This window comes from Aquarana catesbeiana, linkage group LG03 (genome assembly GCF_042186555.1).
Source record: "Aquarana catesbeiana isolate 2022-GZ linkage group LG03, ASM4218655v1, whole genome shotgun sequence".
Lineage (NCBI taxonomy): Eukaryota > Metazoa > Chordata > Amphibia > Anura > Ranidae > Aquarana > Aquarana catesbeiana.
Genome location: NC_133326.1, coordinates 535,819,876 through 536,108,233, shown reverse-complemented (window position 1 = coordinate 536,108,233; position 288,358 = coordinate 535,819,876). Strand labels below are relative to the sequence as shown.

Here is a 288,358-nt window from a genome sequence, read left to right as displayed (position 1 = left end):
GTGTGTTAGCAAAACAAATGAATATTTGCTTTACTGACACAGAACCACCTCTCAGCCAATCAGGAGGCCCGGATGTAATACCGGGCACCTGATTGGCTGATGGTAGAGGCAATCTCATTGGCCGCCTAGCAAAGCTGGAAGAAGACATGCACAGAGGGCGCATGGAGAACACAGAGCCATCTCCACGCTACCCGTTCCACAGCTCGCTGCCTGACCCACCACCATGATGGGGTAACTGGCGGGCAGACAGCAGGCGGGCGGGGGGGCACAGTGGCTGCATATTATGGGCACAAAAGCTACAATTGATGGAGCACAGTTGGCTGCATTTGCGGGGCACAGTGGCTTCAAATGATGGGCACAGTTGGCTGCATATGATGGGCACAGTTGGCTGCATATTATGGGCACAGTTGGCTGCATATGATGGGCACAGGTGGCTGCTTTTGCTGGGCACAGAGTCTGCATATGATGGACACAGTGACTGCATATGATGGGCACAGTTGGCTGCATATGATGGGCACAGTTGGCTGCATATGATGGGTACAGTTGGCTGCCTATTATGGGCAAAGTTGGCTGCATATCATGGGTACAGTTGGCTGCATATGATGGGCACAGTTGGCTGCATATGATGGGCACAGTGGCTGCATATGATGGGCACAGTGGCTGCATATGATGGGCACAGTTGGCTGCATATGATGGGCACAGTGGCTGCATATGATGGGCAGAGTGGCCGCATATGATGGTATGATGGGCACAACGGCTTCAATTGATGATTTTGTTTCAGTATTTTTCTGAATTTTTCAGTTCATTTGTGCCCCCCCAAAAATTTTGAGCACCAGCCACCACTGCATAACAGTCTGCGTCGCCTGGAAGCCAGTAAACCAGGACCCCAGCCTTGGCTGCCAGCAAGGGTATGAGAGAGAACTTGGGATGGAATAAAGCCGCTGTCACTGAAGAAACCCTGTCACAAATCCACAACCTTGGAAGTCGAGGCTGCCCGATGTAGCCGATGTTCACATGCACAGTAGGATACAGGGATGTGTTTCCAAGTTTTAAGCTTCTTCCTCAACCTTCCTCAAATTAGCATAAATGCTTTCTGCTTAATATACTACACAGTGGGGTTTTGCACTCTTGTTTTTCCTTTTGTTTTTCACAAATACTGTAGCTGCTGCCTTTTAATAAAAGGACACTTACCTGTACCTGTCCAAGGATCCAGAGCTGTTCTCATTCAGGCTGGACTTTGAGTCCCGGACTCTGGCCACTTTACTAAGGGAAGCTGGCTGTAGCTCCCTGCAGCTTCACAGATGGTGTCCCACTGCGCATGCGTGAGCCATGCTGCACTTTGTGAAAGGTCCTGCAGCCTCCTGCGAACTGTGATGTGACCCAGAAGTCTGCAGGTAATAAGTGGGGTCAACTTTACAATTTGAGCGGAAGTGGGAGCTGGTACCTATCAAAACTAGGTACTCGCTACCCCCCCCCAAAAAAAAATGTGATCAGAAGTGAGAGAGGATGGAGAAGGCAGAAAAGGGGAACTTCCCCTTTTGGGTGAGGTTTCGCTTTAAAAGCATTGTTTTCATAAATCAGATACTGATAACATAACTTACATGCATTTGCTGTTTGTTTTGTTTTTTTATAAAATGTCCTTCTCTGAACTTCCTCTTGAAACTGTCCTCAACTGCTGTTACATTTCATTATATTTGTAACCCCTTTTGCCACTGGAACCTGAGATGCCCATGTGTGCGCTCCTGCTTGGAACTACAACTATATGTGCAGCCCTTCAGCGCGCACATAGGCTTGCTTCACATGTATGCACGCTTATTTGGTTTACAAGTATGCTTGCGCGTCTGCCCTACCAGCAAGAAATTCGGAGAAAGAAGACCTTTTAAAAAACAAAAAAATGCAGCACCTAAGTGGTGCTTCTGGGTGACAATGCATGGGTCACCATTAAGAATTAATGTCACCTCAGCACATCTGCTAAAGAGCAGCGCATTTCTGTGCAGGTCGAGAATGTGCGCAATTAAATGCGCATTCGCGGCTCGCACTAGTGTGAACCTAGAAAAAGCCAGCAATAGGGGGAAACAATAAAAGCCACACTCCTCCACAACGGTGATCCAGAGTGGCTTTGTGTCCCTCTCACACTGTCCGCATGTAGGGTGTCGTGAATGGCTACACATACAGCTGTATTTCCAAGCAGGAACGTGCACATAGGGGAGACTCCTACAGGACTCCACAGGTCCAGGCAGCACAGGAGGCACAAATACAATAAAACAAGAATAAGGCAGCATAGCCAAGAGCCATTTTCAAGCTCAGAGGAGGCGATTAATTAAAAAACAAAAAGACAAAAAAAAAAATACATGAAAGTTATGTTATTACTATCTGATGTATGAACAAAATGTCCTTTACTATCACTTTAAAGCAAAGCCCCATCTAAAATCAACAAGATAACGTAAATAAAACAACTTTTGCTGCAATATTCACCTTCAATCCAGAGGTTTACCCTGCAGTACTTTTATTTTTACCAATAGATGTTCTCAATCTGAGGGCCAGCATCTTACAACTCACATCCTATGAATCCTGGTCATCCTGGACCTGCCCCAGACTTTGATTGTACAGTGAAAAGAGAAATAGCACGGTGATGAGCTCATCTCTCTGTCACTCTGCTCTCTACGACTAGCAAACTTCTTGTTAGCACATGAACTGATTAATGCCACATGCTGCTTCTTTCCTTCACACTGTAGTCCTTTTGTACTGGGACTGCAATAAGTCACATGTAGGCACTTATGCCGCGTACACACGGTCGGACTTTACGGCGGACTTTGCCCGGCGGATTTTTCGACGTACTTTCCGACGGACTTTGTGAATGAACGGACTTGCCTACACACAATCCACCAAAGTCCGTCGAATTCGTACGTGATGACGTACGACCGGACTAAAACAAGGAAGTTCATAGCCAGTAGCCAATAGCTGCCCTAGCGTGCCTTTTTGTTCGTCGAACTAGCATACAGACGAGCGGACTTTTCGACCGGACTCGATTTCAACGGATAAATTTTAAACAAGTTTAAAATCTAAGTCCGTCCAACTTTTGAGAAAACAAAGTCCGCTGGAGCCCACACACATCGAATTGTCCGACGAAATCCAGTCCGCCGGGCAAAGTCCGCCGTAAAGTCCGCTCGTGTGTACGCGGCATTACACTGCTTGTATCTAAAACATACTCTTAATGATCTATTCATGCTTTCAGAGGTGCATTAATGTGCGTCTTTGATATGAGTATGGAGTTCAGCTTTAAATTAAAAATATATATATATTAAAAGAGTAAACGAGCTAACAGAATCCAGCTGTTTTTAAAAAAATTCTGCCATAAAGAGGATTATACTCTGTTGGATGAATTGCTCTCATCCAGCACAGCATGGGTTACTTGCATGTATTAAAGGGGAGATGCAGGAATCATACAATTGTACAGAGGGATCCTTATCCTACCAGGAGACCAATGACTGGGTGTGAAATACCAAATGGAGATATGTGCGGTCACATACATGTGATAATTGCAGACCTTGATGAAGGAAAGATCCGCAGGTCTGTGAGAAAAATGTAAGTGGTGAGTTATACTCCACCCAAATTTGTTATTGTAGGAATATTCTCTCCACACACGGGCCTGGGCTGACATATATACAGTTCATAGGTCAGCCATGGATATTACAGGGCAGTTAGACCCAACTCAAAATATTTTACCAATGTTAATCCAATCAGATTTTTGAATGCTCGCCACAAACATAAGTGATTGGGTGGAAGTTAGTACAAAATGACTTCTGCCCTATACAGTAATGCCAGGTCTCATGAATGCCTCCCAAAGGCTATGGAGGCAGAGGGCAGAGCCAGTTGTGGCTCCATCTTTTATCAGGGGGAACTTTGTAATCTGTCCGATCGTTTTTTTTTTTTTTCCTGAAACTTCCCCTCCTTCTGCTATGGGTAAAAACACATGCACGTCATTATATGACATGCATGCAGTCAGATCACACGCAATTAGACTGTATATGGGCACCTTAGACCAACCTGTAGATTATAAGACCCACACAAGGGCAGAGCAAATTGTACCCAACCTCTAAAAACATCTACAGGCATACACAAAACTACATCTATAAAGACCATTATGGTCACACAATAATACATGGTATCCTATTACCACAGCTGACCACACACACTACAATGTGATTGTACAACCTTCTTTAGCGTTACCAACCACTATGTAAAGCTAGGGTCTGTCTGATTGGATATGCATTGATTGGATAGTTTAGGTCCTCATATTACATAATGTTGGTCAGTCTAAGACCCCTTTCACACTGAGGTGTTTTTCAGGTGCTTTTGGGCTAAAAATAGCACTGTAAAGCGCCTGAAAAACAGCTCCCCTGCAGCGATGCGCTGGCAGGACTTTAAAAAAACTCCTGCAAGCAGCATCTTTGGAGCGGTGAAGGAGCGGTATATACACCGCTCCAAAGCGCCTCTGCCCATTGAAATGAATGGTCAGCGCCACCAAACCGCCGTCAAAGCGCTGCTGCAGTGGCACTTTGCGGGTCATTTTAATCCTTTTTCGACCGCTAGCAGGGGTTAAAAGTGCCCTGCTAGCGGCCGAAAACCTCCGCAAAAACGACAGTAAAGCGCCGCTAAAAATAGCAGCGCTTTACCGCTGACGTCCCAGTGTGAAAGCAGCATAAGGGCTGGCGTGGAGGGGCATCAATGGCTAAATGCAGATTGCTTTCGACATCTGTCACCTTCCTCCTTCTGACTTGCAGCTGACTTCCCTCTGACCTGCAGCTGATCCATTGCTGACCTGCAGCTTTTTTCCTTCTGATCTGAAGCTGACCACCTTCTGACCTGCAGCTGATCTTCTTACCTGCTTTAGAACCAGCAGCTGACCTCCCTCTGACCTGCAGCTTATTTCCTTCTGACCTGCAGCTGATCTTCTTCTGACACTCCTTCTGACTTGCTTCTGACCTATAGACCCATAGACTTATTTAAGGGAGAGATGCAGTAATAAAAAGCTTGCTGACACAGGCCCTGAAGCAGATTGTACAATCAGGTTATAAAATGTTTGAACAAAGTTACTAGCTGTTTAGAAATGGGAAGACCTCCACAGATCATTCAGCTTTTACCAGGTCAGAGAGATCCTCACACTGCACAGCAGCCAGTCATTTTTTTTCAAAAAGACCCTGTATATGAAGCCGACCATAGATGGGTTGAAATTCAATTTCAATCTATCTATGGACAGGCTGGTTGTGCTGAAGTCAATGTATTGACTTCAGTAAAACGGGGGGGCTGGGGGGCTTGTCAGTGTCAGTGCATTAAGGTGAAAAAACACGAGGGTTCACAACCCCTTTAAGGCTCCATTCACACTTGTACGACTCCAAATTTGCGCCAACTTTGGAGTGCAGCTTTCGTGCAACTTTGATGCAACTTTGGATGGGTGTAACTTGGATACGACTTTGGCTTTGACCAGTGATAATGGACAACTGTTGCACACAAGTTGCATTGTATAACATTCAGGTACAACTTTCATGCATCTTCTGAGGGTTAAGAAGTCTATGGCCCTCAAGTTGCGTGAAAGTCCAAAGTAGTGCATGGACTACCTTAAAGTTGGTGTAAATCGCACATATATGAATGGATATCATTGGAAAACACGGGAAACGACTTGTCCTGCAACTTTGATGTCCAAAGTTGCATGACAATTCGCACAATTGTGAATGGAGCCTTATGCCGCGTACACACGATCGGAATTTCCGACACAACAAATGTTCGATGTGAGCTTGTTGAAATTCCGACCGTGTGTAGGCTCCATCAGACATTTGTTATCAGAATTTCCGACAACAAAAATTTGAGAGCTGGTTTTCAAATTTTCCGACAACAAAATCCGTTGTCGGAAACTCCAACGCACAAAATTCGTTGTCGGAAACTCCAACGCACAAAATTCCACGCATGCTCGGAATCAAGCAGAAAAGCCGCACTGGCTATTGAACTTCATTTTTCTTGGCTCGTCGTACGTGTTGTACGTCACCGCGTTCTTGATGTTCGGAATTTCCAACAACATTTGTGCGACCGTGTGTATGCAAGACAAGTTTGAGCCAACATCCGTTGGAAATAAATCCAGGATTTTGTTGTCGAAATGTCCGATCGTGTGTACGTGGCATAAGTGTTTGAGGCCGCCACACAAGCAAATCAGAAAGAAGTCCACAATCTTGGTGCAGCCTTAGAGGATGAGACTCTAAAGCTGGCCATACACTAGTACAGTTTTGTTTGAAACTTTTCATTTTAAGAACATTCAATTTTAGACCCCTTTCACAATGAGGCGCTTTACAGGCGCTATAGCGCTAAAAATAGCGCCTGCAAGCGCCTCTCCTTTCACTCCAATGTGAAAGCCTGAGTTCTTTCACACTGGAGCGCTGCACTGTCAGGCCGCTCAAAAAAGTCCTGTAAGCAGCATCTTTGAGGCGCTGTAGGAGCGGTGTATACACCGCTCCTAAAGCACCCCTGCCCATTCAAATCAATGGCCAGAAAAGGTAAAAAGTTTGGGCACTTTTTCGGGCACCCTTTGTCGTTGATAAGCGGGGGTTAAAAGCGCCCCGCTAACGCCCAAAAAGCACAGCAAAAACGACAGTAAAGCGCCGCTAAAAATAGCGGCGCTTTACCGCCGACGCTCGGCGCTGCTCAGTGTGAAATTGCCCTTATGATCGTCACTGGGGTCAAATCAACGTTTGTTTTTGACCATAGCGATGAGAAAATTGAAGGAGCCAGATGGCAAATTTTTCTCGAACAAACACATTTCTAATAGTGTATATGGTTCTTATTTATTCCAACATCAAATGTTAAAAGCAAATTTAATTTTGAAGAACTTTAGAATAACATTTCATGATACACACTGTAGCAGAGAAGTGACGTGGAAGGTGATTGGTTGCTGTTGGTTGGTGTGTCTGTGTCACCATACTTGTAGCAGTTCTCTCCTCCCTCCTTCTGATGGATGACAGGCAAAGATTACAGATGACCTGATGAAGGAGAAGTCATGGGAAACATAGCCCTCATCTGTGAGAAATCAATGACTCACACTGAGAACTGATTGCTATGCGGGAGACGTCCGGGTGTGATTTATGGGAAGATGGCGGCCGTCGTGATAATTGTTGTCTCTCCAGATCTCGTACACGGGGAGAAGATGGCTTCTGGCCGGTGTCATAAAACAACCTTGTAAAGTGGCGATAAATGGAGTGCCACGTCCCAGCCACTGCAATTTACATGGATTGATCGATGGTGGTTGGCACAGCCGGATGATTTGCAGATATTACTCAGATTTCAGGCAGAAAATCCACACACACCCAGGATGTACGGGAAGCATCAAGCACTCATACAGAGCCTCTTTTCTGGATACCAAAAATATTTCACAATATTTGTCATTGGACTGTTGCCCATTTCTTAGGGTGGTGACCTTGCTGAGTATGATGATGACAGGGCCACTTTACACATGACCTGCCAGTCTGGGAGGACTTTGTACACAGACTCTTTCAAGCACATCTGCACTGATATGGCTCACAGATAATCTGTTGATCAGTGCAGAGCAGGAGGATGACAAGACTGTGTCCGCTCAGTTTATGTAGGGTGGACATGGGCAGAGCCCTATGGGCAGCCAGGTGTAAATGGACTCTGCTGTCTGTTTACACCCAATTTCCTCCGATCCGCCTAGACCGATCAACCGTTTGAAGAGCAAGGGCCACTTAAGTGATTTGGTAACCAGTCGCGGGCCACAAGGACATAATGGTTCAGAAATTAGAATTTCTTTATTTTGAATAGCATAATGAACCTTTTTTCCCCCTGCAGCGCTGGCAGGAGGGAGAGGAGGAGGAGCTGACTTTCAACAGTTGCAGAAGAAAAATGGAGGGGATTGGGTCTTGTATATGCCACTCCCGCTGCCCCTCCTGTCCAAGTATAATGCAGAATCTGACAGACAGGTCACACCGCCCCCCAGAACATGGGGCCTGGAGACTACTGTTTGTGGGGTGTGGTAAAAACATGTCTCAACTATGGGGTTTTGCCGTGCTACAAACCACAAATATAAATGAGACCTTAGTGTCCTGAGCCCCCTATAAGGCTGCTTTAACACTGATGCACTATGGTGCACTTTATGAAAGTGCATGAAAACTCCTGAATGCAGGATAGGTGCTAATACGGCCATTGCAAAAGCATAGCATATGTGTTGTATGTATTATTTAATACACTGACCTTCTTTTCCTCTTCCAGCTTCTACTGACATCCTTTTCAGTCTCCTGATGTCTAGAAAGGTCCCATGCGAAGTGCAGTTGGTATCACTCCGCCTGGGATAGGAGCCGGCACTACAGAGGAAGCATCAGCTTATGTGACTCCTGCTCCCTCCGTTGCCACCTGCTTTCTCCACTGCTGGCGCCAGCTCGATGCACTCTGATGCTCTGGGATGGCGGGTTGGCAAGCCCAGATCACAATCAACTTTTTGATGACCCTGGGTATGCGCTTCCCTGGCTTGAGGTTACGGGCCACATTAGAGGGCTCCAAGTTGAGCACCCCTGGCTTAGACAGAGGAAAACAGATACTCTTCCATTTGTTTTAAGCGGATCGGACCAGAGGTAGGTGGGTGTAAACTTTCACAAGTCTGTTTACACATGCCGGTCCATTGGGATGAATGGACCATCTTGTGGGCAGGGTCTGTCTGCACCCGTGCACGTGGGGTAACAGCTTGCCTGAAGGTGTGCTCACCAATGCACAGGACCAGGAAGAGGCTGCGGTCATGTGAAGAGTCATACATTGGGGAAGTCCCCGACTTCCTCAATGTATGACTGTTTATTACATGTGTGTTCTGTTCCACGTCACTACACTATTGTAACTGAGATGTTTGCATTAGGAAGAATGTGCAGAGCCTGCACCCATTCCACTAATCCGGCGTACCTCTGTTACCTCACTCCCTGTAACAGAATGGAGTCCCACAGAGCACAAAGCGGTCCCCATGCATGCACATTAACTCTATCAATCTCCATAATGCTAGTCTGCTCCCGATAATGGGAGGAGAAGTACAGGTAGGGAGGGAGTCAGCACACCGACCCCCTTGCTGCCGGAGAACCTGTCACTTTACCAGGTACCGGCTAGAGCCCATAGCAGCGGTCACCAACCTTTTTGCAGGTCGGGGGGCGGGGACACGCTACACCGGTGGTAAGCAATTTTCCGCAGGCAATGGCTGGTGTTGGCGTTTCAATCATCATGGCACCATGGTTGATATGGTGTCAAGGTGATTGAAGCACAGTGTTTCTATTGTTACATTCTAATATATAGTGAAGTGGTTCAACTCGCCATAATGCAGAATCAGTGGGAGCCCTGGGTGTGTCACTTGCCACATCTCCTGCCACCAGATGCAGCGTGTCACTTGCCACCGTAGCCTGTCACCAGATGCAGCATGTCACTTGCCACCGTCGCCTGTCACCAGATGCAGCATGTCATTTGCCACCATCGCCTGTCACCAGATGCAGCGTGTCACTTGCCACTGTCACCTGTCACCAGATGTAGCTTGTTAATTGCCACCGTCACCTGCCACTAGATGTGGATTGCCACGTCACCTGCCACCAGATGTTGTTTGTCAATTGCCACGTCACCTGCCACCATTTGCAGATTGCCACGTCACCTGCCACCATTTGCTGATTGTCACTTGCCACGTCACCTGCCACTAGATGTGGATTGTCACTTGCCATGTCACCTGCCACCAGATGTGGTTTGTCACTTGCCACGTCACCTGCCACCATTTTCAGATTGCAACGTCACCAACCACCATTTGCAGATTGTCACTTGCCACGTTACCTGCCACCATTTGCAGATTGTCACTTGCCACATCACCTGCCACCAGATGTGGGTTGTCACTTGCCACGTCGCCTGGCACCAGATGTGGATTGTCACTTGCCAACTGATGTGGATTGTCACTTGCCATGCCAGCCAGTGCCACCAAATGTGCATTGTTACTGCATTGGTGCCAGGCTGGTAGCACCGGTCCATTTAGTAAGGGCAGGAGAGCGGTGATGCGGGACGGGCAGTCAGAGATTATGTCATCTCTCTGCTCCCCCACCGCACCTCACTCCCACATTGAAGAAGCCCGGCTGTGAGGACGGAAGAGTGGTGACGTGGAGCGGGCAGAGAGAGATGATGTCATCTCTGCTCGTCCGTCTGCTCTCTTCTCTCCTCTCATCCGCCTCTCTCATGCAGCCCCCCCGCCCACCGCAGCCATGGCCCGTTAGGCAAGGACCCTGTGGCAAGAGACTCGGGGCTATGGGCCCCATATTCGGGGCTATAGCCCCAATAGCCAGGCCCTAGCAACACCACTGCTGGGCAGCCAAAGCTAACTAAACATACAGTAGTTCACCTACCTACAGTCTGATCAGGTCCACCAGAAAAATTGACAGGTGGACCTGATCAGAGCGGTCATGTGAAAGAGGATATACAATGTAAAGGAAGACAGTACAGCTGTAATACAATTCAAGACAAGGGGTCAGAAGGTCCCTGCTCATGAGAACTTATAATTTAATAGTATGTAATGAAAACAGACAGGTTTTATTTATTACATTTTCTAGCGTGTTGATGAGGAGTAGGGAGGAACCAAGGAAGGCAAAATTTAGGCAGATTACTTTTTTAACTTTAAGTAATCCTAGGTGATCCTGCCACGAAGGCCTTTGATCAGTTTCCTACCATTTCAGGGTGACAGTACTCTGTTCCTGTCTGCCGATTGTGCTCCTGTGTTGTCACATGATTCTAATGGAGGCTACAGGTGGCCATTGACAACTCTCACAGTATACAGACATGGTCCGCTCTTGTCACCATCAGGAAACCTATCCTGAGAAATGCCATGCAGCCATCACTAAAATGCATATGAACAGGAACTGATGCAAAGAGGTCGCAGGAGATCAGCACCACTGAGATGGAACAAAGGAGGAAGTAAAGGTGAAAACAAGGATTTTCAGAACAAACATTGGCAATTGTTTATGATACACAGGGCACAGAGCAAACTAGATGTCACCCAGTTTGGGGTTACATCTTCATTATTCAGTGCCAGGTCGGTGCACATTTTGTGCTCGCTTTCAGCGCTCATTGTGGGAAGCCCCCAGCTCCGGGGTCCCCAGAGAGAGGTTCTCTTTGTTTCAGCCTCGTGTAAGGAGCTAATGATAGCAGTACAGGACAGTAATGAAACCGTCGCTCTGACAAGGTGAATTTAATTAAAGCACAGAGGATCCTTTTCATCCGACTGACCTGTTCCACCATGTCAGCTCCGCCACAAAGCGATAAGCAGTGGGGGAAGGGGGGTTCTTTATTACCCGGCAGGTCTTCTCACCTCCATTCTTCATTCTCACACGGCAGAGTTAATGTACTCGGAATAATTCTGGATGGAAGTAAATGAAATGTTAATATACTCAGAATTTAATTAAAGTGATCCCTGGTTTGGCTAAGCAAAAAATAATTGAATCATCTTCTTCACATTATTTGCCTAAAGTCCAGAATTCTCCTGGGAGAAGATGGAAACCGACGGGAGGAAATTGTTCAGTTTGCAGGTAACCAAGCGATGGGACCGCAGAGGGCAGTAACCCAAAGCCGCCAATAACAGCTCACCGAGAAATGGAACATTGAAGAATTCCTCATTTCTCGTGCATAAGCAGAACTCTGGCTGACAAGTGAAAGCAATAAGTCAGCTGATAAAACTGTAGGAAACAAAAGTTTTCCTGTTATCTGAGCTTTATTTAATACAGCCAAATTTAGCAGGCTTTTTGCAGTGCTTCTGGAAGAGAATTACAGCTTCTTGGCACATAATTAACTGCTGCTTCTAAAATTTACAGAAAGCGGGGACTTTTGTCATTTCCTTAACTTTACTACTAATATGGAAGCAAAGGTTAAAAACATCCAACCAACCACTGTTTTGCATTAAATGTACAATTATTGTATATTTGTATTTTAACCACTTCAGCCCCGGAAGATTTGGCTGCTAAATGACCAGGCCATTTTTTTGTAATATGGCACTGTGTTGCTTTAACTGACAATTGCGCGGTCGTGCGATGCTGTACCCAAACAAAATTGACGTCCTTTTTTCCCCACAAATAGAGCTTAATGTTGGTGGTATTTGATCACCTCTGCGGTTTTTAGTTTTTGTGCTATAAACAAAAGAAGAGCGACAATTTAGAAAAAAACACAATGGGGGTTATTTACTAAAGGCAAATCCACTTTACACTGCAAGTGCACTTGGAAGTAAAGTCGCTGTAGATCCGAGGGGGACATGCAAGGAAAATAAACACCAACGTTTTAGCTTGCACTTGACTGAATAATAAAATCAGCAGAGCTTTCACTCATTTCAGATCTACCCCTTAGATTTAGAGCAACTGCACTTCCAAGTGCACTTTCAGTACACTTTCAAGTGCACTTGCAGTGCAAAGTGGATTTGCCTTTTGTAAATAAACCCCAATATCTTTTACTTTTTGCTATAATAAATATCCCACATTTTAAAAAAAAAAACACATTTTTTTCCCTCAGTTTAGGCCGATATGTATTCTTCTACATATTTTTGTTAAAAAAAAAATCACAATAAGCCTATATTGATTGGTTTGCACAAAAGTTATAGCGCCTACAAAATAGGGGATAGATTTATGGCATTTTTATTATTTTTTTTTTTTTTACTAGTAATGGCGGCGATCTGTGATTTTTATCGGGACTGCGATATTGTGGAGGACAAATTGGACACTTTTGACACATTTTTGGGACCATTGACAATTATACAGCAATCAGTGCTATAAAAATGCACTGATTACTGTATAAATGTCACTGGTAGGGAAGGGGTTAACACTAGGGGGCGATCACGAGGTTAACTGTGTTCCCTCACTGTGTTCTAACTGTAGGGGGGATGGGACTGTCTAGGAGGATAGAGAGATCTGTGTTCATACTTAGTATGAACACACAATCTGTCTCTACGCCCCTGAAAGAACCGGGATCTGTGTGTTTACTCACACAGATCCTGGTATTGCTCTGTGACAAGCGATCGCTGGTACCCGGCGGCACGCGCCCTCGCTCTTCCCCTAAGGAAGAGCGACCTAAGGTAACGTCGATTTTCCCAGCCGAGCCAACCTGCTGCAGTAAAACAGATGCAGTTTGTCACTTGCCACCGTTGCCTGCCACCAGATGCAGCATGTCACTTGCCACCATCGCCTGCCACCAGAGGCAGCTTCCCACTATCCTGCCACCAGATGTAGAATTTCACTGTAGCCTGCCACCAAAAATACCAGATGCAGCTTGTCACTTTAAGAATTTAAGGCCAATTTTTCAGGTTTTTTTTTTTTTGCTATTGCTACACTGAAAGAACTCGTCTTACACCCTTTTCTTGCAGCCTCACAGACTCTTCCCAGCACTACGGCGTCTGACAGAGCAGTAAACCAGCACATGCACAGTTGCTACTATGTTCCATCTCCTATCTTAGAGTGAGAGGGCGAAACAGCGTTGATGTGGGGCGAAGTGGTGAGAGATGATGTCCTCTCTCTGCTCGCCTGCCGCACCTCGATCAGTGCAGCTGCAAGCAAAGCATGCATTCATTTTGAATAGCAATATAACCCCTATCAAGTCCTTTTTTGCTATCTGTGTCCAATCGGGGAGATTCTTCTTCACTTCCTGTCCCATAGCCACAACAGGAAGTAAGAGAGAAGTCCTCCAAAGTGAGCAAAATCTCTGCATGTCACCAGGGTCACCAGAACTAGTGTCCCTATTGGAAGATTTCCCTGCGGTTACTGTTCTGGGGACAACCAAAATTAGATTTTCTTTCACTTTCACTTTTGCTGATAATGGTAGATAGGACAAATAGAGAGGGTGAACCCCCTAATGGGGGCACAGAGAGCAATAAAAACCTGACAGGTGTTCTAATTCCTTTCCAGTCTATCCAAAACTGAAAAAAAAGTTTGGCCTTTAACCCCCGTTCACATCGGCGTGATTTGACATGTGATTTGACCGGTCAAATCGCATGTCCAATCGGAGCATATTGCCGGCAATAGGAGCGGTGGGATTGGTGCGACGCAAACTTTGCGGCACCAAGTTGCTGTACTACTTTTGGCGATTTCAATAGACATCTTTGCATGAACCCACACAGATGTCTTTCAAATTGCCCCTGAACTCGCAATGAAATGCCGATTTGAAATTGTGCAAATTCAGCTGAACTCACACAATTTCAAACCCGCCTCTAATGTGAACGTACCCTCAGTTATACTTTAGCTCTTAATTGAATCCTAAAAGGGTGGAGTCAGTTAACCCCCTAAGCCCAGGGCACACTGGCAATCGCAAAGAAAATACTAACTAGTTCCAACTTGTTGCTCCTTTAGCAGTCATTACAACGAGGGAGATTCTGCAGCGATTTTGAAGTGAAGGAGAGATGATCTGAAAACCAGAGATTGGTTTCTCTTCCCTGTAGCCTTCCTTTTGTTGGCAAATTTTTGCCAGTAATAGGACTGTCAGTGTGACATGGTACTTATCATATCTGCATAGTGCCGCTCGCCAGTAATTCACACATTTACTGACAGACACCAATTCTTTCAAAGACTTCTATTAACAAATGTTCACACTTCACGGTTACAATGTAGCAAAAGGAATCACCTAGAATAGATTTATCATTTAATAGATTTATCATTTAATAGATTTATCATTCAAGTGGTGAGTTAAAAAAGTGAAAATTTGCTTTGTTAACGCAAACATCTATAAATAATTACTTCTAAGGCTGGGTATACAATGGTAAAATTCTGAACGAAAATTAGTACAAAAATTCTTAGAAAATTCCCAGTACATTCAAATGTTGTTCAAGATTTGCTTTTAACTTTCGATTTTAGAATGAATGAACTGTGTCGAATAAATACCACATAAACTGTCAGAAATGTGCACATTTTCCTCTTCCTTCAAATTTTCCTGTCATTACGGTCAACAATGAATGTCGATTTGGTCCCACTAATGATTACAGAAAAAAAATTAAATTCTTACCACATTCTTACAACAAAAATTGCCAAATGAAATTCTAGGGAATACCCAGCTTAAAGCAAAACTTCACCCAAAACGAGAAATTCCACTTTTCTGCTTCTTCCCCTCCTCCTCCAATCTAAGAAGAAGTTCACTCTCAATCCCCCTCTGCCTGCAGCATGTCCGTTCATTGGTTCAAGTGCGATTCAGGTCTGTGGTTTTGCCTGAATTCGCACCTGAACCGGATCCAAACACACACTTGATCCTTTTTCAATTCGGACCACGGCCGCCATGGATATGTGTGAAACGGCTCAATTGAGAGCGGGTCACACTTGCCTGTCATGCAAATTGGATGCGGGGAACTGGCCAACTGGCCAACTGGCCAGGGCCTGAAACAACTGCCACACAGTTCAGAAGTGGATTAGGCTGCACTTCAACACCCAGGGTTGGTGTATAAACCACACTCTGTTATGACTATACTGGTGATTAAAAAATTTAACTTGCATTTTTGAGTTGATTTTTGAGCTGATATTATGGTAACATTATCTAAAATATGGGTGTAAGTGTTTGGAGTTCAGTGCTTGACATTGGTGCTATTTTCCATAGATATGTCCCTGAAAGGATGCCACTGTATTCCTGTACTGTCATCCACCTGGTTGTGATGTGTGGCAGAGCTAAGTAAATCTTAGGACCTGATGGACAAAAATGCAAAACCTTTGGCAGGTTAAAAAGCTCCGTTATATGAATTTTATTTGTGTATCTATGCTTGGCTCAGTGGCGGAACTATAGGGGTCGCTGCAGTCGCACTTGCGACTGGGCCCTGCCATTCTGCCGCTGTGGGGGGCCCCAAGACCCGGCATCTCCCCCTGCACCTCTGGCTTGCCGTTTAGAATGCAGTGGGGGGAGGTGGGAGGCAGCGATCGGCAGCTCTATTGTGCCCACGGGCGGTGGGATCTCCCTGGAGCTTGTAGTTCTCTCTTCCTGAGTGTCAGTGTATATAGTGGAGAGAAGAGGGGAGGGGCCCCTGACCCAGGCAGGTATCAGTTTCACTTTCAGTGAGACGCTCTGCTTGCTGCTGATACATGCCCGGGTCAGAGGCCCCTCCCCTCTCCACTGTATACACTCGGGAGAAGAACTACAAGCCTCATGGAGATTCCCTGCCTGTGGACACCATAGAGCTGCCAATCACCGCCTCCCACCTCCACCAGCCAGGTACATGGGGAACCTCTTGAAGGAGGGGGGGGGGGGGTCAGCTGTCTGGAGACCCTGATGTGGGGGGGGAGCTTTCTGGGGACATTAATGTAAGGAAGGGGCCCTCTGGGGTCCCTGATGTAGGGAGGGGCTTTCTGGGGACCCTGATGTATGGGGGGGCTCTCTGGGGACCCTGATGTATGGGGGGCTCTCTGGGGACCCTGATGTATGGGGGGGCTCTCTGGGGACCCTGATGTAAGGAGGGGCGCCCTGGGGACCCTGATGTAAGGAAAGGGGTCTCTGGGGACCCTGATGTAAGGGGGGCTCTCCGGGGACCCTGATGTAAGGAAAGGGGTCTCTGGGGACCCTGATGTAAGGAAAGGGGTCTCTGGGGTTCCTGATGTAAGGGGGGCTCTCCGGGGACCCTGATGTAAGGAAAGGGGTCTCTGGGGACCCTGGTCTAAGGAAAGGGGTCTCTGGGGACACTGATGTAAGGAAAGGGGTCTCTGGGGACCCTGACGTAAGGAGGGGACTCTCTGGGGACCCTGATGTAAGGGAGGCTCTCTGGGGACCCTAATGTAGGGGGGCTCTCTGGGAACCCTGATGTAAGTGGGGCTCTCTGGGTACCCTGATGTAAGGGGGGGATCCCTGGGGACCCTGATGTAAGGAGGGAGGCTCTCTGGGGACCCTGATGTAAGGAGGGAGGCTCTCTAAGGACCCTGATGTAAGGGGAGGTTCTCTGGGGACCCTAATGTAGGGGGGGCTCCCTGGGGACCCTGATGTAAGGAGGGCTCTCTGGGGACCCTGATGTAAGGAGGGCTCTCTGGGGACCCTGATGTAAGAGGAGGATCTCTGGGGACCCTAATGTAGGGGGAGGCTCTCTGGGGACCCTTATGTAAGGGTAAGCTTTCTAGGGACCCTAATGTAGGGGGAGGCTCTCTGGGGACCCTGATGTAAGGAGAGGCTCTCTGGGGACCTTGATGTTAAGGGGAGCTCTCTGGGGACCCTGATGTAATGAGGGGGGCTCTGGGGACTCTAATGTAGGGGGGGCTCTCTGGGGACCCTGATGTAAGGAGGGCTCCCTGGGGACCCTGATGTAAGGGGGGTTCTCTGGGGACCCTGATGTAAGGGGAGGCTCTCTGGGGACCCTGATGTAAGGGGAGGATCTCTGGGGACCCTAATGTAGGGGGAGGCTTTCTGGGGACCCTTATGTAAGGGTAAGCTTTCTAGGGACCCTAATGTAGGGGGAGGCTCTCTGGGGACCCTGATGTAAGGAGGGGCTCTCTGGGGACCCTGATGTAAGGGGGGTTCTCTGGGGACCCTGATGTAAGGGGAGGCTCTCTGGGGACCCTGATGTAAGGGGAAGGCTCTCTAAGGACCCTAGGGCGGCACAGTGGTGTAGTGGGTAGCACTCTCACCTAGCAGTAAAAAGGGTTGCTGGTTCGAATCCCAACCATGACACTACCTGCCTGGAGTTTGCATGTTCTCCCTGTGCCTGCGTGGGTTTCCTCCAGGTACTCCGGTTTCCTCCCACACTCCAAAGACATGCTGGTAGGTTAATTGGCTTCTGTCCAAAAAAAAAAAGAAAAACTGGCCCTAGTATATGAATGTGAGGACCTTGGATTGTGGGATCCTTGAGGGTAGGGACTGATGTGAGGGTGTACTCACTCAGGTTGAACTGGATGGACTGGTGTCTTTAGTCAACATTACTAACTATGTAACTACTATGTAACTATGATGTAAGTGGAGGCTCTCTGGGGACCCTGATGTAAGGAGGGAGGCTCCCTGGGGACCCTAATATAGGGGGAGGCTCTCTAAGAACCCTGATGTAAGGGGGGGGCTCTCTGGGGACCCTGATGTAAGTGGGCAATCCGCATTCAGATATGGAATTATATATATATATATATATATATATACACACACACACATATATATTATATACATGTGTATGCCCGCCAAAGTGTATGACTTTCCTTACTTAGCTGCTATGGGCTCTAGCCCGAGATCTTTTGTAGACCTAGCAACGCCCCTGGTGTGGGCCCTTCATGGTTTCTTGCACCGGGGCCCTGAAGATTCTAGTTACGCCTCTGGCTTGGCTGGAGTTCAGCTCTAAAGTACTCATCTGAGCCTTCCAGCAAGATGAGTATCAAAATATTTCCATTGTCACCCCAACCTGAAACTTCAAATCATCATTCTTCTCACTTATGACCAAGTGATCTTTAATCATTTTACATCTACAAAAAATTATAATTATAAAATCTATAGTTTTTTTAACAATCTACCATGTTCTTGTACTTATGTTTGATCCTTTAAGCCAGTGGTGAGTACCAAAATGAGAGAACAAAGCCATCATTTTTTTAGATTTAGGTTTTGACTATACAGATCCATTCTCTTTTTGACCTGTGGCTCTTTGATATACTGCCTGTATCTGTATATCATAGCCTTGGGTGATTACTTCTTAAATTGTCTTTGAAAATAAATTAGCTTGCTATTGTTTCTCCATAATCTCAGAAATTGACTATTAGAATTTGAATGACCGTTCACTGTTCTGGAAATTGTATAGATAGGCAACTCCTATCCTCATTTGATTAGTTGTTTTCCAATTAAATAATACCTACTGCAGTAGGGAACAGACACAAAAGATACACTCAGTATCTTCCAAATAACTGTTCTGTTTATTCAACGCACTTGAAGATTTTTATACACTTGATTACGTAGGTATCACATTAATATTATAATTGTACTTTTATGGTAACAAGGGGCGTAACATAGGCAGGCTAATTCTAATCAGGACTCAAAAGAATGCATACATGTATTAGTTCCGTGTGCACAATGAGTGCAGTGTGCAATGCATAGGCAAACATACAAAATAGAATACAACTACAGTATATACATATTTCCTTAAAGTGGTTGTATACCGCTGGACTTTTTTTTGTTTTTTTTCCCTGCAAGGTAAAGTCAAAATGTGCTAGTATGCATCGCATACTAGAACATTATGTGAAACTTACCTTAAAACAAAGTTGTTCCAGCGCCACAATGTCGGCGATGCAGGGGCTCCCATCTTCACTCGTCTTGCTTCTGGGTTCGCGGGCTCTGGCTCTGTGACTGGCCAAAACCATGATGACGTCACTCCCGCGCATGCAGGTGGGAGCCGTCATTCACGGCACAAGGCTCTGAAGGAACGGCACAGGTGGCCGTTCCTTCAGAGCGCATGCGCCAGTGATGTCACTGGCAGCATGTAATGTAAATATCTCCTAAACGGTGCACGTTTAGGAGATATTTACACTACCTATAGATAAGCCTTATTATAGGCTTACCTATAGGTGGAAATTAGTAAAGGAACTTTACTTCCTCCTTAACACATACCTTGATGGGGAGCCTGAGATGATGAGAGCAGCCTCTCTTACTGCTGCAGTTCAAGCACTCCTAGGTAGTGGGATGGACAGTGCTGGGACACTGATGTAACTGAAACTCTTGAGCGCTGTTGTCATCTGGCTAGAGGTGATAGAAAATGCAGGTCGCCAATGAGAAGAGAACAGGAACAAGTTGAAGCCAGAAACAGCTGTGCAAAATTGTACCGATGCGACAGAAAGAGACAGAGTCAAAGACAGATAGGCAGAAATCATAGTCAGGTAACAAGCCGGGGTCTACACAGGAATCAGGCCCTGAGGAAGAGTCAGGAAGCAAGTTGGATTGGTAATGGAGAACAGAAGTATGGGTGAAGATCTCTCAGTACTGCAGTTTTGCAGGTCCCATCTTAATGAGTGTGTATGCACACTCGCAGACACGCTGCAAGATGCACGACCGTGCCTGTGCGTGAACTATGTACAGGTGCACAGTCTGAAATCTATTTATTTGATTTGATCATCCTTATATCTTCTATAAACTGCATGGAAAGGTGTGATGCAATGAGTTTGTGGCTATCTCCTTGTGATGCCCTACCAAATTCAGAGGGTAGCCCTGAATATTTATTTAGAAGTCTAAAAAGGATATTTGTTAACCCCAAAAAATCTGTAGTAACTTTCATATTCTCTGGAGTTAGGTTGAGGTACTTAAAAAATTCCCCAAACTATTAAAGCGATACTAAACACACACTGTTTATTTTACATTGTCCCTTCTATTTCTCTAAATGGATTATGGCACTGTAATTATTTAAAAAAAATCTAAGTACCTTACTCCTAATTGATATATCACATGACCCAGATCTTTCCCAGCCCGTCTGCAGGGAAACATAAGCAGGAGGAGCTTCTAGTCCTCTTCTGCTGGTCACATTTTCAAAATGAAAAAATAAAAAAAAACAACAGGCCTTTCAATGCAGAGTAAAAATAAATGAATAATATCAATAAACTGTTTTAAATTTACATACAAGTACATATTTGAAATTAAATCTTTATTATTTTGTGAAAATAACATGGTGTGGGTGGATTTCTGCCAGTCACAGGCTGTGTCACACCCCTGTAGCCTGTGCCTTAGAATAAGAGGAAGATGAAGCCTCCATTAATCTACATGTAATATCCCATCCCCATTGTGTTTATCTGGTTAGAAGGCATGGAGGAGGAGGGAGGGAGTGGGCTGTCGTTTACCACTGTGTATACGCCTACATGTGTGACTCTATAGTCACATGGGCTGTTTAGATTTGATAGGGAGGAAATGCTCAGCATAAAAACTCACTGAAAACGGAGCATGTGCAGAGCTGCCACCACAGCTACAAAATGCCTAACTGAACTGGGGACATGAACAAGGTGAAGATAGAGAGCAGCAGGATCAACCAGTTTTTTTTGCAGAATACAGAAAACAAAATTTTATAGTGACTGAGTGAGTATGAACAGCATGAAATACACATTAAGAGTATTTTTATGATGTGGGTTTAGTTACAGAGAATCTCCTAACCAGCCAACCAACATGTCATCTACATACTTCAACCTCATCCTGGTGAGCCCAATGTGAGAGTTCTATGCCTGGAAAGCCCGCTCTTCCTCCTAGATAAGAAGGTAACCATTGGCCAGAGAGGCCCCATCATTGTGCTGGCCATATAATGCAACCACCTGCTGCTATTGCGTTAAGATTAAAGAACTATTCTGCCAGGTTAGGGCTTGTTCACACTTGACTAAATTACTGACGCTCAACAAACGCTCCTATATGGGCGTCAGACAGGCATCAATGAGCTTTAGAATGGGGCGTTTTACAAGCATTAAACGTTCCCTAAATGTCCTATGCACAGTTTCGTAGCGTTTGATGAGCGTTAAAACTGCTCCACAATAGAAAGTGACTAATTTTAACGCGCCGTAACCGCACCAATACCGCACCGAAAACACCAGCCAGTGCATTTGCGGAGCGTTACCATAGACTTGAATGGAAGGCATTGAAAGGCTTCAAACACCTCCTGACTTGACATGAGGCTTCAATTTTGAGGCGACACAATACTAACACTAATGCTCTGTACACACGATAGGATTTTCCGACAACAAAACCTATGGATTTTTTTCTGACGGATGTTGGCTCAAACTTTTCTTGCATACACACGGTCACACAAATGTTGTTGGAAATTCCGAACGTAAGAACGCGGTGACGTACAACATGTATGACAAGCCGAGAAAAATGAAGTTCAATAGCCAGTGCGGCTCTTCTGCTTGATTCCGAGCATGCGTGGACTTTTGTGCATCAGAATTGTGTACACACGCTCGGAAACTGCTCCTAAACATTTGTTGGTGGAAATTCGACAAATTCCGACCGCGTGTATGGAGCATACACATGGTCGGACTTTCCGACAACAAGCTCACATCCAACATTTGTTGTCGGAAAATGCTATCATGTGTACGGCCCATTAGTGTGAACAGCACAATGTACTGTCTATTATGTCTTGTGCATAGGCATTTGAGGGTCGTTTTTAAAGCCTGTCAAACGCCTCTCAAACGCCTGCTCTTAATGCCAGTGTGAACTAAGCCAAAGATCCATCCACATATAAGCAGTCTGCCATTTTTCTTTTAAACATATTTATGTAAAGAAAAACAAAGCATGGCATTCTTCCCTATTAACATGTTTTATTACACCAGACCCACAGAGGCCCCTATCCCCATAGAGGGCCTAACAGGCTTGTCTTGCAGAAGAAGAGAGGGGGCATGCCTGATTAGAAAGTGGGTGTATCTGGCCAGCGAGGAGAACGTGTCTGACCCAGAAGTGGGCGTGTCAGACCAGCGAGGAGAACGTGTCTGACCCAGAAGTGGGCGTGTCTGACCAGCGAGGAGAACGTGTCTGACCCAGAAGTGGGTGTGTCAGACCAGTGAGGAGAATGTGTCTGACCCAGAAGTGGGTGTGTCAGACCAGTGAGGAGAATGTGTCTGACCCAGAAGTGGGTGTGTCAGACCAGCAAGGAGAACGTGTCTGGCCCAGAAGTGGGTGTGTCAGACCAGTGAGGAGAATGTGTCTGACCCAGAAGTGGGTGTGTCAGACCAACAAGGAAATGTGTCTGACCCAGAAGTGGGTGTGTCAGACCAGCAAGGAGAACGTGTCTGGCCCAGAAGTGGGTGTGTCAGACCAGTGAGGAGAATGTGTCTGACCCAGAAGTGGGTGTGTCAGACCAACAAGGAAATGTGTCTGACCCAGAAGTGGGTGTGTCAGACCAGCAAGGAGAACGTGTCTGGCCCAGAAGTGGGTGTGTCAGACCAGTGAGGAGAATGTGTCTGACCCAGAAGTGGGTGTGTCAGATCAGTGAGGAGAATGTGTCTGACCCAGAAGTGGGTGTGTCAGACCAGTGTGTCTGACCCAGAAGTGGGTGTGTCAGACCAGCAAGGAAATGTGTTTGACCCAGAAGTGGGTGTGTCAGACCAGCAAGGAGAACGTGACTGACCAAGAAGTGGGTGTGTCAGACCAGTGAGGAGAATGTGTCTGACCCAGAAGTGGGTGTGTCAGACCAGTGAGGAGAATGTGTCTGACCCAGAAGTGGGTGTGTCAGACCAGAGAAGGGGGTGTGTCTGACCCAAATGTGGGTGTGTCTGACCAAAGAGGGGTGTGTGTATAACCAGAGAGGGGGCATAACTGATAAAGTCTGTTACTAAGTGCTAATTACTGAATGTATGGGGTGCCACAGCAGAAAAGTGAAGCCTGTAAGCACAAAGGCTGTCTGACTGCAGATCTATTTTTGTGACCTAATGAAATTCATTCCACACATGTCTGGCCAGGCAGTTTTCAAGGAAAGTTATTTAATGCATAAAAATAACATCAATACAAAATCAGAGCAAAATACTCCCGCAGAAGGGCAAAACCTCTGAATGGGCCTGCAGAGTTCCCCCTAATACAGGAAGCAAGTCCCTAATACAGGAAGCAAGTTGATGATTTTTGACGATTCAATTCTGAGAAATGCCAGTGGGATCTTTTGTGCCTGCGACTCCTTCAACTCAAGCGACCAAAAACTAAGAGAAGCTGAGCTCAAACTCTGACATCTTTGACCTGTGTTGGGTTTTACAAACTTTTCATGTTTGGATATAAATATTCAGCGCTGCCGGCATCTGCAGCTGAAGGTTTGGAGAAACAGATGTTAATATTGTGTCCTGAATATCGTGGCGGTTTATAATCATGTCCGCTGAGGACGACACAACATCAATTATTGCAGCCGTACAATTATTCTGCCCCCGCCTGTCCTCTCATTGCAGACGTCTCTCTAACATCTCACGGTTACCTTTTATTATTTAAAGACTTTGAAATGTTGAAAGGAACGCGGCAGCAGTCTAGGGATTAAGCTGGAAGCGCTTGGCGGTCCCTCTCTTCGCTGAACAATGACATCTCAAGGTGAAAACAGACATGCGACAACTCTAGTCCAGAAACCGCTGATTAGATGAGATGTGAGAAGAGGAATATCCAAGTGAGATTGGTCAATCAGAACATTTTAGCGTGTCTGTGATCTTTATTATAGCATGGGATGGAGAGACTTCACACTGTGACTAGATGATGGACATGGCACAAAATGGGGAGGGGGGAAAGCCCACAGTGTAGACTGCTATCATTTACTTTTATAGACCCAATATATTTTGCAATGCTGTACAGAGAACATTAAGTCATAAACATCAGTCTCTACACCAAAAGAGCTTACACTCTAATGTCCCCACCACAGTCACTATTTTTGTGAGAGGCACTGCCTTAAACTCACTAGGCGAATAGGGAATGGCACCGATGCAGGAACAAAACAGAACTTACTGCAACAGGCATACCTAGTTTTAAGCTGGCCATACACCTATAGATTATCTGCAGATTTTCTATGGTTAGATGGAAAAAGTGGGAGATTCCTCCATCCACACAGTTTAGCGAACATGGAGAAATCTGTTGCACTTTTTCCATCTAACCATAGAAAATCTGCAGATAATCTATAGGTGTATGGCCAGCTTTAGAGTGTGAAAGATGCATTTAACTACTGGGGCCTAGGGACAATCTACTAGCCCTGGCTAACTACTTATCAATGGGTATATCTACCCCAGCACCAGCCAGTGGTGGAGCTCTTTAAAATCATCAATGTAGTGCTCACCCTTCAAAATAAGGTATTTGTAATTTAGAAGGGTAAATGTGTCTTTGCAAAATGTTCCATATATTAATATACTATACCCTCAAAGAGGTATAAGCAACATTCAACACATTGGAAACTGGCCAAAGGGCATCCTCACGCACAGCTAGCATTTATATGGGCACTAACTCAACCTACTACATCACTAGAGGAGGGATTTCTCTTAAAGGGGAGCTAACACCTGTTTACAACTTTCCCCTTACAATGACAACATGGCAATAGAACCATTCAGTGGCAGGCAAGCTAACTGCACCTTCCAAAATGCAGTCAGTGATGGTGTCTGCTGATCCACAAGAGTCACTGGAGGGTCCATCTGTAGGGGCATAGGCGTGCCCACGGGGTGTGCCAGGTGTGCCTGGGCACACTCTAATCAACCAGAGTGTCATGGCTTTTTTCTTGCGGAGCTGCGTGATTCTATTCCAGCATCTCCGCCAATGGAAACTCAGACACTGGAAAGGAGCAGCCAGTATCCTGCAGGGGGGAGAAGAAGTGTTCCGCAGACCACAGCCCGGGACAACTTTACCGAGAACTCAGCTTTTGCTGAGGAAGAAGCCACTGAAGAAGAGGGATTCTGATAGTGAACTGGGTCCAGCCCTGCCCCCTCCCCCTTCAGAGCCTGGCCGGTGTTCTGGCGAGAAAGTTCCCCTCGGCAGATAATGACCCCCCTCTACTGCGCAGGCGCAGCGCTTGCGCAGTAGGAGCCGCCGGAAATAGCCGAAGCCGAATAGAAGAGAAATCAGCTGTACACGGCGCCTGTAAGAGGGCCCCTCGCGGGCTCACTTCGTTCGCCACGCTTTGGGCACGGCCTCGCTTCGCTCGGCACTTTTTTATTCTCCCTCTAGGTCCACTTGGATGGTGGGGCTTCAACCTGGCCCAGGGCGCAGGCGCGGTGTACAGCTGATTGAAGTTTTTCAGCTTCGGCTATTTTCGGCGGCTCCTAGTCGTTCATACTGCGCAAGCGCTGCGCCTGTGCAGTACAGGGGGGGTCCTTGTCCGCCGGGGGAACTTTCTCGGCAAGACACCGGCAAACTGTCAGATCACTCTACAGTGTTGAGGTGTCAGTGGAGAATTGTGGGACATCGGCGCTGGAAGCTCCATGATAGGCCGATGAGCATGTTGTTTATGTACAGACGGCCGACCAGGAACAGAACTTGCAAAAGTCAGCCACAGTAAGAGAAACAACAACCTGAGGAGCGGGGGGGGGGGGGGGGGATTCTGAGCATTCTTTGTGATCACACTGTGTGTTGTGTGTGATGATCGAGTGAGGGCCAACATAAGACACAGTGAGAGAGAATAGTGTGTCCCCTCCACGTGTCCTCCCTTTCACACTGTCTGTCCTCCTTATATTAGTCTGCCCCCCTCCTGTAATCCTGCCCAGGTACCCCCCCTGTAATACTGCCCAGGTACCCCCTGTAATCCTGCCCGGGTACCCCCCCTGTAATACTGCTCGGGTACCCCCCTGTAATACTGCCCAGGTACCCCCCTGTAATACTGCCCAGGTACCCCCCTGTAATACTGCCCAGGTACCCCCCTGTAATACTGCCCAGGTACCCCCCCTGTAATACTGCCCAGGTACCCCCCCTGTAATACTGCCCAGGTACCCCCCCTGTAATACTGCCCAGGTACCCCCCCTGTAATACTGCCCAGGTACCCCCCCTGTAATACTGCCCAGGTACCTCCCTGTAATACTGCCCGGGTACCCCCCCTGTAATACTGCCCAGGTACCCCCCTCCTGTAATCTTGCCCAGGTACCCCCCTCCTGTAATCTTTCCCAGGTACCCCCCTCCTGTAATCCTGCCCTGGTACCACCCCTCCTATCACACTGCCTAGGCACCCTCCCCTCCTGTAATACTGCCCAGGTACCCCCCCTCCTGTAATACTGCCCAGGTATCCCCCCTCCTGTAATACTGCCCAGGTATCCCCCCTCCTGTAATACTGCCCAGGTATCCCCCCTCCTGTAATACTGCCCAGGTACCCCCCCTCCTGTAATACTGCCCAGGTACCTCCCCTCCTGTAATACTGCCCAGGTATCCCCTCTCCTGTAATACTGCCCAGGTACACCCCTCCTGTAATACTGCCCAGGTAAGCCCCTCCTGTAATACCGCCCTGGTACCCCCCCTCCTGTACTACCGCCCAGGTGCCCCCCCTCCTGTACTACCGCCCAGGTGCCCCCCCTCCTGTCACACTGCCCAGGTGCCCCCCTCCTGTCACACTTCCCAGGTACCCCCCTCCTGTAATACTGCCCAGGTACACCCCCCTCCTGTAATACTGCCCAGGTACACCCCCCTCCTGTAATACTGCCCAGGTACCCCCCTCCTGTAATACTGCCCAGGTACCTCCCCTCCTGTAATACTGCCCAGGTATCCCCTCTCCTGTAATACTGCCCAGGTACACCCCTCCTGTAATACTGCCCAGGTAAGCCCCTCCTGTAATACCGCCCTGGTACCCCCCCTCCTGTACTACCGCCCAGGTGCCCCCCCTCCTGTACTACCGCCCAGGTGCCCCCCCTCCTGTCACACTGCCCAGGTGCCCCCCTCCTGTCACACTTCCCAGGTACCCCCCTCCTGTAATACCGCCCTGGTACCCCCCCTCCTGTACTACCGCCCAGGTGCCCCCCCTCCTGTACTACCGCCCAGGTGCCCCCCCTCCTGTCACACTGCCCAGGTGCCCCCCTCCTGTCACACTTCCCAGGTACCCCCCTCCTGTAATACTGCCCAGGTACACCCCCCTCCTGTAATACTGCCCAGGTACACCCCCCTCCTGTAATACTGCCCAGGTACCCCCCTCCTGTCACACTGCGCAGTACAGGGGGGTCCTTATCCGCCGGGGGAACTTTCTCGGCAAGACACCGGCAAACTGTCAGATCACTCTACAGTGTTGAGGTGTCAGTAGAGAATTGTGGGACATCGGCGCTGGATCAGAGATGGAAGCTCCATGATCGGCCGATGAGCATGTTGTTGATGTACAGACGGCCGACCAGGAACAGAACTTGCAAAAGTCAGCCACAGTAAGAGAAACAACAACCTGAGGAGCGGGGGGGAGGGGGGAATTCTGAGCATTCTTTGTGATCACACTGTGTGTTGTGTGTGATGATCGAGTGAGGGCCAGCATAAGACACAGTGAGAGAGAATAGTGTGTCCCCTCCACGTGTCCTCCCTTTCACACTGTCTGTCCTCCTTATATTAGTCTGCCCCCCTCCTGTAATCCTGCCCAGGTACCCCCCCTAAAATACTGCTCAGGTACCCCCCTGTAATACTGCCCAGGTACACCCCTGTAATACTGCCCAGGTACCCCCCTGTAATACTGCCCAGGTACCCCCCTGTAATACTGTCCAGGTACCCCCCCTGTAATACTGCCCAGGTACCTCCCTGTAATACTGCCCCGGTACCCCCTCTGTAATACAGATGTGGATTGTCACTTGCCACGTCACCTGCCACCAGATGTGGATTGTCACTTGCCCCGTCACCTGCCACCAGATGTGGATTGTCACTTGCCCCGTCGCTTGCCACCAGATGTGGATTGTCACTTGCCACAACACCTGCCACCAGATGTGGATTGTCACGTGCCACATCGCCTGCCAGTGCCACCAGATGTGGATTGTCCCTTGCCACGTCACCTGCCAGTGCCACCAGATGTGGATTGTCACTTGCCATCATGATACTGCCCCGGTACCCCCTCTGTAATACAGATGTGGATTGTCACTTGCCCCGTCACCTGCCACCAGATGTGGATTGTCACTTGCCCCGTCACCTGCCACCAGATGTGGATTGTCACTTGCCCCGTCGCTTGCCACCAGATGTGGATTGTCACTTGCCCCGTCGCTTGCCACCAGATGTGGATTGTCACTTGCCCCGTCGCTTGCCACCAGATGTGGATTGTCACTTGCCCCGTCACCTGCCACCAGATGTGGATTGTCACTTGCCCCGTCGCTTGCCACCAGATGTGGATTGTCACTTGCCACAACACCTGCCACCAGATGTGGATTGTCACTTGCCATGTCGCCTGCTAGTGCCACCAAATGTCTATTGTCACTTGCCACGTCACCTGCCAGTGCCACCAGATGTGTATTGCCACTGCATTGGTGGCAGCACTGGTCCATTTAGTACAGAGGCCAGTTCTGAGTGAGGGAACTTGGGAAGGAGAGTGAGATGCGGGGCAGGCAGTGAGAGATGATGTCATCTCTGCTCCTCGCTGCACCTCTGACATTGAAGAGACTGGGCTGTGAGGACGGAAGAGCGGTGATGCGGGGCGGGCAGAGAGATGATGTAATCTCTCACCACCCGCACGCTTCTCTCATCCACCCTGCTATTTTGACAGAACACCGGCTCTTTCATGCCGCCCGTCTCTCTCCGACATGCCGCCTGCCCGCCTAGCTCCGATATCCCGCCCACCTGGCTTTCATGCTGCCCGCCCAGCTCCAATATCCCGCCCGTCCCGCTCTGACATGCCACCCGCCCGCCTGGCTCCGACATGCCGCACACCTGGCTCTCATGCTGCACCTGTCCTGCGGCCCTTCTGCAGAGAGGCCACAGCCCGGTAGTGGGCCGCGGCCCGGTGGTTGGAGACCCCTGGTCTAGGGAACCTGGCAGTGCAGCCTTTTGGCTTCACAGCCAGTTCCCTGCTGCGAACGCGCAAAGCACGTTGCACTTTCTAACTGGCCTGGCGGCGGAGGAAGGAGCAGGCGGGCCAAGGTCGCCGTGGTGCAGTCTCCTGGAAGTGGGTGACAGGTACCTGTCAAAAACGAAAGGCGTCAAATGTGGCACTGGAGGGGGGAGGAGGCAGATAAGCAGAGCTTCCACTTTTGGGTGCAACTCTGCTTTAATAAGGAACCCTTCGTTCCTAGGAAGTTTGTGATACTTATTGCCAGGTCAGAGCCCACCACCTACCTTGAGGAAGAACTTGGAATATTACTGCACTGAGGACTGTCTATGTCTGGATGTCCTGCTGTCCAATTGGATAACACAAAAAATACCTACTGAAGCCACTGTAAAAGGTAGGATATGAGACAAATTATATGGTCTGCAGCACAATCATTGGGACTGTCAGTGTACACTAACATACTGCTAGATGAAAACACAGCTTCCAACAGGTTACATATATCCAATAACAGGAAAACTGCAACTGCAACCATTAGAGAGCCAAAACCACCCACACTTAGCACAGAGGTTTCTGTGGTTATTTTCAGGTGTTGAGTTACCAAAGATTCACTTCAGGGCGACATTACTGGGATGTGGATGCCGGGAGGCACTGCTCTGGGCGGTCAGAGTGGTGTAGTGGATAGCACTTTCGCCTCGCAGTAAGAAGGGTCGCTGGTTCGAATCCCAACCACGACACTACCTGCCTGGAGTTTGCATGTTCTCCCTGTGCCTGCGTGGGTTTCCTCCGGGTACTCCGGTTTCCTCCCACACTCCAAAGACATGCTGGTAGGTTAATTGGATCCTGTCTAAAATTGTCCCTAGTAAATGGCCCCACCCACTCTGGGAACCGCTGCTCTAAGGGTGTCACTGCTGCCCGATCAAGTGTAATGGGCAGACAGGTCTCCTTCCTAGTCGTGCCCAAACAGCCTATATCTTTTTGTGTGCAAATAAGGCCCTGGACTAGGAGGGGAGTACACAGGAGGCCCTTGACTAGGGGGCTGTAAAGGAGGCCTTGGACTGGGAGAGGAGTGCAGAGGAGGACTAGGGGCAGGTGCAGAGGGGGCCATTGACTAGGAAATGATGGTTGGTGTGGCAAAGGCCCCTGGATGGGGGGGTACAAGGTAGATACTGGACTAGGGGAGGAGGTGTCTGGAGGTCCCAGGTTAGGAGAGGGGGTGTCTGGAGGCCCTGGACTATGAGAGAGGGATCGTGGAAACCCTCTGGGCTAGGAAAGAGGGTGCCTGGAGGACCTTCCAGCTTCAGGGAGAAAGGGCCTGGATTTAAAGCCTGGGCTGAGGAAGAGCTTACCTGGGCCCTGGAGGGTGAATGCACAACATAAATGGGGACTTTTTTTAATTGTTGCAAGTAACGTCAAACAGGAGCAGAGAGACAGGTTGTGTGATAGATTTATTAAAAGGAGAAGTACATCCAAAGCTTGTTTGGTTGTACTTCTCCTGTTGATCACATCAGTGCAGATTGTTTTGCACTCCTGTGACCCATTTTCAGATGACAGTGGGCTTAAGTCCGCTCTCGGCTGATGTCAGAGTCGGTCAAGGCTGGGGAAAGATCGCAACCATATGGTTGGGATCTGTTCACATGCCTGGACTGGCACCCAGCTCAGCCTCTCAGCGAGCTGCTAAGAGCCTCAGCCGGCCAACCCGCTCCCTCCACAGCCCAGTGTTTCAGTGAGCACCGAGGGAAGGGGGGCAGAGCAGAACCAGAGAATGACAGAGCCAGCTCTCTGCTCAGGGAGCTCTGAGGACTGTGGGTGGTGTTTGTTTACTCGGTTCTCAGCTTTAGAGCCGGCGGGGGACAGATGCAGGTACTTAGGTAAGTATGATTCTTAAATAAAAATCCCATACTTCTCTTCTCTTAATTACCGACATCTCCTCTTTCCTGCTATCTGGCCCACATGACAATTAGGCCTCATTCGCATGGAGCATATGCGTCCATGTCCAGTGTGATGGCCATGTACCTTGTGGGGATGCATGATGATCTGTGTTCTGTGCATCCTTGTGCAGGCAGTCCAGTCAAAGTCAATTGGGATGCAGCAGCTGCATGGACATAGTCGAATGTCAAAATTTGACATGCAGACACAAAGGGATGCATGTATCCAAACACACAGTGTCTGCATTTGGATCTGTGCACCCACTTCTATAAGTGAAGCTTTCTGTGGATACAGATGCAGCAAAAAGTGGCACAGCATACAGGACTTGTCTCAGTGCCTGTCTGAATGAGCCCTTAGGGGAATTTATCAAAACTAGAGCAGACAGAATTTGGACCAGCTATGCATGCTTTAATTTTAAAGCTTAACAAGCTGAAGATAGAAGCTGATTGGTTGCCATGCACAGTTGTTCCAAATTCTGACTGCACCAGTTTTGATAAATTCCCCCCATTGCGTTTTACATTTCTTACTTCTGACTATTGCATTCTAAGTACAGCATATTCTATGTTAAAGTGGTTGTAAAGGCAGAAGATTTTTAATCTTCATGCATTCTATGCATGTAGTTAAAAAACCTTCTGTGTGCAGCAGCCCCCCAGCCCCACCTAATACTTACTGAGCCCCCTCTCGATCCCACAATGTCCACAAGAGCCTTGACTCGCACTCGTGATTGGCTTTTGGCAGCAGCGGGAACCATTGGCTCACACTGCTGTCAATCAAAGCCAGTGAGCCAATCAGAAGATGGAAGGAGCGCAGTCGAGCCATGGCTCCGTGTGTGTATGGAGCGTGCCGGCTTGGGCACCCAGAAAGAGGGAGGGGCCAGGGGTGCCAGCGAGGGATCCAAGAAGAGGAGGATCCAAGCTGCTCTGTGCAAAACCACTACACAGAGCAGGTAAGTATAACATGTTTATTGTTTAGAAAAAAACAAAAAAAACAAGACTTTAATATCACTTTAAGGTTAACTGTGTGTAGTAAAGGATATGCAATAGAACAGCTTTATTTTATTAAAATTAGGACTCTCCTACCTCATTGGCTGAGACAGCAGCGGGAACCATCGGCTCACGGGCAGTGAGCCAATCAGGGGGCAGGGCCATATGAGAATGGACACGCAGTGTCGTTGCTCGGAGCCAAGCCTGCCTGGGTACCCCTATTACAAGCTGCTTGCTCTGAGGGCACTTGGCAGGAGACCAGGAGGGGCCAGGAGCACCAATGGGGGACCCGAGAAGAGGAGGATCAGGGCTGCTCTGTGCAAAACTGCTGCACAGAGCAGGAAAGTATAACATGTTTATAATAAAAAAAAACAAAATTGCCTTTAATAGTACTTTAAAATTGTAAAATGCAAACCCAGTTCTACCTAATGAAGATAACATGTTGGCTATAAAACAGAGGGGCTTACAATAAAGCTGGCCATACATAGATCGAAAATCAGATGATTCAGGAATTTTGATCCATATGTCTGCACTCTGGTTGAACAGAAATTGATCTACCAATATATTGTTGCTTGATCAGTGCCGCAGGCAATACACTGCAGTGCTGCTCTGTGTCTTCTCATGGTGGAGAAGCCTTCCCACAGTCAGAATACAATGACAATGCGGGGAGGATACCCCCATCTACCTTAAAGCGGGGTTCCACCCAAATTTTGAACAATATCTGTATGTATTCTCTTCCTTGCCTAGATGCTGACATGCTGTTTAAAAAAATTTAAATCGCCGTAATTACCTTTTGTTTTTCTATTCTTCTTTGCACTTTCTGGTTCTCCTCCCGTGGGAGTAGGCGTGTTTCTAGCCTCTCCCAGACTCCTGGGAGCTAGTCTCAGGCTTCCCAGGATGCCACTGAGCATGTGCGGGAACGAGCAGTGAATGTTGGGAGCACAGCATTCACCACATCCAGGAAATAAATGCTTGTGGGCTTCAAATGCCCACAATGACGATAGAAACCGCCTGCAGTGAATAATATAAGTTATTCTTTCCGACGAAATCTGACACAGGCGGACATATTACACACAATATGTGAGTATGTAATGCTGAGAAGAAAAGTTTGTGAATGAACTCAAAAAAAAAAAAAACAATAGATAGGTGGACCCAAAAATGGAACTTCCACTTTAAGTGCTGGTGACCCCCTGATATGCCACAGTTGGCATATCACTTTTTTGGAGGGAGAGCGGGTACCCAGTTTTTACAGGCACCCAGCTCCCACTTCCTCCCCCGGTGCCGCGGTGCCTGAAGGAAGATCATCCCCCCCCCCCTCACTCCCTGCAATCTTCTGGGACACATCACAGGTCCCAGAAGACTGCCCGGCCATTCACAGCGCGCAGAGCGGCTCGCGCAGTGCATGCCCAGCTGTGAAACCACAGCCGGGCGCCCACAGTTAGAATGATGGCGCCGCGGACAGGATCGGCGCTTCGTGTGCCCGCATCGCTGGACCATGGGACAGTTGAGTGTCTGATTATTAAAAGTCAGCAGCTACACTTTTTGTAGCTGCTGACTTTCAAATGGGTGGAACTCCGCTTTAAGAAGTCATACTACATTTCCATAAAGTGAGGGGAATTCTCACCTCAGACAATTGTCATCAACACAAGATTTGGCAATCATTGAGGGGAATTTCCTTCACCTCTTATCTCAGTGATAACCATCAATCAGATAAGAACTGAAGCCTAGTAGTCCTTGAAGAAGGACACTGAAACCGACAAACACTTGACAGAAGGTCTTTTGTATAAACTTTTTTTTTTTTTTTTTTTTGAGGTTTAAATGTGAACAAAGTACAGGACAATGAGGACAACTGAACTGTGATATGAAAAAGACTCATGAACGCAAATAGCTGTTGTGTTGATTAAAATAACAGAATCATTTTAACATTCAAGACTTGTAAAAATGTATAATTACATTGTATTATGGTTGCTTTATAGACAAAATTGTTTATATATTTAAGCTGGAGAATCAGCTCTACTGAATTTGAAAGTCCTGATATCACAGAGAACTTTTCATTGTCATTTCATGTCATGTCAGGTTTTTGTTTGTTGTTTTAAATTAAAGTAGACCTATAGGCAAAACTTTTTTTTTCATTTTTGATAGAGCAAGGGAGGGTTATAACCCCTGTCAGATTTTTTTTTTTCACCATTTGTGTCTCATTGTGGATACTTCCCTTCATTTCCTGTCCCAAAACCAAACAGGAAGTGAGGGGAATTCCCTGCAAATTAAGGAAATTCCTTGTTGACCCCCCAGGTCAGCAGAACTAGTCCCCGTAGAAGACTTCCCCTCTATTACTTTTCTGGGGACAACCAAAAATTTGGGATTTTCTTTTACTTCCACTTTCAATAATAATTGTAAACAGAACAAATAGAGAGGGCGAATCTCCTTAACCGCTTGCCGACCGGCTCACACCGATATATGTCTGCAGAAGGGCACGTACAGGCAGATTAACGTACCTGTATGTTGCCCTTTAAGAAGCGGTTTGCCGGCGCCGCGACCTCCGTGAGTGTGATTGCGGGTCCCGCGGACCCGATGTCTGCGGGGTTACCCGCAATCGTCTCACGGAGAGGAAGAATGGGGAAATGCTGATGTAAACAAGCATTTCCCCGTTCTGCCTAGTGACAAGGACACTGATCACAGCTACTTGTAATGGGGAGTGGTGATTAGTGTTGTGTCACACATAGCCACGCCACCCCCCCCACAGTTAGAATCACTCCCCAGGACACACCTAACCCCTACACTGCCCCCTAGTGGTTAACCCCTTCACTGCCAGTCACATTTACACAGTAATCAATGCATTTTTAATTGTGCTGATCGCTGTATAAATGTGATTGGTCCCAAAATCGCGCCAAAAGTGTCCGATCTGTCCACCATAATGTCGCAGTCACGATAAAAATTGCTGATCACTGCCAATACTAGTAAAAAAAAAATTATTAATGAAAATGCCATAAAACTATTCCCTATTTTGTAGTCGCTATAACTTTTGCGCAAACCAATCAATAAACGCTTATTGCGATTTTTTTTTAACCAAAAATATGTAGAGGAATACGTATTGGCCTAAACTGAGGAAAAAAAATGTTTTTTTATATATTTTTTGGGGATATTTATTATAGCAAAAAGTAAAAAAATATGCGTTTTTTTCAAAATTGTCGCTATTTTGATCAAATACCACCAAAAGAAAGCTCTATTTGTGGGGAAAAAAAAAGACATCAATTTTGTTTGGCAGCTACGTCGCACGACCGCGCAATTGTCAGTTGAAGATTCACAGTGCCGAATCTCAAAAAGGAGCACAGCAATTAAAATGTACTGGTGTTCTAATCCCTCTCCACTATATCCAAAACTAAAAAAAAAGTTTTGCCTTTAGTATATACTTTAAAGCCAAATAAACCATATCTTAAAAACAGATGTTGACTTTTTGTTTCTTTGAGCTTCATCATCTCTGTCCAATGATCTAGGAAGTAATAATGCAAATCCAGAAAGGAACAGAGTGATTTTACTGGATAGAAAAAGGGAGTATCACATGACTGGCTGTACACAATTACAACTTTGCTGATAGGTAAAACAGGAGTATGTAATGTGCAGAAAAGCATACAGAGAGCAGCAGTCAAGAGTATGTAATGTGCAAAACAGCATACAAAGAACAGCAGTCAGGAACATGTAATGTGCAGCACAGTGTACAGAAACAGCAGTCTGGACTATGTAATGTCCAGAACAGCATACAGAGATAAGCAGTCAAAAGTATGTGATGTGCAGAACAGAATACAGAGGTCGTCAACTACCAGTATGTAATGTGCAGAACAACATACAGAGAACAGCAGTTAGGATTATATAATGTACAGAACAACCTACAGAGATAAGCAGTTAGGAGTGTGTAATGTGCAGAACAGCATGCAGAGAACAGCAGTCAGGAGTATGTAATGTGCAGAACAGCATACAGAGAATAACAGTCAGAAGTATGTAATGTGCAGAACAGCATACAGAGAACAACAGTCAGGAGTATGTAATGTATGTAATGTAATGTGCACAACAGCATACAGAGAACAGCAGTCAGGGGTGTGTAATGTGCAGAACAGCATACAGAGAATAACAGTCAGAAGTATGTAATGTGCAGAACAGCATACAGAGAACAACAGTCAGGAGTATGTAATGTGCAGGACAGCATACAGAGAACAGCAGTCAGGGGTGTGTAATGTGCAGAACAGCATACAGAGAACAGCAGTCAGGAGCATGTAATGTGCAGAACATCATACAGAGAACAGCAGTCAGAGGTATGTATTGTACAGAACAGCATACAGAGATAAGCAGTTTGAAGTGTGTAAAGTGCAGAACAGCATGCAGAGAACAGCAGTCAGGAGTATGTAATGTGCAGAACAGCATACAGAGAATGGTAGTCAGGAGCATGTAATGTGCAGAACAGCATACAAAGAATAACGGTCAGAAGTATGTAATGTGCAGAACAGCATACAGAGAACAGCAGCCAGGAGCATGTAATGTGCAGAACAACATACAGAGAACAGCAATCAGGAGCATGTAATGTGCAGAACAGCATACAGAGAACAACAGTCAGAAATATGTAATGTGTAGAACAACACACAGAGAACAACAGTCAGAAGTATGTATTGTACAGAACAGCATACATAGATAAGCAGTTTGAAGTGTGTAAAGTGCAGAACAGCATACACAGAACAGTAGTCAGGAGTATGTAATGTGCAGAACAGCATATAGAGAACAACAGCCAGGAGTATGTAATGTGCAGAACAGCATACAGAGAACAACAGTCAGGAGTATGTAATGTGCAGGACAGCATACAAAGAATAACAGTCAGAAGTATGTAATGTGCAGAACAGCATACAGAGAACAACATGTGCAGGATAGCATACAGAGAACAACAGTCAGAGGTATGTAATGTGCAGAACAGCATACAGAGAAATGCAGCCAGGAGCATGTAATGTGCAGAACAGCATACAGAGAACAGCAACCAGGAGCATGTAAGGTGCAGAACAACATACAGAGAACAACAGTCAGAAGTATGTAATGTGTAGAACAGCATACAGAGAACAGCAGTGAGAAGTATGTATTGTACAGAACAACATACAGAGATAAGCAGTTTGAAGTGTGTAAAGTGCAGAACAGTATACACAGAACAGCAGTCAGGAGTATGTAATGTGCAGAACAGCATATAGAGAACAACAGCCAGGAGTATGTAATGTGCAGAACAGCATACAGAGAACAACAGTCAGGAGTATGTAATGTGCAGGACAGCATACAGTGAACAGCAGCCAGAAGCATGTAATGTGCAGAACAGCATACAGAGAACAACAGTCAGGAGCATGTAATATGCAGAACAGCATACAGGGAACAGCAGTAAGAAGTATGTATTGTACAGAGTTAAGCAGTTTGAAGTGTGTGCAGTGCAGAACAGCATACAGAGAACAGCAGTCAGGAGCATGTAATGTGTAGGACAGCATACAGAGAACAGCAGTCAGGAGCATTTAATGTGCAGAACAACATACAGAGAACAGTAATCAGGAACATGTAATGTGCAGAACAGCATAGAGAACAACAGTCAGAAATATGTAATGTGTAGAACAGCACACAGAGAACAACAGTCAGAAGTATGTATTGTACAGAACAGCATACATAGATAAGCAGTTTGAAGTGTGTAAAGTGCAGAACAGCATACACAGAACAGTAGTCAGGAGTATGTAATGTGCAGAACAGCATATAGAGAACAACAGCCAGGAGTATGTAATGTGCAGAACAGCATACAGAGAACAACAGTCAGGAGTATGTAATGTGCAGGACAGCATACAAAGAATAACAGTCAGAAGTATGTAATGTGCAGAACAGCATACAGAGAACAACAGTCAGTAGTATGTCATGTGCAGGATAGCATACAGAGAACAACAGTCAGAGGTATGTAATGTGCAGAACAGCATACAGAGAAATGCAGCCAGGAGCATGTAATGTGCAGAACAGCATACAGAGAACAGCAACCAGGAGCATGTAAGGTGCAGAACAGCATACAGAGAACAACAGTCAGAAGTATGTAATGTGTAGAACAGCATACAGAGAACAGCAGTGAGAAGTATGTATTGTACAGAACAACATACAGAGATAAGCAGTTTGAAGTGTGTGCAGTGCAGAACAGCATACAGAGAACAGCAGTCAGGAGCATGTAATGTGTAGGACAGCATACAGAGAACAGCAGTCAGGAGCATTTTATGTGCAGAACAACATACAGAGAACAGCAATCAGGAGCATGTAATGTGCAGAACAGCATACAGAGAACAACAGTCAGAAATATGTAATGTGTAGAACAGCACACAGAGAACAACAGTCAGAAGTATGTATTGTACAGAACAGCATACATAGATAAGCAGTTTGAAGTGTGTAAAGTGCAGAACAGCATACACAGAACAGTAGTCAGGAGTATGTAATGTGCAGAACAGCATATAGAGAACAACAGCCAGGAGTATGTAATGTGCAGAACAGCATACAGAGAACAACAGTCAGGAGTATGTAATGTGCAGGACAGCATACAAAGAATAACAGTCAGAAGTATGTAATGTGCAGAACAGCATACAGAGAACAACAGTCAGTAGTATGTCATGTGCAGGATGGCATACAGAGAACAACAGTCAGAGGTATGTAATGTGCAGAACAGCATACAGAGAAATGCAGCCAGGAGCATGTAATGTGCAGAACAGCATACAGAGAACAGCAACCAGGAGCATGTAAGGTGCAGAACAACATACAGAGAACAACAGTCAGAAGTATGTAATGTGTAGAACAGCATACAGAGAACAGCAGTGAGAAGTATGTATTGTACAGAACAACATACAGAGATAAGCAGTTTGAAGTGTGTAAAGTGCAGAACAGTATACACAGAACAGCAGTCAGGAGTATGTAATGTGCAGAACAGCATATAGAGAACAACAGCCAGGAGTATGTAATGTGCAGAACGGCATACAGAGAACAACAGTCAGGAGTATGTAATGTGCAGGACAGCATACAGTGAACAGCAGCCAGAAGCATGTAATGTGCAGAACAGCATACAGAGAACAACAGTCAGGAGCATGTAATATGCAGAACAGCATACAGGGAACAGCAGTAAGAAGTATGTATTGTACAGAGTTAAGCAGTTTGAAGTGTGTGCAGTGCAGAACAGCATACAGAGAACAGCAGTCAGGAGCATGTAATGTGTAGGACAGCATACAGAGAACAGCAGTCAGGAGCATTTAATGTGCAGAACAGCATACAGAGAACAGCAGCCAGGAGCATGTAATGTGCAGAGCAGCATACATAGAACAGTCAGGGGTATGTAATGTACAGAACATCCTGCAGAGAACAGTAGGACTCAGGAGTATGTAAGACAAAAGATAAAAAAGACTGTGCTGTCTGCTAAATGAGAACCAAAAGTAAAGTGGATCAAACAAATGAAGTGAACAAACGTTACAAATGTATCATCCTCTGCAAAACTTATACCACAATGTGATCAGACACATTATGAAAGTGACAAGTGAAACAAATAACAAGTGAAAAAAATATATTAAAAAAGTCCATAAAATGTTCCATAACAAAGTCTGTAAAGTGCAGAACAGCATACAGAGAACAGCAGTCAGGAGTATGTAATGTGCAGAACAGCATACAGAGAACAACAGTCAGGAGTATGTAATGTGCAGGACAGCATACAGAGAACAGCAGTCAGGAGCATGTAATGTGCAGGACAGCATACAGAGAACAGGAGTCAGGAGCATGTAATGCGCAGAACAGCATACAGAGAACAGCAGCCAGGAATATGTATTGTGCAGGACAGCACACGGAGAGCAGCAGTCAGGAGTATATAATGTGCAGAACAGCATACAAGGAACAGCAGTCAGAAGTATGTATTGTACAAAACAGCATACAGAGATAAGCAGTTTGAAGAACATCATGGGCCTGGTGCTGAGGATTTTGGTGGGGCTTTTTAAAAAGAAATAAATAAATAAAAATGCAAACAATTTTTTGTTATAACAAATTAAATTAAATAGAGAGAGGGAGGATCAAGGAGAGAGAAAGCGGGTGAGAGAGGGGTGAGGGGTAAGGGAGAGAGGATGAGAGAGAGGCCGGCCAAGGCAAGTGACCGAAGGCACAGAACCCGGAAGGAAGACCGGGTGAAGATGAAAGCGCTGGGGACCCACCAGATTGATCACAGTGCAGCGCTGGAGGGTTCAGTCTGACAGGTAAGTGTACCCTAATGTGCTAATATGCTGTGCATACTTGTACATTATGGCATAACCTACCTCAGGGCCCCTAAAAAGTAGAAATGTTAGCAAAGTTTACTACCGCTTTAATATCACAGGATCCCAGGAGCCTCTCATGGGGCCCCTACTGACCCAGTGGCCCAAGTGCATAGTTGCCAACATTTCAAAAATATTTTCACGGACACTTTTTTCACCAGTGGTATAGAGTAGCTGACATCCCCTATGTTCCTCTATACATCGCAATAGTAATCACAGACTTAAATGAGTACTAATAATGGGCAGAACAAATATGAGGACTGAGAAGATTTCCTTTAGTTGAACTAACAAAAGTGTGCCTATTCTAGAGCCGGTAACATTGAGGATATTCATTATGATTTTAAAGAACTGTTTTTGTGGGTAAGAGGCATAGGGGAGGCGTATGGATGGTATAACAGTGGGTACACTGTACAGGAAAGGAGTGTGGAGGGTATAACAGTGGGCACTATGTACAGGAGAGGAGTGTGGAGGGTATGGCAGTGGGAACTATGTACAGGAGAGGAGTCTGGAGGGTATGCTAGTGGGCAGTATGTACAGTAGAGGAGTGTGGAGAGTATGCCAGTGGGCAGTATGTACAGGAGAGGAGTGTGGAGGGTATGATGGGGGCAGTATGTACAGGTGAGGAGTGTGGAAGGTATTATGGGGCAGTATGTACAGGAGAGGAGTGTGGAGAGAAAAATAGTTGGCAGTATGTACAGGAGAGGAGTGTGGTGGGTATGACAGTGGGTAGTATGTACAGGAGAGGAGTGTGGAGGGTATGACAGTGGGCACTATGTACAGGAGAGGAGTTTGGAGCGTATGACAGTGGGCACTATGTACAGGAGAGGAGTGTGGAGGGTATGATGGGGGCAGTATGCACAGAAGAGGAGTGTGGAGGGAATGATGGGGGCAATATGCACAGAAGAGGAGTGTGGAGGGTATGACAGCCGGCACTATGTACAGTAAAGGAGTTTATGAAAGTGGGCATTATCTACAGCATAGCAGTGTGGAGGGTAAGACAGTAGGCAGTATGTACTTCAGGGACGTACGGGGAGGCCAGTGGCTGGTGAAGCACTGGCTAGTATCAGAGCCAGCAGTGGCGGCTGGTGCTAAAAAATGTTGGGGGGGGCGCAAACAAACTGAAAAAAATTTCAAAGAAAAACCATCAAACGCAGCCACTGTGCCCATCAAACGCAGCCACTGTGCCCATCAAACGCTGCTACTGTGCCCATCAAACGCTGCCACTGTGCCTATCAAATGCTGCCATTGTGCCATGAAATGCTGCGACTGTGCCCATCAAACGCAGCGACTGTGCTATCAATTACAGCCAGTGTGCCCATCAAATGCTGCCACTGTGCCAAATGCTGCCTGTGTGCCCATCAAATGCTGCCAGTGTGGCAAATTCTCCATACCCCCCCCCCCCCCACACACACACACTTGCCCACAATAGGACCTATAGGATAGATAGTCACTGGGTGGGAAAGATAGACAGACAGATAGATATTGGGTGGGAGGGGGAGAATGAGTGAGATAGATAGATAGATAGATAGATAGATAGATAGATAGATAGATAGATAGATAGATAGATAGATAGATAGATAGATAGATTTCCCCGGGGACCGTGCCTGGCTGGGCAAAGCTATAGATGTAATAAAAAATATATATTCAGCAAAGACCCCTAAGACCCCTTTTACACTGGGGCGGTTTGCAGGCGCTATTGCGCTAAAAATAGCGCCTGCAAACCAATCCGAAACAGCCGCTGCTGTGTCTCCAGTGTGAAAGCCCCGAGGGCTTTCACACTGGAGCGGTGCGCTAGCAGGACGGGAAAAAAAGTCCTGCAAGCAGCATCTTCGGATCGGTGAAGGAGCGGTGTATACACCGCTCCTGCCCATTGAAATCAATGGGGCAGCGTGGCTATACCACCAGCAAAGCGCCTCTACAGGAACACAGGACAGGGAGAGGATGGATGGATCAGACTGCAGGCAGGGATGCAAGGTAACAGGTGGGACAGGATAGGGATCGGGACTGGGAGACAGGATCAGATACACGGGTCACAGGTTCAGGGCACAGGAACAGGATCAGATCACAAGCTAGCAGGTCAGGGGGCAATGAAGAAACCAAGGCAAACATGTGATTGCTTGCTGGGTATTTATAGGCCTGTGATTGGCCTCAAGTGACACCTGATTGTAGGAGGTACTGTCTGCTCCATACTGCCAGGATCCATCCGCTGGTGGACGCCAGTACTGCGGTCCAAAGATGACATAACATCAGCAGGGAAAAGCTCTCCTGACAGTTCCAAACTGCCAGGAGACACCTGCTGGTGGACCTCAGTACTGCATGCCAAATGACAGATATTACCAGCGGATGGAACATTTCCTGACAGGCGCTTTACCGCCGATGCCGCCCCCGCCCCAGTGTGAAAGGGGCCTAACGTTAACTAGATAAAATTAATTAAATATAGTTGTAAGCTGAACACTACAAGGCCAATACACCTCAATACAAATTCAAAGCATAACAGTGCAGTGCAAAACCAATCAATAATAAATAGTTAAAAAGTCAATTTCTCCAAGAAAGTTCATAATTGCAGGAATCAACAGCATGTCTGCCACTGTGAGGATGTAACAGGCATGCAAGTGTCAGAGTGAGACAAGCACCTCCACCAAAAACATTAACAAAGAAGGTGAGCAGCTGCTTATGTCTTTGGTGGAGGTGCTTGTCTCACTGTGACATTTGAATATTAGATAGACAGACAGACACTGCGAGGGGGAGGGGGAGATAGATAGACAGTTGATGAGGACTTACATATCTCTGAGGCTCCATCCTGAGCAGGCTGCAGTCTGTGGCTAATGACAGCTGTCCCGTCACCTCCTCTGCCTCCTTGCGTCCATACACTGGCTGGTTGGGTAGGATGTCTTCTCTCTGTGTGACTGTGTAGTCACACGGCAGTAGAGGAGTCCGCTCCCAATGCTTCCTCTGTTCGGGCGCACTGGGAAATGAAAGTGGAAGTGACATCAGAACTTGAATGTCACTCAACGCACCGGCCATACTAATGCATACAATATGCATAGTAATGTGGAAGCTACTCTGTGCGATGGATCGCGCCACAAGGCGGGTTAAAAGCCCGCAGATGAAGCGCCGCGTGATGCTTCCCATAGTGCACTGCGTCCGGTGCTCGGACACAGTGCACTTAAGGACCTTTTTTTCGATTTTCTTTTTTTTTTTTTAAAGGGCCAGTTTTAGAAAAAATTTTTTTTAAATTTTTTTTTCTTGGTGACTACAGGAGGGGGGGGGGGGGGGGCGGCGCCCGGGCGCCCCCTATGGACGGGCCGCCACTGAGAGCCAGATATACACAGGTTACATATGCCGCGAATATTAGAGCGAGAGCAATAATTCTAGCACTAGATCTCCTCGGTAACTCTAAACATGTAACCTGTAAAAAATTTTAGTGTTGCCTATAAAGATTTTTAGGTGCTGAAGTTTAGCACCATTCCATAAGTATGCACAATTTTAAAGTGTGACATGTTAGGTATCGATTTACTAGGCGTAACATCACCTTTCATAGTATGCAAAAAAATTGGACTAACTTTAGTGTTTTTTTTTTTTTTAATTCATGAAACAGTTTCTTTACAAAAAAATACGTCTGAAAAATTGCTGAGCAAATACCATGTAACACAAAAAGTTGCAACGACCACCATTTTATTCTCTAGGGTGTCTGCTTAAACAATATATATAATGTTTGGGGGTTCTGAGTAATTTTCTAGCAAAAAAAAATGATGATCTTTACATGTAGGAGAGAAGTGGCAGAATTGGCCTGGGTGGCAAGTGGTTAATTACCATAAGTAATATACAAATAATTGTTATATATTATTTTTAAGGTAATTTACTATATTTTCAAAAACTGTACTCAAGCAGGTGGCTTAACGAACAAATGACTGAAGTTTGAAGTTATAACTTCAAACCAGTAATTTCACAGTAAATAGATAATAATAATATATGATTTAGCTTGTACCTTTTTAGCAGCAGAAGATTCTCATTCTCCCTCTTAAAGCTGGGTTCCACTCAAATTTTGAACAATATCTGTATGTATTCTCTTCCTTGCCTAGATGCTGACATGCTGTTTAACCACTTGACCACTGGGCACTTAAACCCCCTTCCTAACCAGACCAATTTTCAGCTTTCGGTGCTCTCATACTTTGAATGACAATTACTCAGTCATACAACACTTTACCCATATGAAATTTTTGTCCTTTTTTTCACACAAATAGAGCTTTCTTTTGGTGGTATTTAATCACCGTTGGGTTTTTTATTTTTTGCGCTATAAAAGAAGAAAGACTGAAAATTTGGTAAAAAAAAGAATTTTTCTTTGTTTCTGTTATAAAATTTAGCAAATTAGTAATTTTTCTTCGTAAATTTTGGCCAAAATTTATACTGCTACATATCTTTGGTAAAAATAAGTACAACTTGGTGTATATTATTTGGTCTTTGTGAATGTTAGAGAGTCCAAAAACTATGGTGCTAATATCTGAAAATTGATCACACCTGAAGTACTGACGGCCTATCTCATTTCTTGAGACCCTAACATGCCAGAAAAGTACAAATACCCCCCAAATGACCCCCATTCGGAAAGAAGACATTCCAAGGTATTTAGAAAGATGCATGGTGAGTTTTTTTGAAATTGTCATCTTTTCCCACAATTCTTTGCAAAATCCAGATTTTTTTTTTATTTTATTTTTTTCACAAAATTGTCATATTAGAAAGTTATTTCTCACACACAGCATATGCATACAACAAATTACACCACAAAACACATTCTGCTATTACTCCCGAGTACGGTGATACCACATGTGTGAGACATACAGAGGCCCAACATGCAGGGAGCACCTCCAGGCGTTCTGGAGCACCCAGGCCAATTCTTATATTTCTCTCCTACATGTAAAAATAATAATTTTTTTGCTAGAAAATTACATAGAACCCCAAAACATTATATATATTTTTTTAGCAAAGACCCTAGAGAATACAATGGCGGTTGTTGCAACTTTTTATCTCGCACGGTATTTGCGCAGCAATTTTTCGAACGCGTTTTTTTGGGAAAAAAACAGTTTTGTGCTTTAAAAAAAAACAAAACAGTAAAGTTAGCCCAATGTTTTTGCATAATGTGAAAGATGAAGTTACGCCGAGTAAATAGATACCTAACATGTCACCCTTCAAAATTACACACTCTCGTGGAATGGTGCCAAACGTCGCTACTTAAAAATCTCCATAGGTGACGCTATAAAATGTTTTACTGGTTACATGTTTTGAGTTACAGAGGAGGTCTAGGGCCAAAATTATTGCTCTCGCTCCAGCGTTCGCAGTGATACCTCACATGTGTGGTTTGAACACCGTTTTCATATGTGGGTGGGACTTACGTATGTGTTCGCTTCTGCATGCGAGCACACGGACATGGGCACTTTAAAAATTTTTTTTTTTTTTTTTATTGTTTATTTTTTTTTATTTATTTTAGTTTGACACTTTTTCCCCCCCAAAAAAATTTTTGATCACTTTTATTTCTATTACAAGGAATGTAAACATCCTTGTAATAGGAATATGGCATGACAGGTCCTCTTTACAGTGAGATATGGGGTCAATAAGACCCCACATCTCACCTCTAGGCTGGGAAGCCTGAAATAAAAAAAAAACAAAAAAAAAAAACGATCACCGCTTCGATTGTAGCGGTGAGTCGGTAGAAGCACCGGAGGGTGGCGGGAAGGGGGGGGCGTCCCCTCTCGCCTCCCATAAGAACGATCAAGCAGTGGAACAACTGCTATGATCATTCTTATGGTGTAGGAAATCGCTGGCTGAAAAAGCTGATATCTGAATGATGCCTGTAGCTGCACCCATCATTCAGATATCCCCGCACAAAGTCAAGGATGTCATATGACTGTGGGCGGGAACTGGTTAAAAATTGCGGAGTATTGCGGGGTATTGCAGAGTATTGCGGAGTAGTGCAGGGTATATTGCAGGGTATATTGCTGGGTATATTGCAGAGTATTGCGGGGTATAATGCAGAGTATTGCGGGGTATAATGCAGAGTATTGCGGGGTATTATGCAGAGTATTGCGGGGTATTATGCAGACTGTTGCGGGGTATTATGCAGAGTATTGCAGGGTATTATGCAGTTATGCAGAGTATTGCGGGGTATTATGCAGAGTATTGCGGGGTATTATGCAGAGTATTGCATGGTATTATGCAGAGTATTGCAGGGTATTATGCAGAGTATTGCAGGGTGTTATGCAGAGTATTGCAGGGTATTATGCAGAGTATTGCAGGGTATTATGCAGAGTATTGCGGGGTATTATGCAGAGTATTGCAGGGTATTATGCAGAGTATTGCAGGGTATTATGCAGAGTATTGCAGGGTATTATGCAGAGTATTGCGGGGTATTATGCAGAGTATTGCAGGGTATTATGCAGAGTATTGCAGGGTATTATGCAGAGTATTGCAGGGTATTATGCAGAGTATTGCGGGGTATTATGCAGAGTATTGCAGGGTATTATGCAGAGTATTGCGGGGTATTATGCAGAGTATTGCAGGGTATTATGCAGAGTATTGCAGGGTATATTGCAGGGATGGCTGAGCATGGAGGGATGGATGGATGTGACTGCAATTGTCACTGAGCACCGCTGTGGGCACTACACATGCAGCCCACAGCGGTGCTGCCATCCGATCCCTCCCCCTCTCCCCTCTCATTGTACCGATCGGTACACAGAGGGGAGGGAGGAACCGGCGTCATGACATGACGCCGGTCTGTTGACATGTGATCGCTCCGTCATTTGACGGAGCGATCACATGGTAAACGTCCGCGACTAGCGGCCGTTTACTGTGATCCGTGATGCGCCGGGTCCTCTGGACCCGGCGGTCACGGAAGTTCTCGGGTGCGCGCCCCAGGGGGCGCGTGAGAGCAGTATTCTGGGAGGACGTCCCACGGACGTCCACCCAGAACTAGCCGACCGCGCTGCAGCCGTCTTTCGGCTATGGCCCGGTCGGCAAGTGGTTAAAAAAATTTAAATCGCCGTAATTACCTTTTGTTTTTCTATTCTTCTTTGCACTTCCTGGTTCTGGGAGTAGGCGTGTTTCTAGCCTCTCCCAGACTCCTGGGAGCTAGTCTCAGGCTTCCCAGGATGCCACTGAGCATGTGCGGGAACGAGCAGTGAATGTTGGGAGCACAGCATTCACCACATCCAGGAAATAAATGCTTGTGGGCTTCAAATGCCCACAATGAAGATGGAAACCGCCTGCAGTGAATAATATAAGTTATTCTTTCCGACGAAATCTGACACAGGCGGACATATTACACACAATATGTGAGTATGTAATGCTGAGAAGAAAAGTTTGTGAATGAACTAAAAAAAAAAAAAAAATAAATAATAGATAGGTGGACCCCCGCTTTAACTGTGTGAGAAAAACATGGGATTATGGGTAAATCTTATACACATAAACACATGTTTTTTCCTTCTAATTAAGAGGGCTGGGCTGGAAGGGAGCATGTCTCCTTTAGACCCATGCCCCCTTCTATGACACTGCAGTGAGAGGTGTGCCTCCACTGCAGCATTTTTGTGTGTAATGTCTGTTCTCTGTATGCTGTTCTGCACATTACATACTTCTGACTGCAGTTCTCTGTATGCTGTTCTGCACATTACATACTTCTGACTGCTGTTCTCTGTATGCTGTTCTGCACATTACATACTTCTGACTGCTGTTCTCTGTATGCTGTTCTGCACATTACACACACGTCACTGCGTTTTTAACCTGCTGGTTTCTCCCGTCTGTTTCTATCTCTATCGCTTATTTTTATTCTCCACTTTGTAAGTGTAATATTTTTTAACCTTCAATAAACAGCATAACAATACTGTACGATGAGCCGCTTTTTTTCTCATGCACGAGCTTCTGACTGCTGCCCAAGTGGTTCAAGGTGTTTCAGCTGGGATAAGCGTGTATGGAGGCTGAATCCAACTACACAGTATCCAGTCTTAGATGTGCAGCTGTCAGGACGTGATCGTCTTTCTGTGTTTTACGCCTATCATGATCTCCTATAATTTAGAAATCATGTAGATCTGGTAAAAGGCTATATTTTATTTTAGCACGTGAGGAGCATTGGAGCACTTTATTGTGTATCAATCCACATTTTGTTTTGGAACATTTTATGGACTTTTTTATATATATTTTTCACTTATTTGTTTCACTTTCATAATGTGTCTGATCACATTGTGGTATCAGTTTCGCAGAGGATGATACATTTGTAACGTTTGTTCACTTCATTTGTTTGATCCACTTTACTGTTGGTTCTCAGCAGTCAGGAGTATGTAATGTGCAGAACAGCATACAGAGAACAGCAGTCAGGAGTATGTAATTTGCAGAACAGCATACAGAGAACAGCAGTCAGGAGTATGTAATGTGCAGAACAGCATACAGAGAACAGCAGTCAGGAGTATGTAATGTGCAGGACAGCATACAGAGAACAGCAGTCAAGAGTATGTTATGTGCAGAACAGCATACAGAGAACAGCAGTCAAGAGTATGTAATGTGCAGAACAGCATACAGAGAACAACAGTCAAGAGTACAGTGCCTTGAAAAAGTATTCATACCCCTTGAAATTTTCTACATTTTGTCATGTCACAACCAAAAACGTAAATGTTTTTTATGGGGATTTTATTTGATAGATCAACATGAAGTGGTACATAATTGTGAAGTAGAAGGAAAATGATAAATGTTTTTAAACAATTTTTACAAATAAATATGTGAAAAGTGTGGCATGCATTTGTATTCAGCTCTCTTAACTCTTATACCCCTAACTAAAATCTAGTGGAACCAATTGCCTTCAGAAGTCACCTAATTAGTAAATAGAGTCCACTGGTGTATAGTTTAATCTCAGTATAAATGTGAAGCCCCCATAGGTTTGTTAGAGAACCTTAATGAACAAACAACACCATGAAGGTCAAGGAACACACCAGACAGGTTAGGGATAACGTTGTTGAGAAGTTTAAAGCCGAGTTAGGTTATAAAAAAAGATTCCAAGCTTTGAACATCTCACGGAGCACTGTTCAATTCATCACCTGAAAATGGAGAGTATGGCACAACTGCAAACCTACCAAGATATGGCTGTCCACCTAAACTGACAAGATGGGCAAGGAGAGTATTAATCAGAAAAGCAGTCAAGAAGTCCATGGTAACTCTGGAGGAGCTGATGAGATCCTCAGCTGAGCTGGCAGAATCTGTCCACAGGACAACTATTAGTCCTACACTCCACAAATCTGGCCTTTATGGAAGAGTGGCAAGAAGAAAGCCATTGTTGAAAGAAAAGCAATAAGAATTCCTTTTTGCAGTTTGTGAGAAGCCAAGTGGGAGACACAACAAACATGTGGAAAGTGCACTGGTCAGATGAGACCAAAATTGAACTTTTTGGCCTAAAAGAAAAACATGAAACATGGTGGTGGCAGCATCATATTGTGGGCATGCTTTTCTTCAGCAGGGAAGCTGGTCAGAGTTGGTGGGAAGGTGGATGGATCCAAATACAGGGTAATCTTAGAAGAAAACCTGTCTGCAAAAGACTTGAGACTGGGGCGGAGGTTGACCTTCCAGCAGGACAAGGACCCATAACATACAGCCAGAGCTACAATGAAATGGTTGAGATCAAAGCTAATTCATGTGTTGGAATGGCCCAGTCAATGTCCAGACCTAAACCCAATTGAGAATTTGTGGCAAGACTTGGAAATTGCTGTTCACAGACACTCTCCATCCAATCTGACAGAGCTTGAGCTATTTTGCATAGAAGAATGGGCAAAATTTTCACTCTCTAAATGTGCAAAGCTGGTAGAGACATACCCAAATAGACTTGCAGCTGTAATTGCAGCAAAGGTGGTTCTACAAAGTATTGACTTAAGGGGGCGGAATACAAATGTACGCCACACTTTTTACATACCCTGTTTCCCCGAAAATAAGACCTAGCGTGATTGTCGGTGATGGCTGCAATATAAGCCCTACCCCCCAAATAAACCCTAGTTAAAGTCCTTGTAGGTCTTATTTTCAGGGTAGGGCTTATTTTTCGTGGAAACAGGGTAGAGCTTATTTGGGGGGTAGGGCTTATATTGCAGCCATCACTGACAATCACGCTAGGTCTTATTTTCGGGGAAACAGGGTATTTATTTGTAAAATAATTTGAAAAACATGTTTAATTTTCCTTCCAATTCACAATTTTGTGCCACTTTGTGTTGGTCTATCACATAAAACAGAAAAGAGAGTTACAAGTATCTGGGGCTTCATATAGATAATAAGCTGGACTGAAGCAAGAACACTGAGGTGCTCTATAGGAAGGGCCAGAGCCTCCTCTACTTTTTGAGGAGACTGAGGTTCTTTAACATCTGCCGGACGATGCTGAAGATGTTTTATGAGTCTGTGGTGGCCAGCGCTCTCCTGTATTATTATTATTATTATTATACAGGATTTATATAGCGCCAACAGTTTACATAGCGCTTTACAATATAAAAGGGAGACAATACAGTTATAAAACAATAAAATACAAGAGGATTAAGAGGGCCCTGCTCAGAAGTGCTTACAATCTAATAGGGTGGGGCAGGTGGTACAAAAGGTTGTAACTGTGGGGAATGAGCTGATGGAAGTGGTAAAAGATTAGTTAGAGACGTTATAGGCTTTCCTAAAGAGATACGTTTTCAGGGACCGCCTGAAGGTAGCAAGAATAGGGGATTGGCGGACAGGTGGGGCTAGCTAGTTCCAGAGGATGGGAGAGGCTCTGGAGAAATCCTGGAGACGAGCATGAGAGGAGGAGACGAGAGAGCGTGAGAGTAGGAGGTCTTGAGAAGAGCGGAGAGGACGATTTGGGTGATATTTGGAGACAAGATTTGTAATGTAGCTTGGGGCAGAGTTGTGAATAGCTTTGTATGTTGTGGTTAGTATTTTGAATTTAATTCGCTGGGTGTTTGGGAGCCAGTTAGGGATTGGAGTAGAGGGTTGGCAGACACTGAGCGGTTGGTAAGGTGGATAAGTCTGGCAGCAGCATTCATGATAGACTGAAGAGGGGATAGCCTATGGAGAGGCAGGCCAATGAGAAGGGAGTTGCAATAGTTAAGGCAAGAGATAACAAGGGAGTGAATGAGGAGCTTGGTAGTTTCATTTGTTAAAAAGGGGCGAATTTTAGAGATGTTACGGAGGCGAATTCTACAAACTTTTGACAACGATTGGATTTGAGGCTGAAATGAAAGTCAGAGTCTAGGATTACACCGAGTACCCTGGCGTGAGGGGAGGGACTGATGGTTGCATTGTTGATTTTGATGGAAAAGTTGTGGAGGGGGGCACGGGCGGGGGGGATATTAATAGCTCAGTTTTAGAGAGATTTAGTTTAAGGAAGTGGTGCGACATCCATGCTGATATGTCAGTTAGTAAGTTAGTAATGCGAGAGGAGACTGAAGGAGTGAGGTGAGGAGTAGACAGATAGATTTGGGTGTCATCAGCGTATAAGTGGTATTGGAAGCCGTTATAAAGTGACCAAGGGAGGAGGTGTAGATAGAGAAGAGAAGGGGTCCAAGAACAGAGCCTTGGGGGGACCCCCACAGAAAGGGACAATGGAGAGGAGGAGACAGAGTTGTAGGTGACACTGAAGGAGTGCTGTGATAAATAGGCAGAGAACCAGGATAGAGCAGAATCTCGGAGGCCAAGGGAATGTAGTTTATTGAGAAGGAGCGGGTGGTCAACAGTATCAAAGGCCGCAGAGAGGTCAAGTAGTAGGAGTATGGAGTACTGGCTGTTGATTTTAGCAGTCAGTAAATCGTTAGTGAGTTTTAGTAAGGCAGTTTCTGTGGAGTGCTGTGAGCAAAAGCCAAACTGTAAAGGGCCAAGAAGGTTATTTTTACTGAGTTAGGAGCTAAGACGGTTGTAGACTAAGCGTTCTAGAAGTTTAGAGGTGAATGGGAGCAATGAGATGGGTCTTAAATTGTTCAGGTTGGTGGGGTCCAGTGAGGGCTTTTTAAGTATGGGCGTGATCTGCGCATGTTTTAGAGGGGAGGGGAGGGGAAGGTGCCACTAGAGAGGGAGAGATTTAAGATGTGAGTGAGGGAGCATAGGATAGAAGAAGAGGGTGACCATAATAGTTGCGAGGGAACAGGATCCAGGGGACAATTGGTTAAGTGGGCATCTGAGAAAAGTTTTGTAACCTCTTCAGTAGTAGCCAATTCAAAAGAGGAGAGTGTTGAATGTGCTGTTAGGCAAGGTATGTTGGGTGGGGAAGATGTAAGCACAGTGGAGGTAACCTCACGAATTGCATCAATCTTGTCTTTGACGTGAATGGCAATCTCTTGGGCAGTGAGTGAGTTAGTGGGTAGAGGGGGTGGGGGACGAAGCAGAGAGTTAAAGGTTGAGAAGAGCTGACGGGGACTGAATGACAAGGAATTAAAAAGAGAGACAAAGTAGGCTTGTTTGGCAGCATGGAGGCATGAATTGTATTTTAGAAGGGCAGATTTATATAGGGTGAAGTCTTGCAGGCATTTGGTTTTACACCACAGTCGTTCAAGAGCACGGCAATGTCTCTTGAGATTTCTAGTGTTGTCAGTTTGCCAGGGTTGTAACGGTCGGGGCCTGATTCTGCATATGGTTAGAGGAGCAAGTGCATCTAGTGATGATGAGAGTGAACTGTTGTAGACAGAGGTGGCCAGGTCAGGGCAGGACAGGGGAGAGATTATGTCATATAGGTGGTCAGTAGCAGAATAGAGAAGAGAAGGGTTAAAGTAGCGAAGGTTTCTACAAGTAATTGTTTGCTGCTTGGAGGAATGGGTGGTTGGAGGCAAGGATACAGTGAAAGTAATGAGGTTGTGATCAGAGAGAGGAAAGGGGGTGTTGGTGAGGTTGCCAGGGTTGCAGAGATGGGGGAATACAAGGTCAAGGAAGTATGTGTCCATTGGGTTAAGTCAAAAGATGAGGTTAAGTCGAGAAGTTTAGCTGTAGTTGGGCTGTTAACGTTAACAGGAATGTTGAAGTCACCAAGAATGATAGTGGGTATTTCAGAGGAGAGAAAGTAGGGTAGCCAGGCAGCAAAGTCATCAAGAAAGCGCGATACCGGCCCAGGAGGCCGATAAATTGCTGCAATCCTCAGCAAAATGGGAGAAAATAGACGAATACAGTGCATCTTGAAAGAAGACAGGGATAGAGAGGGAGGGACAGGAAGGACTTGGAAGGTGCTTTGTGGGTATAGAAGGAAGCCAACTCCACCTCATTTCTGTCTGTTGGGTCTGGGGGAGTGAGTCCAATGAAGACCACCATGGGAGAGGGCAGCAGGAGAAGCTGAGTCAACATTTTGAAGCCAGGTTTCTGTTATGGTGAGTATGTTAAAGCCATGAGAGATGAAGAGGTCATGTACAGATGTTAGCTTGTTACAGATGGAGTGGGCGTTCCAAAGGGCACATGAGATTGGTGGGCTGCTTTGAGGAAGCAGGGGAATAGAAATTAAACTGAGTGGATTGCGGTGGCTGCCAGAGGGGGAGGGGTATTGGATATGTGGCTTGCAGTTGGAAAATGGCGGACCAGGATTAGGAGAAATGTCACCTGAGACTAGGATAAGGAGGAGGGCAAGAAAGGTAAGATGGGAGTGGGATGTGCATGAGCGCACGTGTCTAGTTTCCCTGGTGTTTATGTCAGCATGTGGATGCAGCAAATGCAGGAGATGATGGGTGCCATAGTAGGGAGAGGGTAGGAGTGAGGGTGATATTTGTATGCTGCAGGGAAGAGAGGAGGGATAGAGTAAAGATAATTTGAGGATAGAAGACACCAATGTGAGAAGGAAGAGAATAAGGAGCATGTTAGTGGATGGAGAGTGGAAAACTGACTTTATCTAAAATATAAAATAAATGTTAAAAGCTGGTTTGCGTGTTGTATTGCAGAGTGGAGCAGAGTTCTTGTTGTATGCAGTGGTTTACGGTTTCCGACACCAACAGACTCAACAAACTGATTTGCAAGGCCAGTGATGTTGTTGGATTGGAGTATTTTACAACAGTGTTAGAGAGGAGAATGTTGTTCAAGTTACGTTCAATCTTGGACAACTCCTCCCACTCACTCCACAATACGCTGGTCAGTCTGCGAAGTACCATCAGTGACAGATTGTTACACCCACAATGCACCACAGAGCGACACAGGAAATAATTTTTGCCTGTGGCGATCAAGATATATCATTATTTTCTGTGAGGGCTGGAGGTGAAGATTTAATTCTGGTTTATGATCATGATTTGGTGTTGTTTTATAGTATGTTGGTATTGTGTTGGTTATTATTTGGGGTGGTGTTAGAGAAAGTGGTGTATTATTTGTATTTGGTAGTTTGCCTGTTATTTTAATCTGTTTTATGTATTCTATGTTGTATTTTAATTGTATGGATATTTTATTTGTAGTGTAGTTTTAATTTTGTTATTTGGTGGTAATGGCTGTTACTGTAAATTTTGTTGTGTTTTTGCATCTTGTTCAGTTTATTGTTTTGATCTTGTGTTGTCTTTTTTAAGTGTGTCTGTGTCGTAACAATTTTCCAATTTCCCCTTGGGATTAATAAAGTATTCTGTATGTATTCTGGAAAATCCCCAACAAAATACATTTCCGTTTTTGGTTGTAATATGACAAAATGTGGAAAGTTCAAGGGATATGAATACTTTTTCAAGGCACTGTATGTAATGTGCAGAACAGCATTTACATATTGCAGCACAAGTGAGGACTGATAACATTTGGCTTGAGAGAAAAACACAATCGACTGGGCCTTTCATTGGGAAATATTTCTGAAGGCTAAATACAATGCACCACACAGACATGATTTATTGTAACACCTTTCCATTTGCTAAATATAAGGCAGTTGTAAAAAATTGAATTTATGAGTTGAACAAGATGACAGCAGCTGTATGAAATAATATGGACTCACTGAAATAAAATACTAAAGTAATTACCTTTTATGCAACAGCATACCATCATCACATTCGCCTGAGAGATGGAGGGGAAGGAGAAGCATTAGCTGGAAGATTACGCAGAGAAGGAGCTGGATAAATATCCAGTAAGCAGCAATTGGTCAGGTATTTGTAATCATAGACTAGTCCAATTACTTCTGAGCTTTTCAGACTGCTTAGAACAAGGAAGGCCCATGCAGAAAGAAAGAACTTTTTTTGTACTTCTAGATGGGGTAAGGCAGAATTAAAATAGCTGACTTTCATTGACTTCCTGTCCCAAAGACTGATCAGAAAATGGAAGGACATGTCTCTAAAGTGAAGGAAATCCCCTCTTATGCCGCGTACACATGATCGGAAATGCCGCCAGCAAAACTCCGATGAGAGCCTTTTGTCGGAAAATGCGACCGTGTGTATGCTACATCGGTCTTTTGCTGGCGGAATTCCAGCCAGCAAAAGATTGAGAGCATGTTCTCTATTTTTCGGTCGGGAAAAGTTCCTATCCGAAAATGCGATCGTCTGTATGCAATTCGGACGCGCAAAAAACGACACATGCTCGGAAACAATTCGACGCATGCTCAGAAGCATTGAACTTCATTGTCTCGTCTCGTAGTAGTGTTGTATGTCACCGCGTTCTTGATGGTCAAAAGTTCCAAGAACTTTTGTGTCACTGTGTGTATGCAAGGCAAACTTGAGCGGAATTCCATCGGAAAAACCATCCAAATTCCAATCGTGTGTACGCGGCATTAGACAGTTGCCACCAGAACAGGACTCCCCATCCATTCTTGTCGTGGTGACAATTGTAACATTGATGATGGATCTACATCGCTGGACGATGTGACTGAGGTTGGATTTACATTGCGGGACTTTTTTCTTCTTAAATACTTTATCTCAAGTGTGTGTGTGTATTCCCTTTGTTTTTTTTGTGACTAACAAAGACTATATACTCCTTACTCCTTACTCCTAATTTTAATGTCTGTGCCCCCCCCCCCTTATCTTAAAGGTGACTTTCAGATTTGGACAAGGCCTCCCTCCCCCCACATTCACCAGGCCAGGGATGTGTCCCTTTCATCCCTAGTCTTCAACCATCCAGCAATGCTAACATTCTACACTGTGCATGCTCGTGCATGCGGTGCAGTCTTTAGGAACTTGGTTGTAGTCAGGAGTTACAGTCAGACAAGATGATTTTATTACAGAAGAGACATACAGTATCTCACAAAAGTCAGTACACCCCTCACATTTTTGTAAATATTTTATTATATATTTTCATGTGACAACATTGAAGAAATTACACTTTTGCTACAATGTAAAGTAGTGAGTGTACAGCTTGTATAACAGTGTAAATTTGTTCTCCCCTAAAAATAACTCAACACACAGCCATTAATGTCTAAACCGCTGGCAACAAAAGTGAGTACACCCCTCAGTGAAAATGTCCAGATTGGGCACAAAGTGTCAATATTTTGTGTAGCCACCATTATTTGCCAGCACTGCCTTAACCCTCTTGGGCATGGAGTTCACCAGAGCTTCACAGGTTGCCACTGGAGTCCTCTTGCACTACTCCATGATGACATCACGGAGCTGGTGGATGTTAGAGACCTTGCACTCCTCCACCTATCAATTAAGGATGCCCCACAGATGCTCAATAGGGTTTAGGTCTAGAGACGTGCTTGACCGGTCCATCACCTTTACCCTCAGCTTCTTTAGCAAGGCAGTGGTCATCTTGGAGGCATGTTTGGGGTCGTTAACATGTTGGAATACTGCTCTGTGGCCCAGTCTCCGAAGGAAGGGGATCATGCTCTGCTTCAGTATGTCACAAATGTTAGGTTCAACTTTTAAATAAGTTGCTTTAATTTTATATTGCTTTGTCAAATTATTGCTTCTATAAGAAAGATGACACGGAGTCAGGTATGTCTGTATCACAGTTCTGAGCATAAAGGACTGCTGCTTTTACTTCTTTCAAAGGCCTTTTATAGGCAATTATACAAACAATAGCATCAGCACAACCCCCACAAAGGGCAAGGGTAAACAACAACAGGAGTCACCTGGGCTACGAACACAAGCTTCAATTATACAAACAATAGCATCAGCACAACCCCCACAAAGGGCAAGGGTAAACAACAACAGGAGTCACCTGGGCTACGAACACAAGCTTCAACACCATGGCAATACAGTTACAAGAAAACAAAAGCAGCTTCAATCGAGTTCAACAGCCAAAAGTTACATTCATAACAGATTTACACGTAGGCATTATATTAAGTGAGAACGCTAAATTAAATCCCTGACCTTATCAATTTCCCCCTTTGACATCATCCTCTCCTTCCCCCTGGGTCCTCATGAATAAGTTCTAGTCAGTTTTTCCCCAGAGTCCTTTCCCTGACCGCGAGTTGTCAGAGGGGTAGAACCCATCCCCCTAGGTATTACCAACATCTTAAAATTCAAGAAGAGGAGTTTTATAGGAGTAGGGTGATGTCAATACACATTTATCGGTATGCCCTGTCTATTCTCCTAATTTTCCTATTTATTTTCCTGTATACACATATATTTGTGATTGTAAGTGATATTAATATTAGAATAATAATTACCATTGGACTTAACAACCAGTGAAAGGTATTGGTTGCTGTAGAAGACATTCCACTAAATATATCCCACCAATGTGGTGCAGTATCCTGTTGTATCTGTGAGGAAAGATGTACTAGTCTACCTTTGTCAATAATTGCGGATACAAGGTTATTCTGTAGGGTATGTTCTAGTGTTAATTACCTACATTATAATCCTTATTCATCTCATATCCTGAATCATTTGCTACTTTAGGATCATCTATAGCCCATTCGAAAGTTGTTGTTTCCTCTACTTCAAGTACATTAATACCAGGAGTCCATGCATATATTTGTAAAACAACAATCTTCAACAAAAAATATGTAAGTAGATATTTCATCATGTTGTTTTCTCGGGTTGTTTCTTGCAATGTGATGCGTGTATCCAGGTAGGTTTTCCTTCCAGCTTTACTGAGGTGGCTGTGGTCAAGAGTACTTGGTAAGGACCTTCAAACCTGGGTTCCAATGTCTTTCTGGTGTGTTTCTTTACATATACATAATCCCCTGATAGCAGCGTATGTGTACCTGTTATTGAATTAGGGTCTGGAAGAGAAGAATACACACTTTTGTGGATCTTAGTTAGACGTTGTTGTAATTGTATCACATATGCAGTCAAACTATCACATTGCAATTGCATACTCTGTGGAAAGTATAGACCTAATCTAGGTGCATTCCCAAAAAGTATTTTGTATGGGGATAATCCTGTTTTTCCTGTTGGAGTGTACCTTATAGAGAATAAAGCCAGAGGCAGGCATTCTGGCCAAGGCTTGTTTAACTCTTGCATGGCTTTTTGTATTTTTAGCTTTATTGTCCCATTTACTCTCTCCACTGATCCTGAACTCTGTGGGTGGTAAGGGGTGTGAAAACTTTGTTGAACCCCTAACATGGTCATCACATTCTGCATGATTTCTCCTGTAAAGTGTGTCCCCCTATCTGATTCTATGGTTTCAGGAAGACCAAACCTAGGTATTAACTCAGTGATCAGTTTCTTAGCTGTGGCTTTAGCTGTAGCCGATTTTACTGGATAACTTTCGGGCCAACCTGAGAATAAATCGATACACACGAGGACAAATTCAAAGGGGCCGCTCTTAGGCATTTGTATGCATTTGTTGCAGTCTCTGGAAGGGGTATTGGGCCCGGACCTGGTGTTTTCGTGGGGTTTTTACTCTCTGTCCTGGGTTATTCAGGAGACAGATTTGGCAGGCTGCACAGTAGTTTCTTGCAGTGCTACTGAATCCAGGGGCGAGCCATCCTTGGTTCACAATCCTATACATGGAATTGGAACTGACGTGTGTGGGTAGGTGAACTGCCGCTGCCATTGCTGGGTACAGAGAGGCAGGTAGGCATATTTTGCCCCCTTCCCTCCATACATTGTCAAGGTCTGGTGCTGCTCCCATTCTGACCCACTTATCTTTCTCGCTCTCCCCTGCTTGCTCCTGTAATTTACTCAGCTGCTGCCATGTTGGTTCTGGGATACTCACCTCTACCGCTGCTAAGGTCTCAGGGCTTCCTTCCCCTAGAGCTGCCTGTTTTGCAGTCAAATCTGCAAATGCATTTCCTTTTGCCTCAATTGTTTTTGCGCTCGTGTGTGCCGCTATCTTCATGATGGCCACTCGTTTAACCTTTTGAAGATTGTTCAGGACCCTCTTAATCCCTTCTCCATGTTTTACAGGTGTACCTGCTGCTGTCAGATAACCTCTAGCCCTCCATATGTGGCCATAATCGTGCGCTACACCATAAGCGTAGGCAGAGTCAGTGTAAATATTCCCTTCTCATGTGGGCTGGTAAGGCCTGTGCTTCAATTACCTGCGTATCAGTCACTACAGCATACCCTGTGTGATATTTACCCTTGTCATCAGCAAACCTACTGCCATCTATGTACAAAGTGTGCTCAGCATTTAAAATCGGTGTATCTGTAACATGTGGGAATCCCATTGTCTCCTGTTCCATGAGCTGAAAACAATCGTGCTGATCTACTTCTTTAAACAAAAGAGTGTCAGTGTCCTCATTTTTTTTCTCACTAGTACTATTAGTACTATCATTCCCCCTTGCCAAATCTGGTGACTGAAGAGGCAAAAAGGTGGCCAAATTTAAGGTTGTACAGCGCTGAAAAGTGACATTTGGAGGTAAGAGTAAAGTACACTGTAACCTTAATTGCCTTGCCATTGAAATGTGTTTGGGCTGTACTTGAGACAAGATTGCATGTATGTCATGTGTGGTATGCACTACGACTGGATTGTCTAGAACAATCTCTGATGACTTATCTATGATAATTGACACTGCAGCTACCGCCCGTACACAGGACGGTGAACCTCTAGATACTGGATCTAATGCTGCTGAAAAGTAAGCGACTGGTCTTTGTTTTACATGTGCCTGTGTCAGAACACCTGTGGCGTGTCCAGTGATCTCAGCAACGTACAGGTTAAATATCTTGGTGTAATCTGGTATACCAATAGCCTGGGCAGAAATCAACAACTTTTTCAAAGTGACAAACGACTCATAAGCTACTTCTGTAAGCATATACGGTACAATTTTCAAACAATCGTATAATGGCTGCATCAAAGCGCTAGCGTGTGGTATCCATTGTCTACAATATGACACAATACCTAAAAACATACGCAATTGTTTGAAATTCCGTGGGGGTAACATTCCCTTTATCACTTGAACCCTCTCCTCAGTGAGATGTCTCGTACCCTGTGATATACAATGTCCCAAAAAGATAACTTTTTCCTGGCACACCTGCAACTTTTTCTTATTAACCTTACAACCCTTTTCTGCCAAAAATCGCAACAAATTAAGGGTGGTGTGCAAGCTTTCAGTCTTTCACTTATCTGTGGAATTAATCCTTCCATAAACTGTCTATTGAAGGCTCGGATCGTGACTGGCAGAGCCAAATCCAATCCCTCATCTGCCATCATACTTTCCATAGATAAGTAAAATTCTGATACAGTCTGTCCTGGCATTTGTTTCATGGGTGATATTGACCCCCTCTCCTGTTGTTTTGCCTGACAGAAAGCTTCTAATCTAGCAATAAAAGGGGCCCTTGAGTCTATATGTCTGACATGTCCTGCCTCCAGGTTGCCATCCCCATCAACTTGTCCTGCAGGTCTGTGTGGACCTATTTCTGTCATAAACTGGTTAAACAGGGTCAGAGTCATTTTGTGTCTGCATAGATCCTCCCCATCCTGCCAGGTCGCTTCATGTGTATTCATTAACTGTGTCACAAATCTACAAAAAGCAGCTGGCTTTGCTACCGGGTCTGGGGCGCTCTGTATTAATGCCATAAGGGTGTCTGCCGACCATGGTGCCCAAGTCCTTATTTGCATTCTACGAGTGACAGTAGGCGGGGCATTTGGATGGGCTGCTTGTCCAAATTCTGGATTGTTTACCTGAACAATGCGTGTATCAGTGCGTACGGGAGCTACAGTTTCTGGATGAGGTTTTTGTGCCCCACAATGCACACATTCTACTGCCCATTCTGGGTTTTGTGCTCCACAATCCTGACAAACCCATCCTCTCCCCTCAAGTACAGGATATATCTTGTGTGGTTTGCGTTCTACGTCAGTGTATGGGGGTGGGATGGCTGAGCTGGGAGCCTCGACATTTTTTGTTCTTCTATCTTTCATATCCCAACCATCACAATCTGGATTATATTTCCACCCCTCTTCTTTCGCTCTATTTGAGACCTTAATTAAGCATTGAACCTGACGCATCCATTGCTTCTCTAACACCTCTCCTTGTCTGTCCCTTTTTATTTCACTCCATACATCCGGGTCTAAGCCCGCTGCTCCTTTCACCTTAAATTTACGAAGGACATCCTTTAAGTCCTGTGCTTCATCTTTCCCACAGATGTTTTTAATTATCTGTGGCACCGTATAGTGCGCCACAATTCCCTGACGGGGTTTTGTGTTCCTCTGGCCCATTCTAACAGTCCTGCCTAGGTAGCGTGTGGGACACTTAGTGTACAATATAATGCGGCTACAACATATACAAGAATGAATAATTACTTTATATGCTAGCCCAATAACAAACCAGCTAAGTTACACTAGTTCCTCGTTGCCTTCCTCCTAGGGTGCTAGAATACTAAAAACCTCTCCGGAATGAGATTTCTGAAATCGAATTACTTTATATGCTAGCCCAACTAACAAATAATTACTTTATATGCTAGCCCAATAACAAACCAGAATGCGGCTACAACATATACAAAAATGCGGCTACAACATATACAAGCATTCCTTTAAGTGGCCAGGTATCCGACTAGATCTCCGGACTTTATGGAGACCTTATTCCCTCCCCGTATCTGGGATCCCTCTCATGCACTCTTATCCCTGCTTTATGGAGCAGACAGGGCTTATACTCTCAACCCGTCTATGGTTTATGAGTTAGATGTGAGGTTAAGCATAAGCGTCAGACCCCCAAAGTACTCTTGCGAGGTAAGGGCGCATTCTGTTGCTTAGTTCGGCAATCCCCTTCTAACTCATACCATCCTTGACAAGGCTCATTCACTTTCTCAACAAGACAGACAAGACAGACACAGACAACAAACAAACAAATAATTCCAGCAATATAAACTAAAATATGCAGTAATTCTAGACTCACCACTACAGAGGCTGGTGTTTTAAAACCAGGAGAACCATAACTGACAGAACGGATAGGCACAAATCAGGGGAGCACAGAATATAAGAAAAATAAAGCTTTTTCTTACCTGGCCAGGTTTTTGATCTGTGGTTCCCGGAATGCCTATTCCTTTTTGTTCCGTCAGCGTAGCTCAGCCACCTCTTGTAGTATCATCGGTGAGTCCCTGTTCGGGCGCCAAAATGTTAGGGGCAACTCTTAAATAAGTTGCTTTAAGTTTATATTGCTTTGTCAAATTATTGCTTCTATAAGAATAATGATACGGAGTCAGATTAGTCTGTGTCACAGTCCGGAGCAAGAGAGAACTGCACCCTTTTACTTCTTTCAAAGGCCTTTTATAGGCAATTATACAAACAATAGCATCAGCACAACCCCCACAAAGGGCAAGGGTAAACAACAACAGGAGTCACCTGGGCTACGAACACAAGCTTCAACACCATGGCAATACAGTTACAAGAAAACAAAAGCAGCTTCAATCGAGTTCAACAGCCAAAAGTTACATTCATAACAGATTTACACGTAGGCATTATATTAAGTGAGAACTCTAAATTAAATCCCTGACCTTATCACAGTACATGTTGGCATTCATGGTTCCCTCAATGAACTGTAGCTCCCCAGTTCCGGCAGCACTCATGCAGCCCCAGACCATGACACGCTCACCACCATGCTTGACTGTAGGCAAGACACACTTGTCTTTGTACTCCTCAACTGGTTGCCGCCACACACGCTTGACACCATCTGAACCAAATAAGTTTATCTTGGTCTCATCAGACCACAGGACATGGTTCCAATAATTCCATGTCCTTAGTCTGCTTGTCTTCAGCAAACTGTTTGCAGGCTTTCTTGTGCATCATCTTTAGAAGAGGCTTCCTTCTGGGACCCATGCAGACCAATTTGATGCAGTGTGCGGCGTATGGTCTAAGCACTGACAGGCAGACCCTCCACCCCTTCAACCTCTGCAGCAATGCTGGCAGCACTCATACGTCTATTTCCCAAATACAACCTCTGGATATGACGCTGAGCACGTGCACTCAACTTCTTTGGTCAACCATGGCGAGGCCTGTTCTGAGTGGAACCTGTCCTGTTAAACCGCTGTATGGTCTTGGCCACTGTGCTGCAGCTCAGTTTCAGGGTCTTGGCAATCTTCCTATAGTCTAGGCCATCTTTATGTAGAGCAACAATTCTTTTTTTTGGATCCTCAGAGAGTTATTTGCCATGAGGTGCCACGTTGAACTTCCAGTGACCAGTATGAGAGAGTGAGAGCGATAACACCAAATTTAACACACCTGCTCCCCATTCACACCTGAGACCTTGTACCAATAACAAGTCACATGACATCAGGGAGGGAAAATGGCTAGTTGGGCCCAATTTAGACATTTTCACTTAGGAGTGCATTAACTTTTGTTGCCAGCGGTTTAGACATAAATGGCTGTGTGTTGAGTTATTTTGAGGGGACAGCAAATTTACACTGTTATACAATCTGTACACTCATTACTTTACATTGTAGCAAAGTGTAATTTCTTCAGTGTTGTCACATGAAAAGATATAATAAAATATTTACAAAAATGTGAGGGGTGTACTCACTTTTGTGAGATACTGAACATAGTCTATGCTGCAGTAATAGCTTTCCTGCTAACATTTAAAAAAAAAAAATAATGGTTCACTTTAAAGGGAAATTAAAACGTATTAAGGTCAGCTTTGTTAGCTTTTTTATGTCACTACTGATATTAAACCCATTTGTTTGGTTTGTTTGCAAGTAAACATTTAGGACAGGGTGCAGCTATGGCAATGATATTACGGAGTATTATGGTTTTTGTAAAGCAGAAGCTGTTTGCTTTCCGAATCTCTCTTTCTCTGATTAAAACTCTGCACAGGAAGGAGGGGGAGGAAACACTGGGGTTGATTTACTAAAGCTGGAGACAGAACAAAATTCTTCTGAGACAATTCTGTGATAGATATATGTACACCTTGCTGACACGTACATGAAAATTGCTTGCAAGTTGCTCTATTTCTTGCACTACCGTCAAACAGACTTCTAATGAGTATCTATGACACACTTTATGAATTTCACAGAGTAAGTTACAACTATCCTGTAGCCAGACCATTCTTTTAAACAAAATCATTCCCATAAGATGATATGTGCATTTAAAATATTTTATACATGTTATTTTCCAGTAAAAGCCTCTCCTGTGTAGATATCTAAAAATCCCAAGACTGCTGCTGGGCACCACCATCTTGGATGTGATGTCTGCAGCTTCAGAAGATTCAGAACTGACACTCAATGCTATTCCCCTTTGCTTCTTCCCAGGCAGCTGCATAAAAGAACACATAGGGAGGAGCTGGGCCAGCACAGAGTGTAATTAGACACTGTTATAAGTGGAGAGAGCTATGACGTGAAAGAAGGGAGGGAGCTGTTCTGGGTAATTGACTCTCTTGGAGTAGTCAGACTTTCTAGCAAGTTTTAGGGCACATTGCAAGTGAATAAAAAATAATTTTTGGCCCACTCACATTAGGCACAGTGGTTCTGCGCTGGACACCTATTCCAGCCCAGTCCCACCACAAGACAAAGCAAAATGCTTTGTCTCCTACCAGGCCCGTTCACACCATCGTGTTGCGATGATGTCTGCTGCAAAAAGTACAGCATGCAGTGATCGCTTTTCAGCACAGTGCAACTTAATCCAAGGCATCGCACCATGCTGCAGCCAATAGAATTTAACTACTTGAGCTCTAGAAGGTTTTACCCCTTTAGGCCATTTTTTGCGATACGGCACTGTGTTACTTTAACTTACAATTGCGCGGTCGTGCGCCGCTGTACCCAAATAACATTTTATCACTTTTTTCCCACAAATAGAGCTTTCTTTTGGTGGTATTTAATCACCTCTGCGTTTTTGTTTTTTTTTGTGCTATAAACAAAAAAATACAACAGTTTTGAAAAAAAAACAAAACAATATTTTTTACTTTTTGCTATAAAACATATCCAATAGAAAATGCAAAAAATCTTAATTCTTCATCAGTTTAGGTCTATATGTATTCTGCTGCATATTTTTGGTAAAAGAAATCCCTATAAGCGTATACTGATTGGTTTGTACACAAGTTATAGCGTCTACAAACTATAGGATATTTTATTTTTTTTACTATTTTTTTATTTTTTACTAGTAATGGTGGTGATTAGCGACTTTAGCGACATAGCTGCGATATTGCAGCTATGATGGTAATGTTCTTACCTCACTTAAATGATTAATGATACATAAAATAAGTGATTAAAACCTTTTGTCTATATATGAATCAACTAATGAGGTTGCTGCTATTACGGATAGAATTAAAACAAATGATAGCTGTGTGAAAAGAATAACAATCAAATTTATTTAAACTTACTATTGTACAGAAAAAAACTTGTATTAATCAGATATTACCAACTATAACATAGATGATACAACCTTAAAACAAAGATGTTACCAATGATACAAAGTAATACAAATAGGAATATTACTATAATGGACCTACAAATGCTATCAGTATATCTGGACAAATTGTAGGACAGGAAAAGTTAACGAAAAGATGAATTTACACACCAAGAAATTAAAGGAGGTGCACTACAGAGAGAAATCTTATGTCCCCATACTTCTTGGACCACAAACCAAATAGACTGAGCCAGGGGTGTGTATTCTGATATGTACACAGCTATAAGCTAGGACACCAGCTATTACTTAGGATCTAGTTATTCCTGTTACCTTCCCACCTCCCACCTCCTTTGAAGTGACATTCCAACTAGTCCATAGATTATGCTACCAAATGGTCAGGGAAGAGGCTTTTGTCAGATAGCTACTCCAGATAAAATTCCACAGCAGGGTATGGTGTCTCTGCTGCTTCTAAACATATCTAAGCAGTATTCTGAAACTCTAGAGCAGGGGTCCTCAAACTTTTTGGACAGGGGGCCAGTTCACGGTCCCTCAGACTGTTGGGGGGCCGCACTATAGTTTAAAAAAAATATGAACTAATTCCTATGCACACATCTTATTTGTAGTGCAAAAAAAAAAAATAAAGAACAATTGTAATCAATATAAACTTATCAGTATTTCACAGACTCCCCTCATTACAGAACCACTCCCAATCACATACTTCCCCCATCACAGATCCCCCATATCAGTCCCCCACCATAGCACAGAGTCCCCCACATCAGTCCCCCACCATAGCACAGAGTCCCCCACATCAGTCCCCCACCATAGCACAGAGTCCCCCACATCAGTCCCCCACCATAGCACAGAGTCCCCCACATTAGTCCCCCACCATAGCACAGAGTCCTCCACATCAGTCCCCCACCATAGCACAGAGTCCCCCACATCACAGATCCCCACATCAGTCCCCCACCATAGCACAGAGTCCCCCACATCACAGATCCCCACCATAGCACAGAGTCCCCCACATCACAGATCCCCACCATAGCACAGAGTCCCCCACATCACAGATCCCCACCATAGCACAGAGTCCCCCACATCAGTCCCCCACCATAGCACAGAGTCCCCCACATCACAGATCCCCACCATAGCACAGAGTCCCCCACCATAGCACAGAGTCCCCCACATCACAGATCCCCACCATAGCACAGAGTCCCCCACATCAGTCCCCCACCATAGCACAGAGTCCCCCACATCAGTCCCCCACCATAGCACAGAGTCCCCCACATCACAGATCCCCACCATAGCACAGAGTCCCCCACATCACAGATCCCCACCATAGCACAGAGTCCCCCACATCAGTCCTCCACATCACAGATCCCCACCATAGCACAGAGTTCCCCACATCAGTCCCCCACCATAGCACAGAGTCCCCCACATCAGTCCCCCACCATAGCACAGAGTCCCCCACATCACAGATCCCCACCATAGCACAGAGTCCCCCACATCACAGATCCCCACCATAGCACAGAGTCCCCCACATCAGTCCCCCACCATAGCACAGAGTCCCCCACATCACAGATCCCCACCATAGCACAGAGTCCCCCACCATAGCACAGAGTCCCCCACATCACAGATCCCCACCATAGCACAGAGTCCCCCACATCAGTCCCCCACCATAGCACAGAGTCCCCCACATCAGTCCCCCACATCAGTCCCCCACCATAGCACAGAGTCCCCCACATCACAGATCCCCACCATAGCACAGAGTCCCCCACATCAGTCCCCCACATCACAGATCCCCACCATAGCACAGAGTCCCCCACATCAGTCCCCCACCATAGCACAGAGTCCCCCACATCAGTCCCCCACCATAGCACAGAGTCCCCCACATCACAGATCCCCACCATAGCACAGAGTCCCCCACATCACAGATCCCCACCATAGCACAGAGTCCCCCACATCACAGATCCCCACCATAGCACAGAGTCCCCCACATCACAGATCCCCACCATAGCACAGAGTCCCCCACATCAGTCCCCCACATCAGTCCCCCACATCAGTCCCCCACCATAGCACAGAGTCCCCCACATCAGTCCCCCACCATAGCACAGAGTCCCCCACCATAGCACAGAGTCCCCCACATCAGTCCCCCACCATAGCACAGAGTCCCCCACCATAGCACAGAGTCCCCCACATCAGTCCCCCACCATAGCACAGAGTCCCCCACCATAGCACAGAGTCCCCCACATCAGTCCCCCACATCACAGATCCCCACCATAGCACAGAGTCCCCCACATCAGTCCCCCACCATAGCACAGAGTCCCCCACATCAGTCCCCCACCATAGCACAGAGTCCCCCACCATAGCACAGAGTCCCCCACATCACAGATCCCCACCATAGCACAGAGTCCCCCACATCAGTCCCCCACCATAGCACAGAGTCCCCCACATCACAGATCCCCACCATAGCACAGAGTCCCCCACATCACAGATCCCCACCATAGCACAGAGTCCCCCACATCACAGATCCCCACCATAGCACAGAGTCCCCCACATCAGTCCCCCACCATAGCATAGAGTCCCCCACATCACAGATCCCCACCATAGCACAGAGTCCCCCACATCACAGATCCCCACCATAGCACAGAGTCCCCCACATCACAGATCCCCACCATAGCACAGAGTCCCCCACATCACAGATCCCCACCATAGCACAGTGTCCCCCACATCAGTCCCCCACCATAGCACAGAGTCCCCCACCATAGCACAGAGTCCCCCACATCACAGATCCCCACCATAGCACAGAGTCCCCCCGTGTGTCACAGATCCCCACCATAGCACAGATCCCCACCATAGCACAGACTCCCCCCTGTGTGTCACAGATCCCCACCATAGCATAGATCCCCACCATAGCACAGACTCCCCCCGCCGCCCTTACACTTACCTGTATCACGCAGAACACGAGGCATGGTAGGTCCGGACAGAGGGCGGGACTTTGGAAGTGAGGGGCAGGTGATTGGTTCCTTGGACCGCTCTGATGCCTAGTAACCAATCACCTGCTTCTTAGCACAGAAGGTCCTTTGCCCGGCCTGTCATGTTTCCCGTCCTGTGTGATGGAGGGAGCAGAGGGCAGGGGCAGTGCATAGTGAATAGTGTTATGAATACACCTGTGAATACATAAAGCAAACCTAAAATGAACAAATAATATGGCCTGCTAAATTAAATTGTAAAAGTCAAATGGTGAAATATGGGACAGCAAGGGACCAAAGTCCGTGGTATGGAAGGTGAGTGGAAATCTTCTCCAGAAGTGGGGTACCATAAACCATATGAGGTGAATAGACACTCAAATGAGAAGGCGACCACAGATGACAAGGCACATGAATCTTCAAATGAAAAAAGTTGGGTACCCTTACCAGATCCGTAGGACGCACATGCCGTATAGCAGTGCGTCGATAGAGCATGGGGGATATTCTTCATCAAGTTGCCCTTGTTGAAGACTGTGTAATCGAAACGCGTAGGCGTTTTCAGCTTCCCACATTGCCATTTTTTTATTTGTCAGTGATCACTTTTATCATGTGTGGATTTTATCCAATTAAACTCCATTTTTGATCTACACCATGTTTTTTTCTTCCTCCATGGCTCCACTCTGAATTGTTTTCCTCTGACCATCCCGCTCCGAAACTGAAGGGTGTGCGTGACAGTGGTTCAGCTCCTGTTTATGACGGCTACTCCTTACCGGTGACTGGGACCTAGAGGACATCATTCGTTTGGACATCTCGGGAGAATATCCCCCATGCTCTATCGACGCACTGCTATACGGCATGTGCATCCTACGGATCTGGTAAGGGTACCCAACTTTTTTCATTTGAAGATTCATGTGCCTTGTCATCTGTGGTCACCTTCTCATTTGAGTGTCTATTCACCTCATATGGTTTATGGTACCCCACTTCTGGAGAAGATTTCCACTCACCTTCCATACCACGGACTTTGGTCCCTTGCTGTCCCATATTTCACCATTTGACTTTTCCAATTTAATTTAGCAGGCCATTATGTATTCACAGGTGTATTCATAACACTATTCACTTATGCTTATGTTTTAGCGCTGCACTTAATTATCTACAGTTATTGGAGGAATGCCAGACAGGAGCAATGGTGTGGCCATTAAGACTACTGTAAATACTTATAAAGGGTGGAATGTGGACGAGTAAATTGGGACAGTGTACAGGGTCCAAGCAACAGCCAGTAACATCCATGGCCCTTGATGGTAGACATAGTCAACACTGCATGCTATTGCCAGGTCTCTGGGTTCACCACACCTGCTCACGGGGTTTAGGTTAACGCAGCAGACAGACTAGGAGGGTTGCCACCTTTTCTTCAAGCCAAACCCGAACACTTTCATGGCGCATGGCAATTTTTTTTGTAGTACACGCTATAGGATTGTAAAATACCTTGGGTTACCCAAAGAGAGTAGTAATGAGGTGTGCTACTGTGGACAGTGGCTGTGGTCAAATTGCATTAACAGTGGGGGGGGGGGCTTAAAGGGGCATGGTTAAATAAGACAAAAGCATTAGTGTACCCATAAAATATGATTTGGTTAATAGAAGAAATGTCAGTTAAAATATGAAAATAGCCTATCTTAAAAGTAGACACTGTCAGCCAGTAGAGCAGTGGATGGTGTCAGAAGATCAGTGGATGGTGTCAGCAGAGTAGTGGATGGCGTCAGTAGAGCAGAGGACAGGTGTCAGTAGGGCAGTAGATGGAGTCAGTAGAGCAGAGGACAGGTATCAGTAGGGCAGGGTCAGTAGAGCAGGGAATAGTGTCAGTAGAGCAGAGGGCAGGTGTCAGTAGGGCAGTGGACGGTGTCAGTAGAGCAGGGGATGGTTCCAGTAGAGCAGTGGACGGTGTCAGTAGAGTCATAGACGGTGTCAGTTGAGCAGAGGTTGGTGTCAGTAGAGCAGTGGATGGTGTCAGTAGAGCAGAGGACGGTGTCAGTAGAGCAGTGGATGGTGTCAGTAAAGCCGTGGATGGTGTCAGTAGGGCAGTGGATGGCGTCAGTAGAGCAGTGAACGGTGTCATTAGAGAAGAGGACGGTGTCAGTAGAGCAGTGGATGGTGTCAGTACAGCAGAGGTTAGTGTCAGTAGAGCAGTGGAAAGTGTCAGTAGAGCAGTGAATGGTGTCAGTAGAGCAGAGGTTGGTGTCAGTAGAGCAGAGGTTGGTGTCAGTAGAGCAGAGGTTGGTGTCAGTAGAGCAGTGGATGGTGTCAGTAGAGCAGAGGATTGTGTCAGTAGGGCAGTGAACGGTGTCACCCGGTGAGAACTGTATATATGGATGGTGTATGGGAGGGTGAAATCTGGATATATGGATGGTGTATGGGGGGTGAAAACTGTATATATGGATGGTGTATGGGGGGGTGAGAATTGTATATATGGATGCTGTATGGGGGGGAAAACTGTATATGTGGATGGCGTATGGGGGGGTGGAGAACAGTATATATGGATGGTATAGGGGGTGTGGAGAACTGTATATATGGAGGGTGTATGGGAGGACTGTATATATGGGGGGACTGTATATATGGAAGGTGCATGGGGGGGTAGAACTGTATATATAGGCGGAGAACTTCATATATTGGGGAGGACTGTATATATGGATGGTGTATGAGGAGGAGAGAGAGAACTATATGGATGGATGGTATATGGGAGGTGTGTCAGAAACCATGAAATCAGACCGAGACAGTTAAATCACACTTGTTTAATAATAAAAGTAAATAGAACAAACATAGTCAAAACATAGCCAGAGTTCAGGAACCGGAATGGATAGTCAGACAAGCCAAACGTCAGGGAGCCGGAGATGAGCGTAGTAGAACAGCAAGCAGAATCTGGAGCCAGAAGGAATGTCAGCCAAGCAAGTCTTTTAACAGGAATGCAGGAGAGCGTCTCTGTGATGTTGACTAAGGCGAAGGCAGAGATCCTCTGGGCTGGACAGCTTAAGTAGGCAGGACTGACGACAGCTGAGCGGCCAGCTCAGAGAAGGAAGGGCTGAGCCCAGCCCTGACAGTACCCCCTCCTCAACGACCCCTCCCCCTCGGAGGACCTCCAGGCTTTAGGGGGAAACATCTATGGAAATCACGGAGGAGGACAGGGGCATGTACGTCTGAGGAGGAGACCCAAAAGCGTTCCTCCGGACCGTAACCTTTCCAATGCACCAGGTACTGTATGCGCCCACGAAACCTACGGGAGTCAACAATAGACTGTACTTCATACTCCTCATGGTTCTCAACCTGTACAGGGTGAGGCCGTGGCACCGAGGAGGTAAAGCGGTAGCAGACCAAAGGTTTTAATAAGGAGACATGAAATACATTCAAAATACGCATATTAGAAGGAAGGTCTAATGCGTAAACCACTGGGTTAATCCTGCAAAGAATATGGAAAGGCCCAATAAACCGAGGTGCAAACTTCACTGAGGGAACAAGAAGTCGGAGGTTGCGAGATGACAGCCAGACCCTGTCCCCAACCTGGTAGGAAGGCACAAGCAGGCGTCTGCGGTCAGCATGGAGTCTGTACCTATCATTGGCATGTCACAAAGCCTCCTGGACTTGTGCCCAAGTGGAACGAAGACCACGGAGATGCTCCCCTAATGCAGGAATACTCTGCGGAACAAACAAGTCAGGCAACATGGAAGGTTGGAAACCACAATTCGCCTATAAATGGGGACAATCGGGAAGCAGAATTCAAGGCACTGTTGTGAGCAAACTCTGCCCACGGTAATAGGTCTGACCAGTTGTTATGATGGTCAGAAATATAGCAATGTAGGAATTGCTCCAAGGACTAATTGGCTCATTCTGCGGCCCCATTAGACTGCGGGTGATACGCAGAGGAGAAAGCAAGCTGAACTCCCAACTGTGCACAAAAGGCTCGCCAAAACTGGGACACAAACTGACTACCCCTGTCTGAGACAATCACCTTGGGTATCCCATGTAAGCGAAAGATCTCCCGAGAAAAAATGGTAGCTAGTTCCTTAGAAGTGAGCAACTTCTTTAGTGGAATACAATGACACATCTTTGAGAACCAGTCAACCACCATAAGGATAACTGTGTTGCCCTGGGAGTTGGGTAACTCTACAATGAAATCCATAGACAGGTGGGTCCAGGGACTCTCTCCATTGGGTATGGGTTGTAGGAGGCCCACTGAAAGGAGTTGTGGAGTCTTACTCTGAGCACACATGGAACAGGCAGCTTTGAAGGCGGTTACATCAGCACGTAGACTAGGCCACCAGAATTGTTGGGAAATGGCCCAAAAGAGTTGATTCTTCCCAGGGTGGCCAGCAGCCTTGGGAGAATGGTAAGTCTGGAGCACAACAGTATGGAGACTCTCTGGGACAAAGCAGCGGTCACAAGGTTTCTCAGGAGGAGCATGGACCTGAGCAGCAAGCATTTTGTTACCCAAAGGAGAAGTGAGACTGGTGCGAACTGTAGCCAGAATACGATCAGGAGGAATCACAGGAACCGGAACTGACTCCAACTTGGAAGTGGAGTAAAATTGTTGTGACAAAGTGTCAACCCTTACATTCTTAGTACCGGGTAAGAATGAGACAAAGTAATTGAAACTCGGCAAGAAAAGAGCCCATCGCTTCCTTCTGGGAGAGAGGCGTTTAGCCTCAGACAAGAATGTGAGACTCTTATGGTCAGTAAGAATGAGAACCGACACAGTGGTACCTTCGAGGAGACGTCTCCATTTTTTCAGGGCTAAAATGATCGCCAACAGCTCTCTGTCACCAATCTCCTAATTGCACTCCGCAGGTGACAATTTCTTGGAATAGTAGCCACAAAGATGCAAGGCGCTCTCAGAGGTAGGACGTTGAGACAGAAGGGCGCCAACACCAGTCTCAGAAGCATCAACCTCAAGGATAAACGGTAATGTAGGATCAGGATGTGCCAACACAGGAGCAGAAACAAAGGCAGCCTTGAGACTCTCAAAGGCCTTAACGGACTCTGGAGACTAACTCTGTGGGTTACCGTCCTTTCTGGTCATATCAGTCAGGGGCTTGACCAGAGATAAGAAGTTCCGAATAAACTTCCGATAATAGTTAGCAAAGCCCAGGAAATGCTGCAGAGGACATAAACCCACGGGTCAGGGCCACTGTAAGACTGCTGAAAGTTTCTCTGGGTCCATCGAAAAACCAGAAGTGGAAATTACATAACCCAGGAATTTAACCTGTTCACGATGGAACTCGCACTTCTCCAATTTACAATAGAGAATGTTCTCTCTTAGTTTCTGAAACACACGACAGACATCTGTGTGGTGGCTCTCCAGGGACTTGGAAAATATGAGGATATCATCTAGATAAACCACCACACATAACTGCAACAAATCTCGTAGGACATCGTTAATAGAAAACTCCCGGGGCTTTACAAAGGCCAAAAGGCATTACGAGGTATCATAATGGCCTGTTCTGGTATTAAACGCAGTTTTCCACTCGTCGCCGTCCTTAATCCTCACGAGATTGTATGCCCTTCTCAAATCAAGCTTTGTGAAAACCGTTGCTCCCTTGAGGCAGTCAAATAACTCAGTAATCAACAGAATTGGATAGGCAATACAAGGAGACCCCTATAATCAATACAAGGTCTCCCTAGTGCCATGGACAACGGAACCGTCTCATGAGTCACATGGGTAGTCTGTAGGGGTCTCCCGTCAAGAGCCTCAATGGCAAGTGGAGTATCATGCAACTGCAGCAGAATCAAGTACTTCGATACAAAAGCAGCATCAATGAACAGGCCTGCAGCCCCAGAGTCGATTAGAGCCTGTATCTCGACAGATGACTCAGCCCAAGAAAGCGTGGCCAAAACCAGGGGCTTATCCTTCTGGATAACTGGGGACGAAACAACGCCACCTAAGGTCTATCTGTCACAGGACCTCAAGGTTCGGGCGTTCCCTGGACAGGTAGCACAAGACTCATGGATGGGTAGGACAAGACTTCAAAAAGTGGCCTGCCTGGCCACAATAAAGGCACAATCTCTCCCTCCTCCTAAAGGTTCTCTCATACACAGATAGACACGTGAAGCCCAAGTGCATGGGTTCATCTTCACTGACCGACTTCGTACCAGGAGGCATGGGAGGTGAAGGAAGCATGGGTGGGACTGCAAAGCTCTTGGCAGCAGAAGTGGAGCATGTGGGAACGTCAAATAAGGAGGCCACAAACTCACGGTAACTCAAGACAACAGGTTTTGCGCAGGCTAAGGCTCTCTCACAAAGCAAAGATATAACGAAACCTACTTTGTTTCTGTCCGTGGGAAACGCCTGGGGCAGCATCTCAAAGTATATCACAACCTGGTTGAGAAACCCTCTGCATTGGACTGGATCGCACCCAAATCGCTGGGGAAGCGGAGCAAAACCAGACATAATACTCGAGGTGGATGCCTGCACAGAGACTGTAGCAGCAGCAGGAACGGCCTGCAACACAGGTCGTACCGGAACAGCCACAGTGGGAGATTCCAGGTGAGCCGTGAGACTCAGGAGCGTTTGTAACACCGTGGCAAACTGATCCATGCGGTGATCTTGCTCATCCAATCTGGAAAAAATGTTACCAATAAGTGGATTGAATGTATCTTCTGAATTCATGGCCTTCGCCTACTGTCAGAAACCATGAAATCAGACCGAGACAGAAGTACAGTTAAATCATACTTGTTTAATAATAAAAGTAAATAGAACAAACGTAGTGAAAACATAGCCAGAGTTCAGGAACCGGAACGGACAAGCCAAACGTCAGGGAGCCGGAGATGAGCGTAGTAAAACAGCAAGCAGGATCTGGAGCCAGAAGGGATGTCAGCCAAGCAAGTCTTTTAACAGGAATTTGTCTCTGTGATGTTGACTAAGGCGAAGGCAGAGATCCTCTGGGCTGGACGGTTTAAGTAGGCAGGACTGACGAGCAGGATATCATCAACAGCTGAGTGGAGAGATAGGAGCTGGAAATTGGCCGACAGCTGAGCGGCTAGCTCAGAGAAGGAAGGGCTGAGCCCAGCCCTGACAAGGGGGCGGCAGAACTGTAATTATAGTGTATGGTGGTGGGAGGAGGGTGTGTATGTATGTCTAGTGAATGGTGGGAGGGGGAGAGGTGAGAGTACTTTGAAATCCTGACATACTAACATGGAAAAAACTTACCTTACAAGCTAGGCTCCAGTCCCATGGCGATCTCTGCATTTTCTAACAGAGCAGCAGGGAATGGGAAGGCTCCGCCTTCAACCCCACCTCCTTGTCCCTTCTGCAGCCAGCCAGAGGACTTGAGGAGAGCACCCAGCAACATGGAGGCTCGGCCTCTGCCTTTGCCATCTGCAACAAACAGAGCAGACGGAAGTGCGCTAACAGTGCAGGGGGGGTAGATAGGGAGGCACTCAGGCAGCGGGAGCAGAAAACAAGTGGTGCTGCGGACCCCGAACTCCAGGAGACACCACTGCACTGGTGGCACAGCTTCAGAACAGGCACAGAGAGCCACTGGCGGGTCTGAAATGAATAACATGCCCTGGTCTCAGGCAGGCAGAGACCAGGGCACCTGTTTCAAAACCCGTACTGTTCGGGTGAATCCCGGACAGGTGGCAACCCTAAGACAGACTGGGAGATGTAGAATTGCAATAAAAACAAACCTGGATGTCCATTATATAGGACCCACTGGACTCTTAAAAGCTGAGTCAGGCAGGAACGGTAAAGCATTATGGCCTGTATACATGGTCGGACTTTCCGACGGAAAATATGCGATCGGAGCTTGTTATCGGAAATTCCGACCGTGTGTGGGCTCCATTGGACACTTTCCATCAGTATTTCCGACACACAAAGTTTGAGAGCAGGCTATAAAATTTTCCGACAACAAAATCCGATTGCGTAAATTCCGATCGTGTGTAGACAATTCCCACACACAAAGTGCCATGCATGCTCAAAATCAAGCAGAAGAGCAGCACTGGCTATTGGTCCTGGATGCTGGACAGAGCAAGTTGGATTTCCTAACCCCTTCCCTGATATATAGCACAATAGACCTCCCAATGTGTTCCTGATTATCTCCAGCTCCATAGTGTTTAAAGGGGTTGTAAAGGTTAACGTTTTTTCACCTTAATGCACCCTATGAAGCGCTGCTGTCAATCACATCCAATGACGTGGTGCGCCGGGGACGGGGCCGAGTGATACCATCAGCGGCTATAGCCTGTATCACGGGAGTGCGCCTGCAAGAACTAAACACCATGCGAGAGAGCTTGCATGAAGGTGTTTAGTTCTTGCGGGGAGGAGCTGAGACAGTCGCTGAGGGACCCCAGAAGACCAGGTTCGGTGCCACTCTGTGCAAAACGAGCTGCACAGTGGAGGTAAGTATAACATGTTTGTTATTTAAAAAAAAAAAAAAAAAAAATTACCTTTACAACCCCTTTAAGGTACCCATTGACCCGCCTCCAGCTCCAAAGGCAGTCTCCATTAAGCCTCTCTTTATCCTAAGTATGGAAAATAGTCTGAATACCCGGATTGAAAACCACCTGCCAACAGGTACACTTGATTCTTTATAGAGGCTGCACCCCTTTCCCCTCCTTTATCAATTCAGTAATCAGACAATGTTATCCTTCACCCATACAAAATAAACTTCTTACACTCTTCAGACAGGACTCACATGAATGGCAGGGGCATAGTGCAACACTGAGGCGCTGGTCTTCCTGGCATGCAGGACACAGACAACTAGTTAAGGTACACAAGGAGTCTAGGACAGGAAGGACACCTATGGGTATTAACTGAGGAGAATACAGCATGCCCACACATATAACAAAAGCCTAAGGCAAAGAGCCACACTTGAAAAGAAAGCAATGGCTGGGCGTGTGTAAGCGGGGGTAGAGTGTAGCATCTTCACAGAGGGAATCACACGTACTGACTTTATAAACCAGGCAACGTTTATTACCGGAGAGGCGGTAGTAGAAAGAGTATTTACAGCAGTAAGGCACGTAGTTTCACTCCAAGCATGGAGGCACAGATACACAGCACAGTCACTTCTGATGTAAGCGGTAATTGTATACGTCAGCACTATTGGTACTTTCCACTGACTAACACAGTATAAACCCAAGCACACAATGCGTATCTGTAGAGGCTGATATTCACACATTTTACCCGGAAACAATGGTATTCCTTCAGCAGATGGATATAGGCATCTGATACGTTTGTCCCGCCCTCACAGCGAGGGCACCGTTTTTATTATCCGCCATGGGGAGTGTTTCATCCAACCAGGATTGCTGATACAGAACTCCGTAGGAACCCTGAGCTATCCCTCACAGGCCGGAACACTCTCCCTATCTTTTCCTAACTCTCCCTCACAAGCGGCTCTCTGTCCCTGTCTATGCACACACGTGAACTGAACTAAACGTGGCTGGCTTTCTTATATTCACCCAGAAATGGCCAACCAAATCTCCCGAGATTTGCTGTCCTAATAGGACAGCAGGCTTCTCCAAAATGGTGCCGGAGACAATGATAGAGGCCAGACAACTCTGAACATATGTACACATAAACATATCAGATCGACTGAAAAGTGAGTATATACATTTGCTAACCCACTTCCTCTTACAGCCAGCTCTGGCATGGACTACAGCTGCCTACACCCCCCCCCCTTTAAGAATTGCAATCCCTTGCATGCACCTAGGGAGAGGTAATTAACACAGTGCAATAATATAGCAAGCAAGAAAACAAGCAATACATAACAGTTCAAGTCACATAGTCAGAATACTTGACAGGTTTCAGTCCCCTGGTAATACGCTTGGGTAAGCGAGGCTCCGGATCTTCCAAATGTCCATCTCCCTCCAAGGCAACAAGATCAGTAGGCGCTAGTTCATCCACAAGAGGCTCATCCTCCTCCACAGTGAAGGCACCGTGCACATCTGGCTCTTCACAAATAAGTCAGATTCAGTAGCAGCAGCCTGGTTCTCTGTGTCTCCCCCAGCTAGGGATAAGGTCTCTATTGCCAGCAGAGGGGGCAGGTACCAGGTTGCACAGGCACTGTTGAGGACATCCTGGCTGTTGTCCCATCTCGCAGATGGGGGAAAGACCGGAACAGGATTATCCGTTCGTGAATCAGCAATGAACACACAGGGACTAAGGAAATTACAATGCAGTCTCTTGTGAGGTCCATCCAGCTTCTCTGACACCAGATCATACACAGGCCGCCCAGGGAAAGGTTGCTGCTTGACTCGGTAGGGACAGGGCTCCCACTTGGGCTCCAGCTTGCTGCCCCTCAAGTGTTTAGGATTCCTCACCAAGACTCTGTCTCCCGGTGTAAGTGGCAACAATCGAACAGTACTTTCCTCAGCTAAATCCTGGTGCTTTCCCAGTACTATCTGTTTGGCTTGATCCAGGTGGTGCCAGTGATCTTGGACCCATTCATCGGGGGTCCTTGACGTAATAGGCTCGGGAGTTTCCAAGAGTAAATCCACCGGTAGACTGCCACAACGCCCAAACATCAGAAAATGGGGGGTATAGCCAGTGGCTCCATGCGATGTGTGATTGTAAGCCCAAACATCTCCTACATACTGCGGCCAACGTTCTTGATGCTCTTGCTCTAATGTGCGACTCAATCCCAACAATGTGCGAATAAAGTGATCACAGGCCCCATTTCCCTGGGGGGTGGTAAGGAGTAGTATGAGACTTCCGAATACCACTAAGACGGCACAGTTCAGAAAACAGCCTAGACTCAAAGTTCGGCCCTTGGTTGGACAGAATCCATTTGGGGCACCCGTAGGGCTGGACTACATGGGGAAAGAACAGTTTAGCCTTGGTGGCAGTCTGATGTTTAGTTGGCACCACAATGGCGAACTTAGAGAAGTGGTCCACAAACACCAAGGCATAGCGATACCCTAAAGTGGTGTCAGCCACTGTCAGAAAGTCCATGGTCAGTAATTCAAAGGGTTCTCCTGTGCTCACCAGTAAAGGAGTAGTTTTCTCTGTTCTCCCTTTGTGGATGGCACAACTCTAATGCCCCGTACACACGGTCGTATTTTCTGACAGAAAATGTTCGATGGGAGCATTTTTCTCGGAAATTCCGACCATGTGTAGGCTCCATTGGACATTTTCCATCGGAATTTCCGACACAAAATTTGAGATCTTGATCTCAAATTTTCCGACAACAACATCCGTTCTCGTAAATTCCGATCGTGTGTACACAATTCGGACGCACAAATTCCACGCATGCTCAGAATCAAGTACGAGACGGAAGCGCTCGGTCTGGTAAAACTAGGGTTCGTAATGGAGATAGCACATTTGTTATGCTGGAATTTTTTTAATCTTTTAATGCAGCGCATTCTCTTCTTCTTTAGAATGCTAAAATAATGAAGTTGTTTTGCTGCTCATATTCACACAGAGTTCTGACAAACTGATTTCTTTATTATTTCTCATGATCTCCTGAATATTTTATTTTTTGGTTTTCGTCAGATCTCCATAATAATGTATTTAATTTTGGTTTATAGTGTTTTTTTTTTTTTTTTTTTAATCAAGGTCTCCTTGTTTTGTTTTTTTTCTAGTGCTCTCCATAATATTGTTTTTATTTTTGTGTGTCAAGTTACCACAACACCATTATTATCTTGTATTTTTTTAACCTCAAGGAGGTTGGTTTGTGTTGGTGTCCCTTGTTAATTTGACATTGTAATTTTGAAATGTACCTGCCTACTCACAAACAAACTGTCCTTTTTGAAGTAAAACACATAGGCAAGTATTTGTGAAAAAAATAGCCATTTATTATGTGTCATAAGAAAATAAAGAGGAAGGCAACGCTGGAGAAACTGGTAAAATTTGCGAAGCCTTTGTACCCCAGGGCACACATCAAGTATTTTCCAGCCAAAATTGGTAGACAGAAGAGTCCATATAATAGTGAGCACAATCCGGCCCAGGAGTCCAAGAGATCAGGAACAGCAGCAGATGACGTATATGTCCCCAGGCTGTGGTCATACAACAGCCTGCGTCTTTTGTCAGGCCAGACTGAACCCAGGCCATCACTTTCTTGTCTTACTTCCACTCTTCCTTACACGCTTGCTTCCAGGCTGTGGCTGTGGTGTTGGAGGTGTGGCAGGAGGTGGAGCAGGAGGTGGAGCAGGAGGATGATCCAACTCACACAGGTGTGTTTTGTTTGTGAGTTGGCACCTCAACCCCTTATTTAGTGTCGTATACATTATTTCCTTACAGATGAGGAGTTGGCCCTCCTTCATTTGCTGCATTTTGCTGGTAGTCATGCAGCCAAAGGCCTCTTGAGGAGTGGAGGTGGCTCTGAGGGCCGCTTTAGCCTCCTGAATCAGCCCTGCACATTACTCCCCTTGCTGGAGCTTTTGGTTGGAAGGTGGAGGGGAGGGACCTGGGATTCTGTCAGGCTACTGGGCCGGGCCACCTCCTGGCTGCCACTTACCCCCGCCACCTCCTGGCTGCCACATTCCACAGCCTCCTCCTGGTTGCCACATTCCACGGCCTCCTCCTAGCTGAGACTTTCCTGTGTATGAAAAAGGGACATAGTTTTAGTTTTTTGTTCATCAATCACACACAATTTTCAGCTCATGACTGTTGCAAATTGAATGTTAACAAATAGAAAAGACTATCATTCTGACCCCAGCATTTTTCATTCTTGTCCCAAACATTTTTGGCCACTACTGTCTATTGATATGTAAAACACTTTATTAAATCAGCAATTAGTGATCAATAATAACATCTAGTTAACATCATTCATTTTACGACCAGAAATAAGTTGAACAATGCTATACCTGACTCAAGCTGGGCTCCTCCACTTCTTCCTGGCTGGAAGGCCTAGGTTGGATGTCGGAAGCCTCAGCTGGGGTGGAAGGAAATGTGGAAGGAAGAGTGGAAGGAAGGGTTGAGATGGATTGCCTGACTTCAGTCTGGTCTGACAAAAACCGCAGTCGTAGTACCACAGCCTGGGGACATAAATGTCATCTGCTGCAGCTCCTGATCTCATGGAATCCTGGACCTTATTGCGCTCCCTATTATAAGTGCTCCTCAGCCCACCAATTTTGGCTTTTAAATAGGGGATGGTTGCCGTGGGGATCACCGGCTTCACCAACTCCAGCAGTTTCTCCAACACTGCCTGCCTCTTTTGTTTATGATTATAATGCGGATGTTTCACCTGCCACACACAGGGCAGCTCCCTGTACTTGTCTATAAATAGAGGGAGAAAGTTATGATCATTGAAGCCATCCATTTTCTCTGCAAGACACAACACAAGACAAACCCTAATGTTAGGCTAAACTCTCATATTCTTGTCCCAATATAGGCCTCAATCTATAAGCAGTATAGGCCACTGATGCACCAAGTTAAAATTGTACCTTCGTTAGAACAATCGGCGCTTCCGCTACTACTTCCTCCGCTCACAGATCGTACGTATAATGCACGCATGTTACGCTTTATATACAATGCACATGCATGAAACTCCACCCACCCCAGACGTTCTTTCTAGTCTATTCCCCGCCCCTTGTCTTTCGGCACAGTGTTAGAGCACATGGCGGAGACAGAGCAAGTGCATGCAGACAGCAGCAGCAACGACAAAAGCCCGGAGCCACGAACGTCCCAATCCCAGAGGAGATTTAAGGCCTCAAATATGTCCTTTGAAGAGATGGTGGAGATGGTGGACATCTTGAAGAGGGTCGAGTATGATGGGAAGCATGGACCTTACCCAAACCCAAATGTGAGAAAGGCCAAGATCATGACTAAAGTTGTGAAAAGTCTGTGCCTGAATTTTGGGGTATGGCGATCCAAGGATCAACTGAGTAAACGCTAGTCAGACCTGAAATTGAGGAAGCAGGATCAGTACAGAAGGATCAAGAGAGTTCTTTAAAAAAGTAAGTAGTTGTCCTGTGTTCCTATTATTATTATTACTTGCATGCTGCTCCATGTGCTTTTCTTTACTGTTGTGCAGTTTAAAATGGCAAGTTTCAGGTTCGTGGACACAGTAATCGTTCTTAGTAAACAGCATTCGTTCGCCCACTAATACGATGTTTGGGGCAGATCCAGGTTAACTACATTTGTTCATGCCTATTTGCATTAAAAGAAGTTTAGTACCTCGTTGTCTAGATGGTTTTGTAACTAGAATGAAATGCAAACTTGATTCAGTGTAAGGAGAGGACACTCAGCAGCTGTTTACACATCCGAACGCAGGAGCGCTAGTGTGGGACACCAGAACAAACTTTTTAGGGTGTCCCACACAGGTGCACCAGTGGATACTAGGGGTGTCTCCATGTGTGAAAATTGTACAAAAAAGGTAAGTATTCCAACTTTAGAAAAGGGAAAAAAAATGGCTTTAGCTTGGAACTCTGACCAAAAAGACAATTGTACGACACTTCCAAGCAATGTTTCATATTACTATTTCTGCCCTCAAATATCTGTGTGCTATGTATACCTTTTTTTTATTCACATAGTGGAGAAAAGACTTGGGACATCTGAGGATACCAGGGACTCCCAACCTCCTAAAGAAAAGAAAATCCCCACACCACAATCTGAGGATGTGGAGGAAGGAGAGGTTTATGAAGTGGGCGAAATAGTGACCACAACAAGTGAGTGTCTGAGACCACAGCTTCAGGTAATAGATGTATGCCTGCATATTTATAATACATGGTGTGTTATTTTCTTTTAGGTGATGTGGATGTTGTGGAAGAAGAATCTCATTTCACAAGTGCAAGTGCACACGTCCTCATCGGGGAGATCATGGTGTGCAATCGTGATTTACAGAAGATCAAGGAAGACATCAATGATGTGGAAAAAAAGAGTTAACCACTTGCCGACAGCCTCACGCAGATATACTGCGGCAGAATGGCACGTACAGGCAAACTAATGTACCTGTATGTTGCCCTTTAAGAGGCGGCCTGTGAGAGCGCACGCTCACCCGCGGCAGGCTCCGTGAGTCGGGTCGCGGGTCCCGCGGACTAGGTGTCTGCGGGGTATCCGCGATCGTCTTACCGAGAGGAAGAACGGGGAGATGCTAATTTAAACAAGCATCTCCCCGTTCTGCCTAGTGACAGTGTCACTGATCTCTGCTCCCTGTGATCGGGAGCAGAGATCAGTGACGTACCACACACAGCCCCTCCCCCCACAGTTAGAAACATTCCCCAGGACACACTTAACCCCTACACTGCCAACTAGTGGTTAACCCCTTCACTGCCAGTGTGATTTACACAGGAATCAGTGCATTTGTATATCACTGATTGCTGTATAAATGACAATGGTCCCAAAAATGTGTCAAAAATGTCCGATGTGTCTGCCATAATGTCGCAGTCATGATAAAAATTTCTGATTGCCGCCATTACTAATAAAAAAAATTATTAATAAAAATGCCATAAAACTATCCCCTGTTTTGTAAATGCTATAACTTTTGCGCAAACTAATCAATAAATTCTTATTGCGATTTTTTTTTACCAAAAATATGTAGAAGAATACGTATCGGCCTAAACTGAGGAAAAAAATAGTTTTTTTATATATTTTTGGGGGATATTTATTATAGCAAAATGTAAAAAATAATGCGCTTTTTTTCAAAATTGTCGCTCTTTTTTTGTTTATAGCGCAAAAAAAAAAAAACGCAGGGGTGATCAAATACCACCAAAAGTAAGCTCTATTCGCGGGAAAAAAAGGACGTCAATTTTGTTTGGGAGCCATGTCGCACGACCGTGCAATTGTGAGTTAAAGCGACACAGTGCCGAACCGCAAAAAGTGCTATGGTCAGGAAGGAGGTAAATTCTTCCGGGGCTGAAGTGGTTAAAAACATCATTGATGTTTTAGGCAGAATCTAAAACACACCCAAATTTTAAAATTTGTTGATATTTTAAATTTTGAAGAAACTTTTTTGAAGTATCTAGAAAGCCAAATTTTGAAGATGCACACAGTGTGTCAACATGTGCTATCTGACATCACGGGATATCAAGGTATGCGTTTTGTGGGTGCATCTGCTTCCTCGCAAATCAAGTAGATGAGAAGAAGGGGTTGCACCCCAGAAACACGTCCATTGATCCCCCATGATGGGAGCTAGCACATGTTGACATTAGGCATGGGATCAGGAGGGAAATCCCCATTTTGATTCTCAATTTGTGTGCATCTACAAAGTTTGGCTTTCACAGGGGTGACATCACCCCATCTGATGAAGGCTAGGTCAACCCAATTTGGACATACTAATATCTGATATTGCCTTCAATTTATCAAAGTTGAACTTTGTAAGTTCCTCAGTTGTGTATTGGTTTATGCTTTTAAACATGCCTATTTACCACAAAAAAGGCTATTTTGTACTGTTCTAACACAAAAATGTTATTCCAGAAATATGTTGGTTTGTTCAAAAACCCTTTTCTTAACACACATGTGAATGTGCACAGAGTAAAAATTGAGAAAATCAACAATGCGTGGCTTCTTCTTTCAATGCTCAATAGCAGTTTTCGTACTAAGCTGGTGTTTACAGTGGCAATGGAGGTTATTTACTAAAGGCAAATCCACTTTGCACTTTCAGTGCAGTTTCAAGTGTACTTTTGCATTACATACATTAACAACAAAAACAAGGTGTGTGTGTAGCAGACCCACAACATAATAGTTCGCTGAAGAAGAGATTGTCACCTCATGTAACAAATAAATTAAGTTTGCACTGTTGAAGAAAATGGCAAAAAAAAAAAATAGCACATTGGAGAACCTAGGAGACAGCTAAAAGAAACACAAGCAGTAAATCAAAGGAAATATTATTTTAGTTTCTCCCACAAAAATGTATTTTTAAAATGTTTAGAGATTCTGTGGCATATCAATGGCCCCCCTACCCGCAAAGTATACTTTTGGTGGGCAGGTACATTGATTTTTATTTGCAACCTTTAGTTCAAAAGATGCCCTCTTATATAAAAGATACACGGCAGGTATTGAACCTTCTCTCAGGGATTGATATCAGACCAGGCCTATGGATGGTGACCGCTGATGTCACCTCCTTATATACTATTATTCCACATCACCTTGGTCTGGAAGCTGTTGAGGGCGCCTTGATGAGGGACTCAGGATTCCCTGTGCGCCAGATTTCCTTTATTATGGAGCTTCTTGAATATGCGGCCTCCCATAACTACTTTTGGTTTCCAACAAATCCTATCGCCAAAGTCGAGGCGTGGCTATGGGGGCTAAATATGCCCCCAGCTTGGCGAATCTTTTTATGGCCAAGTGGGAGGAGGATGTCATCTATGCCCACAGAAGTTCCCATCTTATTCTGTGGGCTAGATATATAGATGACATCCTCCTCCTATGGGACGGGGATGGCCATGAGCTTCAACAGTTTATGACCTCTCTTAATGAAAATGATCGGGGTATCCATCTTAATTTTGAGATGAGTCAGACCCAGATTCATTTTCTAGACCTCACTTTGACTATCGAAGGCGGTGTTTTGTCCACATCCACCTTCTTTAAAGATACCGATCGCAATTCCTACATCTCATTAGACAGCTGCCATTATAGGCCCTGGCTTAATTCAATCCCCAAAAGTCAGTATATGAGATTGCGTACAAATTGCTCGGATCTTCAAAAGTTTATAACACAGGGCAAGGTTCTCACTGGTAGATTCCTGGAAAAAGGATATGCCAAGGAGTCTTTGTCATCGGTGTTTAAAGAAGTACAAGAGATGGATAGGGGACTATTGCTGCGTGAGAAATTTCAGACTGACAATCCAGACCAAGTATTTGGGGTTCCTTTTGTCACCACTTATTCTCTCCAGCATAGGAAGGTAAAGCAGTTGATCTCTAAGCATTGGCATATTGTCACCAATGATAGAGTTTTGAAAACTGTTTTACCATCCAAACCCAAGGTAGTTTTTAGAGGGGCCCCGTCTTTCAGAAATAGATTGGCCCCCAATGTATTAGACCCCCATCAGTGAATAAGTCCACTTTTTTTGACCAGCTAACTGGGTTTTATAAATGTCGTAAATGCCGGGTCTGTTCTTTTAATAGTTGCCGTGATAGGAGAACCCAGTCCTTTATCTCCACTAGCACAGGTCAGACCCACACTATTGCCCCATTCGTTACTTGTTCCACTTTTGGAGTGGTTTACTTGTTGCAATGCCCATGTGGCTTGCAATACATTGGGCGGACTAAACGCCCCCTTTCAGTCAGACTAAATGAACACATCACCAATATTCTAACTGGGTTTAGGAACCATTCGGTCTCTAAGCACTATAGGTTAGTGCACAATAGAGACCCCTCCAACACCCTGTTTCTGGGGATCGATAGATACAAACCACACTGGCGCGGTAGCTCCATGGTACGAGAGATTTCCAGACTAGAGATGTCCTGGATACACAAGGTTAGGACTTATACCCCTCATGGGCTAAATATTGAGGTGGATGTCAACGCTTTTATTGATAATTCTTGATTTTCTTATGGCCTTGAGTTCTAGCAGAGGTTATTTTCTAGCAGAATTGCAAATTACATACCATGCCTCTCAACATATTTTTCAAAAATTTTTTGATTATCATGTATCTGAAAGGTGTATGGAGATTCCTTATGGAATTTGATATACCTTTCTAGCATATCTTTCTGGGTCTTTCGTGGGTTCGGTGCATTTTTTAATTTCATTTTTTAAATTTTATTTTTTGTGTCATCGTATCCAATTGCTTTAGTCAACCGAGGGTCCATCCAACCGTTAGAGCTAATTAATGCTCCTTATACTAATATGGTTTCAGTTCAGTGTCCATATTCCCCTATGGGGTGTGATAATTCAAATTTCAATATTTTTTAATATATATTTTTCAATTTTTTTAATTTATATGAAAACCTTTGACTGTAAAAGCTAGTGCATTTGGGTATACCCATGGCTATGAGGGTCCCCCAATTTTCCTCTGCATGCACCCAGGTTTGAAATTGTATTTAATTTTTATTTTTATTTTTAACTCTCAATTTTTTATTTTTTATTTATATATATATTTTTTATTAATATCCCTCTGTTTAGACTAACAATATTTAATTCAGATCCACATTTCTTTGACTGGTGTGTAATATAATTATTTTAAAGACCATTATTGTATATTTTTGTGCCCTGTTTAATATAGGCCATCTGCATGAGTTCACAGACCGTTCTTCCTCAATGTTGATAGAAGTGCTGGCTGTGCCCTTATTCAAGATGGTGCCTCAGCATCCTCTTAACAGAACTCAATGCGAGGCTTGGTACATGTATATTAGGCGGTGGTTCAGCACGCTGCCCGTTCCCCATTGAAAACGTCATCTTATGACGAAACGCGTCTGTGAGGTACGTGCTGACGTCACCCTGTCGCCCCTTTGAGGACGGGAGTTCGTTTGTTTGCCGGCCGGCATCGCTGTTATCCTTTATTTGTTTGTAAGTGTATCTCTTTTTACAATAAAGCTGTTTAGAAGGTATTACACTATTCTGCCATATCTTTATTATATGAATACCATGGAGCTTTGGTTAAGACGGACGTGATTGGCGTACATTCTCTGGTGTAATGAGGCTGTTTCCCAAGCTGTGTCAGTGTGCCTATCCAAGGCTTCCATCTGGTAAGCAGGAAATTGGTGTGGTTTGCTGCACGTTGTGATACCCCTACTATCCAACTATCCGGTGGTTGTTGTTTATTCACTTTAATTTACATACATCTGGTAAGCAGTAACCTTGCAAGTTTTTTGTATATACTCATCACTGGGTTTATTTCCACATTTATTTATGTCACTTGCACAGAGACCTTGTGTGTCTATGGGCACTGGGTGTTTTGTATGATCCTTTATGATTCACCACTATGTAAGGGCTTTTCTCTCTCCCTTTTTTTCTATATTTTGTTGACAATATTACACTATGTTTTTTATTCAATTTTTTTTGGGATGAATTCGTATGAACCCACGTTTATCCTATACGAGTGGAAGTTTTGCTCATATGCACTGGGACTGGTTCCTAAAGGCCCAGGCTGGGTTTAAGCCACTTGTTTGATTTAGCTTGCCATCTGGTAAGCATTCTACTTACTATTTGCTGTTCTATTTGATCCATCCGGTCATCCATCAATTTTGACTTATCATTGAAGATTTAAATTCACTTATTTTTGGACTTTATATGCACTTTAATGGACTGTTTATATATTCTTTTTATACCACAGTGGTATTCACATGTAAAAGGTTAAGCGCGTTTTTTTTTGTTTTCTATACTTTTGGTGAACTTTGCTGGCGCTTTGGGGGGGCAAGCCAGGATGGCCAGCTTCAGGAGCCATCAGGGTTGTTGTATCTGGTATTAAGCTGGCCTCAGTCCCAACTGAGGCCACATAGTTTGCTGCATTTTTTATGTAAAAGTTATGTAAAATGCAGCATGCAAGAATTATGTGATTGAGTTTATATTCCGCCATATTAATAGCTGTGAGGAATAAGCGGAACTGGCTGGCCATTATTCCAAAGGCATTCTCCACCACTCTTCTGGCTCTGGCCAGCCGGTAATTAAAAACCCTCTGGTCCGGGGTGAGGATCCTCATAGGCAATGGCCGCATAAGATGGTCCCCCAGCGCAAATGCTTCATCTGCGACGAAGACGAATGGGAGTCCCGCCACATTGTCTTTCGGAAGTGGCAAGCCCAAGCTGCCATTCTGGAGCCGTCTGTAAATCTCCGTCTTTGTCGATGACTCCACCATCCGACATCCGGCCATTTTTCCCCATGTCCACATACAGGAACTCGTAAGTCGTTGACACCACTGCCAACATCACAATACTATTAAACCCCTTGTATTTATAATAGTATGACCCCGAATTGGGGGGGTGGGACGATGTGGACGTGTTTTCCATCTATTGCCCCTCCGCAGTTGGGAATGTCCCACCGCTGGGCAAACTGGGAAGCCACAGTCTGCCATTCCTGTGGCGTTGGAGGAAACTGTGGAATCAAACAAGAATTAAAAAATTAGTACTTTTGCACATAACATTGCAAGCGTATTAGACACAAACATTCTTGGCCAACATCAGTATAACATTTATTTTAAGGAGTGTTTAAAGACAAAAATATAAGGTCCACTTATCAGATTCCTCACCGCCTTCTGATGGCCCATTGTAAAAAATTTTTTTGGGGGGGGGGGTATGTTTTGGACAGGTAACCCTCTCCACTTCATTGAGAGCTGAATGCATAAATAATATGTGTTTCTTTGGCCAGCCCCTCCTTACTTACATTATTGGCAGCCCACTGGACAGATAAGAAGTGTCATAATACAAAAATATAAATACACACTGTACAAATTGAAGCACTTTTTTTACATTCTGCAATTACCTATCAAGATAATAGGAGAACAAAACTTTAAACAGTACCATTTTAAAGTATTCAGGCAGGCCCTTATATTACATGCTTTGGTGAATTCATCCATAAATATGACCACAAAAGAGGTAGGTATAGTGTGTATGGGTTTGGCAAAGTCAGCAGATAGAGGATTGGTATCGGTTGACTTAGCGGTTGGGGGGGGGGGGAGGGTTCCAAATGAGTTTGGGACCCCAAAAAAAAAGCCTCTGGCATGAATTTAAAGACACAAATAAAATTTGAACACATTATAGGGGATGTTTAGGGTAAAGCACTACTATGGAGCTGACAAAATACATAGTTAAGTGACTAGGCTAGGTGGGTATGGGCCCAGGATAGCATGCTGGGAGGTTAGTGAAGGCAAATATGCATGAAGGACAAAAAAGGAGCAGTAAAAACTTCCAGCATGCAAGAGGACAAAGAGGACATTCACAGCATATTACAATCATGGTAATTAGGGAATGATGAAAGAAATACAATACATTAGCAAACATTAAATACATAGAATATGATGTTAAAGGAGAAATCTTACCCTAATATAGTCCTTCTGCAGGACCTGAATGATGGCATAACAGGTCTCTGGAATAATGAACCCCAGAGCCTGGGGGGGAGATGCCTGTCGAGAACTTGATGTCCTGACTTCTCCCTGTCTCCAAGTACTGTAAAGTGGCAACTAGCCTCTGCTCAGGAGTGATGGCTTGCCGCATGCAGGTATCCTGCTTCATAATAAAAGGGGACAGCAAAGCCAACAAAAGGGGAAAAACGGGGTCTGTCATCTGGAGATAATTCCTAAAATCATCAGGATTATTCTCACGGATCTCCTGCAACAAAGGCATATGAGAGAATTGGTCACGCTGTAGCAACCAATTCTTCGTCCATGAACTCCTCCCTGCCCTGTTCATGGACTGAGCTTGGGTCACAGTAAGAACCCCAACACCAAGTCCCTGCACAGCACGAACTCTACGACGAGTACGTAACCGCAACATGGCTTCAAAACGGCCGACTGGTCAGAACGAACTAACAGAAAGCACTGAAAAACAGAAAGGCCTGAGAAGAGCGAGCTGAAAATCAGAAACGAGTGGACAAGAGCGCGTTGGAAGAACAGATACAAACTGACTACACGCACTGAAAACCAGATACGAACCCACAAGCACAAACTGAAGAGCAGTAATGATCTGAAAAGCACAAGGCTGAAAAGCGCGAATCGTCTCTCCCCAAACTTCTACTAATACGAGATAAACACGAGATTAGTAGGAGCAGCCCAAAGGGTGGCGCACTTGGTATTGAACTTCCCTTTTCTAGTGCCGTTGTACGTGTTGTACGTCACCGCGTTGACGTTCAGAATTTCCGCCAACATTTTGTGACCGTGCGTATGCAAGACAAGTTTGAGCCAACATACGTCGGAAAAAAAACATGGATTTTGTTGTCGGAATGTACGATCGTGTGTACACGGCATTACACCCCTGACATGCCTTCTGCTCCCACTTGGATAACTCCAGACAAAATATGTACTTACGAACAAAGGCCACCGTCCATTCTGCACAGAAGTGTCCTCCAATATGGTGAAAGACTTGACAAACAAGGCCTCCGATTGATAATCCGAGATAATCAGTTGATGAATAACTCGTGGCTCCCCTGGAACCCGTGCCTTTCGGTATAAGAGTCCATGATATCTTTCCAGCCTATCCCACTGCTTTAGAAGCTGACACAATGTCGGCGAGAGCCTACTTAGCTCCCGCGAATATGGTTTCCGATTCCTGTCCCAATAGCTCATGAGCTAATCAATGTCAGGGTCTTGTCGCTGGAGTTGCAGCCACTCTCGAGGAGTATGAATCTCTGGCCCTCTTGGCATAACTTGGTTGCTCTGCAGAGCCGTTGAAGCCAGTTGCTCTTGCCGGTGGATCCCGGAGGGAACAACCTCATCCTCTTCAAGTTGTTGATCTAGTTAATCCTAATCAAGAGGAAATCAAGAGAGAGCATCAGCCATACCATTGGAACGTCCTGGCTTGTAGTGAATGGTATAGTTTAACCGGGCCAGTTGTGCCACCCAACGTTGCTCCAAGGCCCCCAGTTTAGCAGTCTCTAGATAGGCAAGAGGATTGTTGGCAGTATATATGTCCACCTTTCCACTTACTAAGTACTCAGCAAACTTTTTGGTGACGGCACAGACTACTGCTAACAACTCGAGTTTAAATGAACTGGAGTTGGTTGGGTTACGTTCGGTAGGGCGTAAACTCTGACTTGCATGCATAGGCGATCACACGCTCCGTTCCATCTTGTTCTTGAGCCAGCACAGCCTCCAATCCTTGGAGACTGGCGTCAGAGTACACCCGAAAGGGTTTACGATAGTTTAAGCCAATATGGGAGCGGAAGTCAGCTTCGCCTTCAGGGCCTCCAATGCCTCACTTTGTGCTGCCCCCCAACTGTCAGTAATGCTGGGAGAAGATTTCCCTTTTCGATTGGCTGGTTGCTCACACAACAGCTGGGTCAAAGGGGCTGCGATAGTCGTAAAGTTCGGAATTAAGCTGAGGTAGTAACCCACAAGCCCCAAGAAAGAGCGAAGCTCTGTTACCGTTTTAGGGGTTGTCCATGTCTGTACAGCCTGAATTTTGTCGGGATCAGGGGACACCCCTTTTGCCTCAACCACATGCCCCAAATACTGGATTTTTTCTTCATGAGATGACATTTTTCCGGTTTGAGCCGAAGGCCATACTGAGCTAGCCACTGGAGGACTTAATCCAGATGTAGCAAATGGTCCTCGAACGTTCTGGAAAAGATGATAATGTCATCTAGGTAAATCACAACAGAATTAAAATTCAAGTCTCCAAAGCATCGTTCCATTAGCCTTTGGAACGTACTGGGGGCATTAGTCAGGCCAAAGGGCATCCCATTAAACTCGTATACACCCAGAGGGGTGATAAAGGCCGTTTTTTCACGATCTTCCTCTTTTACCAGGACCTGCCAATATCCGCTGGCCAAATCTAGCGTGGAGAAATACTTGGCCTGCCCAAGGCCATTAGGGATTATTCGACTCGGGGCAGAGCGTAAGCATCCCGATGGGTACAGGCATTCAACCTGCGATAGTCCACACAAAAACATAAGTTGCCATCCTTTTTCCGCACAAGAACTATGGGAGCAGCCCAGGGACTACGACTCTCTCGAATCTATCCCCCTTGCAGCATTCCGCGTAATAGATCTTTGACCTCTTGACAAAGAGCCGGGGGTATATTACGATACCTTTCCTGAATAGGAGCCGTGTCTCCAGTGTGGATAGAATGATCCAAAGCATTAGTACAGCCGTAGTCTTCAGGGCCTTGAGAGAATGCCATCAAATGTCTGTGAACTAGTTGCTGGAGCTTGTTGCTTTGTTCCGGGGTCATCCCCTGCACCGGAAGTGCCAGTTGTGTTAACAATTTCAGGAGATGGGTCTCTGCTGAATCAGGTAGAGCCGTCTGCAAAGCAGCACAGGTGGCCTCAGTGGGGGTAACCTGGCTTCTGGCACCAACCCGTTCATGGTCCGGCTCTTCCTGTTCCCTCTCAATGGCCTCTTGTAGGATAGCAGCGCATTTCACCGTACCATCAGCCCTCATTCGATCCCTTAAGGCTCTCTTTAATGAAGAGGACCAGACACCAGTGAGGAACTGGTCCCGGATAAGCTGATCGGGGTTAGCAACCCCAGTTCCGGCGGGAGCCATTTTCTCCTCCAACCTGCACCAGATTTCCTGTAAGGCCACTGCAAATGGGATAGTCGTGTTGCTCTCCACAATAGAAACTCTTCCGGAGTTCGGCTATGGATGTACTCTCACCATACAAGCTTGCTAGGCGGCCCACAATAGCTGTTTTGCTATCCCTTTCCTTCTCGGGCAGAACCATCACAGCCCGGCGGGCTTCTCCTTCTAGCGCATTAACTGCCAAATTGGCATAGTCTGCTGTGGGTATTTCAGACAGGCGGACTGAACTGTCCAATCTCTCCACCCAGTCTGTCAGGGGAATATTTGTGCCATTAAATTTTAGAATCAGGGCCAAAGCCGCTCCATATGGTGCCATGATTGACTCTCTAGCTACTTCCCCGCTTGAGGACGATGGTTCTAATATCCTGCCGATTACGCCAAAATGTAAGCGGGGGTAGAGTGCAGCGTCTTCACAGAGGGAATCACACATACTGACTTTATAAACCAGGCAATGTTTATTACCGAAGAGGCAGTAGTAGAAAGAGTATTTACAGCAGTAAGACACGTAGTTTCACTCCAAGCATGGAGGCACAGATACACAGCACAGTCACTTCTGATGTAAGCAGTAATTGTATACGTCAGCACTATAGGTACTTTCCACTGACTAACACAGTAAAAACCCAAGCACATTATGCGTATCTGTAGAGGCTGATATTCACATACGTTGCCCGGAAACAACTGTATTCCTTCAGCAGATGGATTTAGGCATCTGTTATTTTTGTCCCGCCCTCACAGCGAGGGCACCGGTTTTATTATCTGCCATGGGGAGTCTTTCATCCGACCAGGATTGCTGATACAGAACTCCGTAGGAACCCTGAGCTCACAGGCCGGAACACTCTCCCTATCTTCTCCTAACTCTCCCTCACAAGTGGCTCTCTGTCCCTGTCTATGCACACACGTGAACTGAACTAAATGTGGCTGGCTTTCTTATATAAGGTATCCACCCAAAAATGGCCGACCAAATCTCCTATCAGGACAGCAGGCTTCTCTAAAATGGTGCTGGAGACAATGATAGAGGCCAGACAACTCTGAACATCTGTACACATAAACATATCAAATCGACTGAAAAGTGAGTATATACACTTGCTAACCCACTTCCTCTTACAGCCAGCTAGGCTACCCTGCACTACAGCTGCCTACACATGTATCTAAGTACAATAACAGCAGGGGGGGTGAATCAGTCTTAAACACAAGTCTTGTGAGATAACATGTAATAGCAGACCCTTAACAGTTAAATCCATTTAACTACAAGTATCAACATGGCTGATATTTGGGAATAGGAAACAGATATGTAACAGATCTATGACAGATCCAATTCAAACTCTGGATAATACCAAACACTGTTACCAATAAACACAGTAACATTGACAGAGATTTATATCCACTGTTGTCTTAATCCACTTTTCATTTAAAACTAAGTGAGAACTGGAGATGACTAGTCATATTGTCACTGGTAATAGGGAATTGCGGACTTTAGCTAGTGGTTTCTGCTACTCAGTGGAGCAAAGAAACTCGTTCATACCAGAGCTTCATACATGTTGGATCAGAACATACCACACACATCCAAGTTTTGGCCAAACACGGCCAAACAGACGGAAACATAAGTCAAGTGAAGCCTTATTTTCATTCTACTACACGTAAGAACATACAGTAGAACGAAATGTTGTATCTCACAGGGCCACGGTGCTACATACAAATTAAACATAATTATAAATAAATATATAAGCACCAACTATATAATGATGATGAAAACCTAAAACGTTCACATGTGAAAGCCGACAAACCAGGAAAAAGAGAAACTATTTTGTGGTCTCTCGTCGTTCTGAAAGCCATGAAACCCAATTATCGAATCTGAGGGATAAAACACCAATAAAGTTTAGTAATGAACACTCAATTTTTTTTCCTCCTAGAAACAAAATAAACCAATGGTTATATACCTGTAACCAGACATTAGCATATAAAAACACAAATATACATTCCATTACATTCCATAAAGAAAGTCTTTCTTATTTGTTTTGGAACAGTGCACTTTTTGAAAATACCAAAAAATTGTTGAGCTCAACTTTAATTACTACCACGTGGATTTTTGTTTTATGGTATACCATTAATTTCCCAAAACAAAATGTATTCACCATGGTGAGAAAAAAATTAGCAACTCGTAATAAACCTTTTAGCGGTACCATTTATCTACAAATCATAATACCTCACCACAAAGAACCTCTCCAGCACTCTTTCTTCTGGAAAACACATTTTAGTAAATACACATTTCAATTCACTATTACAGATATGTCTCTTTTAAGATTAATCTTGGCTCAGGTAAGTTGCATGTCAATACCATTCTCTGTACACTCTCACAGACTTGGTCAGAAAAAAGAGGGGTTAAACATGAACTCTACACATACCAGCATGTATTCTATAATAGCCTGTACTTCCTCTTAAACCCATAACATCTGTTTTGTAAGGTTGAAATTCTTTCAAAAATTCATTCCATTTCATTAGCCCATTCTCAGCCTGTATGGATGCATTCTTAGGATTTTGGAATGGGACCCATGATGTAGGCGGTTCATACTTCTTACACCTAGGCCACTTTGCAAAGCGCAGAGTACACTTCATAATCACATCTTGTGGTCCTATATGGATTATGTTTACCGACTCTTTCACTGGAACTGGATAGACAGAATCTCGCAATGTGACCAAATACGCCACATAAGTGACATTTTTACTTATCTAAAGTGGTGCAGCATCTCTTAATGACAGGCTTTGTTTTAGAGGAAAGTGGGATGGCTTTTTCTGGATTAGTAGTTTTTACCTGCGGCTTACAAGATATAGGGGCAATTTTTAAAGAGCTCTTACCTTCCAGGGATTTATTCTTGTTGGTACATACCTTAGGTGTGGAGGATGTCCCCCTGAATTCAGACCTACCCAAATCAGTTGCTCTGTTATCTCCTCTCCTGTCAGCGAGACAGAAAGTGCCCTTCTGCCTGGAAACTTTCCTCCCTTAATGCCAGTATGGCCATTTCCTTTCCATGTCCTGCTGCTCTGCCTTCCTCTTTCTGTACCTCACAATCCCCTGTAATTCACATTTTACTGGGGTATCAGATGTTATTTTGTGGCTCTCCCTTTTTGTCAGCCACTAAAAGGTGACAGTTCATGTCAGTCCCTGAGCACTCTGCTGACCAGGACTGGGCAACTGCATAAGGCCCAAGTCCTGACAATTGCTCCTTGTCTCCCTGATCATCACAACTTTGTTTCTGCATGTCCTTACGTTCAAGCATTGTTTGGAATGACTTCTCCTTAAATCCCATAGTAAAAACATTAATTTCCTCTCTTCTATTCGCTGACTCCAGCATCCATATACTCCAAGCATCTTTTTTATATGGCCGTGCCATCTTTTTGTGTTGAGCACAGTACAGATCTTCCCACACTTTAAGCTTGAATGTACCTTTCTTAGAAAATCTCTTTTCAGTCCAACTTTCACACATATGTTTTACCACCCAGGGCCCGTATTTATCATCTCTTCCATTGGGGTCAGTTGGTAGGGTTTACCCCACTCAGAACCCTCTTTGAAGCAATTCTATTACCCATCCTTACAGACACTTGGACCCTGATTTCCCAACCTTTTATAGGATGCTCCCCCAGAGGTAGCTACCCTCTGGCCAGTCACTGGGTTGACAGGTATTGCCCCTGTCCCTGTTGCTTCTTTTCACTACTTGTCAGAACGATATTTTCCCTGTTCGTGACAATAGAGAAACCTGGAGATTTTCCCGAACACTTTAGTTCAACCACCCCCGTTGACTTTTCCGACGTATTCTAAAAAATGGTTTAAAGTAGGGCTATTAGTTTTGTTATCTCAAGAATTATGAGAGCAAACTTGGATAATCAAGAAAATATATGCATGCTTGGAGTAAGCTTACAATCCCCAGTTAGTAATTGCAACGAAGAAAGATTCATACACAAGATCATTCAGTGTGATGAAACTAGTGCAGTTTGTCATGCGACTTTGGACACATAAAGTTGCATCACAAGGCACAGCCCATTGATTTCCATAGCACCCTTTCAAATATATGCGACTCAAAGCCGCAGCGACTTTGAAAAGGTACCTGCACCACTCTGATGTGACTCCGACCCAGAGTATAAATTTGGATCAATGTCTCATTCAAAGCTACACCACAGTTGCACTAAAGTCGCACCTCACAGTCACACTCTCAATCATGCGACCTTGGAGTTGTACCAGTGGAAATATAGCCCTATGTCTACAGGTGCGTTTCAATCACAAAGATTGGCCTAATCTCATTCAAAGGGTCAACTGAAATTGCTTTTTGGCAGAGAGGCACATATCCTTTTCCACTGCCTCCAAGATTACAAACGGAGCCCTTATCATTCGCACTTAAAATTTCATTTTATATATATATATATATATATATATATATATATTATTCAAAATCAGTCTCATCAAAGTATTAGTATAGACTAAAGGTAAAAAGGAAAGTTCTGAGAGGTTTGCAGTGTAGGTATTCAGACGGGAGACATAAAAAAACGCTTAGCGTTTCTGGAGTTAGGACTGTATAGCCCAGCTCTGTCTTCCATACAAGAAATAACATTCACCCAGACGTTAAACTTCCTCACACATGGGCACCATATGGAATAGCAATGTTCATACCTCACTTCATGATTAATGATACATAAAATAAGTGATTAAAACCTTTTGTCTATATAAGAATCAACAAATGAGGTTGTCGCTATTACGGATAAAATTAAAACGAATGATAACTGTGCGAAAAGAATGACAATCAAATTTATTTAAACTTACTATTGTACAGAAAAGAAACTTGTATTAATCAGATATTACCAACTATAACATAGATGATACAACCTTAAAACAAAGATTTTACCAACGATACAAAGTAATACTAATAGGAAAATTACTATAATGGACCTACAAATGCTATAATTATATCAGGACAAATTGTAGGACAGGAAATTTACAGAAAAGATGAAGTTACACACCAAGAAAGTAAAGGAGATGCATTACAGAGAGAAATCTTATGTCCCCATACTTCTTAGACCACAAACCAAATAGACTGAGTCAGGGGTGTGTATTCTGATATGTACACACTTGTAAAAACCCACCCCTCCTCACCCCCCTTCCATATGCTAAGACTGCTACATTGAGCCAATGGGGGTGGGAGGCTGTTAGAGTTTCTTTAATCTAATATCTAATATACTGTACATTAATTAACAAATATTAAAAAAATAATGAATGGATTAGATCTTTACGGAATAATTGAGATATATATATATATATATATATATATATATATATATATATATATATATATATATATGTATATATCTTTTAGTTATGGAAAAAGTGAAATTATATAGACTCTTATACTTGTAAAGGTATACAGTATCTCACAAAAGTGAGTACACCCCTCACATTTTTGTAAATATTTTATTATATCTTTTCATGTGACAACATTGAAGAAATTACACTTTTGCTACAATGTAAAGTAGTGAGTGTGCAGCTTGTATAACAGTGTAAATTTGCTGTCCCCTCAAAATAACTCAACACACAGCCATTAATGTCTAAACCGCTGGCAACAAAAATGAGTATACCCCTCAGTGAAAATGTCCAAATTGGGCACAAAGTGTCAATATTTTGTGTGGCCACCATTATTATCCAGCACTGCCTTAACCCTCTTGGGCATGGAGTTCACCAAAGCATCACAGGTTGCCACTGGAGTCCTCTTCAACTCCTCCATGATGACATCACAGAGCTGGTGGATGTTAGAGACCTTGCGCTCCTCCACCTATCGTTTAAGGATGCCCCACAGATGCTCAATAGGGTTTAGGTCTAGAGACATGCTTGACCAGTCCATCACCTTTATCCTCAGCTTCTTTAGCAAGGCAGTGGTCGTCTTGGAGGCGTGTTTGGGGTCATTACCATGCTGGAATACTGCTCTGCGGCCCAGTCTCCGAAGGGAGGGGATCATGCTCTGCTTCAGTATGTCACAGTACATGTTGGCATTCATGGTTCCCTCAATGAACTGTAGCTCCCCAGTGCCGGTAGCACTCATGCAGCCCCAGACCATGACACTCCCACCACCATGCTTGACTGTAGGCAAGACACACTTGTCTTTGTACTCCTCACCTGGTTGCTGCGACACACGCTTGACACCATTTGAACCAAATAAGTTTATCTTGGTCTCATCAGACCACAGGACATGGTTCCAATAATTCCATGTCCTTAGTATGCTTGTCTTCAGCAAACTGTTTGCAGACTTTCTTGTGCATCATCTTTAGAAGAGGCTTCCTACTGGGACCCATGTAGACCAATTTGATGCAGTGTGCGGCGTATGGTCTGAGCACTGACAGACTGACTCTCCACCCCTTCAATCTCTGCAGCAATGCTGGCAGCATTAATACGTCTATATTCCAAATGCAACCTCTGGATATGACACTGAGCACGTGCACTCAACTTCTTTGGTCAACCATGGCGAGGCCTGTTCTGAGTGGAACCTGTCCTGTTAATGGTCTTGGCCACTGTGCTGCAGCTCAGTTTCAGGGTCTTGGCAATCTTCCTATAGTCTAGGCCATCTTTATGTAGCACAACAATTCTTTTTTTTAGATCCTCAAAGAGTTATTTGCCATGAGGTGCCACGTTGAATTTCCAGTAACCAGTATGAGAGAGTGAGAGCGATAACACCAAATTTAACACACCTGCTCCCCATTCATACCTGAGACCTTGTACCACTAATGAGTCACATGACATCAGGGAGGGAAAATGGCTAATTGGGCCCAATTTGGACATTTTCACTTAGGGGCGTATTCACTTTTGTTGCCAGCAGTTTAGACATTAATGGCTGTGTGTTGAGTTATTTTGAGGGGACAACAAATTTACACTGTTATACAAGCTGTACACTCACTACTTTTCATTGTAGCAAAGTGTCATTTCTTCAGTGTTGTCACATGAAAATATATAATAAAATATTTACAAAAATGTGAGGGGTGTACTCACTTTTGTGAGATATTGTACATATTGTTATAAGCTTCATAAACATTCCTATGGAGAACCAAACATGTGTTAGTAATTAGGAATCTTAAGCTGGGTTCTCACCTTTCCCTATCACATGAGGAAGTATTCACATTTCTTAAGATGTAAAAGGTTATATTTTAGTTAAGATTATAAATTCTTTATACTACACTATTTCTTGATTAGGATATTAATAAGAACATTGGGTTTTCAATATATATAAGTATATGTAGTATTTGATCTTATGTTAAAGGAAACTTATATTGTATACGTTAAATGGTTTCACACACTGTTCTTGCCCACTCCTCAGGAATGCCAATGCATAGAAACTGAGCAACTCCTATCATTACGTTAGGTGGTTAAAGCCCACGGTTTTCTGTAGAACTACAAGGCAATTGAGAACCTTAAACCAGCCTTTTTAGGAAGAAGGGGTCAAATTTTAGGAGTAAAAGCTTGTAACAGAAGGACAGTTAGTCAGATTTTGCTAGACACCATGAGACATTGAAGGAAGCTGCCACAGCTACACACACACACACAAAGATACACATCTGATTCAATCTTCATCTTAAGAATATAATTACAGAATTGATTTTATTTTTACATTCTACATTTGGATATTGTTTTGGATATTGTTCTTGTAATATTTTTGCTATTTTATTATTAAACCAATTTTTCAGTTTTTACACAAGAACTGAACGGATTTAGGTTCAATAAGTTTTTATTGCATATAAAATAATTTTCCAAACGGAAGATGAATACATTAACAAGACCAGATGCTCGACATCGGACAAACTGGCTTAATAGGAAAGGAACATACATAAGCAGAAAGGTGCAATATTATGCATTCTGTCGTCAATATGTAGATAACTTGGTGTCTCGACAACTTTCAGAGCTTTTGCTGTTAAATTTATTAACAAAAATTCCCGAGATCTGGACGCCCCAACGGGATCATGCTGCGTCCAGATGTCAAGGAACTCAAAATATACAGACAGGTAATATAAAAGCCAACAGCATATATACATTGGCGTGTTGTCTAGTATGCTGGGTGTTTTGAGAAAATTAATGCTGAAGATCAGAATACTTTGGGTTGCAAATCGTGGCTATAGATAGCCAAAGGGGCTAGTATAAGAAAAAAGAAAAGAGATAGTATGCAGGGGAAAAAAAAAAAAAAGAGGGGGTGAGGGAAGGGAGACTGGTAGGGTAGATAAGAGAGGGGGAGAGAGGGGAGGAGGGGGGAAAGGGAGACAGCGAGCCTCGTCCCAAATTGGAACCTCTACTTCTAGGGTGTTTGATTTGGGTTGAGTGGTCCTGTACCCTGACCAGATGCACTTGTGTCTGTGAGTCTGCGTTTTAGTTTATCTGAAGTAGAGTAATGCCTCCAGATACTCTAGATGAAGGAGAATTTTGCGTATTTGTCTATGGCTCTGGCTTGCATTTCCTCCATAAGCATGGTATTGTTTATCTCACTCACCCACTCTATGAGAGATGGGGGAGTGGTGGATTTCCAGTGTGTAGAGATTAACTGCCTTCCAATACTGAGAAAGAATTTTAGGAGGTTGTGTTTTTGTGACTTAATTTTGCCAGGTAGTATGGAGAGGAGAGCAATAAAAGGAGAGCAGTTTATCATAAATTTCGGTATAGATCTGGAAGATTTGAGTCCAAAATGGATGGATCACATTGCATTCCCACCAGATGTGGCTATACGTACCCTTCTCTGAGTTACATCTCCAACAGATGTCGGTGGTTGATGGAAACATGATCCTGAGATTCGTTGGTACTCGATACCATCTGGATAATACTTTATAATATTTTTCCTTGGTATAGCACGAGATGACTGCTTTGTGGGTAAAGAGAAAGGCTTTACTCCATTCAGCAACAGTTATTTCCCTCCCGAGCTCCTCTGACCACGCTTTGGTATAATTGGGTATGGTATCATGAGTGTGTATGAAACTCTAGAGTCATCAAAATTCACTGTAAGTCACATTAATAATAAGGTCTATCATTTTCAGGGCTCAAATTTCCACATCACAGCTGACAAATCAGACACCTAACAGTTTTGACACTTTTTGGGGACCAGTGACATTATTACAGTGCTAAAAAAATATGCACTGTCACTGTACTATTGACACTGGCAGGGAAGGGGTTAACATCAGGGGCGAAAAAATGGTTAAATGTATGCCTAGGTTCTGCTTACTAACCATGGGGGAGGTGCTTTGAATAGGGGAAGGCAGGAATCTGTACCTTCCCCACTGTAAGAACGACAATCTGCCTTATTTACATAGGCAGATTGTCGTTGTGCCTGTCTCCCGAACGATCGGCCCTGGACCCGCTGATTGGTCCAATCACAGCAGACGCGGGTCGCAATGAATACAAAGCTTTCTCTGATTGGCCGAGTCAGAGATTGGGACATCATCAGTCTGCCTCTCTGACTCTCGGAAACGCTGTATTCATTGCTAGAATACATTGCTTTCTCTGAATGGCTGAGCGCCAATCAGATAGACTTTAATGTGTTCCAGGTATGAGACTGGCAATCTTGGCTCAAACCCAAAACACAGTGCAGTATGCCGTATGTAGCCTCAGCTACATACGGTTTTAAATGCACATCCAACAGCCTCATATGTTAGTGAGGGACATTGTTCGTTTGGGCCAGCTTGGCCCATACAAACTATGTAAACTGTATCAAAAGCTGATGCGTGATTTTTTTCTCTCACTCTAAACGCTGCTCTATATTAGTCTATGGAGTTGATTTAGTAAAACTGGAGCGCTCAGAATCTGCTTCAGCTGTGCATGGTAGTCAATCAGCTTCTAACTTGTTCATTTAGGCTAAATTAGGCTACTTTCACACTGAAGGCGGTTTTGAGGCATTTTAGCGCTAAAAATAGCACCTGTAAAACGCCTGAAAACTAGCTCTCATGCCTCCCCAGTGTGAAAGCCAGAGTGTTAGGAAAAGTCCCGCAAGCAGCATCTTTGGGGCGGTTTGTAGGAGTGTCTCGGCTGCCCAGGACTCCCCTCTTCATTGGCTGAGACACCAGCACGGTGCCATTGGCTCCCGCTGCTGTCAATCAAAGTCAGTCAGCCAATGAAGAGAGAAAGGGGGTGGTACCAGGTTGCAGCTTCCTGTCTAAATGAACACAGGGAGCTGTGGTTCAGCTCAGGTGCCCCCAAAGCAAGCTGCTTGCTCTGGGGGCACTCAACAGGAGGGAGAAGCCAGGAGCATTGAAGAGCGACCCGAGAAGAGGAGGATCTGGGCTGCTCTGTGCAAAATCAACTGCACAGAGCAGGTAAGTATAACATGTTTGTTATTTTTAGCTAAAAAAAAAAACAAGGCTTTACAAGTTATAATTGAAATCCCATTTCTGCTGATTTCATCTTCCAATGTTTGCTTTGTGCTGCTAGTACTGTTTTTATATAAAACTTTATAACTATGTTTTACTGATTTTAACACTGGCATTTTCCCATAATGCACTGACTGCTTGATGCACTTTGTAACATTTATAATACTGACTGCACCCCACTTGGTACAGCACCCTGAACTTTTTAAGTGTCTAGCCAATCTAAAGCCTAATGAGTGGTGGAGTTATAACTGAATTTTCTGGTAATTACAGGCAGGTTATGGCTTGAGGAAGGTTTTCTGGCTTAATTGAATTTTCAGGAGCAGTTATTGATTTTGTGTCGGCTGGTTATGGGTTATTGTTTTTGATCTTTCTTGTTAGTAAACTGACAGCATTTGGGTCATCAGAGCAGAAAATGTTATTTATGTATTAATGGATTGTAGTGCGTCTGACAGCTTATAGATCAATAGTACACAAAATGGAACAAAATACCATCTAATATCAGAGTATGATAATATGAGAAATGATAATGATTACTGATGTTGTGTAGAAAGATGCATTAAATTATAACTAAAGACAGACAACAGAACCAATGTTTTACCACCTCTCGGCTGCCCACAAACTGTAAAATAATAGCTGGACAGGCTGTTCACATGCTGTTCATTTGCCTTGCAGCCGCAGCATTTTTAACTCTGGGTGCAGAGTTTGTCAAACAGCACTGCTTGTCAATCACACTCACTGGGGGTTATTTACTAAAGGCAAATCCACTTTGCACCGCAAGTGCACTTGGAAGTGCAGTCTCTGTAGATCTGAGGGGGACATGCAATGAAAATAAAAAACAGCATTTTAGCCTGCACATGATTGAATGATAAAATCAGCAGAGCTTCCCCTCATTTCAGATCTTCCCCTTAGATTTAGAGCGACTGCACTTCCAAGTGCACATGTAGTGCAAAGTGGATTTGCCTTTCGTAAATAACCCCCACTGAGTTCTATGCTTGCAGTTGCAGCGCGGTAGTGTGGCATTAAAGGGTTAAATCAGGAGGTGAGAAGATGAGGTAATATAATGCCTTTTTACTGCCTGTCAAATGCCGCTGAAAAGCGAATTCAACATGGACCGCTCTTCAGAGCACACCATACTCCACTGGACGTCTGAAAGCACCCTTACAGGGCCATTCAGAAGATGAGAATACCAGCAATCAGAGTGATCTTGCTAGCCGCACAACCAGCTGTACAAGATTAAGAATGCAGAATAAAGTACAGTGCCTTGAACAAGTATTCATACCCTTTAAAATTTTCCACATTTTTTCATGTTACAACCAAAGCGTAAATGTATTTTATTGGGATTTTGATGTGATAGGCCAACACAAAGTGGTACATAATTGTGAAGTGGAATGAAAATGAGAGCCTCTTGAGCCCCTCGGGAAAGAGAGCCCTGACTGATGGGGGCATGGCCAGGGAGGAGTTACACTGAATTTGGTCTAACTCAGGATTGGTACGTGGGGGGACAAAGGGTTGGGCCTGAGCTCAGGAGTTTGGCACCCCAGGGGATTATGGTCCCTTTTCGGACGGAAGCATGGAAGAGCTGCCCACCCTCCTACCCTATTTTTGATGGTATGTCACAGCGTGTTGCGGTTTTGGTGACCTTGCCAGCAAATATGGAACCCTTTTTTATGCCCTGATGGTAATTGGGAGATTGACGGCCGGTCCGGCACTTATGGTAAGGACAGGCCCCTCCTTCATCTCCCTTTTACATTTGTAGTTGAGTGCTCACAGTGCAACTGTGACTGGCACAGTTTAAAAGAGTTAATGTTATGTTTGAGTTAAATAAAGCTGTGGCCTTGCCCTTTCCAACGTTAATGGTTGTACGTGGTTTTTATTGAATGGGAAGAAGGGGTAAGGTACGCTAAGCGGTATGGTAATTTGGATGGGACCTGGGCTTATTGCACCTCAGCAGTCATGATAAATGGTTTACAATTTTTTTTACAAATATATATGTGAAAAGTGTGGTGTGCTTTTGTATTCAGCCCCCTTTACTCTGATACCCCTAACTAAAATCTTGTGGAACCAATTGCCTTCAGAAGTCACCTAATTAGTAAATAGAGTCCCGTACACACGAGCGGAATTTCCATCAAAAAAAGTGTGATGGGAGCTTTTGGTCGGATATTCCGACCGTGTGTATGCTCCATCCAACTTTTTCTGTCTGAATTTCCACCAACAAAAGATTGAGAGCTGGTTCTCTATTTTTCCAATGGAAAAAGTTCTTGGCGGAAATTCTGTTCATCTGTACGCAATTCCGATGCGCAAAAAACATGCATGCTTGGAAACAATTCGACGCATGCTCGGAAGCAATGAACTTCATTTTCTCGACTCGTTGTAGTGTTGTACGTTACCACGTTCTTGGCGGTCGAAAGTTCAGAGAACTTTTGTGTGACCGTGTGTATACAAGCCAAGCCTGAGCGCAATTCTGTCGGAAAAACCACCCAAGATTTTTCCGACTGAGTTTTCCGCTCGTGTGTACGGGGCATTAGTGAACAAACAGCATCATGAACGCCAAGGAACACAACAGACAGTTCAGGGATAACGTTTAAAAGCAGGGTTAGGTTATAAAAAAGATCCTAAGCTTTGAACATCTCACGGAGCACTGTTTAAACATTCATCTGAAAATGGAAAGAGTATGGCACAACTGCAAACCTACCAAGACATGGCCGTCCACCTAAACTGACAGGCTGGGCAGGGAGAGCATCAATCACGGAAGCAGCCAAGAGGCCCATGTAACTCTGGAGGAGCTGCAGAGATCCTCAGCTCAGGTGGGAGAATCTGTCCACAGGACAAATATTAGTCGTGCACTCCACAAATCTGGCCTTTATAGAAGAGTAGCAAGAAGAAAGCCTTTGTTGAAAGAAAGCCATAAGAAGTCAGTTTGCAGTTTGCGAGAAGCCATGTGAGAGACACAGAAAACATGTGGAAGAAGGTGCTCTGGTCATATGAGACCAAAATGTAACTTTTTGTCTCAAAAGCAAAATGCTATGTGTGGCGGAAAACTAACACTGCTCATGACCCTGAACACACCATCCACACTATGAAGCATGGTGGTGGCAGCATCATGTTGTGGGGATGCTGCTCTTCAGAAGGGACAGGGAAGCTGGTTAGAGTTGATGGGAAGATGGATGGGGCCAAATACTGGGCAATCTTTGAGGAAAATCTGTTAGAGTCTTGAGACTGGGGCGGAGGTTCACCTTCCTGCAGCTACTAAGATCTATGAAGTCATGCTAAAAAAATGTGATAAAATATGTGTATAAATACTGAAATAAATAATAATAAACAAATTCTGTGTAAATCACGGGAATATTTGTATTATTTAAACACATATTCACATGATTTTTCAGTACAATTGTTTAGTGCAATTTTTGAGTGCATTGGTATCAGCGTATTTGCACGTTTTATCCTATATATATTGCTTTATATATTTATGGTATTTGGAGCACTCTGCACCTCTTTAGTAATTTTCAGTATATTTAGCACATTTTTATGCATGTGTGCAGTGCATTTACACAGAATTTGTTTATTATTATTTATTTCAGTATTTATACACATATTTTATCACATTTTTTTAGCATGACTTCATAGATCTTAGTAACTGAACAGTGTATTAGAGCGCATCAATTTTCATTTTATGCATTTTCCTATTTATGGGTTTCTGAACCCTGTTCTATTGATAGCAGCTTAATTGTGTCTGTTCAAATCTAATTAGTACGAGTGTTCGTTTATCAAATATTTATAACCTTCACTTATATTGTAGAGTTTTATCCGCCATAGCTACATATAGTGTGGTGTGCCCATTACAGCACTTGGTTTTTATTTAATTTATTCACCTTCCTGCAGGACAACGACACTGAACTTACAGCCAGAGCTACAGTGGAATGGTTTAGATCACTGGTCTCCAAACTGCGGCCCGGGGCCTAATGTGGCCCTTTGCTTGCCTCTATCTGGCCTTTGGGGCACTACTTCTCTAACTGACGCCAATGATGGGACACTAATCCTCTCACTGATAGCACCAATGGGGCTCTATTCCTCCCACTGATACCAACAAGGGGCATTATTCCTCCAAATGAAACTAATGATGGGGCATTGCTTGCTTCCACTGACCACACTTTGGCCTGCCCAAAACCTGAAAGTGGTTGTAAACCTCTGATTGGGACTTTTACCTATAGTAAGCCTAGAATAAGGCTTACCTATAGGTAGTGGAAATATTTCCTAAACACGCGCCATTTAGGAGATATTTGCTGTGCACTGCGCCAATGATGTCATCGGCATATGCGCTGTGAAGAAACGGCCTTCCGTGCTGTTTCTGCACTCGCAAGTGCCGTGACTGACAGAGCCGGTGGCCGCGCCCCCAGAAGTAAGGCCCCTTTCACATGGACGGACTGTCTATCCGTTTTTCTTCCATCCGTCAACGGACGACAATGCATTCCTATGGGCAAACGGATGACCTTCCGTTAACATCCGTTAACCTCCGCTTCCGTATTTATTCATTTTTTATAATGTACAAGGCTACGACCAGATCTGTGAAAACAGATATTAACTGACGTTAACGGACAATGTCCGTCAACGTCCGATCAGTTAAGATCTGTTTTGAAGAAATAATTTTTTTTTTGTTTATCTGTGAACTCAACCTATGACCTAGGCAGTAGTTGGACAATAGGAAGTACGTCCCCAGTACATCCCCAGTACATGCCCAAGGAGAAACATGGCAAGAGATGTCTCCTCATATAGGCAAATACGACAATGTCATGCTGTCCCAAAAATTGTTGGAATCCATTGCACAATGCAGACAGCACACACAAGGACAAGGACAAAGGAAGGACACAGCAAGGACAAGTCACTCACTTAAAACTGCAATACAGCATGGGAGGAGCAATGCTTTCTGGGTAATTTCCTTAAAGGCACAGAAACTGCTGTAAACGGATCAAAACGGATACAAAAAGGGATGAAAACGGAACAGAAGACGGATGAAGCAACGGATAAGAACTTAAAGAACTGATACCTTTTTAACGTGGCTAAACTGACGGTGCCCATGTGAAAGGGGCCTAAGAGGGGTGAAGATGGATGCGGGCACCAGCAGGGACAGCGCGGGCTTTATTTGCAGGTTAGTGCCACATAACGGGCTAGTATGCGATGCATACTAGCCCATTATGCTTTTACTTTGCAGGGGAACAAAGAGAAGTAAATTAAAGAGAAGTAAAACCCATCAGGGTTTACTTTCTCTTGAAGGAGAGTAAACTGGCCCTTTGCTTAAAAAGTTTGGAGACCCCTGGTTTAGATCAAAGCATATTCATGTGTTAGAATGGCCCCGTCAAAGTCCAAACCTAAATCCAATTAAGAATCTGTAGCAAGACATGAAAATTGCTGTTCACAGACACTCTCTATCCAATCTGACAGAGATTGAGCTATTTTGTAAAGAAGAATGTGCAAAAATGTCACTCTCTAGATGTGCGAAGCTGGTAGAGACATCTCCAAAACTTGCAGCTGTAATTGCAGCGAAAGGTTGTTCTACAAAGCATTGACTCAGGGGGGCTGAATACACGCCACACTTTTCAGATATTTATTTGTAAAAAAATTTGAAAACCATTTGTCATTTTCCTTCCACTTCACTATTATGTGCTCCCTGCGATATGGCTACCTCTAAACAATACAAAATGGGCCAGTGGCCTTCTCACTAACTTCCTGAGGTGCCGGTAGGCTTCTGTAGTAGAATGGGCTCCTTCAGTCTCATCTTGGTGTGACTGCAACTCAATTTGTCAGATCTGTTGAATGCTCCAGTCTCTCAGTGACAATCCTGCAAATTCAACAAGGCTGACAGTGCTGCTGATCCCCCAGCAATCTCGCGCTCAACCTCAGGGTCTTTAGTAGGGGTGCGCATCTTCACTGGCCTCACGATTCGATTCGATTACGATTATGATGTCCACGATTCGATTCGATTCCGCGATGCATCACAATTACTGCGCACGGTTTTCATCCAAAAAATTAAAGCAGTCAGAAGAACTCCTTTTTTTTTTTTTTTTTATCTGTTCTTTAAAAAAAAATAAATAAAAAACTCTCTGCATGTAGCAAAGTGTAAACACAGCAGACAACTTAAAGAAGAGCTCCAGACTGACCCCAAAATACTACAAGAGAGGATCAGAGACTGCAAACATGATACAAGAGATGGACAGAGACTGCGGACAATGTCCCCATAATGTCCCCCCAAACGACAATGCATGCCATTTCATAAATTATGGTTTATGTATGTCTTGTTGTCTTAGTGATTGATTCACATCACAACTTCATTGATACCTTTTTTTTTTTTTTTTTTTGTATGATTTGTGGTTTTGCTCATTACTGCCCCACACATGCAATGCATGGCTGCATGTGTGGGGCAGTGATGAGCAAAACCAAAAATCATACCAAAAAAAAGTATCAATTTCAAATCAATGAAGCTGTGATGTGAATCAATCACTAAGACAATAAGACATACATAAACCATAATTAATGTTGAAATGGCATGGTCATGCTCATTGTTCACTTTAATGTTTTCACAATTTGGCAAATTTGCAGTCCACATAATGGTGCATCAGATATACGATATATAATATGTTATATTATTGCTAGTAGTCAGTGACGGCTTGTGCTCAAAATTTTGTGCTCAACAAACTGAAAAAAAAAAATCAATTGCAGCTACTGTGCCCATCAAACGCAACCACTGTGCCAAACACAACCACTGTGCCAAATGCAACCACTGTGCAATTGCCGCCAATGTGCCCATCAAACACCGCCACTGTGCCCATAAATTGCCACCACTGTGCCCATAAATTGTCACCACTGTGCCATCAAATGCAGCTACTGTATCCATCAAATGCCACCACTGTGCCATCAAACGCAGCTACTGTACAATTGCTGCTAATGTGCCCATCAATTGCTGACACTGCCCATCTATTGCTGGCAGTGTGCCCATCTATTGCTGACACTGTGCCCATCTATTGCTGACGCTGTGCCCATCTATTGCTGGCAGTGTGCCCATCTATTGCTGGCAGTGTGCCTATCTATTGCTGGCAATGTGCCCATCTATTGCTGGCAGTGTTCCCATCTATTGCCGCTACTGTGCCTCATCAAATACTGCAATTGTGCAATAGGCAATTGTGCATCATCCAAGTACTCGATGATGCTGATGATGACTCTCCAGCAGCCTGTGAGGGGGACTAGAGGACAACCGTGGCTGTCTGGCATCTCGGGTCTCCCACAGCAGCCTGTTGTAAGGAGGACGGAGGCAGCCTGTGTGTGCACACTGCACACAGTGTGAGGTGAGCCAAGGAGGAAGGCTCTGCGGGGTTGGCTCATAAGTCATGAGTGTCTGTCATGGGGACAGACACTCGCTCCACTCGCTCCACGTGTCGCGCATGTTGACGCTGGGAACTGTCAGCGGGGGGGCAGGAAAAGAGGCGCGGCTAACGCCCGCGGCTCCTTCGGCTACTTTCTGTTCATCAGGGGGGTGGGACAAGAGGCGCGGCTAACTCCTTCGGCTGCTTTCAGTTCATCGACAGGGCATATAGCGGCGCGCGGGTGACATCATCATATAATCGATTTATGCAAGTCGTAGCATCGATGCCGCATCGTGGGTGGTCGAATCGCGTTGCATCGATGCTACGATTAATTTCAACACCCCTAGTCTTTAGGACTGGCTCTGTCTCCTGCTCACACAGACAGGTCTGGATGTGTGGACTCCCGCAAGAGAGCGGGCTTTTTCCAGGATATTCAATTAAAGATCTACCTATCTCCTCCTACTCACACAAAGTTTATTGGACGCTGTAATTCAGAGAGTCAGTGGTACCAATACATGACTGCAAACTTGGACTACACCTCCCAGGATTCCAGGTGCTCTGCATTAAGGGGGAGTGAGACTAGGATCTCCCCCTGCTGGCTGGAGGAGGGTTGTGCAGTACAACATTAACATCACAAATGGGAAGGCAAAAGTAAATAACAGCTGTAATTCAGAGAGTCAATGGTACCAATACATGACTGCAAACTTGGACTACACCTCCCAGGATTCCAGGTGCTCTGCATTAAGGGGGAGTGAGACTAGGATCTCCCCCTGCTGGCTGGAGGAGGGTTGTGCAGTACAACATTAACATCACAAATGGGAAGGCAAAAGTAAATAACAGTGTCTCCTTTTCTGTACTGTTGTAGCCCAGGAGTGTTATGTGTGTTTACATGAGAATTATACTTCCGTAACCATGACAGGGGCAGATTATACAGTAAAGTGCTGTAGAAGTGGAAGAGTGAGCTGTTACTGTCTAGGGGGACACGATGGATGGCTATTTGATATCACTCATCCTTTGTAATGATATTGCTGACATCTTTATCCGACAACACCAAACAGGAAATCTGAGCCGGCAATCATATCAGGCTCTGCTACAGCTCTCAGGGGACAGCAGAGGAATGGAAAAAGCTGAACAATTATATTTACAAACTTCCTTGACTTGTCTGGATGAGGTGAAGATGTGTTACAAGAACTCTTATTCTATAACATGGCTTGCTCCCCAGCGTGTGGATTTCCTTCATATTCAGGAAAATAGGACATTTTGTACTATAGAAGGATAGTGATTGTGCAGGTGTATGACTGGCGCTGTGCCACTCGCTGCGCTCATGATGTTATTATTCGCTTTGTGATCCTGAAAAACTTGTCTACATTTCCACAAGCAGATGTATATAACAGGGCATGTGATGTGAATACAGAGGAAGAGCAACCTAATACTGTTTTTTTTTTTATTACAGGCATTTGTATAGCACTGTCAACTTATGCAGCACTTTACATACTGTACCTTCACTGCCCTCAAGTGGCTTGCAATCTAAGGTCCCTATCTCAAACATATATACAGTACTGTGCAAAAGCTTTAGGCAGGTGTGAAGAAATGCTGTTATGTAAGAATGCTTTAAAAAATATATACCCTAATTGTTTATTATTATCAATTTACAAAATGCAAAGTGACCGAACAGAAGAAAAATGTAAATCAAATCAATATTTTGTATGACTACCCTTTGGCTTCAATCCAGCATCAATTCTTACAATTGCATACTTTGTACACTTGCACAAAGTCAGGGATTTTGTAGGATTGGTGTCAGATGTATGATTAGCCAATTATACCAAGCAAGTGCTCATGATCATCAATTTCATATGTAGGTTGAAAAGCAGTCATTACCTGAAACAGAAACAGCTGTGTAGGAGGCCTAAAACTGGGTGAGGAACAGCCAAACTCTGCTACTAGGGGTAGGTTGTGAAAGTCAGTTTCATGTCACAGGTCATACACCATGGCAAGACTGAGCACAGCAACATGACGCAACGGGGGTTATTTACGAAAGGCAACTCCACTTTGCACTGCAACTGCACTTGGAAATGCAGTCGCTCTAAATCTAAGGGGTAGATCTGAAATAAGTGGAAGCTCAGCTGATTTTATCATCCAATCATGTGGAAGATAAAATGCTGTTTTTTACTTTCCTTGCATGTCCCCCTTGGATCTACAGCAACTTTAATTCTAAGTGCACTTTCAAGTGCACTTGCAGTGCAAAGTGGATTTGCCTTTAGTAAATAACCCCCAATGCAGCTATACTGCATCAGCAAAATCTCTCCCAGGCAAAGATTTCAAAGCAGACTGGTGTTTTAACCACTTGCCGACCCACCACAGTAAATATACTGCAACAGGGCAGCATGTGCAGGCACAATCACGTATATATACATACATCATTGTGCCAGCTCCAGATTAGGAGCACGCAGCGTGCCCCTTCTGTGACCGCTGTGTCCACCGGACCCAGTGGATTACAGTTACTGATAATCGGTCATGTGATCGCTATGATTGGTCATAGCGATCACATGATAACAATGTAAACAACCTGTCACGAATGGCTTCCAATTCCTAAACAGTTTGCTAACTGTTGTGGTTTGTGATTGTCCCACAGTAATCACATGGTACCTGGCTACTTGTACCATGTGATTAGCTCTAGCCAATCACAGATCCCAACCAAAAGCAAGCTGTTCACGAATGGTTAACCCATTCATGACAGCTAAAACTATTGCTTATTCAGTAAATTCTACAGTATAAGCAATAACAGTGAAAAAAAATCCTTGATTGCCCCCCAGAGTAGTACAGTGTCACTATGGTGACTCTAGTGACATGTAAAAAAAAAAAATGTTAAAATGTCATCAGTCAGTATACCTGATCACAGCCTCACCAGCCATTTGATGATGCTGTACTGCACTGATGACAATGTATAAAATAAAATGTGAAAACATTTTTTCAAAATGTTTGGTCTTTTTTCATTTATATAATAAAAAATAAAAAAAACAGTGGTGATCAAATACTACCAAAAGAAATCTCTATTTGTGTGGGGAAAAATGATATAAATTTAATTTGGGTACAGTGTTGGTCCATTGCCAGTTAAAGTAGCGCAGTTCTAAAGATGATACTATCTAAATTCTAATCTCTAATGCCCCGTACACACGGTCGGATTTTCCGATGGACAATGTCCGATCGGAGCGTGTTGTCGGAAATTCCGACCGTGTGGGCGCCATCGGACATTTTCCATCGGATTTTCCGACACACAAAGTTGGACAGCAGGAGATAAAATTTTCCGACATCAAAATCCGATCGCGTCAAATCCAACCGTGTGTGGCCTGTTCCGACGCACAAAGTGCCACGCATGCTCAGAAGAAATTCCGACACAGGACAGCTCGTTCTGGTAAACGTAGCGTTCGGAATGGATACAGCACTTTCGTCACGCTGCAATGTTCAAAATGGTTTAATACAGCGCACTCTCTTCTTCTTTATAATGTGACAAGAATTAAGTAGTTTTGCTGCTCGTATTCACACACACTTCTCACAAACTTATTTTGTTACTATTTATCGGGATTCCCTCAATATATTTTGATTTCTCACATCTGACAACAAAATTTTTTGTTTTTTTTGGACTTTAATGTAGATTCTTTTTTTGTGTTTCTCTTTTTTATTTTTATTTTTTTGGTGATTTTGATTTGTATTCCCGAAAATGTTTGTGTGTGTTTTTGGTGACAAGTTCCCACAACACCATGGATATGTTGTTCTATTTAATCTGTAGGAGATTGTTTGGTGTTGTTGTCCCTTGTTAATTTCACATTGAACTTTAGAAATGTACCTGAATCGTCACCAACAAACTGTCCTTTTTGGATGAAAACACACACAGGAGAGTATAATTTACCCAAAAAAATTTTAGTAAGGGCTCACAACTAAACAAAGAGGGAGGCAACGCTGGAGAAACTGCAGAAGTGGGCGAAGCCTTGGACCCCTGGGGCAGACATCAACTATTTAAAAGCAAAATTGGTGGCCTGAGGAGTCCATATCATAAGGGAGGGCAGTCTGGTCCAGAAGTCCCAGAGATCCGGAAAGCAGCAGATGACATCTGTGTCCCCAGGCTGTGGTCATACGAGAGACTGCATCTTCTGTCAGACCAGACTGAACCCAGGGTCATCACTCTTTGGTCTTCCTTCCACGCTTCCTTACAGGCTTTGGCTGTGGTGGTGGAGTTGTGGCAGCAGGAGGAGGAGGAGGATCGTCCCTCTCAATGACATCCGTCTTGTGTGTCAGTTCCCCACTCTCCCCCTTACGAAGGACTTTATAAATCAGGTCCTCAGAGATCTTGCGTTGACCCTCCTGCATGCCCTGCAATTTTGTGGCAGCCATGCAGGCAAAGGCCTCTTCAGGACTGGGGAAGGCTCTGAGGGACGCAGAAGCCTCCTGGATCAGCCTGTACGCTGAATCCTGCACGGGACTCAGAGTGGCCTTCCTGGCTCGTTTATATGGCAGGCGGAGGGGAGGGACCTGAGACTCAGTCAGACTGCGACTTGTCCCAGGCTTCTCTTGGCTGCCACTTAGCCCCGCCTCCTCCTGGCTGCCACTAATCCCCGCCTCCTCCTGGCTGACACTAATAATCCCCGCCTCCTTCCAACAGTTTCTCCAGCGCTGCCTGCCTCTTCTGTTTGTGATTATAGTGGGGGTGTCTCACTTGCCACAGACAGGGCAGCTCCCTGTACTTGTCTATGAACAGGGGCAGGAAATTGTGGTCATTGAACCCATCCATTTTCTCTGTAAGACACAACACAAGACAAAGCCTAATGTCAGGCCAAACTCCCCTAATCTTGTTACAATATAGGCTTCCATTTCGAAGCAGTATAGGCCCAAGTTTAGATCCTACATTCGTTAGCACGATCGGCATCTCCGATGCTCCTTCCTCCGCTCACAGATCGTACGTAAGACGCGCGCGTTACGATTTATACACACTGCGCATGCGTATAACTCCGCCCGCCCCTGACGTTCTTTCTAGTCTATTCCCCGCCCCTTTTCGTTCGGCGCAGTGGGGGAAGAGCACATGGCGGATAGACAGCAGGATCGTGCTAATTGTAGCAACGAGGAGGAGGAGGAGGAAGTGCTGGAGCCTGAAACGTCCCGATCCAGAAGGAGATTAAAGGACTCAAATATGTCCTTTGGGGAGATGTTGGAGATGGTGGACATCCTGAAGAAGGCCGACTATGATGGAAAGTATGGGCCTTACCCCAACCCCAATGTCAGAAAGGCCAAGATCATGGCGAAAGTGGTCAGGAGTCTGCACCGGAAATTCGGGGTACGACGATCGAAAGATCAGCTCAGGAAGCGGTGGTCGGACCTGAAATTACGAGAACACGAGCAGTACAGAAAGATCCGGAGATTGCTGCAAAAAAGTAAGTAGTTGTGCTGTGTTCCTATTCTTTATGTTTATTACGTTCGTGCTGCTCCATGTGCTTTTAGGAACTGTTGTACAGTTTAAAATGGCAACTTTCATGTTCATGGGCACATTATTCGTTCGGATCACACATTGTTATTTCGGACGATAAAATACCATTGTTTAGGCCATATGCATTTGGCCACCATTTTGACGCCCTATACTTGTCTTCAAAGAATTGGGTTGTGTAGATGGCTTTGTTACTAGAATGAAATGCAAACTAGATTGTGTGTAAGGAGAGGACACTCAGCAGCTGTTTTCACATCTGGACACTGGAGCACTAGTGTGGGACACAAGAACACAATTTTTATTAGGGGGCCACACAGGTGCTCCAGTGTATACTATAGGGGGGGCTACATCTGTGAAGCTTTTACCAAACAGGTAAAGTATTGCAGCTTGACAAAGGGCACTAAAAAAGCTACATCTTGGAACTCTGCTAAAATAGACAATTGTACCCCTCTTCCAAGCAATGTTTCATCTTTATAGTTCTGACATTAAATATCTGTGTGCTAATTATACCATTTTTGTTTTACATAGGGGAGAAAAGACTCGGAGGACACCCCTCATCCGAGGAGACCAGAGCCCCCCCCCCTCTGGAAGAAGGGGAAATCCACCCAACACAAGATGAGCAGGAGGAAGAAGACGTGGTGGAAGTAGTCACCACAACAGGTGAGTGTCTGCGACCACAGGCTCAGATAAGAGATGGATTGTGGCATTTTTTGAAACCTAATTTATTTTGGGGTTCCTCTCTTTTTAGGTGATCGTGAGGTTGTGGATGAAGATCCTTTCACATCCGAAAGTGCTCAGATCGTGATCGGGGAGATCATGGGGTGTAATTTACAATTGGAAAACATCAAGCAAAACATCAATGATGTTATTCCAAAATATAAAAACATCATTGATGTTTTGGGGCGAGTTTAAAGCCCCTCCAAATCACTTTCTTCTTTTGTGTACTACAATGTGCTAAATGTTTTTGTGATTTTTCCCAAAGCCAAATTTGGAGGATGCACACAGTGTGTCAACATATGCTATCTGCCATCACGGGAGATCAATGGACGCGTTTTGGGGGTGCAACCCCTTCCTCAATAATAAAGTAGCGGTGAGGAAGGGCTTTCTCCCCCAAAACACGTCCCTTGATCCCCCCTGATGGCAGATAGCACATGTTGACATTGGGAAATTTGTGTGCATCTTCCAAATTTGGCTTTTCTTGGGGTGATTTCCCCCCATCTGAACGCAATATCAAACACAGTTCCTAAATACTCATGTCTGATATTGCCTTCCAGTTCTACCAAATGTGAACTTTGTAAGATCAAAAGATTTGTGTCTTTCTTGTGGGTTTTACACAGGCCTGTTTTCTATAAAATGCACATTTTGATTTTGGATAATGACACCACAAAAATTGTTATACAACAAACATGTTGGTTTGTCAGAAAAACCTTTGGTAAATGCACATGTGATTGTGCAGGTATTAAAAAGATTGTTCATCAAGAATGTGTGGATTATTGTCTCACGCTACAACACTTTTGGGGTGATGTAATTGTTGTTTTATGAGAAAATGGGGGTTATTTCCTAAGGGGAAATCCACTTTGCACTACAAGTGCTGTTTCAGTGCAGTTGCAAGTGCACTTGTAGTGAAAAGTGTCTTTGCATTTAGTAAATAACAGCCAACAGTGCTTTGTATAAGGTTACACAATCACGACATTTTCTGCACTCCACACATTTCTGTCAGGGTCAGCTAAAACAAACACAAGCAGTAAATGTCCACAAAGAAGAGCCTGGGGGGAGATGCCTGTCGAGAACTTGAGGTCCTGCAGGCTTCTCCCTGTGGCCAAATACCGCAAGGTAGCGACCAACCTCTGCTCCGGAGTGATGGCTTGCCTCATGCAGGTATCCTGCCTGCTGATATAAGGGGTCAGCAAAGCCAACAAACGGTGAAACACGGGGTCCGTCATCCTGAGAAAGTTCCTGAAATCATCAGGATTATTCTCACGGATCTCACGGAGCAAAGGCATATGAGAGAACTGGTCACGCTGGAGCAACCAATTCTTGGTCCATGAACTTCTCCCCACCCTGTTCATGGACTGGACTTGTGTCAAGGTCAGGACCCCAACACCAAGCCCCCGCACAGCACGAACTGTACGAGGAGTACGCATAAGAAACATGGCTAGAAAACGGTCGGCTGCTCAGAACGAAGTAACAGAACGCACTGAAGAACAGCAAGGCCTGTGAAGAGCGACCTGAAAAACAGTAACGAGCAGGCAAGATCACACAGAAAACTCTGATACGAACTGACTGCACGCACTGAAGAGCAGATACAAACCCACAAGCACAAACTGAACAGCAGAAAACGATCTGAAAGCCACGAGTCTGAAAAAGCGCGAATCGTCTCTCACCAAACTTTTACTAACACGAGATTAGCAAAAGGAGCCCAAAGGGTGCCGTGCTTGGTTCTGAACCGGCCTTTTCTAGTCTCGTCGTAGGTGGTGTACGTGACCGCGTGGTTGTCGATCGGAAATTCCGACAACTTTGTGCGACCGTGTGTAAGCAAAACAAGTCTGAGCCAACATCCGTCGGAAAAAATCCTAGGATTTTGTTGTCGGAATGTCCGAACAAAGTCCGACCGTGTGTACGGGGCATAAGAGTTACCTGTCTCTACTCACATCTTTGAGTCAATAAAACAAGACTGAACAACCAAAGAAAAATGCCCTGGCCATGAGGGGGTAAACCCTTCTGGAGCTGAAGTGGCTAAGGTGTTGTTCAAGCTCTTTTAAAGAAGCACAGTCAATGTTGAGGACCATAGACGCAGTGGTCGGCCAAGGAAATATAATGCAGCAGATGAAAACACATCTTGCTTACTTCTCTTCAACATCAGAATATGTCAAGCAGTGCCATCAGCACAGAAATGGTGAAAACCAGTTGGACTACTACACCCATCTTCTGTGCAGGGAAGGCTAGCCAAAAGTGGTCTTCATGGAAGAATTTCAACAAAAAAGGCATGTTTCCGATGTGGATACAAGCCAAAGTGACTCAACTATGCACAAAAGTGTAGGAATTGGGGTGCAAAAAAATGACAGAAGGTGGTCAGAACTAATAAGTCAAAATTTGAAATATTTGGCTGTAGTAGAAGGCAGTTTGTTCACCAAGAGCTGGAGAGTGGTACAATAATGAGTGTCTGCAGGCAACAGTAAAACATGGTGGAGATTCCTTGCAAGGTTGGGGCTGCATTTCTGCAAACAGAGTTGGAGATTTGGTCAGGATCAATAATGTCCTCAATGATGAGAAACACAGGCACATATTTATCCATCATAACATGCCATCAGGGAGGCGTGCGATTGGCCTCAAATTTATTCTGCAGCAGGACAACGACCCAAACATACAGCCAATGTCATTAAGAACTATCTTTGGCTCAAAGTGGATGTAAACCCCATTCATGAAATCTGAACTGGGCACATATACCTGTATGTTTACTTGTCTCTCTATTGTGTCTTTCTGCTGCTCCATTCCTCTGTTATCAACATGATAACTTCTGACAAGTTCTCCGACACATAAGTTAAAAGCAGCTGAAGATTTGTGTCGGGAAGGGAGCTTAGAGATAAATAAGCAGCTTGTCTATTCACAGCACAGCTCTGCAAGTTTCTTCATTCCTCCACCTATGTGAAGGAGGGTGGTGGTGTGCCTTTCCTCCAATTATCTCACACACAGTGTAAGCCCAGACTCCACACCCACTGCTGAAACAGGAAGAAAGATTTGTAACACAATCTGCACTTTCTAACCAGTTGCTGACCACCCGCCGCAGATGTACTGTGGCAAGGTAGCTCGGCTGCACAAATCGCTGTACCGGTACGGCGATTCACGCACTGGATTTTGTGGGAGGGCCAATCAGTGGGTCTGGCGGACTTGATGTCGGCCGGCCGCCAGCGATCGTTTCCCACAGAGACAGAACGGGGATCTGCCGAAGTAAACAAGGCAGATCTCCGTTCTGTCAGGGATGACACTGAGATCTGTCTTCCTGCTAAGCAGGAAGACGGATCTGTGTGTTTCCCCAGTTACACAGTCCCCCATACAGTTAGAAAACACAAACAGGGAACACATTTAACCCCTTGATCGCCCCTAATGTTTACCCCTTCCTTGCCATCGTCATTAGTACAATGTCAGTGCATATTTTTAGCACTGCTCACTGTAATAATGTCACTGGTTCCAAAAAAGTGTCAAAAATGTCAGTTAGGTGTCCGATCTATCTGTCGCAATGTCGCAGTCTTGCTAAAAACACTGATTGTCGCCATTACTACTAAAAAAAAATATATAAAAATGCCATAAATCTATCCCCTATTTTGTAGACGCTATAACTTTTGCGCAAACCAACCAATAAACGCTTATTGGGATTTTTTTAACCAAAAATATGTAAGAGAATACATATTGACCTAAACTGATGAATGGATTATTTTTTTTATATTTGTTTGGATATGTATTATAGCAGAAAGTAAAAAATATAGTTTTTTTTTTTTTTTTTTCAAAATTGGCATGTTTTTTTGTTTATAGCGCAAAAAATAAAAACCGCAGAGGTGATAAAATACCACTAAAAGAAAACTCTATTTGTGGGAAAAAAAGGATGTCAGTTTTGTTTGGTTACAGCGTTGCATGACTGTGCAATTGTCAGTTAAAGTAACGCAGTGCTGTATCACAAAAAAAAATGGCCTGGTGGTTAAGGAGGTAAATCCTTCCAGGGCTGAAGTGGTTAAAGAATGTAAAAAACTGAAGACAGCAGATATGCATGTAAAACTGTAGGGAGATTTGTTTAATCTCTGTGTATCATCTGTGGCTGTTCATTTCACTGGGTACAGGAGAGGGTTTACATCCATTTTAACCTACCTGGCGATAATGCCGAGTGTGGCTCGGGGTGAATTTTCATTACCAAAAACAGTAACCCCGAGCCACGCTCGGGATTGCATTGCAGGATCCAGGCAAAGTTACTTAGCTTGTCCCCAGGATCCTGCGGTGTCCTCCCCGCTGTGTGTGCGAGCCTTGTCCTCCGCTCTCTCTATCACAGTGCTGGGCTCGATTCCCTGCGAGCGTTGCGACGCACGGGGACGGAGCACGGTGCCAAATTCAAAAAGTGAAAAACACAGAACACATACAGTACACTGTAATCTTACAGATTACGTTTCTGTATCAAATTATTTCACCTCCTTTTTGTCCCTAATGCTTTGTCCAGTGCCCTGCATGCAGTTTTATATTATACTGGAGATTGTCCATAGCAACCAAAAAGCGTCCCTTCACGTCAAAAGCGGTTTTAGACCAGCTAGAAAACAGCGATAAGAATTAGAATCACTTGCAGAATTGAGCGATAGTGATTTGTGGGGAAATTCGTCATCAAACACTGAAAGTGACGACAGCTACAATTCAGCAACTGAGCAAATTTCTGTTTTGATTTGATTATATTTTTGAATAAGTTTTATTATTATTATATTATTTTTGTTATACTTTATTATACCCGAGATGACTACTAGACAGATTTAAGTGAGTTATTCCTAAGAATTACAGACCTACAATATAAAACGCCAAATTTCCATGCGAGACAATGTACTGCTTTCAGCATCAAAAATCTGACACAATCATACCGCCAGGGAGGGTAAAGAAGAACAAGGAGTCCTGGAAGTGATGGTTTGGCTCCCACAGAGCCCCGATCTCAACATCATCCAGTCTGTCTGGGATTACAAGAAGAGACAGAAGGATTTGAGGCAGCCTACATTAACGGAAGATCTGTGGTTAATTCTCCATAATAACAACAACTGGAACAACTTATTGATTTGATTTGTATTCCTCTTCTATTTCTGAAAGCATTCTTAATTTACAGCATTTTTTCCCACCAGCCTAAAAACTTTTCCACAGTGGTGTACATAGACCAATTATCCTACCGATATATCCCTCGAGTGTAGGAGTTAATTCCCACATGCAAATCAGTGCTGCAAGGTGTTGTTGTTACCTGTACATTGCATCAAAAGGAACCTGTCATTATTATGTTATATATCAGTTAGAGACAAGCTAAAATAAGAGTTTTTACTTCCCTGAAATTTTAGCAAATGTCATGAGTTTCAAAGAAATATTGCAATTTGATCAAATATATTGAAGTCAATGGGGTAGGAAAAATTACAACCTGTGAGTCTGAACTGCATTAGAGAACCCCCCTCCTACTGCTTATATTTAAGGTGGTTGTAAAGGAACACAGTTATTTACCTTCTGTGTGCAGCAGCCCTCCCAGCCCCCCCTAATACTTACCTGAGCGCCCTCTCGATCCAGTGATGTCCAGGAGAGCCTTGCCTATCCAGGGATTCGCACTCCTGATTGTATTTTGGCAGCAGAGGGAGCCATTGGCATCACATACTAGCACATTATGTAACACTTACCTGCAAACGAAGCCCGCATTGCCCCCGCTGAAGTCCGCCTCCATCTTCGCCCATCTTTCTTCCGGGGCCGCGGACTCCAGCTCTGTGACTGGCCAAAAATCGCGTGACATCACTCCATGCACGCGGGAGCCGCAATGTCTTTTGAAGAAAGTGAAAGTGAAGAAAACTACAAAATGGCCTGAGCAAACTACTGCCCAGGAGAGCTACATTTATTAGACACCACTGATGACAGGGTGGCTACACATCCAAATTACACCATACACTCTAAATAAAGAAAAATAAAACAGAATCTTTTTTTTTCTTCTTCTTCTTATTTTTTAAGCATACTTTGTCTAAGTTAACAAAACGTAGAGTTTTGTTGCTGCTAATTAATTCCAACAAAATCCCTCCACTCGTATATAATCTTGAATACACATAGGGATTTATTTACTAAAGGCAAATCCACTCTGCACTACAATTGCACTTGGAAGTGCAGTCATTGTAGATCTAAGGGGGACATGTAAGGAAAATAAAAAACAGCATTTTTGTTTGTACATGATTGGATGATAAAATCAGCAGAGCTTCCCCTCATTTCAGATCTTCCCCTCAGCTCTACAGCAACTGCACTTCCAAGTGCACTTGCAGCGCAGAGTGGATTTGCCTTTGGTAAATCAAGCCCAAAGACTTGTTACAGCTCTATTGTGATTAGCTTGTAGAATGATTTATGTCTATTTAACTTCCAAAATATGTTTGATCCAGACATCTAAAACCCCACCATATTGTTGTGGAAATTTTATGAAGATGTATTTTAATATGTATTGTCATAAGTGTCTCCCAGTGTTAGTTCTCCCGCAACCCGCTCTAAAAAGCTGACTGGGGCAGACTGACGCTGGTTGAGATTCGTTTGGTAGTGAAAAACTCCTTGGGGATGTAGAGAAGTGTTTGCAGAGTGGGGATATGTCCACCAGCAAAGGGCCCCTGTGCAATGCACAGAACGATCGTCTGGGGGGGATGTGTTCGCTCTGCAAAGACATTATCGGTTTAGCGGATGTACGCTCGTGTCACCCCTGTGTGCCTGATGAACACATTTGGAGGGGGGGGGGGGGGGCGTGGCGTGCGCCTGCAGATAAGCTCCCATCCACACTGGATGGTAGTACAATCCGGGTATGCTTTGTTCTCTGAACAACGCAGAATAAGGATTCATGCCAAATAGTAAAAACGGGAGTCTTTGGGTGGGCTATGGTCGGGGGCAGCGTTCATGAATTCAAGCCATGCGGCTTCCTTTGTCTAACTTTTTAGCTTACAGAAACAGGGGGAGGGAAATCGTACATGCAGCCCTTGCCCAGACATGCCCATAAGACTCCCCTATTCATTGTTCATTGGTTGTTGTATAACCCCTCCTGTTTGAAGGAATGCCTGTGCTTGATTGGTCGATTGTGAAACCATGAGGCTCTATTTGTTATAAGAATAAAATTTGCTCAGAGGTTCAAGTCAGTTGGTTTGAGCGATTGAGCTAACAACATCAACAACAAGGTGACTATGTCTGTTAATTGGGGAAATGCGGGACACATGGGTTGTTTAAAGATGCATTATACTGAAAGGGCACATATTAGCGCAGGGGAGATCGATTACGTACAGCGTATAGCGAAATCTCCACGTCAATATCCAATAGGAGATTGACCCTGCTCTTATCCCATAGACACAATTCACTGCAACTGATTGATCTCTGCTTGTGTCGGGCTCAAACATGCGTTCTGCTTACCTCCTGTACACACTGCCCCCTTTCCTCAGCACACACTGCCCCCCTCCACTGACTGTCCCCCTCCTGGTACACATTCCTCCCCTCAAGGACACCTAGTAGCTAGGACATTGCAGTGATTATTGTTCAGCCAGGCAAGGGCTTAAACTTCATCTTGCATTAGACATTCATCTGTTGCAGATTTGGGCCTCTGCTGGGCTGTGCATGGGGCTCCCTGCATTCCTATACAGCTCCTTCTCTGATCTGGCTGCTACTTGCCTGCCCTCACTGCCTCAATGTTTACACTGCTGGCTGAGAGCGTACGGGACAGCAGCTTGGTGGGGAAAATCTTCCCATGCTCATCTCCAGGACTTCTCCAGAGCCTCTCCCATCCTCTGGAACTCTCTACCACAATCTGTCCAGCTATCTCCTACTGTGTCCACTTTTAGATGATCCCTGAAAACCCATCTCTTCAGGAAAGCCTATCCTGCCTCCAGCTAACAACTGAGCCCGGGTTCACACCTATGCAAATTAGATGTGCGTTTCCCCACATCTAATTCGTAAAGTAGGAGAATGTGACCGGCTCCCTATGGAGCCGGTTCACATATCTCCGGGGTGGCTGCGGAACGTACAGCACAAAAACGCTGTGCGTCTTTGGCTCCGTTTCAGGGCCGAATTCAGGCATAGAATCGGCCCTGATTTGTCCCTGAAACGGGGAACAGGGACGCACAGCGCTCCTGTGCGATCCACAGCCCGTTATAGTGTGAACCCCGGCTGAATCTTTTAATGCTCCCATCATTTCATCCCTCACAGTTATTACCTTTTGTTCCACTAGCCTCTCCCTGATAGATTGTAAGCTCCCAGGAGCAGGGCTGTCCTAGCTCTTTTTGTATTGAATTGTATTGTTGCAGTATTGTCTCCCTTCATGTTGTAAAATGCTGCACAAATTGTTGGCGTTATACAAATCCTGAATAATAATAATGGTTATAAAAAAAAAAAAACAATGGGGATTATTTCCTTAGCGTGATGTCCATTTTCAGGGTTACGAGGGATGTGGTCTCCTCTCTATGAAGGTGTAGACCCCTTTCATTAATGTACAAGGTAGATCTTAAGCGCATCTGAAATATACTGGAAGTCATAAGCTGATTTTTAATTTGAATTTGTTAGAGATAGAGGTTGAATAGTTAACTGTATATGGAGACTGAGATTCATTTTGATAATGTCACATTTAGAATAATAAACGAATACAGGGGCTACCCCATGGAGATATGGATAATACAAACTATATCACCAGTAGAGATCTCTATTTGCAAGAACGCACATTGTAGGGATAATATCCTGCCTTAAAAATGTTCGGATATTCATCTATTAAAGCGGGGGTCCACCTATCTATCTTTTTTTTTTTTGAGTTAATTCACAAACTTTTCTTCTCAGCATTACATACTCACATATTGTGTGTAATATGTCCGCCTGTGTCAGATTTCGTCGGAAAGAATAACTTATATTACTCACTGCAGGCGGTTTCCATCTTCATTGTGGGCATTTGAAGCCCACAAGCATTTATTTCCTGGATGTGGTGAATGCTGTGCTCCCAGCATTCACTGCTCGTTCCCGCACATGCTCAGTGGCATCCTGGGAAGCCTGAGACTAGCTCCCAGGAGTCTGGGAGAGGCTAGAAACACGCCTACTCCCACGGGAGGAGAACCAGGAAGTGCAAAGAAGAATAGAAAAATAAAAGGTAATTACGGCGATTTTAATTTTTTTAAACGGCATGTCAGCATCTAGGCAAGGAAGAGAATACATACAGATATTGTTCAAAATTTGGGTGGAACCCCGCTTTAAGTATATATTTTATACTGTACTTGTTCATTGTAAACACTTTTGTATACTCTTTTGTGAAAACTTGAATAAAAACATTGAAACAAAAAAAAAAAAATCCCTTTGTACCTAACAAATGTGTTTTGATTGCTGTGCCACGCGTAAGAATCTCACAGACACATATAAACATCAGTACAATCATATAATAAAAAATTTTAAAAAGTAGAAATTAAAGGAGAAGTAGGGCCAAAGGCCTTTTGGCCCTATTTCTGGGCATCATGGAGTGCACTTCGTTGTGCACTCCTATGACTTGTTTTCAGCCGACTGCGGGTTAAAGTCTGCTGACGTCACTCAGCCAGTCCAGACTCTGAAACGGTACCAACTTTAATGTTGGGATCCACCCAGATAGCTAACTGGCATCTAGCTCAGTGTACCACTGGGAGACTGAGCCAACCGGTCCCACTGACTCCAAAGTAAGCTCCAGTAAGCACTGGAAAGGCAAATCAGAGAGCCAGTGACAGTCACCAGCTGTCTGCTCACTGAAAACCAAGAACTGTACAATCAGTCATCTTTGATTCCTCTGTTCTCCGTCTTAGAACCGGTGGGGGACCGACGCTGCATCCGCCTAGGTGAGTATAAGTTTTTTTTTTTTTCAACAACAGAACTTCTCTTTAAAACATAATTTTGTGCACATGGAAAACAGACAGAAAACTAACACTTTGTCTAAGTCTAGCTTAATTTAAAAAAGTCAGGTACTGCTTAGCAACAAGCAACTGTTTAAACAATTAACGCTCTGGTGAGAAAAATGAAATGTACACCATAGTGTATATAGTGCAGGAGCGTGTAAGGCAGAGTGCAGGGGCCAGGGGTGTGCAATGAATAGAGAGCAATAATCATGAATATGTAATGAGCAGTGTTCTGGAGAACTTATGCCCTGTACACACAAAGGATTTTCTGACAACAAAATCCATGTTTTTTTTTCCGACGGATGTTGGCTCAAACTTGTCTTGCGTACACACGGTCACACAAAGTTGGTCGGAAATTCTGAACGTCAAGAACGCGGTGACGTACAACACGTACGACGAGCCGAGAAAAATGAAGTTCAATAGCCAGTGCGGCTCTTCTGCTTGATTCCGAGTATGCGTGGAACTTTGTGCGTCGGAATTGTGTACACACGATCGGAATTTCCGTCAACGGATTTTGTTGTCGGAAAATTTGAGAACCAGCTCTCAAATTTTGTGTGATGGAAATTCCGATGGAAAATGTCCGATGGAGCCTATACACGGTCGGAATTTCCGACAACAAGCTCCTATCAAACATTTCCGTTGGAAAATCCTATCATGTGTACAGGGCATTAATGTGCATCCATCACCTTGCATTGGACTTGGTTATGTAACGTATAATGCCTTTGTACTGACACCTAATGGTAATCTAGTATAACTACAACTTGCAATGTAATGCTGGTAAATACTGTAATCCAATCTACCGATGTGTCTAGATGAAAGTGGATGTAAACCCTCACATATACCTAGTAAAGTGAACAGCCTCAGATGATACACATTAGATTAAATAAATCTCCCTACATACATTTTACATGCATGTCTGCTATTTTCAGCTTTCTATATGCTTTAGAAAGTGAATATCCTGTTAGAATTTTTACTTCCTCTTTCAGCAGTGGGAGGGGAGTCTGGGCATACACTGCGTGACAGCTGATTGGAGGAAAGGCACACCCCCCCTCCACATAGGCAGAGGAAGAAAGAAACATGCTCTCTGTTAATCTACACATATACACTGTCACTGTACTAATGACACTGACAATTAACCACTTGCCGACCGCCTAACGTAGATATACGTCAGCAGAATGGCACGGGCAGGCAGAATCACGTACCTGTACGTGATCTGCCTCCCGCGGGCGGGGAGTCCAATCGGACCCCCCCACCGGTGCCAGCGGCGGTCGGCTTGTGACTGGGAGCGTTGGGAGGCGAGGGGGAGACCATTCGATCGTGGCCCCCCCCTCGCGATCGCTCCCAGCCAATCGGAATCCTCCCCTGCCTGTGTGTAGTTTCACACAGGCAGAGGATGTGATGTCATCTCTCCTCGGCTCGGCAGTTTCCGTTCCAGCGCCGAGGAGAGAAGACATGTAAGTGCACAACACACACACACAACACAGTAGAACATGCCAGGCACACTAAACACCCCCGATCCCCCCCCCCCGATCGCCCCCCGATCCCCCCGCAACCACCCCCCCCCCCCTGTCACAAACTGACACCAAGCAGTATTTTTTTTTTTTTTTTTCTGATTACTGATTGGTGTCAGTTTGTGACAGTTACAGTGTTAGGGCAGTGAGTGTTAGGCCCCCTTTAGGTCTAGGGTACCCCCCTAACCCCCCCTAATAAAGTTTTAACCCCTTGATCACCCCCTGTCATCAGTGTCACTAAGCGATCATTTTTCTGATCGCTGTATTAGTGTCGCTGGTGACGCTAGTTAGGGACGTAAATATTTAGGTTCGCCGTCAGTGTTTTATAGCGCCAGGGACCCCCATATACTATCTAATAAATGTTTTAACCCCTTGATTGCCCCCTAGTTAACCCTTTCACCACTGATCACCGTATAAGTGTTACGGGTTACGCTGGTTAGTTCGTTTATTTTTTATAGTGTCAGGGCACCCGCCGTTTATTACCGAATAAAGGTTTAGCCCCCTGATCGCCCGGCGGTGATATGCGTCGCCCCAGGCAGCGTCAGATTAGCGCCAGTACCGCTAACACCCACGCACGCAGCATACGCCTCCCTTAGTGGTATAGTATCTGTACGGATCAATATCTGATCCGATCAGATCTATGCTAGCGTCCCCAGCAGTTTAGGTTTCCCAAAAACGCAGTGTTAGCGGGATCAGCCCAGATACCTGCTAGCACCTGCGTTTTTCCCCTCCGCCCGGCCCAGCCCAGCCCACCCAAGTGCAGTATCGATCGATCACTGTCACTTACAAAACACTAAACAAATAACTGCAGCGTTCGCAGAGTCAGGCCTGATCCCTGCGGTCGCTAACAGTTTTCTTGGTAGCGTTTTGGTGAACTGGCAAGCACCAGCCCCAGGCAGCGTCAGGTTAGCGCCAGTACTGCTAACACCCACGCACGCACCGTACACCTCCCTTAGTGGTATAGTATCTGAACGGATCAATATCTGATCTGATCAGATCTATACTGGCGTCCCCAGCAGTTTAGGGTTCCCAAAAACGCAGTGTTAGTGGGATCAGCCCAGATACCCGCTAGCACCTGCGTTTTTCCCCTCTGCCCGGCCCAGCCCAGCCCACCCAAGTGCAGTATCGATCGATCCCTGTCACTTACAAAACACTAAACAAATAACTGCAGCGTTCGCAGAGTCAGGCCTGATCCCTGCGATCGCTAACAGTTTTTTTGGTAGCGTTTTGGTGAACTGGCAAGCACCAGCGGCCTAGTACACCCCGGTCGTAGTCAAACCCGCACTGCAGTAACACTTGGTGACGTGGCGAGTCCCATAAGTGCAGTTCAAGCTGGTGAGGTGGCAAGCACAAGTAGTGTCCCGCTGCCACCAAGAAGACAAACACAGGCCCGTCGTGTCCATAGTGCCCTTCCTGCTGCATTCGCCAATCCTAATTGGGAACCCACCACTTCTGCAGCGCCCGTACTTCCCCCATTCACATCCCCAACCAAATGCAGTCGGCTGCATGAGAGGCATTTTCTTTATGTCCTCCCGAGTACCCCTACCCAACGAACCCCCCGAAAAAAGATGTCGTGTCTGCAGCAAGCGCGGATATAGGCGTGACACCCGCTATTATTGTCCCTCCTGTCCTGACAATCCTGGTCTTTGCATTGGTGAATGTTTTGAACGCTACCATTCACTAGTTGAGTATTAGCGTAGGGTACAGCATTGCACAGACTAGGCACACTTTCACAGGGTCTCCCAAGATGCCATCGCATTTTGAGAGACCCGAACCTGGAACCGGTTACAGTTATAAAAGTTAGTTACAAAAAAAAGTGTAAAAAAAAAAAAAAAAAACACAAGCAAAAATATAAAATAAAAAATAATAGTTGTCGTTTTATTGTTCTCTCTCTCTCTATTCTCTCTCTATTGTTCTGCTCTTTTTTACTGTATTCTATTCTGCAATGTTTTATTGTTATTATGTTTTATCATGTTTGCTTTTCAGGTATGCAATTTTTTATACTTTACCGTTTACTGTGCTTTATTGTTAACCATTTTTTTGTCTTCAGGTACGCCATTCACGACTTTGAGTGGTTATACCAGAATGATGCCTGCAGGTTTAGGTATCATCTTGGTATCATTCTTTTCAGCCAGCGGTCGGCTTTCATGTAAAAGCAATCCTAGCGGCTAATTAGCCTCTAGACTGCTTTTACAAGCAGTGGGAGGGAATGCCCCCCCCAACGTCTTCCGTGTTTTTCTCTGGCTCTCCTGTCTCAACAGGGAACCTGAGAATGCAGCCGGTGATTCAGCCAGCTGACCATAGAGCTGATCAGAGACCAGAGTGGCTCCAAACATCTCTATGGCCTAAGAAACCGGAAGCTACGAGCATTTTATGACTTAGATTTCGCCGGATGTAAACAGCGCCATTGGGAAATTGGGAAAGCATTTTATCACACCGATCTTGGTGTGGTCAGATGCTTTGAGGGCAGAGGAGAAATCTAGGGTCTAATAGACCCCAATTTTTTCAAAAAAGAGTACCTGTCACTACCTATTGCTATGATAGGGGATATTTACATTCCCTGAGATAACAATAAAAATGATTTAAAAAAAAAAAAAATGAAAGGAACAGTTTTAAAATAAGATAAAAAAAATAATAATAATAAAGAAAAAAAAAAAAAAAAAAGCACCCCTGTCCCCCCTGCTCTCGCGCTAAGGCGAACGCAAGCGTCGGTCTGGCGTCAAATGTAAACAGCAATTGCACCATGCATGTGAGGTATCACCGCGAACGTCAGATCGAGGGCAGTAATTTTAGCAGTAGACCTCCTCTGTAAATCTAAAGTGGTAACCTGTAAAGGCTTTTAAAGGCTTTTAAAAATGTATTTAGTTTGTCGCCACTGCACGTTTGTGCGCAATTTTAAAGCATGTCATGTTTGGTATCCATGTACTCGGCCTAAGATCATCTTTTTTATTTCATCAAACATTTGGGCAATATAGTGTGTTTTAGTGCATTAAAATTGAAAAAAGTGTGTTTTTTCCCCAAAAAATGCGTTTGAAAAATCGCTGCGCAAATACTGTGTGAAAAAAAAAAATGAAACACCCACCATTTTAATCTGTAGGGTATTTGCTTTAAAAAAATATATAATGTTTGGGGGTTCAAAGTAATTTTCTTGCAAAAAAAAATTATTTTTTTATGTAATCAAAAAGTGTCAGAAAGGGCTTTGTCTTCAAGTGGCTAGAAGAGTGGGTGATGTGTGACATAAGCTTCTAAATGTTGTGCATAAAATGCCAGGACAGTTCAAAACCTCCCCAAATGACCCCATTTTGGAAAGTAGACACCCCAAGCTATTTGCTGAGAGGCATGTCGAGTCCATGGAATATTTTATATTGTGACACAAGTTGCGGGAAAGAGACAATTTTTTATTTTTTTTATTTTTTTTTGCGCAAAGTTGTCACTAAATGATATATTGCTCAAACATGCCATGGGAATATGTGAAATTACACCCCAAAATGCATTCTGTTGCTTCTTCTGAGTATGGGGATACCACATGTGTGGGACTTTTTGGGAGCCTAGCCGCGTACGGGACCCCAAAAACCAAGCACCGCCTTCAGGCTTTCTAAGGCCGTAAATTTTTGATTTCACTCTTCACTGCCTATCACAGTTTCGGAGGCCATGGAATGCCCAGGTGGCAAAACCCCCCCCCAAATGACCCCATTTTGGAAAGTAGACACCCCAAGCTATTTGATGAGAGGTATAGTGAGTATTTTGCAGACCTCACTTTTTGTCACAAAGTTTTGAAAATTGAAAAAAGAAAAAAAAAAAATGTTTTTTCTCGTCTTTCTTTATTTTCAAAAACAAATGAGAGCTGCAAAATACTCACCATGCCTCTCAGCAAATAGCTTGGGGTGTCTACTTTCCAAAATGGGGTCATTTGGGGGGGGTTTGTGCCACCTGGGCATTCCATGGCCTCCGAAACTGTGATAGGCAGTGAAGAGTGAAATCAAAAATTTACACCCTTAGAAATCCTGAAGGCGGTGCTTGGTTTTCGGGGCCCCGTACGCGGCTAGGCTCCCTAAAAGTCCCACACATGTGGTATCCCCGTACTCAGGAGAAGTAGCTAAATGTATTTTGGGGTGCAATTCCACATATGCCCATGGCCTGTGTGAGCAATATATCATTTAGTGACAACTTTTTGTAATTTTTTTTTTTTTGTCATTATTCAATCACTTGGGACAAAAAAAATGAATATTCAATGGGCTCAACATGCCTCTCAGCAATTTCCTTGGGGTGTCTACTTTCCAAAATGGGGTCATTTGTGGGGGTTTTGTACTGCCCTGCCATTTTAGCACCTCAAGAAACGACATAGGCAGTCATAAATTAAAGGCTGTGTAAATTCCAGAAAATGTACCCTAGTTTGTAGGCGCTATAACTTTTGCGCAAACCAATAAATATACACTTATTGACATTTTTTTTACCAAAGACATGTGGCTGAATACATTTTGGCCTAAATGTATGACTAAAATTGAGTTTATTGGATTTTTTTTAGAACAAAAAGTAGAAAATATCATTTTTTTCAAAATTTTCGGTCTTTTTCCATGTATAGCGCAAAAAATAAAAACGGCAGAGGTGATCAAATACCATCAAAAAAAAGCTCTATTTGTGGGAAGAAAAGGACGCAAATTTCGTTTGGGTACAGCATTGCACGACCGCGCAATTAGCAGTTAAAGCGACGCAGTGCCGAATTGTAAAAAGTGCTCTGGTCAGGAAGGGGGTAAAACCTTCCGGGGCTGAAGTGGTTAAGGGGTTAACATCAGGGGCGATCAAAGGGTTAAATGTGTGCCTGACCAGTGTTTTACTACTGTGGGGGAGATGCTTGTACTAGGAGAAAGCATGGATCAGTGCCCCTGCTTAGCAGAGACACAGGATCCATATCTTCTGTAGTGACAGAACCACTATCTGCCTTGTTTACATAAGCAGACCGGCGTTCTGCCTGTGTTCCAAAGCATCGGCGGGTGCCAGCCGACATTGAGTCTGCCATACCCGCTGATCAGCTCCCGCTGTGTCTAATCACAGCAGGAGCAAGCCGGCGGCGGCATGCGCCCCAGACCCAGAAGTGCAGGATCACGTACCTAGTGCAGGAGAGCCACCTTGCCACCGTATATATACAGTATACAGTCGGCAAGCGGATAACATCATCTTAGCCTAGGCAGAATAAAGCCTGGTACACATGGGCCTAAATGTGACCTGTGTGTACAGCAGCCTGTCCAACAGAAGCTGGCCAAAGATCCGGCTTCTGTCGAACGGGCATGCTGGGTAAACAGCAGCTGAATAGCGCTGGTGTGTTCTGGATGGAGGGGGGGGGAGTCCCCCTGTCAGAACAAATAGCTCAGTGGGGAGATCGCTGTACTAACATCTCATAGCCCATTGTTCAGCCCATTGGGTTGAATGAAAAAAAAATGCCTGTGCGTATCAGGCTTTACTAACAGGAGCTCAAGAACGGCTTTTCATGATAGCAGGTGGAGCTTTTCTGAAAAATGATACTGTTGGCATACATTTTAACATGTCAGAAATGCAGGTTTGTGAAGTTATTGACAGGACTGTTTCAATATCTAATTTCTGGTGCTTGAGAAGCAATAACGTTAGGGCAGAATATTCTAGATTTTTAATTTTGGAGTGAAGCATCAGTAAGGCCTGAAGAAAAATAACTCCTCATCAAACATTTAGGAAATGAGAAGGGTAAAGTATTATCTGACTGTGGAGCCCTGGGGCGACGGATTGATGCAGATTCACAAATGATTCAGCTTGTGCAACGCGACAACAATTTACTGTCCGGCGACCCACTCATTATATCTGTAATTAAACAGCTTCTCTTTTCACTGCGTTCAGTGTGGGGGAATGTAAGAAACCACTGACGATTCTCTCTGTAATTATTGAGATGGCTTGTGTCTTCCAGATGTGTTTCTTCTATCAGAGGCATACTTGCCTATAATAATGTACAGCGCAGGGGGTGGAGACTAATGCATAGTCAATAATTATATCACCAACGTAATACCACAACATTAAAAAAAGTTGCATGAAAATCTCTTTCTATATAACGTTACCTGTATATTCTATCTATCTATCTATCTATCTATCTATCTATCTATCTATCTATCTATCTATCTATCTATCTATCTACAGGACTTCTTCTGTCCCTGGGGTTGACTCTGAGGTTTACCTCTTGAACCTGACAGTGGAGGCCGTCATGACTGCCTGGAGGCTGATACCCCTGGCACTGGAGAAAGAGCCCGTTTAAATGAGGGACGTTTACTCCTTTTCTTAACTGGCAAAAGGGTACTTTTCCCACTTGATATCTTTTGGATATATTTGTCCAAATCATCCCCAAACAGCCTTTCACCGCGCAAAGGAAACCCAGCCAGGAGCTTTTTGCATCGCGCTTCGGCTGACCAATTTTTCAACCATAAGATTCTACGCATATGCACCAACCCAAGCGTAAGGCGAGAGGTCTGAAGAATAGAATCTCTGATTGCGTCAATTGCAAAACACAAAGCCGCTGGCAGCTCGGCTAAATCCTGACCCTGCTGTTCAGGGAAAACCTTGCGCATCTGTTTCAAGTTGTCTCTCAAGGATTGACACACTCCAATTGCCGCCACTGCAGGTTGAGCTACTAAACCTGCCAAAGAAAAAATGTTTTTTAACAGGAATTCCAACTTTTTATCGGTCGGATCCCTAAGCATTTTCGACAGGACAAGTCAAACTTTTATTTACAGAGGATATAGCAGCGTCAATTGCTGGTATACCCCACACTTTGTAAATTTTTACTCCATAGGATAAAGTTTTGAAAACTTTTTAGGAGGGAAAAAGTGCTTATCTGGGTGATCCCACTCAGAATACATAAGCTTTTCCAGCAATGAATGGACAGGAAAGACACGCAAAGCTTGAGGAGGCTTCAGCGAACCCAAACAAGAAGTGGGCTTTTCAACCGACTCAGTTAAGGGTAGCCTAAATGTGGAGCGGACCATTTCAGTAAGAGATTGCACCAGCAATTTCTCAGCCTGTGAAGCTGAAAAAGGTCCTTCCCCACTTGATCCCTTGGAAAAGGAGTCATCAGTCTCTTCACGGTCCCCTGAGGGAGAATCATCTTCACTCTCCCACTGTTCCTCTGTTTGAGGGTCCTGGGTGGTAGAAGGGGACCTAATGCATTTTCTTCCACTCTGTGAAGATGCAATTAAAGCCGCTAATCTTTCCTCCAATCCAATCATGGCTGAGGAGAAATCCTCCGCACTAATATATACAGGGGCTGAAATGCTTGAAGCAGTTGCAACCCCTGACAATCCCGATGGCTCGCTCTGACCAGCCTCCCTAGGCCTTTCAGGGGGGGATGGCGTTGCAGAGGGAGGGTCCTCAGAGCCTGAGGGAGATCCCTTTGAGCCCCTGTTTTTTGGGGTATTTGTACCTCCCCTTCTGCCCATAGTGCCAAGCACAAATGCAGAGGTACTACCAGAAATGCACCCACTGCTGAGCAAATAGTCCAGCAACTGCCACTGCTATCAAGGCTCAGGCTGATGCTTCAGTAAACATGTCCTGGGAATGCCTGTGTCACCAACACTCACATGCCCCCGTCTACTCTGTGTCCCTCCATCAGCTAAATGCACCTACAAAAGATGTACTTAGCCTACACAGCCCCTGCGTCTGTGAACGTTGAAGCATGTCAGTGCCACGTTAAGCCCCGCCCCCTCTCCCTCTGACTTCCCATCGGGCCCCCCCTCACTTTTTTAAAAAAGGACTGCTTTCCCACGCGAGCGGGGCTCCGATCCGACTGGATCGGCATGTGTGTGAGGGGGGCTGGGGTGAAGGAGAGCTGCTGGAGAAAACCGCTGTACTATGTCAGGGTGCGGCGGGAGCGGCGCGACATACCACCGACTGACCCATGCTCCCTCGGCCTCCTGCAGACAAGAAAAAAACAGTCCAGGTGGGGGATTCTAAAAGAAAAGCCCCCCTTCCAACATCTTACCTGGGGCTTGGGCTGGAGGAAGCGTGCAGCTTGTAATCACACAGAGCGAAACTGACAAGCATGGAATCAGGTATGTGCTCTTGACAGCCCCTGGTGGCAACTTTAGGCATGACAACATTTTACTTAAAGTGGAGTTCCACCCACTTTTACAACTCTTCAGCATCCCTCACTAAACTGTGCACTGTAAACGAATTGGATATTTTTTTTTTTCTCAGAACCTACTGTATATCTGCTGTATTCATTTTTCACTTCCTTCTCCCTGGCCGATCGCATCATTTCCTGTTTTCAATGCCTTCTGGGACTTCCTCTGACACTGCCGTTGCTATGGAAACCTGACCTGAAACCTATTACACTGCTTGTGCTGCACTGAGCATGTGCGAGATCTGCAAGGATGAGATCCAGGAAGAAATACAGTCTGGCTTCAGATGCCCACACTTAAGATGGCCACGGCCTGCTGTAGGTTTATAAAATAACAAACTACTGCTATAAACTAACAAAACAGACCTTAGTTTACAGACTAACTTTACTAAAATACATTAAGCTTGTGCATTATATGGGTATTTTTATTTAAAAAGTATAATTTCGGCCGGAACACCACTTTAAAGGAGAAAACCCATAAGAATTAGAAAATTCCTTAGGAATCTCCACTTACCTTATCCAGCTGCAGGGTTCTGCGGTAAACCAGACAGATCCAATCTTCACCACTCACGGTGGGCTCCTTTTGAAAAAACCTTCAGGGACCGGGGCCCCTTTTTATCAGGGGATCCACACCCCTGGACCCGTAAAGCACCTCGCCAGGGAATATGGCTATAAAAACCAAGCACTGGATCCCGGGGTCCAGCTCTCTAAAAAAAGAAGCATTACAGGCAAAACCTTGTTTCTTCCGACACGAGGCCCCGGTACCATGCAATTCGGCCTAAAAAGACACTTTGAATGGATCTAGTTGCATAGCTTGCCCCAGCAAAGGAATATTCCGGTGGAGCTGAGCACAGCACATCTTTACTCGTGACCAACACCTAAGACACTGGCGAAAAAACTGAGGTACTCCCAGTCAGGGAAGGGGTTATATAGGGAGCTAAACTTTCTGTCTAGGGTGTGCCAGTGTCCATCACCTAAAGGTGCCTATATAACCCATACAGTAATTACTGTGGCTCTGTGTCCCATGATGTACGATAAAGAAATGTATTTTATTGGGATTTTATGTGATAGACCAACCCAAAGTGGCACGTAACACAAAGTGGAAGTGGAAAATGATAAATGGTTTTCAACATTTTTTACAAATAAATATGTGAAAAGTGTGGCGTGTATTTGTATTTAGCCTCCCTGAGTCATTACTTTGTAGAACCACCTTTTACTGCAAATACAGCTGCAAGTTTTTTTGGATGGGGGTCATTTATGATAGTACTGCGGCGATAATTAGCGCTAATTGCTGCGAATTAGCGCTAATCAGCGCAATTAGCGCCCAAACCCTTACTCTGCTAAAACCTGGAGAATTGCACATGGAAATATTGTTTAGAGCATGATATAATTGCCTAAATAGTACTGAAATTTGTGGTATATTATGTTCTTATGATGGTCAGAAATATAGCAACGTAGGAATTGCTCCAAGGACTGATTGGCTCATTTTGCAACCCCATTAGACTGTGGGTGATACGCAGAGGAGAAAGCAAGCTGAATTCCCAGCTGTGCACAAAAGGCTTACCAGAACCGGGACACAAACTGACTATCCCTGTCCGAGACAATCGCCTTGGGTAGCCCATGTAAGCGAAAGATCTCCCGAGCAAAAATGGAAGCCAGTTCCTTAGAAGTGGGCAACTTCTTAAGTGGAATGCAATGACACATCTTTGAGAACCACCATAAGGATAACAGTGTTGCCTTGGGAGTTGGGTAACTCCACAATGAAATCCATAGATAGGTGGGTCCAGGGCCTCTCTCCATTGGGTATGGGTTGTAGGAGGCCCACTGGAAGGTGTCGTGGAGTCTTACTCTGAGCACACTAGGAACAGGCAGCTACGAAGGCAGTTACATCAGCACGTAGACTAGGCCATCAGAATTGTTGGGAAATGGCCCAAACGAGTTGATTCTTCCCAGGGTGGCCAGCTGCCTTGGGAGAATGGTAAGTCTGGAGCATGGCAGTATGGAGACTATCTGGGACAAAGCAGCGGTCACAAGGTTTCTCAGGAGGAGCATGGACCTGAGCAGCAAGAATTTTGTCACCCAAAGGAGAAGTGAGACTGGTGCGAACCGTAGTCAGAATATGATCAAGAGGAATCACAGGAACTGGAACCGCCTCCAACTTGGAAGTAGAGGAAAATTGTCGTGACAAGGCGTCAGCCCTTACATTCTTAGTACCGGGTAAGAATGAGACAATGTAATTGAAACTTGACAAGAAAAGAGCCCATCGCGCCTTTCTGGGGGAGAGGCGTTTAACCTCAGACAAGAATGTGAGATTCTTATGGTCAGTAAGAATGAGAACCGGCACAGTGGTACCTTCGAGGAGATGTCTCCATTCTTTCAGGGCTAAAATGATCGCCAACAGCTCTCTGCCACCAATCTCTTGCACTCCGCAGGTGACAATTTCTTGGAAAAGTAGCCACAAGGATGTATAGCGCTCTCAGAGTTAGAACGTTGAGACAGGAGGGCGTCAACTCCAGTGTCAGAAGCATCAACCTCAAGGATAAAAGGTAACGTAAGATCAGGATGTGCCAACACATGAGTAGAAACAAAGGCAGCCTTGAGACTCTCAAAGGCCGTAATGGACTCTGGAGACCAACTCTGTGGGTTACCGTCCTTTCTGGTCATATCAGTCAGGGGCTTGACCAGAGATGAGAAGTTACAAATAAACTTCCGATAATAGTTGGCAAAGCCCAGGAAACGCTGCAGAGGACATAAACCCGCTGGTCTGGACCACTGTAGGGCTGCCGAAAGTTTCTCTGGGTCCATCAAAAAACCAGCAGTGGAAATGACATAGCCTAGGAGTTTAACCTGTTCACGATGGAACTCGCACTTCTCCAGTTTACAAGAGAGATTGTTCTCTCTTAGTTTCTGAAGCACACGACAGACATCTGTGTGGTGGCTCTCCAGGGACTTGGAAAAAATTAGGATATCATGCCACACATAACTGCAATAAATCTCGGAGGACATCATTAATAAATTCCTAGCAAACTGCCGGGGCGTTACAAAGGCCAAAAGGCATTACGAGGTACTTATAATGGCCTATTCTGGTATTAAAAGCAGTTTTCCACTCATCGCCCTCCTTAATCCTCACGAGATTGTATGCCCCTCTCAAATCAAGCTTTGTGAAAATCGTTGCTCCCTTGAGGCAGTCAAATAACTCCGTAATCAACGGAATCAAGTAGGCATTCTTAATTGTGAAACGATTGAGACCCCTATAATCAATACAAGGTCTCAGTTCACCACTCTTCTTCTTCACAAAGAAGAAACCAGCACCAGCCGGAGACAAGGATTTGCGGATGAAACCTTGAGAAAGTGTGTCTGCAACATACTGCTCCAAGACCGACAAAGGGTGAACCCATCTACGAGGGGGTATGGCACCAGGTTGAAGGTTAATTGCGCAATCATACAGCCGATGTGGAGGCAAACTACCAACTTGACCTTTCTCCAAGACATCGCTAAAATAATACAGTCTGGCTTCAGATGCCCACACTTAAGATGGCCACGGCCTGCTGTAGGTTTATAAAATAACAAACTACTGCTATAAACTAACAAAACAGATCTTAGTTTACAGACTAACTTTACTAGAATACATTAAGCTTGTGCATTATATGGGTATTTTAATTTAAAAAGTATAATTTCGGCCGGAACACCACTTTAAAGGAGAAAACCCATAAGAATTAGAAAATTCCTTAGGAATCTCCACTTACCTTATCCAGCTGCAGGGTTCTGTGGTAAACCAGACAGATCCAATCTTCACCACTCACAGTGGGCTCCGTTTAAAAAAACCATCAGGGACCGGGGCCCCTTTTTATCAGGGGATCCACACCCCTGGACCTGTAAAGCACCTCGCCAGGGAATATGGCTGAAAAAACCAAGCACTGGATCCCGGGGTCCAGCTCTCTAAAAAAAGAAGCATTACAGGCAAAACCTCGTTTCTTCCGACACGAGGCCCAGTACCATGCAATTCGGCCTAAAAAGACACTTTGAATGGATCTAGTTGCGTAGCTTGCCCCAGCAAAGGAATATTCCGGTGGAGCTGAGCACAGCACATCTTTACTCGTGACCAACACCTAAGACACTGGCGAAAAAACTGAGGTACTCCCAGTCAGGGAAGGGGTTATATAGGGAGCTAAACTTTCTGTCTAGGGTGTGCCAGTGTCCATCACCTAAAGGTGCCTATATAACCCATACAGTAATTACTGTGGCTCTGTGTCCCGTGATGTACGATAAAGAAATGTATTTTATTGGGATTTTATGTGATAGACCAACCCAAAGTGGCACGTAACACAAAGTGGAAGTGGAAGTGGAAAATGATAAATGGTTTTCAAAATTTTTTACAAATAAATATGTGAAAAGTGTGGAGTGTATTTGTATTCAGCCTCCCTGAGTCATTACTTTGTAGAACCACCTTTTACTGCAAATACAGCTGCAAGTCTTTTTGGGTGGGGGTCATTTAGGATAGTACTGCGGCGATAATTAGCGCTAATTGCGGCGAATTAGCGCTAATTGTGCTAATTAGCGCTAATCGCACTGATCAGCGCAATTAGCGCCCAAATCCTTACTCTGCTAAAACCTGGAGAATTGCACATGGAAATATTGTTTAGAGCATGATATAATTGCCTAAATAGTACTGAAATTTGTGGTATATTATGTTCTTATGATGGTCAGAAATATAGCAACGTAGGAATTGCTCCAAGGACTGATTGGCTCGTTCTGCGACCCCATTAGACTGTGGGTGATATGCAGAGGAGAAAGCAAGCTGAATTCCCAGCTGTGCACAAAAGGCTTACCAGAACCGGGACACAAACTGACTATCCCTGTCCGAGACAATCGCCTTGGGTAGCCCATGTAAGCGAAAGATCTCCTGAGCAAAAATGGAAGCCAGTTCCTTAGAAGTGGGCAACTTCTTAAGTGGAATACAATGACACATCTTTGAGAACCAGTCAACCACCATAAGGATGACAGTGTTGCCTTGGGAGTTGGGTAACTCCACAATGAAATCCATAGATAGGTGGGTCCAGGGCCTCTCTCCATTGGGTATGGGTTGTAGGAGGCCCACTGGAAGGTGTCGTGGAGTCTTACTCTGAGCACACAAGGAACAGGCAGCTACGAAGGCAGTTACATCAACACGTAGACTAGGCCATCAGAATTGTTGGGAAATGGCCCAAACGAGTTGATTCTTCCCAGGGTGGCCAGCTGCCTTGGGAGAATGGTAAGTCTGGAGCATGGCAATACGGAGACTATCTGGGACAAAGCAGCGGTCACAAGGTTTCTCAGAAGGAGCATGGACCTGAGCAGCAAGAATTTTGTCACCCAAAGGAGAAGTGAGACTGGTGCGAACCGTAGCCAGAATATGATCAAGAGGAATCACAGGAACTGGAACCGCCTCCTACTTAGAAGTAGAGGAAAATTGTCGTGACAAGGCGTCAGCCCTTACATTCTTAGTACCGGGTAAGAATGAGACAATGTAATTGAAACTTGACAAGAAAAGAGCCCATTGCGCCTTTCTGGGAGAGAGGCGTTTAACCTCAGACAAGAATGTGAGATTCTTATGGTCAGTAAGAATGAGAACCGGCACAGTGGTACCTTCGAGGAGATGTCTCCATTCTTTCAGGGCTAAAATGATCGCCAACAGCTCTCTGTCACCAATCTCTTGCACTCCGCAGGTGACAATTTTTTAGAAAAGTAGCCACAAGGATGTATAGCGCTCTCAGAGGTAGAACGTTGAGACAGGAGGGCGTCAACGCCAGTGTCAGAAGCATCAACTTCAAGGATAAAAGGTAACGTAAGATCAGGATGTGCCAACACATGAGTAGAAACAAAGGCAGCCTTGAGACTCTCAAAGGCCGTAATGGACTCCGGAGACCAACTCTGTGGGTTACCGTCCTTTCTGGTCATATCAGTCAGGGGCTTGACCAGAGACGAGAAGTTACGAATACGAATAAACTTCCGATAATAGTTGGCAAAGCCCAGGAAACACTGCAGAGGACATAAACCCGTGGGTCTGGACCACTGTAGGACTGCCGAAAGTTTCTCTGGGTCCATCAAAAAACCAGCAGTGGAAATTAACCTGTTCACGATGGAACTCGCACTTCTCCAGTTTACAAGAGAGATTGTTCTCTCTTAGTTTCTGAAGCACACGACAGACATCTGTGTGGTGGCTCTCCAGGGACTTGGAAAAAATTAGGATATCATGCTACACATAACTGCAATAAATCTCGGAGGACATCATTAATAAATTCCTGGAAAACTGCCGAGGCGTTACAAAGGCCAAAAGGCATTACGAGGTACTCATAATGGCCTATTCTGGTATTAAAAGCAGTTTTCCACTCATTGCCCTCCTTAATCCTCACGAGATTGTATGCCCCTCTCAAATCAAGCTTTGTTAAAAAATGTTGCTCCCTTGAGGCAGTCAAATAACTCCGTAATCAACGGAATCAAGTAGGCATTCTTAATTGTGAAATGATTGAGACCCCTATAATCAAGGTCTCAGTTCACCACTCTTCTTCTTCACAAAGAAGAAACCAGCACCAGCCGGAGACGAGGATTTACGGATGAAACCTTGAGAAAGTGCGTCTGCAACATACTGCTCCAAGACCGACAAAGGGTGAACCCATCCACGAGGGGGTATGGCACCAGGTTGAAGGTTAATTGCGCAATCATACGGCCGGTGTGGAGGCAAACTACCAACTTGACCTTTGTCCAAGACATCGCTTAAATTTTCGGTACTCCTCCGGCAGGGAGGAAAGAGAAGAGGTGCACAGGACCTTAGCTACCTCCTTGAAGCATGTCTCACTGCATTGTGGTGACCAGGAGAGAACTTCAGCATGGAGCCAATCAAAAGAGGGGTTGTGCCTCTGTAACCAAGGATAACCAATAACCAGCGGAAACTTAGGTGAGGAAATAACTTGGAATCGGATTATCTCATAGTGAAGAGCCCCTATGGCCATGGACAACGGAACCGTCTCATGAGTCACATGGGCAGGCTGTAGACGTCTCCCATCAAGAGCCTCAATGGCAAGTGTTTAACAAGTAAAACAGGCGCAATGCAACAATACCTCTCATAAAGTGTTCCTTAATAGTCCAGGGGGGCAAAAATGGGTATATTTATGGAAATATATATATAAATGAGTCTGTCAGGGCAGCCATCGAGAAGACCAGAAGCAAGGTCCAAATAAACTGGTAAAAAAACAAGGAAAGGTGCGCCTCTGAATATGTATCACTATAACATTTATTAGAAAAGCAATATCCACTCACATGAAAGACTGCAAATCTGCGTTCAGGAACGTCTCAGGACTGGAAAAAAGGAGGGGGACTGCAAGTCTCAGCAAGTCCGTAAGCAGCTGGCAGCACATTAAATCCAGTAAGAATAGCGTGAGGTGCTAGGCACACCGAGTTTCTCCTTAAGATCGTCCAAGTGGCACAACGAGTTGAGATGAAATCACTGGTGAAGTCGTCCAGCCAGGTGTGGGTTCCGGGAGTAGGGGGAGTGGGACGCCAAAGCCTGTCACAGGCTGTGCTGTGGTATTTGGTAAGCCCGTACGGCATCCATAGCATGGTAATAACACAGCCGTGTTATTCCTACTATGCCTACTGTCATAAACTATGAAATCAGACCGAGACAGAAGTACAGTTAAATCACACTTGTTTATTAATAAAAGTAAAAAGAACAAACGTAGTCAAAACATAGCGAAAGTTCAATAACCGAAACGGATATTCACCCAAGCCAGAAGTCAGGGATCAAATGTAGTGGAACAGCAAGCAAGATCTGGAGCCAGAAGGGATGTCAGCAAAGCCAGTATTTAAACAGGAACGCAGGAGATAGTTTCTTGTGATGTGACCAAGGCGAAGGCAGAGCTCCTCCGGACTTAAGTAGGCAGGACTGATGAGCAGGATCATCAACAGCTGAGTAACTGTGGAGAGAGATGGGAGCTGGCAATTAGCCGACAGCTGAGCGGCCAGCTCAGAGAAGGAAGGGCTGAGCCCAGCCCTGACAGTACCTAGTTTTAACTCTCCCCCTTCCTCCTTGCAATCTTCTGGGACATGTCACAGGCCTGGCCATTCAGGACACGCAGCGCGACTCACGCATGTGCAGTGCGCACCCAGCTGTGAAGCCACAATCTGTCACAGCCGGGTGCCCACATTAGTGATGCCGGCACAGGTCTTTTAGAGTGTTCTACTGTCCACTGCCCCCCCATTGTCTGACTGACCGCTGGAGTTCAGCTGTCATCTCATCTGTCACCTGCACTCCCCCCCCTCAATCTTCTTCCCCAAGGGACTCCTTTATAACCATCTTCCCTCTGGAGTTCCCTCTTATTGCCTACCCCTTCATTATCCTCCACCCAATATGATCCCTCTTCTTAATCTGCTATCTGGTTTCTCATCTTGTCATCTGCCCCCATGGAGTTCCCCTTCATTACCTACCCTCCTGGGATCCCCTATCATTACCTCCCCTCCTTTTCCTACCTCCCTGAGCACTCCCTCTGAATTTGTCCCCCTGACCTCCTCTCTCATCTTCTATCCTTCATGGTATTCCCCTTTTTGCCTGCCACCTGAGATCTGGGATCCCCTTCATCATCTGCCCACCTTGGCTCTGCCTTCATCTGCCCTCCTTGGATCCCTCCTCATCTTCTGACTACCCGGTTTTCCCCTCATCATTTTTCTCCCTTGGCTCCCCCTTTGTCAGCCAAACTGGGTTCCTCCTCTCATCCTCTGCCCGCCTTGGTCCCCACTCATCACCTGGGAGTCCCTCCTTGGCTTCCCTCTATCCTCTATCCCCATTGGCTTCCCCTTATCAGCTGCCCCCCGGGCCCTCCTCCTATCATCTATTCCCCTAAACTCTTTGTCTACCCTTGCTAATTCCTGCTCTTCATCAGCCCCTTGGGATTCCCCCTCATCATCTGCCCCCTGAAATTTGTCTTCATTATTTTCCCCCTGGGCTCCCCCATCAGTAAGCACTGCCCCCCACCCCCCCGCGCACCTTCAGCAGCGGTGACAGTTGTGCAAGAAAAATTCTTCTCCATGTGTCTCATAATATGAGGATTTGCCATTCAGAGCCTCTTCCATCGCCTGCACTGGCTGCTTTACATACCCCTGCTGTTTCCAAGCGATTAGCATTCACCCCACAACTGACGCTCATTTTCCATCTCTCTCTCGGAGCTAAGTCAATTTCTACTTTGCTGAATGAGTAAGTGCGGACGTTATCTGGGGAATATAAAACACCAGAACCTGCTGGAGAAATGCAGGTTTATGATGTTTCGTACTACCGACCCTCTCAACACGCTACCTAAGTGGATGTATATAGATGACCTGATCTACACAGACATCCACCCCCTCTCCCCACTCCCTATCATTTTTCTCCTCTCATTCTCCTCTCTCCTATTCATTCTCCAGTCTTTCTCTTTCTGACCCTTAAATCCAAATATACATTTACTTAGAGAGAACTAAGTTTATTTTAGCATTAGCATTGGATAGCATGGAGAAGTATTAGAACACCTGTCAGTTTTTTTTCTGTCTGTGCCCCTGTTAGGCAGATTCACCTTCTCTATTTGTCCTGTTTTTAGTTATGACCAAGAATATAAGAATAAAATAAGAAATTGTGGATTGTTTGCAAAACAGGAACAAAAGAAAATTCTTCCAAAGGAGACTAGCTCTGTTGAGCCTAATGACAACTAGGAATTCTCTCTCACTTTGGAGGGATTTTCTCTCATCCCCTGCTATGGCTATGGGACATGAAATGAAAGGAAATCTCCCCAATCAGCCACAGGTGGCAAAAAAAAAAAAAACTTACAGGGGTTGCAACCTTTTCAAAGGGCCCTTTCACATTGGTGCCTTCCATTTCAATCAGCTGGGGATCATTGCTGATTCCCTGCTGATTGGAGAAGAGCATGTCAAATGACAAGTCAGTGTTCATTTAGTTTTATACAGAGAGGATACAGACAGACCCTGCCCAACTCTATGGGCCGCCGGAAGTAAACGGACCTAGCTGTCCATTTACACCCGGCTGCCTGCAATCCGCTCTAACCAAATGGAAGAGGATGTAGTCCTTCTCCATTTTGTTTAGTGGGCCTGATTGGATCTGAAGGTAGGTGGGTGACACAAGTCCGTTTACACCTGCAAGGACATTATAAGGGGTAAAGAATAATATAAAGTCGATAGGATAAGAGTCAAGGGACATTATCAGGGCTAAGGAGAATATAAAGGGGATAGAAGGTGAGTCCTGGGACATGATCAGAGTAAGGGTTAATATAAAGGATATAGGAGGTAAGTCCGGGGACATGAAAAGGTAACCCCTATGTAACATGAGGCAAAAAGGAAGTTCTGGACAGCCGCACTCCGGAATATAGCCTTTATTAGTAAAAAGTCCAACAGATACAAGCCACAGCAAAAAATGGGACAAATGAGCTGACGCGTTTCACACTTAAGTGCTTAGTCATAGCTCATAACCCCGTAACCCCTATGTATACTGTCCTATATTTTACCTCTACTACCCATTTTTATAACCATATTGTAGCCCCTTATTATTGCTACTACGAATAGTCTGACACCAAAAGGTTGAGATAAAACTGGCCATTTCACAGCCCCTTTATTAAAGTAATATAATTAACTGTATAAACCAAAAACAAAGCATAAACTTTTTGGTTGCCGGTCCCTGGAGGCACTATGTATCCAACTATTTTCCTTATATCTGCTTAACCATTTTATGGTCCCTGTTGCATTGCACCGACTTGGGGACGATCCATCTTCAGCAGATCACCATACACTCCCAGTTAACCACATAACTGGCATTCACCGGGGACCCATACCTCAGTTGTGTCCCAAACCTTTAATTCTATCAATTTAATTCCAAATGCCTCCAAAGACCCAATCGCCACAGCACAAAGTGTGAAGCCTCACACCTTTGTGCCCCGCCAACAACGTATTGCTCGCTGTATACACTCCTTTAAGCCTAAGGACCACAGGTCCGTTCCCACCTAATTAAGGTGAACTCCATCCCCACAGAGATATCTCCAGGTCTCAAACTGAAGCTCCTTATGCCTGACTACTAGACCTCCATTTCTTGCAATAAACCTCCTAACCTCTTTATTGGCCTTAACCCGGGCCCTGTTGACCTTTGCCACTGACTGGGCAAGTTGCCAGGTGGTGCGGGCCACCATCTCTGACTATATCACTATCGTGTACGGGAATGCTGCCTGCAGTCGCAGCACATCAAATTTAATGTCCGTATAGGGTGCCTAGTCGATCTAACCCCAAGGTCATTACCACCTGCATGTATGACCAATATATCCATGGGCCTATCCCATCTAGAGATCCTGTTGACCTCTGGTACCACCCTGCTCCACAACATCCCCGGAACTCCAATCCATCGGATGCTGGCTTCTGTTCTTGGAAAACCCAGCTGTTGGCCATTAGGCCTGATATCAGCCCTCCTTGCCCCAATGCACAAAAGAATGGCCCAGGATCCAAGCGAGGCAAGTATGATCTGAAAGAAAAAGTGAAACATAGCACACACACACCCATCACAATCTTACCATCATTACTACTCAACAGATCACGGAAAAATTAAACACAAACAAAAAGACACAGGTTGCCCCTACCTTATTTATTTTTTTTTTTATAAACCAGTACATGTGACATCACTAGGATGTACATGTGACATCCTAGTGATGTCACATGTACTGCAGGTGATGTCAGACAAGCCTGGAAGCCATGCAAATAAACTGGTTGCAGTAAAACCAGATATGCAGAGTTTTCACTGCAAAACAGCTGTAGAAGAAAGGATCGCTCATTTCCCTTCCATGTGATACAGACTAGACTCACTAGAGTATCACTCAATAGCTTGTCTGACATTGACTGAGAGCTGGCCACACACGCACATTAATCTCCTATAGTTTTCCAAATAATCCTCAAAATACAAAGCACATGCTTGAATTGCACTGTTTAAATCAAATCAAATGGGGGCGGACCTAAATTTTGAATCTATCGGATTCCCACCTGCCAATACGCTTGACCACAGCACTGCCCAGACACCACCGGCCGCCTCAGTGGCTGCCCCAATCCTAAAAGAATGTGATGAAAAATTACTGTCCCTGACACCGGCAGACGAGAGGCAGCACCGCAGTACCGATACAAATTGAAACTTAGATAAAGCCAAACCATCCGAATGGACCAGAAAAGAACCGGCAACTGTTGGGTGAAGCATTAGGTAAGCCATCACCGTCTTCACAGGGCATGAGAATGAACCCTGTATTTGGCGCAAATCAATGTGAGCCCCCCTGCCGGCTTCATCCGTCATTGAATGGCGCATGAAAAGCCTGACCACCGAGTCATCACAGCGGACGTCGTCCGCCGACAAGCCCCCATGTGCCACCTTGGAAGGGCTAACCAGTTCCCCCACCCTGAGGGCTTCATAAAATGCCAACGTGAATGCCGCCCAGAATAGCAACGTCTCAAACTCAGATGAACAAACCGCGGTCATCTGTAAGAACAAAGAATGCAAAATATCAAAAGTGATAGGCCGGCGGCCGTCCAGCCGACGAACACCCTTTCGATAACCTCTCAATGCCTATTTCACCAAAAAGTCTTTGGTAAAATCGGGCATGCGTCGCATTTTGAACCAAAAAGCCAGGCCAGCCAATTTTCTTTGCATGGCTGAAATAGATACCCCTTCCGCAAAACACGTGCATATAAAATAGTTAATTAACTGGCTAATATCCCCACTATCACCCTCACAGCCTGATCGCTGTGTTAAAGAGGATGTAAACCCGAAATTTTTTTTTTTTTTTATGTCATAATGTAGAGTATAAGATTTCCTATCATTTGAGCCCAGTCTTGCCACAAAGAGTTCTTTTATTTTATTTATACAATCCTCTTTTATTGTTCAGTGAGATGAAACTTGACAAACAGAGAAAAACTTTGTCAAATCCTCCCCCTTGCTGTAAGTGACAGGTGATTTACATATCTCGTGCACTAGCCTAAGACATGCATTATTTTTTAATTCCCACCCCCACTCCTTTCTTCAGCAGCACTGCAAGGATTGGCTGTTCCACACCTCAGCATGATTTGGCATGCTTTGGCATGCTGAAGTCATGTGGTCACTTTCCTGTCTTTTCACTGGATGTTAGAGATCATAGCAGAAGTTCAGTGTAAGAAATACACAGGAGAAAATGCATATTGACAAGGGGAGTGTAGAAGTGGGTGGGGAGTCTATTGACATCACGACTCCACCCACCAAGCTCCAGACAACAGACCCACCCACAGAATCTGCAGTTTTTCGGATCTCATAACAGACAGAGGGGAGATATTTGACAGGTAAAGATACATGCAGGAGGCATGTATATCCTTATAGATAACCCCTATGGCAGTAGTTTAGAAAGGATGACATTGGGTTTACATCCACTTTAAAGACTCCCATTCCCTCCAGACCTTGGAATAAAACGACCATGTCGACTCACTCAAGGACTTTCGAATCAGACCGGAGGCGATTCCAATGCAAACCACCATAGATGAGCAGGAAAAGGGATTCCGTGCTGCTCCTCACCCGGCGCGGAACCTGTCCAACTGAAAACGGGAAAGAGCGTCAGCCACTGTATTCTCCACTCCGGGAATATGTACAGCATATAAGAAAATGTTTTGCTGTAAACAACACAAAACCAAGTATTGCAACAAACGTATGACCGGAGGGGAGGATCCTGACAGCGAGTTAAGAACCTGCACTACCCCCAGGTTGTCACAATGCAGCCATACCTTTTTGTTGCAGAGAACTTCCCTCCAGAGTGCAAAGGCAACCAACACTGGAAAAAGTTCCAGTAGCACCAAGGGGGTTATTTACGAAAGGAAGATCCACTTTGTACTACAAGTGTACTTGGAAGTGCAGTCGCTGTAAATCCGAGGGGGACATGCAAGGAAAATAAAAAAACTGCATTTTAGCCTGCACATGATTGGATGATAAAATCAGCAGAGCTTCCCCTCATTTCAGATTTACCCCTCAGATTTACAGTGACTGCACTTCCAAGTGCACTTGCAGTGCAAAGTGGATTTGCCTTTCGTAAATGACCCCCTAAGTTCTTTAGGTATCCCGCCTCCTGCCATTCTTTGTGCCAGTGCTCCGCATTCCACCTACCCCCCAAAAATGCCCCATACCCGGTAGATTCAGCCACATCCGTAAAGAGTTCCAGGTCATAATTGCTGACCGGCTCCTCCATCCAGATGGACCACCCCTTGAACTGGTCCAGAAATGCCCGTCAGACCTGCAGGCCATCCCTGTGTTCTCTATTTAGTCTGATGAAATGCCTGGGTGACATGACCCCAGCCATGGCAGCTGACAGCCGTTGACAAAAACCTCTGCCCATAATACGGCATGCAAATTTGAGCTTGTCGAGTAGAGACTGCAGGTCCCGCAGTTGGATCTTATGGTTTCCTGCAATTAAGTGAACCTCTTCCTTCAAGGCATGCAACTTATCGTCAGGCAGACGACATTCCATTGCCCTAGAATCAATCTCAATCCCCAGAAATGTAATCACCTCCACAGGGCCTTTTGTCTTGTCAGCTGCAAGGGGTACCCCAAAACGCTCCGCTATGTGCTGCACTGTAGCCAGCAGTACTCCACATAACTTAGAAGATGGGAAAGTCATCCAGGTAATGAATGACTGAATTGACGCCTGCCATGTCCCGTACCACCCACTCCAAAAAGGAACTAAAAGTTTCAAAGAATGAGAGAGCTGGAACAACCCATAGGCAGGCATAGGTCCACGTAATAGGCCCCAAAGCATTTACAACCCAGGAGATGAAAACTGTGCTGGTGAACAGGGAGCAAACGAAAGGCCGCTTCTATATCTGCCTTGGCTATAAGGGCCCCTTTTCCGTATCGCCGAACCCAACACACGGCAGCATCAACGAAGTATATGATACTGCACATACCTCGGGTCGATGGCATCGTTAACAGAACCACCTTTTGGAAACGAGAGGTGGTGTATCAACTGGAACCCATTGGGCTCTTTCCTCGAAACAACGCCCAACGGTGACACCACTAAATTCTCCAAAGGGGGAAGCAAAAAGGGGCCGCCAATGCGACCCAATGCCACTTCCTTAGCGAGCTTCTCAGAAACCACCTCGGAGTGTACCCTGGCAGATCTAAGGTTGTCCGCCATAGGGGGAATCTGCGTAAGGGTGCAAGGAATAACAAAACCCTCCAGGAAACCCGCTTGTAGCAACTGAGCCGCCTGCCAGTCCGTATATTTATTTAGAAAGGGGGACATCCTGTCCACCCTCACCGGCGTTCGGCCTCTTGCCTGCAGCATCGCCGGTATGGGATTTGCCGGCCTTAAAACAACAGGACAGGGGGTGAGTCCCTCCGCAGTGTGAGCATTCTTGTTTGTATCGGCAGTTGGCGCTGAACCTAAAAGAACCCTCATTGAATTGCCCGCTTTTTTGTGGCCGGCTGTCCAGGGGCGCTTGGACTCCCAGCCCCTGCTGGAAAAAACGCGTAGAGGCTCGCGGAGAGGACATAAGTTTCATCCACAAACTGATGTCCTTATGGTCCCAGCGCAGTGAAGGGTGTATAGCTTTGCGTTGACGAAATTGTTCGTCATATCGCAGCCAAGCTACACCACCGTAAACCCTCTGGGCCTTGCCAATGGAGTCCAGATAGCAAAACAATGGCGAGCAATTCTCCAATGCTTTTTTGCCGATGACAATAGCCAAAATGGCGAATCCCTGCAACCAATTACTAAACATTCGCGGAATCAACCGATACCGCCGTTTTTCCTCATCTTCTTTTTTTTGATTCCTCCGGCTTAACCCTGTCCAGGTTAGATTTTTCCACAGGGAGCAACGTGAAGATCTCCACATACTCCCCTTTCCAAATCTTTTCTCGTACTTCAGCTTTGAGATGAGTCCCCACGGGGCCCTCAAATCAGACGTACACTTTGCACTTGGCCGAATCAGGGATTTGAACCAGCTCTGTATTCTTGCTAACCTCTTTTGCGGGAACCGCAGGGGAAGGGGCACTCGATTCCTGAACCACCGAATCCCCCGGTGACACCACCACTTCTGACCCTTGCACTGTCCCCTGTACCTGACCCACTACTGATCGAGCCCCTGCCTGACCCGCTTCTGAAACCCAGGCCGACAACGGCGGGGATCCCGCCGGCGTGCCCGCATCGAAACGCTGCACCAACAACCGTAGTCCCACCAACAGGTCTTGCGCGGCCATGGCTTCCCCAGACGAGGCTGGCCCCACACCTGACGACCGACAGAGGGGAAGAGAGACCCCACTCCCTGTTGCTGAAGGGACATTTACTCCCAGGGTCCGCCTACCCCTGAAGCCGGACATATGGACAGGAGAAGACTGAAAAGAAGAATCAACATTAGGCATGGACTTACCGGGCCGACCAGGACGTGGTCCCACAGCCGTCAATCTGGAATCCACCAAAGCTGACCTCCTCGGGGGGGCGACTACCTCCTCCTCGCTGGACAGCTCCCCTTCCGAGCGGGACGAATCTTGGAGATCGCCTGGAGATTGCACTGGTGAGGATGTGCCGGCCGCGGAAGGCCCTGGCAGCTCGTCATCAGTTCTGCGCCTTTGGCCCGTGGGACTGTTGATCCCGGCAGCGGCAGTGTGGGACCTCTTCACCCCCATAGAGGTAGGAGGAGCCATGCTTCTCCTCCCTTCCGCTGTGGCCCTCGAATCCTGGCTGGATCCGGGTGCATTGGGGACACCAGCTGCCGTGGTGGATGGGCTCGTCTCTGTGCAATTCCTCCCCGCTGAGCCGCCATCTCCAGGGAAACATCCACCGGGGATGGTGCCGCACTCCCCCTGGTTTGTGCACGGTTGGAGGCCGGGGGTGGGGAGGTGCTGCGCCGCCGTCCCGTCTGCCGACCCGTCAGCCCCCGCCGAGGCGTCCTCCTGGGACCGTCCCCAGCTTCCGCCAATGGCGGCGGAGCCGGCGGGGTCTGAGGGTAGTAAACCAGACCCCCCCAAGCTGGGCTAAGCTCGAGGGGACCCGGAGAGGCTGTAGCGCTCCGGCGGGCATGCCCGCCTAGCACACCGCATCTGTGACCCGCTGGGAGCCGCAGCAGCCATTCCCTGCATGACTGTGAGCTGGCTCTGCAGCCATGCCGTGCCCATTGTCTCTGCCATTACCCGCAGCTGCTCCGCCATCCTTCCAGCCTCAGCCATCGATCCACAGAGGAGAGCAGGGGCAGACACGTCAGCACACTAGCTTTTCTTATCCTCATGTGCTGACCGGATGTCTGCACCTCTGACCTCTTCTCTGCAGTGCCTCCCCCTCACACCGCTCTGACAAATCCCCTGTGAGCCCAAGTTAATTGCAGGAATAATTTAACCCTCGCTGAACCAGCCTACAGGGTCCCATTTCACGTAGCCCTGCTCTTATTTCTTCTATTCTTTTTGCTGTGGGCTTTTCTTTATCAGAGTTAAGGGATTATATAATAGGGATAGGCAGGGAGTCCAGGACATTATCGGGGTAAGGGATAATTTTGGGGCCTGTTTTAACCCTTACAGCACTGGCAGGAAGTGTCAAAAGAACAGGCTGATTCTCTCCCATTAGCAGTGAGACTTGTTGGTTCTTCCCCAGACTGATGGTACACACAACAACACAGTCTATAAGAAGGGCAAATGTTACTTGCAACATTCCTACAGAGCCAGACGAAGTCCCGATGGAGCTGAAGCCGGTTGCTATGGGAGACTGCTGCAAAGACAACAACTTAGCCCCACGTTGGGCGCCAAATGTAGCAGAATCTCTAACCTCTTCCAGTCTAATGAGAACCTTTGAGGCCATAGACCGCTGAACCTTTGATTCACCACTGTGGGTTGTGAATCATAGTGGGTGCAAAGATGGTGAAAGTCATTGGGCACCAGACACTTCTTGGATGCAAAAGAGGTTTTATTTCTTTTAACAGTCCCTTTTATATTTTGCAGGGGAAAGAGGGTTAGGGCCAGGACACCCCTAAGTGGTTGCAATTTCAATAGGCAGACTCTGAGACTTCAATAGGAAGACAGCCGTACAGGGAAAGGCCCCAGCAAGGTGCCACTTCTGCATGTGCAGGTTTGCTGTCTCTTATGGCAACAGTATTTAACAGTTCCTAACACAAAGTTCAACAGCTCTCACAGCTTCACTACAATGTCCATTTGTAGCTCGTCAGCCCCTTGAGCTCCTAGTCTTTCACTAGTCCCTCTGATTCACTGATTCTGAATCCCCTGAGCTCCTCAAGGCTTTTGCGGTGGTATCTCCCTCAAGTGTCACCCACGCTTCACTGCTGGGTCCCTAGCTTGGCACTCCAGATACCTTTCAAGCTTCACCCCTGCTAACTGGCTTGGTCTCTGACTTGACACACAAGGCTGCTCTGCAAGCATCACCTCCGCTTGTTGGGTACCTGACTTGATCACCGCCTGAAGTTTCCTGATTCTTCACCGTGCCCGTTTGGTGAGAATGTTGCTCCAGTACTTGCTTCAGTTACTCACTGTGATCCATGTTAAAGGGGGTTGGTCCCTTAGTGGCGACAGCTTCCCTTCTATCTCCGACCATGATAGGTTCTCCGACCGCCAGAACCGTCCCTTTTGGTTCGACTGCAAGTTGCAGCCCCAACCCTGTGCTGCCCTCTTACTTCTGGATAGGTTCTCACACAGCCAGGAATACTGCAAATTTATGATGTTCCTTACTACTAATGACTTTCCAACACTGCCTAAGTGGATGTATATAGATGACCTGACCTGCACAGACATCCACCCTCTCATCATCTCTCTCCTCTTTTTTCTCTCTTCATTTTCTCTCTCTGTTCCTCAAATTCAAGTATACATTACTGAGAGAACTACATTTTTTTTTTCATTCTTTATTAATAAGACAAAGATATCACAGAAATACATTATAAACACAGCATCTCAAGTTTTCACATTAAAGTGGTAGTAAAGTCCGCTGTGTGATTTTTACCTACAGGTAAGCCTATAATAAGGCTTACCTGTAGGTAAAATGAATATCTCCTAAACCTGCACCATTTAAGAGATATTCACCCTGGATGAAGCGGGTGACATCATCAGCGCATGTGCTCTGAAGGTCTGGCATACAGTGCCGGACCTTCAAAGCACCATGCCGGAGCCGAGGGATTGAGGTCGTCGCAGCTCTGATCACTCATACAGCCCGAGCCCGCGAACCCGGAAGGCCAGACCAGGAGAAGATGGAAGCCCTGTCAGCGGTGACAGCGCGTGGCTGGAGGGCTTCATACTAAGGTAAGTATTTCATAATGTGCTAGGATGCGATGCATGTGCAGGTGCAATTTCCTGACAGGAGAAAGTTTTTTTTTTTTACTGCCGCGGTTTACAATTGCTTTAAGTAAGGAATTATACAGCCCATCCATCCAAAGGAGATAGTGGTAAAACAAATAAAAACACATCTTTGTACGGCTTAAATGAACAAAAAATATCGCTCTAGGTCGGTCCACCCTACTGTGCCTGTGAATTAGGTGCTATCCGATACCTGAAGAATGCAGAAGAAGATAAATAAATGACTGCAGTACAGCTGGAGAAATGAGACTGCCAGTCTAAAATTTCACCAAAGCCCCCTTCCTAACAGGACTTAAAAAAATATTGTAAAAAAAAATGATACAACCTAAAATTGTAAAAAATAATTTTAAAAAACTGTAAAAATAAATAAATAAAATAATAAAAATAAAAATCTACTGACATCATCCACTGCCCTACTGACACATTTCCTGCTGTACTGACACCGTTCACTGCCCTAACAACGTCCACTGCCCTACTAACAACATCCACTATCCCACTGACACCATCCTCTGCCCTTCTGACACCAACCTCTGCCCTACTGACACCATCCACTGCCCTACTGACAGTATCCACACACCATCCACTGCCCTACTAACACTGTCCACTGCTCTACTCACTAACAGTGTCCTCTTTTAAGGTAATCTAAATTCATATTTATACAGTGACATTTGTTTTATTAATCTAAGCATATTTTATAGTTTCAAGAATGCTTTTATTTTATTTAAAGCGGTAGTAAACCACTAGGTGTTTTTTTTTTTTTGCACCCTGAAAGGTAAAGTCATAATGTGTTAGTATGCATCGCATACTAGCACATTATGTAAAACTTAACTGAAAACCAAGCCTTCCAGCGCCACGCTGTCACTGCTGCAGGCACAGCCTGAGGTGATTCCAGGGACATTATTAAGGGTAAGGGGTAATATAAAATGGATAGGAGGTGAGTCCAAGGACATTATCAGGGTAAGGGATAATATAAAGGGGATAGGAGGTGAGTCCAGGAACATTATCAGGGTAAGGGATAATATAAAGTGGATAGGAGGTGAGTCCAAGGACATTATCAGGGTAAGGGATAAAATAAAGCGGATAGGAGGTGAGTCCAAGGACATTATCAGGGTAAGGGATAATATAAAGGGGATAGGAGGTGAGTCCAAGGACATTATCAAGGTAAGGGATAAAATAAAGTGGATAGGAGGTGAGTCCAAGGACATTATCAGGGTAAGGGATAATATAAAGGGGACAGGAAATCAGTACAGGTATATTATCTGTGTAAGGGATAACATAAAGGGAATAGGAGGTGAGTCCAGGGACATTTTCATTGGTAACGGATAATATAAAGAGGATAGGATAGGATGTCAATCCAGGGACATTATCAAGGTAAGGGATAATATAAAGAGGATAGGATGTCAGTCCAGGGACATTATCAGGGTAAGAGATAATATAAAGTGGAAAGGAGGTGAGTCCAGGGACACTATCAGGGGTAACGGATAATATAAAGAAGATAGGAGGTGAATCCAGGGACATTTATATTGGTAAGGGATAACATAAAAGTGATAGTAGGTCCATACAGGGACATTATCGGGGTAAGAAACCTTACGCTCATCTTTTTCTTTGAAATCTAAACTATTTTGTTCCCAATGAGGTCTCAGACAATCTCATCTGTTGTAAAACTGATCTGTGAAGTTATTGAAAGGAAATGGAAGCTGCAGCTTAATATAACCACCACTCTGTTATCCCCTTCACATTTTATTTCTGCAAAGTCACAAACTAGCCACAAGAAATGGAATGCCTCATGTGGGGAGTTTCTCTAATGGGTCATATAAGAAGAGGGACAGGATCGCTGCTGCTCAGTAAATACTCTCTATCGCTCACTTGGTGTTAACAAATCCTGACATTTTTTTTTCTGCAATGCGGTCTGTGAGACGAAAAACAACTCCAGAGAATCACACAGATTGCCGCATAATCCTCCATCATGTTCTAAAGTTGCCTCACTGACACCTGTGGTCCTGAAAAGGGATTTCCAGACCATAAATTAGCAGGAGGTTGCAGAAGATACAGCAGGCTCTGGCAGTCAGGTCAAAGTGCCCACACAGATCTGCTCTGCTCGGTGTTTTCCAGTGGTGTGCACCTTTATGTCTGAATAGAATAAAGCTGAAAAGAACGGATTACTTTCCTTAGGTGATCCACCACCTCCAGGGCTTGTGCTATGACTGGTATTCTTTAATCCTGGTTTATTATGGTTACAGGCAGGTCACATCTGGATTATCAAATTATTGCAACAGAGACATCCCAGTGATATCACCAGCTACCAAAAAACATTTACCCTGACCTCTGTTACAACTGCCTGCTCACCATCTGCCCTGATCTGTGTTACAATTCTGCCTGAACAATGTCTGCCCTGACCTATTTTACAGCTCTGTCTGAGTGTCCCCTGCCCTGACCTCTGTTATGGCTCTGCCTAAGTACCCTCTACCCTGACCTGTGTTATGGCTCTGCCTGAGCACCCTCTACCCTGACCTGCGTGTAGGCAGGAACAGTCTATGTTTTGCTCTGTACGTGGTGCTCGTCTACAGCAGCATTGCAGTTGGAGAGGAAGTCAGAGGAACATAGTTCCTCTATGGTTTACTAGGTCACTAGGGAAGCTATCCAATTAGATGCTGCCACTTTAATGACTTCAGTGGCCATCTTGGGTCAGGCAGAGACTTTTTAAGACCTTGGCTCTCAGGCTTGGCGCGCATTTGCGAGTGGGTAGCAGATAAACAGGTACTCTGTCTGGTAGGGACAGAACTAGCGACAGGGAAAGGTTCCTGATGAGGAGGGAAAACATAGGGTTCACAAAATTCTTTTGACATGTTCCTGCTTGGGCATGAGACAGCCAAGCCACATTCTGCCCTTCCTAACAGGCACTGTCAGTTGTCAGGTGAAACTTGCTCTCTACATGCTGTTGGAATCTCGTGAGTGTTCTCAGTTGGGCTGTCTTCCCAACGGGTTTATTGTGAACTGTCTTTGCATTACTTCAATACAAATTCTTTACGTTACACCTGGACTGTGTGTGTTATTGCTGCCACACCACGCTGCACCCCAGCTACATGCGTAATGTCTCTGAGCACCATCTGCCCTGAACTGTATTACAGCCTTGCCTGAGCACCATCTACCCTGATCTGCATTATGTCTTTGCCTTTATGCCTTTGTCTTTGAGTGCTGTCTGCCCTGACTTTTGTTACGGTTTTGCCTGGGCACCATCTACCCTGCCCTATGCACTGTCTGCCTCAAACTGTGCTACAATTCTGCATGAGCACTATGACTGTCTTCTGCCATGACCTGTGTTACGGGTCAGCTGAGCATTGTCTGCCCTGTCCTGTGTTACGGCTCTGCCAGAGCACTGTTTGCCCTTACTTATGTTACGCCTCTGCCCAAGCACCATTTGCCCTGACCTATGCTAGTTTGAAAACCGACCGTTTTCTACTCAATTTGTGTGTCCAAATGTCAGCAGCCATAAGGCACATTTGGGGAAAGTGTCAAAAGGTAAAACTCATATTCAACTTTAGACATTGCTTCCACTTACAGTTTTCACAGAGGGCCTGTGCAATTCATGACAACAGGTGCTCTTTTATGTCACCCTCTTCCCCTTTATGTTACTTTATGTTACTTTTAGTTTCTCCCCTGATCTGCACCAGAAGCATGTGTAGCACCTTTTAGCTTAGTGTGCTAGTGTACATAGTTGTTAGAGTAGGTACACTTGGCTTGGCTAGCAGCCAAGCCTGGGTTAAAACTGGGTCAGGGCTGAGTGATTCAGGAAGGCTGGATGACTCAACAGACAGCATCTCTGGTAACTCCCCCTGCTCTCTGGAACCTTGGAGAAGCTTCCAGAAGTAGAGGGTGGAGTTTAGGAGGACCTCCCTGGAGTGTTGATGAGGGCCCTAGCCTATCCTCAGTAAATGGGCTGGCGGGGGGCGGGTACCTCAAAAATACTCATGTGTCAAGCCAGCAAGGGGCAGTCGGGTGGAAGATGGAGGAGGAGTGCTGAGAAGGCTGTCAGTGACCCTTAAGGGTGCCCATAGTCTGGGAATGACTTTGGGCCTGGAGCTCGGGTACTGGAGCGACCCTCTACAACACACCGAGGATATTCTTTCTGGATGCACGAAAGCATATGTAAGGACAGCGTGCGAGAGACAGCACATCCAGGAGTTCTCCATGGGCTGGTGGGTGTGCATGCTGGGAGGACTGTGATGTCAGTCTGGGAGGACTAAAGAGAATTAGCCAGAAGGGCTAGTGAAAGGGGCAACTACTGCCCAGAGGGCTGGTAGTGCCTGAAGAGGTGGCGCTGAGATCAGTAGCCACAGGGATGTAAGCTTGACACTGGACTTTGCTACACAACTAATGGGTCCCCGGGTTTCTTGCCTGAAAAGGGCTCTTGCTTCGATCTGCCAGCGCTTTGCCAGATCCACTAAAGGTGTCCCAGCTGAGTCTGTTTCTTTTGCAAGCAAGTGAGTGCTGGAGGAAGAAGAGACTGTATACAGCTGTATATAGGAAAAGTTGTTCCTGAAGAGTTTTTCTGAAGTCAAATAGGCATCCCATAGTACCCCTTTCCCCATCCAAGTGTAAATTCCTTAAATAAAATACAAAAACAAAGTACTGGACTGGTCATTGACTCAAGCATGCCTGTGGAAATTTGGTGTGCCTGGCTGTGCAGGGTGGGTGATCCCAGTTCTACTCCTGGCTCCTATGTGGGGTGCGCTACACATGTGTTATTAGAAGAGAGTGAATTTGACCCAACTGGTGCATGGAATTTGGCTTAGCAGCATGTCAGAGGATCAACAAAAGGACCAATTACATTATCTGCAGTGATAGGACCATGAAGAAGGGGCAGAGACTTGACCCTACAGCTCATTTATTTATCTCTGGAAGGCTGCAGTCATTAGAAGGAGCCTGGAGCGAGAATAGGCTGAGGACTAAAACAAGGGAAAACCTTATCCCAGAAATTGGAAATTCTGAAAGCAAACACAAAGAAATAGATATTTTTGAAGCTCTGTTAAGCTCTGAATTATGTTATCTGGAGCCCCCCTTTAATACAGTGTTACCTTGTTCGTGGTACATTGCATTGCGATTGTTGGTGACATTGATTGTGCATCACAGAGCGTTTTATCATCACTTTCTCCTCCAATTTGTATTATTCTTTTATTTAAACAGATTTTTTTTCTGGTTACTATAGAAACAGCTTTTCCTGAAGTTTAATGTTCTCATTCTCCTCTCTATTATTCCAGCTGATGGATTCTGAATATCGGCTGCTCTGCAAGCTTTGAAAATGCAGATACGAACATTGTTTTTAGAGCTGCCGGTACATTGTGGTTAGTTGTGCGGGCATGAGAGGGTATAACTGTCGCAGAGCTCACAATCTACATTGTCCGCCAGATTCAATCTAGTGAGATATTAGGGTCAACTTCTCACTTCAGAAAACAGATCAATAAGATATCATTTCTAAATCCATAATGATATAAGTTCAATTACATATGAGACGATGGAATATGAATTTGTCAGATCTATATGTGCAAATGCATAATAATAATAATGTGACTGTGGAGGGATATTAGAGTGTAAGCTCCTCTGGTACAGAAACTGATTTGACTCTCTTAGTGTTTACAGCACTGTGAAATACGTCAGGGCTTTAGAAATGTATAATATGTTGTAATAATAATAACAGTGCGTGTGACATCAGTGGAACATTAAAGTGTAAGCTTCTCTGCTGCAGAGACTGATGTGAATGGTTTAGTGTTCTCTGCACAGAACTATGGAATATGTCAGAGTAATTTAAATGTATAATAATGACTGTGGTGGTACATTAGAGTGTAAGCTCTTCTGGTGCAGAAATTGGTGTAAATGGCCCAGTGTTTCATTATAGTGCTGTGGAATACATTGGAACTAGCTATATACTGCATATATGGTACTGTATATGACTAATAGTAACAGCAAATTTCTCTAGTAGGGCCATTAGAGTGTAAGCTTCTCTGATACATGAATAAACTGATACAGAATTATAAAGAAGATTTTGTTCCTAAAAGCTTACATTCTAAAGATCTTGAGTCCCAGTTTAAGGAATAAGTGTGGTTTATACCCCATCGCTCTCATGTGGTAAATTGCGGTCAGGGGACATTGCTCTTGGTATATTTATAGTCATCCTCTGGGGTAACTCTCTCCGCAGCTCCATAAATTTTAATTTTAATGTCAGTCAGTGATGTTCTCTGAGCGTCGTCGCATCCATTGCTTGTAATCTCAGCGCCGCGCTGATAAATAATGAATGCAGGTGTGTGATCTTAACCAACAGTTTAACTAGCGGTGTGCTGGAGGCGTGTTGGGTGGTGCTAAGGATTAGAACTTAGTATCTGCTTTTCCCTATATTTGTGAATTGTACTTTTAAATGTATCATGCCATGATTGGTCAGCAGAAATAAATTCTGAACGCGTAATATCACAGATTATTTCCAGTATGAATCTTGTAAGATCCATTAAGTAAAAGATTCCATTTGAGTGGAGGGGATGCTGACTGCAAGATTTTCTCTGTATAGTACCCTGAGTGCTGTTTTATATTTTTTATATTCTGTATATACAATATATATATATATATATATATATATATATATATATATATATATATATATATAAATAAATACTATATACAGTATATCACAAAAGTGAGTACACCCCTCACATTTTTGTAAATATTTTATTATATCTTTTTATGTGGCAACACTAAAGAGATTACACTTTGCTACAATGTAAAGTAGTGAGTGTACAGCTGGTATAACAGTGTAAATTTGCTGTCCCCTCAAAATAACTCAACACACAGTCATTAATGTGTAAACCGCTGGCAACAAAAGTGAGTACACCCCTAAGTGAAAATGTCCAAATTGCGCCCAAAGTGTCAATATTTTGTGTGGCCACCATCATTTTCCAGCACTGCCTTAACCCTCTTGGGCATGGAGTTCACCAGAGCTTCACAGGTTGCCACTAGAGTCCTTTTCCACTCCTCCATGACGACATCAGGGAGCTGGTGGATGTTAGAGACCTTGTGCTCCTCCACCTTCCGTTTGAGGATGCCCCACAGATGCTCAGTAGGGTTTAGGTCTGGAGACATGCATGGCCAGTCCATCATTTTTACCCTCAGCTTCTTTAGCAAGGCAGTGGTCGTCTTGGAGGTGTGTTCGGGGTCGTTATGTTGGAATACTGCCCTGCGGTCCAGTCTCCGAACAGAGGGGATCATGCTCTGTTTCAGTATGTCACAGTACATGTTGTCATTCAAGGTTCCCTCAATGAACTGTAGCTCCCCAGTGCCGGCAACACTAATGCAGCCCCAGACCATGACACTCCCACCACCATGCTTGACTATAGGCAAGAGACACTAGTCTTTGTACACCTCACCTGGTTGCCACCACACACGCTTGACCCCATCTGAACCAAATAAGTTTATCTTGGTCTCATAAGACCACAGGACATGGTTCCAATAATCCATGTCCTTAGTCTGCTTGTCTTCAGCAAACTGTTTGTGAGCTTTCTTGTACATCATCTTTAGAAGAGGCTTCCTTCTGGAACGACAGCCATGCAGACCAATTTGATGCAGTGTGTGGTGTATGGTGCACTGGCAGGCTGACCCCCCACCCCTTCAACCTCTGCAGCAATGCTGGCAGCACTCATATGTCTATTTCCCAAAGACAACCTCTGGATATGACGCTGAGCATGTGCACTCAACTTCTTTGGTCGAAAATGGCGAGGCCTGTTCTGAGTGGAACCTGTCCTGTTAAACCGCTGTATGGTCTTAGCCAACCTTGCTGCAGCTCAGTTTCAGGGTTTTGGCAATCTTCTTATAGCCTGGGCCATCTTTAAGTAGAGCAACAATTCTTTTTGAGATCCTCAGAGAGTTCTTTGCCATGAGGTGAAATGTTGAACTTCCAGTGACCAGTATGAAAGAGTGAGAGCGATAACACCAAATTTATCACACCTGCTCCCCATTCACACCTGAGACCTTGTAACAATAATGGGTCACATGACACCAGGGAGAGAAAATGGCTAATTGGGCCCAATTTAGACATTTTCACTTAGCAGCAGTTTAGACATTAATGGCTGTGTGTTGAGTTATTTTGAGGGGACAGCAATTTTACACTGTTATACAAGCTGTACACTCACTACTTTACATTGTAGCAAAGTGTAATTTCTTCACTGTTGTCACATGAAAAGATATAATAAAATATTTAAAAAAATGTGAGATGTGTACTCACTTTTGTGAGATACTGAATATATATATATATATATATATATATATATATATATATATATATATATATATATATATATAAATATATATACAGTGGGGATGGAAAGTATTCAGACCCCCTTAAGTTCATTTTTTCCTCACTAATATACAAACAGCACCCCATATTGACAGAAAAACACAGAATTGTTGACATTTTTGCAGATTTATTAAAAAAGAAAAACTGAAATATCACATGGTCCTAAGTATTCAGACCCTTTGCTGTGACACTCATATATTTAACTTAGGTGCTGTCCATTTATTCTGATCATCCTTGAGATGGTTCTTGTCACGGAACGTCCCTCACTCCGCTTGAGTGCTTCCGTCAGTATACCACTTCCTCCCAGTCTGGACACAGATATCAGATATTCCAACCGCTCCCAAGCATAAAACAAGACGACACTTGTTTCACTGCTAACATGGACTGTTTTTTATTAGAACCAGAATACAGTCTTATATACAGTAGAAGAGGAGGTTCCCCCCTCCTGCTCATATTACTCTAACAATACAACTGTAACCTAATTAACATGAGCTAGCTAACTAATCCCTTTAAGCAGCTGATGTGACTCTGTGCCCATCAGGATTTCACGACAGGTCAGACTTGTTGTCACCAAGCTTCACACAGTACATTAAACAATAGCAGGAGCCAATTACAATTAACAATACAAACAACAATGAGTTGAATACTCTTAGAACCTGTGGTAAGCCAGACTAGACTCATTTACATTAAACACAGTATAGCAGACATCAGACAGGTGAGTGGAGTTGATGACATTAGCATCTCCTCACAGTATGAGTCCCAACAGTATGACTTGCTAATATGGCAAATACATGGTCCCCAGAGTCTGTGTGTCTTGGGGGACAAGGACCCGAAGCCAAAGTAACGACACCTCAAGGGTACCCCAAATGCCAGGGCCCATAATCTGTAGGCAAGAGGCTCACATTCAGTCCCCTCCAAAAGCCTCTGTCCCGGGTGAGTCTGTCACAGTTCTACACCTTCATTTGAGTCCAACTGTGTTTGATTATACTGATTGGACTTGATTAGGAAAGCCACACACCTGTCTATATAAGACCTTACAGCTCACAGTGTATATCAGAGCAAATGAGAATCATGAGGTCAAAGGAACTGCCTGAAGAGCTCAGAGACAGAATTGTGGCAAGGCACAGATCTGGCCAAGGTTATAAAAAAATTTCTGCTGCACTTAAGGTTCCTAAGAGCACAGTGGCCTCCATAATCCTTAAATGGAAGACGTTTGGGACGACCAGAACCCTTCCTAGAGCTGGCCGTCCGGCCAAACTGAGCTATCGGGGGAGAAGAGCCTTGGTGAGAGAGATAAAGAAGAACCCAAAGATCACTGTGGCTGAGCTCCAGAGATGCAGTCGGGAGATGGGAGAGAGTTGTAGAAAGTCAACCATCACTGCAGCCCTCCACCAGTCGGGGCTTTATGGCAGAATGGCCCGACGGAAGCCTCTCCTCAGTGCAAAACACATGAAAGCCTGCATGGAGTTTGCTGAAAAACACCTGAAGGACTTCAGGATGGTGAGAAATAAGATTCTCTGGTCTGATGAGACCAAGATAGAACTTTTTGGCCTTAATTCTAAGCGGTATGTGTGGAGAAAACCAGGCACTGCTCATCACCTGTCCAATACAGTCCCAACAGTGAAGCATGATGGTGGCAGCATCATGCTGTGGGGGTGTTTTTCAGCTGTAGGGGCAGGACAACTGGTTGCAATCGAGGGAAAGATGAATGCGGCCAAGTACAGGAATACTTCTCCAGAGTGCTCAGGACCTCAGACTGGAGGAAAAAAAAATGAACTTTGAATGATGAATGAATGATTTTAGCAAATGGCTGCAATATAACAAAGAGAGAAAAATTTTAGGGGGTCTGAATACTTTCCGTCCCCACTGTATATATATATATATATATATATATATATATATACTGTATATATACAGTGCCTTTAAAAAGTATTCTTACCCCCCCCCCCTGAAATTTTCCACATTTTGTCATGTTACAAAAAAAACATAAATGTATTTTATTGGGATTTTATGTGATAGAACAACACAAAGTGGCACATAATTGTGAAGTGGAAGGAAAATTATGTTTTTCAAATTATTTTACAAATAAATATGTAAAAAGTATGTATTCAGCCCCCCTAAGTCAATACTTTGTAGAACCACCTTTTGCTGCAATTACAGCTGGAAGTCTTTTTGGGGATGTTTCTACCAGCTTTGCACATCTAGAGAGTGACATTTTTGCACATTCTTCTTTGCAAAATAGCTCAAGCTCTGTCAGATTGGACGGAGAGCATCTGTGAACAGCAATTTTCAAATTTTGCCACAGATTCTCAATTGGATTTAGATCTGGACTTTGATTGGGCCATTCTAACACATGAATATGCTTTGATCTAAAGCATTCCATTGCAGCTCTGGCTGTATGTTTAGGGTCGTTGTACTGCTGGAAGGTGAACCTCCTCCCCAGTTTCAAGTCTTGTGCAAACTCTAACAGGTTTTCTACTAAGATTGCCCTGTATTTGGCTCCATCAACTCTGACCAGCTTCCCTGTCCCTGTTGAAGAAAAGCATCCCCACAACATGATGCTTCCACCACCATGTTTCACGGTGAGGATGGTGTGTTCAGGCTGATGTGCAGTATTAGTTTTCTGCCACACATAGCATTTTGCTTTTAGGCCAAAATGTTCACTTTTGGTCTCATTTGACCTTCTTCCACATGTTTGCTGTGTCCCCCACATGGCTTCTCGCAAACTGAAAATGGGACTTCTTATGGCTTTCTTTCAACAATGGCTTTCTTCTTACCACTCTTCCATAAATTACAGATTTGTGGAGTGCACAACTAATAGTGTTCCTGTGGACAGATTCTCTCACCTGAGCTGTGGATCTCTGCATCTCTTCCAGAGTTACCATGGGCCTCTTGACTGCTTCTCTGATTAATGCTCTCTTTGCCCGGCCTATCAGATCAGGTGGATGGCAATGTCTTGGTAGGTTTGCAGTAGTTCCATACTCTTTCCATTTTTGGATGATGGATTGAACAGTGCTCCATGAGATGTTCAAAGCTTGTGGTTGTAAGTGTGTTTATTAAATGGGGTGAGGGGGCAAGGATGTGGGGGGGGTTATCCCATTATGTTACAGTTGATTCGTACCTAGGCCCATTGCGCCTCAGCAGTCAAGGCTCTTGAATGCGGTCAGCGCATAAGTGGTGGCTGGGACCTAAGAAGTTGTAAAATTAAGTGACAAAGTTGGAGATACCTATAATGCTCCCACAATGGAATGCCATGTGAAGATCTAAGGGCATCAAACGTTATAAACCTAGTGGGAGGTAAGAAGTGAGTGAATATCAACAAACCCATTATCAGTCCATCAAAAGATTTGTTTTGGATTATCAAGCCTAAAGGAAAGCAAAAGTAGATGGGGGGAAATCAAACCTGCAGAAAAATTGATGTCCTGCAGAGTCCTTGATGTGGGTTTTTATACATTAGGGCGGCACAGTGGTGTAGTGAGTGGCACTCTCGCCTAGCAGTAAGAAGGGTCGCTGGTTCAAATCCCAACCACGACACTACCTGCCTGGAGTTTGCATGTTCTCCCTGTGCCTGCGTGGGTTTCCTCCGGGTACTCCGGTTTCCTCCCACACTCCAAAGACATGCTGGTAGGTTAATTGGATCCTGTCTAAATTGTCCCTAGTATGCATGAATGTGAGTTAGGGACCTTAGATTGTAAGCTCCTTGAGGGTAGGGACTGATGTGAATGTAGAATGTATATGTAAAGCGCTGCGTAAATTGACGTCGCTATATAAGTACCTGAAATAAATAAATAGTGCACACAGGGGTGGTGGCGCAGGTTGCAGCACACAACAGCTCATGGAATTCTGATCTGAAAGCGGAAGTCCGGCGACCAATCTTTTTTTTTTTTTTTTTTTTTAGGTCATTGAGACACTTTGCTAATCCCAAAATAATACTCACAGTTTGGGTGTAATATTTCTGCCTCTGTCTGTTTTCGTACTGAAGAATAACTTAAAAAATGTGATGCTGGCTGTTTCCATCTTGCCTGTGGGCATGTGAAGCCCACAAGCATTGATTTCCTGGATGCGGTGAATGCTGTTCATTCACAGCTTGTTCACGCGCATGATCATTGTTTCCGCACTGAATCTTGGGAAGCCTGACACTAAGCTTCCAGGAGACAGTGCGGCGCCGGGGAAAGGCAATAAACACGCCTACTCCCATGGGAGGAGAGACAGGAAGTGTCACAATAAAGTACAATATAAAGGTAATTACAGCCTTTTGGCTAAGATCAAGTGTAGTATCTGTTCTTATCAGTTTCCAGGAGGTGGCGCTTGCTTCCGTCCCTGATCTATGGCGAAATAGAGATGGGATGGCGGTTGCTGTGCAAAGCCTGCTGGAGTAAAGGTGACCTGGAGCGGTTCGTAGCCGAAAGGGAAGCCTTCTGATGGGGATGGAGAATCACGGGGTCCGAACCGGAGGGCCCCGGCCTTCTGGCCTGGATTGGGGCAGATCTAGCTCCGGACAGTTATTTGGGAGAGAACGCTTACTCCCCTCTTGCAAGGGGGGGGGTGATTAGTACTTCCCGAATGTAATTAGGAGGGAGTGATGGGAGCGACGGCAGAGCCTGATGGTAAAGGGCTCTTTTCCGGCTTCCTGATCTCCATATCCTTTCTGTCTGTGGTGGGGTCTGCTGTGGTCTGGGCTGGGGGGTCAGGGCTGCTTCGAAAAGCCAGTGGTTAATGTGCCCCTGAAGTGACAGTTCAGGGGTGCCGTATAGTCACGGTGTGTAAGCACTTGATTTTATGGCACCATGGTCACTTTCACTACAACACAAGTTTTTCGCACCTGCCTCTTGGGCCGGGCCTTTTGGCCAGGACCAGGGGAAATTTTTTATGCCTGGCCGGAGGGCCGGCCATTGTATTGCACAATGGCCACTTTCACTCTCCCATCTCACTATCTTCCCCACTCTTTCTTTTACCCCTGTTTGTCACTTTTTTGGCTTTTTTTTGGTTGTCTTGTATACACGTTTTGTCACTGTGTGGCGAGTAGGGTGTGGGTCCTCGGGCCTACTCTGAAAGTCTTGGGAGGGGGAGGACATAGGCCTTTTGGCTTGGTTCGCCCTCTCCTTTGAGGGGTCTCCCTTCGGGGGAGCCCCACTGTACTTGGGTTGGTCTGCTTTGGCAGTCCTTCCAGTTGTGGGGGTCCGCCTGGTTTCGGCCAGAAGGACCTCAGTCCCTGTCTGGAGCCTAACGCCCCAGGGGATCAGGATAAGGTCCTTCCCTAGTGGAGGACTCTGTACACCCGTTGCACGTTTTTGTGTTTCACTCTCTATGTGTGGGCACTTTTTTTTGGCACCGGGTGGAAGTTTTTGAGGTGTGTTTTGCACGCCACTGGCTTTTCGATATAAAAAAAAAAATAAAGGTAGTTACAGCGATAAAAAAAATTTCGTGTGGCATTTGAACATCTATGCAATTAACTGAAGGGGGCAAGATTAAGTTAAAAATTTGAGTGGAACCCCGCTTGAACTGAACATTCACTGCTCCATCTGGTGAAGGGACTCCAGAACTTCCTGATATTTCATATTTTTTTATCTCTTTCTCAGTGGAGAGACACACAGAGCGAAGAACATTTCACAATTTAGCACCAATTATACTTTTAGGGAAAGGTCTTGATTGCTCGGCATCCCATTGAATTGCAAATCTTCTGGCTGTTAGCAGTGCTGAGACGGCCACAGCGGTGGGAGATGGAATCATTCGTCGTGTGATGAATGACAAATCTCCAGAGCAGCCTCTCTCATTTCCTCAAGGAATAGACAAATACCATTTCCAGCGTCATCTGTGCTGCTGCTCGTATCCTGAGATGGATTTACATTAAATGTCAGTAACGTTCAGCGTGTACCCAATAAAAAGGACCTGTTTTTTCAGGTGTGATCCTTCACATAAGAACAGAAAGAATCATCTAACCTGTGCAATAAATTCTGACACAATATAATACAATATTCCAAGTACAAACTCTTCTCTTAAAAGTGACATAAATAGCAAGACACCTAAAATATGACAAGTTATAATGAACAGCTGATAGTTCCCATAGAAGTATAACTAAAGGCAAAACTTCTTTTGAAGTTTTGGATAGAGTGAAGAGGGAACAGAACAGAACACCTGCCAGTTTTTACTGCTGTCTCTGCCCCTAAGGAGATTTTGGGTTGTCCCCAGAAAAGTAATAGAGACAAAATCTTCCAATGGGGACACTAGTTCTGGTGACCTGGGGGCCCCCAAGTAATTCCCTTAATTTGCAAGGATTTCCTCTTACTTCCTGTGGGACAGGAAATGAAGAGAAATCTCTGCAATGGGACACAGGTGGTGAAAAAAGCCTGAGAAGGGTTATAACTATACCTCACTCTATCAAAAATGAAAAAAAAACAAAAACGTATTGGTGTTGTTCTACATTAATAATTCTGTAAAGTTCTCATGTCTGGGACAGCAAAAAATATATAAATTTTTTCCGCTGTTCTCTGTTTTTAGCCATACTGCTTGTAAGGGGGCTTGTGATTGGTCACTTGGTGCCAAATTGTACAAATCACCACCCTGCTTATTCTTGGATAGGACAGTTGCCCCCCTGCTGGAGAATATTGTGTCACGCTGCTGGCCATAGGCCCACTCAAGACAATTTGTGTTCGGAAGCCTTAATATTTGAGAATAAAGGGATGTCCACACACAAATGCATTTTCTGCACTTCACTCTAACTTTGCAAGATTTCGGACACATTTAACATCACATTGACATACTAGCAGAATTCTTCAGCACAGAATGCCATACACTGGAGTAGACATTCTGACGTTGTCATTAAGGCGCAAAACGCCAGGAGATAACTTTGTATGCCATCTTCTCTTATCACCTCCTCTCCTTAAGAGCACCAAGAGTTGGGACCTCTTCCCCTTTTATAGATAAAAGGGTAATAATAATAGCATGATAAAGAATAGCAGTTGGATAACAGTGGCAGGTTTTCCAGCATTGAAGGTGTTAATGTATCCAGGCTTATATCGCAGTATCTCCAGGCGTATCCGAAACCACAGATATACATTCACCTGGTTAAATCTGCCAAGAGTGCTGCTTGTCCTGGCGGATGTCGCTGCCAACCTGTATTTACATAATGAGCGTAAAGAGGGCTGTGTGCACCATATAATGGCAGGGCGCGGCGGGTCACAGTGAGGACACCAGACCGCCACATTGCCCTTGTCTCTCTCATATATAAATCTTCCTACACTCAGAATGGTTAACCCCTTGCTGGACTCTTACTGTACATTGTAGAGAATTCAGGAAGTTTGTTTTATTATGTGAACTCCATTTCACCTGTAATAAAATCTAGCAGATTATTACCCATAGGAATCTGTTACCTCTGAATTTTCTCTGCACATTAATGGACACTTCTCTATGCGCAGTGCGTTTTGGTGTAAATGAGCCCCAATAAGGTGACATAAAACACTTAGTTAATATTTATAAGAGTAGCCAGTCCCGTCATAGAGTTACACAAATGTCATCACTGCTGTCCTATATATGGAACCCCACAATGTGCCGGGGAACCCCCGACATCATTACCAGAACCCCTTGGGCAGTTCTTCCTTTAGTTTATCGTATTCTCTGGAGAAAGCTGGTAGCCTAGGGGAGCTTAAAAAAACATTGCATCTTCTAATTTTAAAATACCAACCTAGAGCAGAAGAAGCCATTATACCCCATCCTAGGGCAAATAAAAACACACTGGAGGGATGGCCGGGAAGGGTTATACTCCATCCTGGGGCAAATAAAAACACACTGGAGGGATGGCAGGGAAGGGTTATACTCCATCCTGGGGCAAATAAAAACACACTAGAGGGATGGCAGGGAAGGGTTGTACTCCATCCTGGGGCAAATAAAAACACACTGGAGGGATGGCAGGGAAGGGTTATACTCTATCCTGGGGCAAATAAAAACACACTGGAGGGATGGCCGGGAAGGGTTATACTCCATCCTGGGGCAAATAAAAACACACTGGAGGGATGGCCGGGAAGGGTTATACTCCATCCTGGGGGAAATAAAAACACACTGGAGGGATGGCCGGGAAGGGTTATACTCCATCCTGGGGCAAATAAAAACACACTGGAGGGATGGCAGGGAAGGGTTATACTCCATCCTGGGGCAAATAAAAACACACTAGAGGGATGGCAGGGAAGGGTTATACTCCATCTTGGGGCAATGTTGATGGTGATCATGTTTATACAGTAAATCTACAATAAAGAGAATTGCTAGTGTGGAAATCAGCAGTTACGCTTTCCTGCCAGCATAGTAATAGGAGACGGTGTTAGTGTCTTCAGGTCCCCATACACAAATGTCAACACTGCTGTCCTATATATGGAACCCCACAATGTGCCGGGGAACCCCCGACATCATTACCAGAACCCCTTGGGCAGTTCTTCCTTTAGTTTATCGTATTCTCTGGAGAAAGCTGGTAGCCTAGGGGAGCTTAAAAAAAAATTGCATCTTCTAATTTTAAAATACCAACCTAGAGCAGAAGAAGCCATTATACCCCATCCTAGGGCAAATAAAAACACACTGGAGGGATGGCCGGGAAGGGTTATACTCCATCCTGGGGCAAATAAAAACACACTGGTGGGATGGCAGGGAAGGGTTATACTCCATCCTGGGGCAAATAAAAACACACTGGAGGGATGGCTGGGAAGGGTTATACTCCATCCTGGGGCAAATAAAAACACACTGGAGGGATGGCCGGGAAGGGTTATACTCCATCTTGGGGCAATGTTGATGGTGATCAGGTTTATACAGTAAATCTACAATAAAGAGAATTGCTAGTGTGGAAATCAGCAGTTACGCTTTCCTGCCAGCATAGTAATAGGAGACGGCGTTAGTGTCTTCAGGTCCCCATACACTGTATAGAGAAGAATATATAATTTGCTCACTACATACAAATCACTGAGCAGGGAGACAACCAATTACTTTTCAGGTATGTGTTCCTTTAAGGACAGAGTATGAAGCTTGGGAACATTTGGGGATGTGGGAAGATTCTGCCATATGAGGAATTGTGAGAACTTCATCTAATCAAAAGCAAAAAACATCCTTTGAAAATTCTACATTGGTGACCCAACCCAGACTTAATTACATCTTCCATATTTTATTGTTAGAACAAGTCACACAAGGACATCGGCAGCCCAGAGTCATGTTTCAGCGACTTCCTCTTTGTGTGACACCAGATGGAATAAATAATTTATACCCCAAAACTGCTGGAAGATACATCTGCTGTTTATGGTAATCATTAGACACTGTCCCATGTGCCTACACTTCCCCCAGCAATACCTGAAATTTTTTACTCGGTATACAGGATACACTAAGAGCTGGACAGGCATTAAAGATCAAGATGAACATAAGCGTTAGTGTTCTACTACGTCTTTTAATTACAGACATTTTATAAAAGGACCTGATATGGTGGTTCTGTCTGTGGAATATGTTGGCGCTATTTAAAATGCAGGAAATCAATAATAAACTAATTACATTTTTTCATAGGCTCTGTAAGCATCTTCTGCATTGTATAGAGATTTGAGTACGAGTCAATAATGAAAAATGAATGAATACACACACAGAAAATAAGGGAGGCTGATCCCAAGAGCTTACAGTCTAAAGAACCGTCAATTCATTCTACATACTATTAATTATTTTATGCAGCGGTAAATGGAAAGAGTATTTCTTTCTGATCCCCCACAGGTCAACTCTGTTCTATGTTGGATCTCTCCGGAGTCTTGTAAACATGTAAAATTGTATAGAAAAAGAGCCAGAGCACACCGATTAATCGGGGAGAAGGGGTGTACTGAATACATGGGGGGCAGGGGCTTTAATGGAGCACTCAGCCATAAAGTATTATTATTATTTATAATAATAATAATATGTCCTTATGCCGCATACACATGATTGGAATTTCCGGACGGAATTCCGCTCAAGCTTGCCTTGCATACACATGGTCACACAAAAGTTCTCTGAACTTTTGACCGTGAAGAACGCGGTGATGTACAACACTACGACGAGCCGAGAAAATGAAGTTCAATGCTTCCGAGCATGCGTCGAATTGTTTCTAAGCATGCGTGATTTTTTTGCACGTCCGAATTGCATACAGACGAACGCATAGGAACTTTTTCCGACCGAAAAATAGAGAACATGCTCTCAATCTTTTGCTGGCTGGAATTCCGCCAGCAAAAGACCGATGGAGCATACACACGGTCGCATTTTCCGACAAAAAGCTGTCATCGGAGTTTTGCTGGCGGCATTTCCGATCGTGTGTACGCGGCATTACCATTATTTTCATTTCTGCTCCTCCCATATTCCTGAACTGTTTGCAGTGTTCCTGAGTCTTCCAGTCCTGAATCAGTAAGGCTGGATTCACACCTATGCAGTTTTAGTGCTTTTTGCATTTTGCAGATTTGCACTACAGTCCATTCAACATGGTTTCCTATGGAACACATTCTCTAGTGCACTAAAAATGCATAGGTGTGAATCCAGCTTTATACACTATTTGGGACGCCTGTCTTTACACGCACATGAACTTTAATGGCATCCCAGTCTAATGCCCCGTACACACGGTCGGATTTTCTGACGGAAAATGTGTGATAGGACTTTGTTGTCGGAAATTCCAACCGTGTGTAGGCTCATCACACATTTTCCATCGGATTTTCCGACACACAAAGTTTGAGAGCAGGATATAAAATTTTCCGACAACAAAATCCGTTGTCGGAAATTCCGATCGTGTGTACACAAATCCGACGGACAAAGTGCCACGCATGCTCAGAATAAATAAAGAGATGAAAGCTATTGGCCACTGCCCCGTTTATAGTCCCGACGTACGTGTTTTACGTCACCGCATTTAGAACGATCGGATTTTCCGACAACTTTGTGTGACCGTGTGTGTGCAAGACAAGTTTGAGCCAACATCCATCGGAAAAAATCCTAGGATTTTGTTGTCGGAACAAGGTCCGACCGTGTGTACGGGGCATTAGTCCGTAGGAACCAATATTGAGTTGGCCCACCCTTTGCAGCTATTAAGCCTCATACACACGATAGGACTTTGTACAAACTTTCCCTTGGATTTTTGTACAAAGGGCGTTGGCCATAAGTTTGTATTGCATACACGCGGCAGACCTTTTTTAGCCAACTTTCACCAAATCACGTGGTTTTTCAGCTCTTTACCACCACCCTTTGGTCAACTTCTGTGTTTGGTCATCAGATGACATGACCACGCCCCCTTATGACGTCACAGTCCTAGCATGCCCCGGGACTGTGACATCATAAGGGGTGGGGTCACTGCCTATATAAGTCATTGCGGAGCGCTCAGACCACATTACAGCGGGAGAGAGAGCGTCGTGTCAACATCGGAAGAAGAGAGGAGGGAAGGAGACGATGCAGAAGTCCGGGCCACTGCTAGCAAAAGAGCGGCAGAAGATAGCAGAGGAGCCGGCAGAAGAACCGGACACCGGGAGAAGAGGTCGAACACCGGGAGAAGAGGCCGGAGAGCGGGAGAAGAACCGGACACCGGGAGAAGAGGCCAGAGAGAGTGACGAAGAACAGGACACCGGAAGAAGACGCCGGAGAGAGCGGAGAAGAACCAGACACCGGGAGTAGAGGCCGTAGAGACCCCCGAAGTCCAAAGAAGACCCCCGAAGTCGGAGCTGTGTTTTTTATTGACACTTTTTTTTCCCTAGGTGAATGGGTAGGGGTTCAATGTACCCCATACTCATTCACATAGGGTGGGGGGCCGGGATCTGGGGGGCCCCCTTATTAAAGAGGGCTCCCGGATTCCGATAAGCCCCTCGCCCGCAGACAACCAACTGCCAGGGTTGTTGGGAAGAGGCCCTTGTCCACTTCAACATGGGGACAAGGTGCTTTGGGGGGGGGCGCAGGGCGCCCCCTCCCCCAAAGCACCCACCCCCATGTTGAGGGCATGCGGCCTGGTATGGTTCAGGAGGGGGGGCGCCCGCTCGTCCCCACCCCCTTTCCTGACCGGCCGGGCTGCGTGCCCGGATAAGGGTCTGGTTTGGTTTTGGGGGGGCCCCCACACCGTTTTTTTGCCGTGGGGGTTCCCCCTAAAACCCATACCAGACCGAAGGGCCCGCCACAGTAGCAAAATGTGTTTTTCCTATTGCAGCCAGCGCGAGATGTACAGTACCCTGTCGCCGAGAACCAGCGCGATGGGATCGCGCTGGAAACATTCTCGCGGCTGCGTACTGTAGTTTGTACAAAAGTCCGATGGTTTTGTGTACACACGATCAAACTTTGCTCCATTGGACTTTTGTTGCCGGAAAGTTTGTGCGTTCGCACAGCCAACAAAAGTCCGATGCAAACAGAAAAAGTTTGTCCGATGGAGCGTACACACGGTCGGATGTTGCTCCAAAACAGCTAATTTGCATGTTTGTTGTCAAAAAGTCTGATCGAGTGTACGGGCCATAACAGCTTCAACTCTTCTGAGAAGGCTGTCCACAAGGTTTGGGAGTGTGTCTATGGGAATGTTTGACCATTCTTCCAGAAGCACATTTGTGAGGTCAGGCACTGATGTGGATGAGAAGACCTGGCTCGCAGTCTCCGCTCTAATTCATCCCAAAGGTGTTCTAACGGGTTGAGGTCAGGACTCTGTGCAGGCCAGTCAAGTTCCTCTACCCCAAACCTGCTCATCCATGTCTTTATGGACCTTGTTTGTGCACTGGCGTGCAGTCATGTTGGAACAGGAAGGGGCCATCTCCAAACTGTTCCCACAAAGTTGGGAGCATGAAATTGTCCAAAATGTCTTGGTATGCTGATGCCTTAAGAGTTCCCTTCACTGAAAATGGAGCCAAGCCCAACCCCAGAAAAACAACCCCACACCATAATCCCCCCCACCATCAAATAATTTGGACCAGTGCACAAAGCAAGGCACGTTTGGGGTGGAGGAACATGAGTGGCTTGCACAGAGTCCTGACCTCAACCCGATATAACACCTTTGAGATGAGTTAGAGAGGAGACTGTGAGCCAGGTCTTCTCGTCCAACATCTGTGCCTGAGCTCACAAATGCGCTTTTGGAAGAATGGTCAAACATTCCCATAGACACACTCCTAAACCTTGTGAACAGCCTTCCCAGAAGAGTTGAAGCTGTTATAACTGCAAAGGGTGGGCCAACCCAATATTAAACCACCCTATGGACTAAGGCTGGGATGCCATTAAAGTTCATATGTGTATTAAAAAGAAATGTCTAAAAAAAGTTCATATACGTGTAAAGGCAGGCGTCCCAATACTTTTGGTAATATAGTTTATTACATGAAGCACCCCTTTGACACCCCAAAGGCAGGATAGCACCTGCAGAGGCAGGGACAGGCTAACATTTCACCCATGGCTAAAATGGGGGTGAGGGTTGAGAAAGAATGTTGGGCGCCAGTCACTTTGATGTTTTTAAAATTTTATTGCAGAACGGCTAAGGATGTGAGGGTTAGGGGTCCCAGATACTGTAGCAGATCACTTACAGTCTCAACAGATCCAGATCAATGTCCAGCTTCACAGTGCTAGAACCTTTAAACTGACCTGGCAACACTGTAAGTAAGCATGTTCCTGAATTCCAGTGCGTCCTCCAAGTGAGACATCAGGCCCTTCTTAGAGACCAGCCTTCTTTCTGGCTCTCTCCAAAAAGGGGCCTCCCCTGGGTCTCCTTCTGGGCTCAGCTTCCTCCAGACCAGGCAGGACAGCTTCAGAACCATTTCAGCATAGGTTAGGCCCCAAAAAAGGCTATTGGGCCTAACGGCAGAGCTCCATTGAGCAGCACCTCCCTAGGCCTCAGCCCAGGGGAGGAGAGCGAGCACATGGCCTATCCCAAATATTTATATCCTTCCCCAGCATGCACCAATGGCATAAAGCTCCTACTGTATTGGCTGAGAAAAACATATATATTCATAACTTAGTTTTGTTTGTGAAATCTCATACTATGATGTCAGTGACATCTAGTGGCGACATTGAGAAATCATAAGCCAAACCAGATGAAAAACTATACAATCCATCTGTGCTAACTACAGCCCAGCCTAAAACTAAATTGACATAGTAGCCCCTGTTTGGGACAGGGGGCTACATACAGAAGATAAGTGAGATATTTTCCAGGCAAAATACATTAGGATATGAAATGAGCCTCTGGGGAATATGTAAAATGGCAATTATATCCAAAATCCAATGTGATGCCCCCAATCCATCAATTGTTCTGAATCCTTATTGGCTGCCAGTAAATTTGTCTTATTTGGCATTGTAGCAGCTACTCGGTGCACAGCCTTTGTGGATGGAGCAGATGTGTTTATGCCTGGGAGGGGGTTATAACCTGAAGGGCGTAAATAGTATGAAAAAGAAATAAGTACTGTTTGTACTGCCACCAGCCAAACTTTAACACTTTAATGCACCAGGTAAAGAATCACATTTGTCAATATAGCCTAATGAATTTTTTGAAAAAAAAAAAGTTGCAGGAGTGCCTGTTTAGGTTACAACTTAAGTTATATGAAGGTGGAGAACACCTTTCATTGCATTGTTTGTGTGACCTGAACCTTGCACTAATTCTTCCCATAGTAGCAAGGTGTTCACAGCTCTGCCGCCAGGATCAACACCAGCTCTGCCCCACAGAGCTCCTCTCCCAGAAGCACACACAGCCACTCCCAAGCAGTGCACACAGCCCGGCCACAGCGGCACACTCAGCTCCTCCCCCAGAAGCAAAAACAGCTACACCCCAGCAGTGCACACAGCTCTGCTTTAGCAGCACACATAGCTCCTCCCCCAGAAGCACACACATTCACACCCCAGCAGTGCACACAGCTCTGCTTCAGTAGCACAAATAGCTCCTCCCCCAGAAGCACACACATTCAAACTCCTGCAGTGCACACAGCTCAGCCTCAGCAGCACACATATCACCTCCCCCAGAAGCACACACATTCACACCCCTGCAGTGCACATAGCTTTGCTTCAGCAGTGCACACATTCACACCCCAGCAGTGCACACAGCTCTGCTCAGCAGCACACATAGCTCCTCCCCCAGAAGCACACATATTCACACCCCTGCAGTGCACACAGCTCTTCTCAGCAGCACACATAGCTCCTCCCTCAGACACACACATTCACACTCCTGCAGTGCACACAGCTCTGCTCAGCAGCACACATAGCTCCTCCCCCAGAAGCACACATATTCACACCCCTGCAGTGCACACAGCTCTGCTCAGCAGAACACATAGCTCCTCCCCCAGAAGCACACACATTCACACCCCTGCAGTGCACACAGCTCTGCTCAGCAGAACACATAGCTCCTCCCCCAGAAGCACACACATTCACACCCCAGCAGTGCACACAGCTCTGCTCAGCAGAACACATAGCTCCTCCCCCAGAAGCACACACATTCACACCCCTGCAGTGCACACAGCTCTTCTCAGCAGCACACATAGCTCCTCCCCCAGACACACACATTCACACCCCTGCTGTGCACACAGCTCTGTTCAGCAGCACACATAGCTCCTCCCCCAGAAGCACACATATTCACACCCCTGCAGTGCACACAGCTCTGCTCAGCAGAACACATAGCTCCTCCCCCAGAAGCACACACATTCACACCCCTGCAGTGCACACAGCTCTTCTCAGCAGCACACATAGCTCCTCCCTCAGACACACACATTCACACTCCTGCAGTGCACACAGCTCTGCTCAGCAGCACACATAGCTCCTCCCCCAGAAGCACACATATTCACACCCCTGCAGTGCACATAGCTCTGCTCAGCAGAACACATAACTCCTCCCCCAGAAGCACACACATTCACACCCCTGCAGTGCACACAGCTCTGCTCAGCAGAACACATAGCTCCTCCCCCAGAAGCACACACATTCACACCCCAGCAGTGCACACAGCTCTTCTCAGCAGAACACATAGCTCCTCCCCCAGAAGCACACATATTCACACCCCTGCAGTGCACACAGCTCTTCTCAGCAGCACACATAGCTCCTCCCCCAGACACACACATTCACACTCCTGCTGTGCACACAGCTCTGCTCAGCAGCACACATAGCTCCTCCCCCAGAAGCACACATATTCACACCCCTGCAGTGCACACAGCTCTGCTCAGCAGAACACATAGCTCCTCCCCCAGAAGCACACACATTCACACCCCAGCAGTGCACACAGCTCTGCTCAGCAGAACACATAGCTCCTCCCCCAGACGCACACATATTCACACCCCAGCAGTGCACACAGCTCTGCTCAGCAGCACACATAGCTCCTCCCCCAGACGCACACATTCACACCCCTGCAGTGCACACAGCTCTGCTCAGTAGCACACACAGTTCCTCACACCTACCAAATATATCCATGTGGCCTGTGGGTGGCGGAGGGTCAATTACTTCTTTCATGCATATTCACTCAGGTAGAAATGAGAGAATAATGAAACACAGAGCAGAAAGACCTGATATGCTGCCATCCTAGACCAGAGAATGGTCTCTAACTGAGCACACGTTCTTAGTGGGCAGAAAAATAGAAACCGTGCCCTTGCGGCAGAAATGAGCCTGTCTTTCCCTGGAGGTGGACCAATGCTAGTGTTGGTGGTTCAAGCTATGACACCACATCGCCAGTACACTGTACAATCGTGACCTATACCTGAACGCACAGTGTTGCAACATTTGACTATGACATGTGCCATTTCAGAATACTGGGGAGCCTTAGAACTGAGTTGGGATGGTCGGAGATATTTTATCTGGCCAATTTAATTATGATCCGACTGTCACTGTAATGACTAGCTCAGGGCGAGATGTATGGGATGAATTCCAAAAATATAATGGGACGGTCCGAGGTTCAGATTTATCCCTGGGACACCACCAGACCCTCATGAAGTCACTATGTGTGGCATTTCATTTGGTATCAAACATGATACAAAACAAACTGTTATTTTTGTCCAGCATTGTGCTGGCCTGGAAAACGATCATCAGTTATGATGACATCATCAGGGAGAGTCCTCAGTGTGAGAGAGGGACTGAGACAGTTGGCAGACACAGCGACAGTACAGGACCGTCGTGCAGCACCATGGACGTTAAATATCCTTCATCATAAGAGTGTGCGATAGGTGTTGGGAGCATCAGGTACACATATATTTATATATACACACACAGACACACACAAATACACATATACAATTATCAGCTGGCAGTTTATTGTTACTAACAGCCACCATCAGCCAGAAAATAACATCCCAGAAATGGTGACCATACAAGCTCTTTTTTGATCTATCTTGCCTGATAGGAATAATCAATCTATAGTCGACAACCTATTCGATCAATATGCCACACAGGGGGAAGTTGATTTTGATTGTTAGTTAGAAGATAGAAATAATCGCATCTCGTGCCTTTTTCGCCATGCAGTATCATAATCTGATCAATCAAAATATGTTCAAAATCATGACCAAAGCATTGTGGTGTTGCCGATCAATGCAAAAGGATCGACCATTTTCTGCCCTAGCCCATTGAATCAGTTTGATCAAATCCAATTTCAATTCAGTCTAAATCAATGGGAAGGGAAGTTATAATTATTCGATTGTTTACCGCTTCAGTCCCTTTGATCACACACATTGATTGAATAACATCATCGAAATGTGTATGACCCCCATAAAGTGGTTCTGTGCTCCTTGTTAAGGATGGGTTCACACTACGTACGGCGCAGGGCACAGCAGGGGGTCCGGTGCGTCCCCGTTCACCGTTTCAGTTCCGAATTTTTGCCTGAATTTGGACCTGAAACGGAGCCAAAGACAAACAGGACCCTTCTGCTGTGTGCTCCGCAGCCACCACAGAGATGTGTGAACTGGCTCCAATGAGAGCCGGTCACACTCTCCTGTAATGCGAATTGGATGCAAGGAAACCCGCATTCAATTTGCATCAGTGTGAGCCCAGCCTAATAGCCCTTTCACACGTGCAAACCGTTTGGATCCGCCTGTCAGTTTTTTCAACGGACCTGAATGGTTGCTCCATACATCTCTATGGAGCGATGGATGTCAGTGGTGACATGTCTGCTGACATCTGATCCGCCCCGATCCGCTCTGCAAAATCCAGACAGATGGAAACCATATTTTCCATCCGTCTGGCGGATCGGATGAAAATGGACAGGCGGTCCGTAATCATCCGATCCTCCCATAGAGGAGAGCGGAGATCTGACAGGTCCGTCCCTGCACGGTGTGCAGAGACGGACTTGTCATCCGCTGACTCAGCGGGGATCAACGGAGCGATCCCTGCTGAGCAAGCGGATGGCTGAACACGGATCCGCATATGTGAAAGGGGCCTTAAGCTTTATGCCTTTTGGCCCGTACACACGATCCAAATATCGTACGAAAACAGTCGTCTGAGGAAGGATCGTACGATATTCGGATCGTGTGTACACTACTTTCGACAGCCGATCACGACCGTTCATCCGATATTATTCGATCGGACATACTCGAAAATTTTCCTTGTACGATCCCAGATTGTACGATTTTCTTTTAGTCAGTATAGTTGTCGTCCGAAAATACAATACAAATACATTACAACACATGACATCACTTCCGATTTTTTTGTCTGTCGTACGAGAATTTTCGTGACTTTATTTAGCTATTCAATTTCTACTTGCGACTATAAGCAAGAACGGTTGTACGATCGGTCATACAATATTCGGAACGTGTGTACGAGGCATAAGGCTCAATTTACATCTATGCATGTTGCTTTTGAGCATTTCTACAGTGCTTTTTGCTGTGCTTTCTGTGTTTTTTTACTACAAATGTACCACGATTTTGCAGCGATTTGCGTTTTTTAGGGCAAATTTGTTTTTGGGCAGATTAAAAATGCAGTAAAAACGCAAGATGTACTTTTCTGTAGCTTCTCCATTGAAGTCTATTGAACCAAAAACGCAAAAATAAGTAGCGCTTTACGTTTAAAAAAGTCCCTGACACTTTCCAAAACACAGAGGCACAAGAATGCATTGATGTGAAAGTGTTTCATAGGAACCCATGATAAAAATAATGTCCTGCGTTTCTGCAAAATGCCTGTAAAAACGCATTGGTGTGAATGGAGCGTAAGCCCACACATCACAGGACGCCTGCTGTTAAGCTTCCGTGCTCTTTTCTGATTTGGATTCACTTTGATACCGGGACCTGACATCCACTGACTGCAGGCCTAAACCCTGCCAAATGCCACCACAACATTTAAAGGGATAGTTCACCTTTACCACAAAACTGCCTATGCAGATAGAGTCTGTAGATAACAACAAACTGTTCCGCTCTCACTAAAGTTGAATAAAGCCCTTGCTATAGGTGTAGGCCATTTACATACCTTATGAAGCCTGACTGGAATACTCCCAGGACATTGCTAAGTACTCCCATCACATTGCTAAGTGAGGCCTAGTCATCACTGCTCACCTCCACCATCACAGGAGTGAGCTCTCAAATGCTGTGCTCAGAGCTACTGCATCAGGGGACAGAAAGAGTAAGTGAGGAGGTTTGAATCAGAGAAAGAGCTCACTCCTGTAATGGTGGAGGTGAGCAGTGATGACTAGGCCTCACTTAGCAATGTCCTGGGATTATTCCAGTTTGACTTCATAAGGTATGTAAATGGCCTACACTTATATAGCAAGGGTATTAATAATCTTTAGTCAGAGCTGAACAGTTCTTTTTAATCTACAAACATCCCTAACCTGCATAGGCAGGTTTTTTGTAAAGGTGAACTAGCCTTTTAATAGCACAGCCTAATGCCTTGTACACACGGTCGGATTTTCCGACGCAAAATGTTCAATGGGAGCTTGTTGACGGAAATTCCGACCGTGTGTAGGGTCCATCGGACATTTTTCGCCGGAATTTCCGACAAACAAAAATTTGACATCTGGATCTCAAATTTTCAGACAACAACATCTGTTGTCGTAAATTCCAATCGTGTGTACACAATTCCGACGCACAAAGTTCCACGCATGCTCGGAATCAAGCAGAAGAGCCGCACTGGCTATTGAACTTCATTTTTCTTGGCTCGTCGTACGTGTTGTACGTCACCGCGTTCTTGGCGATCGGAATTTCCGACAAGATTTGTGTGGCCGTGTGTATGCAAGACAAGTTTGAGCCAACATCCGTCGGAAAAAAAAAATGGATTTTGTTGTCGGAATGTCCGATCGTGTGTACGCGGCATAAGTGTAGAGGCCTTTCAATGGGTGGGGGTGCTTGGCCATCAAGTTAGGGAAAGGCAGGAAAAATGTGAAACTGAATCAGAGAGGGACACAAAAGAGGCTTTTCTGAGTAAAAACATTTGGTGCCTGTTCTTAGGCTGACTAAGCCAAGTTAGGGTTACTCTGAGGCTGGTTTGACGCATTGGTCAGCCCTAACACATGAACGCAGCGCAAATCCTACATATATCTGCAACACACAAATTAAATAACCTGTTCGCAAAAGTGCTGAGGCTGCGCTCATCCAGGAGGAGAGTGAAGTGCAGTGGTAACCCCCAGCAACCAATCACAATACATAGTTTCCTGTTTCAAATATTCACAGCTGATGGCTAGCAGAACGCAGTTGCTATGGGTTACCGGCTGTCACTGCCCTTTTTTCTATATTAGATAGAACTTTAATAACCACTCTATTTGAATATGCATTGTGTACGTATGTCCCTAGTTATCTTCTCTTAACCTTCTGTGCACGCATCTTGAGGACGTTTTTCAGTCTATGGCACCAGAAGGGAAGATGACCTATTCCAAAATGATGGAGGCCTTCCAAGAATTAGCCATTCCCGTGGACTCCATCCATGCCCTTGTGCTTTTCAAGGTGAGACCAGGATGGGCTTTGCAGTCTCTTTATTGCCTCTGTGTCCTCTTATATTACTATGAACCCATTATTTTATATCTATGTCTGTCTGCCATTATCCTCTGCTGATTCATCTAGATTGACTGATGTGATTAAATTGCGTCCCAGGTGCATTTTCTATTGATTTTAATAGCACCCCAAATGTGGCACGATTTTCCCGTGACTCGTCGGGCAATAATCGCGGTAAAAACGTGCAAAAAGAATCACGGGACGCTCGCCGACCTGAAAGAAATATAGAAGCTTCTTTTTGGCGACGGGTGTCCCGCGATTCTATTTTTACCACGATTGTCGCCCCCATATGCGGAGATGTGAACGGAGCCTAAAGATTTGTCCTTATGCTCTGGTCACTGAGATGATGTTATCAGTCCGCTGCAGGCTCCTCTCCCCCCAGTGACCAGACTGAAATATTGTAGCTTTATAGCAAGTTACAAGGTGAAAGGCTGGCACCAGGCTATATATGACCATCTCTGAGCTGGCATCTCAGTCCAGGAAGTAGATGATGATCCTGGATGATGCCTGAACAGAAATGGTGCTGATCTTCTGGAGAGATGAGCGGGTGAAAGCATTGTTAGGCACCATGCACACTGGGCTTAAAAAATGCCAGTTCCCCTGGCAGAGAAAAAAATGCTCATATAGAGCATTTTTGTACACAGTTAAGGCGAGTTTAGGAGAGTTTAGCGTTTTTTTCTGGCAGATCCAATCAGAAATGCAAATGCTGAGCTCAAAATATGCCTGTATTTATCTTAATGTGCATGGACACATAGGACAACATAGAGCTGCTTCTACAGGCAAACATAAAACTCCTGTAGAAGCAGTGTTTTTTAAGCCAGTGTGCATGGAGTCTTAGGGTGAGAACTATCTGTGAAAGGTAATATATAACTGGAAGGGATGCAAAAACACATTATTTATTTAGCATTCTACAATTAAAGTGATACTAAAGGATTTTTTTGGAAATAACAAAGATGTTATACTTACCTGCTCTGTGCAATCGCTTTGCACAAAGCAGCCCTGATTCTCCTCTTCTCGAGTCCCCTACTGGCGCTCTTAGGTTTTCCTCCCCTGCTGAGTACCCTCATAGCAAGCCACTTGCTCTGGGAGCACTTCTGCGTGCTCGCTCCCAAGTCCTGCTCTGTGTATGCATAAGATACCAAGAATGGAGCTCAGCCCCACCCCTGCTCCCTCCTCACTAGCTGTGATTGACAGCAGGGGAAGCCAATGGCCCCCGCTTCTGTGTCTGAGCCAATGAAAAGGGAGAGAGCTGGGAGAGCAGCTGCTATGGTGCACATTGCTGGATCCAGATCGGGCTCAGGTAAGTATTTGGGGGGCTTGGGGGGGGTTGCTCCCAGAATGTTTTTTACCTTCATACAAAGAATGCATGAAGCTAAAAATCCTTGATCCTTTAAAACCACTTTAAGAGTTACTTTGATATCTAGGGTTAGATTTTAGAGTTTGGGTTAAGAATTAGGTTGGATTCTAGTGTTAGACTTTTGTGTTAGGTTTAGGAGTTTGGCTTACAGTAATTCAAGGATTCGATTTTTGGTGTTAGGGTTAGGTTGAATTCTAGGGTGAGACTTTGGTATTTGGGTTAGGTGTTAGGTTAAATTCCTGAGGTAGAATTTGATGTTAGGCTTAGGTTGAATTCTGGTGTTGAATTTTGGTGTTTGGGTTTGATTGCACTCTAGAATTAGAATTTGGATTGGTATTAGGGTTAGGCTGAATTCCAGGGTGCGTCTTGAGTGTCCCCCAGAGCAAGTTGCTTGCTCTGGGGGCACTTGTGCATGCTCGCTCCCAATGGCTCCCGATGCTGTGTTTGAGCCAATGAGGAGGAAGAGAGCTGGAGAGCACATTTCTGGTGCACATTTCTGGATCAGGTATATATATATAATAGGTCCACTTTAAAGGCTCAGTCCACCTTTTCTAGAAAATAGACAATGCACTCCTGGGGTTCCAGGAGATATTAGCTTTGTAAAATGTTTATTATTTTATTTTCATACCTGTAGGCCATTACTCCTCCCTCCACAAAAGCCTGGCCCAAAGACTCCCAGGTAGCACTCACTCCCAGCATTACAGGGGCAAAGACCAATGGCTTTCCCACCCTAGCAACAGGGCATGACGTGGAGGTTGCTACTAGGAATTTTTTGGCCAGGCTTCATGGGGGCCCAACTGCCCTACAGATATATCAGATATAACAATAACATTAATACTGGGGCCCCTTGACCCAGTAGTTATTTTCTGAAAATCTTGAACTTAGCCTTTAAGCATTTGCCTGTTTTGACAGTTTGCTTTGATTGGCTGTCTGATATTTAGGAACAAGTCAAGCACAGGAGGGGGCACATCAACATCAACATCTTCAAGTCCATTTACAAGACCTTCATCTACAGGACAGAGCTTGTGGATATATTTGAAAAATATTCCACCTCAGCCAAACTTCTTCTTTCCAAGGAACTTTTAGAATTCCTTCAGACAGAGCTGTGTGAGAGCTGCGCCAGCACGCAGAGGGTGTCCGAGCTGGTACACAAATACGAGAAGAACCATGAAGGTAAGGACCGTTTAAAGATACGTTTTGGTATAAAATACAGAAAATATTCACCTGCCAGGATAGAGATAATTATACACAGACCATCATTGCTTACTGACTTGGCTAGTGAAGGTGCAGGCTCTGGGATGTCTTTCTCTTCACCAGCCTAGAACAAACATGTCAAACGGCTGCACGCTTGTTATGAGGGCATGATTTCCTAAGCAGTGAAGCATCTGTTGTATTTCTCTCCTGGCAGGGTCCCTTTAAACTGATTATTTTTTGCAATTAGGTACATACCTATGCAAAACCTTTCTTGGGCCCTACAAAGAACCTTATTTAGGACCCAAGAAACCAGCTCCTTTCTGAGTTATCTTCCACTCATCTCTGGTTTTGGCAGCCCCAAAATGTAGAGCCTGTCCTGCTCACTAGACCTCTGCCAATCTAATCTGTAGTTTTGTGAAGACCTTATTCTAATTAGTGAGTTGGCTACACTACAAAGCAAAGGTGGGCTTTACTTTAAGTTGTTTGTTAGTTCACCCATGCTTTGGGTTGGGACAGCTCTGCACCATATATCAACTGATATCCTGCAGCAGTTTGAAGATGTAGCGAAGGAAAATCATGTGTGCTTTCTGTGACACCTACCTCTAAGTGAGAACACATCTTCCAGCTGGTTCGTGTTATGTCGATAATCGGATTTTCACATTCGGAAACATTTTCCATTAGATTAATGTTATTCAATCTCAGAGGTTTTGCTGTCCGCCTGCGACATACAATAATGCTACAAAACCAGAGACACTCTGAGGTTTCAGTACAATCAAACCTGTACAATGTGACAACATGAGCTGCCATTTACTGATAAATTTATCAATGTAGAGAAAAGATCTCTTGTTTGTGTCTGTTCAGTTCCAGCGCTGTCTGGATCTCACAGAATTATTAGCCAGAAAACGAGATCACTTTGTATCACTATCAATATAAATCAATATTTTCTCTTAACGCTGCAGTGACAGCGGTTATTGTGACAATTGTATTGTACAAGACATGAATAATGTATAATGCTCTATGCGGAGAGAACACCCCGAGAGGGAACTTCGCAGAGAACTTGTGAAATGATAAATTCAGCAGAAAACCAACTTTGGCCCCCTGTGGATCCGCTTCTTCTAGAGCTGTTTTATCCAATCCTGTATTTGCTTTAATGACCTAATCAAGTTTAGAGGATTCTGAAGTAGAAGGGTTTCCTCTGAGACAGACTGGGTGATTTAAAGGGGACTGTAATTTTTTTTCAGTAAGTTATTAGTATTTGCCTGAAAGAAACTGGCAATACAAATTTTTGCTGTTACATATTTTCATTATTATAGTTCATACACAAACTTGAAAATGCTGCCTCTAGTGATCATCTGTATGTCATTGAATGTTATCACTGCTGAGATAGGCTCAGTTAGCTGTAGGGTGATCATAAACAAGATGATAATTACAAATGATACACAAAGGTCATGGGGCAGGGCTCTGACACTCCAACTCATTTCTTTCTCATTGTTGTTAGCCCAGTATTATAGGTTTTAGACTTAAGAAAGAGATCTTTATATACCAAATGCATGTTAAAAATTAAAATAACAAATTGTCACACAGCATATTTATGAGGAAATATTCATATACTCAGTCATTGGGGAACTCTACAAACATGGCTTTGTTTTCATAATCAGACTGATTACATCTTGTCTATTAAAACTGGATCTGTTCTGACTTCCAGCTCAAAGCAAGAAATGTATGACCTTTGATGGATTTGCCAGATTCATGAATTCGGAGCAGACTCACATCTTCCGCCGGGACTGTACTAAGATCTACCAGGACATGAACCAACCTCTAACCAACTACTTCATATCAACCTCCCATAACACGTACTTGCTTAGTGATCAGCTGGTAGGAGAAAGCCATCTATGGGCTTATGGCAAGTAAGTGGCTTCAGGATCAAGCTAGATCCTTGTTGTATAGAAAACTTGAACCTAGATAACAACGTTTAATCCTAGAGGGCAACCGAACCCCTACTTTCAAACTAGACCTGAACCTAAACACCAAAATTTAACACTAGAATTCAACCTCACCCTTAACCCTAACATCAAAGTCTAACCCTGGAATTCAACCCAACCCCTAACCCAAATACCAAAGTTTCACCCTAGAATTCAAGCTAACCTCTAACCCAAACACCACAACCTAACACTAAAATTCAACCTAGCCAGTGACATCAACTTCTAACCCTAACAGCAAAGTCTAATTCTTGAATCTATCCTAACCCCTAACTCAAATGTCTAACACTGGAATCCAATCTAACCCTACCACTAATATCAAACTCTAGAATTTAACCTAAACCTGAACTCAGATAACAAATTGTAATCCTAGAGTCCAACCTAACCCCTAATCCAAACACTAAAAACTCAACCAAACCCCAACACCAAAGTCTAACCTTAGAATTTAAACTAACCCCTACCCAAATACCAAAGTCTTGTCCTAGTATTCAACCTAACCCTAACACCAAAATCCAATCTTGAATTTAACCAAACCCTTAACCCTTACACAAAAGCCTAACACTTGAATTTACCCTAACATCAACATATAACCCTTGCATTTAGCTAACCCCATAACCCTAACACCAAGGTCTAACCATAGAACCTAACCTAATTCTGAACTTAAATACCAAAGTCTAACTCCAGAGTTTAACCTAACCTAACTAAACCCAAACATCAAAATCTAAAATTAAAATTCATTTTAACTTCAAACCAAACACCAAATTCAAACCCTGGAATTCAACCTAACTATAACACCAAGGTCAAACCCTAGAATTTTAGCTAAACCTGAACCCATATACCATATTCTCATACTAGATGCAGCCTAACCTCTAATCCAAACACCAAAATCTAACCCTAGAATTCGACCTAACACTAACAAAAAGTGTGACCCTAGAATTCAACCTAACCCTAACACCAAAGTCTAATCCTTGAATTTAACCAAACACCTAACACGAAAGTTTAACACTAGAATCCAACCTACCCTTTAACCAAAGTCTAACCCTAGAATGCATAGTAGTAACTCCTAAGCCTATCTCCAAAGTCTAACACTTGAATTTACTCTAACATTAAAGTCTAACCCTGGAATTCAAACTAACTCGATAACCCCAACACCAAAGTTTAGTCCTAGAACTCAACCTATTTCTGAACCTAAATACCAAAGTCTAACTTCCCAGTTTAACTAATTGCTAACCAGACCTTTTCTGGAACTTTTTGTTTACAAGTTTAAATTTGTATTTTTTGCTATAAAATTACTCAGAACCCCTAGAGAAAAAAATGGCGATTGTTGCAATATTTTGGCCTCATGCACACAGGACTTTTATTTAACGCTCCTAGAAACCAGCAGCGTTTTTGCAGAAAAAATGCCTGATGCTTGTAAAAGTGTCTTAAGTTTTTACAAGCTTTTAGGAGCTTTTACAGGTGTCAAGCTCTAGGGCGTTAATTCATTTCTTTGGCCAGAATAAATCATTTAGGCTTAATGTACATGGGACGTTTTTATAACCTCTCCTGAACGATTTAACTTGACAGATAGTAACCCACATTTAAAACGTCCGTTTTGCTGCGTTTACATGCAGCGTTTAGCCAAAAATGAAAAACGCCTGTAAACGAAATGCGGCTAAACGCGAGTTACCGCGTTTACCTGCGTTTAGAAGCATTTGGCGCTTGGAATACCTCTAAACTCAGCGTCTGAACTAATTTTTTTGCTTTCCAAAAAAAGGCCTCTAAACTCAACTGCCTAAAAACGACATTAAACGAACCTGTGTACATGTACACATAAGATAACATTGGATGAGTTCAGGGGTAGCTGAAAAAAGCATCCAACTGCCTCTGAACGTCCGTTTACCAGCAGCAGTGTACATGAGGCCTTATTCTGGTCATTGAAATGAATTAATGCTCAAGCACTAATGTTTAACAGCTTTTTCAAGCTGTTAGCAGCTTTTAGAAGCTGTTAGCAGCTTCTAACAGCTGTTAGTAGCTTCAAATGTTTTTTCTGCCCAAACTCTGCTCATGCTAAACACACTGGCGGTTTTTTTTTTTTTTTTTTTTTTTTTTTTACTGCCTCTAACAGCCTCTAAAAGCTCCTGCCACTAAACGGCTGCTAAAAGCCTGTGTGTGCATTGACACATAGGCTAACATGGAGGGGTGTTTAGAGGCAGACGCGTCAGACGCCCCTAGAAGCAGCTGTAAAAACATCTAGTGTGCATGAGGCCTTTATGTCACACTGTATTTGTGCACTGGTCTTTCAAGCGCAATTTTTGTTGAAAAAATACACTTTAATGAATTAAAAAAAACCAAAACAATAGTTCCCCCAATTTTTTGGTATAATGTAATGTAATGTAAAATATGATGTTACGCCGAATAAATATATAGCTAACGTGTCACATGCTTTAAAATTGCGCATGCTTGTGGAATGGCGACAAACTACGGTACTTAAAAATCTCCATAGGTGAGGCTTTAAACATTTTAACAGGTTACCTGTTTAGAGTTACAGCGGAGGTCTAGTGCTAAAATTATTCTAACAATCGTGGTGATACCCCACATGTGTGGTTTTAACACCGTTTACATATGCAGGCACGACTTACATATGCGTTCGCTTCTGTGCACGAACACGGAGGGATGGGGCATTTTAAACAAAAGAATTTTCTTATTTATTTTACTTTGTAATTTTTATTTTTACACTGTCCTTTTTTTATCACTTTTATTTCTATTACAAGGAATGTAAATATAACTTGTAATAGAAATAAGCATGACAGGTCCTCTTTATTGAGAGATCTGGAGTCAAAAAGACACCAGATCTTTCCCAGCCCCCAGGTGATGCTGGACTTTTCCGTTATCGTGGGCTGTATAAATCTCCCTAAAACCACAGCGCTGAACATCACCCTTCCCGATGGCCTGGTCCTGTATCTACTGACCCTATTCGCCTATCGCTGGGCACCCCACGCCATAGATTATTTGGCGATTAAACTCACTTCCTCTTACTCCACCTTGTTCTCTGCCAACTACTATCCTCTGCTGCGCTCACTGACCTCTCTTCTCCCCTCCTGGCAATTTCCTGCCCTCTCTTGGATAAGTGGGATCTATGCTGTTAAAATGACAATTCTGCCCAAAGCCCTCTATTTCTTTCAGGCTGTGCCCATACATGTCCCTTCCTTCTTTGGATGTCTTTTACAGAACAGAATCCTTTGGTTTATCTGGGCTCACAGACGCCCCTGAGTTCCCAGATCAACACTCTACACCCTTAGATTACAAGGCGACCTAATCCTAATATGGCCAGGTATTATTTGGCAGCTCAGATCTCTCAACTATTCATGTTACATGCCACCTCTGACATCCCATTGTGGGTGCTTTTGGAACTACCTAATTGTGCCCTGATTTCTTTACAAGTGTTGCTCTGGCTTCCTCATAAATTACGCCACTTAATGCTTAGCCCTATAATACTTCATAGCCGTGGGATTTTGTTAGATATTCCGGAAACTTGATGTCCTCTTTCTTGCATCTGTTATCAATCGTCAAAAATGTCCTTTTTCTACCAGGTTGGAACAATCTCGTTCCATTTCCTGGTGGACATCTCATGGCTTCACCGGGGGGGAATCACTTTAACTGCACACTCGTTTCCGTCAGGGGAGGCCCATCAGGAGACACACGAGATTCCTAGGCAGGAGCACTTCCATTATTTGCAATTGCGCAATTGGATTTTGTCTCTTTGTCATACTTCCACCTTTCTTTTTCGCAAGACGTCTTTTGACTTGTCTACTTTCCTGGGGTCCCCTGGTTTTATTTCATTGCTTTTTGCCTTTCCTAATGGTTGGTCATCTTTATTGACCCTTTTCTATCTGACACAACGGGAGCGAGACCCCTGGATCTGGTATTGAGGGGGGAGGACTGGAGTAAGGCTTGGACAACAATAGTGAAATGTTCATTCAACACTACCACCCTAGAGGCCGCTTATAAAATGCTCCTGCAATGGTACTGGGTCCCCGCTAGGCTTGCTCACGCTTATCCTGGCAGCACTGACAGATGTTTTCGGAATTGTGGTCAACATGGGAATGTCCTACATATATGGTGGTCTTGTCCACGCTTGATTGGCTTCTGGTCTAGGGTCTTTGGCCTATTGCAGATGTTATTTCATCCGAGAGGATGCCTATCTGGCTCTCTTACATTGCCCTATACCAGGCCTCTTCACACACCAGGAGAAATTAGCCACATACCTTTTTTATCTCTGCCAAGAGAGCAATTTCCCAGGACTGGAAGACTCTGTCTGTTGCTTTTCAGGGGGTGAAAACCAGAATGACCGCTTTGATGATTGATGAGCAGATGTCCAGTATATTGAAGGATTCACATGCAAAATTTTAGAAAAATTGGGAACCGTGGATAAGATACTCCTTCCTGTCCCTGCCCCTGACTAGTTATGGTCGGCTTTAAATCTTGTTTGTACAGGTCCCACGTGGTACCCGCCCCCTCTTGGGACCCCTCCTCTTCTGTCTTCTTTCTTTTTTTCTCTCCTTTCTCTGTTTCCTCCTTCTTCTCTTTCTTCCTGATATGGCGGCTAGCATTGTAGACTGCTATACTTCTAACCCCCAACCCTAACATCAAAGAATTAACCTGGTCTTCTATGGTCCTAGTAACAGTTTATTATTATGTTACTCATTATGGGTTCACACGCTGTTTCTTTACATACCTGTTTGATGTCGCCCCTGCGTGGGCATACCATACCTTGTTATGACTCTTGAAACTTAAAGTGGAGTTCCACCCAAAAGTGGAACTTCCACTCATCAGATTCCTCCCCCCCTCCGGTGACACAGTTGGCACCTTTCAGGGGGGAGGGGGGTACAGATACCTGTATATTACAGGTATCTGTACCCACTTCCGGCATAGATAGCCGCAGAATCTGCGGTTATTTACGCCACTTCCTGCTCCCTCCCCGCTGCCTGCTGGGAAACACACGGGTCCCAGAGGCAGCAGGGACCATCCGTATTGTGCTGCGCGACTCGCGCATGCGCAGTAGGGAACCGGGAAGTGAAGCCGCACGGCTTCACTTCCTGATTCCCTTACCGAAGATGGAGGCGGCAGCACCCGAGGACGGAGAGACGCTTCGGCCTCGGGTGCCGACATCGCGGGCGCCCTGGACAGGTAAGTGTCCATGTTTTAAAAGTCAGCAGCTGCAGTATTTGTAGCTGCTGACTTTTAAAAAAAAATTTTTCGGCGGCCCTCCGCTTTAAAATAAAAACAGAAAAAGACCCCAGATCTCTTATTTACCCTTAAAAGCAAAAGAAAAAAATTTTTTTTGACACTTTGAGTTAGGAAAAAAAAATGTCTTTAAGCCTAAGAACCAGAAGTGATGTCGGAGGTCGCTCTGGTCCTCCAAGTGCACAAAGCAGAGTGGGGGCTATCTTTCCTACACTCTACTTCCTGCCTAGCCATCAGCCAAATCTGATCAGTTCTGGGTTTACCGACGGCTCCAGTAAGCTCGGAAACGACCAGGAAGAGGGGTCACTTCTCCCGCCGCCTCTAATAGTGATCCCGCAGCACACGCACCACTGGGATCACTTTTATCCGACGCCGAATTGCCCACAGAAAAAAAAGATACCAGCTAGCTGCTGCCATAACAACGGTATTTAACGTCAAAGTAATGACATATAATTATTAATCCAAACACCAAAATTGAAAACTAGAATTCACCTTAACCCAAACACCAGAGAAGAACCCTGGAATTTAACCTAACACCAAAGCGAAACCCTAGTATTCAACCTAAACCTGAACTCAGATATCAAATTCTAATCCTAGTCTACAACCTAACCCTTAATTGAAACACCAAAATTTAACACTAGAATTCAACTTAACCCCTACATCAAAGTCTAACCCTAGAACTCAACCTAACCCCTAATCCAAATACCAAAGTCTCACCCTATAATACAACCTAACTCTAATACCAAAGTCTGTCCCTTGAATTAAGCCAAATCCCTAACCCTAAGTCTAAAACTTGAATCTAACCTAATTGTTAACTCAAACTCTAAAGTCTGCAAAAAAGGAGAGAGTCGCCCTGGGACTTTAAATGAGGTGGTCACAGTTAGTCACTGAGTAACAAGAGTAATAGCAGTATAAATGTTTATTAAAATTAATGTACATACCGTATATACTTGTGTATAAGTCGAATTTTTCAGCGCCTTTTTTGGGGCTGAAAGTGCCCCCTTCGACTTATACACGAGTCACCGCCGTCTGTCTGCATGATCAGCGTGTCATGCAGGCAGACGGTGGCCAGCGTGTGCTGCATAGACTCGGCAACGGCTCTCACTGTTCAAAAGCCGCGCCTCCTCGTCTGTAATAGACAGTCAGTGTACAGCCTATCACAGACATTCTCTCATTCTCGTCCGTGGTATGAGGATGAGAGAATGTCTGTGATAGGCTGACTGCTGGGAAATGGAGTTTTTTGGACGAGGAGGAGTCGCGGCTTTTCAACAGTGAATGGCCGCCGAATACTACACGCTGATCGGTGCAGAGCGGCGCACGGAGGATGCACAGGACACAGGTAGGATGCACACACAGACACATGCACACAGGTACATATACACATACACAGGACATAGGTACATATACACATGCAGATATACACAGGTACATGACACAGGTACATATACACATGACACATGCACATATACACAGGACACATGACACATATGCACAGGACACATGATACATTTACAGGACACAGGGAGGTATACAGCTGAAGATGGGCATTGTTGACCCTCTTTTTCCACTTGCAGTAGCTGCTGCATTTCTCACCCTCGTCTTATACTCGGGTCAATAAGTTTTTCCCATTTTTTTGTGGTAAATTAGGGCCTCGACTTATACTCGGAACGACTTATACTCGAGTATATACGGTACATGGATAATATAGCATATTAGCTCAGCCAATGGATTTGCACATAATAAAGAGAATAAATAAAGTTGATACAAACGTTATACTATGCAGTATATACAAATGCACGCATCAGAAAACCCGAAGCGCGTTTCGCAAGATCATTGCTCGCTCATCAGGGGTGGATGCAGATGAGATCTATCTAAATAGACAAAAAGATGTGTCACAGAGGTAAATGTAAGAACAATGGCAGAATGGGCGAGAGCAAAACGGCCCAATACTTACCAATGAACGAAACCAGAGTTTCCAACGCTGAACCCCCAAATGGACAGCAGCAGCCAGAGTATGGCACGGGAGCTGAGGGGGAGAAGACGGACACGGGTACCCCCAGGGGGGATGCCAGGAGGCAGACATGGCATAAGTGAAGGTGAATGGTCCTATTGTCTCAGTATGTAGCTTGATAGATATCAGCTGTAAACATAGAGGTATATGTCTCAATGATTTGCCAAATTTATTAAGATGAACATCAAGTTATAAAATCTAATAATATTTTTGTATGAGAGCATGTATACTCTAGCATAAGTATATGTGTCAAGCTTTACTAAAAAAGCAGAGTAGACAAAAGTTGTACAGTTATTTGTATAGAAACATGTGTGGACTAACCTGATCCAATAATGGAGCAGAAATAGAGACCATGGGTAAGAAAGTAAATCCTGAAAAAATGTGTTTGTCTGGGAAAGAAAAAAGGAAAAAGTGTGAAAAGCAGTGTTTTTGATATGCAAACAGCTGAACAGCAATGGAAATCTCTGTGGTGTGCATAGTATTGGTGAGCAAAGGAAGTGATCTCAGCCATGTCTCACCCCTGACTTATATCCCCTGAAGGGGTCTGGTCCGCTCCGCCCAGGGTGTCAGCTACCAATGGGAGTACGCATGCGCAGTGGATTCCCGTCCATCCAAGATGACAAACTGCACTGCCACTGGGTGACAGCGCAACCACGGAAGCCACCCAATGGGTGTAGGAGCATAACGCCGATATGCCGGTGGCCCCTCCACAACGTCCAAACTCTAAGGGTCCTTTCACACTGGGGCGGTTTGCAGGCGCTATTGCGCTAATAATAGCGCCTGCAAACTGACCCGAAAGTGCCGCTGCTTTCATTCCAGTGTGAAAGCCCCGAGGGCTTTCACACTGGAGTGATGCGCTGGCAGGACGGTAAAAAAAGTCCTGCCAGCAGCATCTTCGGAGCGGTGAAGGAGCGGAGTGTATACCGCTCCTTTACCGCTCCTGCTCATTGAAATCAATGGGACAGCGCGGCTATACCACCGGCAAAGCGCCTCTAGCCCCGCTAGCAGCCGCATACCGACGGTAAAGCGCCGCTTATAATAGCGGCGCTTTACCGCCGACAACGCCCCCGCCCCAGTGTAAAAGGACCCTAAAGTCTAACCCTAGGATTCAATCTAACTCCTAAGCCTAATACCAAGGTCTAACCCTTGAACCCAATAACCCTAGCACCAAGTCTAACCCTAGAACGCAACCTAAACCTGAACCTAAATATCAAAGTTTAACTTTAAAGTTCAACATAACCCCTAACCCAAACACTAAATTCTAACCTAAAGATTCAAACTAGCCCCTAATCCAAACACCAAAATCTAACACTAAAAGTCAACTTTACCTCAACACTAAAGTTTTAGTCCTGAATCTTTCCTACCCAAACACCAAAATCTACCCTGGAATTCAGCTTAATCCCCACTTAGTGCCAGCACAAACTCTAGCTCTAGCCATTGTATTCAGCCTTAACATAAACTCTGTAATGCACGAATATCACTATCACTTCAAGTCACATCTATGTTGTAATATATCAGCACCAAAAATGATTACAAAAAATTAAAACATAACCAATACTGCAAGCCTTCAAGACTGAAACAAGCACACTGAACACAACAGACTTGTTTTGGAAACTGGAGGACGGAAACATCCGTGAAGAGAGTATTACCAGCACCCAAATGTCATCATGGCTAATGAGCCCCACTGTCCTTTTCTTCCAGTGCTCTGATGCATGGTTTACGTTGTCTGGAGATTGATTGCTTTGATGGAGCCAAAGGTGAACCAATAGTCTATCACGGACGAACTCTTACCAGCAAAGTTTATTTTAAATCTGTAATCTATGTCATTGACAAGTATGCCTTTAAGGTAAGGGAAAAACACAATTAAAAAATGAATGTATTAATAATTGGAAACAAAAATGAAGAAAATAACGGACTTTCAGGTGCCAAAGTTAATCTCGAGAAAAAGGCAAGTACACAACCTCCATAAAAATATCCGACGTTTTTATTATTAACACCGATGATTAAAAATGGGTTCTCACCCCTTCCTCAGTTGGGGAACATCTGTCTTGATAGGACCGGCATCTCTGGATACACCTTGATTGATCTGGAGCACTCCCCATAACTCCACAGCACTTTATATGTGTTGGCATAAGAAATTAACTTACTCCACTTTCTTTGAAGCAGATACCTGGGCGGTTTTTGAGGGCTCCATATTGCTGTCCACACTTCACTAGTCCTCCTTGCAGTTGAGGTGACTTGTGATATCCTTTTTGATTGGATGCAGTGCTATACATATATCACATCGGTTATGGATTAGACTCCTGATGAAGCTAATTGATGGCAAAACGCATCAAGACCCATGATTATATCCTGTATTCCTACATATGTTGATGTGTTGGTCTCTATAAACCCATTATTATATTTACTCTAGTTGGGCAGTACAGCTAAGCACTCCTCTGAGTGATCATAGTTGCAGTGACCCAGAACTGTATTTACAGCATATATTTTTATGCTACATATTTTTTAATCATTGATGTTAATAACAAAAACTTTGGATATTTTTTATGAAGGTTATGTATTTGCCTTTTTCTCGAGATTAGCTTTGGCACCTGAAAGTCCGTTGTTTTCTTAATTTTTGTTTCTCACGTTCCTTTTGCATGTGGTGTCAATAGTGTCTATATCTCCCTCCTAAATTTTAATGTATTAATTATTGCTAAAGTCAAAGTGTACTTTAGTTTGCATTTTGACACTGTCTCTGAAGAGTTCTCCCCTTTGAAATCTCCCCTGAAATGAAAACTGTGGTAACATAGTGCAGAACCTCCTTAACCTAAGCTTTCCCTGGAGTCACAAAAATGCATATAGACAGACTTTGTGCTAACGTCCTCCATATTCATATGCTCACATCCTCGTCCCTGGTATGGCACTGGCGTTGAGAGTCCAAATATGTTTGTGCTGTCTAATAGGAAGATACAAGATGGGATACAGAACTGTAGGATGGCAGATGTCATAAGGGGTATGACTGTCACTCTGCCAACCAGAGCACTGGAAGGGAAGGGCAGGAAGAAGCATTTTTACTGGCAAAAAAGGGTATTATAAGGCATTTTCAAGCAAATATTAGTCTTACATCACAATATGTCGGATACAGGACTATAAAGAGCTGAACAGGGTGGAGACATCAACTAGGCTTTTTAATGTAGTTAATAGTGGTAAGGATATTTGTGATTCGTACTTGATGTAGATCTCTCTTCTAGTAGAAGGAATTCCAGTGTTGCTGTATCTGGAGTGTTTCTTTAGGCATGTCACATACAGATCGGCACTACTGATGTTCCCGGCTATGAGCTCAGAATTCTTCTGACAGGCAGCTCATTAATCATGAAAATAAATGTTTGTCGTCTCTCAGATTCCAATACAACAATACAACTAACCATCTTCTTTTGTCAGACATCGCAGTATCCGCTGGTGTTGTCCCTGGAGGACCATTGTTCCTACAAGCAGCAGGAAGTCCTAGCCAATCACTTAATCACCATCCTCGGAGACAAACTACTGAGAACCGCCATTACTGATTCATCATCTGAAGTCCTGCCATCCCCTGAGGTGAGTGACATACTGGAGTCGCACATGTGAGAGGCACAAAGTTGTAACACCACTGCCCCTTGTAGTTGTTTGGCAGGTGATGGTAGTTAGCTGGCACTATAAACAGCTAAAACATAAAAAAAATCAACCATAACGATCATTATTTTCAGTCAAGTGGCTGCTATCCTCAGCTCTCATTGGCTCTCACCACTAAGAAAATATTGGGTAAGCGTCTGGAAGGGAAATATAATGGTTTTTGGTCAGTTTTAAAATAGTTTTTAGAATTTTTAAGTTTATAAACTGTTTTAAGTGTTTTTTTACCCACATTGAGTTTTCAGAAATATACATTTCATAATTTGAGCTTCTTGCATGATTCTGATATTTAATAGGGTTCTTGCATGCCTAAGGAGAAACCACAGCATTGCTCACATTATGTGAAATTTGGAGGGTAGGGCTTCCTCTGATCACTCAGATCACATCACAGCAGAGGCTATTTCCAGCAAAATTGTAAAAGTGACTTAAAAGGAGGAGCATAGCAGTCCAGAGATCTACCTATTGGAAGTTAATGGTAATATCTTACCTGACCCTGCTAAAAAGATTTATTTCTATGTGGTAGATGTAGAAGAACACACCGGGATCTCATTCATCTCTTCTGACATTGCCTGAAGTTACACTGGTACTGGGCCGGGGTTCTGTCCACTCTTAATAGAGTTTTTCAAACTAACGTGCCTCTCGACCTGAAATGTTGTTTGCTAGGTATTCTCGGTGAAGTGATTCCAGAGGAGATGACGAGAGTGGTCTTTGCCAGAGCTTTTTTTAAGGCTCGCAAATGAATTCTACTATTATGGAAATTTTCAGATCCACCCTCCCTTAAGACCTAAGTGACTCATATGGGGGATACTCTTCTTCTTAAACGTTAACCAACACAGGGGCTACATGGTCAACTTTGAGAAGCTGTGGGCACCATGGCTGGACACGCTTGGTCTGAATCCTAGGGAACTTATTCAGATGCGATTTTTGCAATGTCCGGATGTATAACTTCACTACAATATACAGTGATATAAAGGGGTTGATTTACTAAAGGCAAATAGACTGTGCACTTTGCAAAGTGTAGTTTCACCGTGGATAGGCAGTTGCTCCAGAGCTTAGTAAATGAGGTAAAGGTTCACTTTGCAAAGAATGCCCAATCATGTGCAAGGAAAATTTAAAAACAGCATTTTTGCTTGCACATGATTGGATGATGGAAGTCAGCAGATCTTCTGCTCATTTACGAAGTTCTGGAGCAACTTCACTTGCAGGGTGCAACTGCATTTTGCAAAGTGCACAGTCTTTTTGCCTTTAGTAAATCAACCCCATGTCTTTACACTGGAATTTTTTATGATGTTCGATAAAGCTTCTCTTGAAAAAAGGATTTATTTAGTGGCAGGCAGAGCTCTCCTTCAAGAAAGTGGTTTAATTTACAGCATATTGTTAATGTTTCTCTCCTACCAGAGAAGAATCTGATGTTAACTGGAGACTAAAATTTTTCACTGCAGTTATCAAAATAAAAATGACGCTTAAAAAATACCCTAAAAATAAATAGATATTCACCATAATGTCCCACTTTTCTAACTCCACCTAACATTGCATAGCACAGGGACATGTGACAAGATGTGGCAGTCATGCCCAGGAGCATGGTAAAAAGCTTGCTGAATGTGGCTACATTGGATTATAGAAAACTCAGAATAAGCTTAAATGAAACATATCCACTGTTCACAGATTTGTTTTTTGGAGTTGTTCCTTAAAAATGAACATGAAACAGCAGACGTTGGACAAGCTGTAAATTGGTTTCCTGAGAGGTAATATCACAGTGAGAGACGCTGTCATGTCTGCTGGCTGTACTGTCATGCCTGTCCATGCTCAGAAGGGTCCTCAATCAGAGATCATCAGCATTGGTATTACTCTCACCACCAGTATAGTGGGGATATAAGGGATTGTAATGTGGTCTTTGTCTCCAGCATCCACTAAATACTAAAACATCAGTTCTGGGTGGAATTACCTTTGTTTGTATGTTTGTCTTAAAATTCAAAAATGAATGGTGAAGTGTAGGTGTCACACACAATTCTCAACATCTATTATGAGGGAAGCAATGCTGGACGTGAACTGTTCATCTCCCAGCACTGGCGGACTCTCTGCTTCCATCCTGATGACTCCTTGGCCCTCTCCAGGTAATTAGTTGCTCCACCTGCAGCTGACAGATATCCGCCGTCTGGAGAGTGATAATCCCCCTCCACACTTATCTCTGGCACTTCACTCCTGGGTGCACTCATTGTGTGTGGAGGGCTAGTAATTACCATTCAGCACACTGACTGGAGCCTAAGCACAATATTTCCAGCAACTCCCTTTACTGACAAATGCAAAAAATTGCTAAAACAATAAGCCGGTTCAGTTTTGGGAGGAACAATCTGCTCACTTCCAAAATTAGAAAACCACCAAGTACTAACTGCACTTATAATGGTTACAAGACAGAACACCACCCATTAAAATTCTAGGAGATAAAAGCATTATCCATCCTCTGACAGGTATGTGATGACACCCATCGCTCCACCTGCCAGGCACACTTGTAAGGATATACATTTTTCCTACTGTGTTTGGCTTTTCCTCCCACAGCTAAAAAGGCCTGCTTAAGGAAGGAAATGTTTGGCTCCCATGATGCAATAACACCCTTCCTATCCAGCTGTATGTATGGCGAGATGCCGGGTGGCAGGATAAAGTGGAGATCAGTCACATTAATACCGAATTTATGAGGGTGTTGGGTTCTGGAGTGTACAATAGGTGTTACACTGCAGAGAGGGTGGGGCAGAGTGATAACTGGTTGTATTTGGTGTTCAACATAATATCATCTTTTACTATTGGAGTACATTTTCTCTTTAATGTCCTAGGAGTCAATAAGCCCCTCCCCTGCGGAAATCCGAGCTTCATCCACTAGCAGCTCTGACTATTAATAATTGTTTTCTTTTGTTTTAGGCTCTTAAAGGTAAAATATTATTAAAACACAAAAAGATTGAACCAGTGCAGATTCCCAGCCCTGCCCTCAGCGGACAGGCAGTTGGAGAGCAGGATGAGGAAGAATCCACTGATGGCTTGGAAGAGTCTGAAGATGAAAAACAAACTGGAAAACATGTCAGATTCAAGGTACAACATCTGCCATTGGCTCACTGCATCTCATAAGCGAGGTGTTGTTATACTGGCCACCTCCTGACCATATCTTTGTATTATTCTAATATATATTAAACGGTATATATATATATATATATATATATATATATATATATAGAGTGTGTGTATATGTGTATGTACAGTATATGTGTGTACATGATCTTTGTTTTATGAAAATACAGAGAGCATTATCATACAGGATTCCCAGAGTGTATTGGGTCTTCTAGAGGGAGTACAGCAGAGTCTGCTCCCTTTCAGGTACTCTGTCTCCACACTTATCTCTGTCACTTCACTCCTGAGTGTACTCTTTGTGTGTGGAGGGACAGTAATTACCATTCAGCACACTGACTGGAGCCTGCGCACAATATTTCCAGCAACTCACTTCACTGGCAAGTCCAAAAGCTTGCTAAAACAATAAGCCAGTTCAGTTTTAGGAGGGACAATCTGCTCTTTTCCAAAATTAGAAAACCACCAAGTATGAACTGCACTTATAATGGTTACAAAACAGAGCCCACTCCATTAAAATTCTAGATGATAATAGAATTATCCATCCGTGACAGGTATGTGATGACACCCATCGCTCCACCTGCCAGGCACACTTGTAAGGATATACATTTTTTCCTACTATGTGTTGCCTTTCCTCCCACAGCTAAAAAGGCCTGCTTAAGGAAGGAAATGTTTGTCTTCCATGATGCAATAACACCCTTCCTATCCAGCTGTATGTATCGCGAGCTGACAGGTGGCAGGATAAAGTGGAGATCAGTCACATTAATACTGAATTTATGAGGGTGTTGGATTCTGGAATTCACAATAGTTGTTACACTGCAGAGAGAGGGAGGCAGAGTGATAACTGGTTGTATTTGGTGTTCAACATAATATCATCTTTTACTATTGGAGTACATTTTCTCTTTAATGTTCTAGGAGTCAATAAGCCCCTACCCTGCTGAAATCTGAGCTTCATCCACTAGCTGCTCTGATTATTAATAATTGTTTTGTTTTGTTTTAGGCTCCCTTCCCGCCGACCGTACGCATATGTGCGTACTCGGCTTTCCGGGGTTATACCGGGATGATGCCCGCAGCTGCAGGCATCATCCCGGTACCGTTGTTTTGAGTGGGCGATCGGCTACCCGTATATAACAACCGATGCGGCTAAAAGCCGCTCGGCTGTTATACAGGAGGAGCGGGAGGGGACGTCCCCCCTCCCGCCACCTCCCGCCGCTCTTACTGGGCCTCCCGTGCGATCGGGAGGCTCGGTGTCCAATCGGCTGCCTCCGGCGGCTGTGGGCGGGCTGGAACGAAGCTGTGGGCGGCTTCGTTCCAGCCTTCTCAATGTAAACGCGGAAGCAACGTCATGACGTCACTTCCCGTTTACTCGGCTGCCAATGGCGCCGAATTTAAAAAGATACACAGTATTCAGAATCGCAGTTTTCGGCGATCTGAATACTTTGAAGTGCAGAGGAGGGATCGGGGGTCTTTTAGACCCCCGATCCCTCCATAAAGAGTACCTGTCACCACCTATTACTGTCACAAGGGATGTTTACATTCCTTGTGACAGCAATAAAAGTAAAAAAAAAAACATTTTTTAAAAAAACACAATTTATAAGTCTAAAAATAAATAAAATAAATAAATTAAAAAAAAAAAATTTTTTTAAAGCGCCCCCGACCCCGCGTGCTCGCGCAGCGAAGAAAATGCATACGGAAGTAGTGCCCGCATATGTAAACGGTGTTCAAATCACACATGTGAGCTATTGCCGCGATCGTCGGAGCGAGAGCAATAATTCTAGCCCTCCTCTGTAACTCTAACCTGGTAACCATAAAAAAAATTTAAAGCGTCGCCTATGGAAATTCATAGCTACCATAGTTTGCCGCCATTCCACGAGTGCGTGCAATTATAAAGCGTGACATGTTTGGTATCTATTTACTCGGCGTAACATCATCTTTCACATTATACAAAAAAATTGAGGTAACTTTACTGTTTGGATTTTTTAAAATTCATGGAAGTGTCCCTTTTCCAAAAATTTGCGTTTAAAACACCGCTGCACAAATACCGTGTGATATAAAATATTGCAACAATCTCCATTTTATTCTCTAGATTCTCTGCTAAAAAATATATATATAATGTTTGGGGGTTCTAAGTAATTTTCTAGCAAAAAATGGATTTTAACTTGTAAACACCAAATTTCAAAAATAGGCTTAGTCATGAAAGGGTTAAAGGTAAAGTAATACTAAAACACAAAAAGATTGAACCAGCGCAGATTCCCAGCCCTGTCCCCAGCAAACAGGCAGCTGGAGAGCAGAACGAGGAAGAATCCACTGATGGATTGGAAGAGTCTGAAGATGAAGAACCAACTGGAAGACATGTCAGATTCAAGCTGGATAACCTAAAGAAACTCCAGAGATCCAAACAGCAGGTACAACATCTGCCATTGACTGACTGCATCTTATAAGCGAGGTGTTGTTATACTGGCCACCTCCTGACCATATCTTTGTATTTGTATTATTCTAATATATATAAAATGGTATATATACAGTATCTCACAAAAGTGAGTACACCCCTCACATTTTTGTAAATGTTTTATTCTATCTTTTCATGTGACAACACTAAAGAAATTACACTTTGCTACAATGTAAAGTAGTGAGTGTACAGCTTGTATAACAGTGTAAATTTGTTGTCCCCTCAAAATAACTCAACACACAGCCATTAATCTCAAAACCGCTGGCAACAAAAGTGAGTACACCCCCAAGTGAAAATGTCCAAATTGGGCCCAATTGGCCATTTTTCCTTCCCAGTGTCATGTGACTCGTTAGTGTTACAAGGTCTCGGGAATGAATGGGGAGCAGGTGTGGTAAATTTGGTGTTATCGCTCTCACTCTCTCATACTGGTCACTGGAAGTTCAACATGGCACCTCATGGCAAAGAACTCTCTGAGGATCTGAAAAAAAGAATTGCTACTCTACATAAAGATGGCCTAGGCTATAAGAAGATTGCCAAGACCCTGAAACTAAGCTGCAGCACAGTGGCCAAGACCATACAGCGGTTTAACAGGACAGGTTCCACTCAGAACAGGCCTCGCCATGATTGACTAAAGAAGTTGAGTGCTCATGCTCAGCGTCATATCCAGAAGTTGTCTTTGGGAAATAGACATATGAGTGGTGCCAGCATTACTGCAGAGGTTGAAGGGGTGGGGGGGTCAGCCTGTCAGTGCTCAGACCATACGCCGCAAACTGCATCAAATTGGTCTGCATGGCTGCCGTCCCAGAAGGAGGCCTCTTCTAAAGATAATGCACAAGAAAGCCCACAAACAGTTTGCTGAAGACAAGCAGACTAAGGACATGGATTACTGGAACCATGTCCTGGGGTCTGATGAGACCAAGTTAAACTTATTTGGTACAGATGGTGTCAAGCGTGTGTGGCGGCAACCAGGTGAGGAGTACAAAGACAAGTGTGTCTTGCCTAAAGTCAAGCATGGTGGTGGAAGTGTCATAGTCTGGGGCTGCATGAGTGCTGTCGGCACTGGGAGCTACAGTTCATTGAGGGAACCATGAATGCCAACATGTACTGTAACATGCTGAAGCAGAGCATGATTCCCCTCCCTTCAGAGACTGGGCTGCACGGCAGTATTCCAACATGATAACGACCCCAAACACACCTCCAAGACGAGCACTACCTTGCTAAAGAAGCTGAGGGTAAAGGTGACGGACTAGCCAAGCATGTCTCCAGACCTAAACCTTATTGAGCATCTGTGGGGCATCCTCAAATGGAAGGTGGAGGAGAGTAAGGTCTCTAACATCCACCAGCTCTGTGATGTCCTCATGGAGGAGTGGAAGAGGACTCCAGTGGCAACCTGTGAAGCTCTGGTGAACTCCATGCCCAAGAGGGTTGAGGCAGTGGTGGAAAATAATGGTGGCCACACAAAATATTGACACTTTGGGTCCAATTTGGACATTTCCATTTAGGGGTGTACTCAATTTTGTTGCCAGCAGTTTAGACATTAATGGCTGTGTGTTGAGGACACAGCAAATTTACACTGTTATACAAGCTGTACACTCACTACCTTACATTGTAGCAAAGTGTCATTTCTTCAGTGTTGTCACATGAAAAGATATAATAAAATATTTACAAAAATGTGAAGGGTGTACTCACTTTTGTGAGATACTGTATATATATCTATATCTATATATATGTATATATATATATTGATTGTGTGTTAATGTGTGTATGTACAGTAAATGTGTGTACATGATCTTTGTTTTATGAAAATACAGAGAACATTATCATACAGGATTCCCACCCAGAGTGTATTCTTCTAGAGGGAGTACAGCAGAGTCTGCTCCCTTTCAGGTACTCTGTCTCCACACTTATCTCTGTCACTTCACTCCTGAGTGCACTCTTTGTGTGTGGAGGGCTAGTAATTACCATTCAGTACACTGCAAGAAGCCTGCACACAATATTTCCAGCAACTCACTTCACTGACAAATCGAAAAGCTTGCTAAAACAATAAGCCAGTTCAGTTTTGGGAGGGACAATCTGCTCACTTCCAAAATTAGAACATCACCAAGTACTAACTGCACTTATAATGGTTACAAAACAGAACCCAGACCATTAAAATTCTAGACGATAATATAATTATCTGTTTTCTGGCAGGTATGTATGTGATGACACTTATCGTTCCACCTGCCAGGCACACTTGTAAGGATATACATTTTTCCTACTGTGTGTGGCCTTTCCTCCCACAGCTAAAAAGGCCTGCTTAAAGAAGGAAATGTTTGGGTTCCATGATGCAATAAAACCCTTCCTATCCAGCCGTTTGTAAAGCGAGCTGACAGGTGGCAGGATAAAGTGGAGATCAGTCACATTAATACAGAATTTATGAGGGTGTTGGGTTCTGGAATGCATAATAGTTGTTACACTGCAGAGAGAGGGGGGCAGAGTAATAACTGGTTGTATTTAGTGTTCAACATAATATCATCTTTTACTATTGGAGTACATTTTCTCTTTAATATCCTATGAGCAATAAGCCCCTCCCCTGCAGAACTCTGAGCTTCATCCACTAGAAACCCTGATTATTAATAATTGTTTTCTTTCTCTTTAGGCTCTTAAAGGTAAAATATTAAAAAAACAGAAAAAGATTGAACCAGCGCAGATTCCCAGCCCTGTCCTCAGCAGACAGGCAGCTGGAGAGCAGGATGAGGAAGAATCCACTGATGGCTTGGAAGAGTCTGAAGATGAAAAACCAACTGGAAAACATGTCAGATTCAAGCTGGATAAGGTGAAGAAACATCTGAGATCAAAACTGCAGGTACAACATCTGCCATTGGCTCACTGCATCTCATACGTGAGGTGTTGTTATACTGGCCACCTCCTGACCATATCTTTGTATTACCATATATATATATATATATATATATATATATATACACAAAGTATATATCATATATCCCAGATAGCAAGCAATTGAGCTGCAAGTTTGAAAATGACTTGCTAAGCTATTGCCAGACTTGCCAGGCTTCACAAGTTTGATGCACAATGGCAGCAAGTCCACATTGCATGACTCCAGATCATATTTCTGTGCAAATATTCTGCAAGTCTGCTGTAAGTTCTGATTCAGTTATGCTGTGCAATAGTCATCCCACCACAAAGGCCACTGTGACTTGCAGAGCTCTTGCTGTAGACTCTCCACTGCAACTTTGCTCTTGCTAGAGTCTTGCCACACAAATTTCCTACAAATTGGAAAAATGTCAACTAGAATTTGTGCTTCAAGTGCTCTGTAAGTGTACAACTTGCCAGTGAAAATGTGCAGCAAGTTAACAGACTTACAACACTGCCACAAATGTGTGCCAAGTTATCCTTGCTATCTGAAATAGCGTGTTTATATAGGAGTATGAATATGTGTGTACTCTTTGTTTTTATGAAAATACAGAGAGCATTGATCATACAGGATTCCCAGAGTGTATTGTGTCTTCTAGAGAGAGTTCAGCAGAGTCTGCTCCCTTTCAGGCACTCTGTCCCTGATTGAAGCTTTGAACTGAGCCAACAGAGGGATAGGAAAAGTCACTTCTCTAGAGGTGAAGGAGTCACTGCTGTGCAGGGGGAGAGGGAGGGGAGAGGGTCTCTGTGCTGGAGGAGGGTCACACCTCTGAAAGGGGAATGGGTTACTGCGCTGGAGGGATCACTTCTCTTTATGGGAAGAAATCACTGCTCTGGGTTGGGAAGAGTCACTGCTCGAGGGGGGTGTTACTGCTCCAGGACAGGTGGAGTCACTGTTCTGGAGGGGATCATTACACTGGAGAAAGAGGGGTGACTTCTCTGGAGGGAGAAGAGTCACCCCTCTAGAAGGGGAATGGGTTTACTGCTCTGGAGGGGTCACTTCTTTGGAAAACTATGCTTCAAAACTCTGGAATTTACTTCCAAAGAACACCAGAAAGTAATCCTCTCTAAGGCCCCTTTCACACTATTTTTAGTGGCGATTTACCGTAGTTTTTGCTGAGGTTTTCGGCCTCTAGCGGGGCGCTTTTAACCCCCGCCAGTGGCTCAAAAAGGGTTAAAACAACCCGGAAAACGCCGCGGTGCTTTGCCGGCGGTTTGGTGGCGCTGCCCATTCATTTCAGTGGGCATAAGCGGTTTAGGAATGGTGTATACTCCGCTCCTTCACCGCTCCAAAGATGCTGCTTGCAGGAGTTTTTTAACGTCCTGCCAGGGCATCACCTCAGTGTGAAAGCACTCAGGCTTTCACACTAATGCCCCGTACACACGGTCAGACATTGATCGGACATTCCGACAACAAAATCCTAGGATTTTTTCCGACGGATGTTGGCTCAAACTTGTCTTGCATACACACGGTCACACAAAGTTGTCGGAAAATCCAATCATTCTGAACGCGGTGACGTAAAACACGTATGTCGGGACTATAAACTGCTAAAATCATTTAAGTTCATTTTTTCCCTCATTAATGTACACACAGCACCCCATATTGACAGAAAAACAGAGAATTGTTGACATTTTTGCAGATTTAATAAAAAAGAAAAACTGAAATATCACATAGTCCTAAGTATTCAGACCCTTTGCTCAGTATTTAGTAGAAGCACCCTTTTGATCTTATACAGCCATGAGTCTTTTTGGGAAGGATGCAACAAGTTTTTCACACCTGGATTTGGGGATCCTCTGCCATTCCTCCTTGCAGATCCTCTCCAGTTCTGTCAGGTTGGGTGGTAAACGTTGGTGGACAGCCATTTTTAGGTCTCTCCAGGGATGCTCAATTGGGTTTAAGTCAGGGCTCTGGCTGGGCCATTCAAGAACAGTCACGCAGTTGTTGTGAAGCCGCTCCTTCATTATTTTAGCTGTGTGATTAGGGTCATTGTCTTGTTGGAAGGTAAAACTTCGGCCCAGTCTGAGGTCCTGAGCACTCTGGAGAAGGTTTTCATCCAGGATATACCTGTACTTGGCCGCATTCATCTTTCCCTCAATTGCAACCAGTCTATAACCCGTTATTTAAGAACCGTCAGAAGAGGAGACGCGTTACACAGCGGGAGCCTCCCACCATGCCAGCATGGATGCGGAGCGGCCCGGAGAAGAAGATGAAGAAGAGAAGAAGATGAAGAAGAGAAGAAGAAAAGAAGATTAAGAAGAAGATGAAGAGAAGAGCGGGAGGCTCCCTCCATGCCATCATGGATGCGGAGCAGCCCTAGGAGAAGAAGGGAAGAAGACGCCGCGGAGGAGATGCTGGACGAGAACACCGGAGGAAGAACCAGAAGAGCCAGAAGAACCAGAAGAAGAAGAAGAAGATGAAGGAAGATAGAAGAAAGAAGAAGCATTTAAATAAAGGAATTGTCAAGAACTGTCTCTTGTCATTTTTAACATTTTTGACAGTTTTTTAGTAAAATGGTAGGGGTACTTTTGTACCCCCTTACCATTTCACACAGGGGGGGGCCGGGATCTGGGGGTCCCCTTGTTAAAGGGGGCTTCCAGATTCCGATAAGCCCCCCACCCGCAGACCCCCACAACCACTGGCCAGGGTTGTGGGGATGAGGTCCTTGTCCTCATCAACATGGGGACAAGGTGTTTTGGGGGGCTACCCCAAAGCACCCTCCCAATGTTGAGGGCATGTGGCCTGGTACAGTTCAGGAGGGGGGGTGCTCTCTCGTCTCCCCCTCTTTTCCTGTGGCCTGCCAGGTTGCGTGCTCGGATAAGGGTCTGGTATGGATTTTTGGGGGGACCCCACGCCTTTTTCTTTTTTTAATTTTGGTGTGGGGTTCCCCTTAAAATCCATACCAGACCTGAAGGGTCTGGTATGGAATTTAGGGGGACCCCCACGTCATTTTTTTTTTAAATTTTGGCCGGGGTTCCCCTTAATATCCATACCAGACCTGAAGGGCCTGGTATGGAATTTAGGGGGACCCCCTACTTTTTTTTTTTAATTTTGGTTTGTGGTTCCCCTGTGGGGAATTCCCATGCCGTTTTTATCAATGAACTTCTATGTGTATTGTCGGACTGGCAATGCAATAGCCGCGAGTAGTTTTAAATGACTTTTTTTCCTTTGAAATGTCATTTTGCTGTTAGACTGTTCTAAACACGGGAGACATGCGCCCCTTTACAGGCATACTATAGACATCCCCCAGGTACGAAATTTAAAGGGATTTTACACTTTTATTGTTTGACTTTAAGCATTATTAAAATCAATGCTCCCGAAAAAACGGCTGTTTTTGAAACACTTTTTATGACAATAACTTGCATATAAGCCTTTAAAATTAGCACTTTTGATTATTCATGTTCGTGTCCCATAGACTTTAACGGTGTTCGCGTGTTCGAACAAACTTTTTTCCTGTTCGCATGTTCTGGTGCGAACCGAACAGGGGGGTGTTCGGCTCATCCCTACTTAGGACCATGTGATATTTCAGTTTTTCTTTTTTAATAAATCTGCAAAAATGGCAACAATTCTGTGTTTTTCTGTCAATATGGGGTGCTGTGTGTACATTAATGAGGAAAAAAATTAACTTAAATGATTATAGCAAATGGCTGCAATATAACAAAGAGTGAAAAATTTAAGGGGGTCTGAATACTTTCCGTCCCCACTGTATATACATATACTGTACAGTGTATATATATATATATATATATATATATACACACACACACACACACATTAGTATTATGACAGATAAAGGCAGAGTTACAGGAAGATTTAGCATGAGGGTTACAGAGTGTGGTGTTAGGGTGATAGTGTTAGAGTTACAGACAAATTAGTATTAGGGTTATTGGGATGGTTAGTGTGAAGGTTACAGGAAGATTAGTGTTAGGGTTACAGGGACAGTTGGTATGAGAAGTAGTGAAATAGTTGTAAGGGATACAGGAAGGTTAGTGTTAGTGTTAATGGGAGAGCTAGTGTTAGTGTTATGGGTCAGTGTAAGGGTTACAGGGAAGTAGACAAGCAATTTTTTTCATTCCAAATTAGTTTTTCGACGAAATTCAACAAACTCGTTAATTCGGAAATATTCAAATTAACGAAAACCCATTTAACAAATTTTTCCAAAATTCGAAAATCCGTAGATTCGGAAATTTTAGAATTCTAAAATTGAAAATTGGGAAATAATCTAAAATTCGGAAATTCGAAAATTCGAAAATTCGAATATTCAGAAATTCCAAAATTCAGAAATGCGAAAATCCAAAAATTTTAAAATCTGAAAATTAAAACGAAAATCCAAAAATTAGAACAAAAATCCAAAAATAAGAATGAAAATCCAAAAATTAGAAAACCCAAAAATTAGAAAATCTGAAATAACTAACTAACTAATAATAACTATTAAACTATAGTTATTGGAATTTCCTTTCAAATGTGGCTGTTAGTGAACATAATGAATGCAAAATTATCCGAAATAATGAATGCCACATCTAAACAAATGGAAGTAACTATTTAATAATAATAAATAATAATGATAATAATAAAAACTTTTTATTATTATTAATTCATTATGTTCCATTAGTTTAGATGCGGCATTCGTTATTTCGGACAATTCGTAACTTTGGATAAATTTGCATTCGTTGCATTCACTAACAGCCAAATTTGAAAGGAAATTTCAATACCTATAATTTAATAGTTAGTTATTATTAGTTAGTTAGTTAGTTACTATTTCAGATTTTTTAATTTTGAGACTTCCGAATTCTCTAAATTCCAAAATTTCGAATTTTTGGATTTCGAATTTCCGAATTTTCAAATTTCCGAATTTCCGATTTTTGAATTTCAAAATGTTTGAATTTTCGAATTTATTTGAAATAACGAATGTCGATTGTAATGAATGACCCGAAAAATTAGTGAAAAAAAAAATGAATGAAACGAAAACAAACACATTTTTTGGCAGTGCACATGTCTACAGGGTAGATTAGTGTGAGGGTTACAGGATGGATTAGTGTTTGTTAATGTGAAAGTTACCGTCAGATTAGCCTGAAAAAACGGATAAAAAATGCTCAACAAGTAAAATCCCATTCATTTCAATGGCACCTGTTCACATCTGAGCATTTTGTCACATGATTACAGGCGTTTTTCTGACATATACATTGGTAACTTGAACAAATTTGCAGCAAAAACTTGGTAAAAATGCTTCAAAATTGCTGTAAAAACTAGGTAAAAACGCGCTACTTTGAAACACTCAGGTGTGAATGCGGACTTCAAAGTAGTCCCTGCACTACTTTGGTCCGACTTTGATGCCAGTTACACAGGCAATCGCGGCAAAGTCTCGGCCGCAAAATCGCTGTAAAATCGTGTGACTTTGAAGTCACAGTAGTGTGAAAGGGGACTAAGGGTTACAGGGAGGGTTCCTGTTAAGGTTGCAGGGAAGGTAAGTATGTTGGTTACAGGAGGAGTGTGAGGGTTACAGTGGGGATTAATGTTTGGCATCATTCACACCTTAATGTTTTGTACCTCGAAGCTCCAAAATGCTCATCATCCTAAATCCCATGAATTTCAAAGGGGACTGTTCACATATGAGCGCTCAGATGCCTATAGCTTCAGGCTGCTTTCACACTGCTCAGTTGCAAAAACGCAGTCAAAATGCATATGCGTTTTTGCCACGTTTTGGGTGTGTTTTGCACCATTTCATCGGGGACGTGCATTTTTTGGGGGAAATGTTTTTTTTTGTTGATTTTGCACATATAAACAGTACAAAAACATAGTACTACACAACAAAAGTAACAGTTATGCCCCGTACACACGGTCAGACTTTGTTCGGACATTCCGACAACAAAATCCTCGGATTTTTTCCAACGGATGTTGGCTCAAACTTGTTTTGCCTACACACGGTCGCACAAAGTTGTCGGAATTTCCGATCGCCAAGAACGCGGTGACGTCAAGCACGTACGACGAGACTAGAAAAGGCCAGTTCAGAACCAAGCGCGGCACCCTTTGGGCTCCTTTTGCTAATCTCGTGTTAGTAAAAGTTTGGTGAGAGACGATTCGCGCTTTTTCAGACTCGTGGCTTTCAGATCGTTTTCTGCCGTTCAGTTTGTGCTTGTGGGTTTGTATCTGCTCTTCAGTGCGTGCAGTCAGTTCGTATTGGAGTTTTCTGTGCGATCTTGTCCGCTCGTTGGTGTTTTTCAGGTCGCTCTTCACAGGCCTTGCTGTTCTTCAGTGCGTTCTGTTACTTCGTTCTGAGCAGCCGACCGTTTTCTAGCCATGTTTCGTATGCGTACTCCTCGTAGAGTTCGTGCTGTGCGGGGGCTTGGTGTTGGGGTCCTGACCTTGACACAAGTCCAGTCCATGAACAGGGTGGGGAGGAGTTCATGGACCAAGAATTGGTTGCTTCAGCGTGACCAGTTCTGTCATATGCCTTTGCTCCGTGAGATCCGTGAGAATAATCCTGATGATTTCAGGAACTTTCTCAGGATGATGGACCCCGTATTTCACCATTTGTTGGCTTCGCTGACCCCCTATATCAGCAGGCAGGATACCTGCATGAGGCAAGCCATCACTCCGGAGCAGAGGTTGGTCGCTACCTTGCGGTATTTGGCCACAGGGAGAAGCCTGCAGGACTTGAAGTTCTCGACAGGCATCTCCCCCCAGGCTCTGGGGATCATTATCCCAGAGACCTGTTCTGCCATCATCCAGGTCCTGCAGAAGGAGTATATGAAGGTAAGATTTTTATCCTTTAATATCACATTTTATTGTATTGAATGATTGATAATATATTGTATTTCTTTCCTCATTCCCTAATTACCATGATTGTAATATGCTGTGAATGTCCCCTTTGTCCTCATGCATGCTGGATTTTTATGTAATTATTATTTTAGGTCCTTCATACATATTTGCCCTTCAATAACCTCCCCAGCATGGTGTCTCCTGCCCTATATTCACCTCATGTAGTTACTTAACAATGTATTTTATCAGCTCCATAGTAGTGCTTTACCCCAAACACCCCCTAAAATGTTTTGAAATGTTATTTTTGATTTAAATTCAGGCAGAGTGGCAGAGGCTTTTTTTTGTGGTGTCCCCAAATTTTTTGTAACCCTCCCTCCCCCAACTGCTAAGTCAGCTGATCCCAATTCTCTATCTTCAATCATCTATCTGCTGACTTTGCCAAACCCATACACACTATACCCATCTCTTTAGTGCTCAGATTTATGGATTAATTCCCCAAAGCATGTAGTGCAAGGGCCTGCCTGTATACTTTCCAATGGTACTGTTTAAAGTTCTTGTATCCTATTATGATCTTGATAGGTAATAGCAGAATGTCCAAATGTGCTCAAATGTGTACAGTGTGTATTTATATCTTTGTATTATGACACTTCTTACCTGTCCAGTGGGCTGCCAATAGTGTAACTAAGGAGGGGCTGTTCCAAGTAATACCCTGTATTTAGGCATTAATCTCTCAATGAAGTGAAGAGGGTTACCTGTCCAAGAGTTCCCCCCCCCCTATAATGTTAGAAATGGCCCATGAGGGGGGGAGGGGGAATATGATAGGTGTACCTTATACTTTGTTGTTGTTAAATTCCCCTTAATAAATGCTATCTGGAGGTTGACCCATAATGTTTGTGTCTAATCTGCTTGCCAGGTTTCTGTGAAAAAATAGAAATTGTTTATTGTTTTTTCCTCAACAGTTTCCTTCCACGCCACGGGAATGGCAGACTGTGGCCTCCCACTTTGCCCAGCGGTGGAACTTTTCTAACTGCGGAGGGGCAATTGATGGGAAACACGTCCACATCGTCCCACCACCCAACTCGGGGTCGTACTATTATAATTACAAGGGGTTTAATAGTATAGTGATGTTGGCGGTGGTGTCGGCTAATTACGACTTCTTGTATGTGGACGTGGGGAAGAATGGCCGGATGTCCGATGGTGGAGTCATCGCCCAGACGGAGTTCTACAGGCGTCTCCAGAATGGCAGCTTGGACTTGCCACCTCCAGAGGACAATGTTGAAGGTCTCCCATTTGTGTTCGTTGCTGATGAAGCATTTGCGCTGGGGGACCACCTGATGCAGCCATTCCCGATGAGGACCCTCACCCCGGAACAGAGGGTTTTTAATTACCGGCTGGCCAGAGCCCGAAGAGTGGTGGAGAACACATTTGGAATCCTGGCCAGCCGGTTCCGATTATTTATGACACCCATCCATATGGCGGAGTATAAACTGAACCATATAATACTTGCCTGCTGTGTTCTCCATAATTTTCTACAAAAACATTCAGCCAACTATGCTGGCTCAGTTGGGCCTGAGGCCGGAATCCCAAATACATCAACAATGACGGCACTTGAAAGCGGCCGTCCTGGCTTGCCCTCCCTGAATGCCCGTGATGTCCGGTTACGATACCTGGAGTTCTTTGCGGGTAGGGGGGCTATCAATATGCCAGACAATCTGTGACACCTTTTTTAAATAAAAAACAACCAAAAGAAATTCTTGGTGGACATTTACTGCTTGTGTTTGTTTTAGCTGACCCTGACAGAAATGTGTTGAGTGCAGAAAATGTCGTGATTGGGTAACCTTATAAAAAACAGTGTTGGCTGGTACTTCCTAAATGCAAAAACACATTTCACTACAAGTGCACTTGCAACTGCACTGAACCTGCACTTGTAGTGCAAAGAGGATTTGCCCTTAGGAAATAACCCCCATTTGTGCATAAAACAACAATTACATCACCCCAAAAGTGTTGTAGTGTTGAGACAATAATCCACACATTCTTGAGTAAGGCACTTTTTTATACCTGCACAATCACATGCGCATTTACCAAAGGTTTTTAAAACAAACCAACATATTTGTTGTATAACAATGTTTGCAGTAGCATTATGAAAAATCAAAATATCCATTTCAGATAAAACAGGCCTGTGTAAAACCAACAAGAAAGCCAAAAAACTTGAACTTACAAAGTTCACATTAGGTAAAACCTGAAGGCTATATCAGACATCAGTATTTAGGAACTGGGTTTGATCTAGCGTTCAGATGGGGGGAAATCACCCCTGGAAAAGCCAAATTTGGAAGATGCACACCAATTTATGAATGGCAACATGTGCTATCTGCCATCAGGGGGGATCAAGGGACGTGTTTTGGGGGAGAAAGCCTTTCCTCAATGCGACTTTATAATTGAGGAAGGTGTTGCACCCCCAAAACGCGTCCATTGATCTCCCGTGATGGCAGATAGCACATGTTGGCACACTGTGTGCATCCTCCAAATTTGGCTTTTCGAAACATTTTAAAAATTTTTGGAAGATTGGACCACATTAATAAAACAGGTGATTTTGTGGGGTTTAAATTCGCCCCAAAACATCAATGATGTTATTATTTTTTTTAATAACATCACTGATTTGTTTCTGGATGTTTTGCAATTGGAGATTACACCCCATGATCTCCCCGATAAGTATCTGGGCACTTTCTGAAGTAAAGCGTTCAGGATCCCTCACATCACGATCACCTAAAAAGAGATAAAGAACAAAAAAAAGGTCTCAAAAATCTGCCACCATCCATCTCGTTTACCTGAGTCTGTGGTCGCAGACACTCACCTGTTGTGGTGCCAATCTCCACCATGTCTTCTTCTTCCTCCTGCTCTTCTTCTTCGTTTGGGGGTATTTCACCTTCTTCCATAGGTGGGGGGTCTGTGGTCTCCTCGGATGAGGGCTGTCCTCCGAGTCTTTTCTCCCCTATGTAAAACAAAAATGGTATAATTAGCACACAGATATTTGATGGCAGAACTAGAAATAGGAAACATTGCTTGGAAGTGGGGTACAATTGTCTATTTTAGCCGAGTTCCAAGATGTATATTTTTTTTATTGCCCTTTGTCAAGCTGCAATACTTTACATGTTTGGTACAAGCTTCACAGATGTAGCCCCCCCTATAGTATACACTGGAGCACCTGTGTGCCCCCCTAATAAAAATGGTGTTCTGGGGTCCCACACTAGTGCTCCAGTGTCCAGATGTGAAAACAGCTGCTCAGTGTCCTCTCTTTACACACAATCTAGTTGTCATTTCATTCTAGTAACAAACCCATCTACACAAACAAATCTTTGGCATCCAAGTAGGCCCCAAAAAATGTGTGAAAATGCATATGGCCTAAACAATGGTGTTCTAGAGGCCGAAATAAAAATGTTTGATACGAACGAATAATGGGCCCATGAACATTAAAGTTGCCCTTTTAAACGTTACAATTAATAAAAGCATATGGAGCAGAACGAACGTAATAAAGACAGAAAGAATAGGAACACAGCACAACTACTTACTTTTTTGCAGCACTCTCCGGATCTTGCGGTACTGCTCTGGCTCTCTCAACTTCAGGTCTGACCACCTCTTCCTGAGCTGATCTTTAGACCTTCGTACCCCGAAATTCCGCTCTAGACTCCTGACCACTTTACCAATGATTTTTGCCTTTCGGATGTTGGGGTTGGGGTAAGGCCCATATTTTCCGTCATAGTCGGACTTCCTCATGATGTGTACCATCTCCAACATCTCCCCAAACGACATATTTGTGGCCTTAAAACGTCTCCTTCTGGATCGGGACGTGCCTGGATCCGGGCTTTCCTCCTCCTCGTTGCTATAATTAGCATGCACCTGCTGTAACTCTGCCATCATGCTCTTCACCCACTGCGCCGAACGAAAAGGGGCGGGGAATACACTAGAAAGAACGTCAGGGGCGGGCGGAGTTACACGCATGCGCAGTGTGTATAAAGCGTAACACGCGTGCGTATTACGTACGATCTGTGAGCGGAGGAAGGAGCATTGGACGTGCCGATCGTAAGAACGAAGGTAAGAGACAAACTTGTGCCTATACTGCTTCTAGATTGAGGCCTATATTGTAACAAGATTAGGAGAGTTTTGTCTGACATTAGGCTTTGTCTTGTGTTGTGTCTTGCAGTGAACATGGATATCTTAATGAGAGATACTGACTTCATGTCACTATTCATTGATATGCTAAGTGAGCTGCCCTGTCTGTGGGAGATTACCCACCCCCATTTCAAGAACCAAGCAAAGAGGAAGGCAGCACTGGAGCAATTGTGTGAAATTGTGAAGCAGGTGATCCCCACGGCAGACATCACTTATTTAAAGATTTTCATTGGTGGCCTGAGGAGCACATATCTGAGGGAGCGCAAGAAAGTCCTGGATTCACAGAGATCCGGAGCAGCAGATGACATCTATGTTCCCAGGATGTTGTACTACGACAGGCTGCACTTTCTGGCAGGCCAGACTGAACCCAGGCCATCCCTCTCCAGTCTTCCTTCCACGCTTCCTTCCCCCCTGGCTGAGGCTTCTGACGCCCAACCTGGGCCTTCCAGGCCGCATGTGGAGGAGCCCAGATTGAGCCAGGTATAGCATTTCTGTAAATATTTCTGCTTGTCCAATCAATGATGTTAACTAGATGTTAGTTTGGAGTAGTAATTTAGGATTGTGATTGATGATGCAAAACATTACAACTATGTCCCTTTTTCATACACAGGGAAGTCTCAGCCAGGAGGTGGCTGGGCCGAGCCAGCTGGCTGATCTGCAGGTCCCTCCACCCCCCCTGAAAAGAGAAAGTGGCAGTAGGACGAGTGCCCTAGAGGAGGCGGCTATCAGATTCTTTTGGAGGGCTACAGAGGTCCTGGGAGCACCCCACACCATGCAGGAGAACTTTGCTGCATTCATAGCATATAAAATGCAGAGGATGGAGGAGGGCCAAAAAGCCATGTGTCAGGCCCTCATATCAGAGGCTCTGGAGAAAGGTATGAGGGGCCAAATTACACCTCACACACAGCTTTGGGATGGTCCTCCTCCTCCTCCTCCCTCTCCTCCAGGTCCTCCCAGTCCTCCTCCAGGTCCTCCCAGTCCTCCTCCAGGTCCTACTCCTCCTCCTGCCACATCTCCAACTGCACAGCCACAGCCCGGAAGGAAGTGTGAAAGGAAGACCAGACAGTGATTGCCCTGGGTCCAGTCTGGTCGGCCAAAAAATGCAGCCTCTTGTGGTATCACAGCCTGGGGACACAGATGTCATCTGCTGCTATCCAGATCTCTGCAAATCCCGGACCAGACTGCCCTCCCTTACATATGGACTCCTCAGGCCACCAATTTTGATGTTGAAGAATTGATGTCTGCCGTGGGGGTCCCAGGCTTCGCTAATTTCTCCTGTTGATCCAGTGTTGCCTTCCTCTTTGTTTGGTTCTGATCCCTTAATAAAGGATTTTTGTTTTGAATTATACTCTCCTATGTGTTTTACTTCAAAAATGACAGTTTGTGAGGATTCAGGTACATTTCTAATATACAATGTGAAATGAACAAGGGACACCAACAACAAACAATCTCCTGGAGATTAAATATTAAAAGATATCAATGGTGTTGGGGTAACTTGCCACACAAAACACACACAAAAATATTCTGGAGTAAAAATAAAAATAACATTGAACAAAGATCAGCCTTGGAAAAAATCCAAACATTAAAGAAAAAAAAAGGCTTAAAAACAAAAAAAAAAAACATAAAAAATATAAAACTGTCAGATGTGACAACTAATAACAATATATTGAGGGAATCCCACTAAAAAAACACAAATAAAAGTTTGTGAGAAGTGTGTGTGAATATGAGCAGCAAAACTACTTAATTCTTGTCACATTATAAAGAAGAAGAGAGTGCGCTGTATTAAACCATTTTTTACATTGCAGCGTGACGAAAGTGCTGTATCCATTGCGAACGCTAAGTTTACCAGAACGAGCTGTCCCGTGTCGGAATTTCTTCTGAGCATGCGTGGCACTTTGTGCGTCGGAACAGGCCACACACGGTCGGAATTGACGCGATCGGATTTTGTTGTCGGAAAATTTTATCTCCTGCTGTCCAACTTTGTGTGTCGGAAAATCCGATGGAAAATGTCCGATGGCGCCCACACACGGTCAGAATTTCCGACAACACGCTCCGATCGGACATTGTCCATCGGAAAATCCGACCGTGTGTACGGGGCATTAGTCTCTGCCACAGCCAGATAGACAGGACCATACAAATAACCTCCCATAGGATACGCTCAAAAAAGGAATCATCCTGAAATGTTAAAGCAGGACAATCACAAGTGATATCAAATCTCACAGTAATATCAACCAGGCAAATATTGTATCTCCAAAAAGGGTAGCAGTAGAGAACCTCGCACAAGATAACAGCAATAGGAGCAAACATATAGGCCACAACCAGGACAGCCTCATGTAAGAGCAGAAATGTCAGAGACCCATCCAGTGGCGGCTGGTGTTTTTTTTTGGGGGGGGGGGCAGCAAACAACCCTCCGGTGGAGCGACACTACCCTCCCTTACCCTGGATGCGGGTGGTGAGAGCATGGCTCAGTGAAAGCTGCTCCGGTGTCCTCTCCTGGAGCAGCTTCCGCAGTGTCTCCTCTCTCCTCCTCCCGGCACTAGGCATCCAATAGGATCGCCTGATGTTTTGGCCAATCGGGAAACAGGTTTCATGCCTGCTTCCCGATTGGCCGGGAGGAGAATCAGTGTTGCAACAGCGAATTTTCATTCTCTGTTGCAACACACTTGGGTGGGCTCCAGATGCAATGCTCTGTGTCCCAAGTCCACCCTATTTTGAAGCCTATTAGAGCCTATGGCTCTAATCAGGTTGTTCAAAAACAAAACCCTGGCCACTCTAATTCATATGCCCGGTAACCCAAAAGAGGGCTGGACAAATGAATAGGGGGTGGCCGTGGACAGATTCATGCTATGCATGAACCTATGCACTGCATATAGGGGGTGGCTTGGAGAGGGGGGCGGCGCCCGGGCGCCCCTAATGGACGGGCTGCCCCTTGATCCAACTGTGTCATACCTTTTCAAATTTCTTAGGGCAGCCTCTCTTCAAGTAGGTAGCTTTATACAGAGGCAACACCTTATTATTTAGAGGAGAGAGGGGGCCTCTGCCTTCTTCCAATGCAATAAAATCACTTTGCAAGCATAAAATAGGGTTTACAGTAAGTAGGGTTCTCTGCGTCTTGAGAGGTGACTGCTCATCTACCAATTCAAGTAGACACAATGAGATGGTCATTGGTATCTGAAGAGCGGTAAGGTTTTCAAGGGCTCGGACCACCCCTTGCCAGAAGTCCTGTAATACTTACAAACAGGACCGTCTTTAATATTTAATATTGATTGGACCCTGGGCAAACATTTTCTTTGGGCCCCCCAGCTCCCCCCCCCACTCAAATCAGTTCACTGTAGCAGATCAGGCAGTTATTGTGATTGGTTGCCAAAGGCTACAGCATATCATTACCGCTCACTGACTGGATGTCAAAGGTTACAGCACACATTACGACTCACTGATTAGTTACTAGGTTACAGCACATAATTTCTGCTTGCTGATTAGTTGCTAGAAGGTACTGCACATCATTACTGCTAACCGATTGGTTGCTAGCGGTTATATGCTTACTGCTCACTCATTGGTTTCTAGAGGTTACTGCACATTATTCCTGCTCACTCATTGGTTACTAGAGGTTACTATGCATCATTAACACTTATTGGTTGCTAGAGGTTACAGCACATCAATACAGCTCATTGATTGGTTGCTAAAGGTTACAGCACATCATCTCCCCACTGCCTGCACACCATGGACTGGGGAGGTGAGGGGACCCATCAATGGACAGAAAACTCCTAGAACTTGCTATTAGCAATGAGCAGAGCAGAGAACACAACTGTGAAGGTTAACTGAGTGCGGGTAGGCACAGAGTCCAATGTGAGCAGTATCCCTAAGGACAGGCTCCCATAAATAAATGACTAGCCATGCCGCCTACAGGAGAGCAGTGTTGAGGGGTACGCTACGTACAGAGTGCAGGATTGAGGAGTGCGCTTTGTATGAAGTGCAAGGTTGAGTGGTACGCTATGTACAGAATGCAGGGCTGAGAGGTGAGCTATGTACAGAGTGCAGTGTTGAGGGGTGAGCTACGTACAAAGTGCAGGATTGAGGGGTGCGTTACATACAGAGTGCATGGTTGAGGGGTGCGTTACATACAGAGTGCAGGATTGAGGGGTGCGTTACATACAGAGTGCAGGATTGAGGGGTGCGTTACATACAGAGTGCATGGTTGAGGGGTGCGTTACATACGGAGTGCAGGGTTGAGGGGTGCGTTACATACGGAGTGCAGGGTTAAGGGGTGCGTTACATACGGAGTGCAGGGTTAAGGGGTGCGTTATATACGGAGTGCAGGATTGAGGGGTGTGTTACAAACAGAGTGCATGGTTGAGGGGTGCGCTACATACAGAGTGCAGGGTTGAGGGGTGCGTTACATACAGATGCAGGGTTAAGGGGTGCATTACATATAGAGTGCAGGAATGAGGGGTGCGTTACATACAGAGTGCAGGGTTGAGGGGTGCGTTACATACAGGGTTCAGAGTTGAGGGGTGCGTTACATACAGAGTGCGGGTTGAGGGTTCGTTACATACAGAGTGCAGGGTTGAGGGGTGTGTTACATACAGAGTGCAGGGTTGAGGGGTGCATTACATACAGATGCAGGGTTGAGAGGTGCGTTACATATAGAGCGCAGGATTGAGGGGTGCGTTACACACAGAGTGCAGGGTTGAGGGGTGCATTACATACAGATGCAGGGTTGAGGGGTGCGTTAAATATAGAGTGCAGGATTGAGGTGTACGTTACATACAGAGTGCAGGGTTGAGGGGTGTGTTACATACAGAACAATGTAGAGAAAGGGGAGCTAGTTAGGAAGCTAGTCCTGAGGGTCTCTGCCACATCCCAAAGCCTAATGTGAAGAGAGAGAAATGCCCCAAAAGGGATACTATGGGCGGAAAAATAACACAGGATCAAAGTTTGGTAAATAGAAAAACAGATAAAAAATATATAAATTTTATTCAATATACAAAAATGACAAATACCATTACTAAAAGCATTGAATAGCAAATGAAGAACAGGAGTATTGCACAGTATTACACGCTGCAGGAAAAACCACTTCTGAAAACTGGGAAACAGAGACCAGAAATGGCTGCATGAGGACCCAACATGTTTCGGAGAGAGCATAAAAAGATAAATTTCCTTTCATGATATTTCCTTCTTCAGGGGTTCAAATAAAGCGTGCTGTTGTGTTTAATAAAAGCATGTTCCTCTGCAATGACAATGACAAGATACACAGCAATATTGATGATAGATGAACTCCCACATCCAAAAGTCCACTAGGTTGATTTATCAAGTTGGAATAACCCAGATAGGATTAACTTTTTACTGCCCGCTTGGGTGCAAAATGAGTGGGACTTCGTCAAAACATAACTTGGAGAGACACGTGAGCTGGACCCCGAGAGAGTGGAGTGGTAAGTCAGAGCTCACAGGAACCGCCAAGAAGATAAGGAGGGTGGGAATCTCTGAATAAACTAGCCTCTCATGTTCCTGCAGGAGTGATGTTCATCTGGGCTGTGTAGTTATGTTTTGACGCAGCACAACAGCACGCTTTATTTGAACCCCTGAAGAAGGAAATATAGTGTCATGAAAGGAAATTTATCTTTTTATGCTCTCCGAAACATGTTGGGTCCTCATGCAGCCATTTCTGGTCTCTGTTTCCCAGTTTTCAGAAGTGTTTTTTCCTGCAGCGTGTAATACTGTGCAATACTCCTGTTCTTCATTTGCTATTCAATGCTTTTAGTAATGGTATTTGTCATTTTTGTATATTGAATAAAATGTATATATTTTTTATCTGTTTTTCCATTTACCATACTTTGATCCTGTGTTGGTTTTCTGCCCATAGTATCCCTTTTGGGGCATTTCTCTCTCTTTGCGTTACATACAGAGTGCAGGGTTGAGGGGTGCGTTACATACAGGATGCAGAGTTGAGGGATGCGTTACATACAGAGTGCAGGATTGAGGGGTGTGCTACGTACAGAGTTCAAAATTGAGGGGTATGCTATGTATGGAGTGCACGTTGGAGGGGTGCACTATATACAGATTGCAGGGTTTAGGGGTGTGTTGTGTACATCCAAGTCCCCCCCCCCCAAGTACAGAGCTTTCCTCCCCTTGATTTCAGTTTAAACACCCCCATTCAATAAAACCCGCCCCGCCTCCAGACTCCATTGCCTAAAAACCATCAGAGCGGGGCCGGGCTGCACAAGAGAAGCTGCAATATGCATGTCCATGGAGGAGCTTCTTATCCTCCGCCCCCTTCCTCTGTTCTCGTATACAGCTCAATGTGTGTAGAGCAGAGAGGGATATGAACGGCAGCCGGGAGAGAAGCGCTGTCACTTGTAAATAGGGGAGCAGCGCTTCTGTATTAACAAGTTACAGTAGCGAGCAGCTGAGCTAGCAATTGACAAGCGCCGGAGCGGAACTTTGGCTGAAAAAAAACCCGGCAGGCAGCGTGCACTCCAGGGGCAGCTCAGCTGCTTTGGGGCCCCCCTGCAATGGCTGGGCCCTGGGCAGATGCCCCGTTTGCCCCGCGTTAAAGACGGCCCTGCTTACAAAGTCAGCAGTCCCCCAAATCAGAATTGTAAATTTTTGGCAGCCTGGCAGGGGTGTAATAAATTCTGTGTAAGATTTTAAATCGAATGAGGCGGTCCTTAGCCAACACTAGTTAGCAAAATGGGTAATCCCACATGTCATCCCAGTCATCACCCTGAAAATTGGGTATCACTCACATCCACTGCTCTCTGCACTTTTCAAGGGGCTTAGGCCTGACTGTAAACAGCGCCTTGTAGACCTCAGAAAATGTCTTTTTAAGCAGCTCCGACCCCAGTAACTGCTCCAGATCAGAAGATTGAGTTTGTAAGGTAGAACCACTAAATTTGGAGGGGAGGTACAGTACAAAATACAGTACAAAAAATTGCGCATGCAGGACTTTTAAAAATGCAACTGACCCACAGCTGACTGGTGGGACTGGTTCCATAGGATTTAATGGCCCTGCTTCCACTTTTCTGCTTTCTTCTGCTTTTGGTAAGGCGAAAACGGATCAGTGTGAAAGGGCTCTAAGGCATGAGCTGATTTTGAGACAGATTTGGAAGTTTTGGCCTCATAGACTTCAATAGGAATGCATGAAAATGCTTGAATGAAACATTTTCATGTTTTTTCAGGCGAATTTCAGGGATTTTTGAGCCTATAAGAGCTGGGCTCCTCCCCTGGTGCTTTCCATTGGCTATAACTAAAATGCCTAAATACAGTGCCTTGCAAAAGTATTCACCCCCTTGGCTTTTTACCTATTTTGTTACATTACAGCCTTTAGTTCAATGTTTTTTTAATCTGAATTATATGTGATGGATCAGAATACAATAGTCTAAGCTGGTGAAGTAAAATTAGAAAAATATATACATAAAACTATTTTTCAGAAATAAAAAATGTATAATTGGCATGTGCGTATGTATTCACCCCCTTTGTTATGCAGAACATAAAAAGCTCTGGTGCAACCAATTACCTTCAGAAGTCACATAATTAGTGAAATGATGTCCACCTGTGTGCAATCTAAGTGTCACATGATCTGTCATTACATATACACACCTTAGTGAAACACCCCAGAGGCTGCAAAACCTAAGCAAGAGGCACCACTAACCAAACACTGCCATGAAGACCAAGGAACTCTCCAAACAAGTAAGGGACAATGTTGTTGAGAAGTACAAGTCAGGGTTAGGTTATAAAAAAATATTGAAATCTTTGATGATCCCTAGGAGCACCATCAAATCTATCATAACCAAATGGAAAGAACATGGCACAACAGCAAACCTGCCAAGAGACGGCCGCACACCAAAACTCACGGACCGGACAAGGAGGGCATTAATCAGAGAGGCAGCACAGAGACCTAAGGTAACCCTGGAGCTGCAGAGTTCCACAGCAGAGACTAGATTATATGTACCGAGGACGACTATAAGCTGTACGCTCCATAGAGTTGGGCTTTATGGCAGAGTGGCCAGAAGAAAGCCATTACTTTCAGCAAAAAACAAAATGGCACGTTTTGAGTTCGCGAAAAGGCATGTGGGAGACTCCCAAAATGTATGGAGGAAGGTGCTCTGGTCTGATGAGACTAAAATTGAACTTTTTGGCCATCAAAGAAAATGCTATGTCTGGCGCAAACCCAACACATCACATCACCCAAAGAACACCATCCCCACAGTGAAACATGGTGGTGGCAGCATCATGCTGTGGGGATGTTTTTCAGCAGTCAGGACTGGGAAATTGGTCAGAGTTGAGGGAAAGATGGATGGTGCTAAATACAGGGATATTCTTGAGCAAAACCTGTACCACTCTGTGTGTGATTTGAGGCTAGGACGGAGGTTCACCTTCCAGCAGGATAATAACACCAAACACACTGCTAAAGCAACACTTGAGTGGTTTAACGGGAAACATGTAAATATGTTGGAATGGCCTAGTCAAAGCCCAGACCTTAATCCAATAGAAAATCGGTGGTCAGACTTAAAGATTGCTGTTCACAAGTGCAAACCATCCAACTTGAAGGAGCTGGAGCAGTTTTGCAAGGAGGAATGGGCAAAAATCCCAGTGTTAACATGTGGCAAGCTCATAGAGACTTATCCAAAGCGACCTGGAGCTGTAAAAGTTGCAAAAGGTGGCTCTACAATGTAGTGACTTTAGGGGGGTGAATAGTTATGCACTTGACTTTTTCTGTTATTTTGTCCTATTTGTTGTTTGCTTCACAATAAAAAAAAAAAACATCTTCAAAGTTGTGTGCATGTTCTGTAAATTAAATTATGCAAATCCTCAAACAATCCATGTTAATTCCAGGTTGTGAGGCAACAAAACAGGAAAAATGTCAAGGGGGGGGGGGTGAATACGTTTGCAAGGCAATGTACATGTATAAAATGCTTGTAATGCGCTTCTAACGTGCTATACCAGGAGCTCCAAATTTGTCATTTGTCATTACATACATAACCATTATACTGTACGATCCCTGTATACATTTTTTCTCTGTGATGTGCTTGTTCCACACTCTGTACAGTCCTTACTGACCTTCCCTTAGACACTCTTCACCTTCCTGTAGAAAAGATTCTTTGATCATTCCTCATAATCTGGAATATACAATCACAGCATGATTACACAGTAACCATGAGATGGAATATCTCCAGGAATTCTAATCAAATCTCTATTTCTATCCCTCCTCCGTCTCTCGCTCCTCGTCTGGATAATCCGGTAATTGAATATAATTTCTGGGCTGCCGTCATATTAATGTGTTTCCATTTAAAAATAAACAACTCAGGGCCGCCACAAATCTTGCAGAGCCTCTTTATCATCCTGGCAGTTTAATTATTTCTACAGTAAGCACAGAAAAGGCAGATTGGGATGTTAAAATGAAACTTTCTTCCAAAATGTAATTATGTGTGGATGACCCATAGTCGTGGTATGGTCCAAATTACAGCTGTGACACAAGATAAATATATATTCATAAGTGGGAAGTTACCTAAGTTTGTATGTCAGATAGGAACGTGGGTGGGGAACTCCCATGACTTGGCTCAGCCTATTGCTATCTGCACTCGGGTTATGTTCAGCTCTGATGCAAAATGCTTACCTGCAGCACAATAACACAGCTTGGATGTGGTTTCTCTCCCTGCCCATCAGTGCTACCAGCTGAGTCTCTATTGGCCTATCAGTGCCTGCTTATTCTGGGACTACACAATTAGCAGAGTTCAGTGATTGACACTCCACCTAAAACTGAATTGTAGAATGTTGACCTTTTGAGGAACTGGAAGACATACAGATCAGTTCAATGATTAATCCTAAAGTGTTCATGAGAGACGATGAACACTCTACTCTTATAGAAACCTAGCTCCTACATCCCATTAGGGATAGGCAAACGGTTTGGCCCGAGCATAGGTTTGGGTCGAACTTTGGTTGTTCGACGTTTGGCGACAATGAACATTAGGCGGTGTTCGCGGCAAATTCAAAAGACTATAAAGGCTTATATGCAAGTTATTGTTATAAAAAGTGTTTGGGGGCCCGGGTAAAAGGAGGGGGAGGGGAAAGGGGGGAGGGGAAAGGGAGGAGGGGACAAGGGGAATCAGTTTTAAATTACTTTTTTCCTTTAGAAATGTAATTTTGCTGTGGTACTGTGCTGAACAGGGGAAAACTGCGCCACTCTACAGGCATACTATAGATACCCCCCTCAGTCACGATATTTAAAGGAATATTTCATTTTTATTGTTTCGCTTTAAGCAAATCACTTCTCCTGACAAAAACGGACGTTTTTAAAACTTTTTTTGCATTGATACATGTCCCCTAGGGCAGGACTCGGGTCCCCAAACACTTTTTATGACAATAACTTGGTTATAAGCCTTTAAAATTAGCACTTTTGATTTTTCATGTTCATGTTCCATAGACTTTAACGGTGTTTGTCCGAATTTTTTGCCTGTTTGGTATGTTCTGGTGGGAACCGAACCGGCTCTTTACATCCCATATTGCATGTCATGGTGTCATTACACCTCCATGGGTTACATATAATGTTAGCTATAACAAGTGCCTGCTGATTCAATTAGCCACTCTGGCAAATGTGCATCTTGTAGCGAATAATGGTGTTCAAGGGGGACGATGTGATATTCATCCCCATCACACATCTCACCATATAAGGTTTTACCTCCATTAAGTAGGAGATCCTAAAAATGACATATGGGTATTGCTCAGAAGTGATGTGTAAAGGTTTTGTACAGATTTTCTTCATTTATATTACTCAGAAAAATGTTTTAAAATATTTGTCTTCCTTTTTTTTAGTTGGGTAAATATTTCATAGTAAATATGAATATTCTGTATTCATACATTCACCCAGCAAGTGGAGCTCTCTTCTCCCTTTCACATGTTTATCAAGCTCTCCTTTGATCCTGTCATGTACAGAGCTCAGTAACTGCATACATAAGTAAATAAATCAGGCAGTAACTCTTTCCTCTTCACAGAAGTGTTCCCACGCCCTCCCTCCCACCATATGGCTCTGTCTGAAGTGCTTGTAAGGACATTCCTATGCTGTGTTGTCTCTGTAGCTAACCCCTAGTGCTCGAGGTATCCTATGTCATATGATTGATGTGTATTTGTAGAAGATTGTATATACTCTTTATAGTACAAAATATATTTTTAATTACATTTTTTGTTTTTACCAAATTAAGAGAAAAACTGATGACTAGCTTAACCCCAAATTATTATAATTTCCCTTTAAATATGTGTGTATGGTGTGGGGCCCTTACAGAGGCCACATATACATGAAGATGGAGATGAAAAAAACAGAAGAATGCCAAGAGATGCCCCAAAGGTCAACTGATGTATAGTACATGGGATACATCTGCTATCTGTAGCACCCCCTAGTGTGGCTAGAGTGCTAAGGATAGAATTTTCGTTAGTGTAGGTAAATTCAGGCTTGACTGGCAGCCAAGCCTGTGTGTTTTTCTGGGTCAAGGTTGAGTGACTCAGGGAGGGCTGGATGACTCAGCAGCAGCATCTCTGATGACTTCTCCCTGCTTGCTGGAATCTTGGAACAAGGTGCCAGAAGCAGTTGAGAGGAGTCCAGGAGGAGCTGGCTGGAGTATTCTGAGGGCCCTGACCAATCCCCAATGGATGGGTTGGCAGGGGACAGGCCCCCTCAAATACTCAGGGTCTGCCCAGCTGCGGTCAGTGGAGTTTGGGTGGAAGATTGAGATAGAGTGTTGGGCTGTTGGAGGCCTTTGAGAGTAGCTCCCCAGTCTCGGGGAGGTGGGTAAACTCAGGCCTGGGCTCCTGACCAGGAGGTATGGGAGCAAGGAGAGGACAGCAGGAGGACACTGCCGGCAAATCTCCAGCGAGGAAGACAGCCAAGAAGGCTGGTAAGTGTTACAGTCAGAGTACTGAGAGGCATGCCTGAAGGGACTGGGTGCAAGCAGTCTGGGATGGATGCAGAGTCAGTCTGGTAGGACTGTGGAGAAGTAGCCAGGAGGGCTAGTGAAAGGGGCAGATGGGCTGGCAGTGCCTGAAGAGGTGGTACTGGGAGCAGTAGCCACAGGAAAGGACAGCTAGCACCAAAGTCCATAGCTCCCAACTGTCCCTGTTTTCGAGGGACTGTCCCTGATTTGGAGCAATGTCCCTCTTTCCTCCTCATTTGTCCCTCATTTTGGTCTGATCTATATAGTTGTATATAAAATGCACTTTTTATCTTTCAAAAAGTGTTTCCCAGTGCTAAACCTTTCATCCAATTTCTAAATTGCTGCATTTGTACATTTTAAAAGCCAATATAAAGGGATTGTAGTGGTAAAAAAAAGTCCTTGTGGATTTATTTAACCTTTTTTTGGTTAATTCTCCTTTAAGGGGGTGTGGCAGGGAGGCGTGTCCTATGCCTACCCACGTTTGTTAGTAGGTGTCCCTCATCCCCATCTCAGAATGTTGGGAGGTATGCCAAAGACCTCTATTTTTGCTACACTACCAAAGGGACCCGCAGTCCCTGCCTGCAAAGGGCAATTGCTATAGTCTGATTACTCCCTTGTCAAACCATCCTGTCAGTGCTAGCTGGTCCTGGGACTTGTAGTTCTACAAGCAAGTTTGTGCTTGAGGTAGAAGAGGAGAAGTGTGTATATACTTGATGTACAGTATCTCACAAAAGTGAGTATACCCCTCACATTTTTTTAAATATTTTATTATATCTTTTCATGTGACAACACTGAAGAAATGACACATTGCTACCATGTAGTAGTGAGTGTACAGCTTATATAACAATGTAAATTTGCTGTCCCCTCAAAATAACTCAAAACGCAGCCATTAATGTCTAAACTGCTGGCAACAAAAGTGAGTACGCCCCTAAGTGAAAATGTCCAAATTGGGCCCAATTAGCCATTTTTTCTCCCCAGTGTCATGTGACTCATTAGTGTTACAAGGTCTCAGGTGTGAATGGGGAGCAGGTATGTTAAATTTGGTGTTATCGCTCTCATTCTCTCATACTGGTCACTGGAAGTTCAACATGGCACCTCATGGCAAAAAACTCTCTGAGGATCTGAAAAAAAAGAATTGATGCTCTACATAAAGATGCCCTAGGCCAGGGGTCTCAAACTGGTGGCCATCCAGCTGTTGCTAAAGTCCCATGAGGCATTGCAAGGCTGACCGTTACAAACATGACTCCCACAGGCAGAGGCATGATGGGACTTGTAGTTTCGCAACAGCTGGAGGGCCACCAGTTTAAGACCCCTGCCCTAGGCTATAAGAAGATTGGCTCAGCCCAGGTCCACCCTAACTTGAACTGTGCGGGTCGCAACTGCTTTAGAGGAGGCTTACACGTTTTGTCTATACCAGGGTTTCTCAACCAGGGTTCCTCCAGAGGTTGTTGGGGGTTCCTTGAGCAATGAGCAAGTTCTGTCTCTCAGAATCCACTAACTAACAAGGATACATCTGGGACATCCACCGCAGACATCAGGGAGCAGTGACCTCCATAATAAGCACTACATGCCTATTACCCCTGTAGGGGTGTCTGGATTCGGTGAGTAGGAATTCTGAAGGGGGAGCACAGAAGTCACCTGGAAATATATTTAAGCACTAAAGTCACCTTGATGCTGTCTAGATCTGATTGTCTAGATCTGATGCAGACACCACTATGCATATGGAACTTTCATATATCATCTTGTCCTGCATACTATAGACTTTTTGTTTTTTCTGTTAACAGCCACAATATCGAGGGACCACTGTACCGATTACTGAACTTTTGTTGCAGGATCCTATCTGGCTGATTTGTAATTCCTATATAGATGTGACAGTGTTATATGTGGATTGGAGTTGCTTTGCATGTATATTTTTTGGTTTATCTCCTATACATAGCTTCTTTCTCCATACCAGGTTTTACTTTCACCACACACCCATCCATCACCTGGAGCCATGGGCTGGGTACTTAGGCCTATATGATACACCTCCTCCATTTTTGCCTATTGTGGCAGGAAGCATTTATATATATTACATAGCCTTATTCAGACACTATGGGTATAGCTGTGAAAATATCTATATAATAAATATCGTCATTGGATTTTTTCCCTATGATACAGTAGCATCTAGGGTGTTTCTAGGCAGCGCCAACCACCCCATTTCCCTTATCCACAAGAAGATTGCCAAGACCCTGAAACTGAGCTGCAGCACGGTGGCCAAGACCATACAGTGTTTTAACAGGACAGGTTCCACTCAGGACAGGCCATCGACATGGTTGACCAAAGAAGTTTGATTGCATGTGCTCAGCATCATATCCAGAGGGTGACATTGGGAAATAGACATATGTGTGCTGCTAGCATTGCTGCAGAAGTTGAAGGGGTGGGGGTCAGCCTGTCAGTGCTCAGACCATACGCCGCACACTGCATCAAATTGGTCTGCATGGCTGTCTTCCCAGAAGGAGGCCTCTTCTAAAGATAATGCACAAGAAAGCCCACAAACAGTTTGCTGAAGACAAGCAGACTAAGGGCATGGATTACTGGAACCATGTCCTGTGGTCTGATGAGACCAAGTTAAACTTATTTGGTTCAGATGGTGTCAAGTGTGTGTGGTGGTAACCAGGTGAGGAGTACACAGACAAATGTGTCTTGCCTACAGTCAAGCATGGTGGTGGGAGTGTCATGGTCTGGGGCTGCATGAGTGCTGCAGGCACTGGGGAGCTACAGTTCATTGAGGGAACCATAAATGCCAACTGTACTGTGACATACTGAAGCAGGAGACTGGGCCGCAGGGCAGTATTCCAACATGATAATGACCCCAAACACACCTCCAAGATGACCACTGCCTTGGTAAAGAAGCTGAGGGTAAAGGTGATGGACTGGCCAAGCATATCTCGAGACCTAAACCCTATTGAGCATCTGTGGGGCATCCTCAAACGGAAGGTGGAGGAGCGCAAGGTCTCTAATGTCCACCAGCTCCGTGATGTCGCCATGGAGGAGTGGAAGAAGACTCCATTGGCAACCTGTGAAGCTCTGGTGAACTCCATGCCCAAGAGGGTTAAGGCAGTGCTGGAAAATAATGGTGGCCACACAAAATATTGACACTTTGGGCCCAATTTGGACATTTTCACTTAGGGGTGTACTCACTTTTGTTGCCAGCGTTTTAGACATTAATGGCTGTGTGTTGAGATATTTTGAGGGGACAGCACATTTACACAGTTATACAAGCTGTACACTCACTACTTTACATTGTAGAAAAGTGTAATTTCTTCAGTGGTGTCACATGAAAAGATAGAATAAAATATTTACAAAAATGTGAGGGGTGTACTCACTTTTGTGATATACTGTATATAGTTTGTGTCCCTGAAGATTTCTCTACTGATCAAGTGGGCATCCCATAATAAGCCTTAACCCATCCAGGTTCAATTCCCGTAAAAAAACAAAAAAAAAAAAACAAAGCTGCAAGGACTTATTCCTGTCTCCAGAGTGAATGGAAAATTTGTGTGCCTGGCTGTGCAGGGTGGGAAATACCCATATTCACCAGCGGCTCCTGCGGGGGTAGCACTACATATCTATCACTCTGAGCAACCCGGGTCCCCTCACACAGGATAATGCTAGCTGTATGGAAAAGGAGGGTCACACCAACATATCTAGGAACAATGTTCAGTTTCTGGCACCATGTCAAAGCCCAACTTCAGCTAAAAGTTTTCTTTTTTTAGCCTCAGAGAGACTGGAGAAGGGTAAAAAATCCTTTTGTCAGATTTTTTAAATGATGTCTGTGACCATGTTGGGGATATTTTACCTCACTTTCTGTTCCTGTGTCAACATGACAAGAAATTAGCAGAGATGTCGTTACCGGAATAGGAAGAAACAGGCAGTAGGAATAATCAGACAAGTTCCAACACCATTTTGCTAAGAAAGAACAGTCTTGTTGTAGACTGTGTCGCCATTAGGGAGATTTCTCATCACTTCCTGGCTAGCTTAGAATCTTCTCAATGAAGACACAGACAGCCATAAAAACTGATAGGGGTTCTGTCCCTTCCACACTCTATACAAAACGGTTTAGGTGGAAGTGGACATTTCTCTCACAATGATAGTCCACTTTTCTCCACAGAACCATTTAATCTGTATACATATGCCTCAGGGTGCTGTTGTCAGAACTGTCTGTGTGTGGCTAATTTTGTCTCAAAGTGTAATGATTGATCCCCCACTAAGCACCCAGTGGTGTCTCCAGCTTTCATATTTAGGGGGGGCACATGGGGGGACAGGGACAAAAGTAGGGGGGCAACTATAAAATGCAATTATATATATATATATATATATCTCTATCTCCTGGGGCCCTTTACTACGATCCCACAACGGCCCTTTCACATGTTTTGCAGTGAGCTCCCTTCCTACTGTATTGCCCCCCCCCCCCCAGGGTGGCAGAAAACAAGAGATATATGTCACCAGCATACCAAGAAAATATAAGGGTCCAAAGCAGTGGGAGAACTATCAGGGTTGCAAAGGTTGTCTTGCCTCCGGGCCCTGGTGTTCTGCCACTGTGGTGTTCCCCAGCCTCCTCTTGCTGTCCTGCCCCTGCTATTGACAGCGCTGGTCTGGCATCTCTTGGAATTTACAGGCTGGTTCTCCTGTCCTAAGGACGGGAGAAATCAGTCTGTTTTTTCAGTAACTGAGAGTCCTGGTGGAGTCCTTCCTGCAACTCGCTCTTCTCCCTGCCAATGAGGATGCAGGGGAAGGAGCTGATCGTGCGGCCGTGGTTGTGTGAGCACTCGCATTATGCAGTGTCAGTGAGCAGAGGGAGGGGGGAGGTATCACCTGGAGGAGCTGACTGGGGACGCTCTCCCTCTTAGACATTGCCTTTTTGTAAAAAAAATATATTTTTTTTTAATGGGGGGGGCACATGGTGGGGCACAGCATAATGTTGGGGGGGGGGGGGGTCAGGGCCCCCTCTGCCCCCCCCCCTAGGGACGCCATTGTAAGCACCTCTCCCACTCTGTCCATCTACCCACAATGCCATTCCATGACCTGTTATAGGTCTGAAGTGTCCCAGAGATGATCGGCTCATATCCTAATATCTGATCGGGTTTTTTCATCGACACTAAAGTGGAGATAGCTGCTGAGTAGGGATGAGCTTCGTGTTCGAGTCGAACCCATGTTCGACTCGAACATCGGCTGTTCGATCGTTCGCCGAATTGCGAACGTTATGGGCCGTTCGCGCTAAATTCGTGTGGCGCGTCACGGCCCATAATTCACTGCGGCATCGCAGTGCATTGCTGGCTGATGATTGGCCAAGCATGCACTATGACCCGCATGCTTGGCCAATCACAGCGCCGTCAGTAGAGAGAGCTGTAATTGGCCAAAGCCAGGGTGGCTTTGGCCAATTATGGCTCAGGGGATTTAGTACACACCCCACACTATATAAGGCCGCCTGCACGGCGGCCCTGTGTAGTGTGTGTTCCGGTGTGCTGAGAGATAGAGAGAGAGAGAGACAGTGTCATTTGATTTGAGTTAGATAGATTAGGCAGAACAGTCAGTCAGTTAGCTGCACTTACAGTGTATTGTGTATATATATGCATCCCAGGTGTTGCATATATATATATATACACTGTATTCAGTTTAGCTAGATCCGTTCCTGTTATCTTCTATCTAGACTATTTACATTTAATGCAGTGCGTCCTGCTCACAGTGTTCAGCTAGATCCGTTCCTGCTATTTACATTTAGTGCAGTCAGTGCGTCCTGCTCACAGTGTTCAGCTAGATCCGTTCCTGTTATCTTCTAGACTATTTACATTTAGTGCAGTGCGTCCTGCTCACAGTGTTCAGCTAGATCCGTTCCTGTTAAATTCCTACTGACAGGCAGGCTTGTCTGGTTACAGTATATAAAGCTACCTGAAGAAAATTACAGGTGTTCTATTTGATCCTATTAGTACCACGGTCAGGCAGCTAGACTATTTACATTTAGTACAGTGCGTCCTGCTCACAGTGTTCAGCTAGATCCGTTCCTGTTATCTTCCTACTGACAGGCAGGCTTGTCTGGTTACAGTATATAAAGCTACCTGAAGAAAATTACAGGTGTTCTATTTGATCCTATTAGTACCACGGTCAGGCAGCTAGACTATTTACATTTAGTACAGTGCGTCCTGCTCACAGTGTTCAGCTAGATCCGTTCCTGTTATCTTCCTACTGACAGGCAGGCTTGTCTGGTTACAGTATATAAAGCTACCTGAAGAAAATTACAGGTGTTCTATTTGATCCTATTAGTACCACGGTCAGGCAGCTAGACTATTTACATTTAGTACAGTGCGTCCTGCTCACAGTGTTCAGCTAGATCCGTTCCTGTTATCTTCCTACTGACAGGCAGGCTTGTCTGGTTACTGTATATAAAGCTACCTGAAGAAAATTACAGGTGTTCTATTTGATCCTATTAGTACCACGGTCAGGCAGCTAGACTATTTACATTTAGTACAGTGCGTCCTGCTCACAGTGTTCAGCTAGATCCGTTCCTGTTATCTTCCTACTGACAGGCAGGCTTGTCTGGTTACAGTATATAAAGCTACCTGAAGAAAATTACAGGTGTTCTATTTGATCCTATTAGTACCACGGTCAGGCAGCTAGACTATTTACATTTAGTACAGTGCGTCCTGCTCACAGTGTTCAGCTAGATCCGTTCCTGTTATCTTCCTACTGACAGGCAGGCTTGTCTGGTTACAGTATATAAAGCTACTTGAAGAAAATTACAGGTGTTCTATCCCAGCTTAGTGCAGCTACAGGCCATTAGTATGTCTGGAAGGCCAAGAAGGAGAGGCAGACAGTCACAAGCCAATAAGAGAGGGCAAGCAGGCTCTGTGTCTAGTGCTGGTCGTGGAGACGGTGCATCCTCATCAGCACGTGGCCATGGGACACGCTTGGCCTTTTTTTCGGCAGCTGGCCGTGTTGAGCCGCAACATGCGGAAGACTTGGTCGAGTAGATGACCAAGCCGTCCTCATCCTCCTCATCCTCTCTCACCCATGCCCAGGGTGCTTTGTCTGGCAAAGCAGCGGCCTCTTCCCTCAGCTCAATGTCATCAGTGACTCCTTCCCTAGCTCCACCATGTCCTCATGAGGATTCCCTCGAACTGTTTGACCACAGTGTTGGGTACATGCTCCAGGAGGATGCCCAGCGTTTGGAAGGCTCTGATGACGATACTGAGCTCGATGAAGGCAGTAACATGAGCACGGACAGGGGGGGTGCCCAAGAAGGACAGCAATCTGGCAGTCATGCTCCCCCTGCTGCAGCATACTGCCAGGTTTGCTCCAGTGATGAGGAGGGAGGGGATGATGAGGTCACTGACTCAACGTGGGTGCCTGATAGGAGAGAGGAGGAGGAGGAGGAGGAGGAGGAGGAGGAGGCGGCGGCACATCACCAACGAGGCAGGATGCCCTCCAGGGGCCAGCCTAAGGGCAGCACATTGACTGCATCACACCCCAAAGCTCCACATGTGCAGGGCGCTGCAGTCTCTGCGCGTTATTCAAAAAGTTCTTTGGTGTGGGCCTTTTTTGAGACGAGTGCATCAGATCGCACCGCTGCTATTTGCAACATATGTCTCAAGCGTATCTCGCGTGGCCAAAACATCTCCCGCTTGGGTACCACATGCTTGACCAGACATATGTTGACCTGCCATGCAGTTCGTTGGCAAGCGTATCTAAAAGACCCACACCAAAGAACAAAGAGGATCTCTCCTTGCTCCTCATCAGCTGAGATTTCCAACCCCACTAGACCTTCAGTCCTCTCTGAGACCTGCAGTGAGAGGAATGAAGGTGTAGAATTAGGTGTGTCACAGCCAAGTACTTGTGGGCAATCTGCTTTTGGTACACCGACGTCAGATTGTACCAGGCAAATTTCCCTGCCCCAGCTGCTGCACCGCCGAAAGAAGTTTGCTCCCAGCCATCCACATGCCCAGCGGTTGAATGCTAGCTTGGCAAAATTGCTAGCACTTCAACTGCTGCCTTTTCAGTTGGTAGACTCTGCCCCCTTCCGTGAGTTTGTGGAATGTGCGGTTCCTCAGTGGCAGGTACCCAAACGCCACTTTTTCTCACGGAAGGCGATTCCGGCTCTCTACCGGCATGTGGAAGGCAATGTCCATGCCTCGCTGGACAGGGCGGTCAGCGGTAAGGTGCATATTACCGCTGACTCATGGTCCAGCAGGCATGGACAGGGACGTTACCTAAGTTTCACGGCGCATTGGGTGACTCTGCTGGCAGCTGGGAAGGATGCAGGACAAGGTGCAGTAGTGTTGGAGGTTGTTCCGCCACCACGCCTCCAAAATGCTGATTGTGACACACCTCTCTCCTCCACCCCCTCCTCTTCTTCTTCCTCCATGGCCTCTTCCTCGGAACCAGCGGTGCTCCGTAGGCGTTCAAGGGGCTACGCAAGTACGCAGGCCAAAAGATGCCATGCGGTGCTTGAGCTGGTGTGCTTGGGGGACAGGAGCCACACTGGGGCAGAGGTTTTGTCAGCTCTGCAGGGGCAGGTTCAGAGGTGGTTGACGCCACGCCAACTTAAGGCAGGAATGGTGGTTTGCGACAATGGCACCAACCTCCTCTCTGCCCTCCGACAGGGACAAATGACCCATGTGCCCTGTTTGGCTCACGTCCTTAACTTGGTGGTGCAGCGGTTCTTGGGCAGGTACCCGGGCTTACAGGATGTCCTGAGGCAGGCCAGGAAAGTCTGTGTGCATTTCCGCCGGTCATATAATGCCAGTGCTCGGCTGACGGACCTCCAAAAGGAGTTTAACCTGCCCAAGAACCGCCTAATCTGTGACATGCCCACCAGGTGGAACTCAACGTTGGCCATGCTGCAGCGGCTGCACACGCAGCAGAGGGCCATCAATGAGTACCTGTGCGACTATGGCACCAGGACAGGGTCAGGGGAGCTTGGTTTTTTTTCCCCACGCCAGTGGGCCATAATCAGGGATGCATGCACTGTCCTGTCACCATTCGAGGAGGCCACGAGGATGGTGAGCAGTGACAGTGCATGCATCAGTGACACTGTCCCCCTTGTCCACCTGTTGGAGCACACGCTGCGTGGAATAATGGACAGGGCACTGGAGGCAGAACAGAGGCAGGAAGAGGAGGACTTCCTTAGCTCTCAAGGCCCCCTTTATCCAGACAGTGTTCCTGCGTGCCCGCCGATCACACAGGAAGAGGACGAGGAGGAAGAGGAGGAGGAGGAAGATTGTGTCAGTATGGAGGTGGAGCCTGGCACTCAGCATCAGCAGCAGTCTTTAAGGGATCAGTCCCAAGAAACACATGGACTTGTACGTGGCTGGGAGGAGGTGGCTGCGGACCATGTCGTTCTTAGTGACCCAGAGGACTCCGGACCGAATGCCTCAGCAAACCTACGCTGCATGGCCTCCCTGATCCTGCAAAGCCTGCGTAAGGATCCTCGTATTCGTGGTATCAAGGAGAAGGACCAATACTGGCTGGCAACCCTCCTTGATCCACGTTACAAGGGTAAGGTTGCGGACCTTATCTTGCCATCGCAGAGGGAGCAGAGGATGAAACATCTTCGGGAGGCCTTGCAGAAAGGTCTGTGCAACGCGTTCCCAGAGACTGGGAGGTTACAAACTCCTGTTTCTGGACAACGTGTTGCTGAGGCTTCGGTCAGTCAAAGAAGGAGCGGTGGAGAAGGTGGCCGTCTGACCGATGCGTTCAGACAATTTTTTGGTCCGCAGCCCCAAGGTATGATCGGTTCCAGCAACCATCGCCAGCGTCTGTTTTACATGGTGCAGGAATACCTAGGGGCAAGATCAGACTTGGACACCTTTCCCACCGAAAATCCTCTGGGTTACTGGGTCTTGAGGATGGATCACTGGCCAGAGCTTGCACAGTATGCAATTGAGCTACTGGCCTGTCCTGCATCCAGCGTTCTTTCGGAACGCACATTCAGTGCTGCTGGAGGCGTGGTAACCGATCACAGGGTGCGTCTGTCCACCGACTCGGTCGATCGGCTGACCTTCATAAAAATGAATGAGTCTTGGATCACCACCAGCTACCAAGCACCTGATGCTGATGTAACCGAATAATTTTTTTTGAAATCTCAGATCCCTTCAAAGACTGCCTATGCTGATGCTGAGTGACTATCCCTGAGTAATTATCCTCTTCCTCCTCAATCATCACGCTGATAGCTTGTAAGAACATTTTTGGTTCTGGGCGCCACCACCAGTGCCTAAGACCCAATTTTTCTGCCCCTGTTTAACAGGGGCGTGTAATTACAATTTTTGATGCAATACTTTGCAGCAGGGCTCGTTCCTGCGTTCCAACTAGAGTGTCTGTGAGGGGTTGCAGTGTTGTGGCACCAGCACCAGTGCCTAAGGCCCAATTTTTCTGCCCCTGTCTAACAGGGGCGTGTAATTACAATTTTTGATGCAATACTTTGCAGCAGGGCTCGTTCCTGCGTTCCAACTAGAGTGTCTGTGAGGGGTTGCAGTGTTGTGGCACCAGCACCAGTGCCTAAGGCCCAATTTTTCTGCCCCTGTCTAACAGGGGCATGTAATTACAATTTTTGATGCAATACTTTGCAGCAGGGCTCGTTCCTGCGTTCCAACTAGAGTGTCTGTGAGGGGTTGCAGTGTTGTGGCACCAGCACCAGTGCCTAAGGCCTAATTTTTCAGCTCCTGTTCAACAGGGGCATGTAATTACAATTCTTGATCTAATATTTCACAGCAGGGCCCTGTGAGGGCTTACAGTGTTGTGGCCACAGCAACACCTAAGGCCCAAATTTCTGCTGAGTATATAGGGCAGGACCCTACTTTCAAACATCTAACTTACAAACGACTCCTACTTGCAAACGGAAGGAGACAACAGGAAGTGAGATGAAATCTACCCCTAGGAAGGGAAATTCTTTCCTGTAAGAGTTAATATGGGAAAACAATTTCTCCTTTCCACTGATGCTTTCCAATCCTTGTTCCACAAAAAAACCCAAATTTTCAAAAAACATTTTTCATTGGGACAAAAAAGTGAGGTGAAATCTTCTGAAGAGGAGGAAAGACAGCAAAACAAATGTCACAGGGGTGATAACCCTTCCCTATGTTTTCCAAAAAGCTTAGAAAAGATTTTTTGGCTGGAGCTAAACACGTTAAAAATGTTCAAAATTACAAACAGATTCTACTTAACAACAAACCTGTATACTGCTGTTCAGAGTATATAGGGCCTGGTGGCCCCACACCTTTCCTTATTTTAATTTGGGTGCGGGGTTCCCCTTAATATCCATACAAGACCCAAAGGGCCAGGTAATGGACTGGGGGGTACCCATGCCGTTTGTCTCACTGATTTTCATCCATATTGCCATGACCCGACATGACATTAAACCCGCAAGCAGTTTTAAATGAGATTTTTTCCTTTAAAAATGACATTTGGTGCAGGGACTGTTCTAAACATGGGAAACACGCGTCACTTTACAGGCATACTATAGACACCCCCCAGGTACGATATTTAAAGGAATATTTCACTTTTTTTTTTTTACTTTAAGCATCATTAAAATCACTGCTCCCGAAAAAACGGCCGTTTTTAAAAGTTTTTTTTGCATTGATACATGTCCCCTGGGGTAGGACCCGGGTCCCCAAACCCTTTTTAGGACAATACCATGCAAATTAGCCTTTAAAATGAGCACTTTTGATTTCGAACGTTCGAGTCCCATAGACGTCAATGGGGTTCTAACGTTCGTGCGAACTTTCGGTCCGTTCGCGGGTTCTGGTGCGAACCGAACCGGGGGGTGTTCGGCTCATCCCTACTGCTGAGCTCAGTGTTCTCAATGCCATGCACTGACCAAAGATGGCACCTTTTAACACCTTGGAGTTATCTATATAAGTATAACTTATGACAATTTACAATCACGTGTCATTATCAGTTATTGATCAATTTGGTTTTGTCCTGTCAGGGTAAATGTAAGGAGATCGTACCAAAGCTGTCAGATCTGGTCATTTACATCAAACCGAAGGAGTTTGTCAGTTTCCAGCATTCCCAATCCTACCAGAAATTCCACGAAACGAATTCATTGTCCGAGAGAGAAGCGAAGCAACTGGTCCGGCACTCAGGTACTCTGGGGGAGACAACAAAGTGACTATGGAGTATGAAGAGTCAGCTCTGTAAGGTCCCTGACAACCAAGCCAATTTATCCATTATTATGTTGCTGTGGGCAGCAATGAGTCTTCTGTCGATCAATTCTCTTCCTGTGGTTTTAGGGTTTTATAGCTTCAGAGGATGAATATTTTGCACACGATTTTGGGTCATCGCAGACTCCATGCATGAAATAAACAGAATTAAATTTTCATGGCAGCTCAGAGGATGAAATTCTGGCGAGTTGCCAGTCCAATCTGGATTTGACTCTCTGCCATTTCATCTCTTGCGCTATAAGATGAAAACATAAATTATATAAGGCTATGTCACTAACAGCGTTACCAAGGGTACAAGGGATGCTGGTTAACGTACAAGGTATTGCTGTCTGTCGCCCATGCTCAGAAATCAGCCAGCACACTGGCAGATTGTTACGAGAATCCTAAGTTCCCCAGTCCAGAAAGAGGTTACAACTGTACAACAGCATGTGCACTCTAATATTCCATGGCTATTACCAGATGTGAAGAACACAAGCCCATGGAAACTAGTTAACCGGGGCCTGGACCTTGTTTGGTGTTGAAGGAAATGAAGGCAGGACATGCTTTGGACAGGTAAAACCAGCTGTGAAACTATTGTCACAACCTACAATAACACTGGTCACCACTAGAGGGAGCCACCACTTCACCTAGATCTAGCTGGCTGCCCACAAATCATAAATGCAGTCTTGTGTACTCTAAGTCAGTGGTCATCAACCCTGTCCTCAGGGCCCACTAACAGGCCAGTTTTTATGCATTACCATAGGGAGATGCAGACTAGAATACTGCAATCACTGAGCAGCGAATTATATCACCTGTGATCTATTTCTGTTATCTCGCAAACCTGGCCTGTTAGTGGGCCCTGAGGACAGGGTTGATGACCACTGCTCTAAGGGTTGGGGAAAAGTCTAATGCCCCGTACACACGGTCGGATTTTCCGACGGAAAATGTGTGATAGGACCTTGTTGTCGGAAATTCCGACCGTGTGTAGGCTCCATCACACATTTTCCATCGGATTTTCCGACACACAAAGTTTGAGAGCAGGATATAAAATTTTCCGACAACAAAATCCGTTGTCGGAAATTCCGATCGTGTGTACACAAATCCGACGGACAAAGTGCCACGCATGCTCAGAATAAATAAAGAGATGAAAGCTATTGGCCACTGCCCCGTTTATAATCCCGACGTACGTGTTTTACGTCACCGCGTTCAGAACGATCGGATTTTCCGACAACTTTGTGTGACCGTGTGTATGCAAGACAAGTTTGAGCCAACATCCGTCGGAAAAAATCCTAGGATTTTGTTGTCGGAATGTCCGAATAAAGTCCGACCGTGTGTACGGGGCATAGCAATTAGCCCAAACCCACACCTCTGGTATTCCTAAAGCTACCCTGCAAACTAGAATCCATGTGTTAATCACTTTTCTCACACACCAACATGGCATGAAATAGCTTGCCATCACCTAGTAGTGTGTCAGCTTACTGGTCTGCTAGGCAACGATACACAGGCAGAGATCTCTGTCTGGCAGATCTGGTAACTGATGCCGCGTACACACGGTCGGACTTTTCGTCTACAAAAGTCCGACAGCCTGTCCGACAGACTTCCTGCGGACTTTCGGCGGACTTGCAGCAGACTTTCTAACGAACGGACTTGCCTACACACGACCACACAAAAGTCCGACGGATTAGTACGTGATGACGTACACCGGACTAAAATAAGGAAGTTCATAGCCAGTAGCCAATAGCTGCCCTAGCATGGGTTTTTGTCCGTCGGACTAGCACACAGACGAGCGGACTTCGGGGTCCGTCGTACTTACGACGTAAAGATTTGAAGCATGCTTCAAATCTAAAGTCCGTCGGATTTGAGGCTAAAAAAGTCCGTTGAAAGTCCGGAGAAGCCCACACACGATCGGATTACCAGCCACCTTTAGTCCGTCAGCGTCCGTTGGACTTTTGTAGACGAAAAGTCCGACCGTGTGTACGCGGCATTAGACACACTAATACTTTATACTATTCGCTTTGTCTCATGACAGGTGCCCCTGTGTATGTGAGTCTATGAGAAAAACAACATGTAATGTAAAGTTGCTTATATAAACTGACAATATGTAATGTATACATTATAGCTATCTATCCAGCAGGTGGTTCTGCAGTATTATAGTGTGTTATCTATGGTAATGTAATCAGAGGAAGTACCACCCTTGTTGTGTTATATGCACTTGTTTGTGTTCTCTTCCTGATTTCTGTCTACAAGATGTAAAGCCATGATAAAGATAACCTCCATGAAAGTAAAGGTGTTCTGCTGTATACAAGAAGCTTCCAGCCCATGATTTTAATATTCTGTCACAATATATACCTGATTTCAGAGCGCCGCTCAGCGCTCACATGACCGGCTGTCTCTCTCCTCTCCCCATCTGACAGCTTGAGTGGGAGGGGCCGAGATTGCCATCAGTCGGAAGGAAAGGAGGAGAGAGCCAGCCGGTCGCATGAGCACCGAGCGGTACACTGAAATCAGGTATAGACTGCATTTTTTTTTATAAATCACACACACAGGGGCACCTGTCATTAGGAGAAAGAGCAAATAATATAAAGAGGTTACAGGTATTTCAGCAGCAGGAAGGGAGGGTGGGGGCGGACGGGCACTGTTACTAGCTGACAGGCAGGGATAGGAGGGGGGAGAAGACAGAGGAGGATGGGGAAGAGCAAACAGAAGAGCTGCAGATGACAGAGGCACGTAAACTGACCACGGTGGCAGGGCTGAGCAGCCTTGATAAACCGTGGTCAGTTTACAGGGGGGAGGGTAGAAACTGGCAGGATCAGCCAGGTATTTCAGGTGACAGAGAGGGCCAAATGACACAGCACAAGCACTGTGCTGTATAGCATGCAGGATACAGGGACAGGATGCTCTATTTTTGGGGGGGGTAACAAACGCTTTAATCTGCATGCCATCTCCAACCACACAGTGAAAATTCATACAGATAAACAAGGAGCAAAGGCCAAGTATACAGACACTGGTAACACAATGCATCAATCTCTCTAGGAATATCAGTCTAAGCTGGCCATACACTGTTCAAAGTTTTAAAGAGCAGCACCTGATTCTGTCAGAATACACTGATTGGCTACAGCCACTGATCGAGGACATTTTTCCAACATGTCCCTAGACAGAAGTCCATCAAGCAGCCAACTAATGTCGAGCAGAGATGACCTCGCACTGAACAAAATTAGAACATTTGAACATTTTCCTCAATTAGCGGCTGCAGCCAATCAGCTGAGGCTGCTGATCAGTGTATTCTGGCAGAGACAGGTGCTGCTGTCAGAATACAATGCCCCAATGAAAGAGAGATTCCTACCCCATTTGTGTGGATGGAAGAATCTGTTTTTTTTTTTTTTTTACTCTGCCCACTGGCAAAAACGTAAAAATAATTAACTGTGTATGTCCACCTTTAGCTTACTACATAGAAGACACTTATTAGTTTTAAAATGTAACATTCTGAAATTGGACAGTGCATAACAATATTTACAAGCATTACAACTACAAAAATACGAAAAAAGACAAAAGGCATACAATGTTTGGCTATTCATTATGAAATATAAAAGTCAGAAAATACAGAAATAAACTTTTACTGTATGGTTTATCTTGCTGGTAGGGACACACTAAGAAAGATTTGTAGACATCATGTTCAAAACATTCTCCTGGATGAATACAAAGTCCATATTTCATGCCCCTCAAATTATTGAAATATGTAGTGTGCAGCGAGCTGGACTATAACACTTGGCCAATCAAGAATCATTTTTTATGAAAAGGAGAGTGCATAATGCATCAGGCCTTCATTCTGACATTCCCTTTCAAATTGGGTCATGTGGCGTTGGAAAAGGTGCATGTTCGGTAGTGACTTAAAGCGGAATTTCCGCCGGAAAAAATACAATTAAAAGTCAGCAGCTTCAAATACTGCAGCTGCTGACTTTTAATATTAGGACACTTACCTGCCAAGGGCGCCCGCGATGTCCTCATCCGAAGCGGATCTGTCCCTCGCCTCCCGGGTGGAGGCGCCGGCATCTTCGGTAAGGGGATCAGGAAGTGAAGCCTTGTGGTCCTTGCTGTCTCCTGGGACCTGTGTGTCTCCCAGAAGACAGCGGGGGGACGGAGGAGGGGCCACACATGGCGTAGATAGCTGCGGATACTGTGGCTATCTGTGCCTGAAAGTGGGAGCAAATACCTGGATTATACAGGTATCTGCTCCCCCTCCCCCCCTGAAAGGTGCCAAATGTGACACTAGAGGGGGAGAGGAATCCGAAAAGCGGAAGTTACTTTTTTGGGTGGAACTCCGCTTTAAAGTGTTACTAAACCCACAACAGTAAAACCAGTCTGTATATGGAGCATAGCATGCTTGTTATACTCACTGTGGAACCTAAGGGGTTAACCTTCCACATTGTGTAAAAAAGGCTGTTTGATACTGTCTCTCTGATCCTCCTTTTCTTCCACTGGGCACTCTGCAAATGCTCAGTTTGGTGTGTATTGTTAGAGAGCTGTTTTTTTTCTTGGGAGGGTGCATGTAAGCAGCACAGGGCCAATCAGCACTGTCCAGACAGAGGGTCAGGGGTCCTGAAGCCTCAAAGGACAGTCAGAGGAGAATGAAGACTCCTACAAGCTTTAACTAGACACTCATAGAAGTCATAAGACTGCTATATGCTGCTGATGAGAAAAGGTATTTAGCAGTTTATTTTTACTAAAATAATTGCATTTCTGTGTTCTGTGGGAGACCAGATATCATAGGCATGTGCACAGGGTGTGCCAGGTGTGCCTGGGCACACCCTAATCGCCTTGTGTGGTGCATATTCCCCCCTGTTTAGACCACTGATATTTCATCCCCAAAAAAAATGTTACAAAATAAAATAATTTATTTAAAAATAAAATAAAAATAATGACACAGTCCACTGCCCTACTGACACCATCAGTACATATACACATGCATATGTATTTGAGCTTTGTGGTGCACACCCTAATGCAAGAGGCTGCGCACACCTATGCCAGATATAGTGAATGTAGGGTCCTGGGTTTAGTAACACTTTAAGTGGGAGAGTTGCGGAATTCTCAGTGGTCCCAATAACATGAGGTCTGGGTGTTGTAGCACATGAAGTCAGTTGATAACCATGCAGCATTGGTAATGCAATGCAGTGCCCGTGTTGTTTCCCTGATACAAATAATGGTTAAAAGCATTATGCTGTAAGCCAGGTTCAAACTGTGGATTTCCCAGTATGGGAAATAAAGGTGAAGGAGATGGTGAAATGTTATATGTTCTAAATGCATGATTGCAAAAATGTCAGTTTATTCCTAGGCTCTCATCAAATGTACCATAATCTGGTATAATTTACCTTCTGCGAGTGACATCCCTCCATTTTCTTTCGTCCTGCGTAGTATGTTAATGTGGCGGGTCTAGAAGCCAACACAAACCTGTTAAAGATAGATTGAACACTTTTAAAATATGATGATGCAATATGGATCAGGATTGCTTGTAGAAGGTACAGGATGCGGGGTAATACGTTTTATTTATTTATGATGTACCTCACATCCATGAGAAATTTTTGGATGCCCAGGTCGATAGTTTATTTTTGGAAACAAAGTTGAAGTTGTAGAAAATATAGAGCAAAGGGTATGGTGGTTTCCTTTGATAATAAGATACGGTACCAAGGTATTTGTTAGGTGAGCATACCCATTTAAAAGTAAAATTTGTTTGTAGTCTTTGAACCAGAAGTGACAGTAATATTGGGTTCAGGGCTTCAGGTTTTTGGTAGTTTATATTGAAATTAGACAATTCCCTATATGTGTGTAGCAATAACTCTCGGTGGAGCTGCTGGTTTAAGCGGGCTTGTTACCTTCACTCTCGACACCCCTGTTTCACCGGCACCGGGTCTAGGGTTCTGTTGAGTTTACCTCTGGATGATATAAGCACCAACACTTGAGTACGTTTTCAATGCTTTATTGAACCAAGTAATGAAGGTAGTAGCAGGAAAGAGGCAGGAGGGAAGCTGCAGGGAAGCTCAAATACCTTTCTTTAGAAATCTTGAGAACGTCCTTTAAAGTTGAATATTGTAATCGGATGCAATCCCCTTGTGGGACACGATCTTTGTTCGCCTGGATAGGCCTCTCTCACTAGCCTAGCAGCCAGTACGTAGCACGAACAAAAGTCTCTGCCACAGACTTGCTTGAAATAAACCCGTACGATCCACTGCCCCAGGATGTATTAATTTTTTCAATGAATGTCAGACACAGTACTTGGACCTTTAAGCCAACCCGGCAGTACTATGCTGTAGAACTACTTTAGGATACGTCCTCCAACCGAGTCACCAGGCCCCTCTCCAGACCAGCACTCTGCATGATCCTTCCATGATGGGTCCTCCCCTGGGATCTTCTCGGTTGTCCAGCTTCTTCACTCTGGATAGACAGCTCAGGACCATTCCTCGGCTGCTGTGGTAGGCCCCAGACATGCTTCTGGGCCCACCCACGCGCTGCAGCGGCGCGGGCCTCCGGAATGGAGGACCACGAGGTAGCACTCTAACGCATACCTGTCGGCCAGGAGGGCCAGTAGGTGGCTGTAAAACAAACCCCAAAACATGGCGTCTGTCCCATAAATACCCTCTCCCAGAATGCAACTCGGAGGACCACCTCCACCGAGTTGTCTCCGGGACAGAGGAGCATCCATACGCTTCAACACGTTGCCCTTCCAACACCAGCCAATGGTAACAGCGACACCCACCGGCTCAGTGTGGAACCACACGCAATGTCAGCCAAGCTGGAACAGAGGCAAATCTAACTTCCCTAACGAGCAATTCACTAAATTTACCTATCAGATGGTAGATCATAAATCTACCAGTGCTACATACTCCCCCCACTACTATAGACGTTGTCCCCAACGTCTGTCCAAAAAATAATCATAATAACTCCCAAGCCTGGGAGTAGGTATTTAAGCTTAAAACTTGGATTTGATAGAGAAGAAGGAAAGACAGTGGAAAGACATTATGAGATTAACATCTATAAAACAATATGTTCACGTCCGTAAACAAAACCATCCTATGACTGTACACAACCTCACTATCTATCTAGCTGAAAAGCCTCACAGCTTGATAGGAGATCAAATGGTTCCTGAAAAGGAAAACATGTTAAACACACACATATCCTGTACAATTTCAGGAGCAAAGCCTCATTTAAAAATGAGACTCTCTTCCCATAATCTATTATCAAAAATAATCTTTAGGAGTCCATCCCTGTATTAATGTTTTTTCACATGAAAGAAATCCGGCTAGTAAAAAGAAGTCCTTGGATTCAAAACACTGAGATGAATATCCGATCACGAAGATCTCTTTATACTTACACTAACTAACTAACCAACTAAGTTCTTTTGTCCATAGTTACCAATAAAACTGAGGATCTGGCAAGGTCAGTGTCTTTCCCAGTTTATCCACTGTGGTAATGAAATATACAGTGTCATCTTTTCCGGGCCTGCAGATGACCACTTTGTCAGCATAGATGTGCCTACCGAAGTTCCAGTGCATAAAACATCCACTAAAACGTTCATCCATTTTAACAGAACATCCAGTCTTTCGGAAAGGCTTAGGCACAGACAAGTAGTCCCAAACAGCTTCACTGTACCAAAGTTCAGGGACGATCCTGGCCGGGGTGCACGGGGTGCAGCGCACCCCAGCGCTGTCATTTCTCTTCAGAAGAGGGGCGCCGAGCTGGCCGGCGTCTAGCTGTGGAGCAGAGTGACGTCACTCAGGGACGCCGCGGCCGCCCCAGCATTCCTTGCACGTCGCCTCCGCGGCTAGTAAAGAAGCTCGGAGGTCCGCCCACCTCAGCCATCTTCAGACAGCGCGAGCGTGGCTAAGAAGAGGGAGCGGACCCGGAGCGGCTGCAGCGGACTTGCGCTGGCTGGTCTGAAGAAGAGAAGAGGAACAGGCTGCCTGCCTCCCTGTCCCTGCACTGTCTGCACCAGGCGTCCAGGCCGGTCAAGGAAGTTGCAAGTAAGTAGTCTGTGCTGCCCATCAAACACAGCTACTGTTGTGCCCACAGCCCATCAAAAGCTGCCACTCTGCCCCATCAAAAGCTGCCACTCTGCCCATCAAAAGCTGCCACTCTGCCCATCAAAAGCTGCCACTCTGCCCATTAAAGCTGCCACTCTGCCCATCAAAAGCTGCCACTCTGCCCATCAAAAGCTGCCACTCTGCCCATTAAAGCTGCCACTCTGCCCATCAAAAGCTGCCACTCTGCCCATTAAAGCTGCCACTCTGCCCATTAAAGCTGCCACTCTGCCCATCAAAAGCTGCCACTCTGCCCATTAAAGCTGTCACTCTGCCCATCAAAAGCTGTCACTCTGCCCATCAAAAGCTGCCACTGTGCCCATCAAAAGCTGCCACTCTGCCCATCAAAAGCTGCCACTCTGCCCATTAAAGCTGCCACTCTGCCCATCAAAAGCTGCCACTCTGACCATCAAAAGCTGCCACTCTGCCCATTAAAGCTGCCACTGTGCCCATCAAAAGCTGCCACTGTGCCCATCAAAAGCTGCCACTCTGCCCATCAAAAACTGCCACTGTGCCCATCAAAAACTGCCACTCTGCCCATCAAAAGCTGCCACTGTGCCCATCAAAAACTGCCACTCTGCCCATCAAAAGCTGCCACTGTGCCCATCAAACACAGCCACTGTGCCCATCAAACACAGCCACTGTGCCCATCAGACACAGCCACTGTTGTGCCCATCTGACGCTGCCACTGTGCCCATCTGACGCTGCCACTGTGCCCATCAAACGCAGCCACTGTGCCTATCAAACGCTGCCACTGTGCCCATCAAACGCTGCCACTGTGCCATCAAACGCAGCCACTGTGCCCATAAAACGCAGCCACTGTGCCCATAAAACGCAGCCACTGTGCCCATCAAACGCAGCCACTGTGCCCATTAAAAGCAGCTACTGTGCCCATCAAACGCAGCCACTGTGCCCCGCTTAAAAGCAGACACTGTGCCCCGCCTAAAAGCAGCCACTGTGCCCATCAAACGCAGCCACTGTGCCCATTAAAAGCAGCTACTGTGCCCATTAAAAGCAGCTACTGTGCCCATCAAATGCAGCCACTGTGCCCATCAAACGTAGCCACTGTGCCCATTAAAAGCAGCTACTGTGCCCATCAAACACAGCCACTGTGCCCATCAAACGCAGCCACTGTGCCCATCAAACGCAGCCAGTCTCTGACCATCTCTTGTATCATATCTGCAGTCTTTGACCATCTCCTGTAGTATGTTTGCAGTCTCTGATCATCTCTTGTACTATATATGCAGTCTCTGACCATCTCTTGTACAATGTATTCAGGCTCTAACCATTTCTTGTACAATGTATTCAGGCTCTAACCATCTCTTGTACAATGTATTCAGGCTCTGACCATCTCTTGTACAATGTATGCAGGCTCTGACCATCTTTTGTACTATGTATGGAGTCTTTGACCATCTCTTGTACTATGTATGCAGTCTCTGACCATCTCTTGTATCATAACTGCAGTCCCTAACCATCTTCTGTAGCTTGTTTGCAGTCCCTGACCATTTCTTGTATCATGTCTGCAGTCTCTGACCATCTTCTGTAGTATGTCTGCAGTCTCTGACCATCTCTTGTATTTTGTCTGCAGTCTCCGACCATCTTCTGTAGTATGTCTGCAGTCTCTGACCATCTCTTGTATCATGTCTGCAGTCTCTGACCATCTCTTGTATCATGTCTGCAGTCTCTGACCAGCTCTTGTATCATGTTTGCAGTCCCTGACCATCTCTTGTATCATGTCTGCAGTCTCTGACCATCTCTTGTACTATGTCTGCAGTCTCTGACCATCTCTTGTACTATGTCTGCAGTCTCTGACCATTTCTTGTATCATATCTGCAGCCTCTGACCATCTCTTGTATCATGTCTGCAGTCTATGACCATCTTCTGTAGTATGTCTGCAGTCTCTGACCAGCTCTTGTATCATGTCTGCAGTCTCTGACCATCTCTTGTATCATGTCTGCAGTCTTTGACCATCTTCTGTATTATGTCTGCAGACTCTGACCATCTCTTGTACTATGTTTGCAGTCTCTGACCATTTCTTTCCCATCAAACACAGCCACTGTGCCCATCAAACGCAGCCACTGTGCCCATCAAACGCAGCCACTGTGCCCATCAAACGCAGCCAGTCTCTGACCATCTCTTGTATCATATCTGCAGTCTTTGACCATCGCCTGTAGTATGTTTGCAATCTCTGATCATCTCTTGTACTATGTATGCAGTCTCTGACCATCTCTTGTACAATGTATTCAGGCTCTAACCATTTCTTGTACAATGTATTCAGGCTCTAACCATCTCTTGTACAATGTATTCAGGCTCTGACCATCTCTTGTACAATGTATTCAGGCTCTGACCATCTCTTGTACAATGTATGCAGGCTCTGACCATCTTTTATACTATGTATGGAGTCTTTGACCATCTCTTGTACTATGTATGCAGTCTCTGACCATCTCTTGTATCATAACTGCAGTCCCTAACCATCTTCTGTAGCATGTTTGCAGTCCCTGACCATTTCTTGTATCATGTCTGCAGTCTCTGACCATCTTCTGTAGTATGTCTGCAGTCTCTGACTATCTCTTGTATCATGTCTGCAGTCTATGACCATCTTCTGTAGTATGTCTGCAGTCTCTGACCATCTCTTGTATCATGTCTGCAGTCTATGACCATCTTCTGTAGTATGTCTGCAGTCTCTGACCATCTCTTGTATCATGTCTGCAGTCTCTGACATCTCTTGTATCATGTCTGCAGTCTCTGACCATCTCTTGTATCATGTTTGCAGTCTCTGACCATCTCTTGTATCATGTCTGCAGTCTTTGACCATCTTCTGTAGTATGTCTGCAGTCTCTGACCATCTCTTGTACTATGTCTGCAGTCTCTGACCATCTCTTGTACTATGTTTGCAGTCTCTGACCATCTCTTGTATCATAACTGCAGCCTCTGACCATCTTCTGTAGCATGTTTGCAGTCCCTGACTATTTCTTGTATCATGTTTGCAGTCTCTGACCATTTCTTGTATCATGTCTGCAGTTTCTGACCATCTTATGTATCATGTCTGCAGTCTCTGACCATCTCTTCTATCATGTCTGCAGTCTCTGACCATCTCTTGTACTATGTCTGCAGTCTCTGACCATCTCTTGTACTATGTCTGCAGTCTCTGACCATCTCTTGTACTATGTCTGCAGTCTCTGATCATTTCTTGTATCATATCTGCAGCCTCTGACCATCTCTTGTATCATGTCTGCAGTCTATGACCATCTTCTGTAGTATGTCTGCAGTCTCTGACCAGCTCTTGTATCATGTCTGCAGTCTCTGACCATCTCTTGTATCATGTCTGCAGTCTCTGATCATCTTTTGCATTATGTCTGCAGTCTCTGACCATCTCTTGTATTATGTCTGCAGTCTCTGACCATCTCTTGTACTATGTTTACAGTCTCTGACCATCTCTTGTATCATAACTGCAGCCTCTGACCATCTTCTGTAGCATGTTTGCAGTCCCTGCCTATTTCTTGTATTATGTTTGCAGTCTCTGACCATTTCTTGTATCATGTCTGCAGTTTCTGACCATCTTATGTATGATGTCTGCAGTCTCTGACCATCTCTTGTATCATGTCTGCAGTCTCTGACCATCTCTTGTACTATGTCTGCAGTCTCTGACCATCTCTTGTACTATGTCTGCAGTCTCTCACCATCTTTTGTACTATGCCTGCAGTCTCTGACCATTTCTTGTATCATACCTGCAGCCTCTGACCATCTCTTGTATCATGTCTGCAGTCTATGACCATCTTCTGTATCATGTCTGCAGTCTCTGACCATCTCTTGTACTATGTCTGCAGTCTCTGACCATCTCTTGTACTATGTCTGCAGTCTCTCACCATCTTTTGTACTATGTATGCAGTCTCTGACCATCTCTTGTATCATAACTGCAGTCCCTAACCATCTTCTGTAGCATGTTTGCAGTCCCTGACCATTTCTTGTATCATGTCTGCAGTCTATGACCATCTTCTGTAGTATGTCTGCAGTCTCTGACCATCTCTTGTATCATGTCTACAGTCTATGACCATCTTCTGTAGTATGTCTGCAGTCTCTGTCCATCTCTTGTATCATGTCTGCAGTCTCTGACATCTCTTGTATCATGTCTGCAGTCTCTGACCATCTCTTGTATCATGTCTGCAGTCTCTGACCATCTCTTGTATCATGTCTGCAGTCTTTGACCATCTTCTGTAGTATGTCTGCAGTCTCTGACCATCTCTTGTACTATTCATGCAGTCTCTGACCATCTCTTGTACTATGTCTGCAGTCTCTGACCATCTTTTGTACTATGTTTGCAGTCTCTAACCATGTCTTGTATCATAACTGCAGCCTCTGACCATCTTCTGTAGCATGTTTGCAGTCCCTGACTATTTCTTGTATCATGTTTGCAGTCTCTGACCATGTCTTGTATCATAACTGCAGCCTCTGACCATCTTCTGTAGCATGTTTGCAGTCCCTGACTATTTCTTGTATCATGTTTGCAGTCTCTGACCATTTCTTGTATCATGTCTGCAGTTTCTGACCATCTTATGTATCATGTCTGCAGTCTCTGACCATCTCTTGTATCATGTCTGCAGTCTCTGACCATCTCTTGTACTATGTCTGCAGTCTCTGACCATCTCTTGTACTATGTCTGCAGTCTCTGATCATTTCTTGTAATATATCTTCAGCCTCTGACCATCTCTTGTATCATGTCTGCAGTCTATGACCATCTTCTGTAGTATGTCTGCAGTCTCTGACCAGCTCTTGTATCATGTCTGCAGTTTTTGACCATCTTCTGTATTATGTCTGCAGTCTCTGACCATCTCTTGTACTATGTTTGCAGTCTCTGACTATCTCTTGTACTATGTCTGCAGTCTCTGACCATCTCTTGCATTAAGTCTGCAGTCTCTGACCATCTTTTGTATTATGTGTGCAGTCTTTGACCATCTTTTGCATTATGTCTGCAGTCTGTGACCATCTCTTGTATTATGTCTGCAGTCTCTGACCATCTCTTGTACTATGTCTGCAGTCTCTGACCATCTCTTGTACTATGTTTACAGTCTCTGACCATCTCTTGTATCATAACTGCAGCCTCTGACCATCTTCTGTAGCATGTTTGCAGTCCCTGACTATTTCTTCTATCATGTTTGCAGTCTCTGACCATTTCTTGTATCATGTCTGCAGTTTCTGACCATCTTATGTATGATGTCTGCAGTCTCTGACCATCTCTTGTATCATGTCTGCAGTCTCTGACCATCTCTTGTACTATGTCTGCAGTCTCTGACCATCTCTTGTACTATGTCTGCAGTCTCTCACCATCTTTTGTACTATGCCTGCAGTCTCTGACCATTTCTTGTATCATACCTGCAGCCTCTGACCATCTCTTGTATCATGTCTGCAGTCTATGACCATCTTCTGTAGTATGTCTGCAGTCTCTGACCAGCTCTTGTATCATGTCTGCAGTCTCCGACCATCTCTTTTATCATGTCTGCAGTCTCTGACCATCTCTTGTATCATGTCTGCAGTCTTTGACCATCTCTTGTATCATGTCTGCAGTCTTTGACCATCTTCTAAAGTATGTCTGCAGTCTCTGACCATCTCCTGTACTATGTTTGCAGTCTCTGACCATCTCTTGTACTATGTCTGCAGTCTCTGACCATCTCTTGTACTATGTCTGCAGTCTCTGACCATCTCTTGCATTATGTCTGCAGTCTCTGACCATCTTTTGTATTATGTCTGCAGTCTCTGACCATCTTTTGTATTATGTCTGCAGTCTCTGACTATCTCTTGTATTATGTCTGCAGTCTCTGACCATCTTATGTATCATGTCTGCAGTCTCTGATCATCTCTTGTATCATAACTGCAGCCTCTGACCATCTTCTGTAGCATGTTTGCAGTCTCTGACCATTTCTTGTATCATGTCAGCAGTCTCTGACCATCTTATGTATCATGTCTGCAGTCTCTGACCATCTCTTGTACTATGTCTGCAGTCTCTGACCATTTCTTGTATCATATCTGCAGTCTCTGACCATCCCCTGTAGTATGTTTGCAGTCTCTGATCATCTCTTGTACTATGTATGCAGTCTCTGACCATCTCTTGTACAATGTATTCAGGCTCTAACCATTTCTTGTACAATGTATTCAGGCTCTAACCATCTCTTGTACAATGTATTCAGGCTCTGACCATCTCTTGTACAATGTATTCAGGCTCTGACCATCTCTTGTACAATGTATGCAGGCTCTGACCATCTTTTGTACTATGTATGGAGTCAGTTGACCATCTCTTGTACTATGTATGCAGTCTCTGACCATCTCTTGTATCATAACTGCAGTCCCTAACCATCTTCTGTAGCATGTTTGCAGTCCCTGACCATTTCTTGTATCATGTCTGCAGTCTCTGACCATCTTCTGTAGTATGTCTGCAGTCTCTGACTATCTCTTGTATCATGTCTGCAGTCTATGACCATCTTCTGTAGTATGTCTGCAGTCTCTGACCATCTCTTGTATCATGTCTGCAGTCTATGACCATCTTCTGTAGTATGTCTGCAGTCTCTGACCATCTCTTGTATCATGTCTGCAGTCTCTGACATCTCTTGTATCATGTCTGCAGTCTCTGACCATCTCTTGTATCATGTCTGCAGTCTCTGACCATCTCTTGTATCATGTCTGCAGTCTTTGACCATCTTCTGTAGTATGTCTGCAGTCTCTGACCATCTCTTGTACTATGTCTGCAGTCTCTGACCATCTCTTGTACTATGTTTGCAGTCTCTGACCATCTCTTGTATCATAACTGCAGCCTCTGACCATCTTCTGTAGCATGTTTGCAGTCCCTGACTATTTCTTGTATCATGTTTGCAGTCTCTGACCATTTCTTGTATCATGTCTGCAGTTTCTGACCATCTTATGTATCATGTCTGCAGTCTCTGACCATCTCTTGTATCATGTCTGCAGTCTCTGACCATCTCTTGTACTATGTCTGCAGTCTCTGACCATCTCTTGTACTATGTCTGCAGTCTCTGACCATCTCTTGTACTATGTCTGCAGTCTCTGATCATTTCTTGTATCATATCTGCAGCCTCTGACCATCTCTTGTATCATGTCTGCAGTCTATGACCATCTTCTGTAGTATGTCTGCAGTCTCTGACCAGCTCTTGTATCATGTCTGCAGTCTCTGACCATCTCTTGTATCATGTCTGCAGTCTCTGATCATCTTTTGCATTATGTCTGCAGTCTCTGACCATCTCTTGTATTATGTCTGCAGTCTCTGACCATCTCTTGTACTATGTTTACAGTCTCTGACCATCTCTTGTATCATAACTGCAGCCTCTGACCATCTTCTGTAGCATGTTTGCAGTCCCTGCCTATTTCTTGTATCATGTTTGCAGTCTTTGACCATTTCTTGTATCATGTCTGCAGTTTCTGACCATCTTATGTATGATGTCTGCAGTCTCTGACCATCTCTTGTATCATGTCTGCAGTCTCTGACCATCTCTTGTACTATGTCTGCAGTCTCTGACCATCTCTTGTACTATGTCTGCAGTCTCTCACCATCTTTTGTACTATGCCTGCAGTCTCTGACCATTTCTTGTATCATACCTGCAGCCTCTGACCATCTCTTGTATCATGTCTGCAGTCTATGACCATCTTCTGTATCATGTCTGCAGTCTCTGACCATCTCTTGTACTATGTCTGCAGTCTCTGACCATCTCTTGTACTATGTCTGCAGTCTCTCACCATCTTTTGTACTATGTATGCAGTCTCTGACCATCTCTTGTATCATAACTGCAGTCCCTAACCATCTTCTGTAGCACGTTTGCAGTCCCTGACCATTTCTTGTATCATGTCTGCAGTCTCTGACCATCTTCTGTAGTATGTCTGCAGTCTCTGACTATCTCTTGTATCATGTCTGCAGTCTATGACCATCTTCTGTAGTATGTCTGCAGTCTCTGACCATCTCTTGTATCATGTCTGCAGTCTATGACCATCTTCTGTAGTATGTCTGCAGTCTCTGTCCATCTCTTGTATCATGTCTGCAGTCTCTGACATCTCTTGTATCATGTCTGCAGTCTCTGACCATCTCTTGTATCATGTCTGCAGTCTTTGACCATCTTCTGTAGTATGTCTGCAGTCTCTGACCATCTCTTGTACTATTCATGCAGTCTCTGACCATCTCTTGTACTATGTCTGCAGTCTCTGACCATCTTTTGTACTATGTTTGCAGTCTCTGACCATGTCTTGTATCATAACTGCAGCCTCTGACCATCTTCTGTAGCATGTTTGCAGTCCCTGACTATTTCTTGTATCATGTTTGCAGTCTCTGACCATTTCTTGTATCATGTCTGCAGTTTCTGACCATCTTATGTATCATGTCTGCAGTCTCTGACCATCTCTTGTATCATGTCTGCAGTCTCTGACCATCTCTTGTACTATGTCTGCAGTCTCTGACCATCTCTTGTACTATGTCTGCAGTCTCTCACCATCTTTTGTACTATGCCTGCAGTCTCTGACCATCTCTTGTACTATGTCTGCAGTCTCTGACCATCTCTTGTACTATGTCTGCAGTCTCTGATCATTTCTTGTAATATATCTTCAGCCTCTGACCATCTCTTGTATCATGTCTGCAGTCTATGACCATCTTCTGTAGTATGTCTGCAGTCTCTGACCAGCTCTTGTATCATGTCTGCAGTCTCTGACCATCTCTTGTATCATGTCTGCAGTTTTTGACCATCTTCTGTATTATGTCTGCAGTCTCTGACCATCTCTTGTACTATGTCTGCAGTCTCTGACCATCTCTTGCATTATGTCTGCAGTCTCTGACCATCTTTTGTATTATGTCTGCAGTCTTTGACCATCTTTTGCATTATGTCTGCAGTCTGTGACCATCTCTTGTATTATGTCTGCAGTCTCTGACCATCTCTTGTACTATGTCTGCAGTCTCTGACCATCTCTTGTACTATGTTTACAGTCTCTGACCATCTCTTGTATCATAACTGCAGCCTCTGACCATCTTCTGTAGCATGTTTGCAGTCCCTGACTATTTCTTGTATCATACCTGCAGTCTCTGACCATTTCTTGTATCATGTCTGCAGTTTCTGACCATCTTATGTATGATGTCTGCAGTCTCTGACCATCTCTTGTATCATGTCTGCAGTCTCTGACCATCTCTTGTATTATGTCTGCAGTCTCTGACCATCTCTTGTACTATGTCTGCAGTCTCTCACCATCTTTTGTACTATGCCTGCAGTCTCTGACCATTTCTTGTATCATACCTGCAGCCTCTGACCATCTCTTGTATCATGTCTGCAGTCTATGACCATCTTCTGTAGTATGTCTGCAGTCTCTGACCAGCTCTTGTATCATGTCTGCAGTCTCCGACCATCTCTTTTATCATGTCTGCAGTCTCTGACCATCTCTTGTATCATGTCTGCAGTCTTTGACCATCTCTTGTATCATGTCTGCAGTCTTTGACCATCTTCTAAAGTATGTCTGCAGTCTCTGACCATCTCCTGTACTGACCATCTCTTGTACTATGTCTGCAGTCTCTGACCATCTCTTGTACTATGTCTGCAGTCTCTGACCATCTCTTGCATTATGTCTGCAGTCTCTGACCATCTTTTGTATTATGTCTGCAGTCTCTGACCATCTTTTGTATTATGTCTGCAGTCTCTGACTATCTCTTGTATTATGTCTGCAGTCTCTGACCATCTTATGTATCATGTCTGCAGTCTCTGACCATCTCTTGTATCATAACTGCAGCCTCTGACCATCTTCTGTAGCATGTTTGCAGTCTCTGACCATTTCTTGTATCATGTCAGCAGTCTCTGACCATCTTATGTATCATGTCTGCAGTCTCTGACCATCTCTTGTACTATGTCTGCAGTCTCTGACCATTTCTTGTATCATATCTGCAGTCTCTGACCATCCCCTGTAGTATGTTTGCAGTCTCTGATCATCTCTTGTACTATGTATGCAGTCTCTGACCATCTCTTGTACAATGTATTCAGGCTCTAACCATTTCTTGTACAATGTATTCAGGCTCTAACCATCTCTTGTACAATGTATTCAGGCTCTGACCATCTCTTGTACAATGTATTCAGGCTCTGACCATCTCTTGTACAATGTATGCAGGCTCTGACCATCTTTTGTACTATGTATGGAGTCAGTTGACCATCTCTTGTACTATGTATGCAGTCTCTGACCATCTCTTGTATCATAACTGCAGTCCCTAACCATCTTCTGTAGCATGTTTGCAGTCCCTGACCATTTCTTGTATCATGTCTGCAGTCTCTGACCATCTTCTGTAGTATGTCTGCAGTCTCTGACTATCTCTTGTATCATGTCTGCAGTCTATGACCATCTTCTGTAGTATGTCTGCAGTCTCTGACCATCTCTTGTATCATGTCTGCAGTCTATGACCATCTTCTGTAGTATGTCTGCAGTCTCTGACCATCTCTTGTATCATGTCTGCAGTCTCTGACATCTCTTGTATCATGTCTGCAGTCTCTGACCATCTCTTGTATCATGTCTGCAGTCTCTGACCATCTCTTGTATCATGTCTGCAGTCTTTGACCATCTTCTGTAGTATGTCTGCAGTCTCTGACCATCTCTTGTACTATGTCTGCAGTCTCTGACCATCTCTTGTACTATGTTTGCAGTCTCTGGCCATCTCTTGTATCATAACTGCAGCCTCTGACCATCTTCTGTAGCATGTTTGCAGTCCCTGACTATTTCTTGTATCATGTTTGCAGTCTCTGACCATTTCTTGTATCATGTCTGCAGTTTCTGACCATCTTATGTATCATGTCTGCAGTCTCTGACCATCTCTTGTATCATGTCTGCAGTCTCTGACCATCTCTTGTACTATGTCTGCAGTCTCTGACCATCTCTTGTACTATGTCTGCAGTCTCTGACCATCTCTTGTACTATGTCTGCAGTCTCTGACCATCTCTTGTACTATGTCTGCAGTCTCTGATCATTTCTTGTATCATATCTGCAGCCTCTGACCATCTCTTGTATCATGTCTGCAGTCTATGACCATCTTCTGTAGTATGTCTGCAGTCTCTGACCAGCTCTTGTATCATGTCTGCAGTCTCTGACCATCTCTTGTATCATGTCTGCAGTCTCTGATCATCTTTTGCATTATGTCTGCAGTCTCTGACCATCTCTTGTATTATGTCTGCAGTCTCTGACCATCTCTTGTACTATGTTTACAGTCTCTGACCATCTCTTGTATCATAACTGCAGCCTCTGACCATCTTCTGTAGCATGTTTGCAGTCCCTGCCTATTTCTTGTATCATGTTTGCAGTCTTTGACCATTTCTTGTATCATGTCTGCAGTTTCTGACCATCTTATGTATGATGTCTGCAGTCTCTGACCATCTCTTGTATCATGTCTGCAGTCTCTGACCATCTCTTGTACTATGTCTGCAGTCTCTGACCATCTCTTGTACTATGTCTGCAGTCTCTCACCATCTTTTGTACTATGCCTGCAGTCTCTGACCATTTCTTGTATCATACCTGCAGCCTCTGACCATCTCTTGTATCATGTCTGCAGTCTATGACCATCTTCTGTAGTATGTCTGCAGTCTCTGACCATCTCTTGTATCATGTCTGCAGTCTATGACCATCTTCTGTAGTATGTCTGCAGTCTCTGACCATCTCTTGTATCATGTCTGCAGTCTCTGACATCTCTTGTATCATGTCTGCAGTCTCTGACCATCTCTTGTATCATGTCTGCAGTCTCTGACCATCTCTTGTATCATGTCTGCAGTCTTTGACCATCTTCTGTAGTATGTCTGCAGTCTCTGACCATCTCTTGTACTATGTCTGCAGTCTCTGACCATCTCTTGTACTATGTTTGCAGTCTCTGGCCATCTCTTGTATCATAACTGCAGCCTCTGACCATCTTCTGTAGCATGTTTGCAGTCCCTGACTATTTCTTGTATCATGTTTGCAGTCTCTGACCATTTCTTGTATCATGTCTGCAGTTTCTGACCATCTTATGTATCATGTCTGCAGTCTCTGACCATCTCTTGTATCATGTCTGCAGTCTCTGACCATCTCTTGTACTATGTCTGCAGTCTCTGACCATCTCTTGTACTATGTCTGCAGTCTCTGACCATCTCTTGTACTATGTCTGCAGTCTCTGATCATTTCTTGTATCATATCTGCAGCCTCTGACCATCTCTTGTATCATGTCTGCAGTCTATGACCATCTTCTGTAGTATGTCTGCAGTCTCTGACCAGCTCTTGTATCATGTCTGCAGTCTCTGACCATCTCTTGTATCATGTCTGCAGTCTCTGATCATCTTTTGCATTATGTCTGCAGTCTCTGACCATCTCTTGTATTATGTCTGCAGTCTCTGACCATCTCTTGTACTATGTTTACAGTCTCTGACCATCTCTTGTATCATAACTGCAGCCTCTGACCATCTTCTGTAGCATGTTTGCAGTCCCTGCCTATTTCTTGTATCATGTTTGCAGTCTTTGACCATTTCTTGTATCATGTCTGCAGTTTCTGACCATCTTATGTATGATGTCTGCAGTCTCTGACCATCTCTTGTATCATGTCTGCAGTCTCTGACCATCTCTTGTACTATGTCTGCAGTCTCTGACCATCTCTTGTACTATGTCTGCAGTCTCTCACCATCTTTTGTACTATGCCTGCAGTCTCTGACCATTTCTTGTATCATACCTGCAGCCTCTGACCATCTCTTGTATCATGTCTGCAGTCTATGACCATCTTCTGTATCATGTCTGCAGTCTCTGACCATCTCTTGTACTATGTCTGCAGTCTCTGACCATCTCTTGTACTATGTCTGCAGTCTCTCACCATCTTTTGTACTATGTATGCAGTCTCTGACCATCTCTTGTATCATAACTGCAGTCCCTAACCATCTTCTGTAGCACGTTTGCAGTCCCTGACCATTTCTTGTATCATGTCTGCAGTCTCTGACCATCTTCTGTAGTATGTCTGCAGTCTCTGACTATCTCTTGTATCATGTCTGCAGTCTATGACCATCTTCTGTAGTATGTCTGCAGTCTCTGACCATCTCTTGTATCATGTCTGCAGTCTATGACCATCTTCTGTAGTATGTCTGCAGTCTCTGTCCATCTCTTGTATCATGTCTGCAGTCTCTGACATCTCTTGTATCATGTCTGCAGTCTCTGACCATCTCTTGTATCATGTCTGCAGTCTTTGACCATCTTCTGTAGTATGTCTGCAGTCTCTGACCATCTCTTGTACTATTCATGCAGTCTCTGACCATCTCTTGTACTATGTCTGCAGTCTCTGACCATCTTTTGTACTATGTTTGCAGTCTCTGACCATGTCTTGTATCATAACTGCAGCCTCTGACCATCTTCTGTAGCATGTTTGCAGTCCCTGACTATTTCTTGTATCATGTTTGCAGTCTCTGACCATTTCTTGTATCATGTCTGCAGTTTCTGACCATCTTATGTATCATGTCTGCAGTCTCTGACCATCTCTTGTATCATGTCTGCAGTCTCTGACCATCTCTTGTACTATGTCTGCAGTCTCTGACCATCTCTTGTACTATGTCTGCAGTCTCTCACCATCTTTTGTACTATGCCTGCAGTCTCTGACCATCTCTTGTACTATGTCTGCAGTCTCTGACCATCTCTTGTACTATGTCTGCAGTCTCTGATCATTTCTTGTAATATATCTTCAGCCTCTGACCATCTCTTGTATCATGTCTGCAGTCTATGACCATCTTCTGTAGTATGTCTGCAGTCTCTGACCAGCTCTTGTATCATGTCTGCAGTCTCTGACCATCTCTTGTATCATGTCTGCAGTTTTTGACCATCTTCTGTATTATGTCTGCAGTCTCTGACCATCTCTTGTACTATGTCTGCAGTCTCTGACCATCTCTTGCATTATGTCTGCAGTCTCTGACCATCTTTTGTATTATGTCTGCAGTCTTTGACCATCTTTTGCATTATGTCTGCAGTCTGTGACCATCTCTTGTATTATGTCTGCAGTCTCTGACCATCTCTTGTACTATGTCTGCAGTCTCTGACCATCTCTTGTACTATGTTTACAGTCTCTGACCATCTCTTGTATCATAACTGCAGCCTCTGACCATCTTCTGTAGCATGTTTGCAGTCCCTGACTATTTCTTGTATCATACCTGCAGTCTCTGACCATTTCTTGTATCATGTCTGCAGTTTCTGACCATCTTATGTATGATGTCTGCAGTCTCTGACCATCTCTTGTATCATGTCTGCAGTCTCTGACCATCTCTTGTATTATGTCTGCAGTCTCTGACCATCTCTTGTACTATGTCTGCAGTCTCTCACCATCTTTTGTACTATGCCTGCAGTCTCTGACCATTTCTTGTATCATACCTGCAGCCTCTGACCATCTCTTGTATCATGTCTGCAGTCTATGACCATCTTCTGTAGTATGTCTGCAGTCTCTGACCAGCTCTTGTATCATGTCTGCAGTCTCCGACCATCTCTTTTATCATGTCTGCAGTCTCTGACCATCTCTTGTATCATGTCTGCAGTCTTTGACCATCTCTTGTATCATGTCTGCAGTCTTTGACCATCTTCTAAAGTATGTCTGCAGTCTCTGACCATCTCCTGTACTGACCATCTCTTGTACTATGTCTGCAGTCTCTGACCATCTCTTGTACTATGTCTGCAGTCTCTGACCATCTCTTGCATTATGTCTGCAGTCTCTGACCATCTTTTGTATTATGTCTGCAGTCTCTGACCATCTTTTGTATTATGTCTGCAGTCTCTGACTATCTCTTGTATTATGTCTGCAGTCTCTGACCATCTTATGTATCATGTCTGCAGTCTCTGACCATCTCTTGTATCATAACTGCAGCCTCTGACCATCTTCTGTAGCATGTTTGCAGTCTCTGACCATTTCTTGTATCATGTCAGCAGTCTCTGACCATCTTATGTATCATGTCTGCAGTCTCTGACCATCTCTTGTACTATGTCTGCAGTCTCTGACCATTTCTTGTATCATATCTGCAGTCTCTGACCATCCCCTGTAGTATGTTTGCAGTCTCTGATCATCTCTTGTACTATGTATGCAGTCTCTGACCATCTCTTGTACAATGTATTCAGGCTCTAACCATTTCTTGTACAATGTATTCAGGCTCTAACCATCTCTTGTACAATGTATTCAGGCTCTGACCATCTCTTGTACAATGTATTCAGGCTCTGACCATCTCTTGTACAATGTATGCAGGCTCTGACCATCTTTTGTACTATGTATGGAGTCAGTTGACCATCTCTTGTACTATGTATGCAGTCTCTGACCATCTCTTGTATCATAACTGCAGTCCCTAACCATCTTCTGTAGCATGTTTGCAGTCCCTGACCATTTCTTGTATCATGTCTGCAGTCTCTGACCATCTTCTGTAGTATGTCTGCAGTCTCTGACTATCTCTTGTATCATGTCTGCAGTCTATGACCATCTTCTGTAGTATGTCTGCAGTCTCTGACCATCTCTTGTATCATGTCTGCAGTCTATGACCATCTTCTGTAGTATGTCTGCAGTCTCTGACCATCTCTTGTATCATGTCTGCAGTCTCTGACATCTCTTGTATCATGTCTGCAGTCTCTGACCATCTCTTGTATCATGTCTGCAGTCTCTGACCATCTCTTGTATCATGTCTGCAGTCTTTGACCATCTTCTGTAGTATGTCTGCAGTCTCTGACCATCTCTTGTACTATGTCTGCAGTCTCTGACCATCTCTTGTACTATGTTTGCAGTCTCTGGCCATCTCTTGTATCATAACTGCAGCCTCTGACCATCTTCTGTAGCATGTTTGCAGTCCCTGACTATTTCTTGTATCATGTTTGCAGTCTCTGGCCATTTCTTGTATCATGTCTGCAGTTTCTGACCATCTTATGTATCATGTCTGCAGTCTCTGACCATCTCTTGTATCATGTCTGCAGTCTCTGACCATCTCTTGTACTATGTCTGCAGTCTCTGACCATCTCTTGTACTATGTCTGCAGTCTCTGACCATCTCTTGTACTATGTCTGCAGTCTCTGACCATCTCTTGTACTATGTCTGCAGTCTCTGATCATTTCTTGTATCATATCTGCAGCCTCTGACCATCTCTTGTATCATGTCTGCAGTCTATGACCATCTTCTGTAGTATGTCTGCAGTCTCTGACCAGCTCTTGTATCATGTCTGCAGTCTCTGACCATCTCTTGTATCATGTCTGCAGTCTCTGATCATCTTTTGCATTATGTCTGCAGTCTCTGACCATCTCTTGTATTATGTCTGCAGTCTCTGACCATCTCTTGTACTATGTTTACAGTCTCTGACCATCTCTTGTATCATAACTGCAGCCTCTGACCATCTTCTGTAGCATGTTTGCAGTCCCTGCCTATTTCTTGTATCATGTTTGCAGTCTTTGACCATTTCTTGTATCATGTCTGCAGTTTCTGACCATCTTATGTATGATGTCTGCAGTCTCTGACCATCTCTTGTATCATGTCTGCAGTCTCTGACCATCTCTTGTACTATGTCTGCAGTCTCTGACCATCTCTTGTACTATGTCTGCAGTCTCTCACCATCTTTTGTACTATGCCTGCAGTCTCTGACCATTTCTTGTATCATACCTGCAGCCTCTGACCATCTCTTGTATCATGTCTGCAGTCTATGACCATCTTCTGTAGTATGTCTGCAGTCTCTGACCATCTCTTGTATCATGTCTGCAGTCTATGACCATCTTCTGTAGTATGTCTGCAGTCTCTGACCATCTCTTGTATCATGTCTGCAGTCTCTGACATCTCTTGTATCATGTCTGCAGTCTCTGACCATCTCTTGTATCATGTCTGCAGTCTCTGACCATCTCTTGTATCATGTCTGCAGTCTTTGACCATCTTCTGTAGTATGTCTGCAGTCTCTGACCATCTCTTGTACTATGTCTGCAGTCTCTGACCATCTCTTGTACTATGTTTGCAGTCTCTGGCCATCTCTTGTATCATAACTGCAGCCTCTGACCATCTTCTGTAGCATGTTTGCAGTCCCTGACTATTTCTTGTATCATGTTTGCAGTCTCTGACCATTTCTTGTATCATGTCTGCAGTTTCTGACCATCTTATGTATCATGTCTGCAGTCTCTGACCATCTCTTGTATCATGTCTGCAGTCTCTGACCATCTCTTGTACTATGTCTGCAGTCTCTGACCATCTCTTGTACTATGTCTGCAGTCTCTGACCATCTCTTGTACTATGTCTGCAGTCTCTGATCATTTCTTGTATCATATCTGCAGCCTCTGACCATCTCTTGTATCATGTCTGCAGTCTATGACCATCTTCTGTAGTATGTCTGCAGTCTCTGACCAGCTCTTGTATCATGTCTGCAGTCTCTGACCATCTCTTGTATCATGTCTGCAGTCTCTGATCATCTTTTGCATTATGTCTGCAGTCTCTGACCATCTCTTGTATTATGTCTGCAGTCTCTGACCATCTCTTGTACTATGTTTACAGTCTCTGACCATCTCTTGTATCATAACTGCAGCCTCTGACCATCTTCTGTAGCATGTTTGCAGTCCCTGCCTATTTCTTGTATCATGTTTGCAGTCTTTGACCATTTCTTGTATCATGTCTGCAGTTTCTGACCATCTTATGTATGATGTCTGCAGTCTCTGACCATCTCTTGTATCATGTCTGCAGTCTCTGACCATCTCTTGTACTATGTCTGCAGTCTCTGACCATCTCTTGTACTATGTCTGCAGTCTCTCACCATCTTTTGTACTATGCCTGCAGTCTCTGACCATTTCTTGTATCATACCTGCAGCCTCTGACCATCTCTTGTATCATGTCTGCAGTCTATGACCATCTTCTGTATCATGTCTGCAGTCTCTGACCATCTCTTGTACTATGTCTGCAGTCTCTGACCATCTCTTGTACTATGTCTGCAGTCTCTCACCATCTTTTGTACTATGTATGCAGTCTCTGACCATCTCTTGTATCATAACTGCAGTCCCTAACCATCTTCTGTAGCACGTTTGCAGTCCCTGACCATTTCTTGTATCATGTCTGCAGTCTCTGACCATCTTCTGTAGTATGTCTGCAGTCTCTGACTATCTCTTGTATCATGTCTGCAGTCTATGACCATCTTCTGTAGTATGTCTGCAGTCTCTGACCATCTCTTGTATCATGTCTGCAGTCTATGACCATCTTCTGTAGTATGTCTGCAGTCTCTGTCCATCTCTTGTATCATGTCTGCAGTCTCTGACATCTCTTGTATCATGTCTGCAGTCTCTGACCATCTCTTGTATCATGTCTGCAGTCTTTGACCATCTTCTGTAGTATGTCTGCAGTCTCTGACCATCTCTTGTACTATTCATGCAGTCTCTGACCATCTCTTGTACTATGTCTGCAGTCTCTGACCATCTTTTGTACTATGTTTGCAGTCTCTGACCATGTCTTGTATCATAACTGCAGCCTCTGACCATCTTCTGTAGCATGTTTGCAGTCCCTGACTATTTCTTGTATCATGTTTGCAGTCTCTGACCATTTCTTGTATCATGTCTGCAGTTTCTGACCATCTTATGTATCATGTCTGCAGTCTCTGACCATCTCTTGTATCATGTCTGCAGTCTCTGACCATCTCTTGTACTATGTCTGCAGTCTCTGACCATCTCTTGTACTATGTCTGCAGTCTCTCACCATCTTTTGTACTATGCCTGCAGTCTCTGACCATCTCTTGTACTATGTCTGCAGTCTCTGACCATCTCTTGTACTATGTCTGCAGTCTCTGATCATTTCTTGTAATATATCTTCAGCCTCTGACCATCTCTTGTATCATGTCTGCAGTCTATGACCATCTTCTGTAGTATGTCTGCAGTCTCTGACCAGCTCTTGTATCATGTCTGCAGTCTCTGACCATCTCTTGTATCATGTCTGCAGTTTTTGACCATGTTCTGTATTATGTCTGCAGTCTCTGACCATCTCTTGTACTATGTCTGCAGTCTCTGACCATCTCTTGCATTATGTCTGCAGTCTCTGACCATCTTTTGTATTATGTCTGCAGTCTTTGACCATCTTTTGCATTATGTCTGCAGTCTGTGACCATCTCTTGTATTATGTCTGCAGTCTCTGACCATCTCTTGTACTATGTCTGCAGTCTCTGACCATCTCTTGTACTATGTTTACAGTCTCTGACCATCTCTTGTATCATAACTGCAGCCTCTGACCATCTTCTGTAGCATGTTTGCAGTCCCTGACTATTTCTTGTATCATACCTGCAGTCTCTGACCATTTCTTGTATCATGTCTGCAGTTTCTGACCATCTTATGTATGATGTCTGCAGTCTCTGACCATCTCTTGTATCATGTCTGCAGTCTCTGACCATCTCTTGTATTATGTCTGCAGTCTCTGACCATCTCTTGTACTATGTCTGCAGTCTCTCACCATCTTTTGTACTATGCCTGCAGTCTCTGACCATTTCTTGTATCATACCTGCAGCCTCTGACCATCTCTTGTATCATGTCTGCAGTCTATGACCATCTTCTGTAGTATGTCTGCAGTCTCTGACCAGCTCTTGTATCATGTCTGCAGTCTCCGACCATCTCTTTTATCATGTCTGCAGTCTCTGACCATCTCTTGTATCATGTCTGCAGTCTTTGACCATCTCTTGTATCATGTCTGCAGTCTTTGACCATCTTCTAAAGTATGTCTGCAGTCTCTGACCATCTCCTGTACTATGTTTGCAGTCTCTGACCATCTCTTGTACTATGTCTGCAGTCTCTGACCATCTCTTGTACTATGTCTGCAGTCTCTGACCATCTCTTGCATTATGTCTGCAGTCTCTGACCATCTTTTGTATTATGTCTGCAGTCTCTGACCATCTTTTGTATTATGTCTGCAGTCTCTGACTATCTCTTGTATTATGTCTGCAGTCTCTGACCATCTTATGTATCATGTCTGCAGTCTCTGATCATCTCTTGTATCATAACTGCAGCCTCTGACCATCTTCTGTAGCATGTTTGCAGTCTCTGACCATTTCTTGTATCATATCAGCAGTCTCTGACCATCTTATGTATCATGTCTGCAGTCTCTGACCATCTCTTGTACTATGTCTGCAGTCTCTGACCATTTCTTGTATCATATCTGCAGTCTCTGACCATCCCCTGTAGTATGTTTGCAGTCTCTGACTATCTTGTTCTCTTTATTGTCAAGAGATCATGGGAGGATCCCAGGTTAACAAAGACTCCTTAGGGGAGCATATCTGTGTTTGAGTCGTTGCCATAGAAACATTTGCAAAGGGGAGGAGTTAGTAAGATGACCACGCCCCCGTGGGGGGCGCCCAAAATATTTCTGCACCCAGGCATCTGTGACCCTAGGATCGGCCCTGCCAAAGTTCCCATTAACTTCAATCACTTGCATTACGTCCTGAGGGACATAGGGAAACTCCAAGCCATGCTCCGTAGCTACACGCTTGTTTAACATTCTCTGCAAACGTGCAAGTTTGGGCAAGGATCTGTTCTTTCCCATGCCAGGAGGCACACAGGAATCCAAGGATTTGCTCACCATAGACCCAGCCGGTGTCTGTAGTGAACTAACAACTTTTGACAAAGTCTCATTTACAGTGCTGTGTGACTCCACACAGGGTGACGTCTTCCCAGAACTCAGGGCTGTCCATTCAGGGAAAGTCATAGCAGAAGCGATGTCTTTGCCTTGTGACTATAACAGCTCTTGTGACATAGTCTCAAACAAGTCACCATCACCGGAAAGATCCGACATGGATTCTATTTCCGAATCTCCCAACTCTTCTGCTGGCAGATACTTATTTACAGTCCCAGATACATTCCCCACCAGCTGCTTACCCGTTCCTGTCGTGGACTTTGCTGGATCCGGTTCAGGTAGCCTCGGGGGTAGGCCTCGGCCACGGCCACGGCCACGGGAAGCCCCCACATATCCCACTCTCCTCTGTACAGGTACAACAGAGAAAGGCGTGGTGGACTCAGAATTCAAAGCAATGTCCACTGATGAGACGGCAACAGCAGTGTCTCTCTCCGGAACATTTTCGCAACAACAGGCAAAGTGAGGCCTGCCGCTCTCTCTCCGTAGTGATAGCAGCTTCTACTGTGGCGATAAGCACGGGGCGACATGGTAGGTTGCTCCACCACAAACAAATACTCTCCACATTGCGGACATCGACCAAATGGACGGAGATGTACGGCCAGTCCTTCACATTTATGGCAAATCATGCCCAGTCCCTCAATATCTCCTGAGGTATACGGAACAAACCTCCCCTGCGGCTATATATGAACACCAGTATCCGTAAGCAGGGCTCCGGTTAGCACAGTATTCAAAACGGTACTTGCAGGGAACATTCTTGGTCCCATAATTGACTGCATCGCCGAAAAAGACATGGCCACACTCTGATCCTCTCAGCACGATCACTAGGCCTCTCTTCTTCTCTGGCGCCAAACACACACACGCATCCCACTTGTTCTTCTGATCACGTAGCTCCCGGGCTTTCACTGGCGCCCGCCGCCTACGCACTCAGAAATAAAGTCCTGCAACTTTTAACCTCTTCTCTTCCTGAAAAAATTTGACAAAGTCCAGCTCTCACCGCAAACTCCTGGTAAAACACCTCTCTGGGCTGCGAGAACCGATGGTCAACAAATCCCGGACGACGCCCCCACATGTGGCAATAACTCTCGGTGGAGCTGCTGGTTTAAGCGGGCTTGTTACCTTCACTCTCGACACCCCTGTTTCACCGGCACTGGGTCTAGGGTTTCGTTGAGTTTACCTCTGGACGATATAAGCACCAACACTTGAGTACGTTTTCAATGCCTTATTGAACCAAGTAACGAAGGAAGTAGCAGGAAAGAGGCAGGAGGGAAGCTGCAGCTCCACCGAGTTGTCTCCGGGACAGAGGAGCATCCATACGCTTCAACACGATGCCCTTCCAACACCAGCCAATGGTAACAGCGACACCCACCGGTGTGGAACCACACGCAACGTCAGCCAAGCTGGAACAGAGGCAAATCTAACTTCCCTAACGAGCAATTCACTAAATTTACCTATCATAAATCTACCAGCGCTACATGTGGTAAAGTCAGCCCTTAAGTTAGGGATAGTACTGTCTGGGTTGCTGAGGAAGAACAGTAGGTCATCCGTGTAAGCAGATACCTTGTTGTTGTCCTTGTACATTAATGCCTGATATGTTTGAGTTTGCACGAATAGTCCGTAGATATGGTTCCAATACTGTAATAAAGGTAGGGGGAAATAGGGGGCATCCCTGACATGTCCCATTCTGAATTTTAAAGGAAAGAAAGCACTGTACTTGTGGACATGGGATTGAGCATAGGGATCTTATCCACATCTGGCCCTAATCCTAAAGTAAGCTGTGTAAAGGCCCTGTCAGTCCTATCAAAGGCCTTCTCAATGTAGCACCCTCCTAGATAGGCTGCTAGTTAGGTTAGATTAATTTAGTTGTGGCTCTCCTTTAGTCTGTTAAACAGTATGTGATTGCTTGGGGCTATTCTCAGTTTTACTGGCTGGCTTGATTGCTCCCAGCCAGTAAAACTGAGGGCTGGGAGCAAATCAGCAGCTGAATATTTATGTTGTCTCAGCCAATCCCTGGGGAAGGCTGCCCAGATGGTGGCTCGGAGTGAGCATACTGTAAATACTCTGTAGCCTAGAGATCCCCTGTTCTTGTCCAGGAGGAAAAGTTCCCAGTCTGAAGGCCCTGCTGAAAGTTCTCCTTGCTCTCATCGAGGTCCCAGCAATAACAGAGATTGGGGGGGACTACTCTGCTAGAATCCCTAAAGCTAAGAGAGGGATTACACTAGGGATCCGGGCTGGAAGATTCACTGAAGAATTGTCTCCCTGAGACTGGAGGGAGACATCCAGATACACGGGGACACTGCAATTACAGACCTGAGTGAAGTTTCCTTGTGCCTGTTGCTGCTGTTAACCCCTGGTGCACCAATACTAAGCCTTACCTGGCCTGGAACATTGCTTATGGTGTCCCAGTGCTGTTCATTTCCTGAACTATTGCTGAAGGGACAGAAATAACTGCAGAAAAAAGTGCATCCTCTTGTCACTGTTCAGTGTTCTGGAGTATTCTGTAGCTTCCTATGCCCTATCCAAGTTAATCAGCAAAAACTATTAAAAGGCAACCCTTAGTGCCGGTTCACACTGCAGTGTTGTCCGAGATCGGATGTGATTCACACCACACTGCAGTGCAAATCACATGCGATCTCCATGCGATGCAAATTTGCATCGCATTCGTACCAAACTCACACAGGACCCTTTTTTTTGGTCCGCAGCAGAATTGGATCCCATGGGTGTTCACACCCATGGGATCTGATTCCTGTGCAGGGTTGCAGATCGCAGTGCGATATGCAAACTGATTTGGGGGTGTCATTAACTTTTAATTGACACTCCCAGCAGTTCGCATAGGGCAGTGTGAACTGCCACCCGGAGACATGTGATACGAGAACCCACAGTGGATTTGCAGGGTTCCCGTATCGCAGCAGTGTGAACCAGCCCTTAGACTGTTTATTGAGCTTGAGGAGTGACTGTTGCTGTATGCCTGGCTGCCATTGCACCTATTTGGGAGAAGAACCTGGGACAAACTTAGTGGCCCTTGCCACTTGGGGTAAGTGCTATATCAGTGTCAGTGGACAATAGGAAGGAAGAACTCTTCTTTAACGGACCACATTTATTGCGTGTTTTGTTCGGTCTCTAGCTTTCCTTATGGGCATAAACCCCACTTGATCTATATGGATTATTTTCTGAAGATGGAGTATTAAGCTGGGTTGCCAAGATTCTTGTGAATTGCTTCAGGTCGATATTAAGCAGTGATATGGGCTGGCAATTTGTTCAGTGAATGGATCTTTCACTTCTTTTGGTATCATGGAAATGTAGGCTGTCAGGGTTGACGAGTGTAACGGTAGGGCCTGTCGAAGTGCATTAAATGTTTTGACAAAGTAAGGTGCCTATTGGGTGTTTAAATCCTATTCACTTTGTATTGCTTCTTTTGTGTAAAATCCCTGGTGTTCCTGCTAGTCCCCTTGCTTTTCAATTAAAAACTGACCACACTAAGCAGGGGAACCCAGCGTGGTCACTTCTCCAGCTATGCTGGGAACTCAGTCTACTCTCCTGCAAAGATCAGACTTGTCCTGACACGCCCCCGCTGCACAGCCATTCACTGGCAAGCTCAGTGCTGCTACTTCTCCTGCCCTCAGCTCTTATGCAGCCTGTTTTATATATACAAAAATGTTTTGCCTTGCATTTCTATTTTAAACTGAATGGGTTGTTTTACAAGGTGATCATTTACAATCACTTTAACGTGTATTCATCAGAGGCTTTAGCAGGTTTGATTTGTTTAATAGCTTGCATAAACTCTGAAATTGGAATCGGTTCTGCTAACAGTTCCAAAGTTTGGGGATCTAGTGAATACATGCTGGAATGTTGGAAATAAGTACGTATACGCTCCTCATGCAAGCGCTGCTGGGAGTCGGACCAGTGTGGAGTTAGATTACAGAGAGTGATATAGTAATCTAAGAATACTGTATGTTTAATATCACTGAATTAAAATAATATATCTTTTTTTTTTCTGTTTGTTTTCACCTGGTAATCTGGCCAGTAACACACCTCCTGTATTAGAATGATTACATTCTGGATGAAGGATCAACAGGGACTCCTTTAGACAGCAGCACTGTCAGTCTGGAGGCAGGGTACCGTTATATGCATTAGCAGATTTAGATACACTAGCAATACACCAGAGAGAGAACTGTAACATAGGGGAGCAAAGTGTGTATAAATATACGGACACTGGGCATAGAGATGTGACATAGGGCAAAGTGTGTATAAGGATACTGACACTGGAAAAAGAACTGTGACATAGGGGGTGGAGTATATGTAAAGATACAGACACTAGAGAGAGAGAGGTGCGGAGTGTGTGTAGTGAGCAGCTGGTCAGGGCTGCTTCTCAGATCTAGGCTCTGCTCTATGCACTTAGCACTCACAGTTGACACTAGCATATAGCCTCATACAAATCCTCAGTGAGACAAGAAACCACAATCTCACTGTAATCATTTCTAGGATATCTTGCAAGTGATATGATAAGTATTACTCTGTATTTATAACGCTTGACCATATTCAGTAACCCAATCAAAAATTTAGCATAAAAAGGTTAACAAGGCATAGGTAAAACGCACAATAGGTGCCTCTACTAGTTACATAGTTAGCCAGGCCCAAAAAAGACAAGTTCATCCAGTCCAACCATAAAAATAAATAAACAAAAAATAATATCAAACAATCCCATATAACCAGTCCTATACCCACAGTTGATCCAGAGGAAGTCGAAAAACCCCAGCAAAGCATGATCCAATTTGCTTCAGCAGGGGAAAAAATTCCTTCCTGACCCCCCAGAGGCAATCGGATTTTACCTGGATCAACTTTAGCTATAAATGTTAGTACCTAGTTATATTGTGTGAATTTAGGAAAGAATCCAGGCCTTTCTTAAAGCAATCTACTGAGCTGGCCAGAACCACCTCTGGAGGGAGTCTATTCCACATTTCCACAGCTCTTACTGTGAAGAAACCTTTCCATATTTGGAGATGAAATCTCTTTTCCTCTAGGCGTAAAGAGTACCCTCTTGTCCTCTGTGATGACTTTAAAGTGAATAACTCAACACCAAGTTCACTATATGGACCCCTTATATATTTGTACACGTTGATCATATCCCCCCTTAATCTCCTCTTCTCAAGAGAGAATAAATTCAGTTCCTCTAATCTTTCCTCATAGCTGAGTTCCTCCATACCTTTTATCAGTTTGGTTGCCCTTCTCTGCACTTTCTCCAGTTCCCTGATATCCTTTTTGTGAACTGGTGCCCAAAACTGAACTGCATATTCCAGATGAGGTCTTACTAATGATTTCTACAGGGGGAAAATGATATCTCTCTCTGGAGTCCATACCTCTCTTAATACAAGAAAGGACTTTGCTTGCTTTGGAAACCGCAGCTTAGCATTGTATGCTATTATTAAGCTTATGATCTACCAAAACCCCCAGGTCCTTCTCCACTATGGATTCCCCCAGTTGTACTTCCCCTAGTATGTATGATGCATGCAAATTCTTAGCCCCCAAGTGCATAACTTTACATTTATCAACATTAAACCTCATTTGCTACTTAGTTTCCCAATTAGACAGTGCATTAAGGTTGGCATCCTGTAAGGACGTTATACCACTGCATAGCTTACTGTCATCTGCAAAGACAGAAATGTTACTTTTGATCCCAGACCCAATATCATTTATAAAGATATTAAAAAGTAAGGGTCCCAGCACTGAACCTTGGGGTACACCACTGATAACTTTAGACCATTAACCATTACTCTCTGAATTCTGTCTTTTAGCGTTTTCTATCCATTTACAAACTGATATTTCCAAGCCTGTAGACTTTACCTTACATATGAGCCATGTGTGGGGAACTGTGACAACCGCTTTTGCAAAATCCAAGTATACCACGTCCACAGCCACCCCTCTGTCCAAGGTTTTACTTACTTCTTCATAAAAATAAATCAGATTTGTTTGACAACTTCTGTCTTTCATGAACCCATGCTGTCTGTTGCTTAAAATATTTTTTTCCAGCAAGAACTCATCTATGTGGTCTTTTATTAAACTCTCCAATATCTTCTTGACTATAGAAGTTAAACTAACAGGTCTATAGTTACTTGGCAAAGACTTTGTTCCCTTTTTAAATATAGGCACTACATTGGCCCTGCGCCAATCCAGTGGTACCATTCCCGTCATTAATGAGTCCCTAAAAATTAGAAACAATGGCTTTGAAATGGCAGAGCTCAATTCTTTTAGGATTCGTGGGTGGTCATCTGGTCCAGGTGCTTTATCGACCTTTATTCTGTCTGAATATTTCTGGACCATATCACTTTTGAGCCATTGTGGACCATTTGGAGCTGTGTCACTACCATCCCCATTATGGACCTGAGCTCCCCCATGCTCCTTTGTAAACACAGAACTGAAGAAAGCATTTAATAAATTTGCCTTTTCTTTGTCCCCAGTCACCCACTCTAGATTATTTTGTAAAGGGCCTACATGCTCAGACCTGACCTTTTTACTATTAATATATTTGAAGATTTTTGGGGGGTTTGTCCTACTATCTTTTGCAATCTGTCTTTCCTTTTTAAATTTTTGCGTCCTTGATTTCCTTTTTACATATTCTGTTAAATTCTTTGTAACATTTAAACGACAATAGTGATTCTACATTTTTATATTTTGCAAAAGCTCTTTTCTTATTGTTTATAGTTTTTTTAACTTTGACCATGAGCCACATAGGTTTTATTTTTAGCCTTTTAAACTTATTGCCCATGGGAATATACTTTGCAGTGAGTTCACAAACAGTCTTTTTGAAGAAAGAATGTATGTCATTGTGTACATGTAGAAGAAAATATTCCCCAAAGTCCCAAAAAAAACCCACCTAAAAGCAGAATCACCTGATATTCCAGATATGACCAGTACTGTATACAGTGAATGGGGCTCATATATATGTGTATATATATATATGTATATATATGTTACTTAGGTAGACTCGGTGTACCCTTTTATGACATGTAGTGTTCGTGTCCATTGTCTCTTTAACCCATAATAACACAAACTCCATTTCTTACCCAGCTCAGGACTTCGTCTATCATAACAAGAATTTTCTAACCAGAATCTATCCCAAGGGATCTCGAATTGACTCCTCTAACCTCCAGCCTCAGGAATTCTGGAATGTAGGCTGTCAGATGGGTGAGTGTCGCATATATGTGTTTTTATGGGGCTGAAAGTGTATTGGTATGGGGTGGATAGATAATGTGTAGATTTTCCTATCAGCCAACTGAATATGCAGAAGAGGTCAAATATTGGGGACACCCCAATGTCTGCAGATTATCTGAATGTCACCATCTCCTCCTCTAGGAAACTCACTATAATAATTTATCACACATTAGGATGATATCAAACTTGCATATTTCTGATCTCTCTCTACCCCCTCCCCCCCACATGTTCTCCCTTTCCTTCCTTTTCTCTCCCCTCTCTCCTTCTGTTTACCCCTCAGTTGCATTAAATATTCAGAGTCCAGGAGTCCCAATGGATCTGCAGGATGGAAGGTTCCAGGATAATGGCGGATGCGGATATGTTCTAAAGCCAGATTTCCTGCGTGATTCAGATTGCACATTTGATCCAAACAATCTGCTAACTCGCAGGCCATTTTCCCTCCAGATTAAGGTGATCCACCCTTCTTTCCCGTCATTATAATGTTATAGGTCAGCAATATGATTTAGTCACCAATGGACTTTAGTCATTAGAGCTCCTGGTCACAACAGGTGAGCAGTGCTCCTTGGTTGCTTGCGATCTCTTGTGATCTAGTCTAATGCCATGTACACATGAGTGGACTTTCCAGCGGACAATCCGATAGTGTGTGGGCTAGTCCGATAGCTTTTCGGGATAAAAATCCGACGGACCTAGAAATAGAACATGTTTCAAATCTGTCCGACGGACTCAAAGTCCGACGGACTAAAATTGGGAAAACTGTTCGTCTGTGTGCTGGTCCGACGGACCAAATATGACACAAGGGAAGCTATTGGCTACTGGCTATTGAACTTCCTTTTTTAGTCCTGTTTATGTCATCACGTTCAAACCGAACGGACTTATGAACAGACTTAGTCCTATCGTGTGTGGCCAAGTCCGTTGGTTCGGAAAGTCTGTCGGACCTAATCAGAAAGTCTGTCGGAAAGATCGTTGGACCTAGTCCGCCGGAAAGTCCACTCGTGTGTACGCGGCATCAGACTCTCATCAGTAGTACTTTCTGGTCACCTATGGTCTCTGGTCACCAGTGGTCTTTAGTCAGCAGCACTTTCCGGTCTGCAGAGGTCTTTGGTCATCATCTGGTTGCCTTTGGTCTCTTGTTAGGAATGGTTTGTGATCATTTAGTCATTTCATTTTTCCCAGGTGATCAGTGGGTTTCTTCTTCCTCCAAGCAAATTATCTAAAGCCAACACAGCCAACCCAGTTGTGACTTTGGAAATCTATGGAGTACCACCTGACCAATGCAGCAAAAAGACCCGGGTCGCAAAAAATAATGGTTAGTTGTTGTTAATGTTCTTACTAATTAATTGCAGACTCTATATAATGGGATATTAGAGGGTAAAGCCTCGTACACATGATGAGAAAACCAATGAAAAATTCAGCGCGATCGTATGATAATCTAAAAGTTAGTACGCAACATTTGTCCGAAATTTTCCAAAGGGACAAACACAAAAAATTTCTCCTACGATACCAGATCGTACAATTTTTGTTTAATTAGCACAGTTTTTGTCTGAAAATACAATACAAATACATTACATCACTTCCAAATTTTTTTTCTGCCGTACGAGAATTTTCGTACTTTAGTAACCTATTCGCTTTCGATATGGAAACTAGCATGCAAAAAAAACGGATATAATTCGTGCCATAATCTCATTGTGTATGCTAGGCTTAAGAGCCTCCTGTGCAGAGACTAAGGTAACTGGCTCAGTGTTCTATGTACAGCGCTCTGCAAAATTTCAGAGATATATAAATGTATAATTATAATAGTATATGACTGCAGGGGGACAACAGAGTGTAAGCTCTTCTGGTGCAGAGACTGGTATGAATGGCTTAGTGTTTTCTGTATAGCACTGCGGTACATGGCAGAGCTATATAAATGTATAATAAAAACAGTGTATGACTGTGGTGACTGTAAGCTCTTCTGGTGTAAATACTGATGCAACTGGCTCAGTGTTCTAGGTACAGCACTACAGAATATGTCAGAGCTATATTAATGTTTAATAATATTGGTAATATACTGTATGTGCACTGATGTGCTATTTTTGCCTCTGCAGCCTTTAACCCTCAGTGGAACAAGTCTTTCACCTTCTCCATCAATGTTCCGGAGTTGGCGATGATTCGATTCTGCGTGGAGGACCGCATTCCAGTGGTTGGGAATGAATTTGTGGGCCAGTACACTTTGCCTCTGACCTGCATTAGTAAAGGTAACACTCAACTAATACACATCATACTTATTATTCCTGTGCACGCAGCCGGCTTATTTCACATTCAGCCGTAATGACCCTCTTGGAAGAGCATTGAGGATTAAATCCATCTAATGACTCGAATATCCAGAGCTAGCTGTTTATACTGATTTCAAGTTAATCTGATAAACAGAAATATGATCTGATTTTGGAATTGCACTGGTCTGCTGGTCTGAATATGCAGAAATGTCCACAGTAATTAACAATGGCTCTGAAAAGTTTTCCTAACTCCTAACTACCGTAATATCTCTCAGGACTCTGTCATTACATATCCTTGTTTGCAGGATTTGTCATTCTTAACTTAATGATGAGACTGAAGGTGACAATTTTCATTTCAGGATACCGTCACATCCCACTGCTGAACAGATATGGTCAGAGTCTCCTGCCCGCCTCGCTCTTTGTCCACATCTGGTATGAGTGATCTTCAAATCCAAAAATTCAATACCTGATTGCGACATTACTTTTCTCCAGTAAATAATAAACTTAATCCAATGTTTACTTAGTTGTATTCCAGTGATTGTGAACTGGTAAATAGTCAATTTTGGAGGTAAGTCTCCCAGCCTTCTACAACAGCCCTCTGTGGTCTGATGGGGACCCCTCTCATTGTGTAACAGGTTGCAAGGATTATGGTGCACTGCATTGCAAAAAAATGCAGCAAGACTTTTTCCTTTTTTTAGGTGCATCACAGCCTATTTCTTTAGAATAGATAGCCTAGTGCAGCACACCGAAACATGCCTCAATGCACAAAAACACATGCCCTGTGCCTCACTGCATTCTGGTGTAAATGAGCCACTACTGACTGTAAATGCTGTACAGCCAGTATTGTACTCTACATACCAGTGCTGGCCTTACACCTGTAGAATTTAGTTTAAATGTTTGGAGGAGCCAGTGTTGCCAACTGCCAGAATTTTTACTGGCAGCCAGTAAAAAATGGGTACTTTTCTCCTGCCAGTAAATGGCAAAGGTTGCCAGTAAAAAATATGGCTGTGATGCTCAGCTCGTAACTGCACATGCTGAGACCATCTGAGTGCCTACTATAATGTATTTGGGCAGGGCCGGTGGAGTGCGGGTCTGGCAGAGGCGGTGCCTGAGCGTGTCGTGTGATGTCATGGTGCAAGGGGGCGAAGCGGCCGGAGCCTCTTGTGTGGGTCTGTGGGACAGGAGCAAGGCAAGCCGGGAGTGGGACTGTCTGTTTGGAGTGGAGTGAAGGGATCACCTGGCGCTGAGAGAGACTGTCACTGTGACTCAGGGGGGGACGTGTCAGTGAGGTGTCATCTTCATATGTGCTTAGGGTTGCCACCTGTACGGCATTCACCCAGACAGTCTGGGATTTAAATCACATGTCCGGGTTTCAGTCCACCTTAACCCCGAACACATTATTCAGACAATAATGTGGCTCAGAACAGGGCCTGACAGAAGGGTGAGGGGGGCACTATGTGTGTCACATTATTATTCTCTTTGGAGTGCCCAAAAGTGTCCCAGGTCTGTTACATTCCTATAGTGTATATTAAAAATTTTTTTAAAATGCTGTGCGCCGCTAAAGTGTTCGGGTTTGGCTTGAATAAAAAGTGCAACCCTATCTGTGCTGCTGCACACTGCTGTCAGTGTCACTGTGAGTCCATTTCATGTGTGTGTGTGCCGCCCATTCTAATTACTTACCCCCCTGAGTCCTGTCCCTGAGCTACTTACTTACTACTGTATATCACAAATAAAATAAAGAAATATGTTATTTGCCTTAATATCTACATTTCTAATTGCATATTGTACTTGTTTGTAGTGAAAATTGCAATTGTAATGTAATTTGCACTAAAAAACTGTAATTTTGTAACTTTTGGAAACGCCAGTAAAAATTATGCAGGGCCAATAAATTTTGGATGTCATGGCAGTAAATTTCAAACTCATAGGTTGGCAACACTGGGAGGAGCAGGTATAAAAATTACATGTCCGAAAATTCAAAAGTGCCTTTATGGATCCAACTAATTTCAAACGACTTTTTGTTTCAGTACCATGTCAGTGTCTTGCTTCTCATAGAAAGATTTTGGTGTGAGCAGAAGTTATGTATTGTTGCATGTGCATAAGACTGTGTAATGTGTGTCACCGGCGCAAAACAAACCATATAAACAATGACTAAAGAAAACCATTATGTGTGGTTTGCTGCAGCTAAGTTAACTTACTCCTTAACTGGAGTGAAAGTGTAAACCAAAATATATATATACAGTAACTCACAAAAGCAAGTACACCCCTCACATGTTTGTAAATATTTTATTATATCTTTTTATGTGGCAACACTGAAGAAATTACACTTTGCTCCAATGTAAAGTAGTGAGTGTACAGCTTGTATAACAGTGTAAATTTGCTGTCCCCTCAAAATAACTCAACACACAGCCATTAATGTCTAAACCGCTGGCAACAAAAGTGAGTACACCCCTAAGTGAAAATGTCTAAATTGGGCCCAATTAGCCATTTTTCCTCCCCGGTGTCATGTGACTCGTTCGTGTTACAAGGTCTCAGGTGTGAATGGGAAACAGGTGTGTTAAATTTGGTGTTATCGCTCTCACTCTCTCATACTGGTCACTGGAAGTTCAACATGGCACCTCATGGCAAAGAACTCTCTGAGAATCTAAAAAAAAGAATTGTTTCTCTACAAAAAGATGGCCTAGGTTATAAGGAGGTTGCCAAGACCCTGAAACTGAGCTGCAGCATGGTGCCCAAGACCATACAGCAGTTTAACAGGAAAGGTTCCTGACACGTACCTGGCCTGAAGTGCAGAGAAGGACCTCCCTTACAGCTCCCACTCCTGTTCCTCTGGAATGGAGACAGAAGGCCAGGAGTGAGGAGTGGTATGGGTGCCTGGCAGGATCGACAGTCACCGGAAGTGCAGGAGTGGTGACACCCTCTGGGTCCAGAAGCTGAAGAGGACGCTGGATCGCAGGGAGGACCCGGAGCCACAACAGATAAGGAAGCAGGTAAGTAAGCAGGTAAGTAAGTAGGACTGGAACCAGGAAAAAGCAGCAGGTAGTAGCCTGGAACGCTGGACTGGAACCTGGAACAAACAGCAGGTAGTAGCCTGGAACGCTGGACTGGAACCCGGAACAGGCAGCAGGTAGTAGCCTGGAACGCTGGACTGGAACCTGGAACAAGCAGCAGGTAGTAGCCTGGAACGCTGGACTGGAACCTGGAACAAGCAGTAGGTAGTAGCCTGGAACGCTGGACTGGAACCTGGAACAAGGCAGCAGGTAGTAGACTGGAACGCTGGACTGGAACCAGGAACAAGGCAGCAGGTAGTAGACTGGAACGCTGGATTGGAACCAGGAACAAGGCAGCAGGTAGTAGACTGGAATGCTGGATACAGGTATCAGACTGAGGGGTGGTCAAACAAGCCAGAGGTCGGTATCGGTCGATCAGCAGAGGTACCAGGAACAACACAGAGGGATGGTCAGGCAAGCCAAGAGGGTCTGGTGCAGGCGGATAGCAGGATGGTCTAACAGGAAGCCGGGTCAGATAGCAGAGTACACAGGTCAGATCAGGTTAAGGCACACGGAACGCTGTAGAGCAGACAGCGGGGATGGAGTGTGACAGGCCGGTTTAAATAGCCCGCCTGGCACTAGCGGGAGTGCGCGCGCGCGTGCCCGTGCGTGACAGCACCCGTGAACGCGCGCGCATGCGCAGTGGAACCCGCGGCCGTGTCCCCCTGCGTCTGGATCGCTGATTATTGGCAGGATCTTCATGACATTGCCCCCCCCAAGGGGCAGCCTCCGGATGCCCCTTTGAAGGAATTTCTCCGGATGGGCTCTTTTAAAAGATTGTAAAAGATTTTCAGCATGAATATTATCCTCGGGTTCCCAAGAATTTTCTTCTGGGCCGAACCCCCTCCATTTTATCAAAAATTGATTTTGGTTGCCTCTTCTCCTATGGTCCATGATAGCCTCCACCTCGAACTCTTCCTCCCCATCCACCAAAATTGGATCAGAAGGATCCGTACTTCGGCCTGGAAATGGATTAGAAACAGAGGGTTTGAGTAGAGACACATGAAATACTGGGTGCACCTTTAATGAATCCGGAAGTTCAAGTTCGTATGCCACCTCATTAATCCTTCGCTTAACAGGAAATGGGCCAAGAAACTTGGGACCCAATTTCTTTGATGGGCAAGCCATCCTGAGATTTACTGTAGATAACCATACCTGGTCCCCAGGTGTAAGTAACAGCTCACCTCGTCTCTTCTTATCAAAAGTTGCTTTATTATACTCCTGGGTCCTGGTCATGGTCTCCTGCAAAACTTGATTGTTGGAAGTGAAGAAGTCCAACCTCTCCTGAACTGCAGGTACTGTGCACTCTGGAAGAGAATTAGGCAGAAAAGAAGGGTGGTAACCATAATTTGCAAAAAATGGGGTTTGTTTGATAGCGGAATGAATAGAGTTGTTGTAGGCAAACTCAGCCAATGGAAGAACAGAAATCCAATCATCCTGGGCAAATGAGGAAAAGCAGCGTAAATATTGTTCAAGAGTCTGGTTTGTTCTCTCTGTTTGCCCATTAGTCTGGGGGTGGTAAGCAGATGAAAATGAGAGTTCAATCTTCAATGTTTTGCATAGAGACCTCCAGAATCGGGAGGTAAACTGTACCCCCCGATCTGAAACGATATTAACTGGTACCCCATGGAGCCTGATGACTTCTCTAATGAATGCCTGTGCCGTTTCTGTAGCTGAGGGGGTGCCCTTCATTGGGACAAAGTGGGCCATCTTCGACAACCGGTCTACAATGACAAAAATTGAGGTGAAACCCCCAGCCGGAGGTAATTCCACAATAAAATCTATAGAAAGCATCTTCCAAGGCCTACCTGGGACAGGTAATGGCTTTAGCAGACCCCAAGCCTTGGTCCTGTGCCCCTTGTTTCTGATACAGGTGGTACAGGATTCAACAAATCTCCTACAATCATCACATAACTGAGGCCACCAAAAGGTACGCTGTACCAGATCAGTAGTTTTAGCCACTCCAAAATGCCCAGCAAAAGCATGGTCATGACAGAGTTCTAGTACTGAAACTCGTAGTTCTTCAGGTATAAAAATCCTATTCTCGTGCCATAATAACCCATCCTTAACTTGGAGTTCTGGCCTAATGGAAGACCCCAATTCTGCGGAAGCCTGCTTAATCCGGGAAAGCAGATCTCCCTGAAGCAAAAGAAAATTCCCCGGGGACAGAATGGTGTCCGGA

The 288,358-nt window shown here is 44.7% G+C and overlaps 1 protein-coding gene across 1 annotated transcript; it reads left to right on the top strand.

Moving 5' to 3' along the window:
- Positions 1 to 152,553: 152,553 nt before the first annotated feature.
- On the top strand, positions 152,554 to 283,185 carry PLCZ1 (phospholipase C zeta 1). The gene is made up of 13 exons (XM_073623589.1): positions 152,554 to 152,787; positions 185,909 to 186,058; positions 188,405 to 188,636; positions 190,363 to 190,564; positions 199,575 to 199,719; positions 201,297 to 201,449; positions 204,435 to 204,602; positions 209,720 to 209,926; positions 244,793 to 244,949; positions 280,734 to 280,850; positions 281,158 to 281,327; positions 282,051 to 282,183; positions 282,962 to 283,185. The coding sequence occupies exons 1-13, from the start codon at positions 152,554 to 152,556 to the stop codon at positions 283,183 to 283,185; spliced, it is 2,292 nt and encodes a 763-aa protein (XP_073479690.1).
- Positions 283,186 to 288,358: the final 5,173 nt, after the last annotated feature.

Bases quoted from the DNA above. Each gene is read 5' to 3' on its own strand.
- PLCZ1 (XM_073623589.1), top strand. From the start codon at position 152,554: ATGGCATCGTTAACAGAACCACCTTTTGGAAACGAGAGGTGGTGTATC. The intron at 204,603-209,719 runs GTACAACATCTG...CTTTCTCTTTAG, and splicing joins GAAAACATGTCAGATTCAAG to GCTCTTAAAGGTAAAATATT. The intron at 280,851-281,157 runs GTGAGTGTCGCA...TTTACCCCTCAG, and splicing joins GAATGTAGGCTGTCAGATGG to TTGCATTAAATATTCAGAGT.